Below are 288,358 nucleotides of genomic sequence, written 5' to 3' on the forward strand. Positions count from 1 at the left end.
ATGATTATCCTAAAATGAGAATGGTATAACCAAGTTGAGTGGTTTGTGAAAATTTCAAAGGTGTTGTGGACTGATTTGAATACTCTGTTTGATGTTGTAGTTCCAAGTGATTTGTGGACAGCATGTAAGATGGCTACAGAATGGCTTGAAAGGAATCTCACACGGGATCCATTGACAAATGGTTCCTTCCCTTTAGTGATGAGAAAGCTCAATCAGGTGATGACGTGGTTGAAATCTAAAGCGTCACCCCAAAATATTGCTTGAGTTAAGATTGCTTGTACAACTAGGAACCTAAAGAGAGGATTCATGCATATTATGAGAGGCTGTTATAAGGGTTCAAACAGTATAGTAGGATGGACACGTTGTAGCCCAAGGATATGGGACATTTTGAGGCTAGGTTTGTGACAGGATTGTGATATGAAATTAGCATAATGATTCTAAAGCAATTGATTTGTTCACAGAATAAGTCGGTCAATGAGATTTTGCGATACGCAAAGTATTGCAACGATGAGATCTATATGAGACAAAAAAAGTTGGAGAAGCTTATGATTTTGCAAATGAAAGCTGCTTAGAGGGGAAGTCAGGGTCCTCTATTTGTACCGAATTCATCTCCTGTGCAGGGAGTGTATCAGCAGGGAGTTCCTGCCACACAGGGTTGTGGTGAATTTCAGTCTCAAGGTAGAGGTAGCGTTCCTATTGATCTAAGCACTGGAATTGATGTAGCCACACTGAAAAAGTCTAATCCATGCTGCTACTGTAACCGGTTGGGGCATTGAAAGTGGGAATGTTGTCTTAATCCAGGAAATCAAGGGCAGAATACAGGGTTTATACTGCAACGGGGTAACACTCACACGCTGTCACAGAATGTACCTAGGGCAAGATTTCAGAATTTTAATGTACATCAAGCTCCAGTGATGCAGGTTCCGCAACCCCCAATACCACAGCAAGCTGTTGTTGGTCACAGATTGGCTTTGAATCAGGTTCCGAATATTAATCAGAATTCATTTCAGGGTAATATTCCTTACCAGCAATATCCCATGTTTGAGACCATTAAGAATTTTGGTGTTGATCAGTTCACCTGACGATGCCTAAGAGGGCAGGAGGACTACATACTTGGCGCAGTCCTGGAGGTAGACCAGAGTGGCTCATATGTGGATGTTGAGGTGAATGGCCACACTGTGTCTTTCTTGGTCGATACTGGTGCTACTCATTCTACTGTGCGAACAGTGGAAGTTCCAGACCTACCCCTCTCAGAAAGAACTATCCAAGTTGTTGGAGCTGCTAATCAGCAAATACAAAATCCTATCACTTAGGAAGTCCCAGTTAAAATAGCTAATTTTGATGATAATCACCAATTTGTGGTATGTGACTCAAGTCCTTTGAGTATGCTAGGGTTTGATTTGTTGTGCAAGCTGAACTGCACCATTTACTGTACACCAAAAGGTGTGGCGATTCAGACTCACGATGAGGACTCAGCCTTTAAGATGGTTAATTACACCACAATTGTTACCATGTACCTTATAATGACAAATGAAGACCTGCCTTTAGATCTTAGTGATACAATGATGGTTGAGGTGTGGAGGGTTTTAGGACACGATATTGGACTCCTAGAGGTGAGCATGTCCGTATACAGATAAAGCCAAATGCAGAATTTCCCAAAACCTCACAGCACAATTTGTCCCGCGAGAGGATTGCTGGATTAACTCTGGTAATTAAGTCAATGATCCAACAAGGTATACTGAAGGAGACTATGGGATGTCCATGTAACTCACCCAAATTATAAAATGGAATCGGAGAAACTGTGCGCTAAACTGCAAGAGAAATATTACCCAGAGCGGGTCATACACCGAGCACAACTCAGAGCAAGGAATTACAAAAGAGATACTTTCCTGGAGAATATGGAGAAACCAAACCTTGACAGGACAATCTGTGTGACAACATTTAGTACAGCATCTAATCAAGTGAAAAAAAATAATAACAACAATTCGCAGATTTTAAACTCAAGCAGCCTGCAAGTAACTAACACCAATGTTTTCTTTCAAAAAGAGTGTGAGCATCAGGAACATGTTGGTGCACATGAGATCACAGCCCAATGTCCATGTCTAAAACCCCCAGAATGTGGGGCCACATGCCTTGTAGGGGATGTGGAGTTTGCTCCCTACCAAGCAATTGAAAGGCAGTGGACGTAGGACTGTAATATCCTTGGGTCCAGATCAAACATACAAATTGTAATTCTGAAAAACGTCATCTACCTAATTTATTGCCCGCACAACCTTCTATATATAGGGATGATGACCCACAAGGTTTAGGTATGAATAACAACATATGAGCAATATCAAATGCCAAAAAAAACATGAACCAACTCATGGCTCACTTTGTAGAGACCAACCACAAAGTAGAAGACATCCATTGGACCATATTGGATAAACCCTCCGTTCCCCAGAACGTCATAGATATTAAGACTTTTCTCCTAAAGAGGGAACAAAATTGTATGTATAGAATCCATAGTGATATAAACAGTCTCAATGATGAGATCCCATGGCTCATGGGAGCAATCTCTAACAGAGATACAATAGAGACCAGGTTGTGACAATATGGGTTTGGGCAGAGAACAGATGTCCTCCAAGTGTCAGTTTAGGAAATATAGAGACATCTCCCTACCCTATATGTTTTATTAGACAACTATACCTATAGATATACAATAGAGGTGGAATGGTTTGCAGCCGGGGGGCGGGGGGTGGCACCCCCAATAATAATTTCAGTACACCATCATCAAGACCCTTTCTCAATAGAGGGCCCACTAATTAGTGTTGCTAAGTATGACTCTCCTGCACCCAACAAAAGAAAGGACACCCTTCATAGGGGCCTAGTCATGAGCACACACTGAATAGCTTTCTTATTTATTTATTTATTTTTGGAGATTTATAAAGCACTCTAATACCCGTGGGTGTCTCTCTATAGGTAGCACCTGCCAGTTTTCCCAGAGTGGAGTTATTAGAGAGAGCCAAACACCTCAAAGGGCAGGTAAGCCACCACTAATACATATACAGTATACAAACAAACAGTATACAGTATTTAAACAATATTTCTGATGATGAAATAAAAGTTGGTAATACCGATAATCTACGTCGAGCACTGCTCCATAGTATCTCTGGTATACATAGTCAAAAAAACTACCCAGTGATCAGTATAAGAATGGCAACCACTACTAAGCAATAAACAAGGGTGTATGTGGCGCATAGAAGACCTTGTGAATAATTGCCAATATAAATTACTTTAAAGAACAATCTGAAAAGGAAGGTGGTGAGGTAGTACCAGCGCATAGCCCAAGTCGCATATGATATTTAGAAAGATTATTTTGAAGTGGCATCAAGGGAACCAAAGACAGCTACCACCCACCGCTGTCAAAAGACAACAATTACAAAATCATTGTTGTCACAATAGAACAAACATGTAGGATTCCCTGAGCACAAAAGTACATGTATCTGTGAATGTTACAGATAATATCTGTTAAAAAAATCAGTGTCCATATCTGTTCATACAAAGTATGAAAAGTCCTTTTTTTTATTTTCGCAGTCCATAGATGTTCATGAAGACTTGTGGGTACAGCAGTACAGTCTTGATACAGAACAAAATAGCCACAACGCCAACACGTGTTTCGTCAAGGGACATTTACCCAATGACTTCTTCAGGGCCTAGAATATGTTCTCACTCTTGGTATCATGTAATCAGGCTCATATCAAGGACATTAGTCCTATAATTCTCACTTAATAAGTCTTTCAACTGTCCAAATGGTCACTGTCTTCCTTAGTATGTAAATATTGGTAAATAAAACCAGGCAATATCAGCCTGCGTTCTGTGGAACCGTCATAGCTATCTCGGGTTCCCATCGCCAACAATGCATCCGATCCTCTTCAAATAGACGCATTGGAAGAGGATCGGATGCATGGTTGGCGTGGGGAACAGGAGATATCTATGACGGTTCCACAGAACGCAGGCTGATATTGCCTGGTTTTACTTACCAATATTTACATACTAAGGAAGATAGTGACCATTTGGACAGTTGAAAGACTTAATAAGTGAGAATTATATGACTAATGTCCTTGATATGAGCCTGATTACATGATACCAATAGTGAGAACATATTCTAGGCCCTGAACATAAATTGCTTTAAGTGGACGGGCGAGAATGTAACCGATTGGTTAACATTCTAGCACCTTTCCCGATTCTACCTGAAGAAAAGTCAATAGGGTTGACAGACACAATGATGTTCATGTTGGAAGTGAGAGAACACAAAGCAGTCCATTGAGGCGTCAGCGTTCAAGTTTCAGCCTCCATGTGGGAACAGAACTCATCAAGACGGAAAGCACAAGTGGTGATTCACAACTTCTAGAATCATACTTAAGGTGGTGAGTACAAAGATGAGACAGCTACACGGTGTGGCGAGAGGCACAACTAAGTGGCATCCAGCCCTTGGCGAAGTAAGTGTTGTACATTTAGACGGGTGGCTCTCCAAATAATTTTTCTGCATTTTTTGGTAGCGTAACTATCGGCGAGAGTCTGGGAGTGTGGGAGAGCATTGGGGACTAGACATATTAATCCGAGTGAAGTATTTCATTAACAAACAGTGAAATGGTGAATCTTTATAATACGATCCATACTTTTTTACTTGCCACAGAGTGTGACAACAGGGGGATGCTGTCACTTGCAATTCAGTTTGTGTGACTTTATAGCTGAAACTTGGTAAGAGGCAGCTCGATTTTACATTCCTCATATGCACAATCACCTTTGTCTTCTTTTCCCCCTTATATTTGGTTTATCACTCCTTATGTGTGGGGCTGTGTAATGTGGTGGTAGCATGCTCTTTATGGAGTGGTCATGGGAAGGCCACAAGATATTTGACATGCTTGTGCGATTGATGCGAATTGAGGGGACAAATATTTTCTCAAAGGAAACAAAACACATATATGTATATATAAATAAGAATTTAGCTCAGTGGGGAGCAAAATATGTGTATGAGAGGAAAAACGTTTGTTGTTGTAATGATGTTCAGTGTTTGTCATTTCAGAATATTTGAGCGCGTCTACACAGAAAGTGGCTAGTAAGGTCATTGTATTAAAAATAATATTTTTATTACATAGATCTTTTTGAATACCAGGATATTACCTGTAAAAGGAATTATGAGAACGTGATCGCTAGTCCTGAGGAAGGCCAGACGACTTACTGTGCAGTAAAAGTGGCCGAAACATGTCGACACAATAGCAGTAAGAAGTGATAAAGGGGTCCTAATTCCCCCAGACAATCTCCATTTTTAAATATTTTAATCCTATCCAGGGAACCCTTGATTAAAGACTTTGAAGGATATTCCTGAGGTAGTGTAACATTTACACTATCATTGTCTGTCTATGTAGTTTACTACGTGGATCCCTACATATAAGTTTGCATTGTCCTCCCCCTCCTCTTGCTACACCCCAGGCATTGGTATGTTCAGGGATGCTGTAGCAGCCTTATGATGAAGCATGCCACTATTTAGTGGGTGAGGGAATTTTTAGAAAACCTTACATTTTTCCAGAGAGGGGTGTTTCTTTTACAACAGCCTCTTCCTCAGTTTCCGCTTTTTGTCGGTATTTAAATCTGGTTTAATCCCAGGTTTAGGTTGATGGCTGAAGCGCTGTGTCATTGGTGTATAGGGTGCCAACAGAACAATGTGGGGAAAAGGACTGCATTTACATTGAGTCACATTGAAAGGTCAGGTGGTCCTTTTAATAGAATGCAATTGGATTTCCTGTGTGCAATGGATTGAGGTATGTGCTGGTTGTGGTGTGCATCTTTTCATGATGGAATTAGGCATCACCTACAAGGAGAAATAAAAGTCTCACAGTAGCAAAATGTAGTTTTCCCTACCCGAATTCACTGGAATCTAACCGGGGCATCCACTTTAATAATTACATCTTGAGAAAGATGTGCACTGCTTTGTAAGTTGAACAGAGACTGCATTGTAATTACAGATCTGAGGCATCGGGGCTGGTGGAGCAGGTTAACGGAACTTTGAAATTAAGGCTTGCTAAAGTGTCTGCATCCACGTCATTGAAATGGCATGATCCTTTGCCGCTTGTGTTGATGAGTCTCTGCAGCATACTTGATCAAAGGACATGATTGTTCCCCCATGAGATCATCATGGGCCAGTCAATGAGACTGCTAGCAGTGCCTGCGAATGCACTTGTGAACATTACTGATGATCTCACACAAGCTCTGGTGCATCACAGGACTAGCGCTGCATCTTCGTGCAGCTCCGCGTGAATATTTTTAAAACTACCTCTTTTTGTCCAATTAGTTTGATTTTATCTCTTATTCCCCTGTTTTTAACTGGCCTCGCATACTTGCACCTCTGTCCCGCTTACCTGCACTGTAATTGGGAAGAAACACCGCATTTCGCGGGTCCTTCGCCCTGTCTCGTGTGGCGGCCATCTTCGGTGGGGCACACGCCCTGCGGCGCTTCATGCTCCCAGCGGTCTAGTCGTCGCTAGGAGGCTAGACCAGCATAAAGCAAGGCAACCTCAGGTGAGCGTTCTCACACAAGCTCTGGTGCATCACAGGACTAGCGCTGCATCTTCGTGCAGCTCCACGTGAATATTTTTAAAACTACCTCTTTTTGTCTAATTAGTTTGATTTTATTTCTTATTCCCTGTTTTTAACTGGCCTCGCATACTTGCACCTCTGTCCCGCTTACCTGCACTGTAATTGGGAAGAAACACCGCATTTCGCGGGTCCCTCGCCCTGTCTCGTGTGGCGGCCATCTTCGGTGGGGCACACGCCCGGCGGCGCTTCATGCTCCGAGCGGTGTAGTCGTCGCTAGGAGGCTAGACCAGCATAAAAGCAAGCCATGCTGACGCGCAGCGGCAACGCGCAGCGGGATCGCCAGAATTTCGCCGGAGTTACGCCTGAGTTCAAAACAGCTGTACAGGGTTTTTTAAGATTTCAGATGCTAAAGGCGCTCTGCCTCAATTTCTACGTTACAGAGTATGGTGTATGTAGGTAAATGGGTAGTGCGTGAAGAGCAGATGGAAAAAAGCCCTTAACCGTCTAAGAAAGTCAAAGACTTAACATATGTACACAACTGTGCTCTCGCAACTACATATAGGTGAAAATGAACAAGGTAAATGTAACATAACCCTCAGAAACACTGTTCAGAGCCAAGCTGAAGACTGCTCTATTTTCACAGTAATTTTCTGCATTTATCAGTCTGGTACACATTAGCTCATTAGCGCGGGGACACGCCGCTGTGCGTCACCAAGCGCTCTACAAAACCCCCTAAATAGAAATAGAAAAATAAACAATTAAACAGACAGAAGCAGATTCTTGGATGTTTTTTCTCGTTTTTGCAAGACGATGATTTAATATGTCCACACTCGAAGAATAGTCCACAGTTAGCGGATACGTGTTTCGTCGTGCTTCAATGAGTCAACGCGACTCTTCAGGGCTGGTGATACAAAATGACGTATGTATAGATATTCATTTTTGCGTTTTGCATTTTTAACATACTGCATTGGTGACAAGGGTGCATCACACATGCATCTGTGACGTGCGGTGTATATTCTCACATTGTGGGTGAGGTTTTTGGTGATACTATTTTATTAGGGCGCAAACCACTGCAAGGTGATTGTGGGTAACCTCGAGTGGTAGTGTACTAGGTGGGACATGCGGTCGTGATTGTGGTTAAGTGTTGTTCCTGTGTGACAAGCACACTGTGCTCCTACACAAAAAGGGTCTTGGCGTGAAGTAGATGCCGTGCCGCTATGACAAGTGTGAAGTGCATCTAGTTAGTGAGGGTAATGGGAATGAATCCCTAAGGGGCGTGTACCATAAGTGAAAAGTCTATAGAAGCGGCAGTGCCTGGAGTGAAATGAAAAACAAAAATTCTTTCTCTCTAAACAGGTTAGAGTAATTACCTTGTGGCTCAACTCGGATTAAGTGAGTTCGAGATCAGTCCGATTCTCGTGGTAGCGTTCTATTTATGTAAAATAGAGAGAAGGTAGAAGGAAAGAAAGAAGGGGCATGAGGAAGGCATAAAAAACAGGGAAATGTCACGAGACATCTGTGTTGAACAAGACGAGAAAAGAAAAGAATGTTCTTACCAGTGTGTGGTTACATTCTTTAATATACTTGGTTACCGAAAAGGTACGTCAAGTTTAGTAAGGAGCAAGAAGGTATTCCTGCTTCTATATAACGCCCAATGGGGTAAGTGATGCTTTCAAAGATCACGCTATATGTGGAGAGAGAAAACACACAAAATTATGTTGTCAGGCTGGAGATCAAGATAAAGGTATGGCTTGTTCTCACATTGTATTTGGGTTTATGAATCTGTTGAGGCAAAAACGAAACATTTGGATACCTTAATACGGGTGCGTGTTAAGCTGTAACCGGGAGGGGATCCACCTATTAAGGCGATGTGAAAACGGGTGCGTTTCACTCGTCGCGACGTTCTGTGTCGGGAAACATAAATAAATGAACGTCGGATTAGATGAGCATGCAATAAGAGTTTTTTAAATTACAGATTGTTAAAGACCAGAAGAGACAAAGTCACTGCCGTTATAGGTTGAGACTAGGAGGGGGTTAGTATAATCGTGTAAAACGATCAGACCGTGTAAAACGGATAGAGTTCTTGTAGAAAAAGGAGAGGAAACTTACCAGGAGTGCGGTATCCCTCCTCTGTTAATTCCCGGTCGCCGTGTTACGAACAACGGACATGTGACCGGAAGGGAGGTGCCTCTTTATTTGGCGCTCATGCATAGGGAAAAACCGAAGGTATGCCTGTGTTCCAAGGCCGCCATGTTTGAAATGGAAACTACCATAGAGAGATGTATGGTAGTCGTCTATTTTGTAGTTTACACACGAGAGACGGTATGTGGGTGCGCCATGATTATTATTGCACTGCTGATAATAAAAACTACGAGCAGTATGTGAATCATGTAGTTGCTTGGACATTGAAATTTAAAACCACTGAGAAAACGTAGGCATCAGCGGTACAATATAACGTTTGGTGTTGTGTTGTTGTTAAAATCCAATTCCGGTCTATGAACTCTATTAGTAAGTCATTACTCTGTGTTTGGTAATGTTCTCATATGATCGCGTGCCAATATCGTGACAGAAAACCAATGAGCCCCGTACTGCTCATTGTGAGAAAAGAAGATGGAAAACTAAAGGGTGAGGGTGCCACTTCAACCAACCCATTTGTGACTTAGCTCGTCATGCTGTCAATCATACCTCATTCTGTCATGCTTGTGGCATTGTTAAATCACATCACAATTAACACAGTTGGACAAGTATATATACAGTTCTATACTTCATGTCAAAAGCATGTATATGATAGTACACAATGTGTAAGCGTTATCTCTTTCTAAACCATATAGCTGAATGATGAAAATATTTATACATGGTAATGCGATCCATTGTGTGATAATTTTTAGAGATTCTGAATAACTGTCTAATTTTCGTTTTACTTGGTTATTTGTCCCTTGTTTTTAAATCGCCCCTTACTTGCACCATAATCGGCCCCCGCACCGCCGTTTGGGCGGGTCTGGTTCTGGGGTGGGTGCCCTGTTCGATTTTGGCCGCCATCTTGGAGTGGGGTGAGTGGATTGAGGCATCTCTATCTACCAGCGCTTCAGTGCGCATGAGCCGCCTGGGAACACCTACTTAAGGCGAGTCCCTCCTGTTACTGCCCCTGACAAGGTAGCTGCAAGCTGCGTGAGCGCTTCGCGCGCATTATTGAACTTTGCTATTTTAAAATCTAATTTTCGTTTTACTTGGTTATTTGTCCCTTGTTTTTAAATCGCCCCTTACTTGCACCATAATCGGCCCCCGCACCACCGTTTGGGCGGGTCTGGTTCTGAGGTGGGTGCCCTGTTCGATTTTGGCCGCCATCTTGGAGTGGGGTGAGTGGATTGAGGCGTCTCTATCTACCAGCGCTTCAGTGCGCATGAGCCGCCTGGGAATACCTATTTAAAGCTCCTCCCCTAGCGCAGCGGGATCGCGCAGCGGGCGTGTCCTCGCGTGGCCGGAGTCGTGCCAGAGTCCTGCCCGTCTGCGCCCGTCCGCGCTAAGGACGCGCTGGACATCGCGGGACTCTGGTTAACGACTATTATTCCATCTTAGTACCGCCATGCTGACATATTCGCGGGAGTGCCTGTTTGCCGTCCGTCAGGTAAGCCGTAGGTGTACCCTTCCACCGGTACATCCATTGCGGGGCCCGTACCATTGCCCTTGTAATGGGTGGGCCCTCGATTCTCCGAGTCCTCTTCATAGGTCTAACTCCCCGGTGACCCGCCGTATTATAGCTTATCCCTCCTCCTTGCGGATCCTGAACCTGAATGTCAGGTCAGCGCTGAAACATTATCAGAACATCTTCGACCTTATTGAAGAGGAAGCTCCGGACATATTTGCCATGACTGAAACTTGGCTACAGGATGCGGATACCGCTATTTCAAATCTAGCCTGCCCACCCGGCTATTCTATGTACACCTTGAATAGGCTGTCAAGAGGTGGGGGTATAGCTCTAGTTGTAAGGTCTATCTATTCCTGTGTCTGGAGTGCCCTAAATATCCCTGGGTGTGAAAGTGCCTTGTTCAAGGTCTCTGTCAGCCCTGAGTTTACTCTCTCCGGGATGGTCGTCTATCGCCCTCCCGGCAGCGATGTGGTGTTTAGAAATGCTTTCCCCAACATTGTTGGCCCTTTGGTCGCAGACTGTGCCAACTTTTCCATCATGGGTGATTTGAATCTGCATTTCGACACCCTCTCAGGCCTGACAGTGCGCTCCATCTCCTCTGACCTAGAGGCCTTTCAACTTCCCCAGATGGTCTCCCAGCCTACCCATTCGGGGGGGCATATTTTAGATCCCTTGTTTACCAATCTGCCGGGGACTAAAATCACTTCTATTTCGCCGGTGGAATGGACAGACCACTTCTTGGTGTCCATCCTTTGCCCTGTCTCAGCCACCCCTTCCATCTCCTCGGCTAGACGGGTTCAGAAGAGGGCCTGGAAGAAACTTAGGTTAGAAGACTTCCATCGTCTTCTACTAGAGGAGCCGTTGGGTCCTTTGACGGATGTAGAAAAGGGGTATGACCTCTTCTGTTCCTGGATCACTAGGGCCTTGGACTCTCTGATACCCATTGTATCGACCAAAATCAACTCTAGAGAGTCGAGTCCCTGGTACGATGGCGCCCTTCGGGCCCTGAAGGGTGCCTGTAGACGGGCTGAGAGGGCCTGGAGGAAGACCTATGGGGCTGATTTAAAAGCTGCATATGCCAGGTCTGTCAAGCTCTACCATCGGGCTATCTGTCGAGCTCGAGCGGCTTTTTATGCCGCAGAATTCCGGAACAGTACTAATCCGTCGAAAGCCATTTTTAAGGCCGTAAAAGATCTCATGGCAAAACGGACTACCTCTACGACCGTAAGCTCCCTTTCCCACTGTGAATCCCTTGCCTCTTACTTCCTGGGGAAAGTCCAAGCTATCTATCGGACATTCCCTAGCATAGGGTCCGGTCGGCAAAGCACCAGTGGGACCCACCATCAGACTACTCTGCTTGTCTTCCCCCCCCTCACCTTGGACGGGTTTGATAAACTTGCATTGCAAGTCAAATCTGGATCTCCATCCGATCCAGTAAGGCCTGCTCTCTTTCGAGATCAGGCTTTTATGGGACGTTCAGCTGTATGTTCCCTTGTCAACCTTTCCTTGGAAACGGGAGTAGTTCCAGCTAAGTGGAAGCAAGCTGTGGTGTCCCCAATTATCAAAAAGCCCTCCCTGGACCCGTCCAAGCCCGAAAGTTATCGCCCCATTTCGTTGCTACCCTGGCCAGCCAAGATCACAGAGGCCCATGTCAATCTGGCCCTGTCTGAACATCTTGTACGGACCAATGCCCTCGACCCCACACAAAACGGATTTCGTGCCGGTCACAGCACAGAGACCGCGTTACTTGTGATGGTGGAACATCTCCGTGCAAGGCTGGATGCTGGTCAAACGGCAGCGCTTATATTGTTAGACCTTAGCTCCGCCTTTGACACAGTAGACCACAGCATCCTCCTGCATCAGCTTGAGGAGACTGGCATTGGCGGTCAGGTGTTGCAAAGGTTCCGCTCCTTTCTAGATGACCGCTCCTTCTGTGTTGCCATCCCTCCCTTCAAGTCCAATTTCCAACCGCTGGCCATGGGGGTTCCGCAAGGGTCCTCGCTGAGTCCCACGTTGTTCAACCTTTACGTGAGACCGCTGGCTGATGTCGCTAGGCAGTGGGGCCTAACTTTGGTCTCATATGCCGACGACACACAGCTGGCGGTTACTCTCAGCGGGGATGCGGAGATTGAGGCCCCCAGGTTTCAGTCTGGACTGAAGGCGGTGGCCAGCTGGTTGACAGGCAACTGTCTCCAGCTAAATGCCACAAAAACGGAGGTGATGGTTGTCTGTAAGGGAGTGGAGCTGTGGGGTGACCAATGGTGGCCCTCAGAGTTGGGACCTACTCCGACCCCGGTATCGGAGGTGAAAAACCTGGGGGTTTGGCTGGATGCGGGACTTTCCTTTGTAGGGCACACTAAAAAAACTGCGGCCTGTTGCTTCGGACTGCTAAGGGGCTTGAGACCTGTTCTCAAGTTCTTTGACGCCCCGACCAGGCAGCTGGTGATCCAGGCAACCATCATCTCTCGCCTGGATTTTGCCAGCTTGCTTTTGGCTGGGGCCAACCAGGCCGAGTTAACCCGTCTGCAGCGAGTTCAGAATGCTGCGGCGAGGGCGATTGTTGGCCTGCCCAGATTCAGCTCGGTGGCAAGTGTCCTTCGTTCCCTACATTGGCTCCCTGTAAGGAAGCGCATTCTCTTTAAGGTTCTGTGTCTTGCATTTAAGATTCTGAGAGGTATAGGCCCGGAAATCTTATCTAGCTGTCTCTCTTTTTATGTTCCCACCCGTACCCTCCGCTCCCAGGGCTTGGCCCTTGCTGTGGTCCCCAGATTCAGGCTCAGTCGCATGGGAGGCCACTCGTTTAGTGTAAAGGCCGCGTCAGCATGGAACTCCCTTCCTGTTGAAATCCGTCTGATGGAGGACCTCTTGACTTTCCAGAGGGCCATAAAAACATTCCTGTTTTAGCTGCTTTATGTTTTTCATTTTCCTGTTATGTTCTACCTTGTCTCTGCGCCGGGACGCTCCTTGGCTGGAGTATCTGTGCGCATAATAAATTAATATAACATAACATAACATAACATAACTTGATGGATCCCAAGGGGTAATCATCAGTCCCCCAAGAAGTACTGTAATTCTGGGTCGTAGTTAAGCCCATGTTCCACGCATTGTAGACGCATGATCCATGTGGCTTCCCTACGTCTGAGTGTAAGTTCTCGGTTACCGCCCCTGATGTTGAGGGGAATCATATCTATCCCAAAGACACGCACTTTGATGTCATCCTCTAAGGGTTGACATTCTGCTACATGCAATGCTACTGGGTATTTGGGATCTCTTCTTTGAATGGCTCTCATATGTTCTGCAACTCTATCTTTGAGAGCCCTGATGGTGCTACCTACATAGATTTTGCCACATTGGCACTCAATTATGTAAATTACGAATTTCGATAGGCATGTGATACTGTGTCTGATTTTGTATATTGTTCCATTGAAACCCTGGAACGTTTTGGTGCCATGTTTACCCCAAATACACATGGAACAGAAACCACATTTATGGAATCCTAAGCCCCGTGTGGTGAGCCAGTCCCGAACTTGGGTGTTCGGAGGAACAGTGGGGCTAAGTTTATTTCTAAGAGTAAAGCCCTTTCTGTATGTAATAGAGGGTTTGTCAGGCAAGAATTCTTTGAGAACAGGGTCCCCTGTTAGAAGTTTCCAGTGCTTGTTGAAACTCTTTCTGGTCGTGTGATTCAGTGCGTTGAATTCTGTTATTAGTCTGATTGTTTGGCTGGAGGATTCAGGCTCTGTGCGTGTCTTTAAACAATCTGGTCTTGAGGTGATTCTGGCCCTTTGTTCCGCTTTCATGAGGGATGCATGTGTATATCCTCTTTTGCGGAATCTGTCCCTCATGTTAGAAATGCAGTTTTCAAATTCAGTGGGTTCACTGCAATTCCGTTTAGCTCTTAGATATTCTCCATATGGAATTTAGCGTATCTGGTGTTCAGGGTGGGAACTGGACGCATGGAGTATAGAATTGCAGGAAGTAGGCTTTCTGAAGAGCTTAGAGTGTAGTTCATTGTCTCTAACGTAGAATTCCAGGTCTAGAAATTCCATCTTATGTAAGCTGTGTTGCATGGTAAAACTAATTTCCCATTAATTTTTATTCAGATATTCGAAGAAGGAAAAAAGTAATTCCTCAGAGCCAGACCACAAAAGAAAACAGTCGTCAATATAACGACCCAGAAGATTATGGAGTCTATATAATCTGCTCCCTTGGTACCCCAAATTAGGTCAGCCTCCAAAGCCCCCATAAAGAGATTGGCAAAGGAGGGTGAAAATTTCGAGCCCATGGCTACTCCCTTTTTCTGCCGATACCACTTTCGATCAAAGATGAAAAAATTATTCTCTAGGATAATTTCCATCATCTGTAGCAACATGTTAGTGTGTGCCCAGAGTGAGGCCGGTCTGTTAGATAACAATTTCGTCATGGCTGATAAGCCTAGTTCAGGGTTAATGCTTGTGTATAAAGACACCACATCCATGGTGACTAATGTCGTGCCTTGTTGCCATTCCATGTCTGACATGATGCTCAATAAATGTTTTGAGTTTTGTATGTGTGATGGTAAGTTTTTGACTAGAGGTCCCAAAAAAAGATCAACATATTCTGCAATTCTTTCAGTGGGACCCCCAATTCCCGATACTATTGGTCTGCCAGGAGGAAAAGGTAAATTCTTGTGAATTTTGGGCAGTGTATACAGCCAAGGGAAAGTAGGTCTAAATACTTTAAGATAAAGGTACTCATTATCATCCAGAAGACCAGATTGTTTCCATTTTAATAGAAGTCCATTTAATAGAAGTGTTAAAGGACCCATGGGGTTATGGGTAAGTAACTCATAACATGAGTCGTCATTGAGTTGGCTCTGGATCTCATTGTTGTAGTCTGCCAGATCCATAACCACAACATTGCCCCCTTTGTCTGCCTCCCTGATGATGATATCAGGATTGTTGCTTAAAGTGGAAAGTGCTGACCGTTCCCCTTTGGTCAAATTGTCCTTATATTTGAATTTGGTGTTCAGATTCTTAGTATTAGTTCTATTCAGATCTTCAAGAACATGTCTGTGGAAATTGTCAATTACAATGCCCCCTGATAACGTGGGGGTCCATTTAGATTTACATTTCAAGCCGCTAGCCATTCCGTAATCGGTTTCATCATCAATCATCAGCAAAGTGTTTCTTTAGTTTCAGATTGCGTATGAATCTGAAAATGTCACCCGTGGCATAAGGATTAAAGTTCAGGCCTCTACTCAGTAAAGTGATCATGTCCGGTGTCAGAGGATGTGAAGAAAGGTTAATGACTTGTACTGTGTCAACTAGTGGGGTTGGTTCCTCTGTGTTCCTGACCTCAGTTTCTTGCGATAATCCTCGCTTGTTCCTGCGTTTGCCCCTGTGGGGTTTGGGTCTGCTGCGACCCTTGGTGGAATAGCTTTACTCTTAGAAATAAACTTAGCCCCACTGTTCCTCCGAACACCCAAGTTCGGGACTGGCTCACCACACGGGGCTTAGGATTCCATAAATGTGGTTTCTGTTCCATGTGTATTTGGGGTAAACATGGCACCAAAACGTTCCAGGGTTTCGATGGAACAATATACAAAATCAGACACAATATCACATGCCTATCGAAATTCGTAATTTACATAATTGAGTGCCAATGTGGCAAAATCTATGTAGGTAGCACCATCAGGGCTCTCAAAGATAGAGTTGCAGAACATATGAGAGCCATTCAAAGAAGAGATTCCAAATACCCAGTAGCATTGCATGTAGCAGAATGTCAACCCTTAGAGGATGACATCAAAGTGCGTGTCTTTGGGATAGATATGATTCCCCTCAACATCAGGGGGGGTAACCGAGAACTTACACTCAGACGTTGGGAAGCCACATGGATCATGCGTCTACAATGCGTGGAACATGGGCTTAACTACGACCCAGAATTACAATACTTCTTGGGGGACTGATGATTACCCCTTGGGATCCATCAAGTGAGACAGTTATTCAGAATCTCTAAAAATTATCACACAATGGATCGCATTACCATGTATAAATATTTTCATCATTCAGCTATATGGTTTGGAAAGAGATAACGCTTACACATTGTGTACTATCATATACATGCTTTTGACATGAAGTATAGAACTGTATATATACTTGTCCAACTGTGTTAATTGTGATGTGATTTAACAATGCCACAAGCATGACAGAATGAGGTATGATTGACAGCATGACGAGCTAAGTCACAAATGGGTTGGTTGAAGTGGCACCCTCACCCTTTAGTTTTCCATCTTCTTTTCTCACAATGAGCAGTACGGGGCTCATTGGTTTTCTGTCACGATATTGGCACGCGATCATATGAGAACATTACCAAACACAGAGTAATGACTTACTAATAGAGTTCATAGACCGGAATTGGATTTTAACAACAACACAACACCAAACGTTATATTGTACCGCTGATGCCTTCGTTTTCTCAGTGGTTTTAAATTTCCATGTCCAAGCAACTACATGATTCACATACTGCTCGTAGTTTTTATTATCAGCAGTGCAATAATAATCATGGCGCACCCACATACCGTCTCTCGTGTGTAAACTACAAAATAGACGACAACCATACATCTCTCTATGGTAGTTTCCATTTCAAACATGGCGGCCTTGGAACACAGGCATACCTTCGGTTTTTCCCTATGCACGAGCGCCAAATAAAGAGGCACCTCCCTTCCGGTCACATGTCCGTTGTTCGTAACACGGCGACCGGGAATCAACAGAGGAGGGATACCGCACTCCTGGTAAGTTTCCTCTCCTTTTTCTACAAGAACTCTATCCGTTTTACACGGTCCGATCGTTTTACACGATTATACTAACCCCCTCCTAGTCTCAACCTATACCGGCAGTGACTTTGTCTCTTCTGGTCTTTAACAATCTGTAATTTAAAAAACTCTTATTTCATGCTCATCTAATCCGACGTTCATTTATTTATGTTTCCCGACACAGAACGTCGCGACGAGTGAAACGCACCCGTTTTCACATCGCCTTAATAGGTGGATCCCCTTCCGGTTACAGCTTAACACGCACCCGTATTAAGGTATGCAAATGTTTCGTTTTTGCCTCAACAGATTCATAAACCCAAATACAATGTGAGAACAAGCCATACCTTTATCTTGATCTCCAGCCTGACAACATAATTTTGTGTGTTTTCTCTCTCCACATATAGCGTGATCTTTGAAAGCATCACTTACCCCATTGGGCGTTATATAGAAGCAGGAATACCTTCTTGCTCCTTACTAAGCTTGACGTACCTTTTCGGTAACCAAGTATATTAAAGAATGTAACCACACACTGGTAAGAACATTCTTTTCTTTTCTCGTCTTGCTCAACACTGATGTCTCGTGACATTTCCCTGTTTTTTATGCCTTCCTCATGCCCCTTCTTTCTTTCCTTCTACCTTCTCTCTATTTTACATAAATAGAACGCTACCACGAGAATCGGACTGATCTCGAACTCACTTAATCCGAGTTGAGCCACAAAATAATTACTCTAACCTGTTTAGAGAGAAAGAATTTTTGTTTTTCATTTCACTCCAGGCACTGCCGCTTCTATAGACTTTTCACTTACGTTACACGCCCCTTAGGGATTCATTCCCATTACCCTCACTAACTAGATGCACTTCACACTTGTCACAGCGGCACGGCATCTACTTCACGCCAAGACCCTTTTTGTGTAGGAGCACCGTGTGCTTGTCACACAGGCACAACACTTAACCACAATCACGACCGCATGTCCCACCTAGTACACTACCACTCGAGGTTACCCACAATCACCTTGCAGTGGTTTGCGCCCTAATAAAATAGTATCACCAAAAACCTCACCCACAATGTGAGAATATACACCGCACGTCACAGATGCATGTGTGATGCACCCTTGTCACCAATGCAGTATGTTAAAAATGCAAAACGCAAAAATGAATATCTATACATATGTCATTTTGTATCACCAGCCCTGAAGAGTCGTGTTGACTCATTGAAGCACGACGAAACACGTGTCGGCTAACTGTGGACTATTCTTCGAGTGTGGACATATTAAATCATCGTCTTGCAAAAACGAGAAAAAACATCCAAGAATCTGCTTCTGTCTGTTTAATTGTTTATGTTACATTTACCTTGTTCATTTTCACCTATATGTAGTTGCGAGAGCACAGCTGTGTACTTACGCCTGAGTTCAGCCCGTCTGCGCCCGTCCACGCTGAGGACGGGTGCAGGACGAGCAGCACTCTGACACCTTGTGTTCTAGCTCAGGTTGGTTACCCCACGATCTCTCTGCCAATCGTTTAACGTATTCCGCTTTTACTTTACGATCTTTGTGACCCCACATATCCGCCCCTTGTATGTCGTGTACTCTGCCTACCCATTACTTTACCTGTGCTGGCTGTGACTTTTCCACCGGTAAGATGTTGCTTTCAAAGACACAAATTACTAAGGCGCATCACCGGGGTAAAAGGAAGCCCACTAAGAAACTTTTAGCCTCCCTTCCTCTCCAATTTTGGAGTATAAACTGCAGATCGCTTCCTAAAAATAAATTCAATCTATTTGACTTTATAAATGATGAGTCGCCAGATGCATTGTTTCTGACTGAGACCTGGCTCCATGAAAGCTCTGGACCTGACATTGCCATAGCCGTTCCCAACAATTATGCGATGGTACGCCAGGACAGGGTTTCCGGGAAGGGCGGGAGGATTGCTATTATTTTTAAAACCATCTACCAATGTAAATTGGAGTCGTTCCCCCTCCCTGGAAGTGAGGCCGCACTCTTCAAATTAATGATTGGCCCTCAATTAACGCTTTCCGGTCTTTTAATATACCACCCTCCGGGCAATGCTGGCCCTTGGATATCATCGTTGGCTGACACTATATCTCCCGTGCTACTCAAAACGGCTAATTTCACCATTCTTGGTGATCTAAATATCCATCTTGAAGATGTTGAAGGTACTCTCAGTCAGTCGTTATTGTCTGATCTTGAAGTTTTTAATCTTTTACTTCGTAACTCTGGGGCTACTCACTCGGCCGGTCACCTGCTAGATCCAATCATTTCTAATTTGCCTTATGATTGCTCCCAAAGGGCCCGCCCATTAGAATGGTCTGACCATTTTGCGGTACACTTCATGTTACCTTTCTCTTTACCCAACCCTAAGCCCTGTGTCAGTAAGAGCAAGCCTTCCTATCGGTGGGACAAGCTTAATATGGTGGCATTCAATCAACATCTTACTGAATCTATTCAGACTTTGGAAAGCTCTGGACCAGCTAATGCTGCAGTTTCCCAGTGGTTAATGGATGCTGTAATTGCATCCTCTCCTCCTCTATCTAATAACCACAGATCCCTTCATCCTCCTGCACCTTGGTTCTCTGAAGATCTAAAACTACAACGAGCCAAGTGCAAGGCGTTGGAAAGAAAATGGAGACTTTCCTAATCTACCTCTAGTAAAATGGCTTATAAAGTTGCATTAAAAAGCTACCATGTTAACTGTAAATTGGCCAAGGCCACCTTTACCGCATCTACGATTACCCAGGTACAGAACTGTCCATGGACTCTTTTTGCTGTGGTGAAGAAGCTAACGGGAGCAGACACAGTACCTTCTGCTCCGGCATTGGATAAATTACAGTGTGATGCCATCGCAAATTTTTTTATCTCTAAGGTGGAGCGTATTCATGAATTCTTGAATACCTCCCCGCCACCTGCTGACTCCCATCCGGTGACTACTTTTAGCAGCCCTCTCCCTCCCCCTTCAATGTATATTCACGACTGGCTTCTGTTTGATGACACCACTTTCCTCTCGTGCCTGAACAGTATTAGGTCAGGCTCCCCTCGGGACCCTGTTCCTATGAAAATTCTAAAACTGTTGGACCTCGAGCCACGGAGAGTCCTAATGAGACTCCTAAATTCATCTCTTACAGAGTCTCTGGTGGCGCAAGAGTGGAAGCATGCCATAGTTGTTCCCCTGCTGAAAAAGACCGGTGCGGACACCTCTAACTTAGCCATTTTCAGGCCCATTTCCCTGCTGCCTGCATGTTCTAAAATCTTGGACATGTGAACACTCAGCTTAATTCATTTGTCGAGAACGTGGGATATCTTCATTCGTCCCAATCCGGGTTCCGCGCACACTATTCCATTGAGTCCGCTCTCCTTGGGATGACGGAGAGGCTTCGGCACGGTATCGATCGCGGGGAGACCTTTGCACTCATCCTTTTGGATTTGAGTGCAGCGTTCAATACCGTCTCTCATTCCATTCTTCTTGATTCTCTCTGCTCCCTTGGTGTTGCTGGATCTGCGCTGGCCTGGATTACCTCCTTTTTAGGTGAGAGCACCTTTCAGGTGTTCTCGACAGAAGCTGAATCTGCTGTCTATCCATCGGCACACGGCGTCCCCCAGGGGTCGATTCTCAGCCCTTTGCTGTTTAATATTTATATCAGACCCCTTGCTAACATCGTGGTGGACGCCGGGGTGACAATCTATTCGTATGCCGACGACACGCAGATCGTGTTCTCTCTTTCCAGCAGTGAGGGCCATGAGATCTCGGCCTTGAAATCTGGCCTGTCACGCGTTGCTGCTTGGATGCACGACCAGCTGCTCAAGCTCAACGGTGACAAGACAGAGGTTGTTATCCTGGGCAAGAATAAAGACCTGTGGGGCCTTCGACATTGGCCAAGTGATATGGGTCCTCTGCCGAAGCCAGCCCCCGTTGCCCGCAACCTAGGTTTCCTCATAGACGATAGACTCTCTATGAGAAGGCAGGTAACAAAGGTCGCTGCAATCTGTTTTTCCACCCTAAGATGGTTGCAGAAGATCCTGTGGATGCTGCCTTGCTCTACTCGGAGAACTATCGTCCAGGCTCTTGTGATTTCCCGTATTGATTACGGGAATGTGCTCTATCTTGGGGCTGACAAGGCCACTATAAACAAGTGGTGCAAAACTGGGCAGCCCGTTTATTGTGTAACGTACCTCGGAGATCCTCCGCAGTTCAGGCTCTGCCTGACCTTCATTGGCTTAAAGTCCTGAACCGTGTAAAATTCAAAACCTTATTCCTCCTTTTTAAAATCAGGCAGGGTTCTGCCCCTAAATACTTGCAGAACCTAGTTCAAGACTATAAGCCTGGTCGGACTTTTAGATCTTCCACTAGTGGCGATTTTTTTGTTCCTAGAATTAAACTGGCCAAAATGGGCGGCCGCTCGTTTTCTTATCTTGGCCCAAAGATGTGGAACGCTCTCACGCCGGCTTTGAAAGCTGAGACTGATCTCCTTCCTTTTCGTAAAAAACTGAAGACCCTTTTGTTCAATTAATTTCCCTGCACAACCAGTTCTGTTTTGGGCCTTCTGCTTGTTTTCTTTCTTCTATCTATCTCTGGCGCCGGGAAACCCATTGAGGGTAGCTGTGCGCAATACAAGTTTAAAAAAAATAAAATAAAAAAAATCTAATGCTTGACAATTGAAGGGACTAGCTGATGTGATGTGTTCTGTGCCTCATGAAATCTAAGCTGTTACTGCCTGCCTCATCAGGAGCAGTGCCATGACCTGAGGGACTAGGTCCTGGTCAAGAAACACATTAGGAAAAGCTGTCTGAAGCCTCATTTGCAGGGGCTGTACCAAGTTATTCTGGTCACCACGACTGCTCTGTAGTTTGGAGGTCTCCCTAACTGGGTTCATGCTGCTCACATTTACAGAGTTCAGTGTCCCCACAATGATATAACAGCACCTCTCCCAGAAGTGCCAGTGGTGGCTGAGAGACCACAAAAGGAGGTTAGTCAAGCTGTTGGGGACAAGCAAGAATTTGAGACAGCACTTGTTCGTTCTAAGGTTGGTCCTGAAGAATCGGTTGCTGAGGCTGGAGAAGAAGCTAGTTCTGTGGCAAGAAATACAGGACAAAGTGAGATGTTAGTGCAGCTGAAGTAGTGGGTGATATTTTTGGCACCATCATACCTTCTGCAGGTGTGCTTCTGAATGATGTAAAGATTATAAAGCTATCTACTGTAGTGGAAAAATAAGCTACAGTTACCACAAATTCCTTACTGCTTATAAATACAGAGATGAATGCAATAAGGTCCATGGTTTTGCAGAACAGACTTATGTTGGACCTTTTACTCTCAAACGATGGCAGAGTCTGACAGATGCTCAAAGTTTAGTAATGCTGTACTTGTATACCAGAAGAAAGTCAGGATCTGGATAAATGTATCTGAAATATATCTTGATTGGGGGTTTGGAATGGTTGGAAGCAACTGGAGCTTCAAAGGCCATTGGGAATGGATTGTCTGCCAGAGGCAGGTAGTTTTGAAACCTAGGAAGTGGAATTCTAGGCACTATCTTGAAGCCCTTTCGATAATTGTTCTCTGTGTGTTATTCCTATTTATTATCTTTAAGGGATATATGTATGCTTAAGTTAGACAGGGAGTGAAAAGGAAGAGAGCAGGTGTGGATTTAGAGGAGACTCAGAGTAGATACTAAGACAATATGAAATGTCTGGAAGATTCATGATGAAAAATTATCAAGAACTAACGGTTGAGGTGAGTCCATCTGATAAGATCAGATTGTTGTCTATGATGGCTTGATACGCCATCAGAGGGGGGACTAGAGCAGCGTAGTTTTGGCTCTACCCTCATTGTTATTGATTAGGCCACTTATACGTATATTTAGGGCCTTATGTACTCATGTAGAAAAAACAATGAGGGTTTGGCTTAAGTGCAGCAAGGCCACGCCACAATCTGAATAAACAAAACAAGTTGCCAATACTGCACTGTTACTTAACCATCAGTTCAAGAGACAATGAATGAAACAATTGCCCTTGCAAAATCAATCTTTCAGTTTGAATTTAATCAAAAAAGTTTTATTTATATCTGTCAAAAGTCTTTTTTCATTTTTTACAATTTTCTCCAAATTCTCAAACAATATACTCAATTTTTTCATTTTCTTATTTTGGAGCCCCTTTTAGAATTGAAATTTACACTCATTCTCTAAAAAACAATTTTATATACAACATATACACCGTGTCAGAATTAAACACCTATTGCACTATTTCACACATCCATTCATACATTCTCACATCATACATACACAGAATGCCTGCCCTGGGAATGCTTCACTACACCTTATTTATGGTGCGGCACTACAAATTGAATATTTTGTATACAAAACTTGTCATATAGATATGTATAGCCTGTATGCTGTGTTAAGTTAGCATGAGCTTTTTAGGAGTTGAAACGCCATTTTACCTTTCTGCTGCTTTTGCACACGACACATAGCTGTTGCTTTAGCTTTGAGCCTAGTAGAATGTTTTTGATTCATGCGAGAATATTATGTTGTTGCTCTGATATCAGCCTTGCTTGGAGAGCTGTGTCTGTACAGCCTGTGCAGAAACCTTCAAGGATATCTGAACACTGTGGTTGTTGTGGGCACTGATCTTCGCACGTTCCTAGACATAACATACATGCAGCTGCAGCCAAGTTCTGGCTTTAGGCCAGTTTTATATTGCTTTGCACAAGAGCATACAAACACACTTGATGGTGCTTCGCATGCAGAGAGCTGGTGGAAGATGATGTGATCCCTTACCACTAGGATCTTGAGGTATGGGCCCGCCCTGCTAAAACCCAAAGAGACCTTCTTAGATATAATATAATATACTAGCTAGGGAGGGTGAGAATTAGGTTTTGTTAAACCCTATTCATTCTAGCATAATCCCATGCTTTCACCGTTTGTGTTCTATAGACTAGTGACTATGCTGATTACTTTTATTTCTTATAATATGTTTGCTTGTATTAATCTAAGATACTGCGTTTGAGAACACTGCATTAGTGAATAAACATTTCAAATATGCCGTGTCCTCTTTTACTCCTTGTTCTGGATTGAAATGATTGTATAATGAAAGAGTGTTCATGTGTTCCACGTTACCTGAGGTGTACTAAGTGCATGTTCTGGTTTGTCTAAGCATTGGGAGTTTGTGATAACCAATGAGACACTGTAGCTAGTCTGGTAGGGGATTTTTGGGTACTAAGGTGAGTTTTGGCACACCCTAATTCACTGAGGTTCCAAGCCTCTATGCACAGTTCTGTCTGAGCACGGAATCCCGGCGACATGGCGCCTAATCGTTGGTGGTCTTATTGCATGATACTTGAGTAGTACATCATTCAGTCCTTAACCCCTTCACTGTTGTTTCCGGTTAACTGTGGTGTCGGACAAACCTACCTGTATTCGTGTAGGTCCTTTGAAGCTTAAATCTTTCTAAAACGGTTTCATTGAGTTACTACCCAGTTGTGCTACAAAGTTTCCTTTGTACCTTTTTTTCTTTCTGTGTCACTATGGCTGCGGTGGACATTGCGAAACATAGCCGCATTGCGGTGCGCAATCATTTGCAGAATTATAATGTCCCCAAAGATGGTATGGCCGTGATCATGGTAGTGAGTGCAGAGGTGGCTTACCCGTATGAGATTTTCTACTCACGGGTGACCTTCCCAGCTTTGAATGCAGATACTCGTGTGTTCGACACGTACACTCCCACGGCTGTGCCAGCAGAATATGCACCATATAGGGCACAGGAGATTCCTATTGATACTTGACAGCATCGTGTTTGGTTTAATGGCGCCCTACCCCATTCATTATCAGCTCCGAGGTTAGGTCCTTTGTCCATTCCAGGCGCAACTTGGCCTGTTTTGGCTGGATTTACGCCTCATCCTCAGCAAGAAGCATGTAACGTGGCTGAGTTAAGACGACTACATGTGGTCACAATTAGCGTGATTAGGTCGTTAGTGCAATACATTACCCGCAATCTCCCGGACGGGGCCCCGGGTAGTGCGGCGCTTCCTGCCGGACAGGGCGGAATGAAGCTCAGTCCCGTTATGGTCAATGCTGTGATGGGCAAGCGCCCCCAAGAAAAGGATGATTTTCCTTTTGGCTTGCCGAGAAGTTTGACCAACTGGAGGCAGTATTTCCTAACACGTCTCCTGGTGAGAAACACAGGATTCTGACAATTAGCTTACCAGAAGGGGAGCCCTCTTACCGCACATAATTTCGTGTCTTCACCGCCATTTGGGCGGATCCGGGTCCCGGGGCTGGTGTTCTGTGGGCGCCATCTTGGGTCAGGACGTGGACCATCGGCGAGCGCCATTGCGAGCGTTCTAGCGCTCTGGCAGCATCGCGGGACGCCTACTTAAGGCGGTCCCTGGTCATCTGGTAGCCAGACAAGGTACCATGCGGCTGCGCTGATCGCCGCTGCGCTCACGCTAATTTTAATTCTCCTGTTTTACTATTTGTGTTTTATTTGTTTCCTGATTTGACCCTGTTTTTAGAAGGGGAGCCCTCTTACCGCACATAATTTTGTGTCTTCACCGCCATTTGGGCGGATCCGGGTCCCGGGGCTGGTGTTCTGTGTGCGCCATCTTGGGTCAGGACGTGGACCATCGGCAAGCGCCATTGCGAGCGTTCTAGCACTCTGGCAGCATCGCGGGACGCCTACTTAAAGTCGCTCCCCCCGCGCAGCGGGGACGCGCAGTAAGGGCGCCGTCGGGTTGCCGGAGTCGTGCCTGAGTCCTGCCCCTCTGCGCCCGTCCGCGCACGGTCGCGTTGGTCCGGTGGTGACCCTGTCCGACGGCAGACGGTGCGCTATGCTCAGCTATACCTGTCCATCAGTCGGTGTCTGCCATCATGCGATATGGCTCGCGGTAATCCCTTGTGTGGCCCCAGTGTGCTTGTGGTAGGTGGCTGCTTGATCCCCCCGCCCTATCGGGCGCTGCTGGAGCGAAGTCAGCCGCCGGTAGCAAACATCCCTTGCACTATATTACCATCTGGAACCTGAATGTGAGGTCGTTGGTTAAACACTACCATGATACAGCCGACCTCATTGGAAAGGAGCTTCATGATATTTTCTGTCTGACAGAGACTTGGCTTCAGGACTCTGACACAGCTGTTTTTAATCTGGCTTTTCCATCTGGGTACTCAACTTATACGCTCAATCGCTCTTCTAGGGGCGGCGGAATTGCGCTTGCCGCCAAATCCTGCTACCCTTGCGATTGGAGAGTTCAAAATATCATAGGCTGCGAAAGCGCCTTGTTTAAGGTTTCTGTTACACCCCATTTTACTTTTTCTGGACTGCTAATCTATCGTCCACCGGGCAGCGATGTGGCATTTAGGGAGGCTCTCCCTGATGCCATTAGTTCACTGGCAGTAGGGTGCGCCAACTTTTCTATTCTAGGAGACTTGAATCTCCATTTTGACACCTTGGCTTTGCCTTCAGTGAGTGGTATTGTGGCTGACCTTGAGGCCCTCCAATTGTTTCAATTGGTCTCGGATCCCACCCATGTTGGTGGTCACATTTTGGACCCCTTCTTTTCAAACTTAGCAGAGGTAAAGGTGGCCTCTCCTCTTCCTATGTCTTGGACAGACCACTCGCTGGTGACTATTCAATGCCCACTGCCAGAGTCTCCTTTTAAGCCCTCGACGCGAGTCCTACTCAGACGGCGTTGGAGTAAATTAAAACTGGAAGACCTCCACCGTCTTCTTTCCGAAGACCCACTGGGCCTTGTGGAGAATGCGGAATCTGGCTACGACTGTTTTTGCGAATGGGTAACCAGAGCCCTTGATTCCCATATTCCAATGACCTCGAGTAAGTGTGGACCGCGTGACCAAAGTCCGTGGTATGATGGTACACTGCGTGCGTTGAAAAGCTCTTGCAGACGCGCAGAGAGAGACTGGCGGAAAACTTATGATAACAGCAAAAAAGCCTTTTATATGGCTACCGTCAAGTCTTACCACCGAGCTGTCTGCAGAGCCCGGGCTTCTTTTTATGCCCTGGAATTCCGCAACAGTCTAAATCCATCCAAAACCATTTTTAAAGCTCTCAAGGACCTTGTGGCTAAAAAGCCCTCTGTGGACGTTATTGGCTCTAACACTCACTGTGAAATGCTGGTGGCCTTTTTCCTGGAGAAGGTTCATACCATCTACAGGCGCCGGGCTGCATGGTCTCCCCAGACAGGTGGTGTTAGATTCCTTCCCCTGTCTTACACCGGAGATTTTTAAGACTCTGGCCCTTCAAGTTAAGTCAGGGTCTCCGGCAGACCCGCTCAAGCCAGCAATGTTTAGAGACCTGATACCCACTAATCCAGTCTGCGATCTGATTAACATCTCGCTCACGTCTGGCCTGGTACCTTCGAAGTGGAAGCAGGCAGTTGTAATGCCCATTTTGAAGAAGTCATCTCTCGATCCCAGTAAACCGGAGAACTATCGCCCGATCTCGCTTCTCCCGTGGCCAGCTAAAGTCGCGGAGGCGCATGTCAACACCGCCCTTTCTGACCATCTTTCGCGCACCAACGTTCTGGATGTCACACAGAATGGTTTTCGAGCTGGCCACAGTACGGAGACAGCACTCCAATTCATGGTGGAGCATTTGCGGGCGGTGCTCGATGCGGGTCAAACGGCGTCGCTTGTTTTATTAGATCTAAGCGCCGCCTTTGACACCATCTCACATGGGATCCTCTTGCAGCGTCTTGAGGAGGCAGGCGTGACGGGCACTGCATTGCAGTGGTTTCGATCGTTCCTGGCGGACCGTTCTTTCTGTGTGGATGTCCCACCCTATCAGTCCAAATTCCATTCTCTGACGCTTGGGGTCCCGCAGGGTTCCTCGCTGAGCCCCACGTTGTTCAAACTGTACGTGAGGCCGCTGGCTGAGGTCGTAAAGCACTGCGGTATGACCATGGTGTCATACGCGTACGATACTCAGCTAGCGGTCACGATCAGCTGGGATTCTGAGGTGGAGGCCCCAAGATTCCGGGACGGACTACGGGCGGTGGCCAGTTGGATGACATCCAACTGTCTCTAACTGAATGCCAAAAAAACTGAGATTATGGTCTTTGGCAAACAGACGGATCTCTGGGGCGACACTTGGTGGCCCCCTGAGTTGGGTCCCACTCCGGTTTCGGAGATAAAAAATCTGGGGGTGTGGTTGGACCCTACTCTCAGTTTTGCATGCCACACCAAAAGGATTGCGGCCTGCTGCTTTGGCATTCTGCGTAACTTGAGACCTGCACTCAAATTTTTTGACGCCACGACCCGTCAACTTGTGGTTCAGGCGACGGTGCTGTCTCGGCTTGATTATGCCAGCTCCCTTTTTATAGGGTTAAATCAGGCCGAGCTCACCCACCTCCAGCGAGTACAAAATGCAGCCACCAGAGCAGTTGTAGGCCTTCCTAGGTTTTGTCCTGTGTCTCAAACCTTGCATGCTCTCCATTGGCTTCCCATCAGGCAGAGGATTCACTTTAAAGTACTGTGCATGTCCTTTCAGATCTTAAAAGGTCCCTCCACCCAGATTCTTCATAATCTTCTGTGTCCCTACATTCCGGGTCGTTCCTTACGTTCTTCGGACCGTGAATTAGCAGCAGTTCCACGTTTCAAACGCAGCCGAGCTGGGGGGCTCTCCTTTCGGGTGCGTGCTGCTGCCCTGTGGAATGCCCTTCCATTTGAAATCCGGACCATTGTTGACCTGCTCTCATTCCGTAGGGCTGTCAAGACTCTACTGTTCCCATAGTCCTTTCCCTTTTTAACGTCCATCTTCTCAGTTATGTTGTGTGGCTTCCTTGTCTGGCGCCGGGACGCTCCTTCGCTGGAGCAGCTGTGCGCATAATAAATGCCAGTAACATAACATTACATAACAAAGGACTTGACCCCCGAAGTCGGTGACTGTGAGACCTGGGGAAAGACATTTGCGGCGGTCTACATGAGGTGTACGGCACTCCGTCTATGACTGTCCTGCCGACGGTCCTTAAACGAGTTCAGGATGAACACGGGCCGGAGGCTGCGGTTGAATTGGGTTTGAGTCTCTGTGGCGCCTTTGATGTGGTTTCCGATCTCTTTCTTGCTAATGTCAAGGAGGATGCGGTGAACTTTCAGGTTGCAAATGCTTTGCAGGCGATTCCCGATGCCGAAAAACCCCGGCAGTTACCGAGGATTATTGTGGTGGCTTATAAAACCGTGGGCCGCAATAGTAGGGGTCTCAAGCCTTTTTCTACTAAAGAGAAAAAACAACCCGAAGGTCAGAAGTCGGAGACCGACGACCAGCCCAGTCCAAAAAACAAAATTGGCGTAAAAACCAGAAACAGGGAAAGCAACAACAACAACAACAACAGAAACAGGAGTCTCGTCCTGCGTCTCCATTGCCTGCGCCCACAGAACGTGTTTATGACTTGCGCGATCGCGCGATGATAAAATCACCTGATCAATTTCAGGTTTCTGACCAACGCTCTCCTCGTTCTTTTCAGGAGTCATCGGCCTTTTCGTCCGTTGGTGGAGGAGGCAGCAGGGGTCGGGGTTGTCAACAAGGACGTGAACAGCCCCACCCAAAAGACGGTGAAGGCAAGCAGGACGATTCTACACCGAAGACACCACAGTTTCAGAAAAAGAAAGTCGCTGCTTTAACAGCACACAGATATGCCACAGATAGTGAGAACCCAGCTTCGGAATCTGACATGGGCTCTGACCTTGCTGGACAGCGCGGCGGAGATTACCATAGTGCGAGAGGCCCTGTGTCCACTACTGAAGGTGACAGCAACTGACCGTTATGTTGTTGTGGAGACAGCTGACACTAGAGTAGCTCCCCCTGACAGACTCAATGAAATAGTCTTATTCATTGAAGGTGACATTCAACGTATCATAGAGTGGGTATTTTGGGAGAAACTTACGACTACCTATGACATTTTGTTAGCTGAGGCTGACCGGCCCCCACCTTTTGTGCTCGCAGCTCAGAGAGGGGAGGAGGTAATCCTCCCTAGTTTCGCGCACAAGGTCTTGAAGGAGCATGCGCTGAATATTGCAGAAGAGTGGGCTAAAGCCCTTGCGCCGGCTCTGTACCGTACGCACTGTGGATGGGACAAATTTTCCCCGCACCACGAGATTCCTTTGCGGTCTATGCCTCAGCCTCAACCTCAATATCACATAAAGCGCAAAGCGAAGGCTTCAGTTGCGGAATTCCTTGATCAATTAGAATATCAGGGTGTTATTAAAACTTGTGTGTCACCAATGAATAACCCTCTTTTTACTGTAACCAAGCCTGACGGTTCATATCGTTTGGTATTGGATTACCGGCATTTAAACTCGCATTGCCGTACCTGTGCAGTACAGAATACTCACGGCTCTGCTTTAGTGGATAATCTCGTGCGTAAGCGGTTTGAAACCACGCTTGACATTTCCAACGGTTTTTATGTCCACCATTTGGATGGTCTGAGTTCCCAATGGACCTCCTTTACTTGCGGCGGTGTCCAAAAACATTTCAAGCATTTACCGATGAGCTACAAAAATAGTCCTGGAGTGTTTGCTGCCCGCATAGTCTCTCTCTTAGAGAGAGTAGACCCAGATGCTTGTTTATATGTGGATGATATTTATCTCACGGATGATGAACTGTGGGAGCATCTGTGTCGAGTTGACCGCTTAATTTGTAGCTTTGCAGACTTCGGTTACAAATTTAACTTTGCAAAATCGCACATTGCAGAGTACACAGTGTTGTTCCTGGGCTACGAACTCAACAATGAAGGTCGAGGATTAGCTCCTCACTTCTTGGAGAAATGCGCACAATTGCGCGCTCCGACAACCCTGAAAAAATTACAGTCTTTGCTGGGATTTTCAATTTTGGGAGGACATACATACCTGAATATGCCCAGCGTATCAAGCCCTTGTATGCTTTGATGCAACCAAATTTTACGAAATCAAACTTGACTGCCTGAGCACTCGGCTATACTGCAATCTTTGCAGGCTGATCTGCTCGCTTCTAAATACTTATTGACTCGTGATAATCACACCAACCAGGTGATAAGAATCATCCTTGGGACGGTGGGTTTCACATACCTTACTTTTAACGAAGGAGATACAGTACCTATTGCTTACAAGTCACACTTGTACACATCGGCTGAAATGCGATTTTCCACTGTGGAGAAAGTTTTGACGGCTGTGCAGATGGCGATTCTGAAGGAACTCGCTCGGTCACAGGGAAAACGCATGTTGGTGGTTACCCCGTGTCCTGCTTTGGAGGCATTTACAAAAGCCAGTGTACCTAATTCTAAAGCTTTGCACCCTCGGTGGATACAGTGGGCAGCATCATTGACGTCTCCGGATGTCACGTTCATTTTTGATGCCTCCTTACAGTCACAGGAGTTTTTGCAATATGAGTTTGTTCATCCTGCACCTATGGCTATGCAGCCTTTGGAGGATTTCCATTGCATCATATACACTGATGGTTCGGCGCAGGTTGCGCATGGTTCTAAACACGCCTACGTTTCCGCATGCGCCATTGTGGTAGGTGCCATGGTGAACGATGAGTTCAAGTCCAGAGTCGTGCACATGCAGACTCTAGGGGACTGCACCGCACAATTAGTAGAGCTTCGTGCTCTGATGCTTGCATTTGAGTACGCTGATCCTAGTGTGACAACACTTATCGTAAGTGATTCTTACTACTGTGTCCAGTCTTACAATGAGAACTTGTTCTTTTGGATTCAGAATGATTTTCGTGATTCCAAAGGTAGCACAATAAAACATAAAATGATGTGGGTCCGAGTGGCTGAGCTTAAAGAGCAGTTGCCACTCGTGTTTGTAATTCATACTCTCGGTCACCAGCGCGTTGGAGTCCACGCTGTCGGCAACTCATTCTCTGATGAAGCAGCGAAATCAGCAGTATCGACATATTTAGTTGCAGCAGTCACACGGTCCAAAAGTAAGATTGATGATGATATCTTGGCGGCAATTGCGGCCACTGAGAAGGGAGGTAAATATCCTACGGGGTTCCCTTCGAAGTACACATAGCACTTAAGTCCCGAAAAGGTTCCTTATGTGAAAATTCCTGAAGTTGGGTAGAGGTTGACTCCCAACTTGGATCGCAGAAATACACTGATCACAGCGGCCCATGAAGGTGTTGCATCTGTGCATGCGGGCGTATCAGCCACTGTGTCTCAATTACAACAACGTTTTTGGTGGCGGGGACTGTGCAAACAGACGTGTGACTATGTTATTCAATATGACATTTGCCAGCAGATTAAGCCTTCAACTGCTACGCGTCCGCCCCAAACACAGTTGTTAATTTCTAATAAACCATTAGGTTGTGTTTATTTAGATCACTGCGGTCCTTTTTCTTCTGACACTGCATATAAGTACATCTTAGTAGCAGTTGATTCATGCACACGCTTTGTATGGGTCTGGCCTCATCGCAGCGATTCACGGACTGTCATCAGGGATTTGCGTGTCTTTGTAGGGATTTTTGCTTGTGGTACATTCCATGCAGATCAGGGTCCTGCTTTCCCCTCTAAGGCGTATAGGGATGCCATGGCTTCGATGGGGGTTCAAGTCAAGTTTTCGTCTCCCTACCGACCTGAGAGTAATAGTGTTGTGGAACGAATGAACCGTGACTTGAAGCAATCACTGACAGCTCGAGTTATAGGCACTGGCAGAAACTGGCTGGCCCATCTTAATGGCGTGCAGCGTGCTCTTAATAATCTCCCTAGAAGGTCTCTGGGTGGGCGGACCCCATACGAAATGCTCTTTGGTATCAAGATGTATGTCCCGGACCTTGACAGTCTAGACACGGTTGGTTCGGCTGCCTCCTATGACGTAGATGAACATTGCAATGTTTTACAGACTCTACAAGAGACGAGAGACAGTCTTGCAAAGGAACATTTGCCCTCCACCTCGGATGATTCGTTGCAGATCCCGATAGTTGGCTGGCTAGCCCAAGTTGGAGAACTGGTTCGGGAGAAGATCGATAAGAAGAAGGAATTTGGTACCTCATACCGTGCTCCGGTTCCCGTGCTTGGTGTGAAGGGCACAAGAACAATCATTTTACCGCCACTTCCAGGTTGTGAAGAGAACAGGTATATCTCCATTGACAATGTCAAAATACACAGAGTGGCCGATTCTTCTTAGCATGACACCGGCAGTCTCATGTCCTTCGATGGTGAGAAATTCTGTATTGGCCTCTGCTTCGGATCGTGCACCGGAGGTGGCCCTTGAGATGCCTGCAGTTTCAAGTCCTTTATTGAGTGCTTTGCCTGGTACTCGCCTTGATGATACAGACTACACCTACCCAACTGACTTATCGATGCCTGATTTACAAACTCGTTTAGCCACAGAATCCCGATTTTCATTTGACACTATTTCACATACTTCAGGGAAGCCCACGAGGCTAAGGGCCTACGCGACTTTGTTTAAAAAACATTTTTTGATTCCCCCTTGGACTTATATTTGGCTGGGGCTTTTTGCTCTCTATCTTTTTATGTCAATTGGTTTTGTGTTTTATTTTTTCCGATTCATCAATGGACATTATGTCGAGGAGAGAACATGCATTAGACATCTGAATGGAACATTGGCTCCCCACTCCTCATCACATTCAGCCCACAGATTGAAAAGAGACTTGGCCTTTGTTAACATCACCGCATGGCCTGTCCTGGATGGAATAGTCTGGGATGCAGTTACATTTCAAATCCATGGCCCGACTGAAGTTATTAGTGTTCCTAATGTGCTTAGAGTTAACATGGGGGATGTGGTTCAACAAAACATACATTCTGATGATTGGGATGTTCAGGCCGTAGAGGCTTTGTTTGCTGATTTGAAATATTATGCTGCCTTTGATGCTGAGGATTTTATATTTAGAATCTGCTAATTGTGGTGATTTGTTTTGCTTCCAACATTTTGGCAATCACTACTTACATAAAACTAATTCTAGGAGAAGTACTGTGAATTATACCCAGGGGGAACATTGCCCAGCTCTTTTAAGAGGCAGCTCGAATACATTTTTGAAAAAGTACACTTATTTTACTGACTTTAATCAGTCCAATCCCGCTTCCTTTTCTTTTAAAATGACAGATACATCCATGTCCAAAGTTAATATTACCAATACTAAGTTATCGTATTCGAAGTCCTTTCTAGACCAGCTAGCTGATGGTGGCTACGAGTTGTGGAAGGAAACTATTGTTCTTAAATCAGTTTGGGGTTCAAAGAATTGGCAGGTACAAGGCACTGAGGCTTTGCACCGTGCATGTCTCATCCCAAATCATATGTTGTTTTTGAATTCTACTATCTCACAGACAACATGCTTTGGATTAGCTACTTCTAAAAAATTAAATGTTCCTTCCTTACCTGATTTGGAAGAATATTCGGGTTGGGAAAATTCAACTAAATTTTCGATTAGAGAGTTGCAGACCCTATTGCTAAATTCATCCTTTAACATATCCAGTTTGGATCCCAAGGGTTGGTTGATGTGGCACAGGAGTGCAGATTTGCGCCAACATCGTTTTTTGGGCCTGGCTGAGGGTTTTACGCAAGTCAGAGTAGATCCCGGTTTTGAAAGTGACCATTCTGTAACCACTTATTCAGTAGGCAAATTGTGTCAGAATTGGCTCAAACACTCTACATTGGCGTCAGTGAAATTGCATTTGTCTAAACTGACTGACGAGGTTGACTTGAATGACTTCATAAAAGGCCCGGCTAGAGGTAGATCTAAAAGATGGATCTATGTCGTTTATAATGAACTTTGGAAAACATCACAGATTGAAGCGGCTACCCACCTTAGGGCTATTGATCAAGCTCATTTGGAAAAAAAGCTTGCAGTAGTGGAAAACAGCATTAACACACTTTCCTCCCGCATTAACACGTTGGATAATATTGTGTCATCTGTTGTTGAAATTGTACAGGATGAAGTGTCTGTTTTGTACCATGGTCAAAATCAATTGCGTTCTATTATGCAGTTTACATGGACCCTGCAGACACTGAAAAACGGAAAAGTGCCTTGGAATTACATTAATGTTTCATCTCTGTTTGCCCCTTTTAATTTGACTGAAAAACAACATTTGCTTTCAATGAGAGATGCTTCTTTTTCCATGCTACACTTTGAACGCTTGGAGTCTTTTCCCTTTTCAGTGGCAGAGCCCACTGCTGCTACGTGGCTTATCCACGGGTTAATAACTTTACCATTTGTGCTTTTCCAGTTTACAAATTGCATAAAATATTTTGCCATTGGTAGATACGAGCCACTTGGTAGCTCTTATTTACATGAAGCCTGGTCACTCCCTTTCACTTACAGGTGCCTTAGAGACGGAAAGGAGGCCTATCTGAAAGGAGAGGAGTGTACGGAAACACCAGATCACTCATTAATGTGTAGACACATACAATTGCATGGCTCTTGTAATCAAGAACAGCCTAATTTAGCATGTGTTTTAAAAGGTACACCCGTGCCCGCTATTGTAGCATCTTTTACTTTATTAGCAAACGGTAGTTATTTACTTTTAAATAATGAGGATTGCTGTGGGTTATTGAAAGGCATAGCTTATGTTGTAACAGTCAGTGAGCGTGTGGTTTGCTGTAAAAATGTGTTGTATCCACCCAGGCATGGGAACCTGGATGTTTCCATCTGGCTGAGAATTCCGACCTTGAAGTCAGAGTTCAATAAGATGAGCAGAATAAGAGCCTTATTGTCACAAAAAGAAGTTGCCCTGACATCTGCTCGGAAAACATTTGTCCTTCACGTTGCTAACACCCGCACAAAAGTGCATGCTTTATTAAATACTGACCTTCCTTTACATTTTGGTGAGCTGATTCATACAATCTTTAACGCATCCTCCACTTTGGGGCTGGCTAATTTTTTTAAAGTGGTGAGCATTGGTCTAGTGACTTCTTTCCAAAAGATATTTGGAGTCATTCCTGCTTTCTTCCATTCGATCTTTTCCAGCCTATTTGGTGGATTTCCTGTTTTACTGGTGCTGGCTGCTGGCTTTTTATTGCTGTTTTATTTTATTCAAAATGGATGCCCATCCTGTGTTCGCAGACAAGCTGGCGCAGTTAGCACTGTTTCGCAACAGGATACTTGAATACTATGGTGCGCTGCCCCTTGCCACCTTAAGTGCAGCATGTGGATTATCGTTTCGATTTTCCTATTTCACCTGTGTCCAGCCTGTCTTTCATTGCCTGAGCTGCTGTTTCGACTGGGTCCTGGATTTGTGTCTCTGCAATTTGGTGTCTCCTGAAGTGGATTTTAATCATCTCATGAGTCCCTTAGTTACTCATGAATTGCTTTGTTCTGACGGAGGGATTATGGCCTTTGCAGCGATGCATGGAGTTCTGAGTCGTTGGAATATATTCGCAGCGGCGCAAGATTTGTTGGCACACAGCTTCATTGAAAACCCACTGAGTTGTCCTCTGATGGTACTAGAGGCTCCGGTAATTGAAGAGCATGTATGTTATTTCTCACTATTGAATTGGATGGCTGAGTTATTTTCGGATGATAACAGTGACTTTCTTTTGGAAGTGGTTGCTGCTTATTTCTCATACTCAGTTTTAGGCTGACTCCTATTGAGGCCTTTTGATGTCATGATTTTTTCTCTCTCTCAAAATGTTTTCATTTCAAAATTATGATGGACAATTTTTTACATCAGCCCTATTGGCTTTAATAACAGTGGACATTACATTGTCATGCTGGTGAGATTTTTGATTTTTGGGCGGACTAAATTATTTTTCCTCACCTACTCGAATTTGAACTGCATATTTTATTGAACTCTGCTTTCAACATTGAGTCCCTTATCTTATCTTATCTTATCCGTGCGTCGGATCAAGGGAGGGTGTCATATAGATATGTATAGCCTGTATGCTGTGTTAAGTTAGCATGAGCTTTTTAGGAGTTGAAACGCCATTTTTCCTTTCTGCTGCTTTTGCACACGACACATAGCTGTTGCTTTAGCTTTGAGCCTACTAGAATGTTTTTGATTAATGCGAGAATATTATGTTTTTGCTCCGATATCAGCCTTGCTTGGCGAGCTGTGTCTGTACAGCCTGTGCAGAAACCTTCAAGGATGTCTCAACATAGTGGTTGTTGTGGGCACTGATCTTCGCACGTTCCTAGACATAACATACATGTAGCTGCAGCCAAGTTCTGGCTTTAGGCGTGTTTTATATTGCTTTGCACAAGAGCATACAAACACACTTGATGGTGCTTTGCATGCAGAGAGCTGGTGGAAGATGATGTGATCCCTTACCACTAGGATCTTGAGGTATGGGCCCGCCCTGCTAAAACCCAAAGAGACCATCTTAGATATAATATAATATACTAGCTAGGGAGGGTGAGAATTAGGTTTTGTTAAACCCTATTCATTTTAGCATAATACCATGCTTTCACCGTTTGTGTTCTATGGACTAGTGACTATGCTGATTACTTCGTTTCTTATAATATGTTTGCTTGTATTAGCTAAGATACTGCGCTTGAGAACACTGCATTAGTGAATAAACATTTCAAATATGCACTTGTCCTCTTTTACTCCTTGTTCTGGATTGAAATGATTGTATAACGAAAGAGTGTTCATGTGTTCCACGTTACCTGAGGTGTACTAAGTCCATGTTCTGGTTTGTCTAAGCATTGGGAGTTTCTGATAACCAATGAGACACTGTAGCTAGTCTGGTAGGGGATTTTTGGGTACTAATGTGAGTTTTGGCACACCCTAATTCACTGAGGTTCCAAGCCTCTATGCACGGTTCTGTCTGAGCACGGAATCCCTGCGACAACTAAGATGCTTGAAAAAGCAACAAGGCCATCTAACAATATGGCAAAGTTCAGATTTTGACAAACAAATTAAACAATACAGATTGGCCTAAGAAATGAAATGGTCTACGCGTTTCGAATCACCCTCACTGTGGGGATTCTCTTCAGGACCAAAGATTTTTTCTGAAAGACAAAAACAGCACACCGTTCTTACTCCCTATACTCTAGAGCAACACCCCCAACTGTCCACTCACTCATCATTCCATTCTTACCTCTCTATTCTGGAAAATACATTTCCATGTCAAAATCTGAAAGTACAGAAATTATAGAAACTGTGGTTTAGACTGCTCTTAAACATGGTCTCTAAATAGAAAGCCAGAAAATTTGTGGAGGATTCTTACTTGATTTAACTTTATAAACGGCGCTGTATAGATGGACTCCTCACGCTTGTCTTTGTACTCTATCTGTTGGACAATAAAGTTTGTCAAACTTCCATTCAAATAAACTGCTATTGACAATCTATCGGGACAAGGAATTGATGTACCTTATTCAATGAATTGGCATCAATCCAAGTCGTGTAATCTTTTAGATAGGGCTCACGTCCGATGACATCAATCCGGACCTGTAACAGGACAAGTACACTATGTTAAGCAACTTGTTTTATCGAGAACATGCGCCTTTTAAAACATGCAGTCAAAACTGCCAACACTCCCTGGCTATGTCAATTAATGGAGAAGAGCTATGTAAAGAAGCCGGTACTTGGGTGCATTTTATCGGGCGTCGCGCTGTATTAACTGTGGTCAGTAAAAGAGGTGGAGTTGAAAATTTGAAGGAGTTTTACCTTGCTCCTTCTCAGAGGCTCCCGACCGAGGCAACACAGGTACACAGTCTCCGCTTGCTTGCTCGATAATCGCATATGCGCCATGGGTAGACGGCACGGTATTTTAGATGTCATCGCTAATGGAGGATGCTGGGAAAGGTAGTTTATCCAGCTTGACGCTAATAGGGTGATTAATTGTCGATATTAAAGGATGCTGGGAAAGGTAGTTTGTCTTGGGGATAATATGGCGATTGAGTATCGATATTATAAAACCTTTTGTCGGTTGCTCAGTACCGTTTGCAAATGTATCGACAAATTTATATCTATACAATTTTATGGAGCATACAAGTTTTCCATCCAAATTGTCACAGGCTTGTCATCTAAATGACTAAAAACAGAACGGTAGTAGTGGACTAGTTTGAATCACGTCCAACTAGAAAAACTCTATTTAGAGTACTTGATAAGGTTCTTAGACCAGTTTTATTCGGCCCGGGTGTAAAAAATGGTTATATTTCACTGGGTTTGTAAATGTTGAAGACTTTATGTGCGCAAGGCAAGCCGGTGTTTAAACTCTCCTTTAGTTGACGCTTCTGCAGCTCCGCCAAATGTCTAGGCCACAGTACTTGTAATTAACAGATCATAACTTCTGAGTCTAAAGGATGTTTTTACAGATGATAAGTTTCTGATAGCTCGTTCAGCCCATCAACTGCTGTATTGTACTTTATAATTAGTGTAGCTTCTCTTTTGGTCAGTTTGGTCTCCAGATCACCTCCTCTTGTATCCTGCTCAACTTTGGAAATTACAGTCCATCTCAGATCTTTCTCAGTGTGGGCATGGGTCTGCCAATGGTGTACTAAAGGTGCCGTCTGTATATTCCTTTTAATCCTGGACTTATGTTGTGTTTTTTGGTGTCTGACTTCTTGATTCATTTTTTAATATATAGTTTTTGGCATGGGCACACTATACCATAAACCACATATTTAGGCTTGCAGTTCGTAAAATTTTCGTGTTTCCAGTATATTCCATTATATATGAATACATCTCCTTTGATAGTCAAAGAACAGCAGATACATGTTCCACATTTGTGGTGGCCTAAAATTGGCGGTAGGCCAACGTAGCCCCGCACAGTGGAAGTTTTTTGTTTGGGTAGCGCAGCTCTAACAATTTAGTTCGCAATGCTCTTATTTTTATTAAACGCAAAGATGGGAGCCTCAATGAATTTTGGATCTAAGTTCTTTATTAGATGCCAATTCTGATTGATCTGTTTTTTCAGCCATTTGGACGTTGGACAGTACGTAGATACACATACTATTCGATCTACTGGGCTTTTTTCTTTTTTGTGAGTAAGGTGTCTCGTGGTGTCCACCAGGCTCGCTTCATAGCCTGTTTCAAAAATGTTGAAGGGTAGCCACATGATGAAAGCTTTTCTTTTAAGTTGTTGGCATGGAACATGCATTCGTCCTTAAAAGAACAATTTCTTCTAATTCTTAGAAACTGCCCTAAGGGCAAATTCTCCTTTAGACTTCGCGGATGATTACTCGTGAAGTGCAATGCTTTGTTCCTGTCCGACTTTTTCTTAAAGAGCGTGGTTGCCAACCTTCCTTCCGAAGGGTAAATCTCAACGTCAGAAAAGGCATTCTGTGTCTAGAGTATTTAAGGCTAAATTTGATGTCTTTAGTTCTGTTGCTTAACCACTGATGGAACGAGTAGAGTGGTTCTTCTTCACCTGTCCAAATTAAAAAGACATCATCAATGTAACGGACCCAGCCACTGATCCACTGTTTGTAAGGATTATTCTCATAGACAAATTTCTCTTTGAACTTGCACATGAAAAGAACCGCTAATTCTGGGGCAAATGGACACCCCATGGCTACTCCCTTTATTTGGAAATAAAAATGTTCTTTAAATTTGAAGTCGTTTTTCTTCAATGCCATGCTTGCTAGTTCCAAAATGAATTCGGTATGAATTGTTACTGGTCTCTATCTACTGTCTAAGTATGTCTGTAACACTGCAAGACCTTCGTCTTGCGGGATCTGAGTGTATAATGAAACGACGTCCATACTGACTAGAAGGTGTTTATTCTCGTCAAAGGGCATCGGATCTAGTTTATTTATAAAATACATTGTGTCCTGCAGGAATGATTTCACGTCAGACATGAAGGGTTTTAGAAAAAAGTCCACGAATTTCGATATTGGTTCGAACAAAGACTCGCAGCCCAAACTATAGGTCTTCCCGGCGGTTGTTTTTCATCCTTGTGTACTTTTGGTAGTACATAGAACAGAGGCGTTCTCGGATGTCTATTCTGGAGGTAGTCATATTCTTTCTTTCCTGAGAAGCCCTGATCGAAACCTATTTTCAACACCTCAAAAAGCTGTCTTTGTAACTCCCATGTTGGATCTTTGGGGATCTTTCTGTATTAGTCTGCATTGGATAACTGTTTGTTGACTTCAGCTGTATATTGAGGAACACCCCATACAACAATTGATCCACCCTTATCGGCCTGCTTCATTGTTATATGTACTCATGTGACATGATGTGACCAATGAAGTGAAGTGCACTTAAAGCCACACAGAAGGTGCATGTACCATGTATTCTCGACATTTATATATGTGTGTGTACATTAATCCTTCTTTTACAATAACAATGAATAGCAATTCTAATATATTTTTATACATGTGTGTTTCGATAACATTGATTAATCTTCATGTATTCACATATTTATTAAAGGTATCCTATATTTACTGTATAATGGAACATGTACCTATCAGAATTGCATTTTACCCGTATAATGTGACTGTCTTTATATCTGTATTCATGCAGTTACAACGAGTATTGAAATCTTATCTTTGCTAACTTTACCGAAGGCCTTCAGCATTTGAGCTTCACAATGTTTGACCTTCAGTGTGTAGTGTTTTTCTTCCCTCAGCAGGTGCCTGCTACAATGAACTAATGAATGGAGAAAGGCATATTATGTAAACAAGATAGAAAAGCGTGATAAGAATTAACAAGCAGAAGGGAGGACTACTGTCTGTGCTGAATGAGGAGGCTAAATCCAAGGTTGCTTTGAATATGTGGATCAATGAAGAAGATTTAAGAGGGTGTCTGCCAAGACCGCACTGTTTGTAGGTGGTCACTAATTGACCTTTGATACTGGTTCAGAAGGGTCTTTTGTCGGTATAGCTAGGGAATGCTCTTTGGCTTTGTTAAAATTCCTTTCAGACTAGGAGAGGTACAGACCTCTATACGTTACTCTCATTGTGTGGCTTTTTTTGTAATTGCAATACTTCTGCTTTAGAGAACTTCTACAGAAGTTCTCCTGTGATGACACCTTTGTATTTTAATGGATGTAATCAGGGTTTCCTTAGTATTTTTAAGTGTATGTTAGCTGGAGAAATTCTAATTCCTCAAATATTCTAGATAGCAGGAATATGACTTTCAATCCCGCCATCAAATTGTCTTTCAAATACTGTCCACTATTGCCATGTAGCCTGCTGAATGTTTGCCTGCCAGCCCTTCTGCTGTCAGCACCTAACGGGTGGACCGAACCACAAGTCCCAGCATGCAACGCGCTGTCATGTCGTGCCAGGAGGTGCTCAAATCGCCACCAGGGCTCCCGCAGAGCAGGAGCTGTGTTGTCTGCTGCCTGTTTGCCTGCCAGCCTTCCTGCCATCAGCACCTAATAGGGGAACCGGACCACAAGTTCCAGCCCGCAATGCGCTGTCACGTCACACCAGGAGGTGCTCAAAAGGCTGCCAGGGCTCCCGCACTGCGGGACGTGCAAGGGCAAAGCCAGGGCCAAGGGTGGGCCCGTTCGCACCAGTCAGCGGCAGGAAGAGGCAGGGTCACCCCTCTTTCAAGTTTTAAGTGGTACTCAGCAAGAAATACGAGGCGAGTGTTGTGCGAAATGATTTCTTGAAACTTTTAAAGCAACCTTAGCAACTGTAACTGCTAAAAAGCAGACTGAGCCATTATAATGAGAAAGCGCACTGTGTTACCACCTGAACACCCCATACCAGTAGCATTAACAGCATGCTTGAAAGGGTGGTTAACATAGTTTCAGGTGAAATTGAACTCACGGAGCATCGTTTGTCATTGGGCAATGAGGGACGATTGAACATTTCTGAACCCAGAGGTGCAGCAGCTAATTACACACACGAATTAGGATCTGCCACTGCATTGTCTTTGCCTCAGCCCCATGGGTCTAGCAACCATAAAACCCCACTTGCAAGCTGGAGTATAAGCAGGTGTGACATAGTTGAGCTTTAACCAGACGCAGATATTCCAACATCTACGGGAATTCCGACTGCTAAACAGAAGCGGAGGAGTGGGAAGCCCATCTGTACCTAAAGGAAACAACCGCCCCAAACTGGCTCTTCCCGAACCTGTTTGTCTGCTTGGGTGCAGTGCTCTTCTAGCATTGGCACCTCTGGCATCTCTGGCACACCTGCGATAGTGCCAAATGCGAACTTGCGCTGCTCCATCTGTACCCAGACTGAGGTGACACTGGACTTTGAGAACTTTGGAGATGCTATTGCTAACATTGTTTCTGAGAAGGTGACCAAACAAATTAACTAGCTTTTAGACATAAAACTCACTTTACTTCTGGAACGCTTAGACAATCTGGTCACACTTACAGGGAAGCCCAGTCAATCAGTGGGAAATGCAAAAATTGCTGCTGTTGCGGGGGGAGGGTCCATTGTTACATCAGGTACCTTACCTAACGATATTCAATTCCCGATTGTTACCGCAACAGCTTCTGACATTGTCACACCGTCTACTGCTGGCCTTTTGGCCAGTAGTGCGTGTACCACATGCAGACAAGTTAGGGAATGTTTCCAATCCAAGGAAAATTCAGCATCAAACTCTTCCTTTAATAGGAACGTACCAGGATCTACTGATGAATTGGTTAATATTACACACTCTAATCCCACCTCAGGTTGTATCAACAGACCAGACAGAGCGGACCCAAAATGAATGATTGGAAAATTAAGAAGTAACGCCTTAGCCACCCCTAGCAGAAATCCCTTGAGGCTAAGCCTACTTGTCTTGAGCTTACCCCGGGCGCTTGCCCGTATTTGCTAGTGCTGGCAGGTGTACCGACTCCAAAGAGGGTCCAACTACGCAATAAATGCATGGATTGGCTATCAAAGAATAGGAGGTTTCACCCGTCAGACACGAATGAGATCATCATGGTATGTAGAGTTGGGTGGGTTGGCCCTTCTCCCAAGAACTTTGAAGGAGGCTGCATTGTGATCAATTTCCATAAACCCTACATAGTGAGATCTCTATTGAGAGTGTGTGAGCTTACAATAATTAATAACATTAACATATGATGACTTCCACTGGGCTATTTTTACAAACCGAATTCTAGTCCCTCCACAAATGAGTCCTTCATTTCCACCACACAATAGGTTCCTGGCTCTGTCTGAGTTGGACACCCATGATTGCCTACCGCTACCCCTGGAATCTCTTGATTCCACTCTTGGGTCTGCAATTCCCTAATCAGTAACCAAGATCATTGACCTACATGCTCCAACAAGGGTTTTGGCCAGTTCAGATTTGAGCATCTTGAGCTGGAATGTGTCTGGCCTTCAGTCCAAACTGCATCAACCAGATTGGCTAAAACTCGTAAGAGAGCAGGATATTCTTATGTTTCAAGAGACTTGGGCCACTCAAGATCTATACATTGATGGTTTGAATGCTACAATATCGTAGCCCCAATTCCCAAGTTTGGCCGACCCTCTGGGGGCTTATCGATTTGGGTAAATATGGCTGCAGGTGCTAGCGTTAAGGCCATATGCACTAAAAGCGACAACTTTCAACGTAATAAACTTTTGTAACAAAGATTTTTATTCAATACCAAATGGGAATTTTATAAATGTATTCAAATTTATTGCCTCTGTTCAACATCCCAAAGACCGCCTTAAGACAGCGGGAATTTGTTTGGGAGGTGACTTAAATACTAAATTACCCCACATTATGACCAGTAAATGGCCATGCAGCAGAGGGCAACAATGCCATAGGGGCAAGGAACTAGTGGAACACCTGAACAATCATAATTTAACCAATGTCATTAGAAATAGTTGCCATAACAAATGATAAAAATCCCCCGGAGCTGACATTCAGAGGGAGGGGCTATGTTTCCACGATTGACTATGTTTTTATTTCCCCTGTCCTTATTGAAAGCAGAAGTTATTGCCACAACCCATGGGGACCACAATCTGATTCACAGTGCTGAGACTATCCCCCAGGCCAACGCTTATCACCAAGAACTTATCACCTTCTACTGATACCCTAAGACTGGTCTGGCGGGGTGTTAATAATACTGACTTGTTGTATACAATGGTCAGGGATAACTTGAACCTTATTAATTCCGGTTTGTTGGCACAGGACCCCATCCTGAGGCAATTAATGCCTTTATTAAACTTTGTGAGGCCATCAAATCCCTACTATCAAAGCCTATCACTACAGTGCAACGTGGACCCAGATGGTTTAATAACGAATGCTCAGAGGCTAACAGGACGCTACGTTGGGCCCTGTCGCACAGCCCGAGGTGTAACTCACTTGTTAAATCATTAAGGCAGAAGTATGAGTTAGCGATTGCTAAAAGGAAGGAAGAACTATTAAAAGATCGCCGCGATGCACTTGTTAATGCCACTAGTTTAAAAAACTGGAACATATTTTGGGCTACTGCCAAAGACTTGAGAACAACGGGACAGCCATTAACCTTGATAAGCTGCAACATAACAAGTGCAACCTGGGAAAGTAATTTCTCTACGATCTACTTAGCTCCCGCACAAGATTTGGATCCTTTTAAGCACAGGACTCCAACTAGGATCCCAATATCGTTAATTGAGGTTGAGGAGGTCAGCCACCTGAGTGTGGGCAATAAAGCCCCAGGCCCGGACGGGCTACATATTGACATCATTAAGCACAAACCTGATTTCTGGGCCCCACTTCTGCTAAATGTTTTCAACAATTTAACTAATGCCCCGTTACGAAGTTCATGGTCCACAAGCATGATTTCTCCAAGTTTTAGAAAAGGGTGACCGCCGCAACCCAGTTGTAAAAGACCAATTTCCCTAAAAGACAACACCCTCAAAAATTGTAGGTAGAGTTTGATATAATAACAATTTTAATTGGGCTGAGGAAAATCGCATTTTAGAGTCATGTCAACTGGGGTTTAGGAGAAAAGTAGGCACAAATGAACAATGCCTAAATCTTAATTCAATTATTGGAAAATATACCTTTGCACAGCGATTGCCAATATATTTAGCTTTTATGGACCTGGCTTCTGCTTTTGATTTTGTTAATAGGTCCCGATTATGGTCCATTCTTTTAGCATATGGCCTGGATGAGGCCTTGGTGCATTACTTGGCTTACCTACACACTGACCTGAAGTCTCGGGTAAAGATTGGCGGTGGGGGTGAGGTGTCTAATGTCATCAAAGTAAGCAGAAGGATTATGCAAGGCTGCGTCTTAGCCCCCCCTTCTTTTTATTATTTACATCAATAATATGCACAACTCACTGAAACTCACCAATGATGTACCTAGAGTAAAAGGTCAAATATGTCCTGTGTTACTATTCGCTGATGATACGGTCCTAATGGGATGCACACTGTGAGAAGTTGGTCTGGTATATGATGCTCACTAGTTCTAGTGATCACCTTGTACCATGCCAAGCAACCCTTATGATGATTGGTTGTAAGTCAACCTTATAGACCAGCTATCCTAGTAGCGTGGACAAAGCAGTCTTAGGCTAAACTCTGTAAAGGCATGTGAAGCAAGCTGTTTTACCATACACAATCCCCTTGAATACCAAATGAAAGGACACCACACAGATATATATTGAAAATATATATATATTTATTTACTACAAAATCCCCTATACTCTTTATGAGCACAGAAGAAAATGCGTTAAAACAAAACACAGTTTAAATATACAAAAGTTGCACAATATGGATGAGCCCTAGGGGCCACCTAAACCATATACTAAAATAGTGGTATAAGAACCACCTAGCTGAAAGGAAGTAGGCCTAGGGCCTGGGGAATCGCTGGAGCTGTTCGGGACTAACAGTGAAGAAGTCGGGAAAGGCCCACCGGACTCGGGTGCAGTGCGGAAAGTGCACGCATATACCAATGTAAAGTCAATGGTACGTAAAAGTTACAAAGTTAGTCATTAAGGAACCTTCCGAGTGACCTAGGAGAATGAAACTTTAGTCACAGACACTAGAGGTGTGTACCAGTGTAGAAACACTGGCGTTGCTGAGTTACCTCACCCACAGGAAGCGGGTGCACAGGTGCAAAGTAGTGTCGGGTTTCGTCACGCAGGTCGATAGTGCTTGGTGCTGAAGAAGCTGCAGGCGGCTCGATGTGAAGAGTTCCGGTGGACCCAAGGGTGAATCTGAAGTGGTGAAGACCTGAAAGCAGAGGGGACAATGTTCAAAGTCACTAGCCAGTGACTACCGTGGAACCAGGATGGAACCAGGCGATGTCGGGTGCAAACAGGCGATGAGGTGTAGCTTCTCTCTGCAGCCACATAGACACGAAGAGGTCGAGGATGTCGAGGAGTCGATCACGAGCTGTCCCACGAAAGCTCTAGCTGATGGCGGGTCGGCAACTTGATCGGAGTAAACAGGCCTTGGCTAATGCAAGCCACGTGGGAAGTGGAAAAAGCTTATCACTCGGGCCAGCAAGGTCAGAGCGGGTGCTCCTTTTTATAGGAGCGGGGGCATGTCTGGAGCAACTAGACCCACAGTGTAGATTGTAGGTTTCGTTGCCAAGATGGCCGCTGACCACGTGGCAAGTGGTCGGGATGGCGCGTTGAGTGGCACAATGCAAAAGGGCCCCACGCAGATCGTGGAGATGCTGGGGAGCTGATCTTCGGTGCAAGGGCTGCTCGGTTGTGGGGCTTCTCAAACCCCAAAGCACAGCATCGAGGGTGCCTCGGGGGCTGCGCAGTCAGCTTCTCGGGGGTCTTTCAAGATGTCCGGTCCCACGTCTCTCGGTGCCTCCACGGGTCCCTTCTTTGCAGGGACTGTGGATCGGGCTGTGAAAAGTCTGGGAGTCTGGGTCTCGCCAGGCTGTGGGCTCGGGCTCCGGCAGGAGGCAGCGGCAAAGCAGATGTCGAGTTGCTGGATGGTGCCTGTGTTCACAGGGTGGCCACTCCTAGGCCACAAGGGAGATTCTCTTCAGTCTTCTGTGCAGCAGAATGTCAAAGTCCAGTTGTCTTCTTAGTTTCAAGTTGATTCAGGATGATCTGAGGTGCTATGCACTGCTCCCACTCTTATTCCCAATCTGAGGGGTGGATCACCTGCTAGGTCCCTCCTCTGGGTGGGACCAAGAAGGGTGGCGGTTACACCCCCTTTCCTTTGTCCAGCTCCTCGCCAGGCCTGGGTCTGGAACGTCCCAGGACCGGTTTGGACTGGCTTATGCACGTGGACACCTTGTGTACCCCGGGCATGTCTGATTCTATTCAGCCCTGTCCTACCAAATACACAAAATCCTGTCTGGGGTGGTGCTCGCACCTCCCAAGGCAGGAAACCCTTTGTCCAAGCCTCCCTCGCTGGAAGGACTCCCAGCAGCAGGAGGTCAGACATGTGTCTGTGGTGGCAGCATCCATTATGTGATGCTGAGGCTCTGTTTAACTTTAACCGGGGTTAAGGCTATGTACATGTTGTGTCCCTCTAGAAGGGTGGAATGCTATCCCCGTCGACAGAACTGTCGAGGGGATAGTATTCCAAATCGTATGACACCTTACCCGACATGTTTTGTTAAAGCCAAACCAAAGTTAGCATATAACCGCGAGGATTATAATGCACTTAAGAGTATATGGTATGGCAATATCCCGGAACAGCTAAGGGAGTTGTTCCCGACAGCTGCAGACAGGGTCAGCTCATGCTAGAGCACCATCTCACATGAAACCACGCACTCTGCCCCCAGGATTGCAGGGGCCTTCCATAGGAATGGCTAATCGGTTAACATGTGTCCAGTTAAGGTTAGATATAGGGATACTATATCTAAGCAAGAGGTGATTACACCAACTTACCCCAGCTGAGTGATCAGCCAGTTGTGTCAATATGGAGGCCAGGCCAGGGGTGGCACAATACATGCTGCAGCCCCTGGTAGGCCTTGGCTACACCTATGCCCTGGGTACCTACGGTACACTGTTACAGGGGCCTATAAGGTGAACCAGTTCCAATTCGTAATGCACCTAGAGTGCATTGGCAGCAATTTAGAGAGAGAACAGCAGGCTGTGGGTCTGATTAGCAGGCCCACAGCCACATTAAGTCATAAACCAGTGAAGCAAAAAGCAAAAATTTGGGGTGACCATAGGATAGCAGACCCTACTCTCCTACACAACCCCCCCCCCCAAACGCAGGGACATTAGACTAACCTTGACCAGTTGGGTCTTCATGTTCTAAGTGGAAGTGCCTGGAGAGACCATCTGCGTTGCCATGGTCAGTCCCTGGGCGGTGCTCCACTGTAAAGTCCATCCCATGTAGGGAATTGGACCACCTGAGTAGTTTGGGGTTTTCACCCTTCATCTGATTAAGCCATAAGAGGGGCTTATGGTCGGTCTGAATCTTGAAGTGAGTGCCAAACAAGTATGGTCTTAACTTCTTCAGGGCCCACACCACAGCAAAGGCCTCCCTCTCAATGGCTGACCAACGTTTCTCTCTGGGGGTCAGCCTTCTGCTAATAAAAGCAATGGGCTGGTCTTGACCATCTACATTAAGTTGTGAAAGCACAGCTCCCACTCCCAACTCAGAAGCATCTGTTTGGACAATAAACTCTCTTGAGTAGTCAGGACTCTTCAGGATAGGTGCAGAGCACATGGCCTTCTTCAGGTCATAAAATGCCTTTTGACAGTTTACTGTCCACTGAACCTTTTTGGGCATCTTCTTGGATGTCAGATCATTAAGAGGAGTCACAATGGACCCATAGTTCTTAACAAACTTCCTGTGGTACCCAGTCAGGCCCAAGAAAGCTCTGACCTGAGTCTGGGTAGTTGGAGGGGACCAGTCCTTTATGGTCTGGATCTTACTCTCCAGTGGCTGAACTTGGCCTCCACCTACAAGGTGGCCCAAGTGCACAACCTTAGTCTGCCCTATCTGGCACTTTGTGGCCTTGATAGTGAGGCCTGCCTTTTGCAGAGCCTCTTCCTTCAGGTGGACCAGGTGATCCTCCCAGGTGGAGCTGAAGACAGCAATATCATCCAGATATGCTGCGCAAAAGTCATCCAACCCAGTAAGGACTTGATTCACCAACCTTTGGAAGGTGGCAGGTGCATTTTTCAAACCAAGGGGCATCACCACAAATTGGTAATGTCCTCCTGCGGGAGAAAATGTTGTCTTGGCTTTGGAGTCCTCAAATAATCTGATTTGCCAATAGCCAGCTGTCAAATCAAATGTGCTCAAATATTTGGCAGAAGCCAACTTGTCAATGAGCTCATCTGCCCTTGGAATAGGGTGTGCATCTGTCCTAGTGACAGCATTGAGTCCTCTGTAATCCACACAGAACCTCATCTCTCTCTTGCCATCTTTGGTGTGAGGTTTGGGGACCAGAACCACTGGGCTAGCCCAGGGGCTCTCTGAAGGCTCAATAACACCTAATTCCAGCATCTTTTGCACCTCAGTCTTTATACAGTCCCTGACGTGGTCAGGCTGCCTGTAAATCTTGCTTTTTACAGGAAGACTGTCACCAGTGTCCACCACATGGGTACACCAGTTAGTTTGACTGGGTGTCAATGAGAACATATGTCTGTATGACTGCAAAACTTGTCTACAGTCATGTTGCTGATGTTCAGTGAGGCTGCCATCTAATGCCACACCATCAACTGAGCCATCTTCAGGAATCTGAGTGAGCAGGTCTGGGAGAGGGTCACTCTCTTCGTCCTGTCCCTCATCTGTAGCCATGAGCAGGCCCGTGTCTGCCCTGTCAACATAAGCCTTCAGTCTGTTGACATGGAGCACCCTGTGGGGGCTCCTGGGAGTTCCTAGGTCCACCAAGTAGGTAACCTCTCCCTTTTTCTCAACAATTGTATGGGGTCCAGACCATTTATCTTGGAGTGCTGCTGGGGCCACTGGCTCCAACACCCATACCTTTTGTCCAGGCTGATACTCAGTCAAGACAGCCTTTTGGTCATGCCAAGCTTTCTGTAATTCTTGGCTAGCCTCAAGGTTTTTGGATGCCTTCTCCATATACTCAGCCATCCTGGAGCGGAGACCAAGTACATAATCCACTATGTCTTGTTTAGGCTTTTTGAGAGGTAACTCCCATCCTTCCTTCACCAGGCATAGGGGTCCTCTTACAGGGTGCCCAAACAACAATTCAAAGGGGCTGAAGCCAACCCCCTTTTGAGGGACCTCTCTGTAAGCAAACAGAAGGCAGGGTAGAAGGATGTCCCATCTTCGCCTGAGCTTTTCAGGTAATCCTTTGATCATACCCTTTAGGTTCTTGTTAAATCTCTCAACAAGCCCATTACACTGTGGATGATAAGGAGTGGTGAACTTGTAGTTGACACCACATTCCTTCCACATAGCTGTCAAGTATCCTGACATGAAGTTGGCACCTCTGTCATATACTACCTCATTAGGAAACCCCACTCTGGAGAAAACTCCAAGTAAGGCCCTGGCCACAACAGGAGCTGTTGTGGTCCTAAGTGGAATTGCCTCTGGGTACCTGGTGACATGGTCCACCACCACCAGTATGAATCTGTGCCCAGATGCTGTAGGGGGATCCATTGTACCTACAAAATCAATCCCCACTCTTTCAAAGGGAACCCCACCACAGGTAGTGGTATCAGGGGGGCCTTTGTTGTGCCACCTGCTTTACCACTGGCTTGGCAGGTTACACAGGAGCGACAAAACTCCTTGGTGTCTTCAGACATGTGAGGCCAGTGAAAGTGAGGGACAAGCCTGTCCCAAGTCTTATTCTGGAGGAAAGAACATGAAGGGGTGTTCCCTTAGGAAATAAAATTCAATTCACATAAACAGTTTAACCCACTCACCACAACGAGAATAAATTTATTCAAAAAGGTTTTTAATTTTTATTTTTTGCATATAAATATAAATATTGACATGATTTTTAGATAATTCCATTTAAGCAGTAAAAAACATTTAGAAGGAATTTACATAATCAAGAACGTGCAAAAACATTCTAAAACCTAGGACACGCAGTGATACTACAAAGAAAGGGGGTACCAAATAGATCCACTCATACATTCAAACATCCCTTTTATACAGTCCAATTCATACACAGACATTCACATCCATATCTCTACACACAAAGACAAGAAAAGCGCCGACGCGCGTTTCGGACAAGTGCCAAAGGGCTTCCTTCATCAGGGCGCACTTAGGATATTGAACTGGCAGACAATGAGCATAATGTCTGTACAACGGTCCTGGGAAGCGGTCCTAGAAACAGCAAAACTGTGGGTAGGTGTTCTGTGGGCAAAGAAAACAAATTAAGGACAAATAAGGGTAAAATATCATAAAAAACGAGCAAAGTGGCCTATAATTAGAGTCAGCAAGACACAAGGGTTCCAATCAACCAAGTGCAAACATGTCACTAAAAAAAGAAAGGTTCTCCTTATATCCCCAAAAGTTTAAACACAACAGAAAAGAATTAAAAAAGATTTAAAAGGGTGTGTACAGGAATAGAATACATAAGCCAGTCACCTCAACGATAGTGCACCTATATCCAAAGGTCAGATTTAAAGAAAGGGGGGGGCAGCCTACCTAAATACCCTACAGTAACGGAGCCTCTTTTGGATATGAAGAGGGGTCAGCAGATTTTGAAATCATGAACACGTGGGGGTAGCTCCCAGGGTTCCACAAGTCAATATTTTGTACTTTCAGATGAGCCCACAAGGGATCCAAGTGTTAAAGGGGGCCAGGTTTAAAAGATAATCAGCGGAGACATTCCAGGTATCTAATAGAAGCATACAAGTAAAAACAGAAGTAACATATATGTACACGCTACACTAGAACAAAGCAGAGTGAAATGAGTAAAAGTCTGAAAATGCGGGGGGGAAAAAAACAGGAAGGCTACCTCAAAAGTAATAATAAACACCGACAGTAAACAGACGCTGAAAAATACAAGTGGTAGCACCGGAGTCAGGGTTGATAAATAACGACCTGGGGAGCAATAAAGCCAGAATAAATTTAACAGAACATAGAGAGGTTGTGCTTTTAACACAAAACGGAAATGTCATGCAACTGACTGAAAACATACCTCGTAGCAAGAGGAATGAGCAATGCTTCATAAGCGGTGAATAAACGGAGACCCTCAGGATATTAGACCACTTCCGACCCAGTGATGAGGGGGCCTAAGTAAACAATAGAGGAAAGATTCTATTTTTTAAAAAAGAAAGAATTTCGGGAGGGTAAAATAAGAAAATGCACGAGAGAGGTTGCGTAGAAGGGAGTCTCGGGAGGATAGAACACACAAGACCCGCAGAAAGTAAACACAATATCCGGTATGACTGACCTGAAGCAGCTCGGCGGTCAACGGTTAAGTGGGGTCCTGGATAGAGATGAGCGCGGGACTCCTTCCCACTCCGGCGAACGGGTTTGTCGGTCAGGGAAAGCAGAGGGGGCAGTGGGATAATATACAGGTGCCGGTAAAGAAAATGCAGCGCACCTGAACGCTGTACAAAATCGAAAACGGACAACGCCGAATGTTTAAAGCAATGAAATAAACAAAGGGCTAAGGGAGAATAACACCATAAAAAGAAACAATAAAGACAGACTACCAAAACCACCTACTGAAAAACTAAACAAGTAGATAAACCCAAGACACGATCTAAGACTAGAAAACACCGCAAGTAAGTCAGGCAGCCAAGAAAGAAAAATATGAAATAGAAAATCGACTAAAAATGAAACAGCAAGGATATGGCAGGAACAAGGAAACCAAGTGAATAACAAGATTTAAACTTGAAAAAGAACTCCCTCAATAGTAAGTCTTGAACCGAGAATTAAATGAACAGAATTGAAAGGACAATAAGGTCCACACAGGAGTATTCCATCTCTAGGCTATTCACAGAATGGCATTCTCCCAGGGAATAGACTCGTTTAATCCTGAGACAGCCGTCTCAAGATAAAAAATTCAGAAGACTTCTCTTTTGGCTCTAATGGCATCAATGTTGCCATCCTTAGGGTATTTTATTTTCTCCAAAATAAGCCATTTTAGGTCTTCCAAGGTGTGGTTAAGGGCTTTCCAATGTGCAACGAGCGGGGCTCCAGGGCGTAGGTTTCTGATGCATGATTTATGCTCCGAAAACCTAGTCCTGAATTCCCTGCCCGTTTCTCCTACATAGCCTTTGGAGCACGGACATGTAATGAAATATATGACGTTGCTAGTTCTACAGTTAGTCATATCTTGCAGCGTGATTCTTTTTTTATTCCAGTTAAATTCAGGGACAGACATAATATTATCACAAGCGTGACATCCGACACATTTATGACTCCCAGTAATGGGATGGGTCCCTTTGATGCTGCGTTGGCTGACCATAGGTGCATCAGGGAGAGAAGCTCTGACCAGAACATTTCTGAGATTCCTATTGCGGCGGAACGCAAATATAGGTTTCTCAAATTTCTCCATATTTTTGTTTAGGTTAAGAAGATGCCATTGTGAATTAATGATATATCGAAGTTTCTCATTAAAGCTAGAGTGGGTAGTAACCAACACTAACTTGTCATCAGAAACCTACGCCCTAGAGCCCCGCTCGTTGCACATTGGAAAGCCCTTAACCACACCTTGGAAGACCTAAAATGGCTTATTTTGGAGAAAATAAAATACCCTAAGGATGGCAACATTGATGCCATTAGAGCCAAAAGAGAAGTCTTCTGGATTTTTTATCTTGAGACGGCTGTCTCAGGATTAAACGAGTCTATTCCCTGGGAGAATGCCATTCTTTGAATAGCCTAGAGATGGAATACTCCTGTGTGGACCTTATTGTCCTTTCAATTCTGTTCATTTAATTCTCGGTTCAAGACTTACTATTGAGGGAGTTCTTTTTCAAGTTTAAATCTTGTTATTCACTTGGTTTCCTTGTTCCTGCCATATCCTTGCTGTTTCATTTTTAGTCGATTTTCTATTTCATATTTTTCTTTCTTGGCTGCCTGACTTACTTGCGGTGTTTTCTAGTCTTAGATCGTGTCTTGGGTTTATCTACTTGTTTAGTTTTTCAGTAGGTGGTTTTGGTAGTCTGTCTTTATTGTTTCTTTTTATGGTGTTATTCTCCCTTAGCCCTTTGTTTATTTCATTGCTTTAAACATTCGGCGTTGTCCGTTTTCGATTTTGTACAGCGTTCAGGTGCGCTGCATTTTCTTTACCGGCACCTGTATATTATCCCACTGCCCCCTCTGCTTTCCCTGACCGACAAACCCGTTCGCCGGAGTGGGAAGGAGTCCCGCGCTCATCTCTATCCAGGACCCCACTTAACCGTTGACCGCCGAGCTGCTTCAGGTCAGTCATACCGGATATTGTGTTTACTTTCTGCGGGTCTTGTGTGTTCTATCCTCCCGAGACTCCCTTCTACGCAACCTCTCTCGTGCATTTTCTTATTTTACCCTCCCGAAATTCTTTCTTTTTAAAAAAATAGAATCTTTCCTCTATTGTTTACTTAGGCCCCCTCATCACTGGGTCGGAAGTGGTCTAATATCCTGAGGGTCTCCGTTTATTCACCGCTTATGAAGCATTGCTCATTCCTCTTGCTACGAGGTATGTTTTCAGTCGGTTGCATGACATTTCCGTTTTGTGTTAAAAGCACGACCTCTCCATGTTCTGTTAAATTTATTCTGGCTTTATTGCTCCACAGGTCGTTATTTATCAACCCTGACTCCGGTGCTACCACTTGTATTTTTCAGCGTCTGTTTACTGTCGGCGTTTATTATTACTTTTGAGGTAGCCTTCCTGTTTTTTTCCCCCCCGCATTTTCAGACTTTTACTCATTTCACTCTGCTTTGTTCTAGTGTAGCGTGTACATATATGTTACTTCTGTTTTTACTTGTATGCTTCTATTAGATACCTGGAATGTCTCCGCTGATTATCTTTTAAACCTGGCCCCCTTTAACACTTGGATCTCTTGTGGGCTCATCTGAAAGTACAAAATATTGACTTGTGGAACCCTGGGAGCTACCCCCACGTGTTCATGATTTCAAAATCTGCTGACCCCTCTTCATATCCAAAAGAGGCTCCGTTACTGTAGGGTATTTAGGTAGGCTGCCCCCCCTTTTCTTTAAATCTGACCTTTGGATATAGGTGCACTATCGTTGAGGTGACTGGCTTATGTATTCTATTCCTGTACACACCCTTTTAAATCTTTTTTAATTCTTTTCTGTTGTGTTTAAACTTTTGGGGATATAAGGAGAACCTTTCTTTTTTTAGTGACATGTTTGCACTTGGTTGATTGGAACCCTTGTGTCTTGCTGACTCTAATTATAGGCCACTTTGCTCGTTTTTATGATATTTTACCCTTATTTGTCCTTAATTTGTTTTCTTTGCCCACAGAACACCTACCCACAGTTTTGCTGTTTCTAGGACCGCTTCCCAGGACCGTTGTACAGACATTATGCTCATTGTCTGCCAGTTCAATATCCTAAGTGTGCCCTGATGAAGGAAGCCTTTTGGCACTTGTCCGAAACGCGCGTCGGCGCTTTTCTTGTCTTTGTGTGTAGAGATATGGATGTGAATGTCTGTGTATGAATTGGACTGTATAAAAGGGATGTTTGAATGTATGAGTGGATCTATTTGGTACCCCCTTTCTTTGTAGTATCACTGCGTGTCCTAGGTTTTAGAATGTTTTTGCACGTTCTTGATTATGTAAATTCCTTCTAAATGTTTTTTACTGCTTAAATGGAATTATCTAAAAATCATGTCAATATTTATATTTATATGCAAAAAATAAAAATTAAAAACCTTTTTGAATAAATTTATTCTCGTTGTGGTGAGTGGGTTAAACTGTTTATGTGAATTGAATTTTATTTCCTAAGGGAACACCCCTTCATGTTCTTTCCTCTTGTTCTCGCCCTGGCGGGTTGTTCCCTAATTGTAGCTTTGTCTTAGACTCAGGGTCCCTCTTCTGTTTTACAACCAAGTCTTATTCTGGCCTAGGTGTCCTGCTAAAGGAATATCATGGGCCAAGGTTAGAAGGAAGCCCCTAAATTGCAGAGGTATAACCAACCTCCTGGTTGTACCAGGCTTGGGGTCTCTACCCTCTGAATAAAGGAGCCCATCATCCCAATATACTTTATGGGTACCTTGAGCATTCCCAGCAGCCTCAGCAGCAGCCTTCTGTCTAAGGGGTTCAAGAGAAGGACAGGTTAACTGAGCCTGCCCCAAGTCTGCCCTAGAAGGTCCCCCTGTCCCCAGAAACTCAACCTGATCAGGTTCAAATTCTTCAGGGACAGTTCCTTCAGGGGTCTCAAGATCATCTTCCTGTGAAGGCTGATCCTCACTTGTAGGCAGTTGGGAAGGCACAGCCTTTACCCTCCTGTTCATCTTCTTGGAAGGTGCTTGGTCCATTGTTCCAGGATCCAAGATCTGAGGTTCAGAGAGGCACTTTTTGGCCTGTGTCCGAGTCACAGCAAGGACATGTGATGATATCCCTAACATCTCTGCATGAGTCCTGTACTCAACTTCTGACCATAGAGAGTTCTCCAGCTCATTGCCCAACAAACATTCAACTGGGAGATCAGCACTAACCACAATTCTTTTTAGGCCAGTTACCCCTCCCCAGGAAAAGTTAACAATTGCCACACTGTGTGTAGTGGTGACATTGCTGGCATTGGTCACCAGGTAATTATCACCTGGCAGGTATTGTCCAGGGTCCACAAAGCTAGGTGTCACCATAGTGACACTGGCACATGAGTCCCTGTATGCTTGAGCCACTTTTTCATTAATCAAAGGTGTCTGCCTGTACTTGCCCAGATTACTGGTGCTGCCAGTAGGGCTCCAATCTAGTTCCCCATCACAAATCAGAACAGCCTGTGTAGGGGTTCTGACTAGGCCAGAATCTCCCTCAGTTCCCAAGGTGATACCCACTACCCCCTTAGTTTGTGGACCAACACTGCTAACTGTACTAGTGGGTGCAGGTACCTTAGGGGCTGCAGTGTTGGGGGCTCCACCCTTTTTACACTCACTGGTCCAGTGAGAGGTGCTTTTACATGTACTACACCAGGGTTTTCTTTGACCTTCTTTCTTCTTCTTCTTGGAAGTTTGGGACCCACCCTCCGTATTAGTTTGGGGCCCTGTTGAAGACTTCTGGTCTTTAGCTTTCTGCTCCCCAGCCTTCTGGTCTGTTTTCTTTTAGTCACCACCCTGGTTCTGGTTCTGGTTCTTTTGCTTAACTCTGGTTCTAACCAATTTGTCTGCCCTCTTTCCCAATTCTTGGGGAGATGTCAGATCTGAGTCAATCAAATGTTGATGGAACTGCTTGTTCTGACAATTATTTAAAATGTGTTCTCTCATAAGCAAATTGTACAATCCTTCATAGTCTGTAACCTTACTTCCCAGCAACCATCCCTCCAGAGCCTTAGTGGCATATTCAACAAATTCAGACCAGTCCTGAGTCTGTGTCTCTTGGGTATCTCTGAACATTAACCTGTACTGTTCAGTGGTAAAGCCTAACCCATCAATCAGAGCACTCTTCAGGACCAGGTAGTTTCTAGAATCCCCAACACTAACTGTGAGGAGTCTGTCTCGGCCTCTACCTTCAATGGAGAGCCACAAGATTGCTGCCCACTGCTCCTGAGGGATCTGCTGTACTTTGCAGGCTCTCTCAAGTGCAGTCATCCATTTGTGGATATCATCCCCAGCTTTGTAGGGGGGCACAATCTTACTCAGGTTTCTGTTATCAAAAGACATGTCTTTATCCTTAGGGATAATGCTGCCACCAGTGGGTACTAACCCACTCTCTCTAGACTGCCTTGCTCTAGCAAGTTTCTCTTGGGCCAGGGCAACCTCTAATTCTTGCTTCTGGATCCTAAGTTCAGCCTCTCTCATCTTGGCCTCATGTTCCCTTCTCTGAGGGCTAGTCATCCCCCTTCTGGAGTGACAATGAGAACCTCTAGAAGCCTGGGAGGTATTGGATTTATCTGAGTGATTCTCCTGCTCCTATGCTCCTGGGTAAGTCCACTTGGGTGTCTGGGTAAGGTCATCCTTACTTCAGTCCCAAATACACTTAAGTTAGCCTGGGTAAGCCAGCTGGCTGGCACCTGACTATTTCTACCATCATCAGAGTCACAGCTCCCGCCTTCTGTCTCCTCGTCATCTTCCTCCTCATTAGGCTGAATATCTCCAGTGACTTGGTCATCCTCATCTACCTGGACTATAGGGACAGGGGTCTCAGTATTGTCATCTTCAGTGGGAGAGCCTCCTTCAGCATTCCCTGTGGGGTCTGCTTTAGAGGTCTTTAGAGCTTCAGACTGGTCTAATAGCTCTCTAAGGTGGTCTGTAGTAGGGGTTGGCCCTGTCTTGAGACCTCTTGAGGCACAAAGCTGCCTCAATTCCTTCAAATTAAGCATAGCACATTTGGATGGTGCCATTGGAGGGTTACTCTCAACAGAGACATTCCCAGTGGATCCCTCTGCTCCAGACATTGCTCTAGTGTGGGTGGATATGCTGCAATCTACCTACACTCTACTAAACTTATCTAGTAGTTGTAGTCAGGGTGTGCTACTCCCTATCCTCTACAACAACTAAGTTCAGTAGAACTTAAGTATACTAGTCTTGTTTTATATGTACCTAGCAGGTACCTGTATGATCTTTCAAATGATACTCTCAAAGATTGTAATGGTAAAACAACAGCCAGCTCAAATCCCAACCGCTGCTCACCAATGTGAGAAGTTGGCCTGGTATATGATGCTCACTAGTTCTAGTGATCACCTTGTACCATGCCAAGCAACCCTTATGATGATTGGTTGTAAGTCAACCTTATAAACCAGCTATCCTAGTAGCGTGGACAAAGCAGTCTTAGGCTAAACTCTGTAAAGGCATGTGAAGCAAGCTGTTTTACCATACACAATCCCCTTGAATACCAAATGAAAGGACACCACACAGATATATATTGAAAATATATATATATTTATTTACTACAAAATCCCCTATACTCTTTATGAGCACAGAAGCAAATGCGTTAAAACAAAACACAGTTTAAATATACAAAAGTTGCACAACATGGATGAGCCCTAGGGGCCACCTAAACCATATACTAAAATAGTGGTGTAAGAACCAACTAGCTGAAAGGAAGTAGGCCTAGGGCCTGGGGAATCGCTGGAGCTGTTCGGGACTAACAGTGAAGAAGTCGGGAAAGGCCCGTGGGACTCGGTTGCAGTGCGGAAAGTGCACGCATATACCAATGTAAAGTCAATGATGCGTAAAAGTTACAAAGTTAGTTATTAAGGAACCTTCCGAGTGACCCACGAGAATGAAACTTTAGACACAGACACTAGAGGTGTGTACCAGTGTAGGAACACCAGTGTTGCTGAATTACCTCACCCACAGGAAGCGGGTGCATAGGTGCGAAGTAGTGTCGGGTTTCGTCACGCAGGTCGATAGTGCTTGGAGCTGAAGATGCTGCAGGCGGCTCAATGTGAAGAGTTCCGGTGGACCCAAGGGTGGATCTGAAGTGGTGAAGACCTGAAAGCAGAGGGGACAATGTTCATAGTCACTAGCCATTGACTACCGTGGAACCAGGATGGAACCAGGTGATGTCGGGTGCAAACAGGCAATGAGGTGTACTTTCTCTCTGCAGCCACATGGACACAAAGAGGTCGAGATTGTCCAGAAGTCGATCACGGTCTGTCCCACAAAGGCTCTAACTGATGGCGGTGTCGGCAACTTGATCAGAGCAAACAGGCCTTGGCTAATGCAAGCCACGCAGGAAGTGGAAAAAGCTTATCACTCGGACCAGCAAGGTCAGAGCGGGTGCTCCTTTTTACAGGAGCGAGGGCAAGTCTGGAGCAACCAGATCCGCATTGTAGATTGTAGGTTTCGTTGCTAAGATGGCCGCTGACCACGTGGCAAGTGGCCGGGATGGCGCGTCGAGTGGCACGGTGCAAAAGAGCCCCACACAGATCGTGGAGATACTGGCGGGCTGATCTTCAGTGCAAGGGCTGCTCGGTTGTGTGGCTTCTCAAACCCCAAAGCACAGCGTCGAGGGTGCCTCGGGGGCTGCGCAGTCAGCTTCTCGGGGGTCTTTCGAGATGTCCGGTCCCACGTCTCTCGGTGCCTCCATGGGTCCCTTCTTTGCAGGGACTGTGGATCGGGCTGTGAAAAGTCTGGGAGTCTGGGTCTCGTCATGCTCTGGGCTTGGGCTCCGGCAGGAGGCGGCGGCAAAGCAGACGTCGAGTTGCTGGATGGTGCCTGTGTTCACAGGGTGGCCCCTCCTAGGCCACAAGGGAGATGCTCTTCAGTCTTCTGTGCAGCATAATGTCGAAGTCCAGTCGTCTTCTTAGTTTCAAGTTGATTCAGGATTATCTGAGGTGCTATGGCACTGCTCCCACTCTTATTCCCAATCTGAGGGGTGGATCACCTGCTAGGTCTCTCCTCTGGGTGGGACCAGGAAGGGGGGCGGTTACACACCTTTCCTTTGTCCAGCTCCTCGCCAGGCCTGGGTCTGGAAAAGCCCAGGACCGGTTTGGACTGGCTTATGCACGAGGACACCTTGTGTGCCCCGGGCATGTCTGATTCTATTCAGCCCTGTCCTACCCAATACACAAAATCCTGTCTGGGGTGGTGCTCGCACCTCCCAAGGCAGGAAATCCTTTGTCCAAGCCTCCCTCGCTGGAAGGACTCCCAGCAGCAGGAGGTCAGACTTGTGTCTGTGGTGGCAGCATCCATTTTGTGATGCTGAGGCTCTGGTTAACTTTAACCGGGGTCAAGGCTGTGTACATGTTGTGTCCCTCTAGAAGGGTGGAATGCTATCCCCGTCGACAGAACTGTCAAGGGGATAGTATTCCAAATCATATGACACCTAACTCGACATGTTTTGATAAAGCCAAACCAAAGTTAGCATATAACCACGAGGATTATAATGCACTTAAGAGTATATGGTATGACAATATCCCGGAACAGCTAAGGGAGTTGTTCCCGACAGGTGCAGACAGGCTCAGCTCATGCTAGAGCACCAACTCACATGAAACCACGCACTCTGCCCCCAGGATTGCAGGGGCCTTCCATAGAAATGGCTTATAGGTTAACATGTGTCCAGTTAAGGTTAGATATAGGGATACTATATCTAAGCAAGAGGTGATTACACCAACTTACCCCAGCTGAGTGATCAGCCAGTTGTGTCAAATATGGACGCCAGGCCAGGGGTGGCACAATACATGCTGCAGCCCCTGGTAGGCCTTGGCTACACCTATGCCCTGGGTACCTATGGTACACTGTTACAGGGGACTATAAGGTGAACCAGTTCCAATTCCTAATGCACCTAGAGTGCATTGGCAGCAATTTAGAGAGAGAACAGCAGGCTGTGGGTCTGATTAGCAGGCCCACAGCCACATTAAGTCATAAACCAGTGAAGCAAAAAGCAAAAATTTGGGGTGACCATAGGATAGCAGACCCTACTCTCCTACACACACCTAATGCATTACGCACTTTAGTACGGGGATTGACTGATGTTATGACCAGCCTAGACCTACACACCTATTTTCAAAAATCATTTATAATGCCCTGTGGGCCAAGAAAACACTCCTTAAACTCCATATCTGTGGGCGACCAAATTAGCACTAGCACTTTTCCATATCTTGGGTTGGTTTTTCCTGCCAACAGCACCTGGATTGAACATGTGGTGTTTTGTAAGAAAAAGTTCTCAAAGGCCACCAACTCTATTCTTAGCCTCCCTCGCCCAAAAAGAACTTGTGCAATTTTAGCGATTTTAAAGATTTTTAAATCCCAGAGCATACTCATAGCCACCTATGGCACAGAGGTCTGGAGTATCGCTAAAAGTCTTAGCATTCAGCAAGAGGAAAACAGATTCTGCCGGAAACTATTGGGTGCACCAATTTCCACTTCTCAGTATGCCACGATGAATTAAAATTAAGTTTCATTGAAGACTTTATTAGGGTGCGCCCTACTTTGTTCTGGCTGGCCATATGGAAAAATCCAGCAGTGTCCCTCACTAGAGCGATAATAGACGACTATATCAGTTGTGAGAAAGGCATGGATATTCCATGGCTTGCCGGGGTTAATAAGAGCTTAAGAAGTGTTAATCATGGCAGGCTTTTTCTAAACCCGAACACAGCCGAGACCGTAGATAAAAAACCTCTTAGGACCGCATTGTATACACTTTATAGCATGGAAAGATTAGAGAGGGAATCTAAGAAATCAACTGTTGTAAACTTTATATCCATCGAGCACACTGCACATTGTTTGCCTAGCTACCTTATCCTGCCTATGAACCATTGGGAGAGGGGACTTCTCTTCCGCTTAAGGGCTGGCACTGTAAAATATCTGCTTTATTTTCCCCTTGGGTGTAATGCAAACCTTGATTCCCTGCCCTGCCCGTGCAATGGACAGAGCGGACCAGCACTTGTACATTTTTTATTTTTCTGCAAGTTTTATACAAAGTATGCTCAATGGCTGCTATTACCATAAAAAAAAATGTTGCACATCCACTTAGCAGATGCACTTAGAAGTATACTCAAACTGGAAAGTGAGTTCGTTTTTTGTGTTTCTACTTTTGTGAGAACAGCTGTATGAGCTCGTAAAACGATGCGTAATCCATGAAGGATGTCTGTATTGTGCATGCTATTGTAATTGTTTTTATTGTGAATTTTAACTTATTGTATTTGCTGTGCTTTTATGGATATTGTGCTATCTGAATAAAGCCTTTGAACTGTCCACTATTGCCACTGAAGTCCTCATCTGTACTTGCTATTGAGTATATCTTTTGTGCACCGTTTTAGCTTTCTTCTGATAATCTTGTACTGGTATGCTATGTTTTTGAGACTGATTTATATTACACTGGCTTTGAATTTGTAATAAATCCATACTTAATCCTACTCATTGACTGTGAGCTTTACTGTATGACCAAATGGGTTACACTGCAACTGTGAATTTAAACTGAACTCAGCTCCTTTATTCCTCAAGCACTCTAAAAAGGTCAGTTGCAGGGGTAAGAAGGGGCCCATCCCCTCTGAATCAGCACCCCCTAAACCATGGACAAGGCAAACAGGGTTTAACACAGAGCCCCTCATTTGGGCAATGCACGGGGCTGGGAAGCAATATTTCCCCTCTTCATCCTTGGTTAAAGTTTATATGCAACACTTAGTTGTAAACAATTTGAAAGTGCGTGGGTGTCATTTCTCCTTCGCTGCCTCTGGCTAAGACCGAGGGATCCTTAATTAGCCTCCCTGGTCATGGCAAGGTGAGGTTGGTCCAGTAAAAAGGTATTTTCTCTTGTTTCTCTCTCAACGGCCTGTGAGGCATTGAATACTGCAGCACCAGTTAACTCGAAGTGCAGCTTTATCATTCCTTCTAATGTTTGCATAGGAAAAAGCTTTTTGTCAGTTTGTATTTTACATTCACAAAGTAAACTGGGGTCACTTTGTCTGCTTATTCCCCTTAAGACATTCCTTAGCTTTGAGGAAAAAAAACATATTTTTACATAGTCACTAGACACTCACATTTGGTGACCATTCATTCAGCCATTTTGCAGCTATACAAGCACAACATTTCGGAAATCCCATTATATTGACAACTGGAAAAGGTTTTGAGAGTCCCCTTCTCTGAACCATTTATTTATTCTGTACTAAATTTGAAACAATTTTAGAAGCCCTCTTAAAAAAGTAATTAAGGTTATAAAAAGGAATTTCCTATGTAGTGAGGTTTCTATTCATATATTGGCACTGGTGGCGATACAACCACTATAATACAGACATAAAAAAACTCATGAAAATGTTATTTTGATGAAAAGCTCTGAAATTGACTGAAAAACACAGTTTAAGGGTTAATTATGGTTCAGAAAATACTACGCCGAAAAAACACTGAAATTCACCTGTTATGGTATGCAATACACAATGCACAACTTCCCCACCCTGTTGCAGAACTTCACTTTAGCAAAGAGCCAGACTAACTTTGCTACGAAGATGGAAATGGGATTGAAACACCTCTAAACACTGGCAGTGTTGTTCCATGGAAAAATATTTTATGCTTTGGGAAAATAGCAGATTTTGAAAAGATCACCACACTCGCCAATCACGAAAATAAGGGAAAATTGTAAATCTGCACCTGAAGGAAAGAGTACTTCTACGTGGACATATTAGCTATTCCTACTGTGATTCAGGTCCACAATTTGTCACCAAGAAAAGTTGCAGCATGTCAGTGTCACTTGAATAACCCACGCATCAACATGGCCCCTCCATGTCCTCTGCAGCTATGCCCCTGAATAATATTATGGTTGGTTTTCCATTGATTTCGAATGTGTTTTATTTTCCTTATTTACTGTTAATTATTGTACTTAAACATAGTGTACACACTGAAGCTGTTTTTATTTCTTACTGTTTTGTTTCACTGGATGCTTTTTTGTGCACACACTATACTACAGACAGTTTCTCTGAGGAATGCTAAGCTACCAAATGTATGCCACAGTTGCAGTCACTGAGTTGATGCCAATGAAACTTGTTCACTTGTGTAAACTGCACTAATACATTTTCCAGGTAGGCCAAATTTTCGCAGTATGTTGCCAAATTGTGCTGACACGTTTATGCTTGTTTTTCAATTGTATCTTTTTTATATTTGAAAGCTTTATTGAAGAACAATAATGAGATACAACAATAGAACATCAGCAAAAAGAGGAAGATGAAAATAGCAATAGTAAAAAAAAAACATTGCTAATGTAAAAAAAAGAAATAAAAGCATTTTGGGGTTTTGCAAGGGAATAGAGAAGGGAGGGGAGGGAAAGGGAAGTAAGAAAATGCTATAACAAGACAATCCTATAGAAAGTAACGGCAAAAAAGCAAATGGCACAAGCAATAATAAGAAAGTAAAAGGAATGCAATGCAATGTAAAAATACTGTAAAGAATATTCTATAAACAAGCAGAGAGAGTATAGTCCTTCAAGGAGGTTTAAAATTCTCTGAACAGACATGGATATGATTCTTGTGAACTGATTGATCCAGAAAAGATCTACATTACGAGCTGGCTTACAGAAAGAGGCAAAGGCCATATCAAGTCTTTGAAAATGGCATAGAGAATTCCACCAACCTTGAATGGAGAGATTCGTAAGAGACTTCCAATTGGAGGAAATGTGGTGAAATGCAAGTGCAAGCATTAAATCAAAAAGACCTTGTGAGTGTGGAGGTAAAACTGAAGAGTCAGAGAGAGAACCCAAAAAGAGAAGGTGGATAGAAGATGGGATAGAAAGAGTGAAAATGCGAGAAGTGTAAGACCAAACTTTATTCCAAAAAACAGAAAAAGTAGGACAGAGAAAGAACATATGCAAAATATCAGCATTAGAGGCACCACAAGTCCAGCAATTAGAGTTAGAGGAGGATGTGAGTGAGAGAGAGAAGAAGGAGTAAAGTAAAGTCTATGACATAGAAAAAATAAAGATTAAGAAATGCAGATCGAGAAATTTTCAAGGTTTTGGACCAGAGCTGATCCCAAAGAGCAATGGAGTAGGTACAGTCTAGATCTTTCACCCAAGAAAGTTCCAATTTGGTTTTGGGACAATCTGGGTTAGGAGAGGCATAGAATCTGTAAATCAGAGAAGCTTTAGGAAGAGTAGAAAGAATCACAAGAAGGTGCGAGGGGGTTTAATGGAGTGGAAGAAGGAAGAGAGTAGTAGCGGTCAAGAATTAGTCCCATAAGAGCAGTAAATTTCTGTAGGAAAGAGCGAGGGCATCGGAATCGGAGTTGAAACTGGGGAAAAGAACAAGGCGACAAAACCATCAAAAAGATGATTAACGCGTGGCCAAGATGGCGGGGTGAGCGGACGCTTCCTCCCGTAGCTCCTCCGGCCCAGCTCAGCTCGAGCCCCGATTCCTGCGCTTCTCTCCCCCCGCGGATGCACTGCGGGCGAGAGAACTGTGCCGGAGTTCTTGGGGCACGTTTTGATACCACTTTGACTTCTGTTGCCCCGGGGGAAGTCCCTGAAAAGTTTGTTCAACGATTGACCCGAGGAGGGGAGCCTGGGTCGCCCCGAAGAGAAGGGCCTGGAGGCGGAGCGTATTGCGGCGCTGTCCGCGCGCCTCGGCGGAGTCGAGTGCTGAAAGCTGGAGATCCCGGGGGACGGACTAGACGAACTCCGCGGAGTGTGGAAGCTTCCTGGCCGGCGCCCTGGTGGCCGAGGCCATCGCTAGACGATAGACCCCTGCCCTGCGACGACGATCTACCCCCCTGCCATGAGTATCGGAGTGTGACGCCTTGCGGACACCGAACCTGGAGGAGTGGAACGGTGAAGCCTGAACGGAGCCCGGACCGGGCGTATTGGCCGATGGTACTGGGAAACACTGGGTCCGCACTTCCCCGACCCGTCGCCATTTGAGGGTCGCCCATAGACTAGCTGGCCTGGGCTGGCATCCTGGGTTCCGCCCTCCCGCCATCTTGTCTTTGCGGAACTGATGCTGGTGACCCTCGCCCGCGCCCTGGTTATGCGAGCGCCTTGGCTTCTCCTGGTGCCTACACATCTGCTGCCCTCCCTGGGAGCACACAGCTGAAAGCCTCCGACTTGGACATTGCTGACCGCCCTGCCTGGTCCGGTGGTCGTCTCGCCCTGACCCGGGCCGCCATTTTGTCGCCTGTGACGCACTACCCTTGTCCCCGCCGAGGACTTCACATCTGGTGCCCACGAGCGGCTGGACGCGTCTACAACGGCCGGCTCTAAGCTTCGACCACCGCGGAGACCAGGATGGCCGGAAGACGAGGCGCGGCACGGGGAGATCGCACTTTGCCGGACATGCTCGGCAGGGCCCAGCAACTGCGCGACAGGGCGCAACCATCCCCGGGGTCCTCCCGGGCCTCAACGGACGGCACCGGGGGCGAACCACCTGTCACGAGGTCCTTCATGGAGGACTTATTCAGCTCCCTCAAGGAGGAATTTCAGACTCTCAAGACCGAGGTGGCGGGTGAGGTCCGTGAAGTGCGAAGAGAAATCGAAGGCCTGGGCGAGCGAGTCGACACTGTGGAAACGGCGGCCCAGCGCCGCGACGAGGAGATAGTTCATCTCCAGCAGGACGTCCTCCGCCTACGGGAGCAGTGTGTCGAGCTCCAGGCCCACTCGGAGGACCTTGAGAACAGATCCAGGCGGAATAATATCCGGGTGCGGGGAGTTCCGTCCGCGGATGAGGGTGCGGACCTGGTGGCCTATTTGCAGGACCTGTTCCGCGACATCTTGGGAGAAGGAGCGGACTTCCCGATCCGCATAGACAGAGCACACAGGGTGGGGCGACAGCGCCAATCTTCGGCACCCCCGCCTGATATCCTGGCGTTCTTGCCGGATTTCCCCCTAAAGGAGCGCATTATGACAGAGGCCCGCAGGAAACAGCCGCTGTCCTTTCGAGACCGGCCCGTGGCGCTCTATCAGGACCTGTCCGCCATCACGCTGCAGAAACGCAGGTCTTTCCGCATCGCCACGGACTTCCTGAGAGAGCATGAGACGGCCTACTCCTGGGGTCACCCCTTCCGTCTTATTTTTCGATGGAATGGGGTGTTACATCAGCTGCGCTCCTTACAAGATGTCTGTGGGGTACTGGGACTCACAGCTACGGAGGAAGAAGGAGCCACACCCGCATGGCGGCGCCCCGAGCGGCGGGGCCGACGGAGATCGAGGAGGCGCCAATCGTCGGCGACGGCGAGTCGCCCTGACTCCCCTACCATCAGGGCGGATATGGCGGAAGCCCTGAGGACTGCAGCCAGGAACTTGCCCGATTCCAACGGCGTGGCCCAGACGGCCTAACTTTACTCCGGGGGGAGAACTCTTAGCTTCTTCGATGCTGGGTTGGGGCTGGAGGTTGGGGGGGAGTGGTTGGAGGTGTGTGGCTGGACGTCCACTTGACTGTTTTCTGCAGACTCGCCCATTTGGGCTAGACTGAGACTATGGGGTGTTTTTTCTTGTTTTTGGTTTTGGCTGGTTGCCATGGGTTGGTTTTGGGGGGGTTTCACAGTTGGCTTGGTGTTGGGGGGGTCCCGTCCGATGCTGTCCGAAGATATGCGGAGCCGATTCTGGCCTTCCCTGCACCCCTGCCCCGCGCGCCCCTTCCACTGATCCCGAGCTTGCTGCACGGCGCTTTGCTTCCCTGGGAATGATGCCGCCCCTGAAAGTAGCGACCCTTAATGTTAAGGGTCTGAACAACCCTGTGAAGCGTAGGGCGATTCTTTCCCTGCTAGAAGGGTCGCAGGCGGATATCTGCCTCCTGCAGGAAACCCATTTACTCTCTAAAGATTGCCATAGGCTGCGCTCTGCCAAGTTCCCCACGCAACTCTTTTCCTCGGCTGCGACTAAGACTGCAGGGGTAGCCATTCTTCTAGCCAGCACCTTCCGAGGTGAGGTGCTGTATAAACATGCCGAGCAGAAGGGGAGGCTCCTAGTGTATCGCATGCGTCTAGGGGGTGTAGCCTTTACGGTTGGTTCCGTATACAGCCCAAATGACCACCAGGATCGCTTCCTGGAATCTGTGTTGGTGGACGTTACTGCCTCGCCCGACCGCCACGTCATCTTGGGGGGGAGACCTGAACATGGTCTTCGACTCCACCTTGGATAGGTCGGCCCAGCGCTTTCCGCAGACGGGGGAGCTTTCTAGAGCGGTACAGGACCGGATCGCGGAGATGGATCTACATGACCTCTGGCGCTTAATGCACCCCGCCGATAGGGACTACTCATACTTCTCCCACGCACACCGCACTTACTCGCGGTTGGATTACCTCTTGGTGAGTGGACCGCTCCGTTCAGCCGCCACGGCGGCTGACATCGGGATTTTGTCCCTGTCCGATCATGCGCCGGTTTCCGGAGTTTTTGCTTGGCCGGTGGCCCCCCCCTCCAGAGGGATGTGGCGGCTTCGGGACACACTTCTCCATAAAAAGTCGGTGGTGAAGCGAGTGGAGGAGGTCATTCAGGAGTACCCGACTCACAATAGCAACCCCGATACGTCCCTGGCAACGCAGTGGGCAGCTTTGAAAGCGGTCATCAGAGGGGAGTTTATCTCCATCTCCTCGGCGGAGAATAAGGAGCGTCAACGCAAGAGGGAGGAACTAACGGCGCAGGTCAGGGAACTTGAGCAGGTTCACCGCCGGACAGGGGCGCCTCGTGTTTGGAGGCAGCTGAAGGCGGCGCGGAAACTTCTCTCTGCGTTGGACCTGGACCGGGCGGAGTATGCGGCGTTGCGCCTGAAACATGCCTTTTACACCGGCGGGGATAGATGCGGTAAGCTCCTGGCCCACCGGCTCAGGGCTGCGCAGCAACGCAACGTCGTAAAGGAGCTAGTGGGAGCAGATGGAGTCCCGGTTTCCGGTGACGCGGAGGTGGCGGACTCCTTCCGTGCCTTTTACGAGGCGCTGTACGCGGCAGAGCCCTCCCCACCGGGAGAGGCTGAGGCCTATCTGGAATCAGTAACCCTCCCGGCTTTGGACCCCGCCCAGGCGGCCCACCTGGAGAGGGATATACACGTGGAGGAAGTCATCTCCGCTATTGCACGGCTGAAACACGGCAAGGCCCCGGGCCCGGATGGCTATACGGCCTTGTTTTACAAGACCTTCTGTCCCACTGTCGCGCCTCTCCTGGCTCGCTTATTCAACTCCTTCTCCGAACCGGGTGCTATCCCGCCGGACCTTCTTTCGGCGACCGTGTCGGTTATCCCGAAACCGGGAAAGGACCGGACTCTGTGCGGCTCGTATCGGCCCATCTCGCTTCTGAATGTGGACCTCAAGCTGTACACGGGGATCTTGGCGGCCAGACTGGGTCTGCATCTACCAGGTTTGGTGGAGGCGGATCAGGCCGGCTTTGTACCCGGTAGGCAGACGGTCGACAACACCAAGAGGGTGACACACGTGCTAGAAAAGGCCTCACGCGTCCCGGGGGAGCGGATGCTGCTATCGGTAGACGCGGAGAAGGCCTTTGATAGGGTTCATTGGCCGTACCTTGAGCTGGTTCTTGGGAAACTGGGGATCGGCGAGAAGTTCCGCACCATGATCTTTAATTGCTATAAGAGGCCGTCAGCATCGGTGCGTGTCAACGGACACAGCTCTGGCAGCTTTGCCATTGAGCGCGGCACGAGACAGGGTTGCCCCCTTTCACCGCTCCTGTTTGCCCTCTATATGGAGCCGTTTGCCCAGAGGATTTGTGATAACCCGGACGCCATCGGAGTGAAGATGGGGCAATACACGCATACTGTTAGCTTATATGCGGACGATGTCTTGCTGACCCTGGATGACCCTAGGCGGTCGCTCCCTGCCTGCGTCTGGGAACTGAATACCTTCGCCCGCGTGGCAGGCTTCAAGATGAATATGTCTAAGTCGGCCGCCCTGGACGTGTCCCTCTCTGTTGACACCAGGCGGGACCTCCAGCGTCTTTTTCCTCTGCAATGGTCCTCCTCCACGGTGCCTTACCTGGGGATCCTGCTTGCGCCTTCTTTGCCTGCAATGGTCGCTGCTAACTATTCCTCTCTGGGCAAAAAGATCAAAGAGGAACTCGGCCGATGGAACAAAGGCCTGCTCTCGTGGCTGGGCCGTATCGCAGCGGTGAAGATGACCATACTGCCTCAGATCCTGTATCTTTTTCGCGCCCTACCTCTCCAGCCCCCTGTAGGTTGGATACGACAGGCGCAGGCAGACATCTCCCGCTTTGTGTGGCAGGGCCGTAAGCCTCGGATGAAGCGGGTCCTCTCCATGCTTGCCCCGGAGGCGGGGGGTCTCGGGGTCCCGGACCTCCGGAAGTACTTCCAGGCGGCACAACTTCGGTATCTGGTGGAGTGGAGCCGGTGGGAATCAGACAAGCACTGGCTCTTTCAAGACCAGGCAGTTGCGGGCCGTACACTCCAAGAAGTCCCGTTCCTGCGGCGCGCTCACCGTCCGCCGAACCTCTACGCCTCTTTTATCACCCGGGTCCCGCTGCGAGTGTGGGACGCGGTGTGCGAGCTTCGCGAGCTCACCACTTTTCCATCGCCGTTCACTCCCATTGCTGGCAATCCAGACTTCACTCCGGGCCTGGAACCGGGGGCCTTTTCCCACTGGGTGAGCACCGGCTGCAGGGCGCTTTTCCAGATCTACGGGCCGGAGGGCGTACTCCCCTTCCAGCAGCTCCGACAGGAGTTTGGCCTGACGGAGGGGGACAGACTGCGTTATATGCAAGTTCGCCACTGGGCTCTTCAACCCCTGGTGCGCGACGTCGCTGCCCGTTCGATTACGCCCTATGAGCGATGGCTGGTAACCCGGACCTCGGATGCCAAGCTTATCACCGACTTGTACAAGTTTCTCCAACCCCCGCCGTTCCATTACCATAACCCAGGGAGGGAGCGCTGGCACAGGGAATTGGGCAGGACCTTGAGCCACAAAGAATGGGACAGGATTGCGTATCGGGCGAGGCACTCTGCGTACCACACTGGGCTGACGGAGACCTTTACTAAGGTGTCCACCTATTGGTATTACACCCCGGAACGGCTCTACGAGATGCGCAAAATCGGCGATAAAGGTTGCTGGCGCGGCTGCGGACAGGAGGGTACCCTCACGCATATTCTCTGGGAGTGCCCGGTGCTGTCGGCCTATTGGAAAGAGGTCTTGGATGAGGTGGACAGGCATTTTGAGATTGAGCTCCCGCGCTTCCCTGCGTATGTCTTGCTAGGCCTCCCCAATGACCTGATGTACCCGCTGAAGTCCCGCAGGGGTAGGCAGATTGCGATTGCGCTGGGCTCCGCGGTTCAAAACATCCTGGTGCTCTGGCGTACCCCCACTGCCCCCTCTATCACTGGTTGGTTACACAGGCTCTGGCAGGTACTGGGCATGGAAAAGATGTCGCTGACGGTGGCTGGGAATGTTGATCAGTTTGAAGAACTCTGGCATCCCTTTTTGGCACTGCTATCCACGGAATTTCGCGAGCTCACATGCCCACGGTACCTGCGACTTCTTAGGCTGACGCCACCGGCGGCTCCAACGGAATGAATGTGCGGGATTAGGGGTCTGGGGCTGGGGGCGGGGGGCGGGGTTATATGCTTCTAATGCTGACCTTCGGACGGGGATGTTGGGGTATTGTTTTCCTCCTTTTCTTTCTTTGCTTCTCTCCCTCCTAACTTTCCGGGGATGGGGGGCTGGAGGGATGGTGTGCTTTTTGCTGTGTTGCGGGACGCTATTTCAGCTTGGCCTTGCTGAGGGAGTGGGGGTCTACTAGGGGGTCATTCAAGATGCCTTACTGCTTTAAGACTTATGCCTTGTTACCCTCTGGGGCTTCCTATCTCCCTACTTTCTTTCTGACCCGCTGCAAACCTCGCTTTTTGTACTGTATGTTCGTTTGACCTCCTATCCCCTTCCCCATGTTTTTTTTATACCTTAATAAAATACTTTAAGCCTAAAAAGATGATTAACCCATATGATACCTTTCGACCTCCAAGACTTCCAACAAATAGGTCTGTTATTTAAAAGAAGAAGAGAATTATACCAGATGGGGGTGCGTAGGAATGAGTCGCGTGAAATGTCTAACGGAAAGATCAAAGGTTTTAAAAGAGAAGAGGTATGTTTAAACAAAGGGAGGGAGGTATAGGGAGATTTGGTGGAAAAGTGTAAAACTTCCTCAGTGGAGAAGGGTTGCAATAAGGTGTGTTCAATACGAAGCCAAAGAGGAGAAAAGGGGGAAGAGTCTGACGAGAGCCAGCGAGCTGCTTGACATAAAGAGAAAGATTTGTGATAAAGACGAAAATCTGGAAAGTTAACTCCAACCTGCGATTTAGATTTAGGAAGAGCTGAAAGAGAAATTCTAGAGTTTTTATTTTTCCAAAGAAAGTTTGAAAGGGAGGAATCAATACGTTTAAAATAAAGGGCTGGAATATGTACAGGTAACATGGAGAGGAGATAGATAAGAATATCGGCAATCATCATCTTGATAGAATCAAGACGACCCCACCAGGATAGAAAAAGGGGATTCCAGGAAGAAAACAACTGGTCCAACCGAGATAGAACAGCTGACATATTTAATTTAATGGAGGAGGCAATAGAATTGGAAAACCAAACACCAAGATACTTGATCTTCGTACTGTTCCAGGCGAATCCAGTTGGGGAAAAAAGATGAAGAAGACATGATTTGGTCAAGGGGAGAATTTCAGTTTTATCGGAATTGATCTTATAGCCTGAGACAAGGAAACACGCCGTACATTCAGAGAGTAAAGAAGGGATAGATGAATCCGGATTGGAAATAAACAGAAGGATATCATCCGCATATGCAGAAAGTTTTAATTGGTGGTCGCCATAAGGAAAACCAGTAATAGAAGTATTGTTGCGAATGGAGGAGAGAAAAGGTTCAAGAGCCAAAACAAAAAGAAGAGGGGAAAGAGGGCAGCCTTGACGAACACCTCTTTGGAGAGAGAAGAAAGAAGAAAGTTGGCCGTTTATAAGAACCGAGGCTTTGGGCGAAGAATATAACAAGGATATGAGAGAAATAAAGTTGGGGCCAAAGCCATGCAATTTTAGGGAAGCAAACAAAAAAGACCAATCTACTCTATCAAAAGCCTTTTCGGCATCTACAGAAATAGCGGCCAAAGGGAAAGAGAGAGATGAGGCCTTATTCAAGACATTTAAAAAAAGTCGAGAATTCTCAGAGGTAAACCTCCCTTTAATAAAACCACATTGCTCTTTATCAACAAGATGAGGCATAAATGGATCCAGACGTAGAGCAAGTAATTTAGCAAAGAGCTTATAATCCACATTACCCAATTAAATTGGGCAGTCATTTTTACAGAATTTTGGATCACGACCATCTTATGGAATAAGGCAAATGGTAGCATTTTGAAAGGAACCCTCCGATTTATCAGAAGAGTAAAATGTTTGAAAAAGTGATAAAAGTTTGGACAATAAGAGGTCAGAAAAGTGTAAGTAAAATTCAAATGGAAAACCATCAGGGCCAGGTGTTTTACCCTTAGTAAGAGAAGATAGGACTGAAGAGAGTTCATATAATGAAAGATCAAGTTCAAGATCTGGAAAGTTAAGATGAGAGGTAGAGGGAGTGGGTATTTTCTCAGGATAAGATTGGATAAGAGCGGGGGTCGGAGGGGATTCTGGAGTGTATAAATGTTGATAAAACAATTGGAACTGGTTAAGTATATATTTGTCAGTATGAAGAAGGGTGTTGTCAGGGGAGTAGACAGATTCGATAAGGGTACGTTCTTTACGGGATTTGAGATAATTGGCTAAACGTTTTCTGGATTTGTTACGACCACCATAGTAACGTGCACTACTACGAAGGAGTATTGAAGATGCAATATCAGTGGTAAGTTTATTGAAGGTGATTTTTGCTCGCTAGAGATCAGGTGACATACATTTATCATAAGAGGTATAGAATTGATGTTCCAATTTTTTGATATGAGATAGGGAAAGTTTAAATTTTTGGAGAAATTGCTTCTTTTTCCTAGAGACAAAGTCAATAATAAATCCCCTTGCAGTGGCTTTAAAGGAGTCCCAAAGGATATGAGAAGGAGTAGTAGGAACCGAAATAAATTGAAAGAATTTATTAGTAAAAGATCAAAAAGAGGAAGAGAAGTTAGGGTCAGTAAGAAGAGAGCAATTAAAACGCCAGCGAGAAGGTTTAGGGTGAGGAGGAAGGAGATCAAGGTCTGTTACAATGGGAGCATGATCCGAGATAACTATGGGTTCAATAGAAGAAGACAGTACGTTTTGAGATAAGGGCTGAGAGAGAAAAATATAGTCAAGACGAGAGAAAGAGGAATGAGGAGGAGAGAAGACAGAATAATCCAAAGTGTCAGGGTGTGTGAGTCTCCAAGAATCAGTAATTTGTAATTGAGAAATAGTATCTAAGAATTGTTTGTGAGGTTTGTGTGGGGTGAAGCGGACTGTAGATTTGTGGTCAAGGAAAGGATCCATAATCTGATTACAATCTCCTCCTAAAAGGAAAAAATCGTCTTTGTGTTGAACAGCTTAGCTTGTAATTAAGGGCCAGAAAGAACAGTCTGGTTGCGTAGGACCATAGATATTAAAAACAGCTCAGGGGATTGAATTAATTAAAAGTTTAGCCAAAATCCATCTACCGTCAGCATCTTTTTCTTCTAATAGAACTTTTCATTTCAGTCTTTTATGGATTAAAAAAGCAAAACCATTTTTGTTGTTATCAGAGGGGAGGATAAAACTGTACCAACCCAGGATCTTTTTAGTTTAAGGGATTCAAGCTCAGTGAGGTGAGTCTCCTGCAGAAGGACAAGGTCTGGGGAGTAGGATGATAAGTGAGAAAGTACTCTCTGACGCTTATTGGGATGAATAAAACCTTTTACATTCCAAGAAACAACTCTGAATTTATAAAAGAGACAAATTTAGTAACGTCAAAAAGTGAAAAACAGTATGCAAACATCATATAGCCGAAGGAACAAAAGAAAAGGAAGAAGTAGCAAAAGACTTCAAGTAATGAGATAAGAGTAGTTACATCAAAAATTGCAAAAAAGTATGCAAACATCATAAAGCCAGAAAAAGAAAAGAATAAAAAAGGAAAGGAAAAGTAGCAAACACCTTCAAAGAGGGGGAAGTGAGGAAAGAGGGAGAAAAGAGAAAGAGTTGCAAAAATGCAAGAAAGGAGAAAAAAGAAGAGACAGTACATATCCAACAGGATGACTGCAAAAAATATACCTGAAGGAGAACCACAGGGGGAAAGTGGGGTAATGGCGACGCTCAACGAGATGGACCGTACGAAGAGCAGGAATCCAACCGCACCAGGACGACAAGAAATCACAGGAAGTAAGCCACAACATGGAAGGAACAAACATCACAAGTCTATGGAAGGGAGTAAAGGAAATGGGAACAAAGAAATAATATTAAGGATCTAAATAGGATACATGTCAGACTAATACACATAACCACATATATAAAATTGAATAAGGTAAGCCTGCATAGTAGAAAAGCGATGAGATCCCGCACCATCTATTGTTATCACAGTAGTAGAGGTTTGCAAAGTTGAGGAGGAAGTTGCCAGAACGTTTGTGGAGGGCACTAAAATAAAGATAGGCATGTGCAATTTAACCATAAAAGACAAAGCACTTCCAAATCAGAGCATGTCCAAGTAGAAAAGCTTTAGAAACAGTGAAAGGCAATGGTTAAACACAGCAGCATCCTGAAAAGTATTCAGAAAAGTCACAGAAAGCAGGCATAGAAGAAACACAGTGAAATACCTCCAAAAATACCATCAAGGAAGGAAGCCTTAGTCAAATTGAAGTACTTCAAAGATAGTGGAGTTGTGAGGGATTCATAGCAGGAACAATTAAGGCAAATAAAGCCTCAGGGAGCAGCTGACAAGCTCCTTCAAAAGCATTACCTCAAATCCTGGCATATCATGAGAAAAAACAGAATTGGCATCCAATATAAGAGGAGCGTACCACAATAGGATAATCAATGTACGCAAATAGGAAGTTTAAACCCAGCAGTATCCAGAACTGACCATATATAAATCTCAGAGAGATAGGCACTGCGGTAGCACGATGAAGTACTTCCAAAAATATCCTCAGAGAAGGAAGCCTTATTCGAAATTAAAGTACTTAAAAAAAAATGGTGGAGTGATGAGACCCTCAAAGCAGGAACAGATGAAGGAAAAATAAAGTAACAGGGAGCCTCTGACAAGCTCCTTCAAGGGAAATATTTCAAATCCTGACAAAAACATGAAAAAAACTGCACCTGCAGAAGCGTAAAGACATCAGATGGAGGACGGCGTCATTTCAGGCAAAGTCAGGCAGATAAGGAGGTGCGCGCTTAGAATGGCGGCGGCCGCCTTCTCTGTTGTGAAGAGAACGGACCGCTGCGTGTAAATTACAGCAATGTTGACAGTGAAGGTTCAGATAGTGGATCATCGGGATCCAGTACTGGCAGTAACCCTAAATACAGGGGCACACAAAGATCAAGAGGCCAAAACTACCCAAGACAAAGGGGATGGAGGGGTTACCAACCACAACCTTTTTACTTGCAGTACGGGGGGCCAGCTCCGTTTCCACCATTTACCTATGGCCCTCCACCACCACCTGGCCATATGTATCAACAATGGGGGAATAAATATGACAATGGATTCTTTCATACCCAGTCTTTTTTAGCCTCACGCCCAGGACCACGCAGAGGCAGAAACAGAAAAGGAAACAACGTGTCTTGGCAGGACCCGGTTCAAGCGGATCCACAAATGAACACCAGAAGTATGACGGGGGCCCTACCAGAGAACCCATCAACCAGCCGGAGGGGGACTTAGTAATAAACATTACCCCTTATGAACTAACTGATACCCAAAGAAAGGTCTTGAACAAAGGATTGGGTTTTGTCCCCACCAACAAGCTTGACCTATTCAAATTACACACTGAAGTACATGAATTCATCCAAAAAATAAAACTACAGGTATTCTTAGAAGGAAAAGAAAAACCCATGGAAACCGATACAGGCCTCAGACCGAAATCATCCTTTGTCCCACCAGACAATACACTACCCATAGAAGTTCCGGATTATGAAAATGCAGTGATGACTGAATTAAAAGCCCTGGACAAGGATAATCGCCAGATCTTCCACAATACCAACCGTCATGAACATGAAGCCATTCGTGAATTGGCCAGCAACCAAGACATAACTATCAAGCTGGCGGACAAATAGGGAGCGTTAGTAATCCAGACTACAGCAGCCTACAGAAAAGAATGCCTTAGGCTACTGTCAGATCAACTGAACTACACCATTCTAACCCAAGATCCAACAGAATCCATCAGAATCACCGTTGGAGCTATGGTGGAGGAGGCCCTGGCCCACAATTGGTTGTCACAGAAGGAGGCTGAGTTTCTAGTCCAAAAGACACCAAAAACACCCTATTTCTACTGCATTCCCAAAATTCAAAAGAACCTGGAAAATCCACCAGGCAGACCCATCGTCTCTGGGATAGGCTCCATCCTTGAGCCCCTATCAAAATTCTCTGATGCCTTCTTACGCCCCTTAGTCCAAGGGACGAACACGTACCTGAAGGACACAAAAGCAGTCCTTAAGCTTTTACAAGAACTAACTTTTGATCCAGACAGCCAACTACTTCTTAGACTGGACGTAGAGAGCCTCTACACGAGCCTCCCTCACGATGAAACCATAGCCATCAAAGAGGAGGTTCTGTACGTTGCCAACTGGAAATACCAGACCCCAAGAGGTGTGGTAATGGAATGCATCACACTAGCATTAACAAAAAACTTTTTTGAGTATGAAGGGACCCTCTACCTCCAACGCTATGGCACCAGTATGGGCAGCACATTCGCGCCGAGCCTGGCGGGCCTGTATGTGCACCATTTGGAGAGCACGAAAATCCTACATACCAACAACCCATACAGACATCACATACACACGTGGAGAAGGTACATCGATGATGTGCTTGTGATATGGCATGGGGACCAAGAATCCGTATCGGAGTTCATGGTTTGGCTAAATCAGCAGAACCGTTTCCTAAGATTTACTCACACGGTGTCAAGAGAAACATTGGTGTTCCTTGATCTTAACATCTTTCCTTATTTTTTTTTTATTATTTTTATTGAAGAATTTTCCCCCCTTTTTTCCCCTTAAAACATGAGCAGGGCATAATAGAATTCAAAGTAGTAGAGCACACATTCATATATACAATAGGAATATAAAGGTATACAGTACCAAATCATACATAGTTGTTCCAAGATAAACAATGTAAACAATAGATACAGGGAATTCCATACAATACATTCTCAATTTCTCCCCCCCCCCCAGTGATCAATGATCAATGATCAGAACCTTGTTTCCACTGAATGAGAGGCTCCCATATTTGCATACCAAGTTTCTTACCTTTTTTCCCCTTCCTAGCATATATAGCGGATTCTAATTTTCGTATTGATAATACCTTGCCCAACCATTGATGATATGTGGGAGGATTAGGATCAAGCCATGCCGAGGCCACTAGCAATCTGAAAATAGCCATTACAACAAATACAAAGTTTTCATTATTCACATGGCCCTCAGGGCTAACTTCTAGTAACATTACAGCTGGATTTAATTCTATTGTAGTTGATAATACATTCTGAAGAAAATTCACAATGTCCTGTTTTACTCTATCTAATTGTGGGCAAAGTGAAAAGATATGCATCAAATCCGCCTCCACGCTACCACACCTAAAACAGGTAGTTCCCGATAGACCCCCCCATTGAGCAATTTTCCCAGGTGTATAATACAGATGATATAAAATCTTGTAATGTTGTGCCTGTAGAGATGATGAGCACAGCAATTTTCTTCCCATCTCTAGTGACTCTGAAAAGATATCACTAGTTATATCCAAATATACAGACCACTTGTTAATCCATTCCTCCAAATCATCTTTCTTTAGTGTTGTCATTTCCAAATAGAGTCTCTTTATGGTACAATCGGAGCCAGCTTCTATAAGGTCCATCAATACATTTCTGTCAAAACCCAAAGGCCCCCCTTTTTTATTTAATATACAACTTCTTATTTGGAGATATTTGAAAAAATGCCTTGTACTTAAAGTATATCTATTCTGTAATTCTGCAAATTGTAATATACCATGGGATCCCTGGATATCTCCAATCTTTCTTATCCCCCGCCTCTCCCAATCTTGGAATACAACTCCTGTAAAAACCATACTAGGCAGGGAAGGGTTATTTTTAAACCTGGTATAAGCATTGTATTTCCCAATTCCTATCTTTTTCGATATTCCCTTCCATATATTATAAGCAGCCATTATAGTCTTAAACTGTGTTCTTTTGTAATAACTTTCCTCAGTAAATCTCAAAAAAATATTTTCTGCATTTTTGCCCAAAACCAAACCATAGATGGCAAGTGAACCAATGTTATCCCATCCATCCACCTCAGCCCCCCCAACCAATCCCAACATGTTTTGGAATGCAGCAGCCCAATAATACAATTTTAGATCTGGTAGAGACCAACCCCCTCGCTCCCGCGGGAGTGACATGTATCTCAATGCCCTGCGTGTCTTTCCTCTAGCCCATATAAACCGGTTAATCATTTGCTCACATATGTTGAACCATTTGTTATCAAATAGAAGTGGTACTGCCCTAAAAATATACAAAAAGTTTGGCAACACCATCATTTTGATGATGTTGACTCGACCCACTAACGATAGATGTAAATTTTCGTACCGATCCAGGTCTTTCTTTGTTTTATTTATTATTGGAGCAATATTTTTTTCCACCAAATTATTTATATCAGCTGAGATATTTATTCCTAAATAAGTCCCTGCCTGGACCACTCGGTTATCGTCACATATGGTCGCTGAGTTTTGAATAATCTGGGTCTTTGAAGCATTTAGGGCATACCCCGATACCTGCCCAAATCTACGGGCCTCTTCTTCTATAAATTCAGTTGCCTCAGTGGGGTTTGGTGTTATCACTGCCACATCATCAGCGTAGGCAAGTATCTTACAGGGTCCCAACAATGTAGGTAACGGAGTTATCTCTGGACATAGATCTAACTTACGAATCAATGGGTCCATATACATGGCAAACAATAAGGGGGAACATGGGCACCCCTGCCGTGTTCCTCTTTTAATCATAAATTGTCCCGTGACGCCCCCATTGACTCTTAAAGCCTATACCGGTTCCTTGTACAGGGTCTGTAAAGCTTTTATAAATCCACCCCTAAATCCAGCTCTTACTAAAGTATGCCACAGATAGTCCCAGGAGACCCGATCGAATGCTTTTTCAGCATCCAGCAACATTACTGCCATCGGATCTCCTGTGACCTCGGCGGCATCGAACAATGTTATGACTTTCCGGGTGTGGTAGGTTGTTCCTCTTCCGGGAATAAAACCGTGTTGATTGCAGCTGACTAAGGCACTTATCACCCCAGCAAATCACATTGCTAGGGCTTTCGAATATATTTTAGTGTCATTATTCATTAAGGTAATAGGACGATATGACCCAGGCTCAGTAGGCGGCTTTCCTTTTTTTAAAATTAACACGATATCTGCACCCCCCCAAGACTTTGGAATAGACTCACCCAGCTGAGCAGCTTTGGATCGTTTTACTTAACTCTTGAGCCAGCATTCCCCAGAAAGTTTTATAAAACTCTAAAGGTATCTGGTCCGGACCAGCAGCCTTTCCTGAAGGAAGATTACACATAGCTTCTTTAATCTCATCAGCATCTAACTGATTTTCTAGTCTTTCTGCGTCTTCGTCCAAAACCCTCTCATTTGGGATATTCTCAAGATATTCTCTAATCTCTTTGTTACCACAAGGATGTTGATGATCGTATAGAGTCTGGTAGAATTTCCTAAATACTTCCCTAATTTTTTTCCGAATCTGTATGCAAATTACCATTTTCATCCCTAATTTCCCTAACAGTCCCATCTGCCGCTATCCGTCTGGTGCGCATGGCAAGAACATTCCCAACTTTTTCATTATATTCATAACACTTCTCCTTTCTGATTGTGTAGTATACTGCCGCCTTTTTTTCGCCAATTCATCTTCAGCTTCACTTTTTACTTTTATTAGATCTATAGTATATTGTTCAGCTGGTTCACCTCTGATAACACAGTTATTAAGTTGTTCTTCTGCCTCTGACACAGCTCTCTCTAATTCCCTTTGTCGAAGCCCTTCTATTTTTCGTTTATGAGTACTATAGCTAAATGTTTCACCACGAACACCCGCCTTAACATCTTTCCAAGGGACGGAAAACTTCATACCAATAACCCACTTTAAACAAATGGCGAGGAACTGTCTCCTTCGCTATGACAGCTTTCATCCACGGCACTTACGCACCAATTTGCCGTATGGACAATTCCTGCGCTTGAGACGTAATTGTACACAAATCCAGGATTACAAGGCACAAGCACAGGATTTGAAAATCAAATTACAGAGAAGACAGTACCCAGAGAAGATCATCAACAATGCCATGAAAAGGGCGAGAAATAATGATCGAGAGGCACTACTGGAAAACAAGACCCAGAGCAATCAGGCAACAGTCAGACCCATCTGCGTGACAACCTATAGCCCCCAAACCAATGAGGTTTCCAAACTCCTAAATAAACATTGGCTCATCTTGACAAGTGGCAAACTAGACATTGAGAAACCCCTATTTGCCCACAAACGAGGCAAAAATCTCAAGGACATGCTAGTGCAACAAACGTCACAACTCCATCTTCAAGGACTGGGAGGTCACTACCCATGTGGTAACTGTGCGAGTTGTCACTTGACTCAGAAGAGTAAAGATCTGACTTTTGCAAACGGAACGAAATGGGAGCAACGGAAGCTAACCAACTGCAACAGCAAAAACATAATTTATATGATAACCTGCCCTTGCAGTTTGGAGTTTATTGGCATGACAAAAAGATCAGTGAAAATACGAATCGGGGAGCATAAGAGCAACGTCCGATGCAAGAAGACAACGGCGAAAATGGCCACGCATTTCGTTGAGAATGGACATTGTGTAAATGACATCAGGTGGACAGTAGTTGAACAACTCTCATCAGAACAAGGACTCTTTGAGAAGGAGCAGAAATGGGTCTTTAGACAGGGGACTAACACTGCAGGCCTGAATGACAATATCCCCTGGGGTCTCCTGCTGAATTACCTCTCCAACGAGGTGTAAAAAACAATCTATATAAACTGAGTATCCCATGTAGATTTCCCTATTTTCTCCACATGGAGCATCTAACAGACGAACTAAAATATGCCCTGGGGTCTGCTTTACCACTCAGCCACATCCTTTACAATGGGTAGTTCTCTGTCCACTTGTAAAGGAAAATGATCCGCGGAATGAATAAGCATGCACGCTAATAAAAACGCAATATTAAGATCAAAATAGGCACATATTTCAAAAGAAACGCCATCCACAGTGCCTTTTTATGAGAAAAGATATCAATCGCATTGCATTAATAAACCATCATGAGAAATAATGTACGCACAGGATAGCACATGCGCGTGACAGAAAACAAAGACACCTAAGACAGCGCATGCGCAACAGAAGGACCGAACGCGCACATAGGCACATGCGCGAAGAAAAGAAGCTTCCAAACAGCGACCGCAAGCTAAAACCGACAAAGACCTTATATGACCATAAGGAAACCTCAATTATTCAATCAAATATTTAACTTTTCCCGGGAAAAGGTATAAAACCCCGACTTCGAGAAACCTTCTGGCATTACCATCGGAGCCACGAAGGGATCGATCGGGAGGTATTTCCTTGCAGAAATCGTGAGTAGAAAGGTCTGATGACCGCGAGCAGTGTCACCACTACGTTACTGTAAGTAAAACTAGGACCTGAATATGCCTTTCTTTCCCAAACAGGTGCTAGTTAGCACACCAGATCCTGATGTTTGGCTCATGAGGCATTTTCTTCAACTCCAAAACAGTATGTTGTGAATATGTAATGGCATGATATTTTTCCTCTTCACTTTACAGGGACATAATACAACTTTGTCTTTTCCTGTTTACCAACAATGGTGTTACGGCCAGAAAATAATTTGAAAACACCTGAACTAAATTTTCTTTATTAAGTGTGTGTTCTATGTTATGTGTCAGTGAGTCTAGTGTGTGTTTTTTTGTAAAACTTTTATCCCACTATAAGCACTGAAACGCTATAGTATATCACCTGTAACCACTGGACATTTTACCTATGGATATGGAGAGGTAGACTACCAGAAAAAAAATGTGTCTTCTTTCCTTTACAGGTTGATCAACAGACAACGTCTTTTTGCTAGGTACATTGTTTTTACCTGCACTGTAATTTTTTCTCACTTTTATTAGAAAATTCTAGTATTAGTTAGAGAAACATGAGTAAGGTGGGGATTTGTGCACCCCGTCCTGAAGAAGGTGCTTTTTGCACCGAAACATGTCGACGCACACCAAAAGGAGGTAACGCACATTGTCAGCGTAGCAACCTCCCACCCTTATTTTAATAGCACCAGCCCGGGGGCTTATTAAAAAATTTTTTTAGTCACTCCACGAGCCAGGTTCTTTTTAACTTTCACTATTTCCCAAACCCCACAATACACTCACATATAAAAACCCCCTCACCAACACCACACATAGTGTACCAAGTGCTCCCACGTATCCGTAGGTCGCAGCATGCCGTACCCCGTAGATGACCCCAATGATGAAGCATGACACCAAGGGGCCTGTTGGTGTGTGAGGGGACCTAAAAACAAGAAAGGTGTTCCCCACTGTGTAGGTATTAAACATACAGCTTGAACCTTGCTGACCTCTTTTCTCACGAATCGTACACAGTCGGTGAATCTCAGCACTTTTAATTCATCTCAACTGGCCCTCCCGTGTGGTGATCCGCAAGGATCATCATTAAGTCCGACACTCTTTAATATCTATGTGTCGGACCTAGCTAAAGTCATCAAAGCACACGGGATGGGCCTTACATCTTACGCCGATGACACTCAATTGGTGCTTACTGTACATAATGATGGTGATAAAGTAGCAGCCAACTTTCAGAACGGCATGCTGGCCATCAGTAGCTGGATGGCCAATAATTGCCTTAAGCCGAACTCTGAGAAAACAGAGGTTATGACATTTGGCAAATTGTCACCCATCTGGTCTTCTTCCTGGTGGCCATCCTCCCTGTGTCCTCTACCACTGCCAATCACCAAGGTCAGGAATGTGTCCGTCATATTTGATGACAGGCTGTCTTTAGTTTCCCATGCCAACTCTGTGGTTTCATCATCTTTCCACAAGCTGCGAATGATAGAGAAGCTTTTACCTTTTTACTCCTTAATGCAAGAAAGACATTAAAAAGGACCCTAGTCATGTCTACCATTTACTATTGTAATGGTCTCCTCATCAATGCCCAAAGCAAGGTCATTCAAAAACTCCAAGTAGTCCAAAACTCAGCAGCCAGAATGTTGACAGGAGCTCCTAAATATAAGTCTATCTCGCATATACTTCAACAGTATCACTGGCTCCCTTGACCAGTTTGTGTGTCACACCCCATTTTTCAGCACAGCATCGGAGGGTTGAGTTTCTCACTCCTATGGTTTCATCTGTGTATGTAGTGTGGTATTGGGGTGCGTAGTATGTCTGTAGTGAGTGCAAGTGATGCATATATAGAAGACTAAGAGGCATGTATGTATAAGGGTGATTGTGAGCCTGGATGTGTCTATATAATTGATTTTTGTAAATAATGTACAAATTGTGTTGGTCTATAAGATTAGTATACACTGTATCTTGTTTATTTTTCCCCGGTCTTTGTGTAAAACATGTATCATGAAATTGTGGATTGATCTATCAATGTGTAAAAATATATAAACAAAAATGTTTTTTATATAAATACAAATCTATAAAATAAAATATGTATAAATGAAACTTTTGTTCTATGTGTAGCAGAGCATCTTTAGGTGTGCCCCGTATGTGAGCTTATTTAGCCACTTGCAAAAGAAATTTAGGTCTAGAAAGTTACTATCTCAGGAACAATCGCATAAAGTTTAAAGCCCTTTGTATTGCTTACAAAGCCTAGTGCAACTCTGGACCGCAGTTTCTTAACCAAGCCTTACATGCTTATATTCCTAATCGGGCCTTACGCTCCTCTACAGCATACTTGCTAAAGGTCCCACGTACTAAAACCACATCATGGAGTGACAAGCTCTTCATCGTTGCCACAGCAAAACTCTGGAATTCCCTCCCAAGTGATATCAGAGCTAGCCAGTCTCTACTAGCTTTCAGAAAATTGACAAAAACGTGGCTGTTCAATCAATCAGTTTTCCTGTTTTCTGGTTTATGCTTGCTGTCCTTAGTGCCGAGAAGCCCATGGGTATTTGCGCGCTCTACAAATTGCAAAAATAAATAAATAAATACATAATAGATGTAATAGTGACTCTTCTCCCTTGTCACAGAAGCGGCAGTCCAGAGATCGCCAAGTCCGTAGCCATTTTGGGCTAAGGTTTTTAGACGGAAACCACCCCAATCTCTGTAAGCTTATTTTCCTCTTGTAGTGATTCTTGAAGCATTCTTGTAAATAAGCTTGTTGTTTCAGTTGTTTATACGTTGGCTTCACAATCCATGCCAAGCTTCTTCCAGGTTTAGCGATAGAAGCGCTTGCCTAAGAGTCTTGCATGTGGAATTGGTCTGCTTAGCCTGTTTTTCGATCTCTTCCCAGCAGTGGTGGGCTAGTGTGTTATCTTCAGTGGCCCTCATTCGCCTGTAATATTTGGCCAGGACCCCTTGTCTGGCCGGTATCTGGTTTGTTAACCCATATTCCAGGCATATTTGCGCTTGGGAAATATGGCGCGGAATTAAGAACAGTTTTTTGAACAATCTTGATTGGGCTAGAATTAGCGTTTTAGAGTCCTTGGTGCCCATCATTTCCGAGCCATATGTGATTGAGGGCAGAAAGTTTGCTGCTACAACCTTTAATAAGTGACTGGTTGAGCTGCCACTTAGTTTTTTTTGTATAGTTTTGAAGGCGAATTGTAGTTGTTTTGATTTTGTTTTCCCATGGTCTGAATGATGTTTATAGTTTAAATGGCATTCTAGTAATATGCCCAAATATTTATATTCATCCACCTGGTTTAGAGTACAAGAATTTATCTTCCAAACAAATTTTGATAGTTTTTTGCGATAGCTGGGGAAGCATTTCTTTCTTTCCAAAATCCTAGAAAGATGTGTACTCCAACAATTAACTCAACACTTGGACAATACCAACCTCCTCGACTCCCATCAGTCGGGATTCATGAAAGGTTGCAGCACAGAAACCGCAATCCTCAACATAATCGATGATATCCACAAATCACTTGACTCAGACCAATGTTGCCTCCTCATTCTCCTAGACCTATCGGCAGCATTCGACACAGTAGATCACAAACTTCTCCTCAAGGCTCTCGAAGAAAGGGCCGGTGTAGACGAGGTGGTCCTCAAATGGTTCTCTTCATTCCTTCACAAACGCTCCCAGAGAATCAAAATCAAAAGCTTTGAGTCCGACCTTCAACCAGTCAATAGGGGAGTCCCCCAAGGATCAGTGCTCCCCCCTCAACTCTTCAACATTTACATGGAAACCCTCACCACCCTACTCAGAAAAGCTAACATCCCCTTCCACCTATATGCTGATGATACTCAAATTTACTTGGAAACCTCCTCTGCTAAAGACATTCAAAGACTCAATGAAATACTAAGGGTAGTGCAACTTTGGTTGTCAAGTAACCACTTAAAACTGAATCCGGACAAAACCGAACAACTCCTCATATCGAACAAAGAAGAGAACCCACAAATGGTCGAGTGGTTAAAAGCTATTGATGCGCTCAATGGAAACCTCACCCTGGCCGACTCTACTAAATCATTAGGCATCACGCTAGACTCAAAACTGGACATGACCAAACACATTAAGATCTCGGCTAAGAGCGCCTTCCTCAACCTGAAGCTACTAAACAAAATAAAACCTTTCCTTCCCCCCAAAGATCTCAAACAAGCCACTCAATCATTGGTGCTGTCAAGACTGGACCTTGGAAATGCAGTCCTCTCAGGAATAGCTAAAACACATCTTGCTCCTCTGAAAACAACTCTCAACGCGGCTGCCAGAATGGTCACTGGAATAAAGAAATTTGATCACATCTCTCCTGCACTCAATGAACTCAAGTGGCTACCAATAGAAATGCGGGCGAACTTCAGAACAGCCTGCCTCACCCACAAAGGCCTTCACACAGGCAAACCTGAATATCTAGTGGCCAAACTCAAAAAAGCAGGTCAGAACATGAACCTCAGAAGCTCTAACACCCTACTTTTTATCCCGCTAAAGTCACGTAAACAAAAAACTGCGGCCAGGTTCTTTGCCGAAAATGCGCCCAAAATCTGGAACTCTAATCCCCCCCACATCAGAACTATTCCCTCCTTCACTAAATTCAAAATTCAGCTCAAAATCCTTTTCCTCGATCGATCCCTAGTGAACAGATAGGAGCAGTCGGAGTGCTGAAATTGACACTAAACCCCTCTCGGATGCGATGTTAACAAGACCCTGAAATGGAACTCTTCATCATTGTCATTACTATTACTCTTATCTGGAATATCTCGCTTTATTGTACTATGATCTGCTCTCTTTTGGTCCGATCTGTAACTGATGTGAAGCGCTCCGAAACCCTCCGGTCAGGCTCGCGCTATATTAAACTTCTTAAATAAAAAAATGAAATAAATAAGTTTATTGCTAAATGTGCATGTGAGATGGACAGCGCAAGTTGTGAAATTAGCCGTTGTAAACCAAGTGGAGTGGTTATTCCCAATTTCGGTGGGTCACCCTGGATTGGGCAGAGGTTGGTAGTATAGATGTTGAATAGGCTAGGAGCCAGCACACATCCATGCTTTATCCCATTTATTGTTGGAAATTTCTTTGTTAGGCGCCGACCGTCCCCTTTTTTTATTTGGATCCAGGTGTGCGAATATAGGTTGACGATTGCTCCTAATAGGTTAGGGGGGCACCCCAAGCTTTCATTTTGGCCCATAGCTTGGCTCATACAGCTATTTGGTTAAAATGTTTAATGATATTTAAATGCAATACTACCTTATCCATTCAAAATTGTTTCTTGGAACCATGTCAGATGATTTTAATAATCTTCATCAAAGCCTGTATTATTTGATCTTTTCATTGCACTTCCCTTTAAGGTTATACTTACGTGTTATAAAGATAATTCTAAAACATGTATGTTAACATGGTGGAATTTTATTTGTGATGAGCATAGAATATCTACTATTTCTTCATCTTCGTTATCTCGAAAAATTAAATCTGATTTATTCTGGTTACCGTTCACTGCTTTTCTTTCTTGACACTCATCTTTATCCTAATTCCTATGGGATCGATTCACAGAACTAATTTAAGACAAAATCCTAAACTTACTACCATTTTGGTATTTACAGAAGGCACTTACTCATTTTGGTATTCACAGAAGGCACTTAGTCATTGATGAGTAAGTGCCTTCTGTGAGTACCAAAATGAGTAACTTACTCATTTTGAGTAACTTAATAAATTTGAGTAACTTACTCATTTTGGTATTCACAGAAGGCACTTACTCATTGATGAGTAAGTGCCTTCTGTAAATACCAAAATGAGTAAGTGCCTTCTGTGAATACCAAAATGGTAGTAAGTTTAGGATTTTGTCTTAAGTTAGTTCTGTGAATCGGGCCCTATATTTATATATTTACCTTTTCTCTCTCCTCCTTTCTTCTCTTTTCTCTGTTCCTTTCTTCCCCTCATTCTTTTCTTTTATATCTTTTTTCTATCCCCTTTTTTCCTTCTTCCTTCTCTTTCCCTTTATGTATAAAAAAAGAGATAGTAAAATGTTCTTTGTTCATTTTATTATATTTCACTATTAGATGTTATAAAATGTTATCTTTATGGTATTGCTTGACTAATAGTTCCACAGCTCTGTAAATATATTGAATTGTTTTATTCTTTTTGATGACTGTACTGTTTACTACTCTCCTTAATCTTAATAAAAAAATACTTAACTAAATATAAAGTAATGCATGCTTGTTCAAAGTCTGTCATTTGGAGTTAATCATAAATGAATTAACATCACCATGAGGAGCATTTAGAGCTGATTTCTTTTGTTTCTTTTGTTGGTAATCCTCATATATCACGAATGGAACTCTTGATGGGAAGCTGGCACCTCCATGCACCATTGGTCGTTCTGTACCGGCCCTCGTTGTTTACGGCCAAAAGCAAAGTGGTAAGCCTGCACCCTCAAGTAGCCACTACCTTCCCCTCCATACTCCTTTTTTTTCGCTGATCTTTGGGCACCCATGCTACTTAGGAGTCCAGGGAACCAGCAGAGCTCCAGACAAATCATTGGAATACCAATCACCGAAGTTGCCATGCCACCAAGGCCTCCCAAGCATTGGTCTCACTCATGGGATCACATGCCATATCCGATTTACTTATTATCATGATCTGCTGTAGGCAATTAGCAAAAGTAGGGGGAGTTGGATCCTTCCACGCCCTACAGATCTCTCGCCTTGCCAGCAAGATGATGCAAAAAACAAATTTCGTGGGGAGATCGTTTACCTGATAGGTCGTGATAAGCCCTGATATTATTGTAAACGTTGAAACTGATATGGGCATTGAAAGGACATCTTCCAAGAATTCCCTTATCTTACTCCAATATTCTTCTAATTTGGGACAATCAGCGAACATATGTACATCATCTGCTTTCAGATAACCACACCTCGGACAGTGGTAATCTATGTTAGAGTATTTAGCCAGTTTCTTAGGTGTTATATAGACCCTTTACATTGTAAACAGATGGTTTCTTTTCAGAGCTGCTGGCTTAATTACAGCGTTTAACACTCTGAAAGAGTTGTGCCAAAGCTCCATAAAGGACCCACTAGCCGGGTTTATAGTGTTGCTCCATACTTTGCTAATTTCAGCCTCTGTCACCTCCTCACCCTCTAACAGTGCTGAATACCAAAAAGATATTTGACTCTTCCACTTGCCCCCTCTCGTTACCGCATCAAATTTGGGATTAGGGGGATTATTATCCGCGGGTCTTACGGGTCTCATTGCCCACCAACCTGATAGTTGATAATATTTAAACCTGGTCAAGGTCCCCCTTGTTAGGTTGGAGAGCATGTCCCAGCTTAAGAGCTGATGTATATACCTTGGCAACAAATTCACAAGTAAGAGGGAAGGTGGTGCTGACAAGAAATCACTAATACAGTTCAATATAAAAAACGTAGTTATATTTAATAGATATTCATATTAAAAACAACATGTATTACATTATCGACAAAACATAACAATCAATAACACACACATATATGTTCATAAATTTCACAGAATTTATAAGGATAATCACAAAATTAAAAAGGAACAAAAAGTGGCAAACAGTATATTTCCAACGCGCGTTTCGGCATTTCAAAGACGCCTTCTTCTGGAGCCACAAAGTATGTCTGTAGGAATGTATAAAAAACAACATATACACTTAATCAATAACATCTAATGACAAATTTTAAAATTTAATTTTTCTATCACAATTAAGTCAAAACATGTTAAAAACTTTATTGACACAACCAGTATTAGGCAAACAACATTGCCTGACAAGTTCCTTAAAAAGCACGACTTCCCTCTTTACTACAATAATTCAAGTAAATATCAAAACACATTATAGTAACGATAAAGGTATATTTGAGCAGTCGTTATCTAGAAATTCTATCAAGGGAATAAATCAAGAGCCCTCCCACCATTTGGTTGACAAGAATTATGGCGGGGAATGAGGATGTCTGGGCAACCAAGATTAATAAATTGAAAGAAGGTTGTACTTTCAGTGGGGCATCCTACTTCCTTCATTGGATTTGCAACTAGCATCAAGCTAATCTAGAAGTTTCTTATCACAGCAAAGTAATGCTATCAGATTGGTGTTAATAGCAAATAAGTGCTCTCTAATCTATGAACCTATTATAGAGCTGATATTTCCTCCCTTTTCGCAGTATACTAGTCTGTACGATATGTAGATGATATTTATCTGCCTATGAATGTTCTTAAAAAATTGCCATCCTCTATCATTAAGGACTGATATTAGTAATAAGGACAAAATGAGTTTAAAGCTGTTAGCTTGTTATGATAATAACCATATACCGCTATATAACCCCAAGATCTACTCACTTTTTGATAACGTGGAGTGGTTCGATACAGCAAGTGATTGCCAAATTCAAATCAGTGCCGTTCTCTTTAGTGTATACAACTTCTTATCTCTGGTCATATTCAAATTATGAGGGGAAAAAATAAGAGAAAACAAGTAAAAAGGGGGATTTTTTATTCTAGCTATTTATATCACTAACTCCCCCATTTCCGAGTTTAATAAACTAAAAAGAATAGTAGACTCACAATAATAAAGCGATGATCAATAGAGTAGTCAGGTCTTACAAAATTCGACACGGCCTTGGAAACTCGTTGTCGGTAATTGTTGTCCGTTTAAAAAGCCAATATCTATATGAGGAGCGAAAATCAATTATGGTATTGTAGTAAAGTATCCTACATGATTTTAAACCAAACCGACACGTTTATTAGTGAATGATGATCCTAACTAACTAGCTAACACTATCGATTGGTTTTAAACAGAAACAGCACTTTTATTAATGGATGATGATCCTAACTAACGTCGAAACACTGTTGATCATGTAATGTTTATCGGCTAGGATAGAAACGCTACTGCTCACAATCTGTGTCTGTCACGTGATCAGATATATGTGATCTTTTGCAGTTTGTTCTTACCGGTGTTTATTCAAATCATATTATTGGCATCTCCAGGCTATGGATTTCTGTCATACTCGATGTCTATTTCAATGTTAAAGAAAGGCGGCAAATATCTAAGGGAAAGCAAAAAGGAATGAAGAGAAATGAAATTAATAAAAATGTGCGCCAACAGGAAAAGCTTCCTTGTTTTAAAGAGGCGAGTCACATTGATTCCGCTTCATCGGGTTATTTCATCTTACCGATATATATTGCCGAAGGGTAGATCTATAAAACGCTCTGCCGTATTAAGCACACTTGAATGGAGCTTCAGATATTCTTATAAAAATACCGGGTCTCTGAAAAATACATTATGGAGGTGTTGGTTAGGTAATAGATTATAGAATAGAGCTTTAGTTACTCGCGGGGCTAGTCTATGGTTGTCGAATCAACTCACCGGTAAAATTAGATCGAAGAGGATATGGACGGCAATAGGCGCGCTGAAAGATGTTGGCGTCTCACGACCGTTAGGAATCGTATCAACTGCTGTGAAAAAAGGGCTGTCTTTAAATAATAGCCTACCAAGTCACGTGGGGCTGATCTCTCGTTACCATGTCACAGCGATATTTAAAGGAATATCCTGACAATTTGGCAATGGCGTTAGCTACAAGTAGCTGGTGAATACGTCAATCCCGAGTTATGTCTGCTATATAGCCTGTGCGCTGTATTGTAACAGTTGCTACAAGGATAGATAAAATTAGTCATCTCGTAGCAGATACCACAGGGATGGATAACACGCTCAGTCAAGCCTGCGTGTATCGCAAAGAGACATTAGAAATATTCTTTTTATATGCTTATAGCATGTGAGATGCAAGCAAATATTTGATGATACTGGATTGAAAAATATGGACACATTTCTATCTAATGGAATACCATTGTCCAAAGGTCAGAAGTTAATCTACGGTTCGTTGCACACAGTGCAAAAAATATAAATGGAATCCGATGTCTAGGCGGATATTTATAAGGATGTAATCGGGCTCCTAGGTTATAGCATATTGCAACTTCATATTGATTGAAGTTTGATGTTTATATAGCTATAATGTATGTATTGGGAATTTAAAAAATGAGATATCAGAACATATCAGAGCTGGTGTGTTGCAAACAATTTAATTTCGAAATCAACAGCGTTCATGGCAATATTTGTCAGGGCTGGTGTGTTACGAACAATTTAATTTCAAAATCAACAGCGTTCCTTGCAATAGCTAGGTTCGCTGTTATTGACGGATGGATCTGTAAATCACATCTTTTATTCTCATGGGGCTAAAATATCGCGTTTTCCCACGGACTTTCACTGTTCAACCCTTTCTTGAAAGTGTTGAGAACAAAAATCCAGTAAACCTCTCTTTTCTTTCTGAGGGCGCATCCACCTTTTGTATCTGGTGTTCTTTTTTTTTCTAAGATGCGCCATTTAAAATCTTCACGAGTGTGATCCATTTCCAAAAAGTGTTTCACTAAAGGCGCTGTCATTTTACCTGTTCTAATTGCTGATCTATGCTCAGTGAGTCGCACCTGAATCGACCTGCAAGTTTCTCCAACGTAGCCTAAGCCACATTTGCATTGAATAAAATATACCACATTTGTGATTTTACAGTTCCAGATATCGTTAGCTTTTGTAGAGAAACCATTATGTGTGAAATCTTCACCTTCGATGATATTTGTGCAAGATTTACATGCGGAACATTTTATTGTTCCACGTACTGTCAGGTTAGATAACAGTGATTTCTGAACGAGACCATTGTTAGAGACCTTTATTCCGAATCTTGAGTGGACAATTTTGTCTTTAAGATTCTTATTCCTTTTATGTGCAAATAGTGGTTTCTTCAGGGTTTTGTTCGAAGTCGGGTTACAATTAAGAATATGCCAATTGACATTGATGTTTTGCCTTATGCGCTCATTCAACATAGAATGCATGGTTATACAGACAAGTTGGTCTTTAGATGGTTCATCCTTCGGGTTTAGCAATGCATCGCGATCAAAGAAACGTGCTCTTTCCCCGCCATAATTCTTGTCAACCAAATGGTGGGAGGGCTCTTGATTTATTCCCTTGATAGAATTTCTAGATAACGACTGCTCAAATATACCTTTATCGTGACTATAATGTGTTTTGATATTTACTTGAATTATTGTAGTAAAGAGGGAAGTCGTGCTTTTTAAGGAACTTGTCAAGCAATGTTGTTTGCCTAATACTGGTTGTGTCAATAAAGTTTTTAACATGTTTTGACTTAATTGTGATAGAAAAATTAAATTTTAAAATTTGTCATTAGATGTTATTGATTATGTGTATATGTTGTTTTTTATACATTTCTACATACATACTTTGTGGCTTCTGAAGAAGCGTCTTTGAAACGCCGAAACGCGCGTCGGAAATATACTGTTTGCCACTTTTTGTTCCTTTTTAATTTTGTGATTATCCTTATAAATTCTGTGAAATTTATGAACATATATGTGTGTGTTATTGATTGTTATGTTTTGTCGATAATGTAATACATGTTGTTTTTAATATGAATATCTATTAAATATAACTAAGTTTTTTATATTGAACTGTATTAGTGATTTCTTGTCAGCACCACCTTCCCTCTTACTTGTGAATTTGTTGCCAAGGTATATACATTGTCTCTATCCCTGTCCCAAGGAACTATCATTCCGCATCAGGGGGTCCTTGTTGTTCACACCAGCTTAAGAGCTGTCCATCTTCCTGCAGATCCCCCCAGCATTCCAACCCAGCCTGTTTTAGTGGTAGCGATAAAAGGTCATTTAGGCATGCTGGAAGTCCGGGAGAATCCCATATCGGGGCCTGTGACGCATAATAAGGGATGTTCAGTTTATTCCTCACAAATACCCAATTTTTCAAAGCTGTCCCCAAAATCTTCAGCCTTACTTTTTTGTAGAATTTTGGGTCCCCGAACTTATGAAGGAAGAAACTCGATCCCTGAGGGACATCTTTTAACAAGGCAGAAAATAGCAAACCCATCGATGATTGGTCCAATTGACCAGCCATGGTTCTAAAATGCTTGAAGTGGAAAGCTTGGCAATACAAAAGTAAATCAGGAAAAGCAAGCCCTCCTGTCTTTAGACCTCTCTTTAATTTTTTCCAAGTTATTTGAGGGCCTTTGGCATTCCAAATGAATGATCCTAATTTTCCTTGTAGTTTTTTAATTAAAGCTAACGGAAAAGATAAAGTGATAGCATTAAATAAAAAAGTGATTTTTGGAAGGATTATCATTTTCAAGAGGTTCACTCTTCCATAAATATTTAAAGGGAGAGAGGACCAACGTTGTAGTGAAGCACAAGGTGGGACATACGGACAATACCCCAAGTGTTCCTAGCTCTGACCCCCCCGGCCCCCTGCCGTCGGACGACCTTAATGCAACAGACGCACCTAGTAACCTTAGCTTACTCAATCATAGACCACCTAGCATGCCGTACATATCCTCCTCTGTACCTCTTACAAATAGATATACGGTGCTGGCAGAAATAGAGGATGTTCAGGCACAGGAGGGAGAATCAGAGCAAACAGAAACAGATGGAGCAGAGGATATATCTGAAAGGCAGAAGTTCCCTCATGCAGCTCAAGCTAGTTCTTTAACCCCCGTAACTACACTGGTAGTTGAAGCTAGGGCCGGCAATGTAACAACGGAATCAGCAAGCCCGGAAGCGGGTCTGTCGCAGGTCGAGACTCTTCTTCTCAGTCTTAGAGAAGACCTTTCGACAAAACTCGACAAAAAATTTGATACATCTGAAGCCAATCAAAAAATCATTCACGAGCAGTGCGCCAGTCTAGAACTAAAATTGGTCGATGTCAGCAAACGTACGGAGGTGTTGAAGGAAGAAGTTAATTTACTAACAGGGGCCTCAAAAAGACATGACAGGGACATTGAGACTCTAAGAGTGCAGAACAGAACTCTACAGATGGACGTGGAAAGACTTGAAATTCATTCAAGAAGAAACAACTTGAAATTCTTGAAAATACCGGAAGGAGTGGAAAACGGGGATGTCAAGGGCCTAATGTGTAAAATTCTCAGAGATGGTGTCCTTAAGGATAGTCCAGACATCAACCTAGAGGCCAAGATACAAAGAGCACACAGAGACCCCTTTAGGCAGCGTCCGGGGAGGTCAGGTCCGAGGAAGATCCTGGTAAATTTCCTGACCTTTACGGTTAAAGAACTAATCCTGAGCAGAGCTTTGCAAGAGAAATCCGTACAATTTGGTTCAGCGAATTATCTTATTCGATCTGATGTGGGGAAGGTAACAGCGCAGAGGCAATGGGAGCTAGGGAGCCGTATGCCGGATTTGAGGAGTTTGGGGGCGCAGGTGCAGATGAAGTTCCCAGCTTTTTTGAGAGTGGTCTGGAAGAATAAGACGCATAATTTCACTTCAACACAAGAAGTCGATTCCTTTCTCACCCTAATGCGAGAAAGTGCACTTTAAGAAAGAGAAAAATAAATCCCAAAAAGTTTCAACAAATCTGGAGGCGGGTGCCCTTGGGTAACAGAAGCTATAGCATAGGTCTTTAAGACGGCTATAAAAGTGAAGATTACAACCAAGGGTACAGTCAGAAATTAAGCAACACACGTATTAGGGTGAATAAGTGGGGACTGGGAGGCTGAAATAGCTTTAAGCGGAATTTTTTCTATTTTTTTTTTCTGGGGGGAGGGAAAGGAAGGAAAAAAAAATAAGAGAAGAAGAAAAGGGGGAAAAGGGGGGGAAAAAGGGGGCACCTAGGTATTTTTGCACATTTTCTTTTTTATATATATCTGAATTTCAAAAAGTTGGCGTACTCTCGAAGTCTAATTTACCATAGGGGATCACCATCCAGGGGTCTGGAGAGCTCTCAATTGGCGACATGTTCGCCAGAAGAAACAAGGGGGGTTCTCAGGGGAGGGGGGTAGGAGGGTGGGGAGTAGGGGAAAAAATGAAATAAATTAATCCTCATATATGTATGAAATTAAATTGTACTCACGCAGGGAGCTGGTCTAGAATCCCCAAAGTGGGCATAGAGTAGCATGGTCAACATGATATTTAGAATAAAACTAATAAGCTGGAATGTTAACGGGTTAAGGGATAGGAAGAAAGCGAGAAGGAATATTGATTTTCTGTTTAATTCAGGGGCTCATATCTGTCTACTCGAGGAGACGCATTTGGAGAGGGAAGAGTGTAATCTAATATTCGGTAGATGTAGGTGGATCCAGGATGTTGTTTGCTCGGAACAAGGTGGCAGTACGCGAGGGGTGGCAATAATTATCAGAGCAGGCACAGGGATCAGGCTTATTAAACATGAGACAGATAATTCAGGTAGGTGGTTGGTGACATCTTTGATTGCTGGGAGTACCCCTTTTACGTGTGCAGTCTATTATGGTCCGAATCTGGATGCCCCTGTTGCTCTGTTGAAACTCAAAATCAGTCTAATAGAGACAGAGGGTCCCATAATTCTGGGGGGCGATTTCAATTTAATCTTTGATAGAGAACTGGATCGAACCTCAAGAGTGAAATTTACACCCCCCAAAAAAACTAGACTGAAGCTGAAGAACATAATACGGGACTTTAACTTGATAGATATTTTGGAGGTTCAGAATTCCGGGGAAAATTGATTATTCCTTCTACAGCAGAAGGTATAGACATCATTCTATGATAGATTTTTTTTATTGGATAAAACTCTTACATCAGCAGTTGACTCTATATCATATATTCCAGCAATTCTGTCAGACCACTCAATAGTGGAGATGGTGATCAGTCTGAAGCAAAAAATGCAGCAAAGGAGATGGACATTGGATCGGACGCTGCTATTGGAAGAGGGGGTCAGACAGGACTTAGTGACCCAGTCGGAGGAGTACTTTAGGGTCAACATTGGGACAGAAAGTAAACAAACTGTCTGGGATACATATAAAGCCTTCTCCCGAGGCCTTTTAACAACCCTGGTGATAAGGAGGAACAGATTGGGGAGAGAGAGAAGGGAAGCAAGGATTTTGAGAATCAAATTCAAAGAATCAGAGTTGCAAAGGGCATCAGTGGATGAGTCCGATAATAGACTATCCCTTCAGAGGGAATTGGATTGTCTGCGGGCAGAATATCAAGCGGTCATAGATAAAGCTTTGAAGGAAAAGTGGGACACAAGCAATTTGCAACATTTCGCCTATGGCGAGAACTGTGGGTGACTGTTAGCGTGGAAAGCCCGAGCAGACAGAACAAGGAATCAAATAGACAGTTTAGTACTAACAAGCACGGGGGGAAAAACTAAGGATGACGACTCATTAGGGAAGAGGCAATGAGGTACATGCAGTCTCTATACGAAACCAACCATTCTCTGAGTAGGCAGCAGACAGAAACATGGCTGGTTAATGCACAGCTCCCTGAGTTGGCAGATTCAGACAGGTCTTTTCTCAGTTCAGAAATAAGAGAAGGAGAAGTGAGGACTCAGTTGTTGAAGATGGTCAAGGGCAAGGCGGCAGGTCCAGATGGGCTTCCAGTGGAATTGTACAAGATCGTACAAGAGCAGGTAATAGGTGTTTTGACTCTATTGTTTAACGAAATTTTACTTCAAGGGGGGCAGGCTCCAAGATCATGGGCTGAGGCTATAGTTACACTACTATTGAAGCCAAATAAGGATCCGAGTAGGATAGAGTCTTATAGGTCCATCTCCTTAATAAATGTAGATTATAAGGAATTTGCAGGGGTGTTGGCAACTAGACTAGCAAAGGTAGTGAAATCGTTGGTACATTGCGACCAAAGGGGATTTTTTCCGGATAGGCAACTCACCGAGTTGACCTTTCAAGTAGTTGCCGCGATAGATGTCGCTCAAGAGAAGAAGTTGCCCCTGACCATAGTGGCAGTCGACGCCGCCAAGGCCTTTGACCAGGTAGACTGGGACTACCTTTGGAAGACGATGGAAAAATTTGGCTTCCCTAAAAGTAATATAACAGCCATAAAGCTACTATATTCGGCCCCAACAGCAAAAGTCTTAGTAAATGGCTCCCTGACGGAGCAGATATGCATTACCCGAGGCACGCGTCAGGGCTGTCCCTTATCCCCCCTTTTGTTTGATTTATATATTGAGCCTTTTGTTTGTATGTTAAGAGCAGAACCATTAATCAAACCCTTTAAGATCGCTGACATGGAATTGAAGTTTGCATTTTATGCAGTTGACCTGCTGATGTATACATCAAATCCAGAAGAAGCAATACCCAGATTATTAGATCTCGCCGAAGGGTTTGGTAAAATCTCTGGTTATTCTATCAATGTAGAAAAAACTGAAATAATGGAATGGAACCAGCAGATAGACTCGGTAGGGAAAAAAAATAACATGAGGTATTTGGGAGTCCATCTAGTGAATAAGACAGAAGATATCCCAAAAATTAATTTAGATAGTCACTAAAGACATTTAGAGCTAATTTCAACTAAGAAATATTTGGACACTGACTACTGATGGCTTGTCTTGGGAAGGGAAGTTGAGATATTTGCTAATTGTGTTCATTCAGAGTGTTAGGCTTCCAACAAGAATTGAGCTGTTTGTAATACTCCTCTCGCCACACCTAACTTTCCTTATAGATCTTGGCAGAAAATAGTCACAGATTCTGCTGGGCAAATCACTACTCTTCCTTTAGATATCAACTATTTGATTGTCATTATTGTTGCCTTTTGTGATGCTCTCGAGGTGCAGCATGCCAGCACATATTTAAAGGCCAAGCAAAGCCAGCCTGCATGGCTTTTCACTGCCTTGTAAATATGTAATGTAATGTAAAATTTTATTTATATCGCGCAGCAATCGCTCCAATGGAGCATCTAGGCGCTACCTCCGGCAAATTACCAGATGACAAAGTGACTCAGAGTTGGACCAAAAACAAAGGCATGCATCAAACTAGAGTTCTGGCCATGCTATCTTGCAGTTTGAATATCCAAGTTTTTAATTATTTGCGGAACTCTGTTTCTTTATCCAGAGTTCTCAGGGCAGGAGGCAGAGTATTCCAAGCCTTTGCACCCAGTACTGCCAGGGACTTTCCTCCACGGGTTTTTAAACGAAACCTAGGAACCACCAAAGTATTGGAATTTGATGATCGTAGGCTTCTGGTTGGGCAGTATCTCTTGATTTTTTTCTGTAGATATAGTGGTCCTATTTTGTGCATTGCTCGAAATGTTATAATCAGAACTTTGAACAGGATCCTTTTTACAATGGGAAGCCAATGAAGAGCTTTTAATGCCCCTGAGGCTGACGATCTTTTTGGCCATTTTAGCACCAATCTGGCAGCGGCGCTTTGCACTAGCTGAAGCCTGTAAGTTACTTCTTTATTTGTGCCAGCATACAAACTGTTGCAATAATCTAAGTGCGACGTTACCAGCGCTACTGCAACAGTTTTCCTCGCCTCTAATGGGAGTATATCAAAAAATGTCCTCAGGCTTTTAATTAAGCCAAAGCACATTCCTGCCACTTTTATTGCCTGCTGCTTAAAGGCAAGATTGGAATCAAACGTGACCCCCAGGTTCCGAGCAACTATGGTGGTATGAGGCAATATTTCTGCCCTTTCTGGCCACCATTGCCTGGGAATAAAGTCCTTATTAGGGCCTAGCGGAATGATCTCTGTTTTTCCTGTATTACATTTTAGGTGATTCTTCCGCATCCAATCGAAGGTGGCAGTTAAACATTCCTTGAATGTTTCTTCCCATGACTGGTTGTCCCTAACCGTAACCAGTATTAACTGAGTATCATCGGCGTATGCTACTACATCTATGCCAAAGGATGATATTAGTTTAATCAGGGGCGCAGTGTAGACATTGAATAATGTCGGACTAAGGCTGGACCCCTGGGGTACTCCCATCGTCTGATGTTTTTCCGTGGAGGTAAATTCCCCCAGGGTTACCACCTGTCTCCTGTCCCTTAGGTAATTTTCCAACCACTCTAGTACCGTCCCCTTCACGCCAGATGTTTTTAGCCGATCTAATAGGATGGCATGGGAGACCGTGTTGAAGGCCGCCGACAGATCTAATAAAATAAGGACGGCCTTCTTTCCTTGGCCTAGGGCAGTACGAATGGTATCTGTCGTGTACAGTAGAGCCGATTCTGTTGAATGCTGGGCTCTAAACCCCGCCTGATTGGGATGCCATATCTCGTTGACTTCTAAGAACCTGGTCAGCTGTTTGTTAACCAGTGATTCAGCGATCTTACAAAATGCTGGGAGAAGTGAGATAGGTCGCAGATTGGAAAGAGTCGCAGGGTCAGGAAGGGGTTTTTTCTGTAAGGGTTTCACTGCCGCAAGTTTCCATTCCAGTGGCACATTGGCCGTGGAAAGTGAATGATTTACGATTTTGTTAATCATAGGGCAATGCCTTACTCTGCATGGAATGGGGCTTTCCATGGAAATTCCCATGCACCACCCAGGGCTTTTGACACTGCCCTAGATTTACATCATAGAGCAAATCTGCGGCAGAGGTAAAAATAATGCCTTCTTAAAGCAGGCATAACAAGGAGAAATGTTTAGATTTCTCCTCGTTTTTTCCTCTTTCCGTGTGTGCTGCATTCCTCAGCACACATAGAATGAGGAAAACTCCTCCTTTGTTTTTTGTGAAGGAAGGTGTCCGTTCTGGTATAAAAACAATCATCCCAACAACACAGGCACCCTTGCACCATGGTGCAATGGTGCCTGCGTTGGTGCTCAGCTGCAGTTTGTTTGCCGACGCTGGTGGAAAAGCTGCCCTTTTCTTTTGACATAAGGCAGTGCAGCTAGAAGGCTTGGGGCACTCCCTATGCCAAAATATTATAAACTAGCTGTACCCGGCCAAGCGTTGCTGTGGCTCAGTCGGGTTAATGGGAAGAGAAAGAAAAGAGTAAGCGCACGTTTCTAATATGTTTAACTTCACAATGCTTGTGGGTACACAATATGTTTTTGTGACTATTGTCTCTATGCGTCCCTTGTAGTTGTCGCATATCAAGCAAATCGATAGGGTCTGTTTGGCCTTGCGATTAAAAACGCGCGTATTGTACACGCGTGTATTTAAATCCAACGTTGTGTATGTATAAACACGTGCTAATGTTGCAAAGTGAACCAACTCCTCCCCGCTCCCTCCAGCCACTTCCCGGTCTGCCATCCTTACAGTAACTGTCCATCCTGATATATGTAGACTATTGTCTCTATGCGTCCTTTCTTAATGTTACAAAGTGAACCGACTCCTCCCCCCTCCCTCCACCCACTTCCCGGTCTGCCATCCTGACACCAACTGTCCATCCTAATATATGTGGTCTATTGTCTCTATGCGCCCACTTCCTGGTCTGCCATCCTGACACCAAAGTCCATCCTAATATATGTAGACTATTGTCTCCATGCGTCCCTTGTAGTTGTTGCAGATCATCCCTATGTGTCCTTTCTTAATGTTGCAAAGTGAACCAACTTCTCCCACCTCCCTCCACCCACTTCCCGGTCTGCCATCCTGATAGCTGAACCCGGCCACGCGTTGCTGTGGCTCAGTCTGGTTAAATGGGAAAGAAAGAAATCGCCGTGCTCGCAGCCGTGCATCCCCAAGTCTGGCTGCACGGTGCTCTAATGCTTCCTCGGCACATATTCTAGCCATTCTAGTCTGTTTCGCTCGTTAGTTGATGCCCGTTCTTCCTTAGTTTGATTTGCAATAAGTCATAGCACTGCCTCCGCTCCGCTAGTTCGACGACCTAAGTTTGATCTTCTGAGAGGCATTTTGAATCCAACGTTGTATTAAAAACACGCGCGTATTCGAATTCTACGTAACTTTCCGAGATTTGAGATTTTGAACCAACAAACATTTACATTTTTATTTCTCTGTTCTGGCTTTTGATTAAAAACACGGGTGTATTCGACACGCGCGTATTCGTATCGCATGTTGTGTATATAAAAACACACGCGTATTCGAATCCAATGTTGTGTGAACATTTCAAAGCAATCGGTGAAGAAGTTTCGGAGATTTGCGATTTTGAACAAATGAACATTTACATTTTTATTTATATTGATAGAAGAGAAAGGGTGTTCTAAATGTTTTGATCCAAGCAGTGTAAAGAAAGCGGCAAACATTCTATACATTTGAGTGATGATCCTTTGAGGAGTAAGAAGAGTTTTAATGGAGGAAAGATGAGGAAGTAGCAACAGTGGTGTGTGAGTTCCTTTATTCACACTTTTTGCAATACACAGGTAGAACAGGAGGGAGAATCATGTGGAGCATGATGACAGTACACATGAAAGTGCTAACAATTATAGTTCTCCACGGATTGACATTGAAAATGAGGAAGACCTTCCAAAAAGTGTTAATTCTTTGATTTGGGCTGACTGTGATGGATTTAAACAGAAAACCATGTCTTGAGTTCTCCAGTGCTTATTTTGAGCTGGTGCTTTCCGGTGCTCGGCACTGGCACTGAATTGGGCACTTGTGACAGTCTGCCACAGGGTGGTACTTTCTAGATAATTTGGAGAAAGGCCACAACAACAGTTAATTATTAATTCAATATATATTTAAAATGACTAATACCTGCCACCCAAGCCACTGTTATAGCTTTGAGGGCCTGGAATAGTCCGAACTGTCACATTTGTAGAAGTGTAGAAGTGTGATGGTTAGTAGTTGTGTTGTTACTATCAGTGGCAGCATTGGCAGGGGTAATGTGTGGCACAAGCTGCAGTGGCCTCCTCACGAGAGCCCTGACACTTATTTTTTTTACAAATCAAGCACTGAACTTGCTGTGTATTTCAAGGACTTTGTTTGTATTGATTGGGTGACAATGCACTTCTTTTAGTCTCCTTGAATGGCTGTTTAAAAGTAAAATTGTCACGTTATCTTTTACCATGTATACTTTTGTGATGTATCGACTGTCATATCATCTTATTATACAATCTCTTGGTTCTCACAGCTTGAACTCCCACCAAGATTCCGACTGAAATTTGTGGTGGAGACTCCTGTTTATTGTGAGTGGCCGCACTTTGTGTGGGCTTCCTCCACAAAATATCCTTTCTGTGATGACAAAGGAGAGCGGAGAGGAACTCCAATGCTCCCTCGTTCAGCAGCTCTTCAGACATTGGGAAGGGCACAGAAGCAAAGTAGGAGAGCAGGACAGAAGTTCATGACATCTTTCCTTGTTTTTATTAACATTGCCACATGGCCCCTACCAACATCATTCTCCCATCCTGGTCTATCCTACAACAACCCAATGCAGTCTAGGATTTGTCGTCTAAATGGAAAGCTGCGAAGGGAACCTTCCGGTCAGTGCTTAATGTGTGAAAAAATAAGTGTCAGGGCTCTCGTCAGAAGGCCACTTTTAGCTTGCACCACATATTGCCCCTGCTTTGTTGCCAATGGTATTAACAACACAACTACTAACCATCACACTCCTACACATGTGACAATTCGGACTATTTCAGGCAAGCAAAGTTATAAGAATGTCTTGAACAGCAAGTAATAGTCATTTTTAATGTATATTGAATTAATAATTAAATATTGTTGTGGTCATCTCTAAATTAGCCAGACAGTGACCCCTTGTGGCAGACTGTCACAAATGCCGGTGTTGACAATTAAGTGCCAAGCACTGGAAACCACTGGCTGAAATTAAGCTCTGCTGGTGGAATAAATTGGTAAATGGAGTTTATAGGGAGAAGATTGGAATGGGTCTAGAACTCGCAACATATCTCATCATACTTCCAAACATGCTCCCCTTGTTTCACAACAATCTTGACTTTCAGACTTACATTTGACAAATGCATATGTATTTTGCTTCTTTTTTCCTCTTATAAATCTTTTCAGTCAGGTTGGTCAGCACCGTTGCCTCTAGTTTACGACTACAGTGGAGGAACGTAAAGCATGCTAACTGCCTGTAAGCTCCTCTGTCAATCAATCTCACAATTTGTCAAACAGCTTTTATTAATCAGGGTTACAGACATGGACGTCACTTAGGGGTCACATAGGGTCACAGCTGCGACACCTGGCTTGTTCTTGCGACCCAAAGATATTTTCTTGCGGACCCTTGGCCTCTAAGGCTAAAAAGCAGCAATATGATCAGAATGCAAACTGACAGCTCCGTTTACTTCATAGTGTACAAACATTGCCTTTCTCCTTGGATGTCTGAGAACATTTGCTCTTGATGGCAACAGTGATCTGTAGAGTCCCTGTGCTTGGGACCCAGTGCATTATGATCCTGCTCTCAGAGCATTGGCGGCTGACTCCCAATGCGACTAGGTAGGGAAGCAATGGGGGGGGGGAGGGGTGGGGGAGGTGAGAGATAAAAACATTAGAGCCTGGGGTTTTCTTCTCCATCCAGCTATATAACACAAACGGGTGGAGAAATTTTAAGTGCATATTATGGTTTGACTGGCCTAAAACTGCCGGCCAAACCATCCTGCGCACTTAGCAGTCCCCACACACCTCCTCCTAAAGCTGAGGAAGATGGCCCAGCCTGCCCTGCCCCACCCCGCCCCGCCCCGCCGCGCCTCGCGACTCTGCTACCAAGCAGAGGCAAGAGTGGGAAAGAAAATGATAATAAACTTATTTTATTATCAATTTCTTTTTCACTGTTGCCTCCTCTGGGTAGCAGCAGTGTAGCGACGTTCCTCCGCTATAGCGAAAGAGCCGCCCCTGTCTCAGAGCTATCTTTTGTTTGTGAATATCTGTGCCCTGCCCCCCTCGCTGGGCTGGAGACGTGATTCCTGCTGTTTTCAAAGGACACCTTCAAGCAGGGAAAGACTAATCAGATTCAAGACTCTGCCACAGAAAAAGATACTAAAATATTAGGTATTGGGAAAGTCGATAGGTGTCGTTCTGTGATCAATTGGCTTTGCCAATGCTTTTTGGCATTGTTTTGCAGAAACAGGAGAAAAAAGAAAGAAATGGGTGATGACGCTTGCATATTCACATAGGTGTCATGATGCTGCATCATTCAGTAGATCTGTGTGTGCATAATGACATATTTGTGAGCATGCATCATTGAAATGTGCAGAATCTGTACCCTGTATTGATTCCTGCTTCATCAAACTGTAATAAATCTGACAAATGTGTAAATTTTTTATATTTTCATCATGAATAGCTCACTCCAGCATTAGATTTCTATATGCAGCAGAATGTTCCAATTTCCACACACATTACGTGAAAATCTCTGTGAATGAATACATTTTCAGAGAGTATATTGCACATAGATTAGTGTGTGTGTTAAGTGCATTATGTAATTTTTATGCCATTAAACTATAAGAACATTTGCATATGGTCAGAGGCTGGTATGACTCCCATAGGCACATCTGCCTTTAAAGGCACACACCACTTGTGTGCAGGGACGAATAACAATACCTTAATTTGGAAAAACAAAATGGTGCATTCCAGGATCCAAAGCACTGTTAGCAAAAAGACTCAGGACTGACAGGTGGGTGTCACAAATATTTTATGAGGTCACTATTGTGGAAGTTGTTCTAAATATTTCATTTTGAGTGACAAATAATTTTGAGTACTAATTAGTTAACGGTGAATTCTAGTTGTAACAGATGAATAAATAATATTGTACATAAAGTGAGTTTGCTGAAGTAATTAGAAGTATGTTTATTATTATGATTTAGTAGGGCCACATTTTTATTTGAGACAACATTTTGTAAGATGGCTGTTTCTGATGAACTGTTCAAACTGGTCCTGCTCATTTCACCCAATCAATGTCCCTCTGTGTTGTCTTCTGTGCCCATAGTTTCTGCAGTCTTCGCAGAGCACAGGACACTGTGACGTAACTAGGTATTTTCCTTCAAGCACATGTATTGTGAATGAAACTTTGTTAAAGCTCTTAGAGTAACAATTTCCGTCCACTGTAGCTTTACTTATGGGATAGTAAAAACCAATGTCTCCTCAGGAAAATGACTGAATGGCCTACACACCACTCAATCAATCCAACTTTGACCACCTTCCTCAGGACAACAAATACTCTCCCATGTTGTTTTTTGTCATCCGTTCTGAATCACTCATATCCATTCTCAATTAATATTATATAATCTGTGGATATACCCACCAGGGCCAGCATGGAAATACTATTGAACACATGACATATATTCAAGTTTTAGTGATTCAGATTGGATGACAGGAACTTCAGTAAACAGTCCAAGTTAAAGGTGATAGCCTAAGGATTTTTTTTTATATTCACAGACACTCAAGAAGCTCAGTCATTTATGGAGGGTCCCCTACGTAGGCAGGCTTGAGATATCTAAAAGGTGGTGGAAACCCCTGGAAAATTTAAGATCCCATGTATAGACGCTGCGATTAAGGGGGCGGCTGCAAAATGACTCAGGAAGCGCACATGGATGCAACAAGATGGCATCCACAAAGAAGAAAAAATACAGAAGGGGACGGTAGTGGGACACTGGGGGTCTCCGTCCCCTCTAGGGGGACTAGGGAGGGAGGTTGGTGAAGGGAGTGTAGCAGGGCGAAAAAAGAGAGTTCATTTTGTAGAATTTTATACTGGCTGTATGCTGCATAGTACCGAAATGGGAGAAGTTATCAGGTTCAGTTTTCTGCACTTTAACCCCTTCCATGCGGCCGCGATTCCCCTGGTGTGCTGTAAACAGCACGAACAGGGGCGGGCCGTGACGAACCCCAGCCGTCATCAGCACACGAGCACCGTAGTACATGACGGCTGGGGTTCGTCATCAGCATGGAAGGGGTTAAGGCACTTTGTAATCTATGTTGGATGTCTTGAATAATTTGCTAACTAGATCACTTCCGCACTTTAAGGTAGGTTGGCATAGTCAGATGCTTGAAGACGATGCTATTTTCACATGGTTGCTGATTTTGCACATTCGAATATTTCTTAGTAATGGAAGGTATATCTCCCTAAATAATGTTGGAATTTTATGCAAATTTTATTCTAACGTTGATCTTGTTCATTCTGTTGCTTCCCTTTTTAGAGCTTAGGTTTGCGTATGTTGCATTTTGTAAAATGATCAATTTTTATGCTATCTGCACTTTAATGTTGACTTTGCATACTTTTTGCTGCTTTCTCTTCTTTGGAATTAAGGTTTGCGTATTTTGCACATGGAAGGATGCTTGAATTCTATCATTTTTGCACTTTAGCATTGACTTTGCACATATTGCTGATGCTTTTTTTAGTCCCAGTGTTTGCATATTTTGCACTTGGAAAACCTATATTCTGGAAAGATGTTCTGAGTTTCACTAAGATTGCTGTGTACCCTTTACATCTAGCTAGGATTTGTCTAAATGAACCTCTTTTTCAATGTGTGCTCTGCAGGAGTAATTATATTGCAAGAAAGTTTGAAGATTAATGAGAAATAAGCTGACTTTTTTGTCTTTCAATGCAAATGGTTTGAATAATGTTCGTAAAAAAAACGCTATAGAATGCTGGCTAAAAAATCTCTGGCCAGATGTTATTTTTATACAAGAAACTCACCATAGAGCTCTGGCATGACTCCGATAAAATTTTAAAGGGCTAGGCAGGTTACAGGTTTTCGTCAGTAGCCGGACTGGGGCAGAGGGGGGTAAGCATTCTAATAGGAAAACACGTGGGGTTTTTTAGTCGAAGGGTCACACACACACCACAGTGGTAGACGGGCATTTGTGTATGGTAAACTTAATCAGGTAAACATAATATTAATCACAATTTATGCACCGGTCATAGATGACCAACTCCCAATTTTGCAACTTAAGCAAGCATTGACGTGCATACCTGGTCAAATATTATGGGGGGGTGGGGTGATTTTAATTGTTTACAATATCCCACAATTGACTCATCCAAAAAAAGATTGACACCAAAACAAACCTCAAGTAGCCATTGCCTTACAAAGTTGTAAAACAGATCTGGATATCTTTGATTGCTGGCGTTTTCAAAATCCATCTAAACGCGAATATTCTTGCCACTCTGCAAAACACAACTCAGCATCTAGGCTGGATTTCTATCTGATATCCCACGGCCTCGAAGTTAGCACCTATGAACATCTACCAAACGCATTTTCAGACCATGCATTACTTAAAATGGGAATAAATATAGGAAATCAGGAAAAAAAAGGGACCTAGAAGATGGTATTTTAATAAACTGAACCTTGCAGAACCACAATGGTGTACCTACATTGAGGAGGAGATAGAGGCATTTTTAAATCTGAATAGAGGGCCTGCTCCAATTAATGTGATATGGAATGCGTTTAAGATCCCTAGTTACTAGGCAAAAGGTAGCAGAAGCAACAACAAAAAAATGAGGGAATTCTACTACGACCTAGGAGATGCAGCTAGTAGTCTATATGCACAGAAGCTTTATGAAGAAAGCGAATATACAGGGAGACTCCTAGCTTGGCAAGCCAAAGAAAATCAAGTTCGCAATAGGATAGACCACCTTTACGATCCTGTCACCAAAGTACATGCGAAGACCACTGCATCCATAGGAGAGATGTTCTTAAAACACTATGAGGGAGTCTACCAGACTAGTAAACAGGCTGCAAGCGAAACAGCTTTTGAGTTTTTAGGGGCACTTCAAATTCCCAATTTAGGAAACGGGTATAACTTTTTTTAGTTAAGGAGATCACAAAAGCAGAATTAGATGTGGTAATAAGTTCCCTACCTAGTGGTAAAGCTACCGGGGAGGATGGCATTCCCGCGGAATTAAAAAAAATATTCTATGGTACCCTTCGTAAAGAGTTTTTGATATTAGCTAACCATCTATTACAAGGAGGGCCTCCGCCAGAATCCTTCCGCACTGCAGTTGTAGTCAGTATTTTGAAGAAAGGAAAAGATAAGGAAAACATTAATTCGTACAGGCCAATAAGCCTTTTAAATACAGACTACAAAATCTTCACAAAACTCCTAGCGAACCGACTGAATAAAATGGTAGGGCTACTTGTTGGACCAGATCAATGCGGTTTTATAGCAGGAAGACACCTCCACACTAACACAAAATTTTTATTGGAGGCTTTAGATTTTTTTAACGTTAATAAAGTGGAAGCACAGATTTGGTTTTTAGACGCCGAAAAGTTTTTCGATCTTGTCTCATGGGACTGTCTTTTTGCGATTTTGCACAGTTTTGATTTTCCGATTAAATTAATTTCTCTTTTGAAACAACCATATGAGAATTCTAGGGCACAGATTATAATTACCAATATAAACGTAGGGACATGGCAAATAAACAGAGGCACGCGGCAAGGCTGCCCCCTATCTCCAATTTTATTTGCCTTATTTATTGAGCCTTTGGCTATCGCAGTTAGGGGTAAAATGGCCCGTACAGTACCAGTAGTTGGAATGACCAATATAAAACTCTATTCCGATGGCATTGTGCTATTTTTAAACTCTAAGCCTACCAGTCAGTTGGAAATTTCAAAAATCTTCTCAGATTTCCAAAAGTTTGGAGGCTATAGGATAAATACGAATAAAACGGAAATCATCTTATGTAATTGCACTGTAGACACTTTACTAACAGAATTCAGTCAAATATATAATACTCGCCCTAAGAGATATTTGGGAATTTTTATAACAGAAAAACTGGAGGACCTCTACCCATTAAATTATATACCACTATTAAAAAGGGTTGGCTCCCAATTAGATCGCTGGATCCAACTCCCATTATCAATAATGGGTCGTGCTGCCCTAATTTGCATGTCTATCCTACCACTTTTTAACTTCCTTTTTAGTGCAGCTCCTTGGGCAATTCAGGTTTCCTTTTTTAAGAAAGTGGACAGTATGTTTTCTTCTTTCCTATGGGCAAATAAGACTCTGAGATTAGCACTTAGCATTTTGAACTGTCCGAACACCGAGGGAGGACTGTCTCTTCCAAATATTAGAGACTATTATTATGCTACTTTTGCACATCACAGTTTTAGTTTTTATTTTACAGATGATCACGAGGCAGATAATTTTTTTATGAGAAAGATGTTGATTGAACTTAAGATTAACGACCCAGTAAGAATCACTAAATATCCAAAGAAGGTACATTACAAGTCTATACAGTGGCTGTTTAAACAAAAAAAAACAGCTCTTGAAACAGTTTGATATTTTTAGAACGAATAGCCCAACTAGCTTAATGAATCTAAATATAGGAGAGATGGGTACTCTGGATAAAAACATTTTGAGACTCTGGAAGGAAAATGGTTTTGAAAAAATTGAGGATTTTATTCTAGGGAACAGTTGGAAAACCTGGGAGGAAGTAGAAAGGGAGATCCAGCATTCAAATACAATCCTGAAATGGTCCTTTATTAGCCTCCATGCCTCACTGAGAGAGTTAGATATAGGTAATTTATTTTATAAAATAAATATAAGTGAAGCACTAAACAGTCCAACGCAGAGAAAGATTAGCACTTGGATAAAAAATCTCAATGAAGATAATTCAGTCACTTTATATAATAAGGCGAGGGACAGGTGGAGGAAGAGAGACGATATTGAGATTAATAAATCAACCTGGGACAAAGTTAATACATTTAATAAGTCCATTTTCCGAGGTGCTAATTTTAAGCAAATGCAATTCTTCAGTAAATGGTTACTCTATAGAACACCTTCATTTCTCCACAATATATATCCTCAAGTAGAGGATAAGTGTTTTCGCTGTGAAGAAAAGGGCAGTTGGAAACATATAATATGGGAATGCACCAAAATACAGGAATTTTGGAAGGATATCGAAAAATATTTTAGAAATATAATTGATGCCCAAATTTCATTTAATGAATATATTTCAGTCCTTGGTTGCTCCCCCAGCCCCACTCCCCATGATGAGTATCTGTTTATAGCATCCCTCGTAGCAAAATCACTTATTCTGCAACTCTGGAAAACAGACAAAGTACCGACTCTTAATGCATGAGTAGCGAAATTATCCAGGATTCAGGGAAGGGAAAAAAATATGCACTGAGGTCAGGGGTCTTTAGAAAATATGATAAATACTGGAGTGTGTTTGAATGCTAGTCACTGAGGATTCTTAACTTCTTTTTCTTTTTATATGTATTATTGTAAAGTTTGTTTTCATTAATATCAATACATATTGCACAATGCACCTTGCACTTTATAAGAAATATCTCCTCTCATAATTTGTACTTCTACTACGGTACATTCGCAGCCTGCCTTGTTTGTATTATGTATTTTGCACTTTTTAAATCTCATGCGAAAATTGGCATGTATTGTTTTTTTTTATCTATGAACTCTCAATAAAATGTTTTTTTTTTTTTAAAAAAGGAACTTCAGTAAAAGGAATGACAGTACTTTGACCAGAGGGTTCAAGTTTGAATGTCACCACAGTATTGGGCTACATGCAAAGGAATGTACCACGTGGGGCCCTCCATCATTTTTGTTAAATATTTGTTAAATTCTAGGTGAATATACTGAATATTCTGATATAATGAATTGCAGTCCCCTTTTTAATGTAAACAAATTGTTAGTAAAATGTACAGGAGAAATATTTATTGGAATTATTTTTCCCCCACAGTTTATATGTAATTGAGTTGTACTGTATGGGAGATTATTTGTTGCCCGGAGGAAGGAAGTCAGAGTTAGATTTCCACCGAAACACGTTGACGCCCTAGATGTACCTGCTTGCTGTAACCTCCGGATACAATTGTGGGATCTCAGTCTGCAGGGATTGAGAAAGTAATTTATCTATGGTGTTTATGAAATATTTTATTAAAAATTGAAGGTTACCTATGACCCTGCTCGCAGGCAGGTCGCTCCCCACGCTGCTGCACGGCTCTGCCTGCATTGTTTTTGCCTAATCTTGTATTTTTCCCCTGTGCCTAACTTGCTTTCTTGCCCAGACTTGTTTTTATTCCCGTGTGCCTGTACTTGCTTTCTTGCCCAGACTTGTTTTTATTCCCCTGTGCCTAACTTGCTTTCTTGCCCAGACTTGTTTTTATTCCTCTGTGCCTGTACTTGTTTTCTTGCCTAAACTTGTTTTTCCTTCCTGTGCCCAGTTCTCCTGCGGCCCGCCTATTTTTCCCGCCGCTGCCCACCTGCAATCCCATTCGCCGCCCCGCTCCCGCCTCCCAGCTGCTCCTCCCTCCCACATCCCCTGATATGGAAGCCGCCACACATCCGTGCCGCTGGCGCACACTAGTCAAGCCCGTCTGTGCCTGTCCGTGCAGGGACTGCGCCTAGCGCCAGGACCCCTGGACACTACGAACACCACGACGCCCGACACCGCTATGATGCCAGAACCCTCCATGCACTCAACACCGGACGATCACCTCCTGCTTCCTGGCCGCCCCGAAGCGCACCCACGGAGCTTTCACCTGCCAGGACTGTAGCTTCACAAGCATCCGCCCCACCATGCTGCCGACCAGGAAAGAACTCAACCACCTCAGATACATCCTTCTCAACACCCGCACCGCCCGAAAACATGCCGTTGAACTCTGGGACCTACTAGACTCAACCTACCCAGACGTCACCTTCCTGACGGAGACCTGGCTGAACCCAGCCTCGGCACCCGACATAGCCATAGCCGTCCCGGAAGGCTACAAGATCACACGCTAGGACCGCACCAACAGAGCGGGAGGAGGAATCGCCATCGTCCACAGGAACACTCTCAGAGTCTCGACCAACACCGACGACACCCTCAGCACCGCAGAACACCTGCACTTCCAGATCCACACTGACCCCAACACCAACCTCAGAGGAACCCTCATCTACAGACAACCCGGACCCCGACCACAGTCCAGCGACTCCATCGCCGACTTCGTCAGCACACACGCCCTCGCTTTCACGGACTACGTCCTCCTCGGGGACCTGAACTTCCACCTCGAGAACAATGACGAAACCACTCCACCACCCTGATCGACAACCTAGCCAACCTCAGACTCAGACAACTCGTCACAACACCCACCCACTCCGCCAGTCACATGCTTGAACCCTTCTTCTCCGCAAGCCCCACGTCTCCTTCAACCATACCACCAAACTCCACTGGACCGACGACCGCTGCATCCACTTCACCTTCAAGAAACCCACTATGCACCACCGCACCCAACAGATGCCTCACCGCTGCTGGAGCAAAGTCACGAAGACCAGCTAACCACCAATCTCTCCCAGAGCCCACCCGCTGACCATACCGACCCCGACACCGCCGCCCGCAACCTCAGAAAGTGGATCAACGACTGCGCCAACACCCTCGCCTCGATCAAGAAACCCTCCAACAATCATACCAACAAGAAAGCCAGCTGGTTAACTGAAGACCTCCGGCCTCCAAGCAAACCTCTCGAAAGCTGGAGAAGATCTGGCTCCGTGAACGAACACCGGACAGCCACGCCGCCCACAAGAATGCCACCCGCAGACACCATCACCTCATCAGATCCGCCAAAAGGGCCTACTTCAAAGACCACCTAGACAACAATGCACACAACAGCAAAGAGCTCTTCAACATCGTGAAAGAACTCTCCATCCCCAGCTCCAACACCAACGACGTCCCACCCTCGCAAGACCTGTGTGTCTCGCTGGCCACCTTCTTCCACCGCAAGATCACAGACATCCACAACAGTTTCAACACCAGGACCACCCCGACAACCACTGAGACCTTCGCCCCCACGACCACCATCCGCACCAACAGCCTGCTCTACTGGACCAACATCAACGACGATGACACCATCAAAATCATGAACACCATCCACTCCGGATCTCCGTCAGATCCATGCCCACACCACATCTTCAACAAAGCCAGCACATCCATCGCACCTCATCTCCGGAAAGTCATCAACACCTCCTTCGAGATAGCAACCTTCCCAGAGAGCTGGAAGCACGTTGAGATCAACGCGAGGTCCAAGGCAGACCCCAGGGACCTCCAGAACTTCCGGCCCATCTGCCTGCTCCCGTTCCCGGCGAACGTCATCGAGAAGATCGTCAACCAACAACTGACCCACTACCTCGAGGAGAACAACATCCTGTACCCTTCCCAGTCCGGGTTCCGCAGCAACCACAGCACCAAGACTGCCCTCATCGCCGCCACCGATGACATCAAGTCCCTGCTGGACAACGGAGAAACAGTGGCCCTTATCCTCCTGGACCTGTCAGCCGCCTTCGACACGGTCTGTCTCCACACACTACGAACACGCCTCCACAACGCTGGGATCCAAGAGAAGGCCCTGGATTGGACCACCTCCTTCCTCTCCAGCAGAACACAGAGTGTCCGCCTTCCGCTCCAAAGCCACCGAGATCATCTGCGGCGTACCCCAGGGCTCATCCCTCAGCCCAACTCGGTTTAACATCTACATGGCACCGCTCGCCCACGTCGCCCATCGGCATGACCTCAACATCCTCTCCTACGCCGATGACACCCAGCTGATACTCTCCCTCACCAAGGACCCCCACACCACCAAAACCAACCTTCACGAAGGAATGAAGGCCGTTGCTGAATAGATGAGGAACAGCCGACTGAAGCTGAACTCGGACAAGATGGAGGTCCTCATCCTCGGATCCAACCCTTCGGCCTGGGACTACTCCTGGTGGCCGACCGCACTGGGAACCGCTCCAACACCCACCGACCACGCACGCAACCTAGGGATCATCCTCGACTCCACCCTCTCCATGACTAAACAGGTCAACGCCGTCTCCTCCTCCTGCTTCAACACCCTCCGCATGCTCCGTAGGATCTACAAGTGGATCCCCACTGAAACGAGAAGAACAGTCACCCAGGCCCTTGTCAGCAGTAGGTTGGACTATGGAAACGCCCTCTACGCAGGAGCCTCGGCCAAACTCATGAGACGGCTCCAACGCATCCAGAACGCCTCTGCACGCCTGATCCTTGACATCCCTCACCGCAGCCACATCACACCCCACCTGAAAGACTTGCACTGGCTCCCGGTCAACAAGAGGATAACCTTCAAGCTCCTCACCCACGCACATAAGGCACTCCACAACACCGGACCAATGTACCTCAACAGCTTCTACACCCCCACCTGCCAGCTCCGCTCCGCTAACCTCGCCCTTGCTACAGTCCCCCACTTCCGAAGAGCGACCTCAGGCGGCAGATCGTTCTCCCACCTCGCCGCAAAGACCTGGAACACCCTCCCCATCCACCTACGGCAGACCCAAGACCTGCTGACCTTCAGAAAACTCCTCAAGACCTGGCTTTTCGAGCAGTAGCAGCATTCCCCACCCCAGCGCCTTGAGACCCTCACGGGTGAGTAGTGCGCTTTACAAATGATATGATTGTTTGATTGATTGATTGATTGATTGATTAAAATATTTTATTATAAATTGAAGGTTACCGTGCTGCTGTGGTACTAATCTGACCATTCGAATTCGCTCCTTCCAGAGGTGTATCGGTGTGCCCGGACGTGGGTCCCTTGCTCACTATGCCACTGGATTCAAGCTAACCTGGCTGAAGAGGGATGATAACCCAAAACCGGTCCCAGGTTGCTTATTTCTAGTCCAGGGAGGACCTGGCTTGGAAGTTCTAGCTGGACTGTTCCCATGGGGAGCAGGGTCAAGACTGATTTGCATACGGCTGGGTCTAAACGAGGGTGGCATGGTGAGTGTTAGACCTGACATCATTGGCTTGAGTCTCTCCTCCATTTTTCTGTTTGCCTCTACTGTTTTACGATGTTTTGCTGGTATATGCTTTGGGCGCCGTGTCACTGCTGATCAGTGCCATAGCGCAAGTGCTCCCTCTGTTAAAATGATGTATCTATTGTATCCATGTTTGGCTCATTTGGTTTACTGTCAGTCCCTAGTCTAGTGCACCAGGAGTGCCGGGGCTTGTAAATACAAATGCCGCTCGTGGGCTTGCAGCACGCGTTGTGCCACCCACAGGAGCGGCCTTGTAAAAGAATGTCTACGGGTCGGTCATTGCGAGACCCACGTGCAGTCTTGCACTGTCACGTCGGCTGCGCAGGTATACCTACTTGCCAGCCCCTCCAACCTTCCCTTAACTTCATGTTAGTCACCCCTATGGTAGGCCCATGGGCAGGGTGCATTGTAAGTGTAAGGTAGGACAAGCCTGACCAAGTTGGCATGTCCTGATAGTGAAGTGCCGCCATCTTAGTGCTTCACTATTGCGAGGTAGCCTGCTCTCCGTTGGATAGAATGGGCCGCCGGGATTATTAATGCTATGATCCTAGCTGGCTCGGAGAGTACGGTGCAATGTCGAGTTTGGTATCCCTGAGCTCGGGGTTTAATTACGCATCCGTTGGTGTGGATGGTTTTTGGACTCTGGGTTCGAAAGTAGTACTTTTAGAAAGTGTCTACTTTCTTGTCTAACCATATCTGGTCTCTGCTGGTCTTGCGTGTGTGTGACAGGAGCTGGGTGGCTCCAAGAGGTCTGGATGAGTCAGTGTGGGATGAGTGGGACATTTACGTTGAGAGTAGGGGGAGAGTAGTTGTTGATAGCCTGCCTTGCCGATACAATGCTGGCTCCACCTCCTGCCAAGCGACTGATGGCTCTGTGCCTGCCATGGACGATCCTAGCCCCACCTCCTGCCAGGAGGGCGATAGCTCTGCTCCTGCCAGTATCAATGCTGGCTCCACCTCCTGCGGGGCGTCTGAAGACCCGGCCCGGCTCAATGAATAGGCCAGGTGTGACTGCCTGGCTCCACCCACCGCAGACTAAGCGTGGGCGGAAAATCCGTTCCGCTCGCGGATTTTGCGGATTTTCGGGAAATCCGCAATCCGCGAGATTTGCGGATTTCCCGCAAAATCCGCAAATTCGCACGCAGCGGATTTTTTTGGCGGCGCGCGGCGTTGGTGATACAATTTTTGCGGCGCGCGGCGTTTATCATCGTTTGCCGAGTTGTTTTTTTCGATAGTTTGCGAGTGCTGCGCCATTTTGGATCTTGCTGTGTGATCCCGCGGGAATTTGCGAGCGCGATTACGTCATCGCGGCTTGCCAGCGATAGTTTGTCAACGCGAGTACGGCGAGATCACGTCTCGCGGTACTTCGCAATTGCGAGATTTGAGATGCGGCGAGCGAAAATATAAATTTGCAATTCTGCACAAGAAATCCACCAGCAAGCAGCATAAACCTTCTAGAAATGATGATTTTTATGTGAATAACTCCTTAGTTTGACATTTGCCTGCACTTTTTTAGCGAGGAGTCCATTTTGGGGAGGGGGGCAGGGGGGTGGGAGGAAGGAAGTGCCCCATAGTCTTCAACTTCCTGTTCCTGTTCAGCAGGCTCCTCCCAGTGCTTTGTCCATCTCCTGGTCACTTTTCATTCGGATGTGGACCTGGAAGGATTACTTTTTGTGGATGCTGCTGGATCTTTGGATTTGAGGCCTTTTTGACTTTCTTTGGATCACTGTTGGATTAGAAATTTTACAAGTAAGTTTGTTTGGGGCATTACAGTTGCTGCAACTAAAATTTTGGGATTTTCGATTTTTGGGCTGTTTTGGGGCCTTTTCCCCAGGGGTACTCAGTGGTGGGTGGACTGATTCTTTCTGTGGGTTGTCTTGAACTTAAACATCATGGAGGCCATAGATGAATTGGGATTGTGCTGATTTTTCTGTGTTTTTCGATTTATTTTTTTTGTAAAATTTTGTGTTTTTCGATTTTTGACCTGTTGTTGGGGCCTTGACCAGGGGTAGTGAGTGGTGCATGGGCCTAGTCTTTCTGTGGGCTGTCTTGAATTTAAACATCATGGAGACCATGGATGGAATGGGATTGTGCTGATTTTGCAGTGTTTTTCGATTTTTGGGCCTGTACTTGTGGCCTTTTCACCAGGGGTATTTGAGTCTAGCATGGGCCTAGTCTTTCTGTGGGCTGTCTTGAATTTAAACATCATGGAGGCCATGGATGGAATGGGATTGTGCTGATTTTGCAGTGTTTTTCGATTTTTGGGCCTGTACTTGTGGCCTTTTCACCAGGGGTATTTGAGTCTAGCATGGGCCTAGTCTTTCTGTGGGCTGTCTTGAATTTAAACATCATGGAGGCCATGGATGGAATGGGATTGTGCTGATTTTGCAGTGTTTTTCGATTTTTGGGGGTGTTCATGGGGAGGGACATGCCATGTGGCTGGTGGCCATTTTGAGTGCAGCTACAGGCACTGGCCATGTGCTGGCAGGCAAGTGGCCATTTTGAATGCAGGCTTTGTTGTTAGGCCTCCAACCATTTTGCCTACTTTTCAACCTTTATTTATGCCCAGGGGTAGTGAGTCTTGCATGGGCCTAGTATTTCTGTGGGTTGTCTTGAATTAAAACATCATGGAGGCCATGTTTTGAATGGGATTGTGCTGATTTTGCAGTGTTTTTCGATTTTTGGGCCTGTACTTGTGGCCTTTTCACCAGGGGTATTTGAGTCTAGCATGGGCCTAGTCTTTCTGTGGGCTGTCTTGAATTTAAACATCACGGAGGCCATGGATGGAATAGGATTGTGCTGATTTTGCAGTGTTTTTCGATTTTTGGGCCTGTACTTGTGGCCTTTTCACCAGGGGTATTTGAGTCTAGCATGGGCCTAGTCTTTCTGTGGGCTGTCTTGAATTTAAACATCATGGAGGCCATGGATGGAATGGGATTGTGCTGATTTTGCAGTGTTTTTCGATTTTTGGGGGTGTTCATGGGGAGGGACATGCCATGTGGCTGGTGGCCATTTTGAGTGCAGCTACAGGCACTGGCCATGTGCTGGCAGGCAAGTGGCCATTTTGAATGCAGGCTTTGTTGTTAGGCCTCCAACCATTTTGCCTACTTTTCAACCTTTATTTATGCCCAGGGGTAGTGAGTCTTGCATGGGCCTAGTATTTCTGTGGGTTGTCTTGAATTTAAACATCATGGAGGCCATGGATTGAATGGGATTGTGCTGATTTTGCAGTGTTTTTCGATTTTTGGGCCTGTACTTGTGGCCTTTTCACCAGGGGTATTTGAGTCTAGCATGGGCCTAGTCTTTCTGTGGGCTGTCTTGAATTTAAACATCATGGAGGCCATGGATGGAATGGGATTGTGCTGATTTTGCAGTGTTTTTCGATTTTTGGGCCTGTACTTGTGGCCTTTTTACCAGGGGTATTTGAGTCTAGCATGGGCCTAGTCTTTCTGTGGGCTGTCTTGAATTTAAACATCATGGAGGCCATGGATGGAATGGGATTGTGCTGATTTTGCAGTGTTTTTCGATTTTTGGGCCTGTACTTGTGGCCTTTTCACCAGGGGTATTTGAGTCTAGCATGGGCCTAGTCTTTCTGTGGGCTGTCTTGAATTTAAACATCATGGAGGCCATGGATGGAATGGGATTGTGCTGATTTTGCAGTGTTTTTCGATTTTTGGGGGTGTTCATGGGGAGGGACATGCCATGTGGCTGGTGGCCATTTTGAGTGCAGCTACAGGCACTGGCCATGTGCTGGCAGGCAAGTGGCCATTTTGAATGCAGGCTTTGTTGTTAGGCCTCCAACCATTTTGCCTACTTTTCAACCTTTATTTATGCCCAGGGGTAGTGAGTCTTGCATGGGCCTAGTATTTCTGTGGGTTGTCTTGAATTTAAACATCATGGAGGCCATGGATTGAATGGGATTGTGCTGATTTTGCAGTGTTTTTCGATTTTTGGGCCTGTACTTGTGGCCTTTTCACCAGGGGTATTTCAGTCTAGCATGGGCCTAGTCTTTCTGTGGGCTGTCTTGAATTTAAACATCATGGAGGCCATGGATGGAATAGGATTGTGCTGATTTTGCAGTGTTTTTCGATTTTTGGGCCTGTACTTGTGGCCTTTTCACCAGGGGTATTTGAGTCTAGCATGGGCCTAGTCTTTCTGTGGGCTGTCTTGAATTTAAACATCATGGAGGCCATGGATGGAATAGGATTGTGCTGATTTTGCAGTGTTTTTCGATTTTTGGGCCTGTACTTGTGGCCTTTTCACCAGGGGTATTTGAGTCTAGCATGGGCCTAGTCTTTCTGTGGGCTGTCTTGAATTTAAACATCATGGAGGCCATGGATGGAATGGGATTGTGCTGATTTTGCAGTGTTTTTCGATTTTTGGGGGTGTTCATGGGGAGGGACATGCCATGTGGCTGGTGGCCATTTTGAGTGCAGCTACAGGCACTGGCCATGTGCTGGCAGGCAAGTGGCCATTTTGAATGCAGGCTTTGTTGTTAGGCCTCCAACCATTTTGCCTACTTTTCAACCTTTATTTATGCCCAGGGGTAGTGAGTCTTGCATGGGCCTAGTATTTCTGTGGGTTGTCTTGAATTTAAACATCATGGAGGCCATGGATTGAATGGGATTGTGCTGATTTTGCAGTGTTTTTCGATTTTTGGGCCTGTACTTGTGGCCTTTTCACCAGGGGTATTTCAGTCTAGCATGGGCCTAGTCTTTCTGTGGGCTGTCTTGAATTTAAACATCATGGAGGCCATGGATGGAATAGGATTGTGCTGATTTTGCAGTGTTTTTCGATTTTTGGGCCTGTACTTGTGGCCTTTTCACCAGGGGTATTTGAGTCTAGCATGGGCCTAGTCTTTCTGTGGGCTGTCTTGAATTTAAACATCATGGAGGCCATTGATGGAATAGGATTGTGCTGATTTTGCAGTGTTTTTCGATTTTTGGGCCTGTACTTGTGGCCTTTTCACCAGGGGTATTTGAGTCTAGCATGGGCCTAGTCTTTCTGTGGGCTGTCTTGAATTTAAACATCATGGAGGCCATGGATGGAATGGGATTGTGCTGATTTTGCAGTGTTTTTCGATTTTTGGGGGTGTTCATGGGGAGGGACATGCCATGTGGCTGGTGGCCATTTTGAGTGCAGCTACAGGCACTGGCCATGTGCTGGCAGGCAAGTGGCCATTTTGAATGCAGGCTTTGTTGTTAGGCCTCCAACCATTTTGCCTACTTTTCAACCTTTATTTATGCCCAGGGGTAGTGAGTCTTGCATGGGCCTAGTATTTCTGTGGGTTGTCTTGAATTTAAACATCATGGAGGCCATGCATTGAATGGGATTGTGCTGATTTTGCAGTGTTTTTCGATTTTTGGGCCTGTACTTGTGGCCTTTTCACCAGGGGTATTTCAGTCTAGCATGGGCCTAGTCTTTCTGTGGGCTGTCTTGAATTTAAACATCATGGAGGCCATGGATGGAATAGGATTGTGCTGATTTTGCAGTGTTTTTCGATTTTTGGGCCTGTACTTGTGGCCTTTTCACCAGGGGTATTTGAGTCTAGCATGGGCCTAGTCTTTCTGTGGGCTGTCTTGAATTTAAACATCATGGAGGCCATGGATGGAATAGGATTGTGCTGATTTTGCAGTGTTTTTCGATTTTTGGGCCTGTACTTGTGGCCTTTTCACCAGGGGTATTTGAGTCTAGCATGGGCCTAGTCTTTCTGTGGGCTGTCTTGAATTTAAACATCATGGAGGCCATGGATGGAATGGGATTGTGCTGATTTTGCAGTGTTTTTCGATTTTTGGGGGTGTTCATGGGGAGGGACATGCCATGTGGCTGGTGGCCATTTTGAGTGCAGCTACAGGCACTGGCCATGTGCTGGCAGGCAAGTGGCCATTTTGAATGCAGGCTTTGTTGTTAGGCCTCCAACCATTTTGCCTACTTTTCAACCTTTATTTATGCCCAGGGGTAGTGAGTCTTGCATGGGCCTAGTATTTCTGTGGGTTGTCTTGAATTTAAACATCATGGAGGCCATGGATTGAATGGGATTGTGCTGATTTTGCAGTGTTTTTCGATTTTTGGGCCTGTACTTGTGGCCTTTTCACCAGGGGTATTTGAGTCTAGCATGGGCCTAGTCTTTCTGTGGGTTGTCTTGAATTTAAACATTATGGAGGGCATGGATGGATTGGGATTGTGCTGATTTTGCAGTGTTTTTCGATTTTTTTGTGCTCTATAACTGAACTGATGTTCCTCTGTCTTCCATTTTTTTTAGGTGCACAAGACTCAAGAGAACCACCAGTGCCAGGAAGAAGTCCTGCAGCGGTGTGTGTGTGCAGCATAACGTCACGCGACGTCACGTCTGGCCTCAGACAACTCTACAATTCGTGCAACTGCGGCCTGCTGTCTGACCTGCTCTGAAGAAGATGGCCCCGCCCCCAAAGAAAGTTCTCCGTAGCTCCTCTAGCAAGAAAGTTGCTAGTAAGGAGCAGAAGAAGCAAGTTACCAAGGAGGCTGGTGTGCCACCCGCCACTTTTTTTGGGAGCAAAAAAAAAAGTACGCCTGCAGCAGCAGGATCTGCTGGGGACCAACCTGAGAGCAGCACCCCTGCTCCATTGGGTTCAGTGCCTCCACCACCACGCCAACTTAAGTCAAAGCCCTTGAGTGCTTCAGAGGCAGTCAGTGTACTTCTCCAATCACCATCGACCAGTGATGTTGGCTCATCGCAAGAAAGTAGCAGCAATGTCCCTGAATCAACACAGGTTGTTGTAACTCATCTGACAAGTGTTGAACAACCACAGCCGCAACAACAACACCATGTGCAAGTACACGCCCAAGTACATGTGGAAGGAGAGGCAGCAAAAGGAGATGCGCAAGCAAAGGTGCATGGACGTTCACAAGTGCCCACAATAGTTGTTCCTCCCGAAGTAGGGGCACATTTGGAAATCGACAATGAAGCTGAGGTATCATTGGAAGCCACTCCTCCTGATGATCATTCATTGTCTTCCACATCCCTAGCAAGGAAAAGATCAAGGGGGGTGTCTACATCTTCTTCAAGCCCACCTCGTTCTGGTGCAAGTGATCTGTCTTGGGAACCACAACTGCGGTCTGACAGTGAGGCAGAGGCACACCATGATCTGACACCGGTACCTCCTAAGCGTAAAAGGAAGGTCGTCCAAAAACTCAAACCTATGGAGTGTGATGAGGCTCAACAAGAAGTGACAGATACTGCTGGTGATGAAGCCTCTCACGATGACGACGAGCCAGTCATCACAAAGGTCACTGCAGCCCCACCGGGCATGCAGCAAAGAGACATTTTGACCCTATCCCGAGAAGCTGCTGAGCGTGATGATGATGTCGGCGAGGAGGCAATGGAAATGGAATCATTAGATTTGGAGTTAAGTAGTACACCAAAACCTACCCCTTCCATATTTCTTCGCAAGAAGGTACCCACCTCGTCCTCGACCTCAATTCGTGGTGGTGAAAGTGCAAAACGTACTGAAGTTCGGCAATCCACATCCTCCACTTCATCTGTCATTAGCAGCAGGACCACCACCACCAGTATCGCCGCCTCCTCCGGCCCCCGAAGACATTTCAAGTCTCCAGTTTGGGACTTCTTTAGTGTTTGCCCAAAAAAGGAAAACGTAGCCATTTGTAGCCTTTGTAAGCTTCGATTTAGTCGTGGTAAGCTTGGTTCTAACTATGGTACCGGAGGCCAGAGAGGTCATCTTGAGAGAAGGCACGCTGTCGAATGGTTTCCGCACCTAGAGGCGGTCAAGAAAGCCGGAATTGCACGTAATGAAAACGTTGATTTGTCATCTGCTGATGACGAGGAGGTAGAAGAAGACGATTCAAACACTTCACTTACACCCAGTTCCCATGTCAGCAGCACACCCCATGGGAGCCACACTAAGAGTGTGGGAGAGAGTGAGACATCAATGCGGAAAAGTTCATCAGCGAGCGTAACTGGGTCGAAGAGATCATCATCATCCCGTAAATCATTGGTCCAGGGCAACATTAAAAAGATGTTGTTTACAGAAGCGCAATATGAACGCAACCACCCAATGACCCGTCTGTATAACACTAAGCTGGCTAAAATGCTAGCTCTGGACCTTCTCCCTTTTTCTTTTGTAGAAGGGGTTGGTTTTCTAGAATTAGTGACAGCGCTCTGCCCTAAATGGAAGGTTCCTAGCCGGTTCTATTTTGCCCGAGTTGCGGTTCCAGCACTACATGAAGATGTTCTGAAGGTGATTGGGGCAGCTTTGCAGAAGAGTGCTGTTCACACTATACATCTGACAACAGACATGTGGACCAGTGGCGCAGGCGCTGATTACATGTGCATCACTGCACACTGGGTCTCTTTTTCAGGGGCTAAAGCAAAGCTAAACTCAGGTGTTGACACTAACATTGTTTTTAAAGGTGCTCGGAAACATGCAACACTAGCCATGTTTGGTTTGGAGAAACGTCACACAGCAGAAAACATTTTGGATGTCTTTAACACAAAGGTCCTTAACTGTCTGTCCCCACTAAAACGCAAGGTTGGTTATGTTTCCACGGACAATGGCTCCAATATAGTTAAGGCCATGAGGGACGGTTACTATTTCAGAGTGCCGTGTTTGGCGCACTGTATAAACCTGGTTGTCCAAAAATTCTTGGGTAATAAATGCAGTGCAGCGTACAGTGTATTGGAGAACTGCCGAAAAATTTGCAAGCATTTCAGGCATTCTTTTAAGGCCCGCAAGCAGCTGAGGAGCATGCTATATCAATGTCAAATGCCAGTGAAAGCACTCATCCAGGAGGTGGTAACACGTTGGAACTCAACCTTCTACATGCTTGAGCGTCTGTATGAGCAGTATACGCAACTCGATCAATATTTCTTGAAAGAGGGTATAGAGGAGCTGAGGATGGGTGGGCCACAATGGAACATAGTTGAAAGCCTAACACGCATGCTTCGTCCTTTTGAGGTCTTCACACGTGCAGTCAGCAAGGAGGACTCTAATTTGGGAAAAGCTATCCCATTGTTGTACATGCTGGAGGACCAACTGAAGGAGGTGTGTTCTGTGTTTCGAAAAGATGACAAAAAGAAAGACTCTTTGCTTCTGGCTGAGCAATTATTAGAGCTCCTACAAGGTGATGAACGTCTTAAAAAGATCCACTCAGAACAGCATTACATTTGTGCTACTATTCTGGATCCACACTACAAAAAGGCGCTGGCAGGCAGAGCATTCTTTCCTTTTGCTGATGAAGATGTTACAAAGTACAAACGTTGGCTAGCCTTGTCAGCCAAGAAGTTTGAAACAGAACGGCTGGAAATTGAAGGAAATGGCAGTACATCAGCAGGCCATCCCCAGTCAAAACAATCCACTTCTGCACCTGTGGCTGTGGCACAAGTGACCTCTCAGCCGTTAAAGACACCGGCAACCGGATCATCTGCACGAAAGACAACAGAAACATTGGAGGCTGAAGAGGATTGGCTAGCTCTGCGTGGGTTTGGTTCTCAAAAGGTCAGAGGCACAGCAAGAGCTACGCAAAGTGGAGGAACCTTGGAGGAGGACCTTGAGTCGATGGTGAAGGACTATCTGAATGACTCCACAGAGGTCTATGTTAATTCTGACCCATTGGCGTATTGGCATGGGAAAAAAGAATTGTGGCCACAGCTCACCAACCTGGCTTTAAACTACTTGTCTTGCCCACTCGCAAGTGTGTCTTCTGAACGGGTTTTCAGTGCGGCTGGTGGGATTGTAACTCCCAAACGGAGCCGCCTCTCGCCCAAAAATGTGGAGAGGTTAACAATGATCAAGATGAATCAGCACCTCATACCACCAGATATAAGAGTACGAGAGAGCGTGCCGGATGAAGAGGAGGTGGCCAGCACCATAGATGAGGGAATTTCTACTCTGTCAGGTGGCACTGACCTCACCCTGGCTGAATTCGCAGAGTATGATGACGAAGCCTTATTCTTATTCCTGGACCGTGATACCGACTTCGAGCCCTGAAAATGAGACAACGAATCAATAACTTTCTTTTTCATCCTTATTCACTTTTATTCCTGTGTGTCTGTCTTTCTTTGTTGTGCACAGTTAATATAATTCAAACTTTAATCAGATAATCACAAAAACAAGCCCATCAGCAGAACTGTCTTCACTTGTTTGCTAATTTATTTGAAGGTGCCGCAGTCTGCCTTCCTCAGCTTCACAAGTTCAGAAGAACATGCTCCTCTATCCTCCTCCTCCAGACTCCTATTTCCATCAAAGCAGAGGGCTGGTTTACGCCCAATGAAGAAAGACTCAGCACTTGTGGGGGTGTTGTTCTACCTCTTTGCAGGTGAGTTGACGGGTCTGGGGCCATTGCTGGGAAGCACTAAAAGTGGTTTGTGCCAAATCCGAGGCGGAAAATTTTTTGTGTTTTTGATGACTTGCTTGCCTTTGAGGTGCTCTTAGGGGGGGTTCCGTCTGTTTGTGGGTGAGTTTCGTGGTCTGAGAGCATTGCTGGGACACTCTAATCTTGATTGCATTTGCTTTTCAGGAAATCCGTCGTGCCAACCCCGACTTATGGCCTAGCTACGCAGCGCGTTTGGACCGAAGGCCCAGAAATATTGCAAGTATGAGATTTTGCTTTTGGCCTGTTTGGGGGTGTTATGCTTCTTGGCGGGTGGGTTGCCGGGTCTTGGGGCATTCCTGGGAAGGTCTAATACCGGGTAGAAGTGGTTGGGACAAAATCCAGGCTGATTTTTTTTTGGGCTATTTCTGACATTTTGCTCTATGTAGCGTTTTCGGGGGCCTGTTTGGGGGGCTTCCTGGTGTTTGTGGGTGAGTTTCGTGGTCTAGGAGCACTGCTGGGACACTCTAATCTTGATTGCATTTGCTTTTCAGGAAATCCGTCGTGCCAACCCCGACTTATGGCCTAGCTACGCAGCGCGTTTGGACCGAAGGCCCAGAAATATTGCAAGTATGAGATTTTGCTTTTGGCCTGTTTGGGGGTGTTATGCTTCTTGGCGGGTGGGTTGCCGGGTCTTGGGGCATTCCTGGGAAGGTCTAATACCGGGTAGAAGTGGTTGGGACAAAATCCAGGCCGATTTTTTTTGGGGCTATTTCTGACATTTTGCTCTATGTAGCGTTTTCGGGGGCCTGTTTGGGGGGCTTCCTGGTGTTTGTGGGTGAGTTTCGTGGTCTGGGAGCACTGCTGGGACACTCTAATCTTGATTGCATTTGCTTTTCAGGAAATCCGTCGTGCCAACCCCGACTTATGGCCTAGCTACGCAGCGCGTTTGGACCGAAGGCCCAGAAATATTGCAAGTATGAGATTTTGCTTTTGGCCTGTTTGGGGGTGTTATGCTTCTTGGCGGGTGGGTTGCCGGGTCTTGGGGCATTCCTGGGAAGGTCTAATACCGGGTAGAAGTGGTTGGGACAAAATCCAGGCCGATTTTTTTTTGGGCTATTTCTGACATTTTGCTCTATGTAGCGTTTTCGGGGGCCTGTTTGGGGGGCTTCCTGGTGTTTGTGGGTGAGTTTCGTGGTCTGGGAGCACTGCTGGGACACTCTAATCTTGATTGCATTTGCTTTTCAGGAAATCCGTCGTGCCAACCCCGACTTATGGCCTAGCTACGCAGCGCGTTTGGACCGAAGGCCCAGAAATATTGCAAGTATGAGATTTTGCTTTTGGCCTGTTTGGGGGTGTTATGCTTCTTGGCGGGTGGGTTGCCGGGTCTTGGGGCATTCCTGGGAAGGTCTAATACCGGGTAGAAGTGGTTGGGACAAAATCCAGGCCGATTTTTTTTTGGGCTATTTCTGACATTTTGCTCTATGTAGCGTTTTCGGGGGCCTGTTTGGGGGGCTTCCTGGTGTTTGCGGGTGAGTTTCGTGGTCTGGGAGCACTGCTGGGACACTCTAATCTTGATTGCATTTGCTTTTCAGGAAATCCGTCGTGCCAACCCCGACTTATGGCCTAGCTACGCAGCGCGTTTGGACCGAAGGCCCAGAAATATTGCAAGTATGAGATTTTGCTTTTGGCCTGTTTGGGGGTGTTATGCTTCTTGGCGGGTGGGTTGCCGGGTCTTGGGGCATTCCTGGGAAGGTCTAATACCGGGTAGAAGTGGTTGGGACAAAATCCAGGCCGATTTTTTTTTGGGCTATTTCTGACATTTTGCTCTATGTAGCGTTTTCGGGGGCCTGTTTGGGGGGCTTCCTGGTGTTTGCGGGTGAGTTTCGTGGTGTGGGAGCACTGCTGGCTTTATATACTTTACTTTGCAAGAGGTTTGAAGCAAATCCATGGTGGCTGAGGGGACTTAGGGCCTAGCTGCAGAGCGCGCGCGGAGTGATTTGGGAAATTTGTGAAAAAGTGACTAAGTCCCCATTTTTGTACTTTTGCTCTTTGGCTGTTTGGGGGTCTTCTACTCGTTTTCTCCTGGGTTGACGGCTCTGGGGCCATTGCTGGGAAGCTCTAATACCGGATAAAAGTGTTTTGGACCAAATCCCAGGCGGAATTTTTTTTGTGTTTTTGATGACTTGCTTGCCTTTGAGGTGCTCTTAGGGGGGGTTCCGTCTGTTTGCGGGTGAGTTTCGTGGTCTGGGAGCACTGCTGGGACACTCTAATCTTGATTGCATTTGCTTTTCAGGAAATCCGTCGTGCCAACCCCGACTTATGGCCTAGCTACGCAGCGCGTTTGGACCGAAGGCCCAGAAATATTGCAAGTATGAGATTTTGCTTTTGGCCTGTTTGGGGGTGTTACGCTTCTTGGCGGGTGGGTTGCCGGGTCTTGGGGCATTCCTGGGAAGGTCTAATACCGGGTAGAAGTGGTTGGGACAAAATCCGCGCGGAAAAGCCTTTAGTTTTGGCACTTTTTGTAACTTAGGGTTCGTTAGGGTTAGCCCTAGCAGCAGGATTGCATGTGTTTCGGGGTGTTCTAGATTTTTCAAACTGAGTTCTGGGGTCTTAGAGCACTCGTGAGAATGTGTAATTTTGGTTGCAAGTCATTTGAAGAAAATCCATGGTGGGAAAGGGGGGATTTGGCATAGTTAAAGAAAGCCTTTGCCACTATTCTTAACTTAGGGTTCGTTAGGGTTAGCAGTATTTCTATTGCATGTGTTTGAGTGGGGGGGATTTCGAGTCTTGGAGCGATGCTGGCTATGGCTACTTTTGCTTGGTTGCTTGCAAGTGGTTTGAATGCAATCCACGGTGGGTAATGGGTAATTAGGGTACTTCGGCCTACTTTTACTTTCAAAGTAAGTTTTGTCACCAGTTTTCTGCTAGGCCTCGTTTTTTGAGATTTGATTGGGGGTCTTCTACATTTTTGCGACTGGCTTTAGTAAGGGTCTGGGTGGGAGCACTGCTAGGAAGATCTAATTTTGTTCTAAAACACAGTTTACAGTACACCTAGCTTGAGGGGCAAGATCCGATACATTAATTTGCCCATACTTATTTATCCTTCAAAAGGTGACTCAGAGTACGCACTTTCAAAAACATTGTACTGTCTACAAGGAAAAACAAATTGTGACTTTTTGCACTCCACAGCCTACATACCTTATATTTATTTATCAGTGGTGTTGTAATATTATATCACTTCCTGTTTTTCGTTGAATAATTACAGGCCGGGTTTCAGTCTCTGCAATGGGGAAAAAAGGATGGAGTCAGGCTTCACAGTAGCGAGCCACAATTCAGCATCAGGCAGGCAGTGGACAGGGTGTCTTCTGGTGACCAACATCGATGGACGAAGCGTCGGCTGCAATGGAGGAGTGCCGCTAATAGGAGGATTTTTTTTCTGCGGGCAACTTACTTACCACTTCCAACAGGACCACTACAACCACATAGATACAGTATCCCTTGCCTTTTTCTCTGACTGTGACTGCATTTCTTGGCTCTCTCTCTGCTTCTACATTGATCCCTTAACACATCACTTAGTCCACTCCACTATCACATCTGCACCACACATAGTCATTTGTAAGTGCTCCTACGTAATTCGCAAGTCGCAGCACGCCCCAGGCCGTAGAGGACTGGGATGGCCCCAATGATGAAGCATGTCACCAAGGGGCAACCCTGGTGAGTGAGGGGACACCTAGAAAAAAAGCAATTTCTCCTTTTCTATCTACTATACCTTCTGTCAGGTTACGCAGCCCCTAAGCGCCTACCGTACTATGAAACTACATTTCCCATGAGTAGGCGGGAGACTTGCAGACTATTTAGTGAGACTATATGAGAGTACCCTTGTATGTTAGGACAGCACTTCACTGATGCCTGTCTTGTCTTCTGTTACAGGTATCCTTTCCCTGCTGACCCTACCTTTACCCATCCCACATTTTTTATTTTAGTTTGTTATTTTTCTCCCCCGCCTAATGCCTCGAACACCCTGTGTTTACACTTCTGGGTGTTGGTGACATTTGGAGGTGGAACCATATTTGCATCGACTGGATCACGGGGAGTAAACCTGACACCTTCCAGACCAACCCCATTGAGTGTTGTTGTGAATGGATTTATAGTGACCAGCAAGGCTCTCAGGTATCTGGCTACAGAGACCTTATGTTGAATATAGTTATCAATATTTCCACCCACGCCCTGTACTGTCGCATTCTTTCTTCCACAGTTGTCGAAAGTACTAATTACTTTTAACTGACATGCATGCAGTTACAGTAGTGTATGCACTTTCAAAGATTGATGGATAGGTTTGTACCCAAAGATTTGTTTATGTTCACAATTGTTCGTCCATGCTGTGCTACTTTTTCTTGTCTCCCAAAACCTTTCCCAAAAACCCCCGTACCCATCCATTTTTCAAACCCTAACCCTCTTCCCCCGGGCTGTGTGGTTTTGATTGATGTGTGACTAAATTACAGCAATAAATCCACACACTTGCTGGGGAGGATAAGGTGATAGCAACAGGCTGGTGAAGAAATCCGAGGATATATTCTTACTCTGCTTGACAAAGACCCATGGCTAATGTCAAAGAACTTCAACCGAATTAGTTATACTTTAACATTTGTTAGGCTACAACGTGGCACTGTTCTAGTGTACTTCTGTCACCTGCTATATTCTGTATTGTACCTTTGTATTGCTCAGGAGGACAAACCAGATTTCATTTTCTTTTTTTCATAGGCAAGCAACTGCCACTGTGTCACACCACTACTAGTACCACCGCTATGAGGAAATTTTATCCGCCCAGGATTGCCAACCTTATTTGCTGTTTCCCGTGGAGCCAGCCCTGGGCCTAGCCCTACTTGCAAACAGAAATTACAGGTAAGATAGGCGTTTGGTTGGAGGTAGTATAATGGAGTATTAGGAGAGACGAGAGATTTGATTGACGGTAGTACTACTAAAGTCCTAGGACTATTCAGGAAAACAAACTTACTGTTATGTTAAACCCCCACCCACCAGACTCAAAAGCAGTAAAAAACAGGTATGGTCAGATAAAGTTTCAAAAAGTATATTTTTATAGCCCTAACAAAAGAATCTCCCGCAAGACCCTCCCTAACCCCAACGATTGTCCTTCAAAAGTCCCCAAAAATCACAACTCCCAATTCCCACCCCCCAAAAGTCTCTAAAAAAGGGGCAAGGGACACTATGGCAGGGTGCTGTTGGAATTAGCAGCCAGGGCATCATGCTCCTTGCGGAGGGTGGCAAGTTCGAAGCGGAGGCCCTCCACCACGTTCTTATAATTATGGACCTCCTGCTCCAGGTAGGACAGTCTGAGGGATAAGCGGCGCCGGTGTGCCTTGCAAATCCTGTGAGGGGCAGCTGCTTTCTTTGCTGCTGGGCGGTGGCGTTTGGCTTTGGTAGCCCGGCTCCGTACCGCTGGAGCACTGCGCTGGTTGGCAGCCCGCACGGAGGAGGAGGCAGCTGTCCCAGTGGACGTTGTTGTTGTTCCAGACTGCGTCTCCTCCTCCTCCAGGGCCACCAGCCGCCGATATTCAGCAACAGTGGCATCCAGCCTCCGTTGCCGGGCCATTCGAGCCAGCTCCTTCCTCCTTGATGGTGTCTTGGATTTGGAAGGAGCAACTACATGAAAAAAGAAAGACATAGTCTGTAACCAATGCTCCTTAAGATTAACACAAAATGATTGAGCAGAAAGTTGTCACAGTACAAGTAGCAAATTGAAAGCACAGTGCATAACTATTGAGGACAGTATCTATGTAACCTCCGACTTCTTCATCCTTGCTCTAACATTAGTGGGAGTTTAAGGAACAAATTCTACGAGCACTATGGACTTCTATTACAGTCGACTATGACAGTACACCACTCTTATTCTTCTTCTTCTCTCTTGTTTAGGAAAATTGGTACGTTATCTTATGCAAGCCGGCATAATGCCAGCGCAGTGAACTTGCACCCGAGAAAAACAGACGCACACCATGGTGAGTGAGACAGACTTGCGTTACTGTACCGGTCCAGTACATGCAGGTGGTGAAGCTCTTACTTTTCTATTACGGGTGGCACTGAGAATACTCTGTTAAAAGGGCTACTGCTTAATTAATTTAGCTTTCACCCTACAGTGCAAATGAGTATTAGAAAAGGAAAATGAAGAAGCTAAATTATCTGATTATCTATCACTTCACATGGGATGTATTTGATGACATATGGGATGACTTTAGGTGCTTTGCTTATTATTGAGTGAACAGTGATACCCCCACACATGAATGACGTACTACTACTAAACTAAAGTTATTAAGGGAGGTAGGGAGTGCCCACCGTAATAACTGGATATATGCTGTGCTTGCAGTTGCAATACAAACTACTGCTACTATTCATGGTAGTCTTTGGACAACGTTACAACTTCTTTTCCTTGCCTTTCCTACACTGGAACGGACGTGCGGGTGCGGTGTTACATGCTCTTCAAAGTAACACTTAGTTCATCCAGTGACCGTCTACTCTCTCTAGATTCACATATGCTATCTAAGAGTCAGATAGTACCATGAATGATCCAGGCATCCATCCATTCAAAGTATATTGCACACATACAGTTTCTGTCTCACCCACCCAGGCTGTTCTCCTTCCACCCATCCTTGCTTCATCATTCACCCAGCCATGCACCATACCATTTTCTTACCTTCCCAGCCACCTCGGGGACCAAGCAAACACATATCATTCTTCTTTGCCAGTCATCATTACATTTCTCGTGCTTCCACACTTACTTACACCCTTCTTTCGCTTTTCGTTCATCCCATCCATCAAGTTCACCTCAGATCTGATTGGGATTCTTCTCGCCAAAAACTTCACAGCTAAGTCGAAGTACATTTAGAGGAGGCTACTACCTGCTTTTTTTATAATACACCCATGCAGAAAGCACACTCTGCAGTCTTCAATCTCAATGACTAAGGAATGTATAGCTTACCTCTGCCCGCCACCACCGTGTGAACCCTCACAGGCATGTCCTTTTCCGGCACTTGCACCGCCTCCTCCCCAGAGTTGTCCTCCTCGTCCAATGCCACCACCTCCGCGCTGGCCCCGTCTCCAGATGTTCCACCTACAAAGTACATTTAATAATGTTAGAATACACCACTCACTACTATATAATATTTGGTCTAGGAGGAAGAAAGAAATGTGAAAAAAAGTGTACAATTTAATAATTTTTGACTGTGTACTCTAGAGTAAAAATGTCCCTTTTTCCAGGGAAGGCTGTTGTCTTGCTGCACTTTTTGGCACAACTGATGAATGTTTGCTTTTTACTTTTTAACACGCACCACTTTTTCTCCTAACAGACAGAACCTTGACTTCTAAGAACACGAGCAGGATCAAGTTCAAACCAGGTGAGAGCTCGGCTCGACCACAAGAAATGTGTCCAATTAATCGTCAGCACTAAGCACTTTTCCATTTTCAGTTACACGTTCACTTTTATGACAAACTTGAATTTAATAAATGTGTTTACTTTTAATAAAGCTTTTAAACTTAAATAGACTCTGTGGTTTTTGGTCCTCCAGACTAGAGTGGATGAGCTAAAGGTTTTCGAATTTTTGCAAGCATGAGTCCGTGCCTCTGCCATCGGTGACTTTGGGAGCTAAATGACTCTGCCACACTATCTAGTCAGTAAGGAGATTGGGGGTTCAACTACAAAGTCTGTTATCACTGAGGTATGTGGAAAGTCTAACAGTTACAGCACCTATTATAATTGATAAGCTAAGCGATGCATTATTTAGTGTCCATAGTTCTGTTTGTGCAGATTTGTCCCTGCAACAGTAGTAGAATGGATTGTCCTATCCAAACCAAAAGTAAAGTAGTATCTTATTATTTCTTGGTGGTGGTCATTCACCTTTTTATTGTTGGCAATGGTCAAAGCATAAACATTTAGAATACTTGAAAAGACATTATGGACAATCCCAGAGGACTACACTCAGTGCATAGAGCTATTGCTGACTAGAATGGGAGTCCAATGGAAATGCCAAATGTGCAATCTTAGTTAGCTACACAGACAGACTAATAAGAATAATCTAGTAATACCACACGGAGTCATAGGGATAAGAATTTAGATCCTGTCTACAAGAAGATCAAAGACGATTTAGAAAAAATCGAATGAGGAACGCTAGGAAAAAATAAGTACTCTATATTAAAATTAAAACTTACTGGGGCCAGCAAAGGAGCCCTCGACTGCCCGGTCCTGGCCTGCATCGACAACAGCACCCTCCTCCTCCTCCTCCTGTGTCCTCCTCTTGCCCCTGGGGGAAGCTGATGTACAACATGAAAGAAAGAAAAACAGAAAACATGGATGATATTTATTTCTCAACCAAATCAAACATTTAAAAAAGAACTAACAAAGTAACAAAATATTTTTGCGAAATAGCAAATAGGGAACGACTCCACGGGATATATTATTGACCAATCTCATGTGGTCGACTACGTCATTACTTTAGTATTGCTTGATTTGCGGACCGTCGAATTGGAAACTACCCTATGTAACTCACTAAACAAAGTACTAAAAAGGTTTGCCTAGGATTGGCAGGCAGCAGTCCGCAGCACGCAAAGTGACAGCCAAAGTCCATCGTGATTGAAGATCAGCGACAACACTAAAGTTTCCTACTACATTCACCAGTCATTAAAATACTCAAACTATTAATCCACCACCACTATTTCTTCTTATCGCCATGTGTACAAAGGAAGGACTGGACTTGAGTCTGTAGGGGCTGATTTATAAGGCCCTTGCGGCTCTTTTGCTCCATTGTTGCGTGACTTTTGTGACGCAGCGACAGCACAAAAGAGGCGCAATGGTGCGGCGTATATTAACAACGTGACGCATCTGGGAGATGCATCACGTTGTAAAGCCCTGCGCCAATAGGGGTGTTCCGGCGCAAGGGAGGGCGTTCCTGCGCAGGAACGCATCCTAAAAGTGGCTGAGGGAAATCTACAAGATTTCAATCAGTCACTTTGAGGACAATGATGCGTGACTCAAACCCTGCGCCTGCTTGAAGCAGACGTACGGCTTGACGCAGCATTGGGGAGATAGGGCACCCCAGAGAATTGATGGAGCTGCACCATCGTTGCGACGCAACTCCAGCAATGCGCCACCTTTACGGCACAGATGCGTAACGCTTTGGTGACGTTTTGGGCCCATGGCGCGCCGCATTGTAATACGGCGCACCATGGGTGATGGTGGCGTGACGCACAATTACTGGCGCATCCCTGCAACTTTGCAGGGATGCGCCGGTAATTAAAAATCTGAACCTTAGTGTGTAGCATTGCGCAGTTCTTTCAACTACACTCATACATAATTTCACAGGCCAATGAAATGAACACAAAATCTAAAACAAATAAGCATAGTAGCAACACTACTGAGAAGGAGAGCAGTGTACCTGAAATGCACAGAAGATTTTGAAATAAAATGTACCTACAATGTAATGAGCAGCATTATTGCTCTTGGTAAAAAACAAAAATTTGCAATATAATAACACAGCAGGAGAAAACATAGTAGTAAAGACATAGCTACTACTACTCACCAAGCCCGGGGATCTCAAGGCCAAGGAGGTCGAGCAGATCTCGCTCACGGGTCAGGACATCCGTCCAGCGGTGGGTGGCCTGGTTGTAGGTGCGCCAGACCTGAGAGTGGTGGTAAATGGCCTGGCACACCTTCTCCCACCGCTTCCGGCGCTCCCGGGCCCCGTACCCGGCACTGATCTTGCCGCCTCCCATGATGGTCCTGGGGAGGCGGCGCTGAACATAAAAAATGAGTTGGGCCACCTCCTCCGGGGTAAAGATCTCCCGTGGCATCACTAGCTCCCCCCTCAAACGCCCGCACGGGAGCCGGACACGGGGTGCGGGACCCTTCCCCTTCTCGGGATGCTTCCCGGCTCCCTTCACCATGGTCTGGGCGGAAAGGAATAAAGAAAATAGAATAGGGAAGAGAAGAAAAGAAAAGAGTTTACAAAAGTAGTTTAAAATTAACCAAAAGTAGCAGTAAACACAAAAATATAGGGCTAGAAAAATAGAGGGATAGATAATAAGTAAAATAGATTAAAAAAAACTTCAAACAAGCAAAGGATGGCAGAGATTGACAGAGGATACAAAGACCATGCCCAGAACCATAGCAATGAATGAGAAACAAGATGGCCGCGCCCGTTCACGACCGCGCGGGTAAGTTCGCGCGAGATTTTCCTTGCGAACACGCGCGGGACTGTACTGGCAAACCGCGGACTTTGCGAGATTACACTTCGCGCCCGGAAACGGAAATACGTCAGGCAAACAAGATGGCTGCGCCCTTGAACGACCGCGAGGGTAACTTCGCGTCTTGCGCTACGAGCGGCTCGCAAAAACGCACAAAACCTTGCCAACTAACACGCCGCAAAAAAAACAAATTGCATATTCGCACGAATTTGCGGCTTCCGAATCCGATCTTGCGCGTGTTCGCACCCCGCGAACCCCGCGAAATTGCAGAAAAACGAGTTTTTCAAAAGTGAAAGCACTCGGCAGGGGCAAGAGTTCAAACTCATCATTAGTAACAATTCCCGGTAGTGCTTCCTGACTGGGGCCCCTCCAGAATTCAGTTGCTAGTTGCAACAATTGTATGACCCTGCTCTGACCCTCACAGCAGGCTCATACAATAGCTACAAGTAGGCCACAAAGAAGGTCCTGGGGAAAAAAAATGCACTGCAACAGAAAGCAAAATTACAGATAAGGAAGCAGGTGCCAGACTGGAATTTTAAAACAGTGACACATTAATAAACTAACCCCAAATTAATTCATCTGAGTTGAAGCAGGGATGGTGTGCTTGCTTTTCCCCCCCATAATCTACAGTAATGATGAACCAGAGGGTGGCATTGATGTAACAGAGGGTTGCAGTGGTGAAACAGAGGGTGCTGGGAACCTGTGATGATGAACCAGACGTAGAAACAACATAATTCGCGACCGTTGCGCGACGAAATGTAAGTTCGCAATTGCGAACTGGTACGAAACCCTCGCGAACTGGCAGAAATCCTTGCGAACACAAAAAAAAAAATCCGCAAATTCGCAAGAATTCGCGGATTTTGCGGATTGCGAGTTCAAAAATCCGCAAATTCGCGAACGCGAGATCCGCAAAATTCGCCCATGCTTACCGCAGACCCAGGATGTTGGGAAACCCCCGGCATAGACAAAGGGATCAAAGACGAAAAGGGGTATAAGAGAAGGACCCCTGAACTAGGAAATCAGATCACTTCTGACAAGGAACCCTGTAACCAAGGACAAGAAGCCTGCTGATCTAAAGGACTGCCTACCCCTTCTGCCGGTGTGCTGTTGTTGGGGGAATCCTGCAGTGCTTCTTTATTTTTGCCAAGGAACCAGGAGAGAGGAACTGTGTGTGTACTCTCACGCTTGCTAAGAAAATCTCCAAGGACTGGAAGAGTGCCAGTCTCCTGCCGAAGTCACAGGGCTAAAGGACTTCACCTGCTAAAAAGTGCTATCCGCTGGAAGTGTGAATCCAGCACCTCGGAAAGAACCAGCAATCACGACGATCGGACGCTGGGCCCGACCGACGCCAGCAGCAACGCCAGTGAGTAGGAGTACGGCTCTAACTCCAGAGGACCTCGTGTCTGCCCCGCTGCTGATCGCATCAACTGTGTGCCCTTCGACGCCGTGAGCGCTGCTCACTCTGTGCAACTGCATCACCGACAACGCCTGCTGTGGCCTGATCAACACCGAAGACGCGACGCCAGATTGCTCGACGCCGCTGATCATCGTGTGCTTCATTTTCCTAAGGTACTGTGTTGTTGGGGGTCCGTGTGACTCCAGGCCCGGCGCAGCGCTCCTCGCGGTCGACGCCGAACCTGTGGATCATCTTTGTCCCGGCGTTGTGTAGCTCCCGTGTGAGTTAACCTGTTGCTAAGAACTGTGTTTCCAAGAAGAAGATTTGCTTGATATAAAAGACTCTTGTGCTAAAGAAGAAACTACCTTTGAACTATCCTTTTTCCTTCCCGAACGTATTTATTCCGATTGTGTACAGTTTTGCCGTTATTTGGTCTTGTGCTAAGTCTTATATAAAGATACTTATTTTTATAACACTACTGTGTCGTGTCCATTTGTAGTGTATTCACTGTATTACTGTATGTGGTCATAATTGCTTAACACACAGCCTCTGAGATAAGCCTGTTCTGCTCTGCCAAGCTACCAAGGGGGTGAGCAGGGGTTATCGAAGGGTGTGAGCCCCTTGCCCTGACTAGAAAAGGAGTGTCCCTATTTGTCAGAAGTGTATGCCTCTGCCAACTAGAGACAGCCGGTTCTAACAGTGAGCAAAAGAATGATGGGCTTAACTTAGATCTCTTGACTGGGGTGAATGTTTGACTTATTCAGCATTCTGTCCATCATTTCTTTGTGCAGCACCTTCCAGAGGTGTGGCTAGGGAAAGGGGTGTATGTATTGATTGAGTGGTGTGGACGCAATACAGTAATTTTCGTGACGGGAAATTGGTTTTTACTGGTACCTAACTGTGCCCTGTCCCATTTAATGTGGTGCCCTCCCTCTTTATACCACTTTTTGATGTGGGCCACCTGGTAGAAAATACTGGTGTATGGGCTATTGTCTAAGTAATGCAACATAATATGTTGCGCATTTCCGAACAATGTAGAAGCAGATGGAAATGTCTGTAGAGATGGGTTCGTTCTATGAACATTATAATGACTTGTCTCTTCTGATTTGTCTAAAATATGCTATCACTAGTCATACCACTGTGAGCTTGCAGTTTCTGCCCATTACTAATGCTACAAATAGGTACATAAACCCCTGGTTTTAGCCATGAGACATATCCCTTGCTACTGGAGATGCTGTTAGGTTATTTTGTGATTCAAATTATTATAAATTAGAGACTTTCTGATTTCTTCTGGAGACTCTGTTCACTTCTCTGTTGAATTTGATGTATTTGTGGCTAAGAATTATTCTGATTCCTGATTATATATTCTACATTTATGTCTTTATGGCATTTAACTGTTAGTCTGTACTGATAAAAGTATTTAATGTTTCCCTGATCCAGCACTCAGTTATTGAGTAATCCTGTGTACATATTACTCTGCTAATTTTATTGTGCCTGATGTTGAGGAGTGTGCAGACTCTTACCGCAAGATCATCGGTGTTGGAGCGGGATTGCCAGAGAAATATTTTGGGGTGATCTAAATTTTTAGGTGCCTTAGAATATTGGGGTTATGCTCCCACACTTTCCAGCTATTGTTTGGCGCCTAGCATAAAAGGAAGAGTGATTTTACACCCTCTAGACCTATATAAGAAGGTAGGTGGGTCTGGTCCCCTAAGAAGTCTAAACCACAGCTCACAGCTGGAGGAACAATTTAAAATTCTGGCAAAGCCTACCTCACATTTCCTTTGTCAGGGGTCAACAAAATGAATGCTTTTGTTTATGATATCAGTGAAAATGGCATGGTTCGATCCTGAGCATTCATTAAAAAATATAACACATTCTGCTAATGTACTCTTGGTTCACGACAATTGGGCGAACATACCAGACTTCAAATGTTTGCTCAAAAATTGATATTTGCAGGTCCTACAGTTGGATATCACAAATTAAACAGGACAATTTGCAATAATTTAAATGCCCTCTGGGAATATCCATGGACCCTGTTCTCTATGGGTTTAATGTATTTCTTCCTTTTGGTGTGAGAAAAGGAAGATATACCAATGTAAAGACCTTCAGATTCCTAAAATTGGACTAAAAAATAAAGATGGGCTTAGCTACGCTTATACTTTGCAAATAAAGTGACCCGTTTTCTAGAGCATTTGAAAACCCTGAAATAAACACTGTGTGTATTAATTGAAATCATTGTGTTCACATTGCATATCGTCACCAAAACAGTCTTGCACACTTATTAAGCAACTGTCCTTTTTTGCGAGAGGTCTTGACGTAAAATATATATAATTTTCTTCTTTACAGTTGCTGTTTTAGCTTTCTGTTTTCTTGGGAATATTCCAAAGCTACATGCACTGTTCAGGTGTTTATGTCCTACATATTAATAGGTTCAACAGTTGCCAATGGGCACTATGTGTATCATGGCACATCACGGCAGCACATTAGTCAAAATACGGGTGTTAACTAAACTATAATTTTCTCTGCTTAGCAACTTTTTTGATATTTTTTGTTAATTTGCACATATTGTAGGTTTTTTCAAACCTTTAATAGTGCCACTTCCTGAGAAGTCGCAGTTTCTAAAGCCTTGTGACATCACTGGGGGGTCGCAGTAAAATGAAGTCACTTCTGCTATCTCTGTGATTTTGGTGAATTGGTGTCCATGGTTACCGACCCCTTCTGGTGAGACACCAGCTGCAAGCATTCGGGATTCGCCACAGAAGCACAAAGTCCATATGTTATGTGCCAAAATCTTGTGGTGGGGAGCATATTGCCACTAAACCCTTGAGCTACCAATGTTTTCATCATTAGGGGAGGATACAAAATCTACCCAACTCAGAATCACATCTTAACTTTATATTGTGCTGTTGTTGGAGCTAACATCCTTTGCTTGGTTTCCCCCAACTTTTTGCCTTCCATCCTCCTGTTTTTGTTGACTTTGTTTTTGCTGGCTTTAAGACGCCTAGTAAGTGGTGTTACATGTACCCAGGGCCTGTAAATTAAATGCGACTAGTGGACCTGCAGCATTAATTGTGCCACCCACCTAAGTAGCCTTTAAAAAATGTCTCAATTCCACAGTTGCAGCCTTTGTGTGTAGTTTTAAACTTTCTATTCGACCTGGCAAAATAAACCTTTTGCCAAGCCTCAACCTTCCTTTTCAGTACACATAAGTCATCCCTACGGTAGGCACTAAACAGTCCATTGTCAGGGTGCAGTGTATTTTGAAGGTTGGACACTTACTTTTAATTTTTTACATGTAATGGAGGTGAAAAACTCTTAAATTAGTTTTTCACTACTGCAAATCATACCTCTCCCATAAGTTAATATTGGGTTGCCCTAATACATTAAATAAGCACTAACTTTCAATTGGGAGCAAGTAGGAAAGTCAAGTTTGGTGTCTAAAGAATTGTAATATAAAATCCTCTTTAATGGTAGGGTCGGATTTTAAGTCATCAGTCTGAAAATGTCACTTTTCGAAGGTTGGCATTACTTGTCCTAATCTTTGGGAACTGCAGCTTGTATCCTGGGTCGCAAAACTGGGTGTAGATGGTAGTTGGTCTTTTTGTATTGTTCCAAGACAGTGAAACAATGGAGGAATAGGTGTTGACTGGATGGCCCATCACTGACTTGATACGGAGGAGAAGCTGTCCCCACCACACTTGCACATCAAGCCTCTGCACACTCACACAGGGTTTGAAACTAGTCTTTTATGGCCCCAGCCAAGCAGGGGCCAGGGCGGGCATGCAGGAAAATCTAAGCACCTCTGGGGGTGGAAACCTCCAGAACCTTCTCCTACTTCAGATTTGGCCATCAGACTCAACTCTTCATTACACCTATGGAACTGTGGAAGACTCCGAAGGACTGCTCTGCTGCTCTGCAAGAAGGACGGCTACTTTATTGCTCTGCTGCCCTGCTGTCTGATTGAAGGACTGGACCTAAATCTTGAACCCAGAACCACCCCAGTGTCTCCAAGGCCAGTTGTCTGGTCTCCTGATCAGAGCCTCGGGGACGGAAAAGGCTGAAACCACCTTGAACTCAGCACCTGGACTATGTCTGTTGTGAGTTCAATGCCTGAAGTGGTTTCTCCCCAGTCCTGGAAAATCGGGAGGTGCAGGACTCTGAAGGTGCTCATCTGTGGTTCTGTGGGAATAACTGACACAGCTCGACAGAGAGCCTCGTATCTCAGTCTGCACCCTCCTCAGAACCAACGCTGCGCAGCTCATACTTGACACAGGCTTTCATATCACAAGCCCCTCGTCAATGGCATCTTCAACAATGATGCAGGACTCTGCATCGCAGCCCTGCATCTTTCTCCGGACCGCTGATGCCCGACACATCTTTGCTGCGGTATCTCGCAACACTCCACAACCAGAATTTAAGGTACTTTGTTCAGCTGGCCTAACTAGGTCCTTGTATTTGGCCTGCTCTCTCTGGCAGTTGCCCTGAACTTGGGACTTTGTCACAGTCTGACGTGACTAGATAACCACAGTTGGCGCTTTGTGTTTGTAGGTGCTATTTTATCTCCGATTTAACTGATTAGATTTTTGTCCTTTTGGTCTCAAGTAATTCATACCATTTTATTCTGCTTTTCTAAATTAGTGTGGAATTTTTCTTGTGTTGTGCTTTCACTTTATTACTGTTTGAACAACTGCATAAATACTTTACACATTTCCTATAGGTTAAGACTGACTGTTGTTGTGCCAAGCGGGCAAGAGTGTTAAGCAGAGTTTAATTTGGGGGCTAGCTTGAGTTTCACCCTGAGGTGGCAGCTACACATTTGATGGGACATTTATAAAGGACTACATGAAGAGGATCAACACAATTTGCTGAGTCACTACAATGGTGGAGGGATAGGTATGGGTGAAGTTTGGGCAGTATTTTGATGGAGGCTACCTATCTAATCACATGGTGATATCATAATGGGTACACATATTCAATAAGGTGATTATTTCTTGGTATTTTTAGAAATCTTTGGGTTGAGCTCTTTATTTGTTCTCATACAGTTTTTGTCTTTTATCATTTTAGGTGTTCTACCCTCCCTCTCCTAGTACCTCCCGTATTATTTAATATGGAGATCATATATGTTCTGCCCTGAGGAAGGTGCACAGAAGGCCAAAGTGCCAGTCTGCACAATACAAGAGGTCTAGCAGACATATTAGAGTGGACATTAACCATACATTTGTTAATGGAACAATGAGAGAAATTAGTTTAAATAACTTTTCTAATGTGTATGTTTCCATGCAATGAAATGTCTTTTTGAAGATTGTAAACATGTAAACACAGGAAAACTAAGCAAGATATATTATAAAGATTGCATTAGTGTTTTTGATCTGCTAGCTCCAAGAGATATTCAGTGCTGTTATTTTAATTGATGGCGAGTAGTATGAGTGAAGTAAGAGTGAGAGTTTTTATGGGAGTTACCTCATACTGCTTTTAAGTGGGGTGAGCGACTTCAAGGGAAGGGTTTAGGGCTACAGTTATTTTGATATGATAGTTATTTGTATAGATGGAACACAAAATAAATGGAGAGATCTGTTATGAATTAAATTACTATGTGAATCAATAAACTATATGATGTTTTTAAATTTAGTGGGTCTGCACTTATTGCTGTTGTGATTAATTCGGTTTTCATAAATATTTGGAGACTTAGCATGTAGAATAATTTTGGGGTAGGTGCTTATCTCTTTATGCTGTAAATGTTATTCCCCTGTTTCTGCTCCCCATATCCATAGTCAGGGGCACTCTTTCTTTTCAGACTCTTGCACCATAGTGCAATGGTGCCTGTGCTATGGGCAGGATTGCTTTTGAAAAGGAAGGGATACCTTCCTTCACAAAAACAATCCTAGCGAATGTATCACACATAGAAAGAGGAAGAAACAAGAAGAAATAAAGATAATTATCCCTGTTATGCTTCAATGGGTAAGGCGTAGCATGTTGACAAACTCCCAGGTTTACTAGCTGTAGTAAATTTGGTAATGACCCCAAATTCATGGATGGAATGCATGCTAACACCCGTGCTCCAGCCATGGAACGCCTCCCAAATGCAGTGTATTACATTGCAGCGCCAGGGGTTGTGTTGTGTTGCAAAGCCACGCGCCACGCAAGGTGGCAAAAATTGCCCCTTGTGTGGTTTAGTAGATCCCAGCGAAGGACTTGCCTTGCCTTCAGACAACTTGGGTCAGGCAAGGACAAGGCAAGTCCTAAGTAAATCTGGGCCTGAAACACATTAGGCTGTGTAAATCATGTAGGACTGCTAAATTCATGCATATTTTCCCCTCTTCACTTCCAGCTTCCTTGTCACTTCAATCACACTTTAGGGTAGTATGACTGTTGTGCCTTATTTTTATTACACATCTCCCTTTATTATATCGTGCCACTGAATATATGGATTGATTACCGTGGAGAAAAAGTAATAGAGACATTAGGGACAGACTAATGTCCTATGCATACACCCTTTCTGCCTGAGCTGGAATACTATTGTTATTTTATGAGTTTTGCTGGCTGCACTGCACATTTGTATCGGTTCAGTTTCTCTTTCTTTCGCTGACGAAAAGGGAAAGACAGGAGTTCACTTCAGAACATATTAGTACGCCTGCCGCATGGAGCGGCGAAGATTCCCCTGACCAAAATGATCGAGAGTCAACATTTCTTCTGCATATAATTTGAGATTACAGAAGGTAGCAAAGCTACCAGAATAGTTACATTGGCTGTTCGGTCTGTGCAGTTCCTCTTTCATATGTCCTAACCTGAACCATAAGGTTTTTAAAAAAATACATTTGCAGCAATGCTTTATACATTTACACCATTCGTGGGAAAAATTGCATAGGTGTTTTCACTGAATTACATGTGCAAAATTAGCATTTGCACCTACCCAATGGTGCAGAAAGAACCGGTTGGCGTTGCAGCATTAACGAGGAGGTGCATGTATTGTTTTTCTGCAGGTACATCAGAGCAAATAATGTAAATATACAGATATATGTCAACTTGCCTCTTTTCTCATCGGACAGCTTTATGCTTTCATTTAACGTGTTTGCATCTTAGGGCCTGTATACAAGTGTGTTGGTGTCAGATCAATAATTAACGCCCGGATAAAATCCAACACAACAGTGTCCAGAATTTCACAGCTGCAATAAGTATTGCCCATTCTGAGTTTTGTTCTGAAACAGGCCATAATGTGCAGATTTTGGCGTTTCCCCTCGAAAAATCTGCATATCCCGGTATTTATTAAGCATTATTCACCTGTTACATTTTTGCAGGTTCGACCAGCAGAAATTTTACAAGATGCGAATTTTATCAAACTTGGTAAACGGATGGCCTTACACGACTTGCAATGGCGATGCTAGAACAAACTGGTGTCTAGCATGGCACTTGGGGTCAGGCCTCAGGCACCAGCACCAATGTTATTACGAGTCTCCAGCTGAGATCTAATGTCGCAGAAAGATTGCAGCAATATTGAGAGGATCATAAAAGGACCCAGCAGTTGCTGCTGAATGTTGGACAAGTTGAATATTCAATCTGACGCTGGCAGGCAATGGGAAAGAAATCCATTGTAAGGTTATCTGGGACACCTTGGTGAAACCATGAAGAGGATCATTTTGACTGAGTAGCAAGGCAAACGATCTTCTCTGGCTCTTTCGAGTCGATAATGTATGTATAGGCATTTATATAGCGCATTACTTACCCGGAGGGTCCCAAGGCGCTTCGACCGCTGCGAAACCCTTCCTGGCTTCCCTGAGAGATGGTCCCTTAATGGGTATCTCCAGGGTGAGACCAGGCATCCCCGGCGGTCTGGTGGGGCCGTTAGTGAAGATGAGGCAAGCTAATGCCCAGAGTTGCCGAGTGTGATCGCTGATCAGAGTGGGCACCGAGGCGAGAGAATTATCGAGTCCGCTGACCCTGGTCCAGAAACCTGCCGCGCCGGGAATCGAACCCTGGTCCCGGGCTGTCCTCTGCTCTCGGGTCTGCCGCCTCTAACCAGTGAGCCACACTACTAAAATAATGCAGATTCACTAGTGTAAACCAAGGCCCTCATTACGATGTCAGGTGGACCGCCACTGACAGGCCATCGGTGGCGGTCTTCCTGACATCCAGGGTCCGTCCAACCGCTGAATTACAAAACCGGTGGTCGGAGCACAATGGTCGGAGGACAAGACTGTCACCTTCGACAGGCTGAAGGAGCAAGTCGAAGTGGCGGTGGGACTGTAAACCCTACAATGAAGGTGGTGCCTGAGCAGGCACGACAGAGGGGATTACGATGCCCCTTTTCGTTAGCCTTTACATGGCGGTCCCACCGCCATGTAAAGGTAGACGGAATGGGACTTTTGGGGCCCCAAGCAAGGACCCGTCTCCTGTGGGCAGGGTTGGATTGGGATTGAAAATCGGCCCGGGCACGCCAAAACAAAAATCGGCCCATATTTGCATAATCACTCCTCAAATCAATGCTTTGGCGTAATCTTATTAAAAAATAACTTTAAGAGGGGGGGTTAGTTTACACTGGTGAAACAAGTGAGGCCACTTCAACTCAGGCCCCCTGCCCCCGCTCAGCATGAGCACACATTAATGGGCCGGCCAGCGCGAGAAAGAAAGGGACACCTCTGCTTGTTGCTAAAGGGAGGTAATGAGCGCCCATCTGCCTCTAGAAAGGCCACTCAGACACCCACTGGGTCGCTGGTTGAGCCTGTATTCGAACAATAGACACAGCGCCCAAATGCCCCCCCTGACTGCTAAAAAAAAAAGCAGCCCACAGCAGAACTCAGACACCGGCCCCTCGGGCATTGCCCGAATGCCCATGTTACCAATCCAACGCTGCCTGTGGGGCACACGGTGCATGGATGTTTGAAAACATGCCTTTTACTACTGCGCTTGTGCTGTGACCCTTTTCTGGCCTGCAGCACAAGCTGCAGTAGAAAAATGAAATTTCAACTGCCTACACAGCGTTCTCATCAAAATATGGTGGGTGGGACCGCCGACTACTTGGGAAGCCGGAGAAGCCGTGTAGCTAATTGGATTTAAAAGCGGAGCCGTCATGCCTATGCTGCATGTGCTTGCGTGCCTTATTTCTTCATTCAGGAGAAGGCCTCCTTTCATTAGAGTTTGAATTCTATCTATTGAATGCCTTCCTGGGGGGGCTTCCTACTAGATTTCCAGAAGAGCTAGGCATCAGCCCAGTTCACCAGGCCCAATACAATACTGGGGCAATATTAACTCTATCTGCTGTCTTCTACAGCAGGAGCTGAAGAACCCAAGTGCTTGCCGTGTAAGAGATTGACCAAAAACACCCACGTCCTACAAGAAGATGCCCTACCTTGGGAGCAGAAGGACCCTGAAAGTGCTTTGCGGTATTAAAGCCACAAAGTGCCTATCTCGGGTTTGGATCACCCTCGTAGGCAAGGACTAGTACAAGGAAAATGGACGGAGCGGTATCCCAGTTTCTGGATTAATAAAAGGTCAAAGAACGCTAGGTTGTCTAGTGCAATGTGTGAGCTAAATGAATATTGAGCCAAGTTTATTGGAAAACAATGGTTTGTTTGAGAATTGTGATCATTCAGCACTGATAACTTTTTACAATTCAGAGAACCATTTGTGGCTATGGTCTTAGAGACGCATACAATATGGAGTAAAATGGGTTTGGCACCAAATGCTTTTGGCAATCATTCGGCAAAACAATGCTTTTTTTAATACTTCTGGCCAAGTAAATTGGTGGAAACAGGCATATACTCCCATAAGGTGGGCATTAGGAGAGATTTTCTTTCATTCCTAGTGACTGGCAATTATCTATAAACGTACATGGTAAATTCTAGATGCAAGTACAGTTTAAGATCCATTTTAAGGTGTCATATATCTAGAATAGTCTTTTCTTCTCAGGTTTTGGAAACAGTACATGGATTCAGTCATACTTGCTTCCACTTGATCCACAACTTTTATGTCAAGATCGGAGGCTCATTTCTCAGTGCTGACTTTAATAGCACATAATACACCAAAAGATATGCCAGAACTGAGATATTGATTTAACCAGAAGGTTTTGTTCATAAGTTAGAAAAACAGATTCCAACCCACGCTGTTGCTAGTTAATAGCGATTTATTCAATTATTTTCAAAAGGGAATTTTTAGACAATTTAATACATTTTTTACAACACTACACCAATATTTATAAAACACTCATTCACCTAGTCATCCATATCACAAGCATACAAAATCAGGCATCCATATGTACACAGAATTTCAAAATGATCACAAAGGAAAAATAACGACACAAAAATTAGAAAAGGAAAGACAAAGAAACAAAGGCTGCTCATACAATATTCATCTGTGATATACCATATATCTATACATATATACAAAAATTGGAGATTAATCATAAACAACTTAGATGATGTCACACATTGTATATACACATGTTCAAGGTATCGGAATTCACAGTTGTTTGAATTTTCAGTTTAGAGAGAGCAGCACTCTGCAAGGGGCCTACGCGTTTCGAGTCCTATACAATGAAGGGACTCTCATCAGGGCCGGGGAAGTTATCCTACTGGTCTGCAAGGCCACTTCACAGGTGTAGAACGCTGGGATGCAGGCAGTCGCGCTCACTGGGGGGTGACGGAGTTACACTTGTTTATTCCAACGGACCGGGTAGGTTTAGTCAAGAATGGGGAACCCCAGGTTGGAGCCCAACGGGGTGAGAAGTACCTTAATCGGTGGAGCTTGGTGCTCAATCAGCACAACGTCCCACTTGAATTAGGACGGATGCTGGCAAGTTTTCTATGGATTCCTGGGGGGATTAGTATCCTCGTATCAGTCGGCGTCTCCGGAGCGCGGATCCACTGCGCATGCGCGAAGGATCAGCGCTCCGGAGACGCCGACTGATACGAGGATACTAATCCCCCCAGGAATCCATAGAAAACTTGCCAGCATCCGTCCTAATTCAAGTGGGACGTTGTGCTGATTGAGCACCAAGCTCCACCGATTAAGGTACTTCTCACCCCGTTGGGCTCCAACCTGGGGTTCCCCATTCTTGACTAAACCTACCCGGTCCGTTGGAATAAACAAGTGTAACTCCGTCACCCCCCAGTGAGCGCGACTGCCTGCATCCCAGCGTTCTACACCTGTGAAGTGGCCTTGCAGACCAGTAGGATAACTTCCCCGGCCCTGATGAGAGTCCCTTCATTGTATAGGACTCGAAACGCGTAGGCCCCTTGCAGAGTGCTGCTCTCTCTAAACTGAAAATTCAAACAACTGTGAATTCCGATACCTTGAACATGTGTATATACAATGTGTGACATCATCTAAGTTGTTTATGATTAATCTCCAATTTTTGTATATATGTATAGATATATGGTATATCACAGATGAATATTGTATGAGCAGCCTTTGTTTCTTTGTCTTTCCTTTTCTAATTTTTGTGTCGTTATTTTTCCTTTGTGATCATTTTGAAATTCTGTGTACATATGGATGCCTGATTTTGTATGCTTGTGATATGGATGACTAGGTGAATGAGTGTTTTATAAATATTGGTGTAGTGTTGTAAAAAATGTATTAAATTGTCTAAAAATTCCCTTTTGAAAATAATTGAATAAATCGCTATTAACTAGCAACAGCGTAGGTTGGAATCTGTTTTTCTAACTTATGAACAAAACCTTCTGGTTAAATCAATATCTCAGTTCTGGCATATCTTTTGGTGTATTATGTTTAAAGGCTCAGCCTAACTGATGTAGAGCAAACTCTCCGTTGTTTTTTGACTTTAATAGCACAGCATTTTTTTAAAATCTTTATTTATCCATTTCTAAACAATCAAGCAGTGATGCATCTTTCGTTACATAATATAGCGGACCCTTAATCTCAGATAAGGGGAGCGTGCAATCAGGCCTAAAATCATACATCATATGTAGTTCAGTTAATTAATAGATAGTGAATTAAACAATTAAAGGAACCTGTGGAACAAAAGGCGTGCAAAGGGACAAAATTAATAAAATGTAAGAAAACAGCAATAATGCAACATACTTATGCAATCATATTAATATTACATATTATGTTTGATAATTTGACAATCAGATCACCACTCAAAAATAATGGTTTTATCAGGTGTAAAAACAGGGGAAAATGAATGAAGAATTTAATGCATCTTGCACCTATGCGTGCCACCTCAGCCAACCCCCTCAGGCATTATTTGACTTATTAATTGCGACTGGCGGGCAGCAGTAATCTTGGCTATGTAAGAGCGGTAAGACCCCCATATATCAATAGGCCTAGACGAAGAGGGGACCAAAGTAGAGTATTCCACACTGTTAACATTGGAAAATGCCAGGCTCCTAAGCCACGCTTCCACCATCGGAGGTCGCCTATCACACCATAATAATCCAACCTCCCTCTTCGCCAACAGGAATCCCAATGCGGCAAGTTTGCGGACAGTGCGTGGGAAGTTAGAGACATATCCCAATGGCGCAATTTCCGGGGTAGGGGCCAGATTCATTCCTAAAATGTCGCTGAAAGTGCGATGTATCTTAGACCAATAATCATGCAGAAGGGTACAAGTCCATGAAAGGTGGTCGAAATCGGCGAACGGGGCCCTGCATTTGGGGCAGTGGTGGGAACGATTAGGGTCTATTCTATGTGAACGCGCTGGCATATGGTATAATCTAGGAAGAAATTTAAAATGGATGAGTTTGTGTCTACTGTTCAAGAAAATTGCCTTTGTGGCTTTACAGCACTGCTCCCACTGAATGTCAGAAATAGGTTTTACCAGATCACCTTCCCATGCGGCGCGCACTTTAGTGTCCAAAGAGGGGAGTGAAGCACTACATAGTCTGTATAGTTTGGAAACCATATGTGCCCAGGATGTGTGTTAGATTAGAAGCGTGAGCGGGGGAGCAGGGTCAGGAGCCAGTGGGAATGTAGGGAATGAAGCTCGTAACATGGATCGTAATATGTTCAAAACAAAGGAGTCCATGAATGAGCGTTCGGTGAAGTGAGGGTCTTCAGATAAAGAGAAAGGGTGGCCTTCAGGAAGAAGGTCGCCAATGGTGTCAATGTGAAAATTAGCCAATGTGTTTTTGACTACTGGCTCCCGGGTGCTCGGGAACCAAGAAGCATTGGGCAAAGGAAGGGCCGGCGAGTATAACTGGTCTAGGCCCAAGAACCTGCGAAGTCTATCCCAGGCCCAGCAGGTTGATGAGACTGTTTGTATGTCCCGTGGGTCTCGCGCAAGGCTTCGAGGCAGGACAGTAGAAAGAGGTTCAGGGAGGACCAAGTCTTCTACGGGTTTCCAATACAAAATGCACGCGTCGGGGTGGAACTAGGAGTGCGCATAGGAACATTGTGCAATCAAAAAATAAAGATAGAAGTCGGGAACTCCGAATCCACCGCACTCATATGGAAGAGTCAGGTGACACGTGGATATTGGTCGCCCCAAACTAAGTGCAGCAATAAAGAGCGTAGCTGGGAAAAGAAAACCTTGGTAAGCGGTATCGAATATTATTAAAAAGGTACAAAAACCAAGGGACTACGGCCATTTTAATTATGGCAATTCGTCCAACCATAGACAGAGGGAGACGGATCCACCTCTCAATCTGGCTCTCTAATGAACTAACCGCGTTACTATAATTTAGTCGGATGATGGTGGAGGTGTCCAGGTGGACATGTACCCCCAAATATTTGACTGAGTCATGACACCCTTCAAGGGAGAAAGTGCAAGTCCACTCAGATGTGCTGGGGGTGAGCGGGAAAATCACTGATTTGTGCCAATTGATGCGAAGACCAGAGAATTTGCTGAACCGAATTATCTCCAAAATAAGTGGCTCAAGATCAATATGAGGCATTCTGACATATAAAATCGTATTGTCTGCATACAGAGAAATTAGGAGGGGGCCAGTCCGAAATTGAAGCCCTCAGTGCAGATGTTTTTCTTGAAAATGGCGGACCAGAGGGTCCATCGCCAATATGAAAAGTAGCGGGGATAAGGGGCATCCCTGCCGGGTGCCGCGCGATAAGGAGAACTGCTCGGTAATCGTGCCATTAAGGCGGAGCCTGGCGGTAGGAGCAGTGTATAAAAGTGCAACTGTGGAGACAAAGCACTCTGGCATGCTCATGTGTCTCATGATGGACAAAAAGAAGGGCCACTCCAAAGACTCAAACGCTTTCTCAGCGTCAAGGAGAATCGCAGCAGCCGGGGTGGAGGGGTCTATTCGATGTATAACGCCAAAGAGGGTCCTCAGGTTCAAAGAGGTGGAGCGGTGTGGCACAAAGCCAGACTGAGCCAGGGATATGATAGCCTCCATCAACAATGAGTGCCGGATGGCGATCACTTTTGCTAGTACCTTATAATCCAGGTTTAATAGAGATTGAGGTCTGTATGAGCCACACAGCTTAGGGTCCTTACCCGGGTTGGGAAGGAGAATGATGACCGCCTCTCTGAGTGTGGGAGGCAAACAGCCTGTCTCAAGTGCCTCATCGTAGACCTCCACCAAGCGCCGGACTAAGGCCTCCTTGTAGGCCTTATAAAAATCGGCAGAGAAGCCGTCTAGTCCCGGTGCCGAAGAACCCTTTAACGCATCTATAGCTTCGATTATGTTATCCGGAGTGATGGGCACAGCTAGGAATTCCTGCATGTATTTCTCGTCAATGTGGATTTATATAAGGTTTTGTAGTAAGATAGGAAGGCATCACAGATTTCTGACGTGGAGTGAAGAAAATCGCCCCTCAGACCCTCAATCTCTGTGATGTATGAGGTATTATAAGGGGGACGAAGTAGCCGCGCTAATAATCGGCCAGGCCTGTCACCCTCCCCATACAGTCGTGCCGCGAATTGTTTGGTAAGAAAGTTTAATTCCCTATCAGCTTCGTCTCGGAATTTCATCATTAATGCCAAACGACTGGCATCATTCTCACTGGATGGGTTCAGTAATAGTTCCTTATCTAGTGCAATGATGTCCTTCTCTATCCGAGACAGTGTGGAACGAATGTCCCTCAATACACCAACATGTTTAGTAATACAAACACCGCAAATGTACGGCTTGAATCCCTCCCAAAGAACTGCCCAAGAATCCACTGATCTAGTGTTGAGCTTGAAATATTCCTCGATGGTCTGTCTGACTTCCTCTGTAAAGACGGGATACGCAAGTGCCCTCCCGGGGAATCGCCATTGTCTCTCATATCCACTCAATCTGGACCCTTTCAATTTGAGAACTATTGGGGAGTGGTCTGACAGTGTGCGAGGAAGTGTGAGCAGACTTTCAACCCAACCAGCCCACACAGGGGAGAGGAGCCAATAGTTAATTCAGGTCCAGGTATTATGAAACCCTGAATGATGGGTGTAGTCTGCAAGATGTGGGTGGAGCCTCTCTTCAATGTCCATTAAGGAAAAGTGTGTGTAAATGTCGAGCAGTACTGGGCGTGATCTGGGTTTAGTGTCAGGGGAAGAGGACGTACTGCCTCTAGTGGGATGCAACAACAGATTAAAGTCGCCCCCAACAATCAACAACCCGGGTTCGAGCGCGAGGAGGTGTACCAGTAGGTCTTGGAAAAAAGACGGGGAGTCGACGTTAGGGCCGTAAATCCCGGACAATGTAATTTTATGACCCATTAGGGTCCCAGTGAGTATCAAATAGTGGCCGTCTGTATCAGACACAGTATTGGAGAGAGCAAAAGGGACAAGTTTGTGTATAATTATGGCCACTCCTCTAGAATATCTGCTATAGTTAGAGAAAAACCTGTGTGCGCCCCAGCTATTGGCGATCCGAGTGGAGTCAGAGGGGGATAAGTGCGTCTACAGCAAAAAAGCGACATCAACAGCATGTCTAGTGATATAATTGAAAACTTGTTTGCATTTCTTAGCATTGTTAAGACCCCGAACATTCCAGGAAAGAAGTGATAGCCCGGAAGCCCCGGGCTGAAGGCCTAACTTGGCCATCGGAAAAAAAAAATCCAGGATAATCGTTAATGCATGCTACTCCAATACAATCCAAGAGCATAATAAGCAATGTAACAATCGTCACTGAGATAAACCAAAACCAAACCCGCCCTCCTCCTACCACCCAGCCTCTTGTGAACCCCCAAGAGGCAAACCCATTTAACTCCTTCAGTAAAACATCTTAATGTGCATATCATTGACAAAATGTATAAGCAATAACCATTTCCAAAAAAGCTCACAAAAACTAAGAGAACAAAGGCATGGGGGGCAGCAACCCCTCGTCGGTCAGGCAAACCATATGACAAGTCACGAATGAACAATAGTAATGCACAGTATCTTGTTACCCAGCAAAAAAAAAATAAGACGGACCAGAAAGAATGAACTTTCAGCCAGTCCCTGGGTCCCTGAGTAGTTCCACACTGTTCTGGGAATCGCCTTGCATAGGGGAAAGCGAACCTGTAGCGTCAGCCGCTCCAGATCCATGTTTCTTGTAATTCTGGCAAAAGTCCTGCGCCTCCGTGGGGGAGTCAAAAATGCGAACCTGCCAGCAACGTCCACCCTTAGCCTTGCTGGATATAACATACCATACTTAAGGCCCAGGTTCCTCAGGGTAGCCTTGACACCGTTGTACTTTTGTCGCGCCTCCTGGACCATGAGGGTGAAATCAGGAAACAGAGACAAGGAACTACCCTGCCATTGGATCTTACCTTTCTCACGCGCCGCCCGGAGAGCAGCATCGCGATCGCGGAAATTCATGAGTCTAGCAATTTTGGGTGCGGAAGCAGGCCAGGGCGAGGTCGGGGCCCCAAGGACCTATGGGCTCGTTCCACCACAAACCCCTGCATGAAAATTTCTCTGCCAAACAGATCAATGAGTAGTTTTTCCACGAAGATGTCCATGAGTCCAGTTGACGTCGTCTCTGCAACACAAAGAATGCGGATGTTGTTTGCGTCTGCTACGCGCTTCAAGGTCCTCATTTTTAATGGCCACATCTTTAAGGATTTTTTCCACTCGTTCCAGACGCTTCCGTGATTTTGATGCTCCGTCCTCTATATCCGAGACCCTGGATTCCACCATGTCCAAGCGTCGATCCTTAGACCCCATGTCGGCCAGCTTTTGCTCAAGACAGTCAAATCGGTTGTCACGCGATTTAAAACCTCACTCATTATAGTAGTGACTAAAGAAGCCGCATTGTCTCGGTCAGCAGAGTCCACAGCGCCTGTGGAGGAGCCAGGGGGGGCATCAGTGGCAAGTAGTGAAGCTTTATCAAAGCTGAGCTTATGTTGGTTGGGGTCTCTCTTCCCCATGGTGTGGAACGGGTGCTAACAGGCAGGAATAGGTCGGTAAAATGACGGAGACAGATGTTCTTGTGCACGATTAAGGAATCTGTGCCTAAGAAGGGGGACTTAAAGACACAATCGGGCGGCAGGCAGAGTCAAATCAAGACACGCCAGTGGTCCAGGCAGTGTAAAATGAGTGACTGTGCGGCAGCCGGCTGAATCAGCACCTCGGTCTGCAGTTATATCCTCCGATCAAGGGTCAACCAGGGTGCAGAGTCACAGTGCCAAAGGCCTGGGTGCGAAAACTGAGGGCCACGCTCCGGAAGGATCCGGACCCCGATTATGGTGTCGCAGAGGGAGTCCGCAGGCTTTCTCCAGGGCAGTATTTAGGCAGTTACTGATGTCTCCCCTCTCATGCCGCAGGCGCCAGAATCATCAGCCCAACGGTTGAGGTGGGGAGCCCAGAGAGACCAGCAAGCAGCAAGGACGCGCTGCAGGTCTCAGGACAGCAGGGCTCCGGCCGCTGGGGCGTCCCCTAGATGGACGGCACAAAAGGTGTAAATGCGGCCTGGGCTGAGGCAAAATAGAACAGGCGGGGCTGCCACAGAGAAGGAGAGGAACCTACCCCCGCAGGATCCCCCACCGCCGCCGCGCCCCACCGCGACCCCGGGGCGCCCACACCAGCTCTACCCGCCCGCCAGCAGCACCGCCACCCCAGTCCCCGGTCCGGGCCGCGGCACAGGCCTGAGAGCCAACAGCGAGCCCCAGCACCCAGGCACAAGACGATCTAATCCCGCAGGCGACGGGGGGAGAGAGAGGGGGCCCACCGAGCGCCCTGGAGCAGCGCAGCGCATCGAGCAGCCCCCGCAGGCGCAAGACTCACCCCACAACCGGGCGCAGACAAATTGTTCAAGGGAGAGGGCAGCGAGGCCTTCGATCCCCTCCGCCGTTCACGCGCCTCACACACCCGCCGAGCCCCGCTCAGGGACCGGAAGCCTGCCGAAGGGTTCTGGTGAAGGATGGATGAAGTTAGCTGGATTCAGGATTAATTACACCATCGGTATTTTAGTAATTGGCAGCCCGACCGACGGAGCTTCAGGCGGAGGCAGCCATCTTGGTTGCCTCCGTGGCCATGCCCCCCAGCACAGCACTTTTTTTTACAAATGTACTGAAGGAACTGTTTTGTGCGTTAGCGACAGAGACAGCTTATGGCAGATCTACCTTCCTGTAAGTCCTAGTGTAGCAGTAGACCAAAGTTCCCACTAGTTATTGATGCATTTTGAACTAGCGGTAACGAGCAGTAATAGGATCTACCCCTGTCTTGCCATTCAGAAGCTCTGACACTGCCTTTGCTGCTCTTGGTCTCAGCAGCAGATAATAGCAGGAAAAAAGGGAAACAAGGCTTATGCCCCAATTTATTTTCTGTGGTTTCCACATTTTGTAATTTCTGTAATTTCTCAGCAGGAATTAGAAGGCTGTTATTGAGTTGAGGGTATAAAAAGGGAGAAAAAGAGTTCAATAATGCCTCAAGAAGAGCCTAATGTCACTTTTGCTGCGTCATGCAATTGGGTGAATGGAATAAAAATAGCTGATGAAATATCACTAGTTATCATGAAATTCTTAATTTGTTCATTTTTTCAATATTTTGCTCCTGAGCAAATACACATATTGATAACTCCTACAAAGTGTATTATTAGTCCATAGTCTATATGATCCATATATATAAGTGAAAAAAGACATGGAAAAATTAATAAAGAGTTCCCCATAGTCACAAAAATACAATCAAAACGGTCTGAGTGATGACAGACCCTGGCTTCTCTTACCCACAAAGATAAAATCACAGCCCAAAGATGACTGCCCCTACCCAGTCTATTTCTGTTCAAAGGAACCCGTTTCCCTCATTTTCCGGAGTCATTTTGATACATTTGAAAGATGCGGTCTTAATGCCATCAAACAATTATTAATCTATCAACATTCATGTTAAAAAAACTCTATTAGAAATATTTAGAAAATCCTAATTATCTCTTCAGATGGTCATATCCTATGCTTTGAATTTCAGATCTGGTAAATTTGAAGCCTCCTCTCCATCATCAGGAACTGTAATGCAACCAGGCAATATGACCTACATTGTGTCAGAGCATTTTGCCCAAAAGAGCGTTATTGGGTTGCCAGATCACCACCTGATGACACAACATCAGGTTTCTAGATGGTGACTTTCCTTTTCTAAATCCTCGTTCTAAGGTATGTGTGAGGAAAGTGATATATTATATGGTGTGGTTGAGTGACCTCACCATTTAATACACTTGCAATATTGACTTGGATTCATTCAGGCTCATTTGTAAAACCTTTAGCTCAACCATGGGTAGCTGTGGCTCCAGCACTCAAGCTTAAAAAAGGAACAGGTGTAAACTACTTAGAAGTACTAAAAGAATTCAATAAAGCCACCCAGCATAAAAGAAATCGGACACAAACTTATAAAAATAGATCAAATATTTATTCATTTTTTGGAAAAAACAAATTAAATACTCCAGAGGACTCTGTAGATGTAGACTTTTAAGTAAAACAAAAATACAGATTTTTACTCAAAAAGTCAACAAGCAGTGGTAAGAAGCATCACAGTTAACAGAAACTTTGTAAACCTTTTATAGAGTTGTGTTTGGCTTCTCTGGCCACTTTGGGAGACCATCTATTTCATGGAGGAGTTCCAGTGAGCCCATAAGTGTTTGTAGAACTGTTAACTTGTTACAGAGTAGTCTTAAGTCCAGTTCCAAGCTCTATAGTCAAGCCACAATAGGCTTCAATGCAGTGATCCTGATGCAAAGGATACAGGATGCTAATGATGCTGTAAGGTGCTGAGGATGCTATGCGGTTGATGGGTGGCTTTCTGGGACTACGGTCCATAGTATTCTTGGGGCGACTTTGACCACAGGGGTCAGTGTTCTGGTGGGTCCTGCAAAAGTTCAGTTACCACTTAACTACAGGTCTCTAGTCACAACTAAAAAAGCAGTTCCCTTTGGTGAAGCCTAGGGTCCGTCTTGGGTGACCAAACTGCACTCCAACAACTTTCCCATGTCCAGCGGACTCATGTGCAACTTTTGAGCATTGAGAGTCGGTTTCCTGAGCAGCACTTCGGTGGTCAGTGGTTATCAAGCGATCATGGCCACCGACCAGCCAAGGCAAGATTCTGCAGCTTTTGTGGGCCTGGAGCTGTAACAAGAAGTCAGACAACTGACTCTTAGAGTTCACCTCTTCTGACTGGAGCTCGGTAGGTACTTTTCCTAGAGCCAGGCACAATCTTCCCTTTGCTAGCTCAATGATCAGCATGTGCAGTCCAGTTGGATCCAGTCTTTGGGGCAAGCTCTCTTGCCAGGTCCAGAAACCAGCAGGGTCGTTGTTCTTCGGTCCTCTCTTCAGTCTAGGTGTGATCTGAAGCCTGGGTGCAGGGATGCCATATTTATACCCAGAAATTGCCCTCTGGGATGTGGTATCTACTAGCCAATGGGCTATCAGGTCCTTTTTCACCTGATGATGAATTCCTGTAGAATGTCTCATCCAGCTATCCCAGAGTACAATATTCTGCCAACTCCCAGGATGGCTCAACCCCTCTCTCAATGTGTGGAGCTTGGTAGCCCACTCCATCTAAGTGGCTACCTGAGGATTATATATGCCCATGGGAAAACTGGTTCCCTCTCTGTCCCCAACATGAGCCCATCTACCTAAACATAAGAGAAGCCCCACTTGTGTGAGTTCACCATTTGCGCTTCATAGGTGGCTTCACCTTTGAAGCTTGCCTTTTGGGCTCTCACCCTCTGTTGCTTGCTGCTAGGAAGAGGGGACACCTCTTCCAATGGCAGGCCTCTAATGTTCCCTTTCCTGGAAGTCGTTCACCCTTCCCTTAGGAGTCCAGAAGTCTTTCTGGTGGCTAGCATCTGTGAAGGCCACTGAAAAACCTGGGAAACTGAGTGCCAATTTTCTAAAAGTTGCATTTTCTCAAAAGTTACATTAATATCAACTTGGACATTGTTAGACCTGACATCTGTGGCATGTTTTTCCCCAGTCTTTTTTGCTTCTGACCAGTTTTTGACTGTGTGCTGCATTTTGTTTTAGCTGGTTTTAGGACTCTGGGCACTTTATCTCCGCAGATCAGTGCTAAAGTGCAAGTGCACCCTGTGTAAACTGTGATTATGATTGATTATCTATGATTGGCATATTTGATTTACTGGTAAGACACTAGCAAAGTGCACTGTGTGTGCCCAGGGCCGGTAATTCAAATGCTACTACTGGGCCTGCAGCACTGATTGTGCCACCCATATGAGTAGCACTGCAAACAGTTTTAAACTGCCATGTCGACCTGGCAAATGCACCCACTTGCCAGGCCCAGATTTTCCCTTTTACTACATGTAAAGGCACCCCTAAGGTGGGCCCAAGGTAGCCCCATGGGCATGGTGCAGTGTATTTAAAAGGTATGACATGAACTGGTGTATTGTACATGTCCTGATAGTGAAATACTGCACATTTCGTTTTTCATTATTGCAAGGACTATCTCTACCATAGGTTATCGTTGGAGCTGACTTGTAACCTCTTACAAGTGTAACTTACAATTGGGAATAGATAGAGATTTGGGGTCCTGGAACTCTCAATTTCAAAATACATCTTTTAGTGAAACTGGTTTTTAAATTGTGTGTTTCAAAATGCCACTTTTAGAAAGTGGACATTTTCTTGCTTTACCATTCTGTGCCCGCCTGTGGAATCAATGTCTGATTTAGACTGACAGTTGAGCTATTTTTGCATTCACTCTAGACAGTCACACAAAGGGAGCTGAGGTGTGCGCCCTGCATATCCTCACGTCCCATCACCAGGCTGATGGGACATCAGGAGCTACAGTGGTGGGAGGAGTTGACTCTGACACCTGAATAGGGCTGTGCCTGTCCTCACACAAAGCTGTCCCACCTCCATGTAGTGTGTTTGGAGCCAGGTCAGAAAAAGGCAGGGTCTGGTGCACTACAAATACCTTTCTTTGAAGTTTGCATACTTCTAAGGAGGAAACTGGTATAAGTAGTGGAGCTGTGACACCATACCTTCCGAACACTTTTGGACTAGGATGGCATTCTGCCAAGAAGAAGAGCCGGAGAAGCTGTCAGGAGGGACTACCACTAAGCTGTGTGCTATGCTGTGTTGGCCTGCTACTTGCTGCTTCTGTATTGGGCAGTGAAAGGACTGGACGTTACTTTCTACATTCTGCTTGCCAAGGTACTCCAAACACTTGTGTGTGCTTGCCTCCTGGTAAGAAGTCTCAGGGCTAATAAAGACTTAATCTGCAGCCCATATACTCCTCTGCTGGGAGTTCAGATCTGCCAAGCAGTGCCAATTCCAATTCTAGGCCATTGGAGGTGGCTTTTGCTGCAAAGGTCTAAGAAAATCCATGCATCGTACTCCAGTACCTGTTTTTCCTGACACAGCACCACTGTGCAGTTAAAAAATCAATGCATAGCTGATGTGCGGCTGAAGAATCGATGCAATGCCTGCCATGCAGCTGAAAGATTGCCATAGCCCGAGTCATGAGCACGATGGCTCTGATGTCCAAGGAACCTGCTCGGACTCCGACGCAGGCCCTGCTGTGCGTCTAAAGAAATTGATGCATCACCTGCTTTGCAGGTGGAGAATCAACACAGCACTTGCTTTGCCGCTGCATTGACCTAGCACGTCCAGATATTCAACACATCGAACCTGTGCTCAATGTTCTTCATCGACGTAGCCCAGCAGTTAGGAACCGAGGCCCCATGTCCGGAAATCGATGCAGCATCTACCCTCACAGTAAGGAATCAACTCATCACCTCCTCTGGCAGTAAGGAACTGATGCATTACATCCCCTGTGCTACAGTAAGGAATCAACGCATCGCCTCCCATGGCATTAAGGCATCGACTCATCGCCTCCCCTGGGAGTAAGGAATTGACGCATTGCTTTCTGGCTCTTCATCTCACCTGCACCTATTTTTTGTCTTTGATTTTGATGCATCCCATATACTTTGTGATACAAGTGACACATCCATAGCTTCCTATGAACTGAATTACTTTAAAGCTTTTAAAAGTGATATTTGTACTTGCCTTAAATGCTGAATTAGCACTTAAAAACTGCTCTACTAGTCTGCAGTGGCAGGCTTGGAGATATGATTTTTTTTGTCACACTCAGGGTGGCACAATAAGTGCTACAGCCCCTGAAACCCTTTAATTTACAGGCCCTGGGTACCTAGGTACCATATACTATGGACCTATAAGTAAGTCAAGTTATGCCAATGGGTATAAGCCAATCAAACATGCACTTTTTGGGGTCAGAGTACTAACATTGAGGTCTGGTTATTAGGGCCGAGTGCACTTTCAGAATCAAAAAACCAGCAGTGCCAGTCCAAAACATTTATCGGCATATTCTCAGGGATTTATCGGCGAGTTAACGGCACAGTATCACAGCCAAAGTGGCAATAAATGTATCGCCCTATTCACTAGCTGGTGCTAACAGCCCATATCTCCAGTTTACCTGCGATAGCAGCCGCAAAAAACATCGCCACAGATGACCCCGGCAAATATCACTAATGAGATGCAGAGTATGGGTTCCCGTGCAAAAAGCAGCTACAACACCACTCCCCAACATTCTCAACGACCAGCCCGATCGGCAATAAGAACCCAAAACAAGTGATAAGGCACATTAGCAGCAGGAAATTAACTTCTGCGCTGAACTGGTATAAAGTCGGACGACAGCCTGCACCAGAAAAGGAAGCCCAGCCCAGAGCCACACCTGAAGGACAACAGATGCCATGGAACCACTGATCATGCAACTCGGAGTCCCAACAGGGCTCCAACACCCCCCCCCCCCATACCCCCCGGGTACCCCCCTCTCCCGGCAAAGACAAGCCACATCAACTTCACGAAATCATGTACCAAAGAATCCGCCTGATGTCGCACACTCACATTTGGTAACATGCATGTGTCATCACAAAAATGAGCATCATACATTCACCTTTGATTTACCAAATGAAAATCTATTCAACAATAGTCAGAAGAACATTATTGAAGACACATGACAGCTCTCCTCAAGACAATCTGTAGGTCACAGCCTGCAAGACAAAAAACCAGATAAGAAGGTGTGTCATGCGCTCACCAAAGGACAGAGTGAGCGAAGGAGAGAGAGAGATACAGAGAGAGAGAAAGAGAGGGAGAGAGAGAAGTAAACGGAAAGAGAAGGAGGGAGAGAGAAAGACGGAAAAAGAGGGAGGGAGAGAGGAAGATGGAAAGAGACTGAGAGAGAAAACCAGAAAAATAGGGAGGGAGAGAGAAAGATGGAAAGAGAGGGAGAGAGAAAAACTGAAAGGGAGGGAGAGAGAGAGGAAGAAGGAAAGAGAGGAGGAGAGAAACACTGAGAAAAGAAGAGAGTGACAGGGAGACAGAGTGCTGAGAATGTGATGTTGCAGGGCCCTAGGCGCTCATGCCTACATTAACACCACACAGATACACCCAGAGAGAGAGTGGAAATGGTGTCGAGCACGTGCGCCCGGCCCTTTTTATTGGCAGGGTTACATGTCCTGTGACGCGTGTGCTGAATGGGTGTGGTGTGAGTGTAAACCAGCCATGAGGGAGTGGCTGAGGCATGCTCACAACTAGACCTGTGATCTGCAGATAACTACAAGGAAGACCTGGCACATATAGTGTTGTCCTCCCCCCCCCATGTGAGCGTAAGCAGAGTGGGCTGGTTTGGAGTATGCCAGTCTGACGTATGCCAGTCCAGCATGAGGGTTTAAACGATGACCCCGAGGCTCTGGGCTTGTTTCCGTACTGGGCTGGTCAAGGCAATAACTTATGCGCATGTCCCTGTTGTGTCGGTGCCACCCGGACCGCATTCGTCAATGCGTCACCCTGTGACCCAAGTCCAACGACATGACCAACATGGACGTAAGGGGGAATCACTGAGTCTACATTCATCCATACTACTACACTTGAAAGATAAGAGACATGACATATCTGTGTGATTATGAATGATTAATGCACATTCAGTGGAGTGTTGCAGTTGGAGCAGTACAGGGCTATGCAAACCCCACTTTACAATGTAGACCCATGGAGGGCCAGCCAGAGTCCTTCAGGGAATGACAAGCCGTGGCAGCCGCTCTTTCCGCCTGTGTCCGCTCCATGGTCTCCATTGACCTCTGCATGTGTTCCAACATACTTGTGACATCGCTAGTGCCACTCTGACTAGACAGTTGTCCTAGTCTCTGAGTCAGGGCTCCAGCGATGTCAGCCATGGTCCATTGGAGAGCATGGAGCGGACTGTGGGTGCCCGTTAGGGACTGTGAGTGGTCCCTGATGGGACTTAGACACAAACATATGGCATCTAGTTTGGCTGCCATGCGGCCGACCCCACCCACACATGTTCAGCCAGATTCACCTGGCACCGCAACACACGGCGTTGGAAGGCCATGTGTTCTTCGTGGGGGTGCTGGGAGGCAGCCGTGGTGGTGGGTACTGCCTGCTGTGTGTGCTGCAGCGGGTGGGGTCTCCTTGTGGCCGCTGGTCTACCCTGCTCCTAGAGGTGGGGTGTGAAGGCTCTCCACGAGCTGTTAGAGTGTGTTGGAGTCGAAGCTATAGTGGTCTTCTTCGTCATCAGAGAATAGAGGTTCGGGCTGCTCTGCAGGAGATGTTGATTCTCCCTCTGCAATGTAAAGGGTAGATGCAGTTTAAAAAAGTGTTCATGTGTATGTTGTTGCGTTGTACATGTTTTCATATGAACTGGATGACTGTACATTGTGGCTGTTTGGGAGAAGCTGCCTATTTGATGGGGGACATTGGACATTTCAGGAATATAACGGATGTGTGTTTGTACTTGTACATTATCAACTCACATTGCCCTGCAATGCCAAATGTGATTGGCCAGTTTCTACATACAAGCGGCACCAGTTGTGTCCTGTTTTCTGTTTTGGACGTGTTGCTGTTTGTACCACATTGTTGTCAATGTTGATGTGCTTTGCATGTTATGCGTGTATGTGCTGCATTTCGGCGAAGTCACCCCTGCAGCTCTGATTTTGGTGCCCCTCATCCCTTTCAAGCGGTGTGCCTTTGCCTTCTGTGCTTATACAGTGCTGAGATGTTGCATACTTGGGTACATTCCTCTCTTGGTGGGAGTTGGGGGCTGGGGCATGGTTTGTCCGCAGTTGTGCTCTACTTAATTGTACATGTGTGCCATTGTGCCAATCTACCCCAGTCCCTGGTTGTTCCTCTCATTGGTGCTGTTGTGTCCGGTCATGTTGAGCAGTGTCCGGTCCCCCAACTCCTGCCACCATCTCCCCACTGATGAATGTGGACACCATTTTCTCCATATCGTCCAGCTCCTCCTGTGGCGCAGGACTCCCACCTCCAGTCTGCATTGCTGCATTCCGGTTGTTGGCGAGTTTCAGCTTGGTTTTGCATTTGACATCATTCCAGCTCCTCTTGACCTTGTTGATGGTGTTCTACTACCTCCGTTATCAGGATCCTGTTTTCCTGCGGACTGAACTGCTTCTTCATACTCTTCTTCTCCTTGCCCTTCCCTGACCCCAAGATCCCAGGCAAGTCCTCCAGGGGGCTTGTGGAGTTCTGGTTGTCCTCTGTACTTGCTCCGGCAACATCCATTGTGCTTCTCTGTTGTTTGGCATTTATTTTTTCTGTTTTTTTCTTCTTTTATTGTGGTTTTTCTTGCCTGACATGTGTGAATCGGAGGCCTGTCACTGGTTTTCGCTGATTTTTGTATCACGATTGGCCTCATCCCAACTTTTTTTGCATTCATGTTTCGCATTTTTACGGCATCGCGTTGACTTTATCAGGGAAATTTGACGTGTTATTGTGCGCCTATCACATGGTACTGCCGTGTTGTGAATACTTAGTTAACACTATAATAGAAAACAATGGTCCTGAGAGAGGCTACAAGGTCCTCGGGTAGCCTAGGCTAACATTACTAGAGTAGTTGTTGATCAAAGAAGGAACGAACAAATAAAGGAATGCCCTATAGGGAAATAGGGAATTACTGCACAATTAATGCAGGAACACAAGGTTGAAATGATCTCACATTTATTCACAGCATAAATGGAGAATCATTTGAATACACAGTATAGGTCAGGTGCTCACACAGAGTAGTGAAGGTGCATGCTGTGAAAGGTTGGTGACATTTTACAAATACATCACATTGGCAACAGAACATCAAAACTCCAATACATTCACTACAATGAGGGAGTTTTGGTTGCAGAAGGAAGTCGACGGAGTTTCAATCTCATTTATTAGAGATCATCATCAGGACAAGAAGTGTGTGAGCAGAAGAATCAGTGTCCGCAGCGGGGACGCGTGCTCGGGGGCCTCCAGACAGAAATCAAGCCTTGCTGAGTGGGAAGTATGGCGCCAGGCAGTTGTGGCCAGTAATAACAAACACCAGACATGGCCAGATGATCGCTTTTTGCAGAAAGAACAAAAGGCGCGTAGAGTAAATCAAACACGTCCTCGCTGTGGGAGCGTCAGGTTTGGTCCGTTACTGGCCATACACAGTGTATGTTTTTACTGGCCACAACAGCCTGGCTACATGTTGTACTTCCAACATGCCTAGCCTGTCAAATATAGCAATATTACAAATGTACATGACTTTAAAAGACAAACTATTTTTCAATAAAGGCAGGACCCTCCAGGTCCTAGACATCAGGGAATGTCTCCTAATGAAAAAGGGATACCTATTAATAGGCAACCCCAAAAAGATAACAAGGAGTCCTTACAACAACTCTTTGTGAACATGAAGTATCTGAAGCATATTTTACAAGCCTGAGCTGTCTGAAAGCAGGGTACATTATCAAAGAAATATTTAGCCTTACATGTTTTAACACAGCAGAGGGAATACAATGCTTACATTTTACTCCTTTTAGTACGAGTATATTATTTAAGAAGGCATTTCAGTGTTAGTCCTTTTTGTAGGATGCATGCCATATTTTAAAGGCCGCTGTGAAAACGTGAGATGGGATTGTATGTTTACATTCCACACTCTCCTACGCACCATTCTAATAGTTCCCCTGTAAGATAGCTAGGGGCATATTTACAAGGGGATATCGTCCCCAGAATGTTACTTTTAGCGATGTTCTGGTGGTGATTTCCGCTTCTCCTTATTTACAAAGCAGCGTTAAGCCACTTAACATGGCTTAACACCGCCTTGTAAATAAGCCCCCTTTTCACTCTTCACTTAGCGTAAAAGGGGCATGCAATAAGTTTTGCAGTGGGCATTATGCCACAACACCCATTGATTTCTGATGCTGCCCCATATTTACAAGGCTGGGGCAGCGCCAAAAACGAATGCTATGTAATACCTGCTCTTAGATTGGCAAAACTAGGAGAAATTATTAATTTCTCCTCGTTTTTTGCTCTTTCCATGTGTGCTGCATTCTGCAGCACACACAGAAAAAAGCAAATGGCCTTTCAAGATTGTTTATGTGCAGTAATCGCCCCTGCAACGGAGGTACCCTTGCAACATGGCACAAGGATACCTGCGCTGGCGCTTGGCAGCTTTATTACCGCCAGCACAAGGTTTGTAAATACGGCACATCCCTGCATTTTAAATCTCTCGGAGCGCGGCATTACCCGTGTTTGACATTTTGTTGTAAATATCCTCCTTAGTCTTGATTTCGAGTAAAAAAGTATACACTTTAATTGTTTTCTTATTCCTGCCTCCCATTGAGAAATCCATTATTTTCTTTCAATGTCTAAGGCCAGATGGAACCTGCCCTCCCCTTGCAGAACTAAAGCCCTCTTTTTCACAACTGTGTCTTTGTCTCGTGTGCCATCATCCCTCATCCCCGATTTGAGCTGACACTGCATTTACGTTTGTAAGACACGTGGAGCCAGCCACACTTCTCCAACAGGCATTACAATCAAAGTGCCTCTTTGAAGAGCTGTCTCTCGAGAGTTGTGAGCAGGGAGGCTTGGTAAAAGGTAAATGGTAGCTGCTCCGAGGGAGTCCCCTGTTTCTACAGAGTGACACTGATGGGAATTGGCCTGTCTCCAGGTAGAGGCATTCACAAAGGATAAGCCTTGAAAGGTACTGTCTCAAAACAAAGAGCTCGCACACTGTCAGCCAGTCATCCATCTAGGAAGAACTGCTCTATTTGGAACTTCAGAAATCTCCTGCCGACACGGGAGCCGCTGGGTGGCTTTACCGCAGTGGATTTGCAGGAGATCAGTGATCATCCCTGGCCAGTCAGTAGGAGGTATTACTCTTGGGAATGTCAAAGAAAAGTTCAAACAGGAAATCTTTGATCTGAGCGTATACAATAGACTGTTGAGGGTGACACAGCCATTCACAATGCTCAGAAAGTAGTCCGTAACTATTTTGGCATCACACAGCATGTGGCTAATAATCAACAAGGTACCCCATATATGTATACAATGGAATTGATTAAAAAAATAACTCATTGTCTAGTGAGGTTACAAAGCCCATCAATGATTTTTAATACCTTCAATATGTACAGTATAGTTGACAGGGCACGTTGATGCTTATATTTCACCCATTGGTCCAATTCATTGATGTAGAGCCCAGGAAAGTCTTATTCTACCAATGCTGCACCGATTTGAATACAAAAGAACACTCAAGCTTAATTTTTTTATCATGGCCAGAATATAACCAGAGAGGATGATTTCTGAGGCACTGCTTTTATTCGTAAAGTGCATACAACAGGGTGCCTCGGCCTAAATTAAGGACCATATTTATGACCTGGTTTGCCTCGCTCTTTCACAACGCAACAGGGTACAAGAGTGACGTAAACCTTAAGTCAGGTTTTTGAAGACACGCAAAGCCACTTTGCGTGGCTTTCAGTGGCTCAAAAAATCTGGAGTGACCCAGCTCATATCGCTGTGTTGCGTTACTCTGCCCTGGGTAGGCGTTCCATGAGTGTGAATTGCGTGGGTACACCCATACAACTTCCATGGGTTTTGACTCAATTGCAGATCCATAATTAGGGACTACATCGTAGAAGCCAGGCTGTACACTATTAAGTCTGACAACCTTGATCATACTGACATATGCTTTGTCAATAGCAAAATTAATGATGGATTGATTGCCTTGGAACATTCAGACCAACTGCCCAATGCCACGAGGATATGCAATAAATTAAAAGCACTGATGCATACTTCTCATGAAACTGGAAAGGGTTTAGCATTAACCCAAAAATTGGCACACGAGCCAAGCGATTAAGTTCAGTTACATCAGACATTGATTGCCTGCTACAGAATTCTACCCAGGCTGGCACGAGTACTAGTGGCTCGTCTGCCACAGTATTTGACGCGGCAGAGAAGACTCGACAGGAAGGCCATTGGTTAAGGACTCTGTGGTAAATGAATGATGCACAGTCCACTGTGTAGGTAAGATTCTTTATTGTAAGTTCCTTCCAAGATAATAAGTACAGAAGTAAAACCCCACCAGGAGCCAGCTGTTAGCAGCTCAGCCTGAGATGACCAACTGCCAGAGTAAGTTAGAGAGAGGCACTGTGAGCCAGAGGGACACCCAGGCATTTTATGATGTCACTAAGCATGGGCGAATTTTGCGAATTCGCGATCCGCGAATTTGCAGATTTGCGAATTCGCGATCCGCAAAATTCGCGAATTTGTGCGAATTTGCGGATTTTTGGTTTGTTGCGTGTTCGCTGGGTTTTTTGCGTGTTCGCGGGGTTTTTTGCGTGTTCGCTGGGCTTTTTGCGTCTTCGCGAGCCGCTTGCATAGCGAAGTTACCCATGCAGTCATTTATGGGAGAGGGAGAGAGAGATAGATAGATAGAGAAATAGATAGATAGATAGATAGATAGATAGATAGATAGATAGATAGATAGATAGATAGATCGAAAGAGAGAGAAAGAGAGGGAAAGAGAGAGGGAGAGAGAGAACGAGAGAAAGAAAGAGAGGCCGGATCTCTGAAGGGCCAGATTCCTGAGTTGCCCCTACAGAACATACAGCTTTTTATTTTTAGCAAAATGCATATGAAAATTGTGCTGTAAAAGTCTCTTTTAGTTTAACCCCTCCTGACAACTCAAAATGGGTGTATTTGCCATCCTCTCCCTTCTTCCTGTTTTTTATATCTGTAAATGCTTCCTGATGAGGTTTAATTCCTTGGACAGGTGCCTCGTTGCCTACTTGTAACTATTCTCTGACCCTGCTTCAAGGGTCAGAGCAGGGTCAGAGAATAGTTGCAAGTAGGCAACAAGGCGCCAGGAAGCAATTAGCAGCAGGTGTCCAAGTTGAAGTTAATTTGTTTGTAACCCTTTTGTAAAAGGTTGCAAAGAAATTAGGTTCAACTTTTGCACCTGCTGCTGTAACCCTTGCTTGGCTGAAAATTAGTCCCCGCTGATTGGCGGATTTTACCGCGATTTCGCGAGATTCGCGGATCGCGAAATCACGGAAAATCCGCAAATTCGCCCGCGAAACGGATTTTACGCCCACCCTTAGATGTCACAGATATCATAGTACAGTCTATCCAGAGGAGAACCGTGGAGAGGACATTTACTATACATCCTCTTCCCTTATGGAGTAAGAACAGAATAGAAAAACAAACGGCAAAATACCATAGAAGCAACAAGTATTGCATGAGATATCATTAGCATGAGCAGAAATACAAAAACATGCTACATTTTGAAAGAACAAAAAACAACAAAATGCTACTATATGCCACATCCCCTTCCCTTAGAGTAAAAGCATGGTTTACATGAAAGAAAACCAAAGTAGCAAAGAAAGGTGGTCACACTCACAAATGGGTACACCAGAGGGTAAGCACCCTGAAAACCAAAGGCGAGCGTAGACGCAGACCCTTTACAAGCTCCCCTGCCAAAAACATGCTGACAGAGAAAAATATGATAAAACACCTCACAAAGTCCCACCAACATGAAACCCTTGGCCACGAATCTCAGGCAGGTAGATTTTGAGAGAAGCAGAGTGTCAAAAAGAAACGATGTTTAAGAATCTCCACCCAAAAATAGGGAACAACACAGGGTACTAACCCTTTAAAATCACAACCTTCCCTAAGCAGGGTACACCACAGGATAGTCAACCTGGGAACAGAAACGAGGCATTGACTATCCACAAAAAAAAAAAACTACCCCTAAGTAGGGTACACCGCAGGATAGTAAACCTAGGAACTGGAATGGGGCATTGACTACCCACAAATACACCACCTCCCCTAAGTAGGCTACACTACAGGATAGTGAACCAGGGAACAGAAATGGGGCACTGACTACCCACAAATACACCACCTCCCCTAAGTAGGGTACACTGCAGGATAGTAAACCTGGGAATTGAAATGGGGCATTGACTACCCACAAAAACACCACCTCCCCTAAGTAGGGTACACCGCAGGATAGTAAACCTAGGAACTGGAATGGAACATTGACTACCCACAAATACACAACCACGTCCAATAAAAATACAATTTAGGATACACACCCTAGGAACACAAAAACATCAACATCCCCAAGATAGGGTACACCATAAGGTACTACATGACCCTAGGACACAAACACGGGCATTGACTACCCCCATGCAGACAAGCTACCCAAAATAGGGTACACCAGGACAACAATGACCTAAGAGTATTGACCCTTAAAACAACACCTCGACTAAAAACAAATTCAGAGCAATGTTACACTAACCGCACTCACAAGTGTCAACAACAAACACTGACACCTAACTCACAAACGAAATGAAAGCAGGCATTGTGAAAAAAGTGAAATTGTAAAGCCTCTCTCAAACTTTCTCTCAATGGGTGCCGCCAACCCTAATACACAAAACGAAATGTAGTATGCATTTCAGACAGAAATAAACTGTAAGACTTGTCTCAACCTTTCCACCCAAATCGATACAAGACTTGCCGCCATGGTCCAACACTAACCAATACATCAGCACACTTCAAACATACAGGAAGGTGTTGACAAATACAAAAGATGCAGCGAGGAAAGAACCACAACTGTAAATAACAGATAACATTAGCTCCGGTGAGCGATTTCTCACCCGGGATCCTCATGGACTGCACTACGAAGTGACAAGCATCGAATGTACAACGCGACGTAGATAAGACTTGAGAAGAGCCGAATAATTGCAGTGTTCAGCTGATGAAAAAAACGATGAGACTGAAAAGTCACGTAATCCTTGTGAAACATCCATTCTTCATTGAGACACATAACTGGTCTTTCGTTTGCAGTACAGACTGTTTCCAGCTCGAAAACGCTATTTGACTGGCAGCGATGAAGCGGACCGGTTTGGCAAAAAGTAAAGATTACGTCAAACGCACTTGTGCACACTCCCAGACTTGCGCAGTGAATCCAATCAAAATGGCGGCACGCCGTCACGTCCATGCCGGATGGTTCACAGCAAAGGCGTGCTGACCGACGTTGCATAGAAGTAACAGCACAAACGTCACAGAGGAAAGATGCCGGCACCACGAGACCGGTAAGGTTGAGAGTGTCAAGGATGTGTGCACACGAGGGCTAAAGATTTATTTAAAAATGCGGCGGTTCAACTGCCATTACTAGAACTATGTCGTGAGTGCACAAAAATAAACATAAATGTTCCCCACTCACCGGTAAAATACAGACTGGTTTCTAGAAAGACGAGAGTCAGCATACATCCAAAGCAATATGTTAAAGTTCATAACAGTCGCAAGGAAAGCAGGGGAAACTTGACTTACTTGATGAAACATCGATGGTGGCAGTTGCGAAGGCGAGATAAAACGTGCCCACACTGTAAGAGTCACCCAGTGGTTGTAGAGAAAAAAAACTGTGAAGGTTCATAGGGCAAACTGTGAAGGTTCAAAAGACGTAGAGAGGCAGCAGGGTGATCAGGCCAGCTGGAACTCCGACGCTTTTGTGGCTAGAAGCAGTCCAAATGACAGCAAGGATCTCAGACTCTTTTGTGCCTGGAAGCAGTCCAGATGACTGCAGCAAATAGTTTGTTCCTTCACAGCAGTTAGCTGCTTGACAAACAAACGCCCGGGTGCAGGCTGTCCATATACAAACATACACCAAAGTAAAGACACACGCCCAGGGTGCAGGCTGTCCCGGTGGAACAGGACACTGGTGGGGTCAGCTGGGCATTACCTTTGAATTTCAATTTGAGTTAAGGTTCCTTTTCTTGTAGATGCTTAGTTCCTTAGTTGGCCATTGTCCTTAGTCCACATGTAGGTTTATCCTTTTCAAAATGTCGCCAAGTTGTGGTAAATGAATGATGCACAGTCCACTGTGTAGGTAAGATTCTTTATTGTAAGTTCCTTCCAAGATAATAGGTACAGAAGTAAAACCCCACCAGGAGCCAGCTGTTAGCAGCTCAGCCTGAGATGACCAACTGCCAGAGTAAGTTAGAGAGAGGCACTGTGAGCCAGAGGGACACCCAAGCATTCTATGATGTCACAGATATCATAGTACAGTCTATCCAGAGGAGAACAGTGGAGAGGACATTTACTACAGACTCCCCTCAGGAAAGGCCCTAAGGTAGCTATAAATGTTCAAGCAGATTGTTCGTTGTACTCTCATTCTATCCCCTCGGTTACTTGTCCACCTCAGGTTTCTTCGGCTGCGAATGTGGGGTATGGTGCAGTATCCAAATAGATGTCACGGAATATGGCATGATTGCAAGCTAAACAAAATTATCTTGAGTGGGGTGAATTTATTGATAGCCATCAAATATTCTTATTCCAGGAAACGTGGGCCATTGAACCACTGTATAGGCCCGGATATTTAACTTTCTTTGCTAGTGGCATTCCAGCTAGATCGGGTAGAGCCTCTGGAGGCCTACTGATTTGGCTTAAAAAGACAAATAACCTTTAGGTGAAAGTCTTAGCTACAGGATCTAAAGACATCCTAGGAATCCTTTTGACATTCCAAAGATCAGCTCCATTAAAGCAGATATCAGACATTAATATCTAGGTACAGTCAGTCCACGATAGTGTAGAATCCTCAATTATACACTGCCTTCAGAATTTACTTGAGGACAGTGTTCAACATTCTTGGCCCATTATTATAGCTAATTATTACAATACCAAGTTTGAATCATTGGAACCACTTTCTGCCCTCATGGCAGATGAGGGTAAGCTTGCTAATACACCAGCCAAGAAATGTCCAAACGTAGCAAGTCAAATCAGGCACCTTTGCCTGGATTATGGCTTAAGAGCTATAAACAGCCATTATACATCTGATTACCATCCCCATCCTATATTTAAAGGAGACTTGTATACTAGCCATAAAGACTATAGACTGCTCGATTTGAGGGCTGCTCTTTGTTCTTCTAGATACCACACTTGTTCTCCTGAACGATGTGTGGCAGCACTTTTCCTCAAAGTCCTAAAGAAGTTCAAGTGTATCACTGCTACACTGACTCCCCCTCAAATTTGGTATCATCTTCAAAATAAGCTGCAACAATTATCAAGCCACTAAAGTGGGCACCCATCCACACTCACAGATACATTAACTACATTAAACATGCACAATATGATGGGAGAATGCTTACAATAAGTCTGGCAATCACTCAGGGTAGCATTCCAACCCATTGTTCTTTTTCCCACCATGCCACTTCAGTTTGGATTTAGACATATGCAAATCAATTTTAACCCTCCTCTAATAGTAGCAGTCCAGCCCGAACTGCCAGGTCAGGTCCTCCCTGAACAGGAAAACAAGCAATCCAAGACAGCTTCAGCCCGACTAGTGCTCTTCAGGCGGGCTAGCTTGGTTCCAGTGGCACTGTGAGCCAAGGACTCACATCTAGGCATACCATTGGCCATTTATTGCAGTACATCAAACACACAAAAGGTTATGGAAGGATGCTTGCAATAAGTCTAACCACTGGCATCCATGCAGGGTAGCATTCCGACCCATCATTCTTTTCCCCACCATGCCACCTCAGTTTGGATCCATCCATATGCAAACCAGCTTTGACATAAGCATTCCTCCCATCACCTTTTGTGTGCTTTATCTACCGCCCTAAGTGGGAAAGGTATGCCCATACATGGATCCTGTGCTCCCTGTGACACTGGAACCAAGCTATACCTGTTTGATGAGCCTTTATCAGGACCAAACTTGTTCTAGGTAGCTAGTGTTCTCGTTCGGTGAGGACCTGGACTGCAGTTTGGATTGAACTGTTCCCAAGAGAAGTAGCGTCAAGGGTGATTTGCACATGGCTGGGTACAAATGGTGGTGGCATGGTGAGCAAAAGAACAATGAGTTGGGATGCTACCCCAAGCAATTGTCAATGGTTATACAAATTGCAAGCATTCCTCCCATCACCCTTTGTGTGTTTGATTTACTGCCCTAAGTGGCAAAGGTATGCCCAGAAGTTGGTCCTGTGCTCACTGTGGCAATGAAACCAAGATATACCTGCCTACTTAGCCCTTATCAGGGCAAAATTGGTTCTAGGTTGCTTGTGTTCCAGTTCGGTAAGGACCTGGACTGCAGTTTGGGTTGAACTGTTCCCAGGAGGGGCAGGCTCAAGACTGATTTGCATATGACTGGGTTAAAACTAAGGAGACATGGTGAGCAAAAGAGCGATGCGTTGGGATGCTATCTCGAGCAATTGCCAGTGGTTAGACAAATTTGCAAGCATTCATCCCCTCACCTACTGTGTGTTTGATGTACCAACCTAAGTGGCAAGGGTATGCCCAGACAGGGGTTCCCTGGCTCACTGTCACTAGAACCAAGTAAAATACCTTGCTGATGATCCTTTATCAGTGCGAGGCCAGTCCTAGGTTTGCTCAGTTTCCGGTACAGTGAGGACCTAGCCTGGCAGATCAGGCTGGACTGTTTCTACGAAGAGCAGGGTCAAGGCTGATATACATATTGCTGGGTTCAAACTGAGGGTGGCATGGTGAGGAACCGAATAATGGATTGGGATGCTACTTTGAGAAATTGTCAGTGGTTGGACAGATTGCAAGCATCCTCCCATCACCTTTTATGTGTTTGAGAATGTAACTATCTCAGCAGTACAGTGCCACAACAGATGCCAGACCATCAGCAGAACAAAAAACTAAATTGAAGCCTTCTCCATTGTTTTCTCCAGGATCTGGACCAAAATCCCCATTCACATGAGAAATGCCTCAACCCTTCTACAGTTCAGGAAGGAGCTGAAAACTAGGCTCTTCATAGAACGCTACATCTCTGCACAATAACAAACACCACCTACCAACATCCTGCCTTGGGGTAAACGATCCTGAATCGTAACCCAAGGCTCCTGATTCTGAACCTTCTTGGTGGGCTGTTGCTCGATAACCAGCCTTGTGATCTAAAATACCTATTCATACATATCTATACATAAATACATGCCTGTTTAAAGCACTACAAAAACACTTAGGATTTGATTTAAAGCGTGGTAATGAAAAATCTTCCAGTTTGTGGAGGAGGTTCTCTGCACCTTAGGTGTATGATCATTCTGAAGATTCTGCCCAGAGATTCAACTCCGGATATGACATTTCTTCACACATCAGATGATTTTCTGTTACCGCCCAGGACCAGACAAATCATGCTCAGTTTTTCTTCTGTGCAATTGATTCCAAAGTACTGCTTATAATAACTTGGATTCTAATTCTTCATAATTAATGATGATTATCTGATTTCTTTTTTTCAGTTTAGATCCTACTGATTTGATGCTAGTAAACGTTAATTAGAGGATGCTGTAAAATGACAAAACTAAAGGTTAGCCTTCAACTGTTGAGTTCACTCTTGTGCCCCAAGAACGTCATTGAGTTAGCCAACCGCGGCCCGTGCACGTAAGAGCAGTGGGTTCAGGTTGGGGGGGATTCGACAGACAACCAAGAGGGAAAATTAAATAAATAATTAATTTTCCTTCGTCGTCGCCTGTCGAAAATCCCGCGCACCCGGTCACACCGCCCCACCGCTCTTACCTGCAAGGCCACATCTGGAGTTAGCCTTTTAACCCTAACAAGCTCAAGGGACACTTGAAGGAGCTTGACTCCATCCTTGTCTGTGAATAATTGAGCCATGCTTGCGGAGTAATCCTATTTAGGTGCCCGCCTATGCCGTTTAAAGTCAGTGGTGCAGCAACGCCCTAATATAAGCAAGGAAAATGGCCCCCTCATCCCATTTTTGGTAGTAAAAAAACAGTTGCTAATAGATGCCAAATTGACCACTCATGCCTCTAAGCATCGGTGTCACTGCACCTGCTGCACTAATAATAGATCTGCCCTGTAACCATTCCTCACTTTAGCTACTAGGCCAATGAACTCCTTTCAATCGGCATCAGATTTTAATATATAGCAACATCCCAATCCCGGTGCTTTCCGCTTTAAATTAGTGTCTATCATCTTAAACGCACTTGAGTAAAGACTAATGATGTTGTTTGCTAATTGAAAATATATGCAACATGAGAAATACGTAGAGCAGTCACCTCTGTGATAAACTGCATCTCTTGTTTATACAATCTGATGACTGTTAAAATCTCCTCTGGGGAGCCGACCAATCAGTCATCTTTTAATCATAAGCTAATGGCTGACAGGCCATAATATTTCCATGTGACAAATACAAGTACACTCCAAAAAGAGTAATGACAAGGCCTTAATATTTACTATAGAAATGGCTTGTGTGCTTGTCTGCATAAACAAGTAACTTAATCTTACTGCGCGTGACACAGAACCAAGCGGTTTATTGAAGTGCTTTAGAACAATATGAAAAAAACTGGCCCTTGCACTTCTAGAACACAGTTGCCAAAGTGGTAGGAATGGCCGGGCTGGAGGAGGACGAGGTGAGGGTTTTGGGGGTGTGGGGGCGGGGGGGGTGGAGGGGGACTATACAAAAAATAAACCAGACTTGAATGCCGCCACCAGCCGCATTGCCCTCCTCCAGGCTTCTTCTTCCAGGCACAGGCTCCAAGACTGCACTGCGGCCAATCATGATGTTCATGAAAGCAGTGACAGAAATGGACTTAGCGCCGGCAACTTGCGGTCCCAGGCAGACTGGGAGCCTGTGCCTGCTCTCTCCAGCCCCAACGGCGTTGCAGTGAACATGATTATAGGCACCACTGTTGCCTGCATTCTTTTCCTGTTCGGTTTGACTGCTTATCTGTCAGTCAGTGCTTCTGACGCTATTTCATGGTTTCTTAGGGCAGGGTGAACTTTCAGTGCTTCAGCATCTGGCCCATGTGTCTTCTTCATCAAGCAGCATAGTGTATCAAAAACGTTTTAAACTATACAAATATGTATTTTAAAAAGTAAATAAAAATACAGGAAGATTAACTTTCTCACTGTCTGAGGTAGGTAACAAGCAACAATGTAAAATAATGAGAACCATATTGATCAGGTATTAGCTATAAAAAAAAATCGATCGCCCACTAAATCGTTAAAGTATCACAACACTGTAATGTAAGGGAATTCCCCAAATATTCCCTGGTCATGATTCATTTACTGTATGGATAGTATTCAAAATAATCTTTAATTACCAATATCTCTAAGATGGGTTTCCTTACATTAGGATGGGGCATTATTAGTCATGTAGATCTAGAAAATCTTCCTAAATTAGATTAAATAGTACCAATTCAACTCTAATCAAAAGGTGTTCTATTTGTTCTAGATTTACAATCTCAAGTCTCTAGGTATCAATGTGTAGCTTTCTGGTGGATTCAGTTTTTTCAAAATGATTCTTTCTCACTGCCATTAGACTTCATTGTAGCCATAGTTGTCTGCTCTTTCCCAGTAATGTCCGCTTTATTGACTCATTTAAAAAAATGTTTTACTTGAAAGTTAAGATTCGATATAGCCTAATATTAACTTGTTTTCACCACTCTCAAATGTCAGATAGTCAAGAAACTCATGAATAAAATCCACCCATAGGGTCTGACATCGCCAACATTTCCCACGGTCTAGCAATCCAAATGTATTCATTTTGAATTGAGTCTAGTAAACTCCCTGTATTATTTTCTTTTAACCAAAACGATTGACATATTTACAAGTGTTATTGGGGTATTAATTAGGTAATTATGTCAGGCTTTCTCGGGGATGTAACGGTTCATTTCAATTTCCCTGTCTTATTTTTTTTTGTTTCGAGAGAAAAATGAAATGAGTCATTTTTCAGTTTAAGGTACCACATATTTTTTCCTTAGAAATTAGTGCACTGAAATATGTAGTGAATCATAGGTAGGACATTCATTTTAAGTGTGCTCATTTTACCCGAAAGATCTAAATTAAACTTACCAACGATCCAAATGTATTTATATGGCCGTTATTATTTCTTCAATATCTTTTGTAGATTGGACTTTACCTCTTTGGGTATATGACTACTTGGATACAATAAATGGTTGTTTCCCAGTGTATAACCAGCATGTATATTTATTTTTTCCCGGCTTGATAGTGGATTTTAACCACTTTACAAAGCAACCTGAAAATGAGACTAATTTATTTACCAATCTCAGTAATTTTGGTTAACCAATTGTTCCTATATATGTCTTTAGAAAAGATAATGTCAGCAACATATTATCTGCAAACAATAAGCATTGATATTCTTTTAGACCAATATTAACACATGAAATTACATCACTTGTCCTGATAGCAATTTCTAAGGTTCTAGCACCGCACCAAATCAAGCACTGGTGCGAGTGAGCAGCCTAACCTTGTCTTTTTGTGTTGCAGGATAAGTCAAGCTAACAATGTATTGTGATATAAGATGCCTCATTTCCCTCACAGATTGCTTTCACTCCAGTAATACGATGCTTGACAATGAACAGTTCAGTGAATACTTCCCCTGAAGAAGAACTCTTTAGCAGACAGAGAATTGGGAGGTGCAATAGCGCATAGAATATAAATTTGCACAAGCAAACTAAGGACAATTTTTTGGCGGAGATAATAAAATTCTGATATAGAGACAACCTTTAAGATTGAGTGAAGGTTTTCTGCATTATAAGTGAGTCTTTATGAAGACTGATTTGTAGTGCATTGAAAATTTGCCATGAATAGTAAAGAAAAACAGATGAACATTGGTGCCAGGCAGCAAGGAAGTGCACTTGATATCTCTGGGCTAAAGATCCACAGACACAAATTAAATGATTTGCTCAAAATAAAACAATGTGATCATATTGGAAAGCTGGGATCCAAACACAGGCTTTACAGGTCTAAATTATACACATTAGCCACTGGACCACAAGCATTCAACCCAAGGAGTCACTAATCACAGTTCACATCCTTCAACATGCAAAGCATCGCTTGGGAATACTCTCGAAATTTACAGAGCAATCACTGTTAAGTTTTTTTTACTGATATGTGCTTCTTTGTTGAAGCCAAGTAAAACACACTGATTGGTACATCAACAATATTTCTTCATAGTCTGGATATTTTTAATAATAAGTTGGTAATATGTGGCACTTGTGACTCTGTGTTGCGTTTCCATACTGTTGTAATATATTTCAGAAGCAAATGTTCACCCTTGGGAGTATTTTTTTCTTTTCTGGGTAGGTGCATCCTTGAAAATAAACAGTTATTGCATTTGTTTTGATATGCATATTCTGAGGCATTTTACTTGCCAAAAACAGACAATGGAGCTGAATACGATGCCGTGCTGAAACTTTCTGTCTGATAGCAACAGCCGAGGACCGGAACCTAATTAGGTTGAAACACTGGGTGAGATCTCCAATTGAAGACCACCCACATTATTGTACCTGTCCTGTGTGAAAAGGTCAAGTTCCCCGAAATGGATGGAGTCTGGCAGATGACACAAACTACATTTCACACTCCACGAGGAGCAGCTACTCTGCCTTGCTTTACTCAGTGCCGGCTGGTGAGATTTGAAAGTGGTGAGTCTGAACATTTTTGGTGTAGAATGGCGTGCGAGCGAGCGCACCTTACACCATAACTGCATCCTGCACCTGTCCCCACTCACCATCCCCTTCGCTTTCACCATCACTACTAGCCTTCCATTACCAGGTGTACTTCGTTTTCACCACAGCCATAATTTGCACCATTAACAAACGCCGGGCCCTGCACCTTTCATCATCATTGCACCTGACCTGAGCCTTTCTTTCACCATTTCTAAAGAGCGATCCTTACACCTTCTTCAACACCAGTATTACACCATACCTGCATCCTGCACCTGTCCCCGCTTACCATCCCCTTCGCTTTCACCATCACTACTAGCCTTCCATTACAACGTGTACTTCGTTTTCACCACAGCCACATCTTGCAGGGTCAGTCTGAGGATAAGAAAATAAGTTCAGATCTCCAAAAATGAGGACCTACTCCAAAACAAATAAAGCTCTGCCATTATCACAAGTACCAACCCGCTATTCCATTCAAGTGTGAGTTGCCCAATTTGACCATTAGTTGTGCTGTGGCGTTTAGGGTTTTCCTGCATTTTCTGAACTTTACAAAGAATTCCACACTAGGCAAGATGTCTCTCGGTTAAATAAAAACCAGGAGTTATAATTACATTGCAGTCCTACAGTCGTCGTCATCGGGTACCAGCAACTGTTGACAGATCTCATACTCTGCGTATCACTGAAATGGCAGCAGTCAAGTGTGGGCAGCCCACAGTAGAAACAGCGGCACTTTATCTCGTTGTGTTCCAGCAGATTGTCTCAGAGAGCATCTACGCTATCACTGCTCACACTGCCAGCCAAGTCTGCCCTGAGATCCCTGCGCCCGGTGTTGTGTTACTGGCTGGGTGTCAGCAAGGCAGACGCACAACAGCTATGTCCTCCCTGCCCTGCCAGCCTTACCTGCCCTCACCCCTACCCCCGCACAAGGTCCTACGCATTTGGTGTTGAAGAATGCACCATGGGTATGTTCAGCCCTGCAGTTGTCTGGCTACCCCAGGCAGATTATGTGCCCACTCCATGGCAACTAAATCCTACCCAACTTGGCAGCCAAGAAATGGGAATGCAGCACTCCCGCTGAGAAGCTATTTTTGAACAAGTGTGTCACCTTAACATTTTAAAACAATGTTCAGGGTGCACAATACGAGCCAAGCATGAAATCCTGGAGGCATTTTTTGAAGGCCATTAGTTTGCCTGAACGGTGTATTATGAGTGGCTAGGAAAATACAATTGCAAAGCAATAGCACGTTAAAAAAAATATATATATATACATATCCACCATAGTAATGTGAAATAGAGTAGATAATGAACGTTTACACACCTCATGGTACAAAGACACCGTCAGGATGAATGGTATTTAGAAGATCAGAGCATAGCCTACCTGCCTCAGTTCGGAAATGTTGAGACTGTGGAAGAACTATAACGAGTATCTTTGAAGTTACAACCCGTCTCAGCATTTGCTTTATAGAACTGCAGGACCCGGACACTTAAAGCCCCTAATTAGACCACACCTTCAACAGCTTTATTTTTGTCAAAGCAATGGGTTCAGCATCATCACAGCAGTTTCAAAAGCAGTGAGCACACGAAAAGACTTCCAGATTCCAGTTGTTTTCTTTTGTTCAAGGGTTGTTCTTAATTACATTTTCCATTAAATTTCCACCAGTAACAAACGCCGGGCCCTGCACCTTTAATCATCATTGCATCTGACCTGAGCCTTTCTTTCACCATTTCTAAAGAGCGATCCTTACACCTTCTTCAACACCAGTATTTCTAATCTGCACCTTTCAGACCTGAAGAGTTTGCAGGCAGCAATCATGACAAGGGGAGGAGAGCGCCGCGGCATTAGAAGACAGACAACGTCTAGAGTAGACTGTGACAATCCTGGCTTAATCAATTAGGATGCATTGCGATTTGCGAAATAAATTAAAAACTTCCCGCCTGTGGGGCCCTACCTGCCAGAGTTCACACGTCTCACTCTCTACTCCGGTGACCGGTCTGCCGGGACTGTCGGACAGCGACCTGGCAGCCTGCCTGGCCTGCAACCAAAACGGATGGCTAGGCTGCTGCTGCAGGGCACGACCGGTAGACCGCTTTCCTTCAGAGGCTCCCCGCTCCGACCGTGACCTCGTCGGCTAGCGTGAAAGACAGTCCGTCACTCGGTCTAGAAAATGGCTGCTACTTCTTCTCCTACTGAAATCATGCACGGGAAGAAGTCAGAGTCTGCTCAGACGATACCAACTCGTCACAGGGTGGGTCTCACCACGCCCTGTGACGAGTTGGGAGGGGTGACACGGCAGCAAGCTCTCCTCCTCCACCTGATTGACGTGGAGACGTTAGCAATCCCGGGCTTGTGTTAAAAACGCCCGGGGCTAACTTAATCTCCACGCCATCAGGGGGTGGAGACTGGGCATCCAGGCTATGTCTTTGCCTAGCTGATGACATCACAGCCTTCAGGGCTGTGAGGTTCTCAGCCGGCAAAGACATAGCAGGTGGTGCAGCGCGGCGGTATTGGCAGTGGGGGGCAGCAGAATTCGAGACAGTGCCCCGTGTTCTTTGCCCCGTGTTCTTACTGTAACTTCTTTGCAATTTTTTTTATTACAATTGAAAAAGAAAGTTAAGAAAAACCAGTCAAAACGTAACAAATGTGATAAATTGCCTGGGGCTAAATTACCTGGGGCGGAGCCCCAACGCCCACAAAGAGAAACCGCCACTGGCTTTACTGATAGGATAGGGACCTCCCATCCTTCACGTTTCCTCACATAGGGGGTCAGTCTTGCCCTGAAGAAAGCCCTGGACCTTTATGGCTGCTTTGGACTGAAACATGTCGGCACTAGGGTCTTAGGACCATAATATTCCAAAAAAGACCCATTTTTAGATTTTTTTAATTACCCAGACAGACCCAAGAATAAAGGGAAACCGGGGATTTGCCTGAGGTATTTCATCTTTAAACCCCCTTCTCTCTTGTCTATCTAAAGAGCTCCCAACACTGTGGTTGAGCCCACCCCGACTTTTAGGGGTCGGGGAGACCCAATGATGAAGCATGACACCACTAGGGTGTGTGAGGGTAATATAAACAAAATAGTTTTTTTCCCTACATTCATGGTTGGGTTAGGTACAATCTTTCACTAGAGAGTTTTCTTTACCCCCTCTACCTTTTTACTCTACCTCGGGCACAGTTAACTCACTAGCACAATTGACCACTATGTGGTCAATTGCAGTATTTTTTGTGATTAGAAACTTTCTGTCCTACACCGTCTCGAAATCGGAACTGACCCGATTACAATGCAACCGAACACTGTTCGGTCGGAGTCCCACTGACTCCTATGGAAGCCCATGTTCCACCCAACAACACAGGCTCGTAAGGGGAAATGCGGTGTGTGTGAAAACCTGGACCCTGTCGCGTTCACACCAAGTTTTAAAGCGGGGTCCTTGGGTATCTCCTCAGCCCCCAACTGAAGATAAAGGGGGATGCCAGGGCCCCCCAAAGTCAGTTTCCGACTTCCTTTTCATGTTGTACAGGCCGGTTTGGAAAGGCTGTTGGAAACCGGCATCGTAATCGCTCGAGCAGAAATGCCGTACGATGCGGGTCCGACTGACACAAATTCTCTGAGAGCCTGTCAGAACTGATTCGGAAAGACTGTGCAGTTTATAATCCGACCAGAAACGTCGTAATTGGTCAGGAGGATTGCACACCGACCGGGTCGAGAAAAGGCTTTCCTCCCGACATCATAATTGGCTCCAAATTGGCTCTTTGGCAGGTGACTATTTTCTTACATCTAAAACTTAGTTTCTGTAGCACTGTCAATGAAGAACTACTTGATAACTACCTTCATGCAAGTGTGAAGAGTTCTGACAAGGAATTCTGACAAAGTGCTTGCCTAAATTGCAGCATGAATCATTCAATTGAATGTTGGTTAATCTATTTGGATAATCTATTTGTTCTTAAAAAGTTAAATTGTGGTCTAAGGCATGAAAATCCTTTGACAGGTGCCTGGCTCTTATTAGGAAAGGGCAGCTCTCACTATAACCCGATGGCCCTCTGGGAGACGGTCATGAGATCAGAAGTTTCATAAGGCAAAGCAAGCAGAGAATCGATTGTCAGAAACACGGTGCTCACAACACAATAGGAAACCAGGGGTCTAGTTATAGTCAAACCAGTAGACTATAGGCAAGGCCTGACCGTTAACAAATCAGTCACAGATACGAAATTCCTGTAAAGCCTATAGAGAGAGACATAACAGTGAGCGAGAATCTGAACCACAAAGTGATTGTTGGTGAGACTCAAATCGTTTGGATTCCCATCAAATGTCATGCGATGATCAATAATCTCATTTGGTTATCCAAAATCATGGGGTGGTATGTCTCTTGATCATTGAGACCATTTCCATGCCCAATCTGTAAGTATTCAATGGGTCCAGCCCACAATCACTGTGCTAACCTAGAGAGAAATGAGATTTCATGGGAAGATTTCACCAAAAGCTCAAAAACACTACAATTTTGTGGGATGCTAACTGTAAAATGTTTCACTGTTTTTTAACCGTTTCATTATCTAGTAATTGAGTAAACGAGACACTGTGAAGCTGCTGTTCATATCTACATCTTTACATTCTCTTTTTACTCCTGATCTTTCTGTGCTTTGATGCCCTTGCCTGTTATTTACTATTAGCAGGGCCACTGGAATTGTACGATTGTGCGGCCGCAGCGACTTTAGTTTAATTGCAGATTTGCCGCATTTGCTTCAAAATCCAAAATGTGCTGCATAATCTACAGCTATTAACTAAAACAATAATTTGTTTCTAGTGCAAACGGTTCAAAAGCAGTGCTTAATTTGTGAAGGTGCTTCAGGTGCTGAGCACCAGCACCTATTTCTCAGAGCCGGGTCTATTGAATTGTGCTCTGAAGCACAGCCAGCACTGTGCACATGCCATTAAAATGCCCCAGCCCCGAAGCGAGGTTTGTGCACCTGCACATTCAGATTTGTTTCATGTGGCCAGTGTGCTAGCTTTGGTGCACACCAGTGCCTGGTCTCTAGGGTGGGGGACAGGTAGGTTTATTGTGTCATGCCCAGTATAAACTGCATGCACCATCAACTGGAAGCACATTTCAGCGGTGCCTGCCAGTGGTCTTGCCTTTCCAGTGTAGCTGAAGCTGCGAGGTTAAGTGAGTTGTGTGTGTGTGTGTTATTTTACAAACATCTGTTATCCTACAGGTAACAGAGAGATAGAATAGTGCTCCTTGGCTGTGGGACACCATCAATAAATTCCTGCACAGTTGCACCTGCAGCAAACTGCCTGCCTCAGTAGCACAGACAAGGCCTTGCAGCATAACAAAATACAGGAAGGAGCTGAGGGTGGTACGAATGTGAAAACTTTTCTTCCTGCCAGTCAGTGTATTTGTAACTAGATTATTCACTATTGATGGCCTTACAATAGGAATTAGAGTGAAATCTGTTTTCCGTGAGATTTGTCTGATATGGAGAAAGCTTTATTTTAAATAAATCATGGTAGGCGGGAAGTTTGCGAAAAGTACACTGCATGTTACTGAGTGTTAAATAAAGCATTCTGTTGAGAGGGGCAGTGTAATGAGGCGTGCGCAGGCAAAGGATTTGCTGATGCTGGCAGGGCGCATGCGGCTTCCGGAGCTTTAACAACACAGAACGCACAGGCTTGTGGGGAAAGTGTTTGTATACTCATACTCGCTGCTACCTGTCCCAGCACTGCCTCGTCCCTATCACACCCATCCTCTCCCTTCTGCAATGGGCACCATTTCAGCCACAAATACCTTGATGAGTACCTCCCATACCTGCCACTGTGACGGTCCCCCACTGCTCCCTCGTGAAAAGCGTCTCTCTCCACAGTGGCCTTCTCCCACTGTCACAGTGCTCCTCTTTCCACAGTGCCTTTCTCACCTGTATCTCAGTGCCCCTCTGCTTACAGTCCCATTTACCTCCGTATCACAATGCCCCTCCCTGCCACAGCACTCTTTCATTCCTGTTGCAGTACACCTTGGCTGTTGAAGAGAGATCAAAGTGTTGTCTAGTTGTAGTTTTGACTGTAGTGCAGAGGGGTACTGCAGAACATGTACGATGCAGATGACACAACTGTATTTATGTGGATAGCTCAATGGGTTTCTGTTTTTTGTCACAGATATCCTTTTGTTACTCGCTGATCATAAATGACAATTCTAATATAGCACAGGCGGCAGACTCAACTGAATTTTGTGCTTTATTAGTATAAAAGTGTGTGTGGAAGTCTCTCTGAATGGAGTTGAATGTCTGACTTTGTTTGAAAATAGGTGGCAGTGGCATTTCACGACTTATAGCCTGATCATGTAATAGAACTATTTGTTTGAAGCATGGGAGCGTGGTTCTCCATCAAAGCGTAATCCCAATGTTATAACTGACACTTTAATATGTTTTATCAGTCAATACCTATTGTGATGGCACAAAACATCTTTTGATGGCATAAAACTTAACACAGTTAAAGAATCGCTATTGTGTGTCTTGGACAACACTGCTATGCTTTGATGAGACAGGCCAAGAATGATACACTCCTGTAACCCCTTAACTTTACATAATTAATTACTGTATATTTAGTGACCCCTCCAGACAATGCTAATTTTGGAACGGGCTTGTCGAACACTCACTCTGACATTCTCTCACCTACCGTATTTCCGTTAGATATTACTTTTAATTGTGGGGAGGTCTTAAAAGCTATTAGCGACAGCCCCTCAGGTAAAGCCCCCGGCCCAGATGGAGTCCCAATAGACGTATATAAAAACGAAACTGATCTGTGGGCTCCACTATTAACAAATGTTTTAAATAAAGTAATTCAACAGTGGCTTATACCCTCTTGAACGGTAGCTATAGTGGTCCCAATTTTTAAAAAAGGTAATCGCAATGACCGCCCTTGCTACCGTCCAATCTCATTGCATGATGCCCTCATGAAGGTAGCAGGTCGGATAGTGTTACACAGGATTCAATCATGGGCTGAGGAAAACGGTATCATATCAAATTGCAATATGGTTTTAGAACGGGGAAAGGCACAATAGAGCAGGGTTTAAATCTTGCACTGACAATATTGAAGTATACTCAGGCCAAGAAGGGAAACCTTTTCATTACCTTTGTTGACCTGAGCTCTACTTTCGATTGCGCCAACCACAACTTTTTATGGGAAACATTAATAGACCTGGGCTTGGACAATCAAATTCTCCAGTTTATTAAAGAACTCTATAGGGGAGCAGGTGCTAGGGTCCGTTATAGCAGATTGGGTGAGTGTTCAGGAAAATTCCCCATCAAGAGGGGTGTAAGACAGGGATGCATTCTTGCACCCCTCCTCTTCACACTTTACTTCGATTAGTCAACATCTTAGGGAGTTCCAACACGACCATCCAACTATAATGGGAATACCAACACCATTATTTCTATATGCGGATGACGCTGCCATCATGTCCCGTACTAGGATTGGACTGCAGAGAGCTGTCCTCAAATTCGCTAACTACATGTCAGAAAGGGGTTTAAAAATCAGTATTCCCAAAACATACATAATGTCATGGGGGACAGGATCTAAGAGGACTCCCTGTCCTATTTTTCTTGATGGTAGGCGGATTGAGTCCAGAGATAGATTTACCTATCTGGGCATACACTTCGATAGAAAAGGAAGTTGGCAGCCTGCTGTGACAGCTAGACAGCTAGCTTTTTCCATACCATTGGTGCCCTGAACAACTTCGAGGCTAAAATGGGGTGTAGACTAGTGAGAGAGCTGATCCATATTTACAATGCTAAATGTGTCTCCACGGCTGTATATGGTTCAGGCCTCTGGGGAACCGATAATGCCTAAAAACTTCAGCACAGCGAAAACCAGTTTATCCGCCATTTAATGGCTGTACCTAAATCAACACCAACTTACCTTGTACACATTGAATTGGGGCTGCACTACATACTGGACATTATTAAAACAGCGCCCATATTATTATGGCATAAAATTTGGGTCACCCCCGAGACCTCATTAAACCGTGATCTAATTATTGAGTGCCTCAAACTTGAAGGGGTAGGAAATATCAAATGGTTAACCTACATGAAGAACACGATGAGAGAGCTTGGACACCCTGAATTTTATACCAGCCCATTGACCATGGAACTAGTACCCAGGAAATCATTAAAAAAGATGGTCATGGATCACCTAAATACCAAGAGATGGGGCATGGAACAAATTAAGCCCACAGTTATAAGATACCAACAAATTACTACTTCTGAAGGGCTTCAAAGGTATCTTACGTCTAACCCTAGCTGTTATGACCGAATGCCACTCTCTCGATTTAGGTTTGGTACCTTCTTCCGTTTGATTACTTTCCCTCATGTTAACAATTGGGCTATGGAAAATGTAATCTGTCCTTGTGATGGTATATCTGTCCAGTCAAACATTCATTGTGTCTTTTTTTGTAAATTTTATTAAACCCCACGGAGGACCATTTTGAAACCGATTTTAAAGCAGTGGGGCATCCATACTTGCAAACTTGCTTTTATCAGACTTCAGCAACTAGAAAACGATTTTGTCATATATGCAGTTTCTGGTTTTTTAAAACTTGTTATAAAATTCCGCATTTCAATGCACTAATTTGTTTGACGAATCCTATTATTAATTGTGATAACTGATAAACATTTCTTCTTATTTATTTATTATTATTAAATTTAAAAAAAACATGTATAACTATTAAATGTTTTGGGCACTTTTTATTGTAATGTTCGCTTTTATGATTTTCTTTTAAAAATCGAATAAAGCTTCTCTGAATTGAAATTGATACTGTATATTTAAAAAAGCAGAGGTGTACTCTTTTCTTGCTCTCCATCAGTATCTGCTTTTCTTCCTCCCCTTCTCACCACACTCCATCCCTTCTCACCAATCTGCATTTACTTTCTGTGCTACTTAGGTGGGAGTGGGATTTCACTCTACATCTCCATTTTTTCTTAATCGCCACCTCCCCTCATTAAATGCTTGTTCACCTTTCCATCTTTCCCTTCCACTCTACTCCTACACGCTTCCTGCTGTCCACTCTTCTTCTCTTGCCTTTCTTCTCTTTTCACTTTTCATTCTCATCACCTTCCACTCCAATCTTGCAATCCCAATCTCTGCTTTCCACATTTCCCTACACATTCATTGTCTACCGTATCTATCTTTGCCTTCAGACCTCTTTGCCCTCACTCTCCCTTTTAATTTTTTTCCTTGTTGCACATATGTTTATATCCACTCCAGGAATCTGTGTTCTATCTCAGGGTCATAAATTGAAATCATGGTGTCGCCACTCAATCTTTCATCCTTAGATAAAATTAGTCCAATTTGGCTGGAAAACAACATTTTTAATTTGGTGTCAAGGCCCCCTCTAATGAATATGTGCTTTACAAACATATGTGGTGTGTTTCTCCCTCTATCCCTTATTTCTTCCTTTCACATTCTTTTCTTATTTCCTCCTTCTTTCATCCATTACTTATTTCCTTAGTCGAGTGCTCCTCTTCCGGCATTTGTTGCTTTCTTCTTTCATGTATTCCTTCCTTCATCCTTTCCTTTCTTTTAAACAGCACAGTACAAGCACATTTTCTTTCATTTGCAAAGCTGCCTCAAGTCCTCAAATGACCTTTTCTAAAGCTGCATTTTGAGACTTACACACATTCTCTAATTTGAGTTCACTTTTAAGTTGTTGTCATAGGCTTCCTACATGTTATGTTATGTTGATTTGTATAGCGCACTAATCACCCAGGAGGGTGTCCAGGGGCTTGGCAGGTGTGAGGTGCCTGAGTTGCTTTTGTGAATAGCCAGGCCTTCAGCTTCTTGCGGAACTCAAGAAGTGAGGAGGTGGCTCTGATTTGTTGCTGCTTGTGGATGTGAGTGAAGCCAATAAAGGAAGTGGGTGGAGCCACTAGAGGAAGTGGGTGGAGCTGGGGAAGTGGGTGTGGCCTCTATAAAACTGTGAGCACCTGCACTTCACATTTTACAAATTAAGCACTGTTCAAAAGGTACTAAAAACACAGCAACACGTATTGTCGCGCAGTGAAAGGTCCTTCGCAAAGGTTGGCTGGTCACCTTTCTGTTGCTTATAGTTATAATTTACTATATTTGGGTGTTAAACTGGTACTAGTGAGGTGCATCCAATGCCCAGACAATGTTAAACACCATAAGTGCAAAGTAATGAAGTAATGGTATAGAAAAAGGTGCCACGTTATGCCACATAATTTGCCGCTTCTTGCCGCATAATTTATCCAACCTGCCACATAATGTGGCCCTTCCTGTCGCATAATTCCACTGGCCCAGACTATTAGGCTTTCGGTGATTTCAACCCTCCTTTATTCTGCGGTCCTGGAGACTGCGGGCCTGCTGCTTCCACTCTGACTGTGCAGCGCTCTGAGTTTGGAGTGTGCAGAATACATACATACCGAATAGAAGTAAATAAATAAAATATTCCGAGCATCTAGGGAATGCTCCTTCACTGCCTGGAGGGAAGCAGCACAATGTCAGATGAATCAAAGGGGATTAGGGCTGGGTTGATTACACACTGGAGACCTTCTTCCCAACCCTGTTTTCCGCTGACATGTTAATTACAATTCTCTGCAGAGGACTGAAGCTTTTGTGACTCCGAAGACAGCTCAACATTTCCAGCCTTCCGACAACCAGTCTCCCTCCCACGCCTTCCGAATGAGAGCAAGGTCACGTGCACCACAATAACAATGCAATGCCAGGCACTTCAAGGATTTTAATTGCTCGGGCACTTAGATGTTTAGAGGAGGCCTGTGGACAGAACATGGACTCAGGCCCAAGGTGGCAGGGTCACTGGTGCTCTCCAACTATTCCCCTGGTTTTCTTGCCTTTGTGTGCTGTGTTCCACGGTGACTCCTGTGGTCACTGTCCTTGGTGCTGAAACATCTCATTGTGCCAGGGAGTAAAGGAATGGGGTGGACCAGTGTTCAGGTGCCGTCCTAATAAAACCATGCGTGACGTTATGGGTCAGGACCCTTGGGATCTGTCAAGATCGAGGGCTACCTGTTAGGAAGCTCCTCGACCACTCTCACAGAGGCCTGTATGGCAAGGCTCCTGTATACTTACGTACAATGATCAGGTTCTACCAGCCAGGTAGGAAACTTTGATCATCTGACACAGCGTTGGCCACTCCTCGCCGTCAACATACCACTTGATGCAGATGGCGTTCTTTTTCTTATCTAACAACCTGCACAACTATACTTCTTTACACAAAAAGCTGCTACAAATCTGTCTATTTGAGGTAGTGGCCTGCTTGACCTGTCCACCTGCAATAGGGCTTTAATGGTTTGAGGCTATAGCACAGCGATACTCCTTATGGGGTGAGATGTTTGTGCTTTACAAGTGCCCATAAAGTAGCGTAAGACTTACGTTTCAGAGGCGACAACACTTTATGAATTGTCTGGTCCAGTAGCAGCACTTGAGGCTAGCTGCGAGCTCGAGTCCCTCAGCTGCGATATCTGAAACTCCATGTAGTGTTAACCACCTAAAGTATGTGTTCTCAGTATACACAACTCAGGGCTTCATTCTGATTTGCCCGGGTTCAGGGCTGAAATTACTAATTAGCGGTGTGTCTCCGACCCTTGCTCAGGTCATTCTGATCTACAGTGTCTGGAATGGAGCATAACCTGATTTAGTGGGTAAAACCACAGGATTTTGACGCTGACATTATCCCCTTTGGTGGTAATGCGAGCAAGGGCTACAATAGGTTGCTATGCTTGAGGCATTTGGGGTTGAGGGTGGCAGGGACCAGGGAGGTGGAGGGGCCGCCAGCTGGCACCCTCAGCATGATCTGGAGGCTCCGGGGTTCTCCCAAATAAGCAAACCCAGACCCAGAATTCCTGTACCCAGTATTTTTGGGAGCACTGCTCCAGCCAACTAGTAATGATGGTCTAAGTCAGTGTCTCCCAAACTGTGGGTCATGACACGATTTTTGGTAGGTCGCGAAAGTCAAGGCAATAAATAGAGACGCCCTAAAATTCTGTATTTATCACGTCACATTTGCTCTGCTTTGAACATGGAGGTCAAATATCAGGTTATGTCTACTGTCAAAATGCTGCTTATGTATTTTTTTTTTTTAAATGGGAATTGGTGTTTACAAACGCTTCTCACTTTGCAGTCAGAGACAGAGAATTAAAGCAAATTACTTGAGAATTCTGTTGGGTACAGGGGTGAAAGTAAAGACGTAAGGTGCCGTTTTTGTAACTTACAACAAAATGAAAATACCTGTAAATGAACTGTACACATTCAGCAGTAAGAAAAGCTAAAATAAAGCAAATTTTTTTTGTATTTCTGAAGTGTGATAGAAACAAAGATTTTAATAGGATCAAAACAAATCAGGACTCTTTACTTGGTGATGCATGAATGGAAAATATTCACAGAAACCTGGTTCCCACATATTATCATTTGTGTGCAATATAGTTTTATCAGCAAAACTGTATGACTGCAAATTTAGTGGCCATTTCAATACAAAATGTGTAGTCTGTAAATGACACTGTGCTGCCAGGTGATGCTATAGTTACATAAAAAAATACCACTCGACCCATGTCTATTTATGTTGGATAGGTTGCTTGTCGTTCTTAAAATTGAGTTGTGGTTCTGAATATTTTGCAAAGTACTGGTCTAAGTGACTGTATGCTAGGTCAACAGTAGTGCACATGCTTAAGTTTCTAAGCAGCAAGCTCACCATCCAGACTTCACAGCCTGGTGCCAGCAACGGAGAATAAGCTTTTCTGTCCTCTATCAAAGGAAAAACGACAAGGTACAAGAACCAACAACAGGAATTGTGACAGTATGGAAATAAAGCTGCACTACAAGCACAGGGCACTGGACATTTTATGCCACATCTGGTGGCACTGCCCGTAAAATATTTATGTCTAACTAGTTTTGGTAAGTGGTGGCTGCTACAGAACCGAGGAGGTGGGTGGGATGGGGAGGGGGTTAGGGGAAGGAATGAAAACTAGGCCCGGGCGGTGAACTTATCTCCGTTCGAGGAGTTTGCAGAGTTTTTTGCACTTTGCAATGTGCAGCAGAGTCTTTTCCCGCTCGCGATCGCGAACGGTAAGTTCACGATCACGCACAGTAAGTTTGCGAGTGCGAGCTGCCGCTCGGTTGGAATTTCCATCCGAGTGGCAGGAATACCAGCACAAACTGCAGTTCGCACTGCACTCTGCCACTTGCGGAACTTCGCAGCGTTTTTTTGTAACTTCGCGGAGTTCCACGTAGCAAAACTCTGTGAACTACGCCCAGGCCTGATGCAAACAATTATAAATCACTTACCTGGGTACGGTCGCAGCCTCTCCTCTTCTGACTCCCGGTCCAAAGCAGGAAGCACACAGGCTCCCCTAAGTCAATCATTACACTGTTGTCACCATGACATCAGTGTTATGATTGTCCTGAGAACCATGGTTCGGTACACAAATGGGGACTATGAGCATGTTCTTCACCCAGGTGTGCAATACAGCCTGTTGGAGAACATGCAAAGTGTGCATTACAGTTTGGCTGGCCCAAGACAGACGGCCAGACAGTTATGCGGACTTAGAGAGTACCCACGACTCCTCCCACTGCACTGCACAGTCCCCCTCCTTCCTGGCCATCCTAGCACCATACCTAGAACTGAGCAAGTACGGACAAATAAAATGATAATAACAATCTTTATTATAATTTTATTTTACCTTTTTTAACTGCTCAGAGAGCTGCTTGGCAACGCTCCTCTGCCTTAGTGGAGAAACCACCAGTGCTTTTTGTTACAAGTGAATCTCAGTTTCCAAACATCTTGGCCCATGAGTCCAAGAGTCTGTAGCACTTCCCATGCTAAGCATGAGATGGACTCTAGGCTGAACTTTAAATAAGACATACCTTGAGATATCTTCAGAGGAGGAAAGCTTCTTGATGGGACCCCAGCGCTGACCATCCTACTACTTCCGTTCCCATTTCTTAGCAAGCACACTTTAATAAAAACAAGTAACAACTGCCTTGCCATGTCTTAGCGATATCACAACATTGGCCTGAGTGACTGAGATGATGTAGTTCCTCCAGCAACAGTATTACAATATTAGCTGCTAACAAAATTGGCACACTCCTTTGTGAAACTAAAAGGAATGCCATAAAACAGTGAAACCTAAATAAAAGCCCAGCCCAGATCCATAACACAGTGAAACTGGGGTGAAAGCCCAGTCCAGTGCCATAAAACAGTGAAACTGAAGTGAAAGCCCAGTCCAGTGCCATAAAACAATGAAACTGGAGTGAAGGCCCATTCCAGTGCCATAAAACAGTGAAACTGAAGTAAGAGCCCAGTCCAGTGCCATAAAACAGTGAAACTGAAGTTAGAGCCCAGTCCAGTGCCATAAAACAATGAAACTGGAGTGAAGGCCCATTCCAGTGCCATAAAACAGTGAAACTGAAGTAAGAGCCCAGTCCAGTGCCATAAAACAGTGAAACTGAAGTTAGAGCCCAGTCCAGTGCCATAAAACAGTGAAACTGAAGTGAAAGCCCAGTCCAGTGCCATAAAACAGTGAAACTGAAGTTAGAGCCCAGTGCAGAGCCATACAACAGTGAAACTGAAGTGAAAACCCAGTCCAGTGCCATAAAACAATGAAACTGGAGTGAAGGCCCATTCCAGTGCCATAAAACAGTGAAACTGAAGTAAGAGCCCAGTCCAGTGCCATAAAACAGTGAAACTGAAGTTAGAGCCCAGTCCAGTGCCATAAAACAGTGAAACTGAAGTGAAAGCCCAGTCCAGTGCCATAAAACAGTGAAACTGAAGTGAAAGCCCAGTGCAGAGCCATACAACAGTGAAACTGAAGTGAAAACCCAGTCCAGTGCCATAAAACAGTGAAACTGAAGTGAAAGCGCATGAGATATTTCTGAAGGTCACCACACATCAGTGAACTGCTTCAAATTGTGAACGACAGACAGTATAAACATGTTTGTGTTGTGTACTCTTCTCTTCTTCAAGTTTTATTCCTGTAGTTCCCTATCTTCTTCTTATGCTCTTTTCATCTCTATTTTTGCCTCTCGCCCCTCTCTGACCATTTGTCTTTTGATTAATCTTTTCTTTCCCGCATGAGAGGTGTTGGGAGGTGATGGGAGTTAGCATTACATCAATCAATTAATAGTTTAAAAATTAGGACCAGAAATCAGTGACTACAGTTAAGAAGGTATATTACAAGTTTGCAGTCAAGTTAAGGAACACAAATCTTAGCACCATACCATAAAGATACAGAATAACAACTGGGAAACTCAACCTCCTAAAGAAATTTAGGCGTACCAGTATGAGACAAACAAGTGATTAAGTCACAGCAATACAAAAGATCAATAGCAAAATTTGGAGCTCAGTGAAGAGTTTCTGATTCTCTCTTCTATAACTTAGTAAATCGAAATCATCTAGGCTAAATTCCCAACTGAGAGGATGGTTTGATAGTCTAAAGAAACCTCACATTCAAGGAAAAATACAAGGAAAGTTCAGGAAATAAAGGGAAGGTGCCAGCCTCTCAGATGTCAGGTATCAGATACCATATCAAGAGTCTTCTTGGGTCGAGGGAGTGTTCACCTAAGCCACACTCAGCAAGATTCAAATGGAATATGCATAGAGGTCTAAACCTCTCAAAGTCCAAGGAAAAGTGGCCTAACATCACTGTTGGACCTGGCCCTTTTTGCAGTGTCATCCCCAAACGTGTTGCCTTCTTCCTCCTATTTTTCTGACCCTCGTTTTGTTGGCTTTAGACTCTGGGCACTTTACAACTCCTAATCAGTGCTAAAGTGCATGTGCTCTCCCCTTTAAACATGGAAGGATTGGTTTAAAGTGTTGGGCATATTTAATTTACAGGTAAGTCCCTTGTACAGTGGTATCTCATTAACCCAGGTCCTGTATATTAAATGGTACTAATGGGCCTGCAGCGCAGATTGTGACATCCATAGAAGTAGCCTTTCAAATCTGTCTCAGGCCTGCCACTGCAGTACCTGTGTGCACGGTTTACTGCCTCCCTGACCTGGCATTTAAAACTACTTGCCAAGCCTGACACTCCCATTTTACTCTATAAAGGTCACCCCCTAAGGTAGGCTCTAAGGTAGTCCTATGGGCAGGGTGATGGGTAGGTTAAAGGTAGGACATGTGCCTTCATTGTGTGGCATGTCCTGGTAGTGACAAACAGACGATTTGGTTTCTCACTGCTGTGAGGCCTGCCCCTCTCATAGGTTTGCATTGGGAATTCTCTGATATATTTGTCAGTGGTAATTTCTGATCTGAACTGAGTAGCGTTGCCATGTTTGGTATGTTTGGAATACTGGTGACAAATCCTACTTATTGCTGGAGGTGGATTTTTCATTTCTATTTTAGAAATGCAACTTTTAGAAAGTGGGCATTTTTATGTGCTTATGACACTTTGTACTTTGCAGCCTGACTCCAATCCACATCTAGGGCAGAGTGACAGCTAGACTTGTGCATAGTTTCCAGACAGCCATCACACAGGAAAGGATGGGTGTGACAAGAGAGGCATATGCATATTGATAGTCATCCTGGGCTGGGAGAGAGAGAAGTGGGTTGCACTTACATTAGTATAGGTTGTGCCCTGCCCTCACACAAAGGCTACAAAGAGCTTAAGTACCCCCCACTGATGTCTGGAGCCAGGGCTGCCATTAGTTGGGGGTGTTGTGCACTTCTAAAGTTCTTTTGAATTTACCTCCACATCAAAGCGATTTTGAGAATAAGTACAGTAAAGGGGTGTTTTTGTACATTAATGGACTTGCAACAAGCTCTGCTGGAGTAAAGGCTGCTACACTAGTAGGATTACCACTCTGCTGTGACTAACTGTTCCCAGGAACTGCTGCCCTGCTACCTGCTGACCTCTGCCCTGCAACAGAAGACCCAAGGGTACCCCAGAGTGACTCCAAGGGCTTGCTGGCTTGCCCCCCATTCTTTTGTGAGGTTTGAGGGACATCAAAGACCTTGTCTACCTTCAGATATCTTCCTCACAGTTTGCTTGTGTTCATCATCTCAAGAAGTGGGCGCTCATCTGACTCGCGCTCCTGCTCCCTGTATTGGCGTGGGCCACCTTGATCTTCGGCGAGGGGCAGGAGCTCAGGGGACTCGCGCTGTGAGCGGTCGTGAGGACTGAAAAAGGAAACTCTGGAATTTTATGACACATGCCCGTGCCGAAACCCGCCAACACTTCTGCACATCCTGTTAATTTTTCCATCACGCCCAAGAGCACAGGTGCAATGCTGGCAGGTGACCCGTGATTGAGAGGTTACCTGGAAGCGTGGCCTCAGACCTCAGCAGTCTTAATGGACTCGCTCATCGTGGTGGAAACTTCATTGACAACTGTACCCCAGTGCCTCAGCCCCTCCCCGTTACTGGGGCAATGAGGTCTCTGAAGCCCTCGCTGACGTCATCGTTGCTCCAACTGCACTCTGCCAAGCGACTCACTGTGGCTCCTGCGCCAATTGTCGAAGACTTCGCCCGGGGCCTCGCCAAAGGTATTTGTTGTGGGTGGTCGGTCCTGAGCAGTCCTTGTAATTTTGGACTGTGCTCCACGCAGCTGAAGGTAAGTACTGTTTGGTTTTCTGACATTCAGACTGGAGGGTCCTGGTAATTCTAAGTTGCACTCCTCATAGTTGGAGGTCACATACTCTTCAGTTACCCATAGCTAAACCCCCAAAGGGACCTTACTTGCCCTAGGGGAAGTGCATCGGCATTCAAGGCTACAGTAACCTTCACATTACCGTCAAAGGTCTAATAGGAGCGCAGGGGCACCTCGGCCCTATACTCCTTCCTGTTGCAAATGTTTGTGACTGCTATACAGAGGGCTGCCTACGTGATGCCCCAGCAATACCTACTGTGCATGTGATATTACTGCAATACAAATGGTTGATTACTTTCTGCCTGCAACATACAAACTTCCCTTTTATTACATGCATTGTGATGTTATGACTATTGCCTGTTTGGCCAAGTAATTATTGGTTTATGTGATTTTGGTCTATGAGTAATGTTCAATATATAGAATATTTTTATATAATCCTATGTGAAGCTTCTTTTGTGGTGTGTTCATTGCATTACTGGTGTGAGTGTTGCGCGAACGCTTTACGCATTGACTCTGGGGATAAGCGTGGCTGCTCTGTGCCAAGCTACTGGGGGTGAGCACAGATTATCTTTGGTGTGCAACTTACTTAGCCTGACTAGAGTGGTGGGTTCTGCCTGGCTTAGGTGCTTATCCTAGCCAACCAGTAACACCCTTTTTAACAGTGAGGTCGGGAAGACACTAGATATTTCCTCCAGAGTCTCTCAGGTAACACCCCTCTGTTCGCATGATCAGGGGTTTCATTGTTGTTTTCCATTCTCACGTTATAAGCTGCATCAGTTACGAAATGTCCCACACGGAACATGGGAACGACATCGTCCTTTGTCATCTAAGCCATGTGGCAACATTGCTGAGTAAGGCTCTTAAGTTAACACTCTGGCTCTCCATGTTCATTTGTCAAGATATTCTTCTAAGGGTCTCTCTTTATCGCTAGTACAGTGTTGTAGATATTCTCAAACTAACAATCTATGTAAATGCTCCTGCAAAGAAAAAGACAAGCAAGCAGAAATGGAAAACAGTATTTTATGCAGATTGGAAAACAGGCCTAGTCAGGACAACTTTAGAGCATTTTATCAATGGTGCACCTTTAATATGCATGTATATGTTAAGCATAAATTAATATAACGTTGTCACTACATTATATTCATAATACATGTGTCACACAATAAACTCTCTAATATGCAGGTGTAAGTATGGTTAAGAACTACATTGTAAATGAAATATACGAAACATTAGTGCACACATTACATACATCATTGTCCTTTCTAGGTGAGGATGGGTCATTCTTCAAGTCCCCAAGGATATCTCATTTAATGCGGTTAAGGCATACAGTGTATGTATGAATTCTCTAACTCTATAAAAAATGATGTCAAGGGCAACACTTTATATTAATGTTGTTAGGCCACACAGAAAATATGTGCTAAAAGCACATTTATGTTAAGCATTTATGACGCGTAAAGGTGAAGCCAAAATTACGCTGCTCCAGTTGCGTAAACATCTATACTTCAGAATATATTCATATGACTAAGGAGGTGTGGCTTGAGCGTATTAATCCACCTAATCGTGTATTCATCCCACACTTAAGATAACCTAAACTTATCTGCAAAACACTACACACCCAGAAGCATCATCTCTCACATCAACATTAATGTGAGTTTGGGGTCGTAGTGGAGGTCTGAAGCACTGCAATGCCGGCTAACAACAGTCAGCATCTCCGCCTTTGTCAGAAAATACTTTTACTCAATTTCAAAAGCACATTTGTGCAATTAAATATAATTCTGACAATATGCAGGTTGGAAAAATGATGACAACTATGTGAACATTTTGTCAAGACAGGTGAAAACTTTCAAACACACATGCAAAGCTATTTATGTTTTCACCAAACCACTGCATCATTTTCCAAAAAGTCCACAAAACAATAGCCTAGTCTACTTGAAAACAAGACATTCCCTCAGGAAGACCACTGTATACATCATGTAAAGAAGTATTTACGCTTAGTTGACCTTGCAAACCATCACCGCAAAATAGTTCACTATTATTACTAAATCTCTCGGTTTTTATATACAACCAATGAGGAACGCACGTGCACATAAGATATCTTCAATCTCACTACCAGTGCAATATCAAGTAAAGGTTTGGAAAAAAAGGATATAACTCAGGATTAAGCTATCCAGCCACTGGGTGGCACTCAAGATGGGTCACAGGGTCCTGTCTTCGACAGTCTTTACAATACTATGTCACACTTCGACAGGTTAGACCTTGAAAACCACAAACATAGAAGTAGGACTACAATTGAGCACCGACCTAGGGACACTCATGGACCTAAATGACAGTGCCCACCAACACAGAAATCCAAGCCAATGAAGCTCTAAAGGGAGTTAAAAGCAACGTTTAAAAACATCTGTGTTTTGCTGATTTACATCCCCAACATTGCTAGTTTCTGTTTTGTTGCTATAGCTCGTTCTATTCCTGAACATATTTGGTGATACTGCTAATTTCTTCTTTAAATTCCTGTGCAGATTTCTACTTCATGGTCCTTTGCTCCTGTCCTTTTCAGTTTGCAGATTTCACGTTGATTGTCCAGTGGACTGTAGGCCCTTTCTAGTCTCCCATCTCAGTTTTGTTTTCCGAGTTAATTGGTTAGATCAGGTCCCTCTGCTTTATCAGTATTCTGCCTCTCGTACTCCGTCTCCCCTTAATACACAGTACAGCTTTTCCCAAGCATGGTTTCTGTATTCTCTTACCTTGCTCTATTTCCTGTTACTTGGAATCAGTCCTCCTTCTCCCCGATCCCAGTTCCTCTATTATGTCCATATTGGTCCAACCTCTTTGTCCTTTTTATTACCAAAGAGTGCCAGTGAGCTGTGATGTTGATGCTTCAGGCACAGAGACTCACCTCAGCACCTGTAAAAGGCTGACAAAATAACAGCAAGATTCCTTATTGTGGTCTCTTCTGAGATGCAGGTAACCTTTCATGGAGAATACAAAATATACCTTATAGTTTATCTTTCTTCTGCTTTATAATTTCTTATTGTTTATTAACTTTTTGTTGTTTTTTTTTACTGCATATGTTTTATTCTTACTAGTATTACCCCCCTACAGGTGTTACCAGGGTCACTGGAATCATGCGATTGAGCGGCTGCGGCGATTTTCGCATTATTGTAGGCTTGCTACATTTGCCACATAATTCATCATCTGCCGCTTAATCTGCACTTTTTAACAAGAAAAAATTCCTAGCTCAAACGGTTCAAAAGTTACTAAAAATGCAGTGACGTGTTGCTGCGCAGTGGAAGGCCCTTTGCAAAGATTGACTGGTCACCTTTCTGTAACTTATTCATATACTTGGGTATCAAACTGTTACTAATGAGGTACAACTAATGACCAGACAGGGTTAAACAAATCTTTAAAATTACGAAATAATTAAGTAATATTATCACATGTGCCACTTTATGATACATTATGTGCCTTTTCTTGCTGGATAATTTACTCAACCCTGCCGCATAATTAGATCCTCCCCTGCCACAGAATTCCAGTGGTCCTGCATATTACCTAATTTCTGCCCGCCTTCTTGGCCGGGCTACTTGAGTCTATTGCATCACTTTGGCTCTTACTTTCCCAGGCCACCGCTGACCCTGGTATGCTTCACTCTCTCTCCTCCTAAAAGATAGCTGCACATTCTAATTGTTTCATTCTCTGCCACAGCAGAGATCCTGACCATATGTGGTTATATCAGCACATGCCAAAAGTACTGAATGATTATAACAGGTCTCAGTCACCTCAAATAGCTCTCCAATTAGAGAATCCCAAATCCACCACCAAACCTAAGCATAAATAGTTCAACAATGACCCTGCAACACTGAAGATAATTTTGTACAAACTTGCACCTAGAGAAGAACCAAATTAGGGTGAGAAAAGACTAAAATTCATACATGAGATTACCAGAGCCATCACCTGAGGAAAGAAAATCTACTATTCAAACATATTACGTTTGCCTCAAACCCAGCATATGACTTCTTTAAAATATTCAGAAACTTTCCAAGTCTGGATAATCTGAGATGTCACATATTTTACCGCAAAAGCATTGTGACGTACTATCCGTATTATCATTCTTTGACTTCAATAACTCGAAGATCTTGGAAGAAATCACCTAATACTCACCGCCACCATGTTTTGCCCATATGAGTCCACCCAATCAACTCTAAGTGCCGCCTGAGCCACCTGAAGTCAATGAAGTTCAACGAAGTGCTTCAAATCCCACTGACTGGCTATCTTCATCCGTCTCACAAATGTGTCTCTGCTTGACTGACTGAAACAAGTAGTGATTGCTCAACTGGTAAAGAAGCCTACGCGGATCACCAGGATCTAGTTAGTTATAGGCCAGTTTCTCTTTTAGGAGATAGAATTTACAGAACCATCCCAGATGAGATCCTGGAAATCCAGTAAAGGTGACATCCAAGGTTGGCTTGGTGGTTCTGAAAGGGTTAGTAGGAGGTCACTGTGAGAGACCGAGTGTACATTTAGATCTTGAAAGTAAAGGGAATATACAAGATGACAGAAACAGTGAGAGGCCGTAGCAATGAGGGGAAAATGACTTTTTCTATCCAAGAATGCAAAACCCATGGAGCAAGTTTGCAATTCTTCCATGAAGGCGATTTACAAGGTCCCTATTCAGGTGGTGATTATAGCAGGCAAACTAGGGTTACAGTTAGAGAGAACCTGTCGCTGTGGGGAGGTCAAAGAGGTAATCCTGGACCTGAAGGCAGTTTATACACTGTTCTAAATGGCCTTATTTGCAGGGTTGTCCCAGAACGTTTTGCCTTCCTACTGACCTTTTTTTGTTGGTTTTATGACTGGGCAATTTACCACTGCTGATCAGTGCTAAAGTGCAGATGCTCTCTCTTGTAAACTCGGTAAGATGGGTCTACATTTGCTTGGCATATTTAATTTACTTGTAAGCCCTTGTACAGTAGTATCTCATACACCCAGGGCCTGGAAATTAAAAGCTACTAGTGAGCCTGCAGCGCTGCTTGTGCCTCCCACCAAAGTAGCCTTTCAAACCCGTCTCAGGCCTCTGCCGCTGCAGGGTCTGCGTGCACAGTTTACTGCCACAATGACGCAGCATTTAAAATGTTTGGCACTTCTGAAACTCCCCTTTTACTACTTATATGTCACTCCTAGGGTAGGTCCTAGGTATCTCTATGGGCAAGATGCTGTGTAGGTAAAAGGTAGGCCACGTACCTTAGCTGTGTGGCATGTCCTGGTAGTGACAAACAGCCTGTTTGTTTTCTCACGGCTGTGAGGCTCCCCTCTCATAGGTTTGCATTGGGAATGCCCTGATATGTGTTTCAGTGGTAATTTCTGATATGAAAAGGGTGGTGTGGCCATGTTAGGTATGTTTGGAATAATAGTAATAAATCCTGCCTATTCGTGAAAGCGAATTTGTTATTAATATTTTAGAAATACCACTTTTAGAAGTGCGCCTTTCTGTGTGCTTATGACTCTTTGTGCCCTGCCTGGTTGTGTACTCACTGTCTGGTTGTGGAGAGACAGGGGCTGGGGGATGTGCTTTCACTGTAGACAATCACAAGGGGAATGAGGAGTGTCCTGCCTTTCCTTGGTGACTCATAGTGGGCTGAACAGGCCTGGTCTGCATTTAGAGTGGTAGTAAGAGTTGTCGCCTGCACCTGAATAGGGCAGTACCTACCTTTCACAATGCTGTCTCCACTCCCCTGTAGTGTATCTGGAGCGAGGGCTGGGGATTGAATGGGGGTGTTGTGCCTTCTAAAGGTTGTTTGAAGTGCCCCCCAGAACAAAGACCTTTGGACTAAGAGTACAGCGGCTGTGACTCCATGATTTTAGACACTTCGTGGGACTTGTAACCAGAAACTGCTGCCTCTACATGCTGCACCAGAAGATTGCAGTGCTGCCCGGGAACTTCTACTTAGACTTTGGGTTGTGCTGACCTGCTGGAAGGACTGCATCTTTGCCCCAAGGAACCTGTGTGCTAGCCTGCTGCCTGCTTTCATGAACCTGCGTTCCCCCAGTGCTCTCAAAGGAGCTCAGCGCAAATTGAACACTGTGGACAGCTCCTGACTGTTTTTCCCTATAGCTGATGCTTCATTTCGTTGCCTGAAAAAGGAAGCCTGGCAAAACTGCTTTCTGCCTGCAGAAAGTGTGCGTGGAGCACTTTGCGTCTCTGTTTTTGAACAGGAAAGGAAACCGACAGAAAGTGCGTGACACATGCTTTAAATTCTGTGGGCCGGGGCGAGGGCTCATTCTGTACCAGAGCACAGGCTACTCGCCGCAGCGCCACACACTGAAATCCCCCTTCAGCGCAGCCCCCTCCCTTTTAGAAGGGAACATTTTATTTGTTTTAACAAAGTTTATTCAGTTTGTAGCTTTCTTAAATACCGCACAGACACATTACTGGCGACTTCTTCCATTTGTGACTCCCACTGACCTGACTTTTTTTTTTCAGCATCCTGCTTGTGTATCCCGCCCACTGAGCTCTGCCGCTCCTTCCTGGTCCAACACGGGTTTTACCCAATTGCGTGGAGGGAGTCGCATTGGGGTTCTCCTGATCTCACCCACTTCTGCTTCAGGGCAGGGAGGGAATCCAGGGTCAGCACTCTAGCTGTTCCCTTGCTCTACTTAAACACATGATTTACCCTATGTGCAGCGGACGCATGCCACAGAGTAAGGCTAATCGCTGCTGTGCTAATTCACATTACGCTTTGCTCGTGATAGTTGTTTGTTTTAAAACTTTTTTGCTACAATTCTTTGTTTTAACAAAGTGTATTCAGTTTTTAACTTTCTTAAATACTGCACGGACACTTTACTGGTGACTTCATCTTCCATTTGTGACTCCCACTGATGTGACCTTTCTTTTCCGGTATCCTGCTCGCTTGCTCCCACCCGCTGAGATCTGCTGCTCCTCCCCGGTCCACCACGCAGTTTACCCAATTGCATGGAGGGAGTCGCGGTGGGGTTCTCCGGATTTTACTCACTTCTGCTTCTGGGCAGGGAGGAAATCCAGGGTCAGCAGTCTAGCTGTTCCCTAACTCTACTTAAACACATGATTTGCCCTACGTGTAGTGGACGCGCGCTACAGAGTAAGGTAAATCGCTTCTGTGCAAATACGCATTACACTTTGCTCGCAATAGTCATTTGTTTTTAAACTTTTTAGCTACAATCCTTTAATTGTTTTAACAAAGTGTATTCAGTTTTTAACTTTCTTAAATACCACACGGATACTTTACTGGCGACTACTTCTTCCATTTAAGACTCCCACTGATCTAACCTTTCTTTTCGGCATCCTGCTTACCTGCTCCCGCCCGCTGAGATCTGCCGCTCCTCCCCGGTCCACTATGGGTTTTACACAATTGCGCAGAGGGAGCAGCTGTGGGGTTCTTCCAATATCACCCACTTCCACTTCCGGGCAGGGAGGGAGTCCAGGGTCAGCAGTCAATCTGTTCCCTGGCTCTACTTAAACACATCGTTCGCCCTACACGCAGTGGATGCGCGCAGTGGGCGTGCCGCTGGCAAGCAGCGGGCGCGTTGTCGGATCGCCAAAGGTAAGCTTGTCTGCACCCGTCCAAGCCCAACCATCGCCAGGAGCCAGGACCCCTGCTCCTTTTAACTTAGAAGACAGGCAAAGCTCTAAATACACGTACCTAGCACTGAGCTCACAGCACTAAGAGGCGTTACCACCTCCAGATGTACTAGCAAGGTTCCTCCTGTGCTAGAAGGACCTTTTTCCTTGCAGTAGCTGCCATTTCAGCAGCTTAAGATTACCACTAGCTAACTCCATGACTGATACCACGGATAAGGAATACTCCCAGTTGGTTACCAATGCTCACCTCCTCTCCACGAACCACTCCCCCTGCACTCCTAATCAGGACTGGCACTGCTTCCTGGTAAATGTCAGATCTCTTCCCAAACATGCCATTGAACTCTGGGACCTGCTTTCATCAGGACTTACAGATATCTGCTTCCTAACTGGAACTTGGCTTAAGCCCAGCTCCACCCCTGCCATCGCGGTGGCAATTCCTGAAGCCTACCAAATTCACAAATGTGATAGGCAATCTAAGATGGGTGGAGGCATAGCTATAGTGCAAAAGGACTCTATCTAGGTCACTACAATAACGCATAGCAGTGACATTAAACTAGAAACTCTGATATTCAGAATTGACTCCTAATCCATCACTGTTGGAAAGGTGCACTTGTCTATCGACCACCTGGCCCCCTCCTAAATTTCTCGCTTCATCTCATGGAGTTTATTGCCCTCACATTATCTTCTCCAAAAATATCTTACTACTTGGAGATTTTAACGTCTATAGTGAAGTCTCCTCCAATACAGACGCTACTACGTTCCTGACGGGTTAGCCACTTTAGGACTGGAGCAGATTCATTCTGGCCCCACCCATCTGGCAGGACACATCTTAGACCTCATCCTGAGTACCTCTCCAAACATCTCCTGAGAGGCCCCCTGCCCTCTCATTTGGACTGACCACTCTCTACTTCTTTTTCACATAAAAGAAGTAAGGGCCACCTCTACTCCTATTACACCCTTCCGTAGCTTGAGAAGTCAATGGCATAAAATCACGCCCAACCATTTTGCGAGTGCCCTACCCACTAATATCGATTTGACTTCTAAAAACATTGAAGAGGATTTGGCGAACTGTAACATTCTAGTTAACACTACATTAGACCAACTGTCCCCACTAAAACCCTTCCCCACCAAATCCAACAGATCACAGGCAACATGGTTCTATCCCAATCTAAGGGAAGAAAGAAGCCATTTCAAAAAGCTTGAAAGACGCTGACATCTTTTGCATGACAAATGACAAAGAAGCCTACAAGAGCCTTCTGGCCCTCTACCATAAAAATCTAAAGAAGGCTAGCAAAACCCACATTGAGGCGCAACTTAATCAGGCAGGAAAATCCTCTTAAGAACTCTAACATATTCTTAACTCTTTTACGAACCCAAAGGCATGTCATAACGAAGTAACCCCAACCCAAGACTTCTGTGACAAGCTGACCAACCACTTTACTCAGAAGATTGAGAGCTTTTACGATAGTATTGCCAAAGATAAAGACCCTCAGAAAGACACCACTGTCCCATTCCCCCCATACTCCCACATTACTAATTCCCTGGATGGCTTCCCCCCACTTACAATGGACAGTAAAATCTGGCTCCCCTCAGGATATCCTACTTGCTAAGGTATCCTCGCTACTCCACAAACAGTTGGCACCCATGATCTGCACCATTCTCAACTCCTCATTGACTGAGGGCAAATTACCTTCTGAATCAAAGGCTGCCCAAATAATTCCTATTAGAAATAAACCCAATGTTCCTCCGGAAGATCTAACTACCATTCTATCTCCCTGCTACCCTATCTGAGTAAACTTCTGGAGAAACATGTTAATAAATACCTTTCAGACTTCATGGAAGTAACAGGAGGCTTTGACCCCTCACAGTCCGGTTTCCGTCCCAAATTTAGCACGGAGTCAGCACTTATTGCGGTCACAGATAACTTTAGGCACTTCCTGGATAATGTACAGGCAGCAATATTGGTGCTGCTGGATCTGTCAGCAGCATTTGACACGATATCCCACTCCATCCTACTAACTAGATTAAGAAACGTTGGTATACAAAATCTCGCCTTTCAATGGCTGTCAAACTTCCTAACACATCGTACCCAAACTGTCAATCTAGGCACCTTTCACTCTACAACATCAGAGTTCACTAAAGGTGTGCCCCAGGGGTCCTGCCTTAGTCCTCCACTGTTTACCATTTATATGGCTCCCCTTGCAGATCTTCTTAGGAATCAGGGCTTCATCCCCATTATATACGCTGATGATACCCAGCTCCTAATGGCATTTGACAAAAATTCCATCAATACACAGGTCCTGTACCGATCCCGAAAGAAGTGTTGAAAAACTTAGGAGTACATTTAGACCAGAAACTCACTATGAAAGAGCAAGTGACAACCACCGTGAACTCTTGTTTTCACACGTTAAGTCTTTTGAGGCAGATTTTTCCCTTTCGTCCTATGACAGTCCGGAAAACTCTACTTCAGGCACTAGTAATAAGTCATCTTGGTTATTGTAATGTCCTCTTGATCTCAGCTAATGAATCCTCTGCTAACAGACTCCAGGTGGTCTAAAACACTGCAGCCTGACTAGTCTCCAATTTGCCTGCCAGGACCACTTCCTTGCCTATATTCCTGGGTCTACACTAGCTGCCCATACGCAAGCAGATTTGTTTTAAAATCTGCTGCATAGTGCACAAGAAACTACATGTCAAAGCCCCCAGCTATCTCGCCAATAGACTCATACAATACCAGCCTTCCAGTACACTCCGATCTGGATCTAAATTGCTTCTCTCGGTTCCTCATGTAGAGAAATCCCACAAAGGAGGGAAAGCCTTCTATCATTTGGCCCCCTCCTTCTGGAATGAACTACCTTTACACCTCCGCGAATGCACCAACTATCGGCAATTCCTCAGGCTTTCCTAAAATCGAACTCTTTTGAATCCCTTCGCTGACTCACTTCCGAAGCGCACAGATACCTCTTCGGGGGTGATTCGGGTGCTTAACAAGACAAATAAATAAATAAACCCCAATGTGGGCCGTGTGAGGGATGGAGGAGAAAGTTGCCATAGCAACCAGGGTTCCGGCACTGCATCAGCTGCTACACAGCCGGCTCCACCTCCCCAGCGAGGGAGAGCCGGCAGCAGCCAAGGAAGGACAGGGGCAACAAATGATGCCGGTCCCCCCTGGAGTCCAGGAGAGTGGACTGATGGAGAGTCCGTCCCACCTGGCATGGCGCAACAAGGGTGTTCTTCCCAACAGGAGCCCCCTTGGTGGAAGCCCAGGTGGAGGCGAGCAAGCCCTCTGGGCCGGAGCTTGGGACACTGGTTCCGCCTCAGACTGCGTTGCACGGCTTGGCAGGCCTCAGCAGCTTTTGGGGTCTTTGGTCTGCGGGTGGGTGGGTAAGACCCAAGCATGCAGGGGATGCTACCCCGAGTTGTGGCATTCTGGGCAAATCCTCAGTGGAGGCACCCTGAGGAAAGATGGCCACGGGCGGGATACGCCCCGCGAGCCAGAGGATACCACCTCACTGGAGCACAGGTGCGCTTGGCTCAAAGGTCACAGGGAGGCAATTGGCCTACCTTTGGCTCTCCCTTTACCAACCTGCCTTCTCTGTCCGGAGGGGCCATTGTGAAAACGTATATGGGTTTTTTCGCAGCAGCGGAACAACTACCATAACACCTGTGAGAGGTGGGCAGAGGTTTCTGCCCCCCAAGTGTTAGGAATTACACTATTGTGGCTAATAGGCATGCAGGTGCTGCTGTGTGTTGCACTTAGTGCCTAAATTACCGTATAAAGCATAATAGAAGCACAGGGGTGCTGTGCCCTATGTTTTAAATGTAATATGTGGTGATTCGTGTGTTTATCCATTACCTGTCACAAGATATGTACTGAATTATGAATGTATGTCAGTTTACCTTGCCTTTATCAGAATAACAGGCATTACTTCAGGGATCACTTTATATGTGCAGTGATGGTGGTTTTATAACTTGTGCAACATATGAGTATTTACTTGATTTCACTACTGTGTAATGTTATGACTGTTGCCCGGTTGGCGAAGTGATTTTATAAGCTATGTGACATCATGACAAGTGCCTAGTGGCACAGTGATTTATGTGTTTTTATGTATAATACAAATTATCTATACTACTATTATAAAGGAAGAACTTTGAACCTTTGAGGCGGGTAAATTCGGGAACCACAGCGCCAATCCACACACCCGATACATCGTTGTAATCATCAGGGTGTGCAGATGGACATAGGCTATATAAACATAATAAATATACGTTATTTAAAAAATTTACCGAAAAAAAAGTAGTCCCTTGAAAGAAGCGCCGGCCAAGACGTGCGTGCCCGACGTGAGGAGCGCGGGGAGGAGCGGTGTCCAGGAGCGCAAGGAGGACCGGCGGACATGGCACGGGGAGGAGCAATGAGGAGCGGCGGACAGGCAGTGAGGAGCGGCGGACAGGCGGTGAGGAGCGGAGCGGCGGACAGGCGGTGAGGAGCGGCGGACAGGCGGGGAGGAGCGGTGAGCGGCGGATGAGGTAGGTTATTTATTTATTTATTTGGGAGCGGTGAGCGGCGGAATAATGAAGCAAAAATGAAAATCGTGAGCAAGAGGAAGCAAACGGAGCATTTCAAAAGTGAGCCAAATGGTGCATTACAGGATGAAAAAGTTAAGTGTGCAGGTTACAAAAGCGTACATCGTGAGCAAGAGGAAGCAAACGGAGCATTACAAAAGTGAGCCAAACGGTGCATTACAGGAGGAAAAAGTTAAGTGTGCAGGTTACAAAAGCGTAGAAAGTAAACATAGAGGTATAGGAGGAAAAAGTGACGTGTGCAGGTAGCAAGAGTAAGCAAACAGAGCATTAAAAAAGTGAGCCAAACGGTGCATTACAGGAGGAAAAAGTTACGTGTGCAGGTTCCAAAAGCGTACAAAGTAAACATAGAGGTATAATACTGCAATATATGGAGGAAGGCTCCAGGGGACCCACGGACAACGTCGGGGCGAGCGGGGGCCCTGAAGCCTAATTGCTCCCGGACAACGTCGGGACGGGCTGCTAGTATTTTTATATAACCTTGTATGGAGTGTCTTTTTTGTGGTGTTCCTAGTGTGTCACTGGTGTGTGTGTGTGTGATGCGCAAACACTTTACACATTGCCTCTGGGATAAGCCTGACAGCTCTGCCAAGCGACCAAGGGGTGTGCAGGGGTTATCTTGGGTGTGTAACTCTGACTAGAGTGGTGGGTACTGTCTGGCCTAGGTGCATATCCTAGCTAACAAGAAACACCATTTCTAAACACATTCCAATGCTGTCGTACAGGGCATTCACCTCAAGACTGAGAAATGTAGAATAGTATCCTTGAATGAAATTAGACTAACACATGCGATCAAACAGAAACAGCTGTATGAGGTGAGGCGCAAAGCCAAGAAACTCCTGGCCTGACTCAGTAAGAAACACAAGGACAAGCACCACATTGGGGAAATCATAGGCCCAGACGGCTCAACCATTAGGTGCAGTGAGGAGATTGCGATGGTAATAGTAGACTATATGCAGGAATCTTATGCACCCTACAGGGACATACCAGAGCCAGAACCTCTGAACTTTATATGAGACTACCCTTGCAGATGCTTGGGCAAGGGTCAAGTCCTGAAGCTTGAGGGGCCCCTAACAACAAACAAAATAAGCCTTGATCTCTTGTAGCTAAAGTCAGGGAAAAAAACCAGGCTCAGTCAGTCTACCAGCGGAATTCTATATGAGAAAGGGAAATAATGTAGTAAACCCACGTTTGACATGTACCAGGAGACATTTTGAAGGGGCGAGTTCCCCAGAGATGAATGCACAGAGACAATAACACTTATCCCTAAACCTGAGAAACCCCCAAACAGGTAGAATTCCTATGGGCCAATCTCCCTACTTAAATCAGGCACTAAAGTGTTAGCGAAGGTGCTAGTAAACAGACTGCAAAGTGTAATCTCTGATTTGGTACATACGAACCAGAATGGGTTAATACCCTGCTAACCTACTAGGTTTAATCTATGCCACCTCTATAACAATATCATGGAGGCTGTCACAATGGGAAAACCTCTGCCCATCATATCGCTCAATATGAACAAAGCTTTAACTCCGTTGAATGGCCCTTCCTATAGAGCAAAATGTGATTCGTACCCAAATTCCTGAAATGGACCCAACTTCTCTTCACCCAATCCAGAGCCAGGTTCAGGCTCAATGGAACAATGCCCAGAGAGTGCCCCTTATGGAGAGGTACACAGCAGCGATGTCCACTGTTGACAATGCTTTTTGCTTTGTCGATAGAGGCCCTGGCTGAATGGATCTGGGAAAGAGTCCAAGTACGGGCTGAAGATGGAATGACTCCTGGGAAGATCGGATATCATTGAACTCCAAAGATATCCTACTCTATATTGCAGAACCAGCCTCATACTTAGAGAGTTAGTGACATCTTTCAGATATATGGGCACGTTTCAGGCCTAGAGAAAAATTGGGATAAAATGAAAGGTCTTCTGGAGAGGGACCTGGACAGTGCAGTGACTCCTGCCGTTTCCCATGCAAGTAGCGACTCGCCACTTTAAATTCTTGGTTCTATGGGTGTTGAGAAAGAGCAAACGCACTATGAAGATAACCTGGCCCCAATCCTTCGAGGGCTTGAAAAGTATATAGAACACTGGAGGCTTTTGCCGTTATACCTTCTTGGCAGAAAGACACTCTTCAAAATGATAGCTCTTCCTAGATTTACCTATATCCTGCAAAGCAGCCCCTATGTGATTGTAGATGATGTTTCCTGGTGTTGAATAGACTACTAAAATCCCTAAAATATTGGCAATGGCCCATTGTGAATTGCCCTTCACACTCCAGAGATCAGTATTTGAGTGTGATATAGTTCTACCTGATATTATTAGGCTCCAGAGAGTGAATGAGTGGGCATATGCCTCATTTGGTAATCTGGGTTGATGAACTGAGAAAAAATTAGGCCGAAGGGGTACCTCCACGTGCTACATGGAGGGATACTACAGATGAATTCTCCACCAACCACCGCAACAGTGGTCTCTCTGTGGAATAAACTGAATAGAGAAAGGGGTTGGGGAAAGAGACTCACTCCACAACTCCATCTATTGCTAGGAACGTGTCTGAGCCCAGTGACTGAGCAAGTGGACTTCAGACAATGGGATGCAATTGTCTTCTCCATGTTACAAGATTTATGGGACGCAAACGGAATGGTGCCATTCTAACACTTACGGGCTAAATATGCAATGAACACAACACAGATTTTTAGGTATTTGCAACTGCGACACTGTAGCGGGGTGGTAACAGAGGCATCCCCGATTGATCGGTGGGCCGCTGACTCTGCCTCACATCCCTCCCCTCAGACGGACTGGTCCAGCTGTCCACTGCTTTCCAACACCAAAGAAAAGGAGGAGGGCGCCTTTAACCGGGCCTATGACGGTGACGAAAATACGCCCCCACATGACGACAGAGGGTCCGGAATGGTCAAAGACCCGGAAGCCCTCTACTCAGTGTGCGACGTCACCCAGGAGGAAGCGGAGTGGAGCGAGGAGGTCGGGAGTGAAAGCGGAGGAAATGGAGAATGGAACAAGGAAAGCGAAGAGTGCGGAGAAGACGGGAGAGGAGTCAGTGGAGGCGTGCCAGTAGGCCAACAAACCGGTGGACCGCCGTGCCACACTCCAGAGGGAGGAGTGTGGCTCACACAGGTACTGCGGCGTTTGGCAACCTGGGTCGGGATAAGGGGAGGAGGTCCTCTTGTATAAAGTTGTAGATAATCCTTCCCAACCTTTCCCGCTTCCTTCCACCCCTCTCTTCCCCACACTCTCGTTCCTCTCTATCCCCGAGCACTGTTTATATTTGAATAGCATCGGTGTCCCAATACACCCCCGGTCTCCTTGTGGGTATCGTGTAAACTGATTGCGAGACTGACAGCCTCCCCTCTGTTGGTTTTCTTTTGGCGCAGAACGACGCCGGGAACCAGAGTGCTACCTTCCAACAAGCTGACAGGACGAGGGCAAGATCATCCAGGCTGAAGAGTGGTATCGCAATCACGGACCGGGCGGAGTTTGCGAGAGAGAGACTGACGTCTCGTAGTAGAAAAGCACTTATAAAAATAAAACCTTCACTAACCAGAAAAAGTCTCCAGTCCATTCCTAACCCCACGCTACAGACACGCTTTACACTCAAGGATCCCAATAAGGGATGAAAGGAAGGAGGACTCCTCCTTGGAATCCCAACTCCTAGACGGCCGTATGTCATCCAAGGCTAATTAACTTACATATGTGATGTAGTTGGGGAAAACACAGGGTGACCTGTACTGACTCCGGGCCCGTTGGCAGGGCAATGTGGGGGAAGAGAATGACAAAGAGTGGGAGGGTGCCCTACTGTTCCCCAGGGAGATGGCCATAAAGGAAAGCTATCAACTCATTCAGAGTAAAATCTTGCATAAAATGAATTATACCCATACAGCCCTACATAAAATTGATAGGTCCCAAAATGAGTTATACCTTAGGCGCTGTGGACAGTAAGGCACTTTCATGCGGACGTTGTGGGAGTGCTCCAAGATTGCTCGCTCTGGAACAGGGTTATGCACACCCTCATGGAGAGCACAAGGGTCACAATTGACCTTGAGGCCCCCTTCGCATTGTTGGATGTTTGGCCAGGCTCAGACACAATAAATTATAACAAACAATTAGTCAATCTGGGAGACGTAGTGGTGAAAAGGAAAATTGCTAAAAATGGAGAAGCGACTGCAGCTCACACCTGTGAACTGGGTGAAGGGCATGGGAATGTGCAGATCAAGTGAGAAGATGGTATACCAGGTGTACTGATATTAAGAATGATATATTGAACATTGGCTCCATTTGGCATAATTGACTCCATCTTGTGTAACAGACTCCATTTTCTGTGCTTGCACATAGCTGCAAAGTGGGGATCGCATGTTTTCGCTCTTCACTTGTTTTTCGCTCAGAGGGAACTGGAACATGGTGTGAGGGATGCGTGCTAGGTACTTTTCAGGGAATATGCGGAATGTACAGCTCTGTCTCGGAGTCAAAATGTAGGAGCCTGGCAAGATTCTGGCTTGACCTTGACACAGACAAGTACGGTCAACTCATTTTTTTCCCACAGAAGAAAGGGGGCGAGGTTTCGAGAACCTTCACCACGCATTGAGTAAAGGTATTAAATGCTGGAAGTCTTCGGAGGGTGGGTAGGAGCTTGTTCACAGAGTAGACATACTGCTGTGAAACAAATGGATCTAGGGTCCTGATCAAACTCCTTCCAGGGCTGGTGAAGGGCTCCTCCAGCTTGCGTCGGCAAGGATGTTGCATGATCGATCGGTGAGGTGTTCCTTACTTTGTGTACATAATTTATAAGTTTCTGTGCTCTTTGCTACATGTATATATGCTACATTTTATTCTGGTTTAGCATTTGAGTTACTTGATATTTGGGAGTCTGCATTAACTGCTACATTTTGCCGTCCTTTCTAAAATATTGAATAAATGTGTGTCACTTTAAATGCACCTGAATTTGTTTTATTGCCTCACCTTAAGAGAGTACTGAGTCTTGTTTTATCACCTCGTCTTTTGGGAGTGCTGTTTAACGTGTGGTGTTTAAAGGTGCAGTAGTGCATTTGCCTCCTCTAGGGAATGCAGGGTCCAGGTGTGTCCTATTGTGTCAAATTACAAACACTATACCAGGGAAGGGGATGCCCCCATAAATACAATAAGATATGGGGGGCTGCAGAGCCCCAGGCAAATGGACAAAGATGAGTATAGTGCTCCACCCACAACCCCATGTCTCAAACTGGGTACTGAACCCTAGTGTGAAACTCTAATAATCGAATTGAGAAGATGCAGAACTGTTACTCGGAAGTCAATTACTGTTGTACCTTACCTGGAGGGAAGAGTACTGAAGTCATCTACCATGGCTGCTCAGTATATTCTCAATGATCTTTTAAGTGTTATCATTTCAAAAACAATAAAAAAAGAAAAAGCTGGTTGAAGAGCGCCATTAGAAATTAAATATATTCAAAACAAAAGGTTAAATCCTTAAAGAATACACCCAGGAAATGTTATCAACTTTGTCATCTCAGTCTCAGAATCTAATTACCGAGTTCTACTGCCTAATTAAACTGTTGCCCAATTTAGTCATTTCTAGACTCAATTACATAAAATATTTTCACAATTCTGTGTGATTATGTTAATTTGTTCTGTTTTTAAAATGAACATGTAGTCGGAAGGCCACGCTAGAAGATCGCAAACCTTGTGCACAATTATAATTAAATAATTGATTTTAATTTCATGATACCATCTTGACTGGTTCCATATATAAATGACAACGTTAACACCACATACCTTCTAAATATTTACATTCATTAATTTATACTTATTTGGTCATCTGATAGTAGTACCAATTACTTCATAAAACACGAATAACAATGTTTATAAATGCATATATCATGTTTTACATGCAGACTTGACTATTTTCTTAAAAATCTGCCGATTTCTATTCACAAACAAGCAGATATACTCACATACATACATTGTATACATATATCTACATTCTTAGTTTATATATAGCTAAGATTGGGTTTCACTGTTGATTGTAAAATAGGTCTGAACGCTTGCTTTTCAGCAAGGAATATTATAGGGATGGGCTACCACTTCCTGTGACACTACTTCCTGTGATGTTAATGTGTCTGTATGTTTATGCACAGCTGCCTGTTTCAACCTGCATCTAAGCGCGATGGTTCCTTAGTTTCTGTGTTTGTACACCTCTGCATGTAATTTGTAAAATAATACGTGCCAGTGCCCAAAGTTTAGTTCAAAAGTTCATGGGCTGCACTATCTGAAGGTCGGGCTACTGAATGCCAAGGCTGTGTAATCTGAATTGCACCTCATGCCACCTCCATCAACCACCAGACCCTTCCTGTTCATTTATCTCACTCTTTCAGGTTCTTTTTCATTGGTGTTATCTTTCTTTGGCACTGGTTTTCCTTTTTTCGTGTTCCTCTTTCTTTCTCCCTCTTGTATTTTTCTGTCTCATGTACATAGTTAAAGTATGAAGAGGAAAAATAAGTGCCAGTCCCCAAAATTGCATGCCAGTGGGCACCACCTGCAACCACCTGCTAAAATTAAGCACTGCTGCATGTGCTTTATTCTGTGTAATATAGAGCCTGCATGCACCGTGGACTGCAATTAGTGCGCCTCCAATGATCTCTGTGAGTTCAGTACCCCACTTACTGTCAGTGTCGTCTTAAAGCATGGGCACACTAGGCAGGTATAGGGTCCCGATCCAGACCAGAATTTAACACTAATTTTATGTTAACCATTTTTATTCCTGTGGGTGGTTGTGTAGGCAGGGCCAAGTGCACTGCTTTGCCCAGGGGCCTATAATGCTGTTATGAAGGGCTTCTTACTGTGCTATGTTTTGTCTGTTGTGACCCTTGCATAAGTGTTCCCATCTGAACCTGTTGTATTCCGTCTCTGCCTTCCTATTGTTTCTCTTCTCCACTCCATGCTATCATTGAGACCTGTGCCTCCATCACTGCTGCACCTCTCTGCCCTTGCGCCCTACTGCGTTTCCATTGCTTGCATCAACTCATGTTCCCCTGTTACCCTGCCTCTTCACCCCTTTATCTTCCCTGTGAATCCTCTCCAACTTCTAATATCTGTTCCATCTTTTTTTTCTGCCTCCTTATCTAGAGTGCCAACATTCACCCTATTTGTACCTCTTGCCCTGTTTCTCCACATGTGACCTATTCCTCCTTCTCGGTTTGCCTCCTTGCCTTTCTGTATGAAGGAGCCCTTCAGTCATATAGGAAGAAGGTTCTGCTCTTCCCAAAACATGAACTTAAGCAAAGCTCGCACCACTCCTGTTGTGCATACCTGTTCACTATACACAAGTACACAAGATTGGCTTTGTCAATGCTGAAGGTGCACTGATTAAGGCACTTTTGATTGTGTTTAGAGTCTCATGGCTTAATTCTTAAACACATTTGTGCACCTATTTTCCAATTAGGTGCACATAAATCGAATTTGTGAAGGCTAAATAACATTCCTGATTCACAGAATAAGGAACAGTGAGATTTTACCAGCGCAAAAGAGGTTTATGCTGAGAAGGGATCATTGACAGAATATCGGAAACAGACATATTGTGCGGACATAATCATGTCAAAAATGTCAGGGACCAAAATATCGAGAAGGTAAGTGCAAATAGGTATGTATAGCTTTATTTTCAGTACCACATCTATATACATTGAAGACATAAATATCGTCTGGGTACATATATTTTGAGTAGTATATAGCAAAACTTTGCTTACCTATAGAAACTTACCTTCATGATATTTGTGTCCTCGATATTCTTGGCACGATATTTCTGAATACCGCTGAGATCTTTCTACTAATATAGAGGCCATTTTGTGCTGCTGGGTCAAGTACTGGGGTGGTTTGTGGGTGTTCCTGCTTGAGTAAAACCAGTGGCGTAAAAACAGCCCTCGCAGTCCGTGTGGTGCGAGCAGGGGCGGCCTTAGGCATGTGCAAGCTGTGCACCTGCACAGGGCCACCAAACCACAGGGGGCACCACGCCAATATATATCCTTAATATAATAATCCTCTGAGGATGGATACATATGTGCGTGGCGGCCCCTGGCAGGGATTTGGTGACTTCCGGCTCTGTTCCACTTCCAAACACCCTGACCCACCTTGACTCTTCACTGGCCTCTGCGCTCCGCCCCGCCCGGATCCCCTCTTCCGGGGCCCCTACCTACGCTCCCTGCCCAGGGCCGCCATGAGCCTAGAGCCGCCCCTGGTGCGACGGTTCTCCTGGCTACAGCAGGGGGCCCCCTCAGGCACTGTGCACGGGTGGCGGCTGGGAGCTTTGGGCCCAGAGCGGGTGGGACCCCTCCATGCACTTTGCAGGCGCCCTCACCCCCCTCGAGTTTCCTTACGCCACTGAGCAAAACCCAGTGAAAACATAAAAGCTCATCTTTTCGTGAGTATATCATTGCAATTTTCAGGTAGTTCGCCATCCTTTAAATGCCTGTAAATGTATTCCTTTCAAGTAGGGGATTGTGCGTTTTTTAAGCAGGTAATCGGAAGCAGCACCCACAGAATCAATAGGGTGTAGGGGAGGAAAGTTTAAAAAGAAGTGCAATATCACTTTTGTGTCACATTTTCGTTTGGCAGATGTACACCCTTGGCAATGCTATATGCGAATATCTTTAAAACTCTTTGAGAATTCAAAAAGCACGCCACATGTGTTACAAACGTGAAAGAAGCGCCACAGGATCACATTTCGGAGCGATAAAATAATACTTATAAACTCCTGCCAGTCTCTCACAAAAAATAAAACATTTTTGGGGGTGGTGCTTGCCACCCACGCACTCTTCAGTTCCAGTTGACAGGGTGTACAAGAGTACGTCCTAATGCGGGTTCTTTTGTTTTGATTTTACCAGGTACATTTGCTTTACAGTTTCATACAGCACGCCTCTACGACTATAAAAAGGAAGTTGGCAATGTAATCTACAACTGCTAAATGTTTCTCAAATCCCTTCAAGGAAGATTACAGTATTCAGGGAGGATAATCGCTCCATTTTTTAACCACAATCAACTTCCACAGGCACCTCAAAGTGCGTTTTGCTCAAACTCAATAAGAAAAGGACATCATTTTCCTATCATACGTTCCTCATTGCTCAGTCGTCAAAAGCGTATAATTGCATTATTGTGCTCAAAAGCTTGAAATGGTTTGAAATGGCAAGGGACAATCCCTAAATCAAAATAAAAGATCCACGTGTTTGTCGGAGGTTGGTTGCAGCGGCGGCTCTTCTGCTATGGCGGAGGCGCGTCGCCCCCCCTGTTGAGAGCCAGCTGAGGGAAAGGGGAAAAATAAAATGATAATAAAATGGTTATATTCTTCTTTCCGCGCTCGCTAGAGCCAACAAAGTCTGGGCGAGGCGGGGCCATGATGATAGGAGCAGTACACATGACGAGTTGGCCGGCTGTTTAAGGCCAGATAAACCATCATGCGCAATTCGATCTCTCTCCACCCGTGCTCTGTGCTGCACAGCCGGGTGGACTGCACAGCCGGGTGGAAATGAAGGGCAGGCTCCTAGGACCCAAGCGAGGGTAAAACCAGCCAATCACAGTGCTGCTCTCATGCTGTATTACCAGGATGAGAGCAGTGTTTTGATTGGCATCTAGAAACCTGCGCAGCTTGCACCAGCCATGGCGAATTGGAGTCGGGACCACAGCAGAAGAACTCCAAAACGGCCACGGCAGGTAAGTGCTTTTTTTGGGTTGCTATTTACCCTCACCCCCCGCTCCACCACTTGTAACGAAGAGCAGCCGCTACTGTTGGTAAATTCTTACCATCAGTCTTTTAGTACTCCCCTTCTCTCCTCCAGCTCCTCCTCCTCCCAACACTGGAAGCATGGGCCACTGAATGGCCCTCATATCCCAGCACTCAACTGGCAACGTATGTGACCATTCGAAGTGTGTCATGCCCCATTCTGCGCAAAATCACACCAGGAATGTCATGAAAATGGCACCCTTGTTTGTTGTCTAAGCAGAGCATTATTTAACTTTATAATGGAAACCCCACACTCATCTACATAGGTTTGAGCCAGCAGCATAAAGCAGCCCCTGCGGGACTGGGGCCCCCAAAACTCCAGAGGACCCCCAACCTTTTAAGGGGCCGTATTCAGCCCAAGATCAATGAATATCTGTGAGAAATGGAAAACTCAGGGGCCTCTCATCACATTATACAGGAGGAGGGTATCATTTTGGATCTTGCCACTGGTTTCAGCTGCTGTTTCCAGGATTGTTCCACTCTATCTTTCATGACTAATAACTATTCTTGGAAACTCAAAGTGTTGGTCCTTCTCAGAAATGTTGGTGCAACACCAGGATTAAGGGACCAGGTGCTAAATTTGTCACTAGTGTCCATTTTTTACTGCAAATCCGGTTACTAGTGCTTGTGTATGTGTTTCTATGGACCAATTTAAGTCGCCAGAGTTCCTGCAGAACATTATATGTCAAAAGGTCTGTCCCAGACACCATGGTCCCGTGTCCATGCCTCATAGCTGGAGTGACATGTGTTCATGCCAAAGCTGATCAGCAAGCCTTGTCGGTGTGGTTGCAATTTTAACTGCATTAGTTAGTGGATTTTGGTTTACTAGTGTCGATGTGGATGCAGGCTTCTGTGCTGGCATAGGAGCAGGCGTGGATTGACATGTTGATGCTGGCTGAGTTGAGAAGGTGCATGTTTCCTGCAAGAGAATTCATGCTTTGAGGGTAAACGGAGGTCAACTTTTTCATTATTACGGGTGGGGGGAATGATTCCACAAGGGAGAGTAATGCATTGTGGGCTTCTTTATAAGCGCTGGTTATTTCTGACCTGCGGCAGAGCCATCCAATGGAATAGCCAAACTGAGAATGGCATTACACCCGTCAGAGATTGTGTTAGAACTCTTGTGCACAAACACACGAAAAGAAAAGAGAACAATCAACCAGCAGTGCATAAAATGTGTGTAAGGGAACGTAAAATCAAATAGTTACCCAATATTGATGGTCCTTCCAATAAATGAACATGTGGTTGATATGAGGACAATGTTTCAACCCTATAAGTAACAAGCATTTGCAATGCACTAGGTCTCGCATTAGGAAAGTTTGAGCTATTGGTATTGTAAATGGCAAAGTTTTTATTTATGTGTTGGTTTTGAAAATAGCGAAATTAATAGCTTTGTCATTTACAATGCCAATAGTTATAACTTTCGCAAATGTGACACCGCGCCTCCCATAATGCAAAACCGATACCAACGCATCAGCAAGCATGGCCCTACAGCCTCACTCGCCAGCTCACAAAGGCAGCAATCACCAGCCCTGAACACAGTAGGCAATGGGGGTCCGACAGCCCAGAGCAGGGCAGTGAATGCAAAGACAAGATTATCCAGGGTGCACAAAGGAAGCATGGGGTGGCAGATGCAAACCAGAAAGTGCTGGTCACTGTTTTTTATTGGTAATCCTTTAAACGCTCCATACCGCTGGCAGGCTGGTTCAGGGGGGGAATACAATATACAGTTTTCGAGCTTTGCCTTGCTATCCATAGGATATGTTTATAAAACCCACCTCAATGGCATTCTTTTTTTACGACCCTGGAATGATGAAAGACTGAGTTGACCCCGCTGGGGGTGCAAACGTACATCATGCAGGCTACATCCAGTGTTATGCCCCATAATAGCACCTTTCTTCTGTCTCCTCCACCCTATAGTTAGATGCTCGGTGCAGAGCGTGAATCGGATGCACAGATATGTCGGTCGGAAAATCTCACGCTGCCCCGTGAAATGTATGGAAGTGGTACATCCTGTGACAGGCATGCATACACCCTCCCCTCTCTCCCGTTATAATTGCAACACGACAGGGAAATGCAAAGACAGGAGAGACAGGGCTGAGTGTATTTCTTAAGTACCCTGTTCTTTGTTCCATTAATGTATCAGGTGCCACGTGCTACAGCGCCTAATGAAGCCAAGGGTTATGAGAAGCAGCGCCTTGAGACCTCTTGCTGGTAAAGTGTGCGGTACAAAGTCAGAGGCTTAGTGACCCACCTAGAGGTCATAGCGACTGTCGTGGTGCGCGCGTATCACTGAGCGCCCCCAGGTCCGCACGGAATGGACCTTGCCTTCACGGAGAGAAGTGCGAGTCCCGTGACTATAATGTTTTGGTCAGGGGGTATCCCAGGGTTACAGCCCCAGGCCTCGAGTTCCACAATCAATGATGTAACCACTAAATCACAGTTACACCCCAGTACACTAAATGCAAACTCCTTGTGCAGTCTCTTTGAGACGCTGTGTCCTGAACTGTGGCATGACGGTGTTTAACTCGCTGTGCTGTGGGTGGTCGGAGACGACAAAGGCCGTCTGTTGTGTTGAAGGCGTTTGACCAAAGCAGCGCTGGGGCAAAACAGTGGCAGCGGCAGCTCGCGTGGCTGGAACTGTGCATGCGAGCTCATGTAGCATGCAGGGGTACGGCGTTCCGGGAGTACAACATGCCACAGGAGCACGACCCTGGAAGTGAATGAGAACTGTAGGTAGCGCTGTCTCTTGGGCTCCCTGGAGGGTAGAATGGGGGAGGGCTGGGCACAGTAGTATGTTATAGCGGAAGTTTCTGCATCCTTCTGATCCAAGGCCGACCTTGAAGCTGGTGACTCTGGCCAAATCACTCAGTCTCCCCGTGCCTAAAAAAGAATGCGTCAGTCTATAATGCAACTGGTGCTCAGAGTGCGCCCTGATACCTTCGGGTCGAGTTCGCGCTATACAAAACTAAACCAGTCCTGCGCTACCATCAGCTTTTCGCCGGCCTGTGAGGAGTGGGAGGGCGGGGGCTCCCTGCGCATGCGCCACTCTTCAGTTTTGTTTTCAGGTCGGAGCGCGAGCCCGGAGAAGAGAAGTGCCGCATGAAGTCCCGAGTCCCAGGAGGGGGCCCGGGTGAAGACCAGCGGGGAGACTGCGAGGCCCCCAGGCCTATGGGGAGAGCTCCGCTTTTTGATAGAGTGCCAGAGGAGCTCGAGTGCTCTGCGGGGCTCCCTTAACAGATGGTGCGAGCCCGAGTCCGACTCCGGTGAGTTAAAGGGAGGGGAGGGGAGGGAGGGAGGGCTGTGTGCCGTGTGCCTGTATGTGTGCTGTGTGCCTGCTCGCGCCTGTGTGTGTGTGTGTGTGTGCGTGCATGCAGAGGGGTGGGGGCTGGCTGTGTCTGTGTGAGCGGGGGCTGTGTGCCGTGTGCCTGTATGTGTGCTGTGTGCTTGCGTGTGCATGCACGCGCCTGTGTGTGTGTGCATGCATGCAGAGGGGTTGGGGCTGGCTGTGTCTGTGTGAGCAGGGGCTGTGAGTTACTCTGCGCAAGCGCGTCTGAGAGGCGCGCTCCCGCGGTGAAATCCGACACTGGGAAAGCGCGTGACACTCTGCTGTCCACTTTCCTAAATACGGATAACATTAGTTGTCTTGCTGACAGCATTCATGCTTTCGCATGAATGCTACGTCAGCTCGACCTAAAAATTTGAAAGGGTCTTCCTCAGGACAATTGCACCTACCTCAAAGAGAGAGGAACTCTCAAAAGGCTATATGATGTAAGAAATTATTTGAGAAAAAATAAGCCAGCCGGCAGCTCACCTGGCCTGTCTGGATGCTGTATCTCTCAGCAGAGATCAAACAGGTACCAAACAGATGGCAAACAACACATTGAATAATAGTGAGACTCGAACCATACCAGGAGCACAGAAAGAGTATCTCCATGTCACCTGTAGTGACAGGGAACAATCTGATAAACTCAGGCATGAGTCATGGGCCCTACAGATATGTGAAATGAAGATGGCCATGCTTAGCGGTGATTCACATGCATCACAATGCCTAAGCAAATTAACTCCATTTACTGTGTGTCTAAAGAGAGTCAATCATGCAGATAATGAAACATATTGACATGATCACGTGAAGAAAAAAGAAGCAAAGCTTCAGTGCACTCACTCACAGGTTGTACAAGCCAACAATGCAAACACAATCACAAGAAGCAGACCAAATGGAACTGTGAGGTACAATTGAACATCATGCACAGAGATATCAGTGTGATCACAGGAACAAAAAACAAGATAGAAGAAAAGCTTCAGTGCACTCAGTCCCTGGTGGTACATGCCAGCAACGCAAGCACAATCACAAGAAGAGTCCAAACAAGATAAATACTGTAGTTGGTCGAATGTGGACTTCTGAGTGAATCAGAATGCCCGCAAAGGCGAAAGAAATGGTGTTAATCTGGATAGGACCAAAGAGTAAATCAAATGACACTGAGCATATGAATAGTCAAAAAAGAAAGACACAGGTAGCTCGGAAAAGGTCCCTGTGTACCTACATGAATGTGGAGGTAGCATCCGTGCTGCAAAGCCTGCAAAAAAGAAGCAGAGGTATCCATGGAGGTGAAAAACAGACTCTGACACCACCCAAAAAGGGAGAGCAAGCACCATCTTGGGATGTGTGTCAGAGTTATGAAGCTCCCCTAAAGCCATGAAAATGAAAGCAGGGGAAGCCAGAAAATGTATGTGTCAATGGAAACCACGAGTGCCTTATTGAAATGTGCAAACGGTGTCCGAAGAAGGTAGAAAACCAGACAGACTTGTATGAAGAGATGCGTAATAAAAAAACCTGAAAACCTACCGAAATACTGAGTAATGACAATCAGAAATAATTCTAAGTCCCAAGTGAGCACCAAAAATCAGAAAAAGTTGGACAGCATCGATATAAGAATCTGGAAATCTCAGAAATCCTCTGGTTCACCTCCAGAATCAAGGGCTTTTTTTTAAGTTTAAAAGCTTTATTTGAAGGATAACAGAAAATACAAAATGCCAGCAATACAGAGAATAACATATTAAATAGAGTACAAAATAATAAAATGGCTAGCAGGAGGAGAGAAATGAAAGCTGTTTAAATGTTATAAGGAAGTATAGGGGAGGGGAGAGGGAAGGGGGTGAAAAAGGGGGAGGGGGAAACTCTTACAATTTGGTAAAATATAATATTGCATATCGACAAAGGAATGTGAACAATAATTATAATATGATTAATAAAAAACAATAAGCCAACAAGGGTTAGAAGAAAAGAACAGAGAAACTAAATGTTTAAGGAGGTTCAAAATTTTCGGCATTTATACGAGAATCATTTGTTAATGCTAGTTTGTCTAAAAAAGTAGTGCGTGGCAACCAGAAGAACTCTCCATTAACCATTGGTTTGCAAGAGGAGGCAAAAGCAATATCAAGTCGGTGAAAATTTTAGAGACTATTCCACCAGTGTTGGACAGAAAGCTTTGTAAGAGTTTTTCAATTAAGAGTTATGTGCTGGAAGGCCAAAGCTAACATAAGGTCCAAAAGATCTTGTTTATGAGTGGGACGATCTAAGGAATCAGACAAACTTCCAGAGAAAAGAAGAGGAATAGAATAAGGAATGAGAATATTAAACAAGTGAGAAATATAGAACCACATTCTCCCCCAAAAGAGAGAACCTGAAGGGCAAAGAAAGAGAAGGTGTATGAAATTAGCATTAGAAGAGCCACAAGTCCAGCAATTTGTATCCGTAGAGTGGGTAAACCTAGCTATAGAAATAGGAGTAAAGTCTATGGTAAAGGAAAAACATAGATTGAGTGAGAGAGGCAGAGCGAGAGATTTTGAGAGAGTGGGATCAGAGTTTGACCCAAAAGATGATAGTCCATTCGCATCCTAGGTCAGATTCCCATGTACGTTCCAATTTAGTTTTGGTACAGTCAGGATTAGGAGCTAAGGAGAGTTCATAGATGAGAGAAGCTTTGGAAAGAGAGAGAAGAACTCAAAGAAGTGGGTTTTGGTCAGAGAGAGGAGAGAGAGAGGGAAGAGAGTAGAAGATATCAAGAATCACTGCCATTATGATGGAGAATTTTTGGAGAAAGAAGCGGGGACAATAAAAAGTAGCTTGAAATTGGGAGAATCAGCACGGAGATAAGCCATCAAAAAAGTTCTTAACCAAAATGATCCCCTTTGATTTCCAGGATTTCCATTCTCTGGAAACAAATTTTGGTTGGATCAATGGCTTCAGCAGGGAACAAGTGTGTTTAAACAAGGGGAAAGAGGTATGAGGGGTTTTGGAAGAGAAGGCTAGAACTTCCTTCAAAGAGAAGGGTAATAGCAAAGCACGTTCAATAGAAAGCTACTGGGGGGTGAAAGGAGAAGGGTCCGAGAGAAGCTATTTCTAGGCCTGACGGAGGCAAAAGGATTTGTGGTAAATACGAAAATCAGGGTAGTTCACACCCCCATTAGACTTTGTCTTGCGAAGAAAGGATAAGGAGATTCTGGCTTTTTTGTTTTTATAAAGAAATTTAGAAAGGCGAAAGTCCATCTTTTTAAAGTAACAGGCAGGAATATGGACAGGAAGCATGGAAAAAGCAAAAATCAATATAGGAGTAATCATCATCTTAATTCAGTCTAATCGACCCCACCACGAAAGGAAAACAGGGTACCGAGAGGCGAGTAGTTTGTCAAGGCGAGATAGGGCTTCAGTCTTATTTAATTTAACAGAAGAGGTGAAAGAGTTGGAGAACCCCATACCTAAATATTTGATTTTGGAGCTATTGCATGCAAAACCAGTGGAAGAGAAGGGGTGTGGAAGACAACATTTTGTAAGACGGAGAATTTCTGTTTTATCTGAATTGATTTTATAGCCCGAAAAGAAGGAGAATGAGGTGAATTCTAGTAATAAAGGAGGAATAGAGGTTATGGGATCAGAAATTAAAAGAAGGATGTCATCCGCATAAGCAGAAAGTTTTAAGTGTTGCTCACCATAGGAGAAACCGGAAATAGAAGCATTTTTGAGAATTGAGGATAAAAAAGGTTCAAGAGCTAAGACAAAAAGAAGGGGGGATAAGGAACAACCTTGGCGGACCCCATGTTGAAGGAAAAAATAAGAAGAAACACCACCATTGACTAGTACTGAGGCTCTGGGGGCAGAATACAATAAATAAATAAGTGAAATCAGCTTGAGACCAAAACCATGCCATTTCAAAGAAGCAAATAAAAAGGACCAATAGTCCCTATCGAATGCTTTTTCAGCGGCAACAGAAATTGCCGCCAAGGTTGTGGAAAGAGAAGGGATTTTGTTCAAAACATTAAGAAAGAGATGAGAGTTATCCAAAGTTAATCTACCCTTGATGAAACCATACTGTTCCTTACCCACCAGATGAGGCATAAGGGGGTTTAGTCGCAAAGCATATACTTTGGCAAACAGTTTATAGTCTACATTGAGTAGGGAAATCGGACAATAGTTCTTACAAAACATAGGATCTCGACCTTCTTTGAGTATAAGGCAAATCGTGACCTCCTGAAAAGTGCCTTCTGTCTTATCGGAGAGAAAGATTGAATGAAAAAGATTAGTGTTTAGGAAGTAATAAGTTAGAGAAATGTAAATAAAATTCAACTGAAAAACAATCTGGACCGGGGATTTTCCCTTTCTTTAAAACATTTAAAGCATTAGATAATTCATTAAGGGATAAATCTCTTTCAAGAGCAGAAAGAATAAGGTGCTCATTAGATGGAGTTGGAAGTTTGTTGAGATAAGATTGAATAAGGGCGGAGGGAGGGATTAGACTCCGGGGTATAGAGGTCCTTGTAAAATAGCATAAGTTCATTAAGAATGTCCTGATCCTTGTGAAGGGCAATACACTCTGAGGAATAAATAGTATTGATTAGAGTACGGTCTTTACGGGACTTAAGATCGTTTGCTAGAAGTTTACCCACTTTGTTACACCCACCATAATATTGAGCGCCGCTACAGAGGAGTATGGAAGATGCATTATTAGTTGAGGTTTTATTCACATTTAATTTGGCATGGATAAGAGCTGGAAAGAATGAATCCGCCGATGAAGAAGTACAGAATTTATGTTTTAGGACTTTAGTGTGTGCATGGGTAGCTTTTTTTTAGACAAAGTCTATAATAAAACCCCTCGCTGTAGCCTTAAAGGAGTCCCATAATATATGGGGGGAGGAGTTGGGGTTACTGTTTAGATCAAAAAAGTCATTGACGAAAGTAATGAAAGAGGAGGAAAAAAGCAGATCAAGGAGAAGAGAATTGTTAAAACGCCAACGGGAGGACCTGGGATGTGGAGGGAGCAGATCAAGATCAACTACAATTGGGGCATGGTCAGAAATAACAATAGAAGATAATAGATTTTGAGATATAGATTGAGAAAGAAAATATAGTCTAAATGGGAGAGAGAGTTATCAGGAGGAGAGAAAAAGGAGAAGCCAAGAGCATCGGGGTGGGAGAGTCTTCAAGTATCAACTAAATGTGTTTGGGAAATAGTGTCAAGAAAGCATTTATGTGTTTTAGGAGGAACAAAGCGTACTTGAAATTGGCGGTCCAGAAAAAGGTCAACAATTTGATTGCAGTCACCTCCTAGTATAAAGAAATCGTCTCTAAACTGAATACATTTCCGTGTAATCAGAGGCCAAAAGGAACAGTCAGGTTGGGTCGGACCATAAACATTGAATACAGTCAAAGAAATGTTATTAATCAACAACTTCACTAACAACCATCTCCCTTCTGTATCAGTCTCTTGCGATACAATTTTACAAATCAACTTTTTATGGCATGAAATGATAACACAATTTTTCTTATTGGAAGTAGGGGAAACTAAAACTGAACCCGCCCAACCTTTTTTCAATTTTAATGCTTCACATTCTGTAAGATGGGTCTCTTGTAAGAGCACCACATAAGGATTATAAGAAGCAAGATGGGATAGTATTCTCTGTCTCTTAATTGGGTTAATAAAGCCTTTCACATTCCAGGAAACAACTCTGAATGCAAAATCAACAAAAATACATAAAGAACTATATATGCGACAGTATAATTATGAGGTAAGAGAAAGAGAAAGAGAAAAGGGAGAGTTAAGAAGAAGTCACAAAGGGAGAGCAACAGAAAGAAAAATAGCAGTAGGTCAATCAAGAAAAAGAAAAAAGAGGGGAGAGAAACAAAAGAGAGGAAAGAAAGGAAGGGAAGAACGAGTAAGAACAAAAGGAGGCAGTACATGTCAAGGTGACAACTGTAATACGTACCTTACGAGGAACAAAAGGGAAGGATGAGAGGCGGCAACGGACAACGGAAACAGCACATCCAACAAAGGGCAACACACCACACCAGGACATCAAATAAGCACCAGCAGAAGAGGACATATCACGGAGGCCAATACAGAATACAGCGCCATTACCAGCGCCTGCATTCCCAGAAATTATTCACCCCATTAAGGGAGGAATCACTTTATCCATTGACAACAAACTTACCTGAACAGAGAGCACCATCATGTGCATCTTGTCCCCTGCCTCTCCTGCTACTCCACGCTCGATTTCACTACGGATCCACTGGACCGGCCATTCACACATGCTTGACTGCTCACTACACCCTTCTCAGGGCTCCGGGCTGGGATCCCAGTGAGTCTTTCGTTCACCTCTACTATATGGTGCCTCAACTTTTTTGATACCTAGCAGCGCTAGCCCCCTTCAGGTGTTCCCACATTGACAAGTCCTGAGGAGACCCGACATCCACCATGGGTCGAAAAGTCGTCGACAGTTAAAAAGAGACAGACCGTGAACAATAGTTGCCTAACTTTCCGACTGTTGTACATTTATTGGATATGTTTTACTTGGTCACCTCTTTCTGATGAAAACCAAATGAAAAATAGAAACCTTCCTTTTCTACATGTTATTTATTTTTCACTATAGAAGTGTAGGTTCTTTGATATATTCACTTGGTAACACCATCACTTGTTATATCTTGCATGTAAATATTTTGTATACTATGTAAAAATTATTTGTCTATGTTTGTATAAACTATGGCAATGCACTAACAAACTGACCAAATGTGTAGACAGCTTTTTTCTTTGACGTCCAACATACCACCCACATTGCCATTGTGCATAAATAATTATTATAAGTGTTTTATATCTATCCACAGGAGCCGTTGTTGTTTTCCTAAATCAAATAAACATGAGCAGGAGCGGGAACATAAACAGGAACCTAGTAAACTTCAATGAACCTGCAAAAGGAAACAAGAATTATACATATAAAAACAAGAAGAACAATGGAGTACAAATAGTATAAACTACAACAGCAAATTCAATGCAGCAGTATAAGAAAAGGAGCACCACAGTCAAGTTCCAGAAGGCGGAGGAGTGTCTCCATTGCGGCAGTTGAGTGAGAATTAATAAATCTTCTGAGGTCAATCGGATCTTCAAAGGTGAAAGTCTTATTGAGGAAGGTAACCTTAATCAGGCAGGGATGGAATAAAACATATCTTGCACCCAAGGAACGAAGAGCCAGCCGAAGATCTAGGAATTCTTACAGTCGCTTGGCAGTTGTCGATGAAACAGCCTGGGAAATAAAGACTTTTGTACTTTGCCAAAATAACAGCTTTTTGGATTTAGCTGCATTCAGAACCAGCAGAAGGTCAGTAAATTTCAGAAATAAAATAATTATTCCACAGGGTTTAGATGGAGCAGCTGAAGAAGACAAACGTGGACCCAGTCTATGTGCTCATTGTAGATTCAGTTTGGTTGAAGGAGGGAGACCCAAAAATTGTGGCAGGAAAGAAGCAAAGTACGCAACAGGGTCGTCACCTTCAAGGCCCTCAAGAAGACCATAAATGAGTAAATTATTATGACGGTTTCTATTTTCCAAATCCTCAGTCGCTCTTCTCATTCCAAAGACTTCCTTCTCCAAGGAAAAATTTCTAGAAGATGAATCTTGTACCTCAATGAGGTGTTGTTCTACCACAGTGAGACGGGACTCCATAGAAGACCATTTGTTGTCCAAGGTTTGTAGTGGAGAGTTAGTTTCCTCGATAAAGGGTCGACGGGCACAAATCTATTCCAAAACCAGGTCTAAAGAGACCAGAGATGCAGATTTAGGAGGAGAGGGAGGATCATTCTTAAGACTCTTGCCGGTAGACGAGGGTAGCTGTGCTTTAGATGCCATGTTTGTGAGATTCTGTGCATTAGCAGAACTGACCCCGTGTGACAATATAACGAATAGGTAAGGGGGTTTATTAGGGGTAGTGATGTTGGTGCCACAAGAAGCAGGAGCATTCAACTTTAATTCTTTGGTATAATGAAGTACGCGTTTGCTCCTATACATGTAATCTGGTAAGAATTGCACAGGAATGTGTTGGAAACTTATAGCAAAATGAGCAAAATTACATCATAAAAAACTAGCAAATTCGAGAAATATTGAAAATCCTCCAATGGTGAATAAGAGTCAATCAAAGAAAATGTGTGAAACACGCAGGAAATATCGAAAGAATGTATTGCAGGGCGCCATGATCGGAAACATGAGGTAACAAGCATTGGCATAGCCAATAGGTCTCGCCTTTGGGTCCTTATAAGTGTTTAGCCACGCAACAGTTAATGTTGTTGCACCAAGGATATTGTGCTGCATAACTAAATACTTAGAAGGTCCCAAAAGCGAGGCCTATTGGCTATGCCAATGCTAAAGGTGCCCACAGTGTGGAGTGGGTGAGTATGCACTGCATCAATCAGTAAGGACTTACAAGTGTGATAGTGAAGGAGTTAGCATAGAGCTACTGCCACGAATGCCGTCAGTTTGTCTAGAAGCTAAGTGGGAGGTAAAATAATTTTTTTTTTAAAGACCTGTGAATTCACTTGTTCCCAGATATATATATATCAACACACATACATCTTAGACACGCCCACCCCGACCCAAACTGAAACCCCACCACGGTGAGTAAAAATTTCGAAAACTACAGCTCAACTGGTGCAACGTGCTTTTCTTTCAGCACCATAGAGGTGAAGATGATGATTTGAGGGGAAACACTCAAAAACAAGCATATGCAAAACCAAGAGATCTCACTTTTTTAAGAGCACATTTGTATGCCCTCGGAAAGCTTCATTCAAGACTATACTGATGCAGCCTGTAGACTTAAGGTGTAACCAGAGGTCCCTGGGGGCTGGGCCATACTCAAATGTTTACTGTAGTGGACTTGAGATCCAATCGGGTTTCCACCACTGACACCAAAAAGTTATGACCAGACACCCTTGCATTCCTCTGTGTACTGAAAGTGGAAAGGAATAATGGCAAACAAATCCTAACTGTGCTTTCATTTTCAGTATATGGCAGGTCATGGAGAGGGTGTGGCCTTAACAAAAATTAGCATCTTCACTTTAACAAGTCTAAAGATGTTTCCTTATTTCATATGTCCTAAGTAAATAGCAAGCAGGGCTATGCTGGCGTTAATGTGTATCATAGCAAAGAGTGGACCTCTTGTTTGTATTTTAAGAAGTCACCATAATCTTCATCGGTAGAATCAGTCATAGTCTACTTGGATTTAAAAACATATTTTGAGATCTGGAGACTGGGAATGAGGAGGAAGTGAGGAGTTGGAAGAGTAAATTCAGGAGAATAGGTGGGGCTGAGAGTAGGAGGGAGATAATGATGGAGGGGATACGATGGGAATAAATGGGAAGGGTAGAAACGGTGGGACAATGACAGTGAGAAATTGGGGCATCATTAGAACTAATGGTGGTGAATAAGAGGGAGTGGGATTGGAGGAACTGGGGAGCCTAGTGAGGGAAATTAAGTGACATGGGAAATAAGGACTACATGAAACCAGTCCAATCACCAAAACCTAATAAAACAGTAAAATACACCAATCTAATCTTCCTCAAAATGCTATGGCCTTCATGGACAACCCATTCAACCAATGGCAAAAAATACGAACTGCATGAGAACCAGTGGCTTGAAGGTTTTTCACCAAAAACACATTTGCTATCTCTCTGTTCATGTACTGCTATCTACCATATTAGTAACATGATGTCTCATGCACAGCTAGCGCTTCTTGTAGCAATACCTAACAACCCGTCTGGGCAGCTGTAGCATAGAGAACAGAGGTATGGGCTTCCACCTTCCCAGCATTCTGCTTCAGTGTACCAATGTTCATGAAATGTTGAAAAGGACATTGCACCAGCCACAGAGGAAGTTACAATTATTGAACTTGATATTTCTCCAACTTATTACAGGAAAAAAGGAACTCCTTGCTTCACATACCGTTGCACATCTATACAGCAGGAACAGCTTGCACATATCCCGGCAGTACCTGGTATGGCACGTCATAGGTTCTCAAGAAGTCTAACTAAGCTGATCACAATTTCAGATATTTCATAAAACTGCAAAGAACTCTAAATATGTACAGAATTAAGTTATATACAAATGCTTTCTATTAGGGCTAGAGCTGTGCATGTGTTATAAATGGACGAGCTGCATTTAGATCTGTGGCAGCTCAAAATAGACCACCTTGCCATTTGTAAATTATGCATGAGTTGTTTTCATTATGCAGGTCAAACCGATATATTGGAAAAAGGCAGTTCACCAAGCTCCTGCCCCATCTGCAGCAAAACTCTGGGACGCAGCGAGTTCCCGCCACTCATCAAGAGCTGGTCGAGGACAGTGTTGGACTTACACAGGGCTCCTTTGAGCTGGGCAGTCCTGCTCTCTGGCGCAGTCTGGAATATTCCTTTTAACAAACTAGTGCTGCTGGAGAGAAAGGTCTGCACAGAACTGGGAAGCATAACTGCTAAATTGCCTAGCCATTAGCAGCACATGTTTTCTGATGTAAGAAAAGGTATGTTGTGGGGAAGAAGCAATGCTTTAAATGCAGGTGAACACATCCATGGGCAATATGCGCCAAACTGATCCATAACAGGCTCAAACATCCAATATAATCCATCGCTAAGCAATCCACCTGTCTCTTTTGACTTCGCAAGCCGCTATCCAACATCACCTCTCTCTGAACAATATGCAAAAAATCTCCGAAGATGGATGTTGCAGAAAACTCAAACAGTCATCACTCAGTTTTGTTGCAAGATTGCCAAGGGCCCTAATGCAAGCCAGGGAAGTGGGCCTTCTGGACTGCAGCTGGGTAGCAAAAGCAAGGTTAATTCCTAATCTGATGGTGCTATGACTGAAGCAGCTGGATCCCTCACTTCGCTGGGCCATGGTGCCACTACTCCTGCAGCACCTAGGATATCTACCCCGCAGCCAGTTTACAGAAACTCACCTTGCTTTTCCACTATCCTGTGACTATTATACAAGTCAATGGCCCCAGCTGCCACTGTCTGATTGGAGGCAAAGCCTCCTTTCCATCGACTGTAAGCTTTAGGGCACAGATACGTGAGAATCACGGGTGGTTAAACTGGCACCTGGTGGGCGGCAGGCAAAGGTGAATGGAAGGGGGCGCTGGGGCGAACAGACACAAAAAGGGGGAAAAAGTGCGCGCCTTGCGTGGCAGAAAGGAGAGGCGTGCGAGCCTCACGCGGCAGCATATGGCGCTGCGTGCTCCCGCAAGGATATCGCCAGATGTGCACACGTTGCCATTGAAGGCAATGGAACGCGTGCACGTGTTTGGCTGAAAAGCCAAAGAAATAGGAATAGGTAATTTTGCAAAGACCTAAAAATTGCTGGCAGAAAGACAAAATGGGGGCAGCTGAGGAGCAAAGAGAGTCACCTGCAGGGTTCTATCGGCCTCTGCATAGAGAAAGAGGATGGAAACAATACCCTTCTGAGGAGAAAATATTCAGATTCAGGAATATGGCAGCATGATATCAGGAAGGGTGATGGAACCGCTCTGAAAATAAACGTGAGGTCCGGCGTGATGTGGAGCTCCGTCGTCAGGCAGCCTTCTTGGGTCACGGTGCGCGCGACTCCTGAATCAAGGGCTTTTTAATATACATAATTTTCACATTGAAAATTAACAAAAACCACAGCTTCAGCGAGGCATGATCCCATGTATCAGGACTTAAGCAAATCAGAGGAATTGACGTCAATAGCAATTTATATTAAGACTACCCCATTTCTAAGAAAGCATCCTATTTTTTCATGTTAATGTTACCTGGATATTGATGGAACAAGGTTTCATATGTAAAGAAACTTGCTCAGATTCAACGCTCTCGAAATAACATGTAACTTATTAATCAAGGTGTTTTGTATTACTACTAATTGCACCACACAACATTTTTTGTATCTAGGGGAAGCTTTCCAATGCCCTTTTACTAAGAGTAACTCGAGTGACTTAACATGGCCGCCGAAAACGCGGGAACTCTTCTGCGCATGTGTCTGCCACATCTCAGGGTGTGACGTTTTTCTGCTTTTGGTGGGAAATCTTTGCAGTTGCACACTAGAGCCAAGATGGCCGCTTCATGTTTCACACACTAATGCACCTGCTGCTGCTTGAACTAAACTTTGTTCCTTCTGCTTAACTATTAATGCTATAGTTAAATTAAAATAATGTGGATAGAGTAGAAATAAGTGGTATACAGTGCATTAATTTATTCTCGCATTCTAATATGTCTTTTTTTAACTTTATTAATAGCTCGTATTTGGCCCTGAAGGGTGACTTGTTACGCCATATTAAATCTGCACTGCGCATGAACCAAAAGTACTGAGAAAACTTGAGCGGTGGCATTGAATTAGTGCCAAAGACTGTCTTGCCTGCAACATTCCAGGGAAGTTGCCCGTTTGACCCCACAAGAGGAAGACAACTTGCAAATTTGTTTTGACATTGAATAAATTGAATCTAATATTGCTGGGTGGAATAAAAATTCATGGGAAAGTAAATTATGGACGGGAACATTGATCAACTTTATTGAATAAAAATGACTTCATACTGGTATGGTGTGATGACCTCTCCTCCCCTTTCTGACCAATCAAATGAAGGGAATACGCGAATTTGCAACACTGGGGGGTGGTACATTGCCCTGGAGAATAGTATAACTAAGGTAGGCTTAATCAGGTAGATTGTCCGACTTGTCACAGACCTGTCACTGACCCAACATATGCTGAAGGAGAATCGAGAGCAGAGTGCTAGTCACCCCAGAGCCAGCACAGACCCAACCTGGCGTCCCCCTCGAGGCCCCAGCCCACGAACCCAACCACTACTGCACACATAATGCCCCTGTAGGGTAGCCGACACGTTGCGATGAACCACCCAGTAGAGGTAGTCAGCAGGTACAGCCGCGGATCTCCCCCCCCCTCCCTTTGTCATGCTAGCCCCCCCGTGACACGCACTACCAGCTCCCACCGGGTGGTGTCCGCCGGGGCGCCACCTGACAGCACCGCGCCCTCTACGCTCGCCGCTATCCCTCCTTCACGCTACCTTACACTCCTGGGGGGTACCCCCCCCCTCCGCGGATCCCAGTTCAGCCTCAGTCGGCAAGTTCAAAAGTTCAAGTCTGCCAAGTTCACACATAACATTGCTGTTAGCATAAGTTGAGTAGGGTGGAACACTGACGGAGGGTAACAGCCCCACAAGATCCCATAATCATACCGACCACGGGATCAGGTACACTGAGACATGGCATTCTACTACACAATAGCCTACTGACGAACTCAGGAACTCCATACACAACTGTCACACCCAGGAGACAAAAGCCAATCAGTCGTCATTGAACCACAATTGTACTTGTCATTTAATGATTGCATCTATGTTGATTGTTCTGCGGCCTATCCTGGAAATGTAAAAAACCCTAATAAAAAAATGTAAACAAAAAAAATCTAAATCATGTTAATAAACACACTTTTAATTTCTTATATTAAACTCGTTTCAACTACAATCATATTAATCCAGTATTTTGCATATTGGATCAGACATAAAAATCATAATTACTTAATATTATTTGTTGCACAAAAATATAAGCATTTAAGAACACTTTAACCGAACAAATTATGCCACATTCATATGGCACAGGGCCTGGAAACAATGCTATCATTATGGTCATTATAGAAATTAAGGTACTCATTGGATCTTCACAAATCCTGTTTATTTGTAATATGCATGAGTTAGAGTTTATCAGGAGGGTCGTCACCAATGAAACCCTCGCCATTAAAAACTGCACCATACTAAGAGTACAGCATGAGGCAGACATTAGTTTCCACTAATGGGTCGGACGTTTACCCTTATAATTTTGGAGCAAGAGAGGTATCTAAGCTTTGGGCAGCGGGAGCAGGCTCATAAATTGCTAAGCAAGTCTGCACGCCCACTCTCTTTTTTCTGCCCTTCGCAGTGCTTAATTTGAGCCTGTGGTTTTCAGTGCTCAGCACCGGCCCTTAATTGTCAACACTGGTCCTTGTGACAGTCTGCCACAAGTTGGCACGGTCTGGATAATCTAGTGATGACCACAACAGTTAATTATTAATTCAATATACATTAAAATGAATATTACCTGGCACCCAAGCCATTGTCATATCTATGAAGGCCTTAAATAGCATGCGGTATCTCACCTGGTGTGTAAACTGTATCTAGAAATACCGTTGATGTGGCTGGCTGCTAACTGGAGGCTTATGTCCTGCCCGAGGCACAGCCTTTTAGCCATGCTACCGGAGTGCTCACACCTCATTGTATACCTGAGTGGAATAGTGGTAGTACTGGCGCAGTCATGGGTTCTCGACCTGTGTGATGACATGAAATTGTATACATCTTAATGTTGAAAAGGTTTCACCTGAATAAACTGGAGCGCAGTCATATGACCTATCAAGGCTAGTGCAAGACATCTGCAAATCAGCAAGCCAAAAGAAATCTTCCGACAAGTTATAGTAAACACTATATAAATACAGTTACAAAACTAATAGAAATAAATCTACCAGGAAGTAGACTATAGCTACAGCCCTCTCCATTCATGTTTGATGACTGGTGGTGGCAGTAGAAAGTTTCTAGTGCTGAGAGACAGATATTTTACCGAGTACAACAGATACATCATCTCCCAGTAGGAGTAAAGACAAAAAAGAACTATTCTTTCCCCATATTCGTTATTTAGCCTTTATCATGTATAAAGAATGTAAGCTGTATTGTTTTCAAGTTGACTAGATAGTGTTGGGGTCCAGTGGGCCTCTTGTATCTGTGCTGAACAAAATGGTGGATTTCTTTCTTCTGGGCTGTTGATTTCCATCTCAGAAATCTCAGTGGGCTGATTTTGCTCGCGAGAACGTGTCTCACACAGTTGTTGAATGTCACTCATAATTACACTGAAATTAAGAAAATGTCACGCATAAGCAATCTGAAACTTTGGTAGCTGTGTCGGCCTATATTCACACTCCCTATCCCCCTGCTTACATCTGTCAGTTGAGTGAGGAAGGTCGCCATCCTATTCCTCCAGTCCTAAGTATAGGTTTCCCCAACTGGGTGAAATTTGTTCATCCCTGGTTTCCCGTGTTCTGGCCGTCTCCCTTGGCATCCAGAATAAAGCAACGTTCCAGGCTGAGTCAAATACATATTGCAAGTATACCAATCAAAACTGGTTTGTGTGGATATTGAGCAGGAAAGCAGAGAATCTGACTAGCAACAATACCAGAATTCTTCTCTTTTCTGGACTTGGGAGAGCTATTAAACACTTAGTCAAGGCAGGTTCTCTCATTGGTTGTGTAAGTCCTGTCTTGGCCACAAAGCTGGCTATTAGATCACTGAACCATAACCTGGTTCACCGTCATCTCAACAGCGAGGAGGCTATACACTATTACAGGAGGAAAAAAATAGCATGACTAAGGGTAGAATCTCTGCTGGACTGGAAGGATTGCTAACTGGGAGGACTGCAGTGAGGTCTGTTTGACCAACTGAGATTCCTCAGGAGCCTCAATAGCACACTTGCCCAGGAGGAAATGAGGAAGATCATTGTGGTTGTTGAAGTTACTCACTTTATTTAGTATGTGGATCAGGGAGCGCTCCTACATCGTCTACGGTCCATTTGTTCTTGTATGGTGCCAGACTCATCTTGTTCAGCCTGGTCCAGTAGAAAGTTGATCCTTGTATCTCTAAGAAACCGCCACCTGTGCTTTCACTTATGTTGTCTGGTTGACATTGCTGGAGGGGATTGTCCTGATTCTTGAACCATCTTATGAGCCCTTATGGTTTGGTTGATATTGCCATATGACGCTACAGGAAAGATTTCCTATACACCATTAAGTCACTAGTGGTGTCTCACTTGTCTACTCTGGTTTCTCCCTGTCTCTTTGGGTGCCCTGCACTAAAATCTTGTCCATAGACTAATGATTCTTAGATATAGGTAGCTAGCCCCTTCATGCCCATTTAGTGAGAACTGGCCTGAAATATCCAGTCCCATAGGGACTACTTTGGCCAATAACTTGAATCTGAACGGTAATAAAGCGGGCTGTGTTTGACAACCTCCATCTTGTGAGTTGCAGCCTACCTGTGCCCCAGATTGCAGTGAGCAAAGTCCAGGAAGTGGTAGATTTCCCAATTCTTTTTCTCCTCTGTGACACGTTATGACTAGCGCCAAGATGCTCCATGGAGTGTAAGTCGCGCTTTATAAAAGCCAAATCATATCATATCATATCATAGTGCTGTCTCTTCCCAAAACAAAAGTTGTTTAAAAAACGAATTACCCCTTCTGTGATTACTGTCTTTGCCTGTGGTTGTTACATTTTAAAATTGTACTTTTAACCTTCCTGTGATTGCATACTTTATCACCTGTTTTGTGTTTTAAACTTCTGGTTTCCCCTGCCCATGATTGCTTCCATTTAACGTGTTGAATTGTGGGATTTGCAGTCCAAACTCTGTAGTTTATCCCTCTCATTCCTGGTGACAATTCTGTTTTCCCTCCAAATTTCTCCTTTGCTCTGTGCTAAGACCTGTATGTTAAAACAGTGCACCACAGCCACCATTTTGTGTTCACAAGCCAGTAAAACGATCCCCCCTGCCCCCCCATCTCCCAGCAACAGGGATTTTTCTACATCAGAGGGTGCTTCTGTGAGCTGTTTAAACTGTATTTACTAAGGACTGTGCACTTCGTTTTTTGGCCAGGAGAGGGAGTAAAGTTTTATTCAAACAGTATTGTTAGATATCAAGTTAGTGAGGTCTTTACCTGCAGAAGTCCAAAGTGTGGATTGAGCCTGTCTGTCTTCTAGGAGATTATGAACAGGAAAAGCAGCTTTCAACTCCCTGCCCAGCAAAACTTGTCTGAGGTCGCAGGACCTTATATGGTCTGCTAGTGGTTGGTACATGTGTACACTGATTGTTGGCTGTATCTGGTGTTTCTATTGGATTAGGGTTAGTGTCCTCATTGGTTGGGTATTTGAGGGGTTAGATTGGTTTCTGGGTCTGTGGTTCAATCAATTTAGGGTAGGGACTAGTGCTAGGGTTAGGATTTCTATTGGAAGTAGGGACTAGGGCTTCCTATGTTATTGGTTGTTTGGAATAGGGTGGGACTAGGGCTAGTGTTAGACCTTTCATTGGAAGTATCGATTAGGGCTTCTGGTGTGATTGGTTGCTGGACTAGTTGTGTGGTTAGGCTTTCTATTGGAAGTAGAGACTAGGGCTTCCTGTGCCATTGGTTGCTTGGACTTGGTTTGGGACTACTGGTAGGGCTAGGACCTCTATTGGACGTAGAGATCAGAGTTTTTGAACTGATTGCGTGCTTGGACTAGGGCTAAGATTGGCTGTAATGTCCTGGTCTCCTATTGGTTCTAGATTTTAGGTCTAGTGTTGTGATTGGATAGTGTTAGGGCTGGGTTCACATTGGCTGAAGGGGTCACCTGATTACTAAGGCTATAAAAGGCCGGGGTTAGGGTGTCTCAGCCCGGGCGGATAGGACAAGGACAGTTGCCTGTTTGAGCCTGTTAAGGGCAGAGAAGACAAGGGCAGTTGCCTGTTTGAGCCTGTTAAGGGCAAAGAGAATAAGGGCAGTTGCCTGTTTGAGACTGACCAGGACCAGGGCCAGAAATGCTGCCCAATATGCTTACCTCCTTTATGCATCTATATACTTTCAATGTTCTTAAGGATTTATATATTTATCACTTTCTGCTAATTTACATCCACTCTCTCATTTATCCCAAACCCCATACCACTACTATGAATCCCCCAAATAACCCATTCTAGACTCTCTCAGACTCTACCCCTCCTTGCATCATCTGACACCTCTTTTACTATACCGATCCCCTAAAACAAACCTTTCTAAACTCTTCCCTCTTTTCTACCCCTCCCTAACCCATCTCAATCCAAATAACTGACTGACAGGGCCGGACTGACTACCGGGCAGTTTGGAATGCTGCCGAGCTGGGGGCTGATTTCACTGCGGTGGAGACTGATTTCGTTCATGGAGACCTGCGTGTGCTTCGAAATAATTAAAGCAAAACAAATTTCATTTAGCACATGCAGGTCTCCATGAACGAAATCAGCCCCCAGCTCAGCAGCATTCCAAATTGCCCGGTAGCCAGTCCGGCCCTGCTGACTGACTAACATATCCACCACTAAAATGACTTTCATGTTTCACCATACTAATTCAACACTAATCCTGATGGATTCCAGAGTAGCGTGCTATTTGGGCTTCAAAACCCCATCTGGGGTAGCAGGCGCTATATAAATATAAACATCTTTCCCTCTTCTATCCCGCCACCGACCCTTCTCTACCCAAATAACTGAGTAACATATCTACTACTCAAATTACTTCATATTTTACTATACTAATTTTCATCGCTAATTCTTTATGGGTTCCAGAGTGGCGTGCTACTCACCAGAAAAGCGCTTCAACACCCATCAGGGGTAACAAGTGCTATATGAATGCAAACCTTTCTTCCCTTTTATCCCTCCGCTATCCTTCTATCCCCAAATAACTAATATCCAGCACTGAAATTACTTCATATTTCACCATATTAATTCACCACTAATCCTTTATCGGCTTCCTGAATAGCGTGCGTCGACACCCCATCAGGGGTAACAAGCGCTATACAAATACAAACTTTTTTCCTCCTCTATCCTTCTGCTATCATTCCAAATCCAAATAATTGACTAATCTATCCACCACTTAAAATATACTTGCATGTTTCACTATACTAATTCAACACTAATCCTCTATGGGTCCTGGAGTAGCGTACTACTCGCAGAAAAAGCGCTTTGACGCCTTGTCAGGGGCAGTAAGCGCTATATAAATGCAATTACAATACAATACAATACATATAAAGTACTCAGCTGCTTTATGTTAGCAATGGGCTTTTCCAGTGCTTGTTTCCGAGCATGAGCTAAAGTCATGGTAAATACTAATATGGGGTTTTACATCTTTTATACGCAGCATGAAGCGCTAGAATGTCCATGCTAAATACTATATCGAGCAGTCCATCGTATAAAACAGAGGGTCAAACGAATATTTCTGACAATAGAAGGTGGCAAGTGTTATTACTGCCTCACATACTCAAATAGAGCAATCCTTGACAGACTGCTTCAGCTTCCTGCTTCTCAGTTCGCTACAAAATGTGGGACCATTTAAAAAGTATTAAATAGTAGATAGAAAATTGTCACTTCCGTCAACAGTCACTGTTGGCTTTGGCACCAGAACATTCCAGACCTTGGGCCTTATTTATGAAGGATTTGCGCCGCCGGTGCGTCACTTTTAAAATGGGAAAAAGTGACGCACCGGTGGCGCAAGGCCTTCATAAATAAGGCCCCTTGTCTGTTATGCACTGGGCAGGGCATGTGACGCAGATAGCCAACACACGCTGGCTACTGACTACGTACCTGTTTAGTCCACCCTCAGGGGCATAACATAGACCCCCGCAGCCCACGCGGTGGGGGGGGGGGCCTGAAGCTCCAGGGGGCCGCCTCGTCACTGTACTCTGTCCGGAGAGCTCCTAATTAAGCCCGGAGGGGGGGCCCTCTACATACCTTGCAAGGAGGCCCCCTCAATTTTCGTTACGCCAGTGTCCATCCTTCTGTTCACACGTGTGTTTAATAAGTGAGTCACGTGCTCCCTTGAAAAGCACTTTTAAACTCTGCGTAATGTCAATACAGATCTGTGCTCCCAAAGACAAATCGTCTGTCTCCAAAAACCCCTCTTGTCCTGCAGCTCGTCTTTTGTTATGTGCTCCATCAGGGGCCTTTGTCATGCCTCACATGGCCAGCTTTCCTGCAGCGCAATCGGGGGACACCCCGCGGTGCCTTTTTGACCTGGCAACCATGGGCCTTTATTCACTTCCATGTGCCATAGGCGGAGCGCGAAACCCTGAGAATGGGACAAAAGGAACCGATTCAGCTGGTGTGCCTTCGAAAAGGTATTTTTGTAAAGTCGTAATTTTATTTCTGCCGCCTCTACCGCTTGCAATTATTTGACACATGTGGATATAGAGGTAAGCACTGCGCACAACGTTCAAAGGCGCTCTTTTATTTTCACTTTATAGATTGCTGCAGAACGTTTTAGGAAAAGGATACAGAAAAGTTCTTGCAATACTGTATGTCGAGGGTTTGCTCACTGTAGTGAGCCACCCGGACCTCCCCCTGTGGTAGCTCACTGCCCCAGATACACACCCTGTAACATCCTCTGGCAGAGGCCTTATAATAAAGGGACATAGACCACACGTGGCCTTCTGCCTGTACTCTCACTGTGTGTGTGTGTGTGTCATCATTAGGGTGACCAACTGGCATAGGTGCAAATTCAGGACGGTGAGTGTAAAAATTCAGGACTAAGGGACTAAATTCAGGACAAAACTTTGGGACCAAAGGTACGTTTTACAGACACATCAGAGGTGGTCGTGCAATAGTATATAAGTAAGTAAATAAACAACCACCTAAGTACAAGTCTAAATAAGTTTATATTAGGTTGAGACAATCATGCACTTCACGGTTTTTCAGTATGGCTGCAGCTTGCTACCTTAGACGATTCAAAATTCGCATCTCGTTCCAGCAGGTACATTAGTCACCAGACAATGGTGAACAACACCTGAATATGTGAGGCCACTTTTATTATTGATTGAAAACTACTGGATATACAAGGAAGTTTGCAGTGCCAGCCCCCAGTAACAAAACCACCCCAGCCTCCCAGGGAAACACCCGATACGGGTCCGGCCAGTAGCCTTGCTTAGGGTTACCAACCGCCCGTAAATTTCACGGACAGTCCGTAATTTCGGCCGTCTGTCCGTTGTCCGTGAAGGAATCTTTAACGGACGCCATTTGTCCGTCATTTTAACAGGGCACCGGTTGCCCCACCCTAAAGCCGGCACAGCTTGCACCCACCTCCCTTCTTCACTCCGATGCTGCACCAAAGCTCCTCTGATACTCAGCAGCATTGGAGAGGCACAGCAGGATGGCAACCCTCACACCTCCAGCCCTTGATGACCTGTTAAGAGGTGCTTCGAAGGTGACTGAGAGGGAGGGGCTGCAGGTTCAGGAGCAGAAACATCTATTCACATGCAAACAGCCCTGAATGCATCATGTCTCTGCTATTTAAAGGGGGGCTCTCACATTCCATTTCTACCCAGGGCCCCAAACATCCAGACCCGGCCAGATTACACCCCTGATTACACCGAGGCAGCACGTGGTTCTCTTTACAGAGCGTAATTACTGTCACTAAATTGTAAGCAAACCTCGGTTCTTCAAACATGCAGTCTATAATGTAAGAAAATAAAGAAATGGCACAATCGCACCCACACTCATTAACAAAGTATGGAGGACAATCAGTTCAATCAGTTATCTTAGAGTATCTCCTATAAGTACTGTACATCACAGTGGGGGATGGCATTTTGGACAGAGAGCCTGTCTTCTTGTTGTCTTGTGCAGGAGGGGGCGAGGAGCCCAAGATGATACTTGAATACTGCATGCCCACCCCTGTGCCCACCCTGGTGGATCCTGTTCCCTCTCCTGTGATGGCTCCCGCCCTCCCCTCAGTGATGGCTCCTGCCCCCCATGTGGTGGCTCCAGTCCACCCCACCCCCCCGGCTGTGATGGCTCCTGTCCCCCCATGTTGTGGCTCCAGTCCACCCCCACCTGTGATGTCTCTTGTCCCTCCCTGTGGTGGATCCTGTCTCCGCCCGAGGGTGAAGTTCTTGATGGGCCTCTTCTCAAAAGGGCTCAGCTCAAAATTAATATGGAAAGGTCGAAGAGTAAGTAAGTGAAGGGATGGCTGAATGGCTGGATGAATTAATGAAAAGGGTGAATGGATGAATGAAAGATTGAATAAATGGATAATGAGAGAGGATGGATGGATTGATGAGTGAGGGGAAGGGTGGAGAGAACATGTAAATAGCTGGATGTATGGGTGGTAGGGTAGCTAGTTGACGGATGAGGGGAAATATGGATGAGGGGAAGGATGATGGATGAGTAGAAGGATGATGGATGAGGAGAAGGATGGATGGGTGAAGGGAAGGATGGATCATGGATGAAAGGAAGGATAGATGAGGGGAAGGATGGATGGATGAGGGGATGGATGGATGGATGGATGGATGGATGGATGGATGGATGGATGGATGGATGGGAAGGATAAATGGATGGGATGGATGGATGGGTGAGGGGAAGGATGGATGCTGGATGAAAGGAAGGATAGATGAGGGGAAGGATCGATGGATGAGGGGAAGGATGAATGGATGAGGAGAAGGATGGATGGATGGATGGATGGATGAGGGGAAGGATAAATGGATGGGATGGATGGATGGATGGGTGAGGGGAAGGATGGATGCTGGATGAAAGGAAGGATAGATGAGGGGAAGGATGGATGGATGAGGGGAAGGATGGATGGATGAGGGGAAGGATGGATGAGGGGATGGATGGATGAGAGGAAGGAAGGATGGATGGGTGAGGGGATGGATGGATGGTTGGATGGATGGATGGATGGATGGATGGATGGGTGAGGGGATGGATGAGGGGATGGATGGATGGATGAGGGGATGGATAGAGGGGAAGGATGGATGGATGGGCTGGTGAAAGGATGGATGGATGGATGATGAGGGGAAGGATGGATGATGAGGGGAAGGATGGATGGATGGATGATGAGAGGATGGATGGATGATGAGGGGAAGGATGGATGGATGGATGATGAGAGGATGGATGGATGATGAGGGGTGGGTGAAAGGATGGATGATGAGGGGAAGGGTGGATGGATGATGAGGGGAAGAGTGGATGGATGGATGATGAGGGGGTGGGTGAAAGGATGGATGGATGGATGATGAGGGGAAGGGTGGATGGATGGATGATGAGGGGGTGGGTGAAAGGATGGATGGATGGATGATGAGGGAATGGATGGATGATGAGGGGGTGGGTGAAAGGATGGATGGATGATGAGGGGGAAGGATGGATGGATGATGAGGGGAAGGCTGGATGGATGATGAGTGGGTGGGTAGAAGGATGGATGGATGGATGATGAGGGAAAAGGATGGATGAATGATAAGGGAAAAGGATGGATGGATGATGAGGGGAAGGATGGATGAATGATGAGGGGAAGGACGGATGGATGGATGGATGGATGATGGGTGGGTGAAAGGATGGATGGATGGAGAGTCGGTGGGTGAAAGGATGGATGATGAGTGTGTGGGTGAAAGGATGGATGGATGATGAGTGGGTGGGTGAAAGGATGGATGGATGATGAGTGGGTGGGTGAAAGGATGGATGGATGATGAGTGGGTGGGTGAAAGGATGGATGGATGGATGAGTGGGTGGGTGAAAGGATGGATCAGTGGATTGGATGGTGGGTGGGTGGATGGTGGGTGGGTGGATGGTTGGGTGGATGATGGGTGGGTAGGTGGATGAGTGAAATGATGGATGGATTGATGGATTGATAAGTGCAAGGGTGAATGAATGGACGTATGAGTGAAAGGGTGGATGTAAGGATGGATGAGTGAGTGAAAGGGAGGGTAGATGGACAAAAGGATGAATAGATGTGTGAAGGGGTGAAATGATAAATGGATGAGTGATAGGGTCAATGGATGGATTCATGAGTGGATGTGTAGATGGAGGGATGGGTGGGTGGGTGGATGGATGGATGGAAGGAAGGATGGCTAAGTGAAAGGGTCGATGGAGAGAGAAAGGGAGGATGGATGGATGACTAAAATAGTGGATGGGTGGAAGGATAGGTAAGTGAAAGGATGGCTGGATTGGTGAAAGGGTAAATGGCTGAATGGATGAGTGAATGGATGGATGGGATGAAGAGTGGATGGATAAGTGTACAGATGGATAGGGTGAAAGGGTGGATGGATGGATTGATAATGAGGATGAGTGAAAGGATGGATGAGGGGATGGATGAAGGGATGGATGAGTGAAATGATAGATGGAAGGATACATGATGGATAGGTTTGCAAACGGTTGAATATGTTTGGAAATGGCTGGGCTTACTTATATACAATTGCGCGACCTCCGATGTGTCTGTAAAACGTACCTATTGTCCTGAAGTTTTGTCCTGAATTTTGACCTCCTGTCCTGAATATGTGTCCTGAATTTTGACCCTTTGTCCTGAATTTTTACACTCACCGTCCTGAATTTGCACCAATGCCAGTTGGTCACCCTAGCCTTGCTACCACCCTCCAATGGTGCCCCTCATCTTCACTTAGACGGTCTCTCATGTCTATTTAATTTTTTTTATAGTGTTGTTCATCCCAAGTATGTAGGGCAGGGTGTCGGATTGCGTTACATCACACACACATTATATAGAGACAATGACTCATATTAACATGAAAGTCAATGTATGGGAAATGTTAAGATAATGGGTGCTACAAGGTGTAATCATTCTTTCATCCATCATTCAATCTTTCACCATTCATTCTGTCCTTCCATCTGTGTGCCCATCTATATCCAAACATATTCAACCATTTGCAAACCTATCCACCATATATCCTTCCATCCATCATTTCACTCATCCATCCCTTATTCATCTACCCACCCTTTCACCCCATCCATCCGTAGTCATCCATCCACTCTTCCACCCATCCATCTTTTCACTTACCCACCCAGCCATTTACCTGTTTACCCATCCAGCCATCCATTCACTTACTCATCCATCCACCCATTCCCTCACTCATCCATCCACCCAGTCACTTATCCTTCCACCCATTCACCCTTTCAGTCATTCATCCTCCCTTTCTCTCTCCATCCCCTTTCACTTATCCATCCATCCACCCACCCATCTACTCATCCATTCATGAATCCATCCATTGATCATATTACTCATCCATCCTTTCACTCACCCAGCCATCCGTTCTCTCATCCATCCACCCTTTCACTTCACTCATCTATCCATCCTTTTGTCCATCTACCCCCTTTCACTCACTCATCAATCCTTACATCCACCCTTTCCCTCATCCATCCATTCACCCTTTCACTTATCAATTTATCCATCCACCCATTCACTCGCCCATCATCTACCCTTTTACTCATTCATCCATCCATCCTTTCACACACCCATCCACCCTTTTACCCATCCATCTACCCTTCCACCCATACATACATCTATTTACCTTTTCTCTCATCCATACTTCTACTCATTCACTCATCCACCCATCCTTTCCTTACCTATCCATTCCCCCTTTCATTCATCCATTTATCCTTTCAGTAATCCATCCAGCCATTCACACATTCATGACTTATTTACTCACCCACCTTTTCCCATTATGAGCTGAGCCTTTGTCTGCAGAGTTGCAGACAGAAGAGGCCCCTCAAGAACTTCACCTTGCTGTAGTTCATAAAGCAAGGTGTGGGGTGCGGTGGGGGAAAGTTCACTATGCCCCTGCACATAGGCAGACTGAAAACGTAGAAGTCATGAGTCATGCATGTTGCACAGTGCCAGGATGTGAGGTGACTGAGACATGGTGTTGTTTCCTGGGCTTTAAGTGGTGTAAAAGAACTGGGGGGGGTCTCTTCAAAGGGGTTGTTTGATGTAATTAAGAGCGTGGTTTAAAACACCTAGGCTAAAAATCTAGTGTTGCGCCCGACTGGTATTATGTTATTTCTGTCATTGCATCCAGATATATAATACAACAAGTATCATTACACCAACAACAAGCCAGGACTATTGGCTTTGTCAGTAGGTGCTAGTTCCTTAAAATAAAAAAGCAGCAACCACCGCTTTGTTGAATATAATATTGAAAATACTTCAGTTCTAAAATGACGAGACAGCTAAAGAACGATAACCCGTTCTTTTTAACTTGTTTTACAGGCTTCTTTACATTAAATGTTCTCTAACCTTGCAGCATGGGCGTTTTACTTCTTATCTAACAGAATGCCCTGCTGGACACTGAGGCAGAAGGAGGCCACCACATGCTTTTAACACCCCAGACTGCCCCATTGTCATTCTGTATGTGGTAATTACCCTGCATACAGAATGACAATGGGCGGGTGTGGCTGCTCTTGTGCTCCAGGAGGAGTGCGAGGTGGCTCCATCAGGGGGGTGAGGCCTCTCACAGGGGAGCAGTGCTGCTCCCTCTGATGGCCAAAATTACAGACAAAAGGAGTCCGTAAAAGGGATCCTCACGGACAACGTACGTGAGGTCCCAATTACGGACGGTCCGTGAAATTTACAGACGGTTGGTCACTCTAGTCATCATTGTGCTTCAACGACCAGGCCGCACTTCGCAGGGTACCCCTCTAGTACCGGGAAGCTCCGCTACAATGGCGAAAAGTTCAACCTTGTGTGCCTCCAAGTCTGCTGGCTACGTGATCCAGTGGGCTGCTCTACGCCGAGCCATGCTGGAGCCTCTGCAGGCCAACCCATGCCTTCACGCTGCTGCAGCACCAAGCGGCTCACACTGATTCCCCACCCTGCAAAAGGAGCAACAAACCGGTCGACACTGCAGATGCTGTAAATTCATCTCAATTGTTGCTTGCTGCTGCGTGTAGGTTCCAATTGATGGCCTATGACCAGGGTTGGATTGGGATTCAAAATCGACCCGGGCACGCTAAACAAAAAGTGGTCCACATTTGCATATTACCTTTCCTCAAAACACTGCTTCGGTGTCTTCTGCTCAGGCCCCCTGCCCTCCTAGGTATGTATGGCCCGGCCCGGCGAGAGAAAGAAAGTGACACCTATGCCAATTCCTAAAAGTGAGGTAATGATCGCCCATCTGCCTCCAGAAAGGCCACTCAGACACCCACTGGGCCGCTGGCTGTATCCGGACAACAGCAACACCGCCCAAATCTGCCCCCCAGACTGCTCCAAAAAGCAGCCCACAGTTGGAGCCCGGCACCGGCCCCTCGGGCATTGCCCAAGTGCCCACCTTAACAATCCGACGCTGGCTGTGACCCTCGAAGGCCTTGGCTGGCAGCCGCACGACTCACTCTGCCTGGCTAAGGCTTGTGTCTTAGCATCATGGCACTGCCCAAGGACTGCAAGCACCATGCCCTGCTGCCTACTCATGGGCCTATCATCGCACGGAAGCCGGAGCTCGGAATTCTCCTGCTATAAGGTATGCAGGTGTGTGCTAAAGCAACTGAGGCTCTGTCCTTCGGTAGGGCTGGACTTTTGCTACACGGCAATTGCCTCACTGTACTGCTGAAAGGGCTTGGTTGGCAAAACGATAAAAAAAAAAAGAAATAAGAAAAAACCCACAACAAATGAGGATTAAATATAGGATTAACGAATTACAGCACATGCCACTGGGGTGCACAGTGCATATACCATAAGATATTCATAGACGGTACAACAGTGGGCAGGAGAAATGCTGGAGATATGAGACACGGGCACCAACCCCTGCCTCAAACATACAGCAATGCCAAGCATGCCACATCCTATGTGACAGGGTGCCAGCAGCGTTAGCACCCAATAGTAGGCCTCACACAGAGAAGAAGTGCACCGCACTCACTCGTCCCAGCCATGGCAGATAATGCAAATGCCCACCCAGACAGTTTCGCTCACAACATGCACTAGTAGGCGTACTACAACCATTCAGCGAGCTCGCTGATCCAGCAACAGCTTCACCCCACTGGAAGACATGGGTAGGGAGGCTGGAGAACTACTTTGTCGCCACCCGTGAGAATGACAGGGCCATCAAGCATTCCCTCCTATTCTATTACATACCATTTCTAAGAACACTCTCCTAAGACTGGAGCAGCGAGCAACTATGACACAGCAGTGAGAGCCCTCAATGCACATTTTGGTGAGCAATTAAATCCAGACTTTGAGCGTTTCAAGCAGAACAGCCAAAAAGATGGTGAGTCCATAGACACTTTTTACATCCACCTACACAAATTGTCTAGCACAGACCAGTCAAATGAAATAAAAGCACAGATCATCCAGGGGTGCCAAGACATGAAACTTCAGAGGACTCATTCTGCGGCACCCGAGCATCAGCTTCAATGACATCCTGATCATGGCAAAGGTCCCATTACCTGTTGGCTGCAAGAGCTGCTGAAATGGACATCACCATTAACCAGCCAACGAAAAGGTCCCCGGGTGAAAACAGAGAGAACTTATGCAGTGTACACTAGAGGGAAGGCAAGTAAGCAGAGTACACCAGCTTCTCTTCCCACTGGGTCTCGCTGCAGGTACTGCGGATGCAACAGACACTCCCTAGACGACTGCGCAGGTCTGCACATGCTTGAATTGTTGCAACAGTATGCAGAGGGGGATCGAGAAGGAGAGGCGCTAGAGAAAGGCAGACCCGATCCAGGGCTATACACAGTTGTCCCTTGATGAACCAGAACCTTTTGGGGATGCCAAACAGCCACCATGCTCCAAACACCGGCGTTTAGACTCGTCACCAGAAGACAAGGAGGAAGCCTTCCTCATCTCATTCACAATTACCTGAAGAGGCACAGAAGGCCACAACCCTTGTGTGTGGTGGAGATTGCCGGGTTGGAAGTCAAAGCCCTCCTTGACACTGGTGCATGGGTAAAAGTGATGGACATTTAACAGGACCAACGTCTCAGGCCCAAACCTCCCATCGAACACCAAAATCTTCATGCATGGGAGCCAAACCTCGCTGCTCCTGAAAAGGGCGTAGGATCAGGAGTTTGAAGTCCAATGGCCAAGAAATCATGACGAAGTTCCAAGAGATCGACAAAGAAGCCAACACCTTGTTAGGAAGCCTGAAGATCTGGGCCTTGTGTCCTTTGCATGGAATGTGCAAGCCTATCAGACTGTTGAAATCCCGAACCATTTTCCCAGGCTATTCACTCACTTAGGGTGCCTAAAAGGCCCACCAATCTGCACATTGATAAGTCAGTCTAGCCAGTGTGCCGGTTCACCTGAGGCCACTGGTGGAACAAGAATTGGACAAGCTCGAGAACCTGAGAGTGGCTGAAAAGGTGTCTGGCCCAACCCCCTGGGTGTTTCCCATAATCATAGTGGAAAAACCAAAGATACCGGGAAAGTACACCTGTGTACTGATATGTGCCTCCCCAATATGTTATGTTATGTTATGTTAAAAATGGGTTTTATATAGCGCTCAGCTACTCCGAGGAGTGTCCCGGCGATTCAAAACCCAGAGACAGACAAACAAGTGGCAAACCTATTGGACAAATAACCAGGACTTCAGATCCTTCCTGAAAGCTAACAGAGTACCATTCCTTCTCAAGAGAACTGGCAAGGCGTTCCACAGTTGGGGGGCCAAACATCGGAAAGAGCGACCTCTAATGCGTGACCGTTTAAAGACCGGGACCGACGCCAAAGTCAGGGAGGCTGACCGCAACGATCTGGATGGTTGGTAAAAAGCCAGCCGTTTCCTAATGTATTTGGCACCGGACCCATGGAGCGCTTTAAATGCCAGCGTAAGCGTCTTAAAAACAACCCGTTTATGGATAGGGAGCCAGTGAAGGGTTTTCAGCGAATCAGTGGCACTGGCTCTCCGATGGAGACCAAGAATGGCTCTTGCAGCCGAATTCTGAACAATTTGCAACCGCTCAAGAAGATATTCCAGCAGCCCGAGATAGAGCACATTAGCATAGTCTAAACGGGAGCCAATTAAAGCCTGCACGGTGGTTTTCCTATGATCAACGGAGAGCAAAGGGAGAAACTTTCTGAGCATTTTAAGCAGGCCGAAACACTTCCCCACTAGGCCAAGGATCTGAGGCTTCATAGTGAGGCCGTTATCAATCTGCACCCCAAGATTCTTAGGAGGAGAGGCACATCACACTCACAATGGATGATATAATTGCTGATCTCAGCGATCAAGGTGGTTTTCCAAACTGGACTTGAATGCCAGTTACCACCAGCGGTACCTCTCAAAAGAGAGCAGATACATTAAAACGTTCTCCATGCACCTTGGGCTATGCCGATACAGGAGACTGAATTTCGTAATCTCCTCGGTAGCAGAGGCATTTCAAGATGCCATACGGGAGACACTGTCAGGACTTCAGGGTGTCATGAATATGAGCGACGACATCCTGATCTACTCCATGAACACTGAAAAGTTCTACAAACACCTACGAACAAACCTAGAGCAAGACAACGCTGGCCAACTACAACCCAAAGAAGCAGACTAAGCTGCTCATTAATACGAGCCTGGAAGGCCTCAGCTGTGCTCACCCAGGAAGTAGAGCCAGGGAAGTGGGCACTGTTAGGATTCATTAGTAAAGCACTAACACCAACTGAAGCACATTATGCCCACATAGAAAGGGAAGCCCTCGGTATCAAATAGATCTGTGGGCATTTCCACCGATACCTCTGCGGGAGACCATTCAGTGGTCACTGACCATCAACCACTTGTCCGGTTATTCAGAGTGACAACACCACACCCACTGCCAAGGGTAGAGCATTTATAAGTCTTCCTATGGTTTTCAGAATTATTTTTATTTGAGTAATTGGTCGAGAATGTGTGTGCATAATCAAGAAATGACTGGCAAACCAAAAGGAGTCGCAGAGGCCAGATCAGTGTGAGACAAAAGCCCCACAGTGCCCCAATGGGGGAAGACGATGTTCTTAGGTCACTTGCTCCAGAGCTGTCGGTATTCTCCTCTAAGGTCAGTTTCTTACATTATTTATCATAAAACGCTTGGTTATTCTGTGATTGTACATATTAAATAGAGGTGGACACAAAAATTGTTATTTGTAAAAACATTAAAAAGGAAGCGTGGTGGCGACCTGCCTTGAGGTTTTGGGGACAACCGAAATATAATAAGGGGAACTATAAATAAGGACTCCTCCCTCTTTAACAATGGGAGGACCGACTAATAAGAAGTTTGAGGTAGTTCCACACAACGTGAAAAGGAGGGCCGACTAGTTGTATGTGGGATACATATTGATCAGAGACCAGTCATTATTTGGAGAAAAAAAATATCAAAAATAATAAAGAAAACATCAACTGACAGCTTTCCACCAGACAGAACTGGGAGTTTTAAAAATTATCCTATTTAAAGATAATTCTTTAAGACTAGGGTGAAAGATAAAACAAATAGACAGTATTTTATAAAAGGTAGGATGAATATTTACCTAGAACCTCAGAACATAAACAAAAGTGACTGAAAAGCAGTTTAGTCAGAGTAAGGAAGGAAAACACTAAATAAAAAAAAGACAGTAAACCAGCTTGTGGGTATGTATCCAAATATAGTTAGATATGAATTGTTAAATACAAAACAAGACCTGGTGAATAACTATCGTCCCCCACTTCATGTAGCCAGAGTCGGAGAGGCACACTGAGGGAATAGTGATAATATGAATATTTGACAAACTGGTGCCAGATTCTACTAGTCAATGCAGTTTGATCAGAAGGTGGACAGAGTGACATTCTTCAACACAAAAGAAACCTAAAAATTCTTCTTAAAATCAATCTCCTCCAAGGATACAGGCACCTATACAGATTATATCTCCATTCAAACTAGGACTGAAGGCACAGGCGGCAAAGACAAAAAAATAGACAAAACAGAGAAAATATTAAAAAGTCTAAGAAATAGGAGCAGGTGTTAAGGGAATATGTATGAACAGATCCTATAGGTAATGTTTCAGTGTTAGAAATAGAAGATATGTCAATTGATCAATTAAGTAGGTGAAACATATATTAAGTCATTTATTGGGAGAAATAGTTTCACTGTGATTTGAGCTCCAAGTCAAATAATGAATAATAAAGTATCAGTATGATGCCCCTTGGCAAATACCAAGACCCACATCTCAAAGTAGAGTATTTGCAGCGGTGCCTTGAACGTCTTCCAATTTTGAGCGTATCTTGAGAAGGATGAAGGCTAAAAGTCCTTCAAAGACTCCCATATATAGTGACCTAGGAAAAGTTGATATCAGCCATTATGCCCTAGGATCTGTAACTATTCATAATTAAGAGTTTGGATGGCCAAAGACAGCTAATGACATAGGGATAAAAAAAGATAATGGTAGACAGAGTGTGGCATGTGAATGATAACGTATGCTAGTATTGACAAGAGAAAAGAAAGTGATGAGAGACAAACCAATCTAGAAAAAAAGAGCTTGTAAACAGAGGAAAGGTGAAAAACCTGAGAACTATGCAACCATACTGGAAGACGAATTTGTAAAGAAAGCCTAATATTTTAGCAGAGCACATGGGCCTGCTGCCTGTTCAGAAGGACCATGGCTGCTGTAAGTGTAAATAAGAAAACCGAGGTTGAGAAGGAAAATATCAATGGAACACACCAAGCAAAAGAAATTCCTTATACAGACCCTAACACTGAATCTAATGAAGATCATGCCATTCGAGGAATAATGCACCACTTCACTGTTAAACTACCCCCAATCACAAAATAACTGACGTTTATCACTCAAGGATGACTAAAGAAAGAAGCCTCATAAAAACCTTGACCCACCGTCACCCTGTAATTCCCATGGCCCGTACCTTCCTTTGTCAGGCTGACAGGAATTTATAGGCCATTTATAATGACGGCCTATGTTTTTCTCTAGTTATATTCAACAGATGGACAAACCCATATAATACGACTGAACATAGCCTTAGCTGCTCACATTAAGGGCATATCGATTTTCTGCTAGGTTCCATAATATGTAATACGTGCAGAGCTTTATATGTTCTACCTAAGACATTGAAGTGTATAAGCTGGAATCTGGCATTACTTTCTCCCATCTCCTAGACATCACGGATTTCCCACAATGACTCAGCCCCTCCGTTTTTTTTCTTTAATATGCAATTCTATTTTGAGGATGTCATTTCTGATTCCTGTACACAACACTGCTATGTCTTCCTTGCACAAAGGGACATCTACCAGCACTACCAATGTTCCAGATGGTCTTGGAGTTTGCCCAGCAATGGACCACATATTCTAAGCAGCCCTCGCATATGCTACTCTAGTGTAAAAATGTGGTTCCGGACAACTTGGGCAACTTGAGCTCTTGTGCTTCAGTGGACGCTGTATATTTATCCCCGTACATATATCCTCCATTCTCACACTGTTCACCTCCACCCACTTTAACACATCTAAGCATGGGCGTAAAATCCGTTCCGCTCGCGGATTTCGCGGATTTTCGGTAAATTCGCAATCCGCGAACTCTCGCGAATTTGCCGAAAATCTGCAAATTCGCACGCGGTGGATTTTTTTGCTTGGTGATACAATATTGCGGCGCGCGGCATTCACTTACTATCATTCAGCGTTTGCCGAGTTGTTTTTCTCGATATTTTGCGAGTGCTGCGCCATTTTGGATCTTGCTGCGGGATCCCGCGGGAGTTTGGCGACTGCGATTACGTAATCGCGGCTTGCCACCTTGCACAGCACGCATCGCGAGAGTTCGCAATTGCGAACACGTAGATGCGGCGGGCAGCAACAATCTCGCACTCGAAATCCACCAGCAAGCAGCATAAATCTTCTGAAAATGATGATTTTCATCAGAATAACTCCTCAGGTTGACATTTGCCTGCCCTTTTTTTTGCAAGGAGTCCATTTTGGGGGGGGGGGGGGTGAGAGGAAGGAAGTGCCCCACAGTCTCCAACTTCCTGTTCCTGTCCCGCAGGCTCCTCCCAGTGCTTTCTTCATGTGCTGGTCACTTTCATTCGGATCTTGACCTGGAAGGATTACTTTTTGTGGATGCTGCTGGATATTTGGATTTGAGGCCTTTTTGACTTTCTTTGGATCAATTTTGGATTAGAAATTTCACAAGTAAGTTTGTTGGGGAATTACAGTTGCTGCAACTACAATTTTGGAATTTTCGATTTTTGGACTGTTGTTGGGGCCTTTTGCCCAGGGGTAGTGAGTGGTGCATGGACTGAGTCTTTCTGTGGGGTCTCTTTAATGTAAACATCATGGAGGGCATGGATGGCATGGGATTAAGCATGGGCGAATTTTGCGAATCTCGCGTTCGCGAATTTTGCGGATTTGCGAACTCGCAATCCGCAAAATCCGCGAATTCTCGCGAATTTGCGGATTTTTTTTTTGTGTTTGCGCGGGTTTCTGCCAGTTCGCGAGGGTTTTGTACAATGTCGCAAATTGCGAACTTACCTGTCGGGTCGCAAGTTTCGCGAACTTGTTGTTTCTACGTGTCCAGCCTGTTTGGGACACTCTTCTTCATCACTGCCACTCTCTGTCACCACTGCCACTCTCTGACTACTCATGCCACCCTCTGGCCCACCCATGCCACCCTCTGTTTCATCACAGCACCCTCTGGTTGTCCAGTCAGTGTACATTATTGTGGCAACGCAAGCACACCTTCCCTGCCTCAAGTGACCTGATTTAATTTGGGGCTGATTAATGTGTCACAGAATATTTTTTTAGCTGGCACCTGCTTCCTTAGTGCTTCCTGATTAGTGATCTTTTCCACTTGCTAAGTGCTTTCATTGTTGCAAAATTAGTTACAACACCTGCCCTGCCCCAACTGACAATAATGAATTAGGGGCTGATTAATGGATTTGAACTTCCAGCCTGGCTCCTGCTTGTCTCCCTTAGCTGTAATTCAGGACCTTTGTGGCATATGTGTAACTATTCTGAGGTTCAGAGCAGGGTCACATAATAGTTGCAACTGGCAACTGAACTCTGGAGGGGCCCCTCAGGAAGCACTACAGGAAATGGCTACTAATGATGAGCCTGAACTTTTGAACCTGGTAAGTAGTTTCAGTTTTGCTAAGATCGTATTTCTGCAATTTTGCACTTATTCGCGGGGCGCGAAGTTGTACTGGGAAGCCGCGAACTCACGCGAACAGTGCGAGCAAAATCCGCTGCTCGCGGATTTGCGGATTTTGCGGGAGATTCGCGAATCTCGCGGATTGCGAATTTACCGAAAATCCGCAACATCCGCGAGCAAAACGGATTTTCCGCCCGTGCTTACATGGGATTGTACTGGTTTTTGTGTGTTTTTCGATTTTTTGGGCTGCTGTTGGTGCCTTTTGCCCAGGGGTAGTGAGTGGTGCATGGACTGAGTCTTTCTGTGGGGTCTCTTTAATGTTAACATCATGGAGGGCATGGATGGCATGGGATTGTGCTGATTTTTCTGTGGTTTTCGATTTTTTGGGCTGCTGTTGGGGCCTTTTGCCCAGGGCTAGTGAGTGGTGCATGGACTGAGTCTTTCTGTCGGGTCTCTTTAATGTAAACATCATGGAGGGCATGGATGGCATGGGATTGTGCTGATTTTTGTGTGTTTTTCGATTTTTTGGGGTGTTCATGGGGACTGGCCATGTGGGTGGGGGCCATTTTGAGTGCTGGTACAGGCAGGCCCTGGCCATGTGCTGGGAGGCAAGGGGCCATTTTGAATGCAGGCAGTGTTCTCAGGCCTGCACCCATTTTGCCTAGCTTTCATCCATTATGCCCAGGGGTAGAGAGTGGTGCATGGGCCTAGTCTTTCTGTGGGGTGTCTTGAATTTAAACATCATTGAGGGCATGGATGGCATGGGATTGTGATGATTTTTCTGTGGGTTTTGATTTTTTGGGCTGCTGTTGGGGCCTCTTGCCCAGGGCTAGTGAGTGGTGCATGGACTGAGTCTTTCTGTGGGGTCTCTTTAATGTAAACATCATGGAAGGCATGGATGGCATGGGATTGTGCTGATTTTTGTGTGTTTTTCGATTTTTTGGGGTGTTCATGGGGACTGGCCATGTTTGAGTGCTGGTACAGGCAGGCCCCGGCCATGTGCTGGGAGGCAAGGGGCCATTTTGAATGCAGGCAGTGTTCTCAGGCCTGCACCCATTTTGCCTAGCTTTCATCCATTATGCCCAGGGGTAGTGAGTGGTGCATGGGCCTAGTCTTTCTGTGGGGTGTCTTGAATTTAAACATCATTGAGGGCATGGATGGCATGGGATTGTGCTGATTTTTATGTGGTTTTCGATTTTTTGGGCTGCTGTTGGGGCCTTTTGCCCAGGGCTAGTGAGTGGTGCATGGACTGAGTATTTCTGTGGGGTCTCTTTAATGTAAACATCATGGAGGGCATGGATGACATGGGATTGTGGTGATTTTTGTGTGTTTTCGATTTTTTGGGGTGTTCATGGGGACTGGCCATGTGGGTGGGGGCCATTTTGAGTGCTGGTACAGGCAGGCCCTGGCCATGTGCTGGGAGGCAAGGGGCCATTTTGAATGCAGGCAGTGTTCTCATGCCTGCACCCATTTTGCCTAGCTTTCATCCATTATGCCCAGGGTAGTGAGTGGTGCATGGGCCTAGTCTTTCTGTGGGGTGTCTTGAATTTAAACATCATTGAGGGCATGGATGGCATGGGATTGTGCTGATTTTTATGTGTTTTTCGACTTTTTGGGGTGTATAACTGAACTGATTTTCCTCTGTCTTCCATTGCTTTTAGGTGCACAAGACTCAAGAGAACCACCAGTGCCAGGAAGAAGTCCTGCAGCGGTGTGTGTGCGCAGCATAACGTCACACGGCATCACGTCTGGCCACAGACAACTCTGCAACTCGTGCAACTGCGGCCTGCTGTTCTGACCTCTGAAGAAGATAACCATAAAAAAAGTTCCCCGTAGCTCCTCTAGCAAGAAAGTTGCCAGTAAGGAGCAGAAGAAGCAAGTTACCAAGGAGACTAGTGTGCCGCCCGCCACATTTTTTGGGAATAAAAAAAAAAGTACGCCTGCAGCAGCAGCGGGATCTGCTGGGGACCAAGCTGGGAGCAGCACCCCCGCTCCATTGGGCTCAGTGCCACCACCACCACGCCAACTTAAGTCCAAGCCCTTGAGTGCTGCAGAGGTAGCCAGTCTACTTGTTCAATCACCATCGACCAGTGATGTTGGCTCATTGCAAGAAAGTAGCAGCAATGTCCCTCAATCAACACAGGTTGTTGTAACTCATCTGACGAGTGTTGAACAACCACAGCCGCAACAACAGCCACATGTGCAAGTACAAGCCCAAGTACATGTGGAAGGAGATGCAGCGCAAGGAGATGCGCAAGCAGAGGTGCATGGAGGGGCACAAGTGCCCACAATAGTTGTTCCTCCCGAAGTAGGGGCAAATGAGGAAATCGACATTCAAGCCGAGGTATCATTTGAGGAAGCCACTCCTGATCATTCATTGTCTTCCACATCCCTAGCAAGGAAAAGATCAAGGATGGTGTCTACATCTTCTTCAAGCCCACCTCCTTCTGATGATATGGATCAAACTTGGGAACCACCACTGCTGTCTGAGAGTGAGGCACACCATGATCTGACAAAGTTAGCTAAGCGTACAAAGGAAGGTTCCCGAAACTCTCATAGTTATGGAGTGTGATGACGCTCAACAAGAAGTGGCGTATACTCCTGCTGATGAAGACTCACACGACGACGACACAGTCATCATAGGCTTCACTCCAGCCTCAGCGGGCATGCAGCAAACATACATTTTGACCCTAGCCCGAAAAGCTGCTGAGCGTGATGATGTTGCCGACGAGGAGCCAATGGGAACACCACCATCATTGGAGTTAACTAGTACACCACCACCTACCGCTTCCATATTTCTTCCTCGTCAGAAGGGACCTCCATCCACCTCGACCTCAATTAGTGGTGGTGCAAGTGCACATCGTAGTAAAGTTCGGCAACACACATCCTCCACTTCATCTGGCATTAGCAGCATGACCACCACCAGTATCGCCTCCTCCGGCCCCCACAGACATTTCAAGTCCCCAGTTTGGGACTTCTTTAGTGTTTGCCCAAAAAAGGAAAACATAGCCATTTGTAGCATTTGTAAGTTTGCAGTTAGTCGTGGTAAGTTTGGTACCAACTATGGTACCGGAGGCCAGAGAGGTCATCTTGAGAGACAGCACGCTGTCCAATGGTTTGCGCACCTAAAGGAGATCAAGGAAGCCTGAATTGCAAGTCAACAAAACGTTGATGTTTCATCTGATGATGACGAGGAGGAAGAAGCGTCAAACACTTCACTTACACCCAGTACCCCTGTGAGCACACCCCCTGTGAGCCACATTAAGAGTGTGGGAGAGAGTGATACACCAATGCGAAAAAGTTCATCAGCGAGCGTAACTGGGTCGAAGAAGTCATCATCATCATCCGGTAAAATGGTCCAGGCCAACATTAGAACCATGTTGTTTTCAGAAGCGCCATATTTATTTATTTTATTTATTTATTTAAGCTTATATCGCACACAGCTACCCACAATGGGTTTCCCGGCGCTAGGGATAGACTATAGAAGAAAGGAGGCAGTTTCACCTAGCTTGAGCCTCAGCAGACTATTGGGCACGTTGAGTCAAAAGCAATGTCTTCAAAGCCTTACGGAAGCGAAGCAAATTGGTCTCTAGTTTTAGAGCCAGTGGGAGGGAGTTCCAATATTTGGGGCCCAGAGTAGAAAAGGAACGACCTCCCATTTTTGTCAGTTTCCATCTTGGCATAGTGAAGTTTCCCATGTCCGATGACCTTAGTGGACAAAGGGGTCTATAGGGTGTTATCAACCCTTGAAGGTAGGCTGGGGCACTACCCTGCTTGACCTTGAACATATAGCAGAGTGCCTTAAATTTAATACGTTCAGGGATGCTCAACCAATGAAGGTCACGTAAGGCGGCCTTGGCTGAAGTGCGTCTGGGGATGTTTTTTAACAGGCGCGCAGCCGCATTTTGCACTACCTGCAACACCTGTAAGGTGGCTTTATCTGCGCCCAAGTAAAGAATGTTACCATAGTCCAGGCGTGATGTTACAAGCGCCTGGACTACGGTTCTGCGGGAGGAGAGTGGAAGCATCCACAGGATCTTATGAAGCCACCGCAGCGTTGAAAAGCAGATGGCCGCAACCTTAGTGGCCTGTTGTCTCATAGTTAACCTGTCGTCTATAATGACACCCAGGTTACGAACTGCGGTGGATGGTATTGGCGCATTACCCAGTTCGATGGGCCAATGGCGGGGACCCCAGAGATGTTTATTCCGACCCAGGATGACCACCTCGGTCTTCTCCCCATTCAGTTTGAGACAGTTTCTCCGCATCCAGTCGGCCACAAGAGTGAGGCCTGACTTGAGTGCGGAGATGTTGTTCTCGTCTCTCCCTGATAGGGAGAAGACAATCTGGGTGTCATCTGCGTAGGAAAACAGGGTTAGCCCAGCCTGTTCAACAATAGATGCCAAGGGTTTAACATAAATATTAAATAATAAAGGACTAAGGATTGAGCCTTGGGGAACGCCGCGAGTAGATGGACAGATGGTGGAAGCTGCTTTAGGAGAGAACACTTGAAAACTTCGGTCATTGAGGAAAGACACCAGCCAGGCCAAGGCCTGGCCAGCTACACCTAGAGACTTCAGAGAGTCAATGAGGATGGAATGTGACACGGTGTCGAACGCTGCGCTCAAATCCAACAGGATGAGCGCCATGGTGTTACCTTGGTCGACACCGTGCCTCAGACTCTCTGTTACCCCCAGGAGCGCTGTCTCAGTTGAGTGCCTAGGCCGGAAACCCGACTGAGAAGTATGGAGAAAGGCGGTGTTTTCGACCAGTTTAGAAAGCTGGGAATTTATATGTCTCTCCAATATCTTCGAAAAGATTGGCAACAGAGATATCGGGCGAAAGTTGGCAGGGTTGGAAGAGTCAGCACCCGATTATTTTAGTAAAGGTACCACCATGGCGTGTTTCCAAGGTTGGGGGACCTGGGCCTCGCTCAAAGAGGTGTTTAGTAATTTAATAAGGATGGGGTGAGTAAGGGGATCCAGTTGTTTTAATATTTTGGCCGGGAGAACATCCAGTGGGGAACCTGATCGCACACTGTTTAAACAGGACACAAAAGAAGTGGCGTCTAGAGGCTGCCAGGTAGTAATTACTGCATCAGTGGTGGTATTCACCAATTCCTGGACCGTAATAGGGGCAGTGAAAGTGGTCTCTGGAGGTGGAGAAAAATGATCGTAAATAAGATCCACTTTGTTTATAAAGTAATCCGCTAAGGACTGACACTGGAGGCATCAAGAGCCAGAGGAGGGGGAGTGGAATTTACACCGGTCAGTTTCTTCACAACGGAGAATAACACCTTAGGACAGTTTTGTGCATCAGTCACTGTTTTTGTAGTGTAGTTTGCTTTAGCAGTTTTGCAGCTATTGTGGTACTTTTTTAAGGCTTCTTTATATATGAGTTTACGTGCAGGAGAGTAGCCTTTTCTCCATTTACGCTCCAAGGTCTTACATTGTGAGCGAAGACTCTTAAGTTGTTCCGAGTACCATGGGGCTGGAGGATGATGTGAAACTGCGGGCTTTGACGTCATTGGTAGCGCCCGATTTACAGCATTGGTTAACCAGAGTTCAGTAGCACTGTTGAGAGCAGTAACCGGTGCGTCTATAGACGGGAGTGTTTTAATCAATAATTTATTGAGTTCTGGAATGCTAACCTTCCCCCAATTCCGAGATGGCCTCAGTTTTTCTGTCGCAGATCTTGTTGCTGTTTCAGCCATGTCTAAGGAAAAAGGGACAGCTGAGTGATCGGACCAGGCAATTTGTAGAGCTTCACGGGAACAGTCTAGGGGCAAATTGGATAAAATTGGGTCAAGTAAATGTCCAGCGCAGTGTGTAGGACCTGTGTTGTGTAGATGGAGGTTAAAAGCTTCCAGGGTAGAGAGGAGCTGATTCCTGTAAGGGCATTAGTTATCATCTAAATGTATATTTAAGTCCCCTAAAATAGTAAAATTAGACGCTTTGAGCATAACCGGGGCTAAGAGGTCCGGTAATGAAGTTATCCATGAACTAGCTGTGCCAGGGGGACGGTATACCAATAGACCTGACAGCGTAAATTAAGGAGTTATGAACAGTTGAAATAGAGCTGATTCGCAGTCTTTTTGGGTGGCATCTACCAATTTACAAGTATATATGATCTTGTAGATAATTGCAATTCCGCCCCCCCCTGCCAGAAATTCTATCCTGGCGAAGAATAGCGTAATTGGAGGGAATGGCATCTGCAATATCCGGACCTGAGCAGTCCCTGATCCAAGTCTCGGTCAGGAATATCGCATCAGGTTGATGTTCAACAAGAAAATCATGGATATTGTATCTATGTTGTGGCAGGGATCTACAGTTTATACTCCAGAAACTTATCGGGGGTCGAGGGGAGACTATCCTGGGGCATACCTGTCTATTTCGTCTACCTTGGTAGCGCAGGGATCTACACATGGTAGGGGTTTTTAATGAGAAGTTACAGTAAGGACAGAGAAACTTAGAAGGGGGGAAAGGGTAGATGGAACAGTTATTATTGGGAGTACCACGTAGTGCAAATAGCTCTTCAAAGGAGTATGCAAGAACCATGATGGAAATAGTGGCTTTACTCACCAGAAGAAGAGTATGCCAGAGCCCGGCCTAGCGCGGACGGGCGCAGACGGGCTGGACTCTGGCGTGACTCCGGCGGGCATCCGGCGCATCCGCAGCGCGTCCGCTACGCGGAGAGGCCCACCCCTTTTTAAAGCAATCGGGAGCGCGTCACGGCGCAGCCCGACCCAATATGGCCGCTGTCCTGCCCTCGCCTCCCCGGGACCAACTCTCAGCATCAATACTCAGCTGAGAGTGGCCCAGACGGCAGAGGGAGGTGAGGAGACAATTCCAGATGCAAGCGCTAATTAAAATCGAGCAAGAGGTGAAATACCCCACAAGTTTAAATGAGCATAAAAAGCTTATTAAATCAAGCGTGGCGAAGCGCTGCTAGTATTCAAGACAGGTAAAGCGTGAGAACCTCCGGCTTTCCGCCTCAGAGGGTGAAAAAGCTAACCTGTTTCCTGGATGTGAGCCCTTTTTAAAGCAATCTGGAGCGCGTCACGGAGCAGCCCGACCCAATATAGCCGCTGTCCTGCCCTCGCCTTCCCGGGACCAACTCTCAGTGTCAATATTCAGCCATATGAACGCAACTACCCACTGACGCGTCTGTATAACACTAAGCTGGCTAAAATACTAGCTCTGGACCTTCTCCCTTTTTCTTTTGTAGAAGGGGTTGCTTTTCTAGAATTAGTGGCAGTGCTCAGCCCTAAATGGAAGGTTCCTAGCCGGTTCTATTTTGCCAGAGTTTTGGTTCCAGCACTACATGAAGATGTGCTGGAGGTGATTGGGGCAGCTTTGCAGAAGAGTGCTGTTCACACTATACATCTGACAACAGACATGTGGACCAGTGGCGCAGGCACTGATTACATGTGCATCACTGCACACTGGGTCTCCTTTTCAGGGGTTAAAGCAAATCTAAACGCAGGTGTTGACCCGGACCAAGTTTTTAAAGCTGCTCGGAAACATGCAACACTAGCCATGTTTGGCTTGGAGAAACGTCATACAGCAGAAAACATTTTGAATGAGTTTAGCACAAAGGTCTTTCACTGGCTGTCCCCCAAAAAACGCAAGGTTTGTTATGTTTCCACGGATAATGGCGCCAATGTAGTTAAGGCCATGGATCTGGGTAACTATTTCAGAGTGCCGTGTTTGGCGCACTGTATAAACCTGGTTGTTAAAAAATTCAGTGTGCGAGTTAGTGACCACCTGCCGAAGAATGTGCAACCATCTCAGCCATTCTTTTAAGGCCCGGAAGCATCTGAGGGGCCTGCTACATGAACGTCGAATGCCAGTGAAAGCACTCATCCAGGAGGTGCCAACACGTTGGAACTCAACCTTCTACATGCTTGAGCGTCTGTATGAGCAGTTTACGGTACTCGATCAGTATTTCTTAACACTGGGTACAGCTCAGAAGGACCTGAGGCTAGATGCGGCGCAATGGAAGCTAGTTAAAAGCCTGACAGACATGCTTCGTCCTTTTGAGGTCTTCACACGTGCAGTCAGCAGGGAGGACTGTAATTTGGGAAAAGCTATCCCATTGTTGCGCATGCTGGAGCACCAACTGAAGGCGGTGTCTGCTATGTTTCAAAAAGATGAAGAAAAGTAAGAAGCTTTTGTTTTGGCGGAGAAACTATTAGAGCGCCTACTTGGCGATGAACGTCTTCAAATGATCCACTCAGAATAGCATTACATTTGTGCTACTATTCTGGATCCACTCTACAAAAAGGCGCTGGCAGGCAGAGCATTCTTTCCTTTTGGTGAGGAAGATGTTACAAAGTACAAACATTGGCTAGCCTTGTCAGCCATGAGGTTTGAAAGAGAACGGCAGAAAATTGAAGGAAAAGGCAGTACATCAGCATCAGCAGGCCATCCCCAGTCAAAAGAATCCACTTCTGCACCTGTGGCTGTGGCTGAAGTGACCTCTCAGCCGTTAAAGACACCGGCAACCGGATCATCTGCACCAGACACAACGGTAACATTGGGTGAAGAAGAGGATTGGCTAACTCTGCTTGGGTTTGGTTCTCAAAAGGTCCCAGCAAAAAGTAAGCAAAGTAGAGAAACCGTGGAGAACCTTCAGTCGATGGTGCAGGACTATCTTAATGACTCAACAGAGGTCTATGTTAATGCTGACCCATTGGCGTATTGGCATGGGAAAAAAGAATTGTGGGCACAGATCTCCAACCTGGCTATAAACTACTTGTCTTGCCCACTCGCAAGCGTGTCTTCTGAACGTGTTTTCAGTGCTGCTGGTGGCATTCTAACTTGCAAACGGACCCGCCTCTTGCCCAAAAACGTGGAGAGGTTAACAATGATCAAGATGAATCAGCACCTCATACCACCAGATTACAAAGTACGAGAACACGCGCCGGATGAAGACGAGGAGGACAGCAACTTAGATGAGGGAATTTCTTCTCTGTTAGGTGACACTGACCTACTCCTGCCTGAATTCGCAGAGTATGAGGACGAACTCTTATTCCCTGACACCGAGCCCTGAAAATGAGCCAATGAATGAATAACTTTCTTTTTCATCCTTATTCACTTTTATTCCTGTGTGTCTGTCTTTCTTTGTTTTGCACAGTTATTATAATTAAAACTTTAATCACCTAATCACAAAAACAAGCCCATCAGAAGAACTGTCTTCACTTATTTGCTTATTGATTTGAAGGTGCCGCAGTCTGCATTCCTCAGGTTCACAAGTTCACAAGAACATGCTCCTCTATCCTCCTCCTCCAGACTCCTATTTCCCTCATAGCAGAGGGCTGGATTACGCCCAATGAAGAAAGACTCTGCACTTGTGGGGGTGTTCTACTTCTTTGCGGGTGAGTTGGCGGGTCTTGGGGCATTGCTGGGAAGGTCTAATCTAGGATAAAACTGGTTTTGACCAAATCAGACTTGAAAACGTTTTTGACTTTTTGCTCACTATCATGTTTTCAGGGGCCTGTTTGGGGGGCTTCCTGGTGTTTGTGGGTGGGTTTCGGGTCTGGGAGCACTGCTGGGTATGGATGCTTTTGATTGCAAGAGGTTTGAAGCAAATCCATGGTGGCAGAGGGGAGTTAGGGCCTAGCTGCAGAGCGCGCGCGGAGTGATTTGGACTGAGTCCCCATTTTTGTACTTTTGCCTTTTGGCTGTTTGGGGGTCTTCTACTAGGTTTCGCATAGGTTGACAGCTCTGGGGCCATTGCTGGGAAGCTCTAATACTGGATGAAAGTGGTTTGGACGAAATCGGAGGCAAACTTTTTTTGCGTTTTTGCTGACTTGCTTGTCTTTGAGGTGCTCTTTGGGGGGTTCCGGGTGTTTGTGGGTGGGTTTTGGGGTCTGGGAGCACTGCTGGCACAGTCTAATTTTGATTGCATTTGCTTTTCAGGAAATCCATGGTGGAAAATGGGAGTTATGACCTAGCTGCACAGCGCGTTTGGACAGAAGGCTGAAAAATATTGTAAGTATGAGATTTTCCATTTTGGCTTTTTGGCTGTTTAAAATGAATGAAATGAAATTAAATGAATGAAATGAAATGAAATGAAAATGGGTTTTATAAAGCGCAGAATAGCTGCCCGGAGGCGTCCCAGCGCTGAAAACTAACAGGTGTTGCCCATGGGGCTGAGTACAGGGGAAGCAACTTATTTGTTGAACAGGAGAGTTTTTAAATTTTTCCTAAAAGAGGTGAGGTCCGAGTTGGACCTAAGGTGAAAAGGTAGACTGTTCCACAATTTGGCCGCGTTCAAGGAGAAGGAGCGACCTCCTGATCTAGATCTTTTGACCTTTGGCACTACAGCCAGTAAGGCATTGGTGGATCGAAGTTGTCTGCTGGGAAGATAGGGGGTGATTAGGGGGCGACTAATTAGTGGCCCAGTTTCCCAAAAAGATTGGTGGGCAACACAAAGGGATTTGAAGCTGATCCTGTCTTTCACCGGGAGCCAATGTAATTTTTTCAGTCCGGCCTTCACAGAGGTCCTGCGGGGAAGCTGGAGCAGGGTTCGGGGCCCACAGTTCTGAATTAACTGCAAATTTTTTAGTGTGGAGTCAGGGGCCCCAAGGTAGAGCGCATTTCCAAAGTCCAGCCTGGCAAGTATCAGTCCCTGGACCACGATTTGTCTGGCCTCAAACGGTAGTAATGGGAGGATCTTCTTCAATACTGTGATGAGGCCAAAACAGGTGGCAGATAATACAACGGCCTGATGGTTAAACGACAGGGACTTGTCCAACCAGACTCCCAGGCTCTTGATTGCATCCCTGGGGACTGGGGGGGTACCCAAGCAAGCTGGCCAGATCTGATTGATCGTGGATGGTGCTAGATGTCCCAGCATCATGGCCTCTGTCTTGTCTCCATTAAGTTTGAGACAAGACATGGTCATCCATGGACTAATTTCGCTCAGACATTCGGGCAGGTCCACTGTACCTACAGGGTCTCCAGCCCGCGTGAGGGAGACTACCAGCTGGGTATCGTCCGCGTAGGTAACGATCTTAATACCATACGGACGGACGACCCCAGCCAGCGGTCTCATATAGACGTTAAACAACGTCGGCTTAACGAGGAGCCCTGCGGAACTCCACAGTCCAAGGGCTTGCTTGTAGAGATGGTTGCTCCCTCAAAGACCTGAAATTGCCTGCTGGATAGGAATGAGCGGATCCACTCCAACGCTCCTCCTTGAATCCCAATTTCCCCGAGGCGCTGCAACAAGATGGTGTGATTTACAGTGTCAAAAGCGGCACTGAGATCGAGGAGGACGACTGCCACCGATCCTCCCCGATCCAAGATGCCCCTAGTTTCCTCCAGCATCGCCAAAAGAGCCGACTCCGTCCCATGCTTGGGGCAGAAGCCGGTCTGCAAGGGATCAAGGAGATTATTTTCCTCTAGGAATTTGGTCAAAAGGCTATTGATGTATTTTTCCAGTAACTTGCTGGCCCAGGGAAGCAAGGAGATTGGGCGATAATTACTGAGATTGGTGACACTCATATTCGGTTTCTTAGCAAGTGCTTTGACCCTGGCTTCTTTCCACTTAGGGGGAACTATATTGGTGGAGATAGAGGCATTGAGTACCCTTAGCATGACCGGTAAGATGGTCTGACTAACGGTCCTTAAAAATCTGGGAGAGGCCGAATCGTTGGGGGAGCCCGATTTTACCTGGGTCATTAGGCTAGCTAATAAGTCCTGCTGTAGTAATGGGAAATTCTCCAAAGTTGGAGATTTATTTTCTGCTGCCCCATAGTTGGAAAGGCCAACAATTGCTGCCTGATTCTGTGAGTGAATGGCTGGGAAAGCAGAGTAGATACGATCTATTTTGTTAAAGAAGTAATCTGCCAGCTCGTTGCAGCGAGTTTGTAAATCCTCACTATTTAATGGAGGCTGGGGAAGTGCAGTAAGATTTTTTACTATTCTATATATTTCCCTCGAATTGGACCTAGCATCATTGATCTTTTGTGTGTAATGCTGGGATTGAGCTTTTTTGATCTCAAGCTTATAGTTCCTGATGGAGTTTCTATATGCTATTTTGTCGGGGTCTGTATATCCCAGACGCCATTTCCTCTCCAGCCTTTTACACTTGCGTTTAATCTCCCTAAGCTCTATAGTGTACCAAGGGGCTGACGTCCTAGACCTTTTGGTGCGAGATTTTACTATTGGAAGAATAGTGTCCAGTGACTGAGTAATCCAGCTGTTAAAGGTGTCATTTGCTTCTATAGGGTCTGTAGTAATTAGAGGGATTGTGGCTTGGAGTTCACGAGCCCTCTCGTCAGTTGACAGTTTCGGCAGTCTCGAGCCTCCCGTAAACCTGTCAAAAGAGCAGGCGGTTTAGGGATGCACCAGTTTAGCCGGATGAGTTGATGATCTGTCCACAGGAGAGCGATAGGGGATTCTGTCACTAGACCTAGACAGTTGCTAAATACTGGGTCTAGTAAATGTCCTTTCACATGTGTAGGTGAAGAGACGAGTTGGACCAGCTGTAGTGCAGACAGGTCGGCAATCAGTTCTTGGGCAGCGTGATCAGCAGAATCTTCAAAGTGCATGTTTAGATCTCCCAACAGCGTGAAGTTGGCAGATGTAATAGCCAGTTCTGCGATTACTGAGGGCGCGGAGTCTAGAAACTGTCTGGCCGTGCCAGGGGGGCGGTAGGCCAGGATGCCAGAAAAATTTAGATTTGGTGAAAATTCCAAATTAAACGACACCCTTTCACAGTCAAGAACGGAAGTGGAGTTACATCGACAGGTGTAAGTATCTTTAAACACTATTGCCAATCCTCCTCCCCTTCCTTAGATACGGTCTGTTCGGGCTATTTGGTAGCCATGGGGTAGTACTTGGACAAGATCGGGCACCGACGAATCGGTTAACCAAGTCTCTGTGAAAAAAAACGCATCCGAGTTATGCTCTTCGAGCAGTATAGATATTTCAGTTTGATGCTTGGGCATCGATCTGCAATTTAGGAGAAACATTTTAAAGGAATTCTGATGTTCCGTGGGCAGAAGGCCTTTTGGATGGAGATGACAATGTTGGCACTGGATGGGCAAGTTTAGCGGATGATATGAATGGGCGCACTCTTTTTTTACGAGGGGTCTCAATCCTAACAGGTCGTTAAAGTTATATTTTATATGGGGGTCCAACAAATGGACAGGGGTCGTGGCCCCTGGTCCCGTCCGGTCGCGGACGGGCACAGACGGGCTTGCCTTTGGCGCGCCGCTGCGCCAGCCCGCTGCGCGGACGGGATGATGACATCATTTTATACAGGTTAGAGGCGGGTGGGAGGCGAGCAACAACTCGAACGCCAACCCTAATTCCCCCCAATATGGCCTCCTAAACCCAGCTTCCCACGGCGTCAGCGCTGACTCGGCTGCGCTGGGAGTGGGTGTTGTGCTTTTTTGCGGGTGGGTTGGCGGGTCTTGGGGCATTGCTGGGAAGGTCTAATACCGGATAGAAGTGGTTTGGACAAAATTCATGAGGAAAATGTTTTTGCTATTTCTGACATTTCGCTCAATGTAGCATTTTCGGGGGCCTGTTTGGGGGGCTTCCTGGTGTTTGTGGGAGGGTTTGGGGGACTGGAAGCACTGCTGGGTATGGATACTTTTGATTGCAAGAGGTTTGAAGCAAATCCATGGTGGCAGAGGGGAATTAGGGCCTAGCTGCAGAGCGCGCGCGGAGTGATTTTGGAAATTGCCATGAAAATGACTAAGTCCCCATTTTTGTACTTTTGCTTTTTGGCTGTTTGGGGGTGTTGTGCTTTTTTGCGGGTGGGTTGGCGGGTCTTGGGGCATTGCTGGGAAGGTCTAATACCAGATAAAACTGGTTTGGAGAAAATCCATGCCGAAAAGCTTTTTGGCACTTTTTGTAACTTAGGGTTCGTTAGGGTTAGCCCTAGCAGCAGGATTGCATGTGTTTCGGGGTGTTCTATATTTTTGCAACTGAGTTCTGGGGTCTTAGAGCACTCGTGGGAATGTGTAATTTTGGTTGCAAGTGATTTGAAGAAAATCCATGGTGGGAAAGGGGGATTTGGCATAGTTAAAGAAAGCGTTTGCCACTATTCTTAACTTAGGGCTCGTTAGGGTTAGCAGTATTTGTATTGCATGTGTTTGGGTGGGGGGCCGTTTGTGGGGGGGGGGTTTGCGAGTCTTAGAGCGATGCTGGATATGGATACTTTTGCTTGCTTGCAAGTGGTTTGAATACAATCCACGGTGGGTAAGGGGGGATTGGGGCCTACTTTTACTTTCAAAGTACGTTTTGTCACCAGTTTTCTACTAGGCCTCGTTTTTGAGATCTTATTGGGGGTCTTCTACATTTTTGCGACTGGCTTTAGTAAGGTCTGGGTGGGAGCACTGCTGGGAAGGTCTAATTTTTTTCTAAAACACAGTTTACAGTACACCTAGCTTGGGGGGAAAGATCCGCTAAATTAATTTGCCCATACTTATTCATCCTTCAAAAGGAGACTCAGACAGAGTACGCACTTTCAAAAATATTGTACTGTCTATTAGGAAACTCAGTGTGACTTTTTGCACTACACAGCGTACATACCTTATATTTATTTGTCAGTGATGTTCTAATATCACTTCCTGTTATTCCATCAATAATTACAGGCCGGGTTTCAGTCTGTGCAATGGGAAAAAAAGGATGAAGTCAGGCTCCGCTTCACATTAGCGAGCCGCAATTCAGCATCTGCCAGGCAGGCAGTGGACAGGGTGTCTACTGGTCACCAACATTGATGGACGGAGCGTCAGCTGGAATGGAGGAGTGCCACTAATAAGAGGAATGGTTTGATGCGTGCAACTTACTTACCAAATTCAACAGGACAACTACAACAACATACAGATACAGTATCCGTTCTTATCTAATTATCTTTTAAGTAATGTTATTGCTGTGAACTTCTTTGAGTGTGACTCTGCATTTCTTGGATCTCTCTCTGCTTCTAACTGATCTCTACAGCCATTCTATAGGTTTTACTTTGGCTTTTTTTTAAACCTAATTTAATGTAAGAAGTGTTTCTCTGAGTGCAGAGATAGGCAAGTGAAAACGCTAAAGCCCTGTACTGTCGCATTCTGTCATTCACTGTTGTCGAAAGTACTACTTACTTTTCAGTAACCATGCATGCAGTAGTGCATGCACTTCCTTTATGTCACTTAAAAGATTTATGGTTAGCTTTGTACCCAAATATTTCTTTATCTTCAATTATTGTTTGTCCATGCTGTGCTTTTTTTTCTTCTCTCAAAAAAACTTTCCCAAAATCCCCCATTCCCATCCATTTTACAAACCCTAACCCTCTTCCCCCGGGCTGTGTGGTTTTGATTGATGTGTGACTAAATGACAGCAATAATTCCACACACTTGCTGGGGAGGATAAGGTCATAGCAACAGGCTGGTGAAGGAATCCGAGGATATATTCTATTCTTACTCAGCTTCACATTCAGTCACTATTGGCAAATGAAAGCAGATTTTCATGTGCGCCATCAACTTGATAGGTCATCAAGAACATCCTCCTCCTAGAAGTGGCAAATTATTACGCTGCTGTGTCTTCACCTTCAGTACTATTTCTTGTAGTAGTAGCCCTGGCACTATCTCCTCCTCTGTAGCTACCCATGTGTCTGTCCTTGGCTTGTCCACTTCCCCTCCCTGTTCCCCTCCCGCGATTGTGTCACAGCTGATACCCTCGCATGTCTTACCATCCCCAACCCTCCATCATCCCTTCACTCCCCAAGCACCGGCATTTAACATCTCGGCCACATTACTTAATACCAGGACAGCGGTCAATCATCAGCACGAGCTATTTGATTATATTGACACACATGTGCCCGATCTCCTGTTCTTAACCGAGACTTGGTTCAAGGCTGACTCTCTGCCCAATATTCTAGCTATACTGCCCCCCTCATACTCTGCCATCCGAGCTGATCGGCCGGAGGGCAAGAGGGGTGGAGGAGTGGCCTTGATAGCCCGTACTGACCTCCACTTTCAGATCCTTCCCTCCCCCTCAATTCCGGGTGTGGACTACCTGGTAGCACGCTCGACCTCATACCAGACACCTTTGACTTGTGTTCTCATTTACCGCCCCCCCAACTTACCCCTTCCTTCAATTCCAGCTTTGAAGATCTCCTGGCCACACTGGCGATAAATAACTCTTCAGTTCTAGTCCTAGGGGACCTCAATTTCTGGCCCAACGACCCTGCTGAAAGTTCCCATTCTTAGGACTTTACTGATCTCATGACCAGTCTCAATTTCACATCCCACATTCACAGTCCCACTCACACCCACGGTCACATGTTGGACCAGACCTGGGCTTTAAATGTCCCCACATCACTCCCATTGTCTCCCCCTGCCCCTAGTCCGATCACTTTTTTATTTCATTTTCCCTTGCCCTAGCCCCTGAGGCCAAGCCTCTACTCCGTAAGAATATCTGGATCAGGAAATGGGGCAAAGCTGATATGCCGTCCTTCTGCTCGTCCTTGGCTGAGACCAGCCCTGACCTCTCAGGCCTCACAGCCCCAGCTCAGCTGGCAACCATTAACAACTGGCTGACCCAATCGGGCGACGAATTCGTCCCCCTGAGACGGATTACGGTTAAAAGGGCCCACGCAGCCAATAAATGGTTCAACTCAGACCTCAAGGCAAAAAAGCTAGCTGCGCGGAGAGCTGAGCGAGCTTGGAGGAGAGCCTATTGCCCTGTACTGAAAACTGCATACCTCTCTGTCCTCCAGGCCTATAAAAAAGCCATTCTCGAGGCTAAGACTGATTTCTACTCTAACAGGATATTAGAGGCAGAGTCCCAGTCTAAAGAAATTTTCGCCACGGTACACAAATTAGCTTCATCTGATAGAGCCACAGCAACGATCCCCCCTTCCCAACATTTATGCAACTCGCTCAATGATTTCTTCATTGAGAAGGTTGCAAAGATCAAAATCAACATACCCCTTCCCTCACCAACATTCGTTAACCCCTCTCCCCCACCCACTGCCTTTAAATTGACCATCATTCCTCCATTGACTATGGACTCACTTCCCCCGTTGCTCCAACTGGTAAAATCTGGCTCTCCTCTGGAATTCGGTCCCGCCCATGTCCTCAGAGAAATTTTCTTGGCCTGCCCTGCCCCCCCTCACACTCCTGAACGACTCGCTCAGCAACGGTGTCGTCCCCAATTTTCACAAAGCAGCGGTTGTTATTCCAATCCTGAAAAAACCTGGCGCCGATCCCTCATCCCCTTCCAATTACCGCCCCATTTCCCTGCTGCCCTATTTGGGAAAGGTTCTGGAAACCCATGTCACCACCACCCTGAGCGCTCACGTGGAGGCAAACCATTGCCTCTCCCCCCGCCAGGCGGGCTTCCGACCTCTACACTCCACGGAGAAGGTAGTGATTTCGGTAATGGATGGACTCCGCGAGGGCATTGACACCAATCTCCCGCAGGCCCTCATCCTCCTGGACCTGTCCGCCGCCTTCGACACGGTGGACCATTCCATCCTTCTCCCCCGTGTCAGGGCGGCAGGCATAGAGGGCTTAGCCCTCTCATGGCTTGAGTCCTTCCTGTGTGACCGGGCTCAGGCGGTCCACCTTGCTGGCTTCACTGCCGCCTCCCGTAAGGTGGAGTGTGGCTTCCCCCAGGGCTCATCACTCTCCCCCCTTTTGTTTAATTTATACCTCTACCCCCTTATTTTTATGTTACAGCAGCTGGAGGTCACGGTGTTCAATTACGCCGATGACCTCCAGCTAATCTTCAACCTTTCCCATTCCCCCTCGTCCGCTCAGAATGTTGCAAACTGTCATATTATTCATTCAGGACTGGATGAACTGCAACCACCTCAAGCTCAATCCAGACAAGACTGAGCTGGTCTTGACTGGAGGTGGTTGCAGTCCATGGTCCCCATCATTTTGGCCCTCATCACTTGGTGCCCCCCCACTCCCGGTCCCTAAAGTTAAAACTCTTGGGATTCTGCTTAGCTCTCAACTTTCGGTGCACTCCCAAGTCAGTTCGGTGGCATCCTCCTGCTTCTTCTCTCTCAGGATAATCAGGAAAATATCCCGCTTTTTCTCCCTTCCGGCGCTAAAGGTCATCGTAATGGCTATGGTGCTCTCGCGTCTTGATTATGGAAACATAGTCTATAACGGCGCACCGGCCTACGCCATACACCGCTTGCAGTTAGTGCAGAATCAGTCTGCCCGCCTGATTCATGGACTGCCCAAATTCCATCGAGCCACTCCATTGCTGAAGGCACTGCACTGGCTGCCCGTGAGAGAACGGTCCCTATTCAAACTAGGCTGCCTCACTTTCCAGGCCAGGATGGGCACTGCTCCTGAGTTCATTTGCTCAGCTGTCAGTCCCTACTTACCGGGCAGAGAACTCTGCTCTACCCACATGGCACTCCTGGCCATACCCCGCTTTAAGAAAAAGAAAGCTGGCGGGGCGAAATTTGCGGCCCTTGCACCAGTGTTCTGGAACTCCCTCCCCCTGGCGCTCCGAACTTGTTCCTCTTATTTAGAGTTCCGGAAAAACTTGAAAACTTTTCTTTTTTCTAGTGCCTTTACCACCTAGTATGGCCTCCCCTGCTGCTGTCTGCTGGTCGTAATCTTTAAAGCGCCATGAAACCGCTTGGTATAAGCGCGTTCAATAAATGTTTTTAAATTCAAATTTTTTTTTTAATTCCAATGTCAAAGAAATTCAACGCAAGTGCTAGTTATACTTTCAATACTTTACCATTTGTTAGGCTACATTGTGGCACTGTTCTAGTGTACTGTCACCTGCTATATTCTCTATCGTACCGTTCTAATGCTACGGTAAGGACAAACAAGGTTTCATTTTCTTTTTTTTCAGATGCTGCAACTGCCACTGTGTAACACCACTAGTACCAACGCAATGATGACATTTCATCCGCCCAGGATTGCCAACCTTAATCGCCATTTGCCGTGCAGCCAGCCCTGTGCCTAGCCCTATTTCCAAACACAAATTACAGGTAAGATAAGCGTTTGTGGGGAGGAAGTATAATGGAGTATTAGGAGAGACGAGAGACTGACGCTAGTACTAGTAAAGTCCTAGGACTATTGAATTCAGTTACTCTGTGAGAGGCACTTAGTTTTGAAAACATTTGGGCAATTAATTACACAACTTGAATAAAGATGCCACTTAAGTGTCACCAATACAAAGTTACTGTTAAACCCCCACCCACCAGCCTCAAAAGCAGCAAAAAAAACATGTATGCTAAGATAAAGTTTAAAGTATATTTATATCCCTGACATAAATAATCTCTCACAAGACCCAACCCACCCCCACTCCCTAACTGCAACGAATGTCTGTGAAAAGTCCAAAAAAGTGAAAAAACCCAACTCCCAATTCCCCCCCCCAGAAGTCTTTAAAAAAGGGGCAAGGGACAGTCTCCTCCTACTGCTGGCTGCTGCTGTTGAATTTCTGGGCCAGGTCGGAATGCTCCTTGCGGAGGGTCTCAAGCAGGGTTTTCGTGTTGAGCAGCTCCTGCTCGAGGTAGGAAACTCTCAGGGAAAGGCGGTGCATGCGTTTCTTGCAACTGCTGTGGGGGGCAGCTGATTTCTTTGCTCGGCGGTGGCGGGTGGCTGCGGTACCCCGGCTCCGTACCGCTGGAGACCTGCGCTGACTGGGTGACCCAGGGAGCGCGGAGGAGGATGCAGCTGTCCCGGTAGATGTTGTGGTAGACTGTTTGTCCCCCTCCTCCTGGGCCACCAGCCAGCGATATTCAGCGACAGTGGCCTCCAGCCTCCGTTGCCGGGCCCGTCTAGCCAGCTCCTTCTGGGTTGGTTTGGAAGGAGCATCTATATGAAGAAAGAAAGACATAGTCTGTAACCAATGCTCTTTAAGATTAACAAAAAATGATTCAGCAGAAAGTTGTGTCACAGTAGAACTAACAACTTGCAAGTGCAGTACATAACTATTGTGGCCAGTATCTATCTAACCTCCCACTTCTTCACCCTTGCTCTAACATTAGTGGGAGTTTAAGGAATCAATTCTACCACCACTATGGACTCACTCCATTAGAGTCGACTATGACAGTACAATAGTCTTATTCTTCTTCTTCTCTCTTGTTTAGCAAAATTGGTACGTTAACTTCTGCAAGCCGGCATAATGCCAGCGCAGTCAACTTGCACCCGAGGAAAACAGACGCCCGCCATGATGAATGAGACAGACTTGCGTTACTGTACCAGTCCAGTAAATGCAGGTGGTGATGCTCTTACTTTTCTATTACGGGTGGCACTGAGAATACTCTGGTACAAGGGCTACTGCTTAATTAATTTAACTTTCACCCTACAGTGCCAATGAATACTAGAAAAGGAAAATGAAGAAGATAAATAATCTGACTATTTATCACTGCACATGGTATGTATTTACTTACATATGGGATGACTTTAGGTGCTTTGTTTTTTATTGAGTGAACAGTGATACATCCACACATGAATGACCGAGTTCTACTAAACTTATTAACAGAGGTAGTGAGTGGCCATCGTAATAGCCGGATATATGCTGTGCTTGCAATACAAACTACTGCTACTATTCATGGTATTATTCGGACAAAATTACAACTTCTTTTCCTTGCCTTTCCTACACTGGGACGGACGTGCGGGTGCGGTGTTACGTGCTCTTCAAAGTAACACTTAGTTCATCCAGTGACCGTCTACTTTCTCTCGATACACATATGCTATCTAAGAGTCAGATAGTACCATGATCCAGGCATCCATCCATTCAAACTATGGGGCAGATTAGGATTGCGGATTTCCCGCATCCTCCGGGCTGGCGGAATCCACCGCCGGCCCGGAGGATGCGGGAAATCCGCAGCGGACTGAAAAAGACCCCCCGCCAGATTAGGATGGCTGGGGGATCGTTTTTCAGTCCGCAGCTTTACCGCCGCGGTCGCCTCCTGTCCGCGGCAGAAAAGCACTAACATGGCTGGCGGTGTCTATCACACACCGCCAGCCATATTAGGATGTCTGGAGGAACATGCCTTTACATGGCAGCATTTCCGATGTGCAAAGGCATACAGATTTTTGTTTGGGGGCCCGTTGCTGGCCCCCAGAGGTGAAGGGGGGTAGGGAGTGCACATGGGCATTTGCCTGCACAAAGCGGCAGGCACCTCGCAGTGCCTGCCGCTTTGTGCATGCAAATGCACAACTTACATTTTTATCATTGCGGCGGGTGCTGCTTCAAGCAGCACCCGCCGCAATGATAAAAATACAGGATGTGACCGCCAGGGTGGCGGTCACATCCTAATTACCATGGAGGGACCGCCGCTGCCCCTGCGGACGGTCCCTCCTACTCTATGGTGGCGGACGGACTCAGGTCCGCCCGCCATCATAATAGGCCCCTAAATGTCAATCATGCTTCTTCATGTCTCTCATCTGGACAAACCTTATGTTTTTTCATGGGGAGCAGCACACTATGCAGTCTGCAATCTCAATAAGTAAGGAATATAAGAGCTTACCACTGCCCGCCACTACCGTGGCAACCCGCACAGCAGTTTGGTCCGGCACTTGCTCCGCCTCCTCCTCAGAGCTTCCCTCAACCTCCGCGCTGGGCCCAGCACCAGATGTTCCACCTACAAAGTACATTTAAGAATGTTAGATGTCATAGACATACACCACTCACTAGTATTTTGTCTAGGAATGAAGAAATGTGAATACAGAAACCAATCTAATAATTTGTGACTGTCTACTCTAAAGTAAAAAGGTCCCTTTTTCCAGGGAAGGGTGTTGTCTTGCAGCATTATTTGGCACAACTGATGAATGCTTGCTTTTTAACACGCACCATTTTCCTCATAACAGACAGAAGCTTCACTTCTAAGAACAAATCATTAGGACGAAGGGACCAATGATTCAGCACCAAAAAGAAAAATGAAAGTTCAAACCAGGTGAGGGCTCGGCTCGCCCACAATAAATGTGTGATATAAAAAATGAGTATAAGCACTTTTCCATTTTTAATCAACTGTTTATGTTTTATGACAAGCTTGATTTTAATAAACATTTTTACTTTTAATAAAGCTTTAAAACTTAAATAGACTCTGTGGTTTTTGGTCATGAGTGAATGAGCAAAAGGTTTTGCAATTTGCAAGTATGAGTCCGTGCCTCTGACACTTCTGGACTCTGACTGCTTACTCTTGTCCTGCATTGGATAATCATCATTGGGGATCAATCATCGATGAATTCGGGAGCTAAATGACTCTGCCACACTATCTAGTCAGTAAGGAGATTGGGGGGTCTTCAAAGTCTGATATCACTGAGGTATGTGGAAAGTCTACCTGCGCCTATTATAATTGATAAACAATGCACTATTTAGTGTCCATAGTTCTGTTTGTGAAGATTTGTCCCTGCAACAGTAGTAGAATGGATTGTCTTCCTATCCAAACCAAAAGTAAAGTAGTATCTTATTCTTTCTTGGTGGTCATTCACCTTTTTATTGTTGGCAATTGTCAAAGCATAAACATTTAGAAGACTTGAAAAGACATTATGGACAATCCCAGAGGACTGCACTCAGTGCAAAGAGCTATTGCTGACTAGAATGGGAGTCCAATGGTTAGCTACACAGACAGACTAATAAGAATAATCTAGTAATACCACAGGGAGTCATAGTCGAGGCAGGATAAGAATTTAGATACAGTCTACAAGAAGATCAAAGACGATTTAGAAAAAATCGAATGAGTAACGCTAGGAAAAAATAGGTACTCTATATTAAAATAAAACTTACTGGGGCAAGCAAAGGAGCCCTCGCCTGACCGATCCTGGCCTTGTTCAGTAGCAGCAGCAGCGTCCTCCAATGCCCTCTTGCCCCTGGGGGGAGCTGATGTACAACATGAAAGAAAGAAAGACCAGAAAACATGGATGATATTTGTCAACCAAATAAAACATTTCAAAAGAACAATAAAAAAATATTTTGGCGAAATAGCAAATGGACAAGTATTCCACGGGATATATTGACCTATCTCATGTGGTCTACTACGATATTAGTATTGCTTGATTTGCGGACCGTCGACTTGGAAAGTTATGTAACTCACTAAACAAACTACTAAAAAGGTTCGCCTAGGACTGGCAGGCAGCAGTCCGCAGCACACGAAGTGACAGACAAAGTCCATTGTGATTGCAGATCAGCGACAACACTAAAAAGTTTCCTACTACATTAACCAGTCATTAAAATACATAAACTATCAATCCACCACCACTATTTCTTCTTATTGCCAGGTGTACAAAGGAAGGACTTGACTTGAGTCTGTAGGGGCTGATTTAGAAGCCCCTTGCAGCTCTTTTGCTCCATTGTTGCGTGACTTTTGTGACGCAGCGGCAGAACAAAAGAGGCGCCATGGTGCGGCGTATATTAACAACGCGGCGCATATGGGAGATGCCTCATGTTGTAAAGCCCTGCGTCATCAGTGGGCGTTCCGGCGCAAGGGAGGGCATTCCTGCGCAGGAACGCATCCTAAAAGTGGTTGAGGGAAATCTACAAGATTTCAATCAGTCACTTCACTTTGAGGACAATGATGCGTGACTCAAACCCTGCACCTGCTTGAAGCAGACGTACGGCTTGACGCAGCATTGGGGAGATAGGGCACCCCAGAGCATTGCTGGAGCTGCGCCATCATTGCGACACAACTCCAGCAATGCGCCGCCTTTACGGCACAGAAGCGTAACGCTTCGGTGACGTTTTGGGCCCATGGTGCGCCGCATTGTAAATACAGCGCACCATGGGTGGTGGTGGCGTGGCGCACAATTACTGGCGCATCCCTGCTACTTTGCAGGGATGTGCCAGTAATTAAATATCTGACCCTTAGTGTCTAGCATTACGCAGTTCTTTAAACTACACTCATGCATAATTTCACAGGCCAATGAAATGAACAAAAAATCGAAAACAAATAAGCATAGTAGCATCGCTTCTGAGAAGGAGAGCAGTGCACCTGAAATGAACAGAAGATTTTGAAATATAATTTAACTACAATGTAATCAGCAGCATTATTGCACTTGGTAAAAAACAAAAATTTGCAAGATAATAACACACAGAGCAGGAGAAAACAGAGTAGTGAAGAAATAGCTACTACTACTCACCAAGCCCGGGGATCTCAAGGCCGGCGCCGCAGGTCGAGCAGATCGCGTTCCCGGTCCAGGAGATCCATCCAACGGTGGGTGGCCTGGTTGTAGGTGCGCTGGACCCGAGAGTGTTGGTACATGGCCCGGCACACCTTCTCCCACCGCTTCCGGCGCTCCCGGATCCCGCACCCGCTAGCGATCTTGCCGCCTGCCATGATGGTCCTGGGGAGGCGGCGCTGAACATAAAAAACTAGTGCGGCCACCTCCTCCGTGCTGAAGATCTCCCGGGCTGTGACTGTCTCCCCCCTCAAACGCCCGCACTGAAGCCGGGCACGGGGTGCGGGACCCTTCTCCTTCTCAGGATGCTTCCCGGCTCCCTTTACCATGGTCTGGGCAAAAAGGAAGCTAAATAATAAAGAAATAGAATAGGGAAGAAGAAAAGAAAAGAGTTTAAAAAAGTAGTTTAAAATTAACCAAAAGTAGCAGAAAACACAAAAATATAGAGCTAGAAAAATAGAGGGATAGATAATAAGTAAAATAGATCCCAAAAAAACTTCAAACAAGCAAAGGATGGCAGAGATTCAGAGAGGATACAGAAAGCATGCCCAGAACCATAGCAATGAATGAGAAACAAGATGGCCGCGCCCGTTCACGACCGTGTGGGTAAGTTCGCGCGAGATTTTCCTAGCGATCACACGCGAAATTGTACTAGCGAGCCGCACACTTTGCGAGATTACACATCGCGCCCGGAAACGGAACTACGTCATGCAAACAAGATGGCCGCGCCCGTGAACGACAGTGAGGGTAACTTCGCGCCATTGCGGTACAAGCGGCTCGCTAAAACGCACAAAACCTTGCGAACTAACACGCCGCAAAAAACAAATTGCATATTCGCACGAATTCGCGGATTGCAGAATCGATCTCGCGCAAATTCGCGCCCCGCGAATCCCGCAAAATTGCAGAAAAACGAGTTTTGCAAAACTGAAAGCACTCAGCAGGTGCAAAAGTTCAAACTCATCATTAGTAACCATTCCCTGTAGTGCTTCCTGAGGGGCCCCTCCAGAGTTCAGTTGCCTACTTGCAACTATTCTATGACCCTGCTCTGACCCTCACAGCAGGCTTATAAAATAGCTACAAGTAGGCCACAAAGGTCCTGGGAAAAAAATTGCACTGCCAAAGAAAGCAAATTACAGATAAGGAAGCAGGTGCCAGACTGGAAGTTTAAATTCAGTGACACATTAATAAATCAACCCCAAATTAATTCATGTCAGTTGAAGCAGGGCAGGTGTGCTTGCTTTCCCCCCCATAATCTACAGTGATGAACCAGAGGGTGGCAGTGATGTACCAGAGGGTGGCATGGGTGAACCAGAGGGTGGCAGTGGTGAAACAGAGGGTGCTGTGAACCTGTGATGATGAACCAGACGTAGAAACAACATAGTCGCGACCGTTGCGAGCTGACAAGTAAGTTCACAATTGCGAACTGGTACAAAACCCTCGCGAACTGGCAGAAACCCTTGCGAACACAAAAAAAAATCCGCAAATTCGCGAGAGTTGGCAGATTTTGGGGATTGCGAATTCGTGAATACGCAAATTCGCAAACGCCAGATTCGCAAAATTCGCCCATGCTTAAACACATCTAAGACTTTCGAAATTTGAATTAATTCAGGTAGTAGCCACAGCAATTCCTACAGCACATAAAGAGCCCCAAACCTGTGTAGTGTCACAACGCTCCTCCATTGTTGTACTGGCTTCTGAATTAGATGTGGGTTATCTCTTAACTGGTGAGAAACATTAACAGCACGGCTACCATTTTTTCAAAAGTTTAGTGAATTCCCACCTTGCTCAAAATTAATCTCTCTGCAACTCATAACTTTGCTTCCAGGTTATGACACTCCAAGGCAGGTACCTGTTGATCCCTATCTTAAAACCACAACGTGAGAGTGTCTAGTTTAATTCTATTTCTATCCCATGTCCATAGTACTATTAAACATATAGAATTCAGGGCCAGATGTAAGTAAATATAATTGACTGATTCTAAAATACCGAATTTTACTGATTCGGTATTTTAGAATCGGTAAATGGTATTTAGCTAATGATTCGGTAAATTTTACAGAATCGGTAAAATTTGGTAAATACCAATTCGGTATTCCCCATTCATTGCTATGGGCCTGGAGGAGCATAGGAATGAATGAGAATTACTGATTCGGTAAATACTGAATCTGTAATAGGGGGTAGACTTACAAGGGTGGCAGGGTGTTACATTGACACCCTGTTGCACCCCTGAATAGTGCATGGGTGCACATGTGGCACACACACATGCCCTAAGGGCATGTATGTCTGCCACATGGCACTGTTAAAAAAGCACAAAATTGCTTTTTTAATGGTTTTCGTTATTTACCACCAGCTTGTAGTTGGTGGTAAATAACGAACCCTTACAAGTGAAAAGCACTCACTTCAGTGCTTCCTACATTAAGGAATCGGTAATTTACCGAATCGGTATTTAAGAATTTGGTAATTTACTGATTCCTTAAATTACCGATTTGGTAAATTACTGAATCCTTAAATTAGGCCCCTACATCTCAAATGCCTAATACCGGTTGGTAACGGACGAAATTCGGTAATTTTGGCCATTACCGACCAGTATTAGGCTTCCAGTTCCTTAAAACTCTGAGTTATAGCGTACATACAAACAAAAATGTATAGGCAGGGCCACTGAAATTATGCGATTGCCCGGCGACTGAGTGACAATGGCAATTTTAACCAACAAAAAAAATTGTTTCTAGCTCAAATGGCTCAAACGTTAGTAAAAACGCAGTGGCACGTGTTGCCGTGCAGTGGAAGGACCTTTGCAAAGGTTGACTGGTCACCTTTATGTAGCTTATTGCTATATTTGGGTATTAAACTGGTACTTTTGAGGTTCACCTAATGCCCAGACATTGTCAACAAGTTTAACAATGACTGAATAATGAAGTAATACTATCACTAAATGTGCTGCATAATTTGCCTTTTCTTGCCGCATAATTTACGCAACCCAGCTGCATAATTCCAGTGACCCTGCTTATTGCCACCTAGGTAATACCAGCCTGCCTTAAAGTGAAAGAGCTTACAATTTCAAACTCTTATTTAAATCAGTAGTTATTCTATATGTATTTATTTTGTGCCAGCAGCCCCCCGTATGTGTTATATGACTGGCAAGCTATCCGAAGGATACTCTCTCCCATGGAAGTGGCAATACTGCTAAGTTATGAGCATCTCCAGTTACAAGTGCCCCAATGGGAATATTAATGATTTATCTTTGTTGACCTACAATCTGAATACTGATCCAAATTCAATCCATATATTCACAAGCAATGGGTCTGCTATCAAAGCAAATAACAGCGGAGACAGGGCGCACCCGTGGAGGCCTTTGGTAGCCATGCGCTTTATAAATGTGTTATTCAATTCAATTCAATTCATGTGCCATTCCAATTCCCATGTATCGAAAATCATGGCATTTGTTTTCACTATTGCCAATCGCCATTAATATAATGGTTGATTCCTTTCAATGAACTCTTGACCAAAACTGCAAAGTTCTGCCACAGCCTTGATAGATGTAGTTTCAGATTTGATTTCGTTGTATCCGGAAGGAAAACTGAATCCACTCAAGTCACAAAATCTATCAAAATAATAATGAAGTTTTGTTTGTGGATAAGACAGACCTGAAGTGGTTGACGGGGAAATAATGATTCTGTGGCACTGACTGAACAGATAAAAAACAGAGAGTGAATTAGCAAGGTCCTTCAAGTAGGGATGAATGGGTATTTGGCGAAGACTTTGATGAGCACTAGAGGTGTGGACTTGTGTATTGGGGGAAGGACTGGAATATATCAGTGCTATTCCTCTACCAAACTTCAGAAACTTTTGATAAGACTGTTTGACTAAAATGTGCATGTAGGCTTGCTTAAGGAATAGGACAAAATAATATTTCCCAGAGAGAGTAAAGGAAGGCTTAGCCGATTGGTCCCCATCTTGAATTGCATTGTTTGAACACAGTGCCCAGCTTGAAGCCACAGCCAAGAGTCTGCACATCTTCAGGGATTGGAAAGAGTATAGTTTGGGGCTCCCAACGTTGGCTCCCTTGCCGGCTGGAGTCCCACACAAGACTCATTAAGGGAAACCTCCCATTGCTTGTCTGCCAAAGGTACCTCCTTGGACTTCTCTACCATATGTGAAGCTCTCCATGTTGCACACCATTACCAAGGTGTAGAAAGGGGAAGAGGGAACAGGGGCCGTGCAGCACAAAGCCCAGCCAGGATTGCTAGTTACCTCTGGGTCACATCTTACAGTGGGAATGAAGTGGGCATGAACAGTAGGAAACTGCTTCCAAGCCATACCAATGGAAGAGGTGCTTTACAGATGCTGAGAGCAGTTTGTTAGCGTGTGAAATTCTCGCTTTGATTATTACACGTGGTACACACAAAGCCTGTCGCGAGAAACGAGGTATGGACGGTCTGCATAAGGCACAACCAGAGGCGTGGCTTGATTAGTAAGATTGGGGGGGGGGGGTGGGGGGGGGGGGTGAGTATCAGATTTCCCGACCATCACCCTGGCATAGAATGTTAAAATAAATTATATGACAATCAGGGTGCATGAGAGGGGCTTAAGATGCATTGGAGAGGAAGAGGAATATGGATCAATAGGAGTACTAAATGAAAGAAACACAATGTTTTGAAAAATGAATATTTTTTAGGACATTCCAAACAGATATGAGAGAGTATGTGTGTGTGTTTTTGTCATTGTGTGTGTGCAAAAAACACAGGTGAAATCCCACTGAAACCGACTGAAAGCACATGGATCCAACTAATCAACTGAAAATACATTTATTGGAAGGGTGTAACACGCCAAACACCCCCTTGAAGCTACGCCCCTGAGCGCATGTATGCTACCTAGGCTTACCACCAAAAACAAGACGGGCACACAGCCTGTGTTTGACAGTGGCGACTCCTCCGCTAAGGCTGAAGAGCGTTGCCCCACTGCGCAAAAAGGAAAAATAAAATGGCAATAAAATATCGTTATTGTCATTTTATTTTTCCGATTGTATGCAGTCAGTGGCATGTGTGCAGTATGGGGCGGAGCTAGCCAGAGCAGGGGAAAAGTGGTGTGGACTCCCTAAGTGCGCATGAACTGTTTTACTGGCCTTCTTGGACCGACCAAACAGTTTATGCACACTTTGCATGTTCCTACCAGGCTGCATTAGACAGCCTGGTCAGGAACATTCACAGGCTCCCTGCTCCAGTCTGAGCGCCGATCCATGGCTTGTGACCAATCACAATGCTGCATTGTGATTGTCACGGGAGCCTCTGTGCCAGGTGCTTCGTGCTGCCGACCGGACTTCAGATAGGAAGAGGATGTAGGGGGAGGCAGCAGCCAGCTGGCGTTCCAAGGAAAGTGTGTTTTTTTGTTTGTTAGTTAACCGCATGCACGCTAGCGGTTTTCCCGCTGAGCGCTGAGATTTT

The sequence above is a fragment of the Lissotriton vulgaris genome, chromosome 7, assembly GCF_964263255.1.
Source record: "Lissotriton vulgaris chromosome 7, aLisVul1.2, whole genome shotgun sequence".
Lineage (NCBI taxonomy): Eukaryota > Metazoa > Chordata > Amphibia > Caudata > Salamandridae > Lissotriton > Lissotriton vulgaris.